General features: G+C 49.1%; 1 protein-coding gene across 1 annotated transcript; it reads left to right on the top strand.

Moving 5' to 3' along the window:
- Positions 1 to 96398: 96398 nt before the first annotated feature.
- On the top strand, positions 96399 to 222920 carry HS6ST2 (heparan sulfate 6-O-sulfotransferase 2; the record flags this gene model as incomplete). The annotated part of the gene is made up of 2 exons (XM_084269225.1): positions 96399 to 96910; positions 221801 to 222920. 2 exons carry the CDS (start codon positions 96399 to 96401, stop codon positions 222501 to 222503), a joined length of 1215 nt encoding a protein of 404 aa, XP_084125351.1. The 3' UTR covers positions 222504 to 222920.
- Positions 222921 to 273509: the final 50589 nt, after the last annotated feature.

Raw genomic sequence — 273509 nt, 5'->3', positions numbered from 1 at the left:
TGGCCTTTGGGTCTGGCTGGATGCTGGGATCTGGCCAGAAGAGCAATCCAGAGAGAGAGGGTTTGCTGTATTCCACCCTTGTGTTGTGAGGATAATTTTCTATTTTTATATGGAAGCGTTAATTACTTGTTAGCTCAGGGTCAGCATTATACTCAACTTTATTTTCACACCAAATTTCTGCAAAGCTATAAAGATGGAGTATTCTTGGCTGGTATAAACAATCCTGGAGGCTTAATTTTACTAGAAGTAGCCAGTTATTTATTAAAACATGATGTTAGTAGAGTAGGGATATTCTGGCTAGATTATTTTTCTTTAGAAAATAAATCATGGAAGCATAAAATTGAAAAAGTTATAAATTTATGTGTGGGAAAAAATGGATTGTAAATAGCTAAGTTGCCTTGCAAGGAATTGGAAAATGTGCTGATACTTAGAAACTACCTCAGTTCTGAGGAATTTCCTTTCTAGCTTTGAGTGCTATTACATTTACTTGGTAGAAGTGAATCTGGTCTCCAATATGTAGCTGAAAGAGTTATCCCTATAGACCTTGTTAGATTGTTTTTAATTTAGAGGGTTGAACTACATCCAGCTGTTTTCTTTCAGCTAAGTTCCCTAACAAAGAGAATTTCTGAATTAAATATTGCTGATGGTTTCCATGACTTTTCCTGATTTGTTTGGTTTCATGGCATTTTCTGATTGCCCTTTAATTATTTAAATGATTCTAGCCATTTGAATTTTAATCCTGAAATAAACAAACCTTAGATGCACTACCATTGTAAATACACCGCAGTAAGGTCTGACTGGATAACCCTTCTGGCTTACACCCAGCTGGCAGGCCAGCAAAGTTAACTGCAGAGAAAAAAAAGCATAAAAATAAAAAATTAATTCTTCAGAGCTCAAAGAATGGTGAAACAAAAGCCCTTGTGTTCGGAGGGGCTGACTGCTCCAACATCTCCCTTCTTGGCTGAAGTGTTCATATGTAAGAAAGTTGCTTGTAAATTCTCCTGGTTTGGAGCCTTTCTGCTCAGAAAAAAAAAAGACCACAAAAAACCTTCCTGAATTTGTATTTATCGTTTTTACAACTAATTGCTTACTAATTATTATTCCTTAGTTTGGCACCAGCCACCGATGCAATGACCTGCTGTGAGTTTTAAGCGTGTCCAGTTGACTGTTGTGGGTAGCACGATGATCCTCCGCTGTTCCAAGGACAGATTTGTCACCTGGGGCTACAGGAAACGAGAGTAAACATCAATGTAGGATGATCAAAAGTTGTGTTTCTGCTCTTATTTGGTGTTTGTGTGTGAAATCGGCTCTCTGACATGAGCTTGTAAACTGCAGGGTGATGGGTGGGACGAGGCACGCTGAGGACTCTGAAGAGAGCAGGTGGGCGCTTCCTGGAAGTTTCTGGCTGTCTGGGGTTTGGGTTTTCCTGTAGTTGCTGCCATTCAGAGCACCATTTACAGAAAAATTCCCATGCAGAGAATTAATAATGAAAATTAATGAAATTTGGTAACGAGCTTCAAGTGAACCAGAGTGGTGGTTCTCTTGGCAGCGTGTGAGGGTCTGTCTCCCAAAGAGCTGGAACAAAAACCCTTGCAAGGACCTGCTGTGAGTGCTGTGCTTCTCCTGGAGCACGTCCAGCCCTGTGCTGCGACAGCCTGGCAGGTGGCACAGGCGGTCAGGCTGCCCTGGGCTCCTCCAGCCTCCGTATTTACACTCCTGGTAGTGATGAAGGGGGAAAGGAGTCATCAGTCTCTCACCTCGTGCTGTGGCCCTTGGTCAGGACAAATGACCAGGGCAGCACGTGGAGCCCTCCGCACCCGCGGGGCAGGGTCCTGCTCCTGCCCCGGTGCAGCCAATGGGCGGTTGTCCTTGCTGGCACGGGGGTGTGTAAATTCTGGGAAGTGCAGCCTATGGGTTGTTCCTTAGAGCTGATGGTGCTGGAGTTTCCATCACCTTCCTCTCGCTGCTTTAGCTGGGTGTAAGACTTCCTGGCCCAGGGAAAACCTCTGGCGTGGTCCTGGCTCCTTTCTCATGGTGGCATCTGGTGTTGGACATTTCAGAGCAAGGCACATAAAATCCCCTTCCATCTGTTTGGATGCTTTTCATGATTGTGTCCCCCACAGTAATGGCTGTCTCTTGTTTGTCACCCTCCCCTCCACCAAAGCCACCCTCTTCCCACCTACCTGCAGCCCCCGTGTGAATTTGGCAGTGTCCTCCCATGGTGACAGCGGTGACCAGATCAGTGATGGGTGATGCTGGGGGCTGTTTCCCTGCTCATGTCCTTCACTTGCCAGCACAGCCTCATGGCATTTCTTCCTGTCCCCAGGAAACTCCATGCCACTGGCACATGGCCACAGCGGACACCGAGGTCATGCCAGCTCAGGAGGTCCTGGAGCATCTCTGGCATCCTGAGGACCATGGATAGTGTGTGTGAAAGCTGGTGGATGCAGCTGCTGTAGAAAACCCAAACCTGGATAAATCCACCTCCTGCAGCTGGAAGAAAACCCCTCACACCTTTTCTGTTCAGTGCCAATGGTTTTGTTTTCCCTGTGAGCCAGACTGTGTCCCTGAGACAACTGCTGGGTGTCCCTGCCTCCGGTCCTTGCCTGATGTGATGGTCAGCAGCCCCACACCTGCAGCAGTCTGTAAGCCAAGTCTGAAGTGCCTGCAGAGTTGGTAGGAGGGTGGCCAGTCCTCTGCTGCTGCTCTTCCTTGGGAGGCCACCTGTGGCAGCCAGTCACTTAAATTAAAAAATGCTTAGAAGAGGGTGAAAGTTGATGGAGGAATGATGTGATGCTCCTCCTGGATGGTGGCATCTGAGGTGACCTTAGCTGCTATGGGGGGGGGAGGTTCTCACAGCCAGGAGCCACCCGGGGAGGGTGAGCAGCCACTGGGTCAGCACTGTCCCTCCCGCCTGTGTCCTCGGGGCTGGGGGTGGCAGTCCCCATCCCCAGTGGTGATGTAGTGCTGTACTCCAGGGCATCTTCTTTGAAGTGGCTGAGATTGACTGTTTAAAGGTGCCTGAGAGACCTGCTGGTTAGAGATTGTGCAGTAGTGGGAGGTTTAGGTCCTCCTGAATGTGCACTACCCCTAGTGATGGTTTCCATTTCCTGATGATGCTGTTCCAAAGCATCCTGTTCTCTGGGTTCAGTTTTGCATTGTTGTTGTTGTTTGTTTTTGTTGTTGTTGTTTTTAATCCTCTCTGTGGTTTGTTTGAGGGCTTGTAACAGTGTCAATTGCCTGGGAAGGCACAGCTCTTTATGGGCTTGCTGTAATTCTGGGTCAAGTATGCTTAAATTGCTGTAATTTGTATCTAATGGATTACATGGATTGAGAGCCCTTTTATAACTGCTGGAGCAAGGAGGGGCTGCCTGCCTGGGGAGGAGGGGAAGGCATCCCAGGCATGGCCCAGTCCCTTTGTCCCTCTGCTCGGGAAGGGAGGACCATCCTTTTCAGTGGTCCTTTGGCTAGGCAGCCTGGTGAGAGCGGGGGGACCCTGCCAGGCACACAAGGAGCAGGCGGCCATGGGGGAGAGGCTTTTGCTGAGCCTGGAAGGTTTTGGAGGATGCTGACAGCGTGTCCTAGCATTGTGTGCCTGCCTTTGCCTGCTCGCCACGTGCTACGAGCTGGGTGCTGGGGAGGAGCTGGTGGAGATGCTCTTCCCCCCTGAACCAGCTTTGCTTTGTTGGCCTCTGCAATTTTGGGCTCCTTTCAACCCTTTCCCAATGGCTCTGCCCTCTGTCTCCTTGCTGTCCTCGCTGCTTCTTTCCCCAAATCCTTGATTTTTGTGGTGGATCCCCGTGTGTGTCGCAGTGACAGACCTTGGTGGTCTCCCCTGGAAGCCGTCTCCATTTAACCCCAACCAGAGACTGCTGCAGGGGTTAAAGCAGGAGTTTTCACTTTAAAAAGCAGCTCTTAAAATTTGCATTTTCAAACCTGCCTCAGGTTCTTGGCTGTTTCAACAGCCTGGTAATGCCATGTAGGGGCTAAGTGGGAGCAGCTTCATCCCCATCACAAAATCTGGGGTACCCACGCTCCTCTTCTGTGTATGGTGGTAACACAACCCCCCTACATAGCTGTTCATCTCCCCAGCATGTGCTATCACATTGTCTCACACTACGTGTGTCGTTAATTCGTGTAATCTGATGCAAATCTATATGCTAAATCCCTCATTAATTGGGTTACTGATTTATACTAATGAGACTTAAAATCTTGGAGAAGGTTGAGGGTATTTGTTTCTCCTCCAAAGGGCCTGACAAGCCATTGTCAGCCCCACAATGGCTGGCCCTTGGCTGGGCTAGTAATTGCCTCGTGACTGAATTTGCATCCACATAATGGTGAGGATGTTAGCAGGAGTTAAGACATCTCATCTTTTCCTCTGAACGGGGAAATTCAGGATTAGCAAGGTGGAATGCATTTGCTGGGCGGTTGCTGGCAGCCCCATTGTGTAGGGTGGCTGCTCTTCAACTACAACTCAGCTCGGTCTCCATTATAAAACCTGCTTTTCTTCAGAGCTCTGGAAGCTCAGCTGTAAAAATCAGGCCTGCCCGAAACTTGGCACGTTAGGCACTGGCTGGGCTTTTATTTTTTCTGGTGGGAAGAACTGATGATTATTTTTAGAAGAAATTGTTTCGTCTGTGCTGTGTGGTGGGTTGAAACGCTGTTTGGCATTCACCAGCCTTTCAGCCCTGCGCTGCTGAAAACCCCATTTAGCATCATCAATAATACAGCGATGCTGAGGATCCCCAGGGACAGGCAACTAAAACAATAGCCCCAATCTTCCATGTATAAAGCTAATTGCTGGGCATGCTCAGCCATCTCCCCCGCGCCGGTGCCACACACACGCTTGCTGCCTTGTGCAGGGCGCAGATCTGGGAGGGCTGTGGAGTCTGCAGGAGGCTTTTCACTGATGGGAGGTGCATCTGCGCTTCCAGGGGCTCTCTTATGGGGTGAGGGCACAGATACACACCAACTGTATGGTTGCAGTAGAAAAGCTGATTTAACCAAGAGCCCTTTTCTTTTTCTATATATTTTTTCCTTTGTTTTTTCATGGCTGCCTCCACAGGAATCCTGGTAACAGGGTGTGTTTGTATCAGAGCTGGTATGTGCCATCCTAAATAAAGCCTCTGTTGCAGGGCTCTGGAGGCAGCTTTCGATGCATGTGCCTTGGTACCACCCTCTGATTTTGGGGGGTGAGCAGTTCTCTTGCGTTCTTTGCAGGTGAGGAGCTGGGCAACCTGATACCATGTGAAGTAAGGAAGAAGTGGCACTCGCTCTGGCAGTCCTAGAGGACTTTGCTCACTCTGAATTTCCCAAGCACTAGTCATAGGCCGTGCTGCTTTCGTGGGGATGCTTCAGGTAAAGCGTCTTGGGGTCACTGAGGTGCTGACTTCTGAGAGGCTTCAGCTCCTCTGTGTCTTGGAACTTTGGCTGGTGTGTTGTGACTCTGCTCCTTTTACCTTTCCCATAGGAAAAAATACCCACATTTGGAAAAAACCCAATCAAAATCCCTGTTTTTTCATCATTAAGTTCTTTGGTTGGAAGTATTCTTATTCAGTATTGAGGAAGAGTTTGTTGCTACAAAATAGTGGTGGGATTTTAGGTTTAAGCAGGAGCAGTTGAGGATCAGTGTTCACATGGGAGGACAGGGCTCTCTGCTCGCCAGAGGCCAGGACAGTATTGCAAAGAAGCTGTTGTCTTTGATAGGTCGTCCGGAGCCACATTGTCTGCAAATAGCCAAAGAAATTAGGTGTGTTCTATTCCTAGTGTGTCCCATGCTAAAGGGTTCTGGCATTTGGCTTCCTAGCAGATAACTGGGCTGGTCTTTTCCCAGCTGCCCCCAAGCCCCCTGCTTGCTGCCACCTGTCTGGAAGGAGCACCTAGGAGGAGGTGGGAGGGCTGTGCTTTGCACAGGTAATAGCAGGCAGAAGCTGTCAGGGAGCCTTGTGCTGGGCAAGGGATGAGGATGAGGTCCTGAGGAATCCTGGCCAGTGGGGATCGTTGATGGGCAGAACTACCCTTCAGCAGCTCGGTGCGAGTGTGCCCTGCTGGAGAGGGCACCTTGAACTGCAAACTGATGATTAGCAAAGGGGTAAAAGCTCCTGTCCTCAAGGGTGTGCTCCATCACGCCATGCTGGCACGGCACAGGGGTGTCCGAGGCTCATCCGGGAGCTCCCGGTGGTGTGAGGCTGACAGGGATGAGAGGAGGGTACAAGAAGAGTGCCTTGGGCAGCTCTGGAGCTGCATCTTGGGCAGCTCTGGAGCTGCATCTGTGGGGAGCTGCTGACCTTACGCAGTTGTGAGGTGCAGGGAAAACAAGTAAAACCATGAGCAGACCTGCACTCTTGTCTTGCTGTGATGGATGGAGAAAGCACTGGATTCCATCCTTCTATTTTCAAAAGCATTAAAAGGGGAAAAAGCCACCAACACCCAAATCCCCTCCGGTCCCACCATCCCGTGTGTGCTGGCTGGGTGGAGCGATGCCAGGAGGCTTCCTAGGAGTTTGAGATGAGAAGGTTGTGCCAAAGCTGTGTGTCCTCATGGCACAGAGGTGAGCACAGGGCTGTTCATGAGCCCTAACTCCTTGTGTGAAAGCAAGCAGTGAAATGATGCCTCCAGTGTGGAAGTGAGTGTCTGGGCACTGTGCAAGGGGCCTTTCCTCTGGGGAGACGGGGATTTGGGGGATCCATGTAAGCAGCCCTGGGGATTAACCTCGGGCACGCAGGGATGTGGTGGAGCAGCCGCCTCCGAGCGGCAGCGGCTCAGCCAATTAGTGGGCAGTGGATTCGTGGCTCTCCTGAGCCCGGCACTGAGACAGCAGAGTGGTTTTAATGAGAGCACATAAGTTAAAATTGGTTTTCTCCTTTCAAAATTAGTGGCAGACTATGGCTGTTCAGGTTGCTATTTTAACTGCTCCAGATGTCAGGCACGGCTCAGCCAAGATCAATGCGTAATCCAAAGGAAATACTATTAATTTCAAAGGAATGTGGTCAATATCTAAATGTTTTGGATCTTTTTAATATGTAGACAGGGAGGGGTAGTGGTCTAGCTGGGCTTATTAACTCTGCTTTTGGAGCAGTGATTCTGTTAGCATGAATTAATGTCTATTAACATTATTGATTTTCATTTATTTTAACACACAGGCCTGTAACAATATTGGTTATTTCAGACATTCTCCGAGGCTGCACCAAGTCAGGAGCTGTTGGTTTAAGGCCTGATCCCACAAGCTTTTATCCTTCCAGTTGCTGCTTAAGCCCTGACTTAGCTCCAAGCCTGCGGAGCGGCTCCCACCGGCTCCAGCAGCATTTGGATCGAACCTGCTGCAGGTCCTGCTTCAGCTGCAGAGGGGCTTTGCTGGTCCTTGCGTGGCCAAGGTGGGTTTAACCCTTGGGGCACACCAGAAGCCCCGTGAAATCTCCCCTCTGCTCTACCTCTGTGTCATACTGCTGATTCAGTATGCAGTGGGGAGCCAGCCTGGCTCCTACACCCAGAACCTTCAGGAGCGACAAGTGGGACAGACCTGGTCTATTAAACTCTGATTCTAAATCAAGCCCAGGTAGACCAGATTTCCCCCCTTCCTCTGGCTTGTTGTGCCTATTAAACCTATAAAGTGCTTGTAAGGCAAAGAGTTTGTAATGAGGAACAGAGTCTTGGTGAATGTTCTGTTAAAGGCATGGGAAAAATGGAAAGCTTTTAAAAAAAAGTCTCCTTTAAATCAGAACAACTTAGAAAACAGTTGGAGATGGAGCTGCATCTTACCAAGCTAGAAAGGGACCCGTTTTTCGACAAAACAAGAAAGTTCATAACTCATTATTTTCTTAGCAAAATCTGTTTTCAATAGCTGTTGAAATATTTAGCTTGTAGAGGTCACACATTCTTAGGGAAAGATGTATTTATATTTTTTTTGTTAAAATATTTTTAAAAGCCAAATTATTTCCCTTTTAAAAAGGAAAAAAAAATGGTTTAAATCACTGGTGAAATTACAGAAAAGTTGCACAAGGAGAGAGGGATAATTGGCCTGGATATATTTTTGGAAAAAGTTGGTGCTCCAAAAAAAAAAACCCACCCCAACCCCAAAAGGCTTCAGCCTGCGTCAGAAAGCACTCCCAACAAAAGGAAACCCTCAGCTCCTTTGTCTGAAGAAACCTCACCCTTTGTTCATGCCTAAGGAAAATGTTTCTTGTTACTGGAACTGTTTCTTGCGTGAAGGGGCTGGTTCTGTGGGAGATGGTTCGCGTTGGAGTGACGCCGGAGCGCCGGGATGTGGAGCTGTACTGGCCGTAAGGACCGCGGGCTGATGAAGCTGGAATGATTCAGTGGAAACCCTGTGGGGAAAGGGGAGGATTTCCCCTCCCTCTCCAGGCAAGCAGGGATTTCTGGATGAGGCTGGGATCTTCTGGGGTGGGAAAAGCCCAGGGCAGGCGATGTATCAGCCCAGGTGAAGGTGGAGAGTAAGGGCTGTGGCCAGGGGCGCCGGTCCCCGGGGGCCGCGGCCAGAGCCCAGTGCCATCGCCATCTCCACCGCCCCGGCTGAGGGCACATCTGGCTTGCACATCTGGCAGGGCGCAGGCCTGCCCGCCCGCAGACGCCGTGCTGTTTCTGCCTCTATGCACTAGATGGCATTGCCAACCCAGCGACCGGGAGCGGGTCCCGCGGGGCGCCTGGCACCCCGGGGGCTGCCTGCTCCGCAGCATCCTTCCGGGTACCGCTTGGTGAGCGGCCAGAGGAAAGCAGCGGGTGCACAGATCGAGCTCACCTGTGCTCTGAGCATCAGCAGTGCTTTGAGATTTACTGTTTCATTTCTAAGCTGCTGCGAGTGAGATGTGGCTGTGGTGTCCGATAGGAGCCGGCTCCAGGGTGCTGATGCCCGGGCATCCCAGGGCTGCTGGTGCAGCTGACGTGACCAGGGGTGGGTTGTGCCAAACCATCACAGCTCTGGTCCAGCCTGGGGTCCCACTTTTGGATGCTGGCTGAGCATGCAGCAAGAAGTGGTCCTTGCTGCTGTCAATAACCCTTGCAGGTGAGGTGGATAAATACAAGAGAGGCTGTGTCATCAGCAGCTTAGAGGAACCCAGGTACCAGAGACACCCCGAGTTCAGCAGCACCTCTCAGTTCCCTGTTCAGGCTGTGCACTCTTGCTGTCCCAGAGAGCCTTACGCCCGTCCTGTCTGGCTGAGCATCTGACCAGCTGTGTGTGCTGGGGTGAGGTCAGTAACACAGAAGTATAAGGGAGAGGTGTGGGAAGAGGATGCATCTGAGTGGTTGTTACCTGGTCCCTTGGGTACAGCAGTCAGCACTGAGTGCCTAAAATACATCCTAAAAGTAGAGGAATCATGAACCTGTGAGTCTTCCTGCAGTGTCACTTGCCTCTCGGACTCTGAGATTCTTTTTAAGCACTAAAGGTACCTTGCTGCTCTTTCTGCACTCTTACATCTCTACATCCATTTACAGAGAGCAAACCCAAGTCAATAAAACCCAGGAGGGAAGTCTGGGGGTGGATCTGCAGCACAGCCACACCTGTGAAAGCCTAAAGCCTGTCTCAGGGTGGCTTCTTCAGGGCATCCTCCCTGGCACACCACTGGGATGCTGAACAACATGGAGTTGAGCAGCCAGGGATACTTGGTGTACTCTTGGGTATTTGTGCTCCAAGATTGAGAGCACCTCCTGTCCTGCTAGTGCCAGCCCCCAGGCTTCACTGGGACAAATGCATCGTTGTATCCTGCCTTGGAGTTTCTCTTGAAAACAAAATCCTGAGAAGCATTCAAGTGAAACTTGAGTTCATGCCTTCCCAGTTGGTGGTTAGTGAGGTGTATGGTCCCTTAGAAACGCCTGCCATCTCCAGCTTGCATCCTCCCAGAGCACTCTGCCAGGTTGGCCACAGCTTGTTTTTCACCTGGAGTTCCCTTTGGTCTCCTGGGGTGTCTGTGCAGGGCACTGGTGTGTGCCTGCCAGTCGATCTGATCATCAACACAAGTCTTATTTGTGTTGTGTTAGCATCTCACAGTATCCCCCTAGAAACTGGTGATGCAGGAGACGACGTGGTCAGATGCCGCTCTGGAGACTGCACAACCCCCTTTTCTCTGCACGTAAGTTGTTTGTGGGGAGAGTTGCTGTGCTGCTTTGGGTATTCAAGTCCCCATGGAGAGGGAGCTGGCTGCCCATCCTGCCCGGGAGAGACAGGCTTGGAGCGGAGCTGCTGCTGGAAAGGGCAGCGCTTGTGCTCAGTGGAGGACTTGGCCCCCGCCTTGTTTGGGCCACTGCAGCGCTGTCAGTCAGTGACTCCTGGTTTCATACCTCGTTTTCATGAGATGTATTTTGTGTGATCTTTGGCAAGTCCCTCCTCTCTCTGTTTTACCCCCTCAGGACCTTATCTGCAGGGAAGAACAGAGACAGCTGCGGGCTAAAAGCGCTGCTGTGGGACTCGGCTCCTGTTAACCCCCTACTTCACTGCCCAGCACCAACGGCCCTGCCAGTGCCACGTGCTGCTCTTTCTGATGCATGAGGGCAATTCTCCTGTTAACCTGAGCCAGCCACGAGTGCTGGGTCTCAAACTTGGTGGTTTGTGTTTTAATGCTGAGCTGTATTGTAATATTTTTTTCCTCCTTTAATTTAAACAAGCAATACTAATTGGCAGATTTTTTTTTGGTTCCTAAGGCATCATAAAGCCTATAAATTTGCTGCCCCTGCCTCATTTGACTAACCTAAAATGCAATTCACTCCTTGGTATTCCTGCAGAACTGGGTATTGTGGTGTGTTGAGAGAACTAGAACATCTGTATCAGGGACTGAGGTGGGCAGGAAATGTGCATTGTTACTGAGCGTTCAGGAGAGAAATCTCATTAGTTTCATGTGATCTCAGACCAATTATATCCCCTGTGCAAAAAACCAGGCTTTAGGCAGTGCAGCCTGTATTTTTAAGGCAACGAAAATAGAGCTGCACCATCTGCAGCATCCTCCCTAATGGGATGAACTAGGAAGCACGTGGATGGACAGAATGCTAGGAATTACTGTAAGCATAAGTGATTGTAGAAAGGGGTAAAATACAATACCCCACCTGGAGTCCTGTATCCAGCTCTGGGCTCCCTGGTATAAAAGAGACAGGGATCTCCTGGAGAGAGTCCAGTGGAGGGCCACAAACTTGGTGAAGGGCCTGGAGCATCTTGCCTACAAGGAGAGGCTGAGTGAGCTGGGGCTGTTCAGCCATGAGAAAAGAAGATTGAGAGGGGATCTGATCAATGGTTTTAAATATCTGAGGTGTGGGAGACAGAGGGAAATGGGCAGCCTCTTCTCAGTGTCTGTGGGGACAGGACAAGGGGCGATGGGCTCAAGTTGGAGCACAGGGAGTTCCCCACCAATCTGGGGAAGAACTTCTTCCTGGTGAGGGTGAGGGAGCCCTGGGACAGGCTGCCCAGGGGGTGTGGAGTCTCCTTCTCTGGAGAGGTTCCAGCCCCGTCTGGATGCCGCCCTGTGTGCCCTGTCCTAGGGACCCTGCTTTGGCAGGGGGGTTGGACTCTGTGATCTCTGGAGGTCCCTTCCAACCCCTACCATTCTGTAAGGCTGTGAAAAGAGTGTGTCAAAGTCTTCAGCTCACTAGAGGAGCCAGTTATGCATATGCCTTGGAGTGCTGGTGTCCAAGTACGATTGCAGCAGCTGCTCTGAGTGGGGCTCATCTGCTAAATAACTGAGATGTTTGTATTTGCAACTTAAATTTCAGGAGTGTTGAGCCAGCCCTCGCTCCCCCAGGCCTGACTGCCTTCATTGCACATCCCTCATCGAGGCAGTTGGTGCCTGCAGAGAGTCTCTCGAGGAGACTGGCCTCGGAGGCTGCAGGACCACATGGTGATTTCATGTGGAAAGCAGCTTAGACTAGATGGTCTTGAAGATCTCCTAAATTATCCCAGTGACCAGCAAACCTGTGAGTCCAGCTTGCCAACTCAGCCCGCCTGGCTGCAGCCGTGTCGGTAGCCGGAGGTTGCCCACGCTGTGTGCCTGGAGATGCTGCACCAGAGGTTTCACAGGTATCAGCACTGTTCACTCTGTTGTGAGCGCAGAGCCAGCTCTGTCTAAACTCAGGGGGTGATGTTAGTGCTTTCATAACAGAATTAATGCCTAAAAGTATGTTTCAGAATATGCTTGAGACATGATCTGTCTTCCAATGTGTGAGCTCTATCTTAAAATTACGGCTAAACCTCTGCAGTTTAGTGTCTGGGTGAAGGTTTGATTATCTAGGAAGAAAGAAAGGAGGAAAAACCCCACCTTAAGCGTGTGGTACTGAACAGCGGGTTTTATCTCGATGGATTTCGTTCATAACCTCCTTGTGGAACTTAACAGAAAATTAGATCTCTGCCACTGAATTCTTAAAGGCATTACAAAACACTATGGAAGATCTTACCTTCCATCAAATTCCACTCCAGTGACTTTTAAGAATGCAGCTGGTTCGCTCTTTTTTCGAATGCTTTCAGACTTTTCCATAGGGGATATTTCTAGTTTTGCAAACAGTTTCCCATCAGCTTGGTGAGGAGGGAGGGGAAAAAAATAAAGAAGAAAAAGAAAAAAAGGCAGGCATTTGGTCTTGGGGAAAATCTCCTGTGCTCAGCTGGAGCCCTTTCCTGCAGAGCCGCTCTCCCAAGGCCTGGGGAGCTGCTGGAAGTTCCCATGGCCGCTGCTTTGCTCTGTGTGCTGGGGGCTCAGGGCCGCTCTCCCCAGGCACAGATAACGTGGTTATGTCATGCCATGTGTGCAGGAGTAATGCGGGTGGATTCCCAGGGCTGAAGTCCCCGAGGGTGTCAGCCAGCAATCCTCCCCATGATGTTTAAAGAATAAGAAGTAAGAAATATGGTAAGGAATACGGTCGGTATTTGTTTTGGCTGGTGGTGTCTTTCTGGGGCTCGTGGAAGCCCCCTCTGGTAAATTTTGATGGCCCTGCTATGGGCAATGATCAAATATCTTTCCTCCCTCCACGACTGCCCTCACTTATCCTGGCAAGCAGGCTTTCCTTTGAAAAAACAGCCTCTTTTTCTTCTGATATTTTGCCATATTTGTTCCTAGCACAAAGAAAGGTACTTCAGGATCTAATCTGAATCCAGCCAAGTGACTCGGACAAGGGAGAAACACTAATACCTGGAAAAGCTCGTAACTGGGGCCATCGAGGAGCCCGGCGAGCTCTCGCACCTATTCTCAGCCTGAAAGCCCAAACTGGGAGTGTCACTGGGATGCTTTGCCTTTTCTCTACCCTGTGACTTGGTTTCTGGATCCAGCAAAGGATCATGGCACATTGTGTGACCCCAGCAGCTCATGGTGTTCAGCCAGGGAGGGATGGAAATGGGATCCAGTGGCAAAGCTTTTAGGAGCAGGGTATTTCCTTGTACTCTTCTGAAATAGCTGTGTGTGATGCTATGTGGGTCTGGTTTTTTTATGTTTTTAAGTACATCTATACATATGGAAGGAGAAAGAAGGAGAGAAAAGGGAGGAGCTTTTGGCTGATGGCTTTGGGCAAACAGCAGACTGACCCGGCAGTGTTGCTCTGCAGGTCGAGGAAGTTAAATGAAAGTAAAACAAAATGATTAAAACAAAACCCGATGGATGAGAATCATGTTTCCTGGAGGGTTTTGCTTCTCTTGGGTGTGGTGGTCTCTCTTGGCCGGCTGTTGGGCTGAGCTCACCGCCGCGCAGCCGCCGCGCAGCCTGCCCTGACCACGCACCCCGCTTTGTTCTCAGCACATGGGGTGGGGTGCTTTGTTTAACTGGATAACTTAGAGCCCCGGAGGACTCCAGGCTGCCATTTATCTTTCTGCAGCATCAGCGTTAGTATGGTATTCCTTTCTTTTATCTGGGACCTTTTTATTTAATAAGTGCAAACCAGAAGTGCATGCTTGCTGCCTTCCCTCTCGCAAACACCGCAGAGACTCGGGCTTGCAGGCCGGATAGTGGGCAAAGGAGAGCTCGGGGGAACCATCAGCTCTTGCCTGCAAGGCAGGCACGGTCAGGCTTTAACCCTCTGGGCTGGGGACCAGACTCTTGCACTGCTTGAGGAGGTGCTATGGTCACATATTTTCCTTCTTGCTCTTTCTCAGGCCACCACAGCTCTGCTCTGGTTTCATTTCTATCCCAGAGGTGTGAGCACTCAAAGCTTGGGCGTGAAAAGAGGGGTGTTAAATGTGATGCTGAGCCAGCACTCAGTGTGAGCTGTGACTCGCTGGGTGGAGCCGTGGGGGTGTCTCCTGCCTCCCAGACCTCCCAAGGGAGAGCCAAGCCCCGATGTGATGCTCAGATGCGGGCGCTCTTCACTGCAGTGAGGACTGACACCTGCAGCCTGGCTGGTGGGCAGTGTGGGCTCAGCTCAGCCACACTTTACCTAGTGTACATACAGCAGCTCTGCGTGTGCATGGGATGCAGACACCAACCATAACTCTGTGAGGATACAGCATGCCACCTCCCCCAAGGAACGGCATCAGGTTTTAGCTTGATTTCATAAGAAAGTGATGCTTAGGTAAGAAAGGGAAAAGCTTTTGACCCGATTGCCTGACCCTGATTCACGTGTGTGTCGGCATCCCAGAGATGAAGCTTTTCTTAGCTTCATAAAGAAGAGCAGCATGGTGGAGGGGCACTCAAGTTGGTTCCTTTGGGCAGAAGGTCGTGGTGTGAGTCTCAACCTTGGTTAGTTACCTTCAGAAAACACACAGGTGCAAACCCCAGAGAACTAGATTTCCTGAGTTTAACTGTCCATGAGCCTGCTTTTTTCTCTTGTACGTGTGCCTGCAAACAAGACCTACATCTATTTTTCTTTCCTTTTCACGCTTTTTTCCCACCCTATCTTGAAAAAATTAAATGTGTTGGGGGCAAGACCCTTGCCTCACAAAGGGACTGACCTGACAGCGAGAAAATAACAGTGAGAGAATCTGGGAATAGCTAAAGTAAAACTTTAAGTCAAGCCTAAATATCAACATAGATGTGCTGTACATCCCCAGATGGGGAGCAGGAATGACGTTGAAGGATATTTGGGGCTCAGTTGTCTCCGAGCTATTTAGTACCTAGTGAGATGACACAGAAATATTGTTAACAATGAATCTGCTGCCATTCGGGGCAGTCTTGAGTCATTTTTTGTGGTTTAAAAAATAAATTATCATATAAATAGCTCCTTAGGAATCTCAGCCCGAAGACCACAAAAACTCAGCAGCACATAGCTTTTCTGGCTTACGTAGCCCCGTGTCTACTTGTGGAACGTTTTGGCTGCGCGTTGCAAAACCGCTTCCTATTTAAAAAAGAGAAATCATAGGAAAAGAATAAAGTCTATTGTCAGTGACAGCTGCTCGTGGTTTCCTAGTGCCTCTCATTCCAAGAAGCTGAGCGTATCCTAAATGGATTTTGCATCCTGTCTTTGCTGAACCCACCCTGAGATGCTGCTACCTTGGAGGACCGGTGCCCGCTGCCCAGAGGCAACCAGCAGAGTGATGAGGAGGAGTACCCACAGGTTTGGTTTAGCACACGAGGGACTTTCTGGGTAGTTGTGGTGCAGGTTTGGTGGGGTTTGAAAAGGCAGAGGAGGCTGTGGTGGTGAGCAAGCAAACGGTGGTGCTCCTGCCGTTGAAAAGCACCACTGGGGTGTCCTTCTGCAAAGCCTCAGCATCTTCTGCTGTCCTGAAGCAAGGATGAGCCTGGGGACTTTGTAACATGGAAAAGCACTGAGGCCTTTGTTTATAGGCATCTCCCCCAGTGCTGTGGAGGGTTAAAGCCAACATTTGCACTGACTGTAATGAGGGCAGGATCAGATACCAAGAGTGAAAATCCTCCCAGGAAAGGTTTTCTGAACGAGCTCCAGCCAGTCAGCTTCAACATAATCCATCCCTGGGTTTTCCCACTACCCTGGCTCTGGCCAAGAAACTGCTTATTTATTTAATTTCTACTCAGTTTTCTTTGCTTTATTTGCTTATTTGCAACTTCCCTTTAGGAAAAAAAGGAAAAGGCTGGGAGGTAGAGCAATGCCACCAGAGGCTGGGGGACGATGCACAGGGTAATGACCCTTTCAACAGGTTTTTTCTCTCAGATGTTCAGCGAAGGTTCACAGTTCCAGCACAAAATGTGAGAATGATGTCTGTATCACAAAGGCATTTTCCCAGCGTGGCTGAGCTGTGATATGAACCAAGCTGATTTTCTCATGAGAGGGGAGTAAATCCTTGCAAGTGTTATTTTTCTAATGTTTTATTTGAAAAGTCCTAGCATGACCTTTTCTTGATGTTGCTTTTTCTTTCTCTCTCTCTTTTTTTTCCCTTTCCTTTGTAAAAACCCTGCAGGATTGTGATTAGCAAGATAATGAATACCATCTGCTTTTAATCAATTCCTTCCTTTTCTCCCAAACCCTCCTAATTTCTAATATTAATGGAAACAGATTTGAATGCTGGAAGGGGCCACTCTGGAGAGCACTTGGGTATTTACTAGGTGAAAAGTGAAATTGCACAGGTTTATTTCACAGGGTAGGGCATTTGACAGGTGCAGTTTTTCTTCTAGATGTGTTGCATGCCTGTTTTATAAACCAAAATGCATACTGACATGTGAGATTATAATTCTGCATTCGAGGACAATTTTAGGAAGGGGGAGGTGACCTCTCTCACAAGCAGGCACTGCTGCATGAGCCCTTCCAAAGGACCGGCTCTCATTTACTGCTGTGGTGACACAACTGGGGATAAATGTGATTTGCAGGTAAAGCTGGGAAGCAAAGGATGCTTCCAGGGAGGAAAGTGATGCCCACAAGCCCTGAGTGTAACCCTTCAGTTGGTTTCACAGAACATGGGACTTAGTAATGCAGCTTTCCAGCTTTCCTCGGTGCCTGTGCATCCAGATTTCCCTTGTATTCATTTATCTTGGAAGCTGAAAAAGCTAAATCCATGTGCTGTCAAGTCCTGCTTCAGATCAAACCATTATTTTTCTTTCCTTACTTTTTTTTCCCTGGATAGGAATCAGTTTGATTTGCGCTTTTCTCTTAGGTTGGAATCAATCATCCTCCTCTGATTTGAATGACCATTTTACCCTTCTAAAGGTTTGCATTAACAGGCATTCCTGGGATGTTTTCTTGATTGGGTTCAAGGCATTGTGTGTTCCCATATGTCCTGGCTGATTACAAACCGGGTCTGCCAGCTAAAGTTGGCTGAGAAACCTTTTGTCTCGTGCAAACTGGGCCCCGAGAAGAGAAATTGCTGTTTCTGCCCCAAACATTTCCAAACTTCTTGTGACTGTGACGAGGTCCCAGCTGGGAGTGCTGGTCTTCTGTGCCTGCTCTTGGGATGGATGCTTAGTGCTGGGGCTGGAGGCTGGGGTGCTAAGGGGGCCCTGTCCCAGAGAGAGCAAGCTCTGAAAAGACAAAACGAGAGAGCTGAGATAGAGCTGGATGGGATCTGTGGTGTAACCAGAGGTGATGCTGAGCGAAGAGTCTGTGTTATCTCCAAAGACCTTCATGAGCCAGCGTAGGTACTGAGCTGCTTGGGTTATCTGTTCAGACAGGTGCTTCTTGCCCATACAGTTCCTGCAGGGAAGTTGTGTTGTGTCACCATGACGTGAACAGCCTCTGCTGATATTTTCTTCTGCTTTTTGAAAACCTTGTTCATCTTTTCACTCAGGTCCTGGATATTCCTTCTGCTTCATGCAGAACATTTTTGTGCTGTGGCTGGATGATGCCTTCAAGCCTAGTCAGGGATTTCCCCTCCAATATCCCTAATAAGTGACTGACCCTGTTTCAAAGGGTTTGTTTCCATTACACAAAGCTTTCTAGGGGGTGTTGCTGCCACCGAGGGATCCTGCGTGCCTGTGTGACTGAATTACCCCAGGACTTCCACCATGAAAGGGCAAGATGCATAGAGGTGCTTTGTCCTTGACCTGGCCCAGGTTCAACCTGGGGTACCACCTTCCTGCTGGTATCTTCACAGGGCTGTTTGGTGAGAGCAGGGCAGCTGTCTCTGCTGTTCGGCAGCAAGGCCCAAGCACACACAAGCCTTGGGCTTGCAAGGTAAAGCACAGATGAAGTAACCTCTTTTCTAAGTGGGACCTGGCTGTAAATGTCTTGAAACAAGTTTCCAGTGGAGAGTTTTTAACTCGTTCAGCCTCTTCCTTAATCCCTTGTTACAGGAGCTTTTGGAGTGAGACTGCTGAGGTTGCACAAGAGACGTGCATGTAATGCCCCTGCTCAGCCTATACAATTGGGGGGGCTGAAGCCTGATGCTACCAAACAACCTGCTCTTGTTCCCTCTCCTTACAGAGTGGTGCTGGCATAAATCTTCCCCAGGACGTGGAGCCTGAAGTCAGCCCAGGTGGGCTGGGGCAGAGCCAGGGTGCTGTCTGGGGCAGGGATGTTGCTGGAGCATTACTACAGGTGCCTAGCTGTGCTCCTCCCAGGGGGGCATGCTGTGCCGTGGAGAGCTTCCAGCTGAGAGCCCTCAACAGGATGACTGGAGGAGCCAAACCTTCCTTCTGGAGCCGTCACCAAAACTCAAAGGTAGATGGAATAGTGGGGTTAAAAATAACAATTGATCCTGTTTGCCTCCACGAGCATGCATGTGTTTTCCTGCTCCTAGGGACCCCTGAGAGGTGCTGGGCACAGTACGGAAAGGGCACTTTTGGGATGCCTCAGGAAAATGTCACCTCCTTGGCTTGGTGCTGAAGACACGTCTATGAAAGCACCACCTGGAAAGGCCACAAGCAGCAAGCACATGGCAGGAGCTCCTCATCTGATCTCTGTGCAGAGGATGCTCCTTGTGCTTCCTGTTGGCACCCCCCCACCACTGCCAGCCAAGCCCACGGAGTCATGTGAAGGTCAGGCAAAAATCACAGCTCTTTTTGTAGGGTGATTAAATGAGATCCAGGGGGGTAGGGAGGAGAGGGGAAGAAAAGTGGTGGTGGCTTGCCAAAAAGCCCGGGTCTGACTCCTGCTGGTTCCTAGCAGGGCAGGCAGGGGCAGCAGTGGCTAATGAGAGGACCCCTTACTCCCAGCAGCCATTTCACGTGTGCAGACTTTAAAAAGCATCCCTTGCCACCTCACCGCTCTGCAGCTCCAGTCAGGGTGGGTGTAGAGCTTGGACATTTCCCAGAGGCTGCGTTTCTGGCCCTGCTGACGCTGTCCGGGCTCACCGATGTCACCGGGCGGGAATGCGCTTCCTCTGCACTGGGACATCTCTGGCCAACACCAGATACCCTTCCTTCCTGCCTGCTCCCATGGTGGGGATTATTGCTTTTGGCTGCTCCTGGCTTTGAAAGGCATCCAAAGAGCTCAGCTCTGCAAGCTGAGAGCAGAGACAGAAAGCTTCTCCCCGCCTCACCTGTTTGTGGTTATTCAGCTCCCTCCCTTCACGCTTTGGCACAATAATGGCCTGAAAGTAAAACAAGAGGCAAGTTCTCCCCCTGCCCCCCCCTCAAAGCACTGAATGAAACCCAGCCAGCGGGGCCTATTGAGACAGCATGGAGACAAATGTCAACTTTAACACAAAGAGGCTTAAATGACTGACACAGAAAGGAATAATCTCGGATCTGTTTTCCAGGCTGCTCCCCAGCATAGTTGTGCTGCAGACGGAGACAATTTTCGGTTCCCCAGGGAGATTGTATAGCCAAAAAAAGATACTTGGTGGTGATATGCTATAAGGCTAGGTCATGAGAATGGATGTTTGGAATAATGACAGAATTCATTATAGGCAAACTAAATTAAGAGAGTGTCTTGAGAAACATATGGGGAGGAAATTGCCACCGAAGCCCTGCGAAAGTGTAGCTTTATTTCTCTGTGCTGGGCTCTCCCAAAGGCCTCCATGAAACAGGTCAGGGGGTTCTAGGAGTCATTTTGTGGCAACTCGGTGAACCGGTTGCCTTTTCATTTGTAGAGAGGAGAGGCTCTTATGGTCATCTGCTTCTGAATCTTCTGGAAAAGGAAGAGTAATTAAGTCTGATACGTAATGGATTGAAATGAAGATATAGCTGCCACCTCCCTAGAAGTGAGAAGTGAATAATGTCCTTCTTGGTGTCTTCAACCCCATCATGCTCAGACCTTAGCAGCTGAAACATGGGTGCTGCACTCATCCTTGCCAGGCACTAAGAGCATCCCTAACTGCCCCTGCACTGCGTTTGTCCATGCCAGGCGCCATGAGCATCCTTGCCACCCCTGTGGCACCTCTCAGAGCAGCAGATGGTCAAACTGTGCTTGGCTGCAAAGTGTGTTGGTGCCTTCTGGGGACATGCCTGTGCCCTGGGCCCTTGCTGGAGGCTCCACACAGGGTAGGTTGTCCCATGGTGTCCGAAGAAGCTGAGGAGCTCCCCCAGAGGGTCTGAGGAATATGAGTTGTGCAGAATTAATGAAACCTTGGTCCTTTTGTTAGAATTAATGAACCCACGGTCCAAGGAGTGTCCTCCTCAGAACTAATCAAAAAGTGGTTTTGCCATTATCTGTTAATTATCTTTTGCAGTTATCTATTAATTCAGAGCTGTCTGGTAACAGCCTGAAGCCCTAGGAAAGGTCCCTGTACCCATGTGGCCGGTGGCCCCATGGTGCTTTTGGGTGACAAATTGCCAAGCGGGGACTCGGGGTCACGGCTGTGGGCTTCCGACAGGGAGCAGGGTCGGACACCCTCATCCCATTGAAAGCAGGGGCACTGCTTGTGCGTTTCTTACCCGTATTCCTCTGGAGAAGAGACTGCAGGACTGTAGCAAGGAGCCTTTAAACTCCTGGATCAGCAAACAGCTGGAGTATAACAGGGTAGCATTTAGTAGGAAACAGTCAGCCTGGAGAAACTCAAGAGGAACAGCTAAGAGGGGAAATTGGGAGGGTTGCACACTGTAGTGATATTCTTACGTATTCATACACGTCTATAGGTAGTGCCTCTGTGAACATGGCTGAGAAGAAATGAAGGTGTGCCACGAAGCCAGAGCGTGGTGTGGGAAAGCAAGAGGATGCTCTGCAAAGCCAGCGCCCGTTAGCCTGGCATCTGTCTTGTGCTAATAACCTCAAACTTGGTCTCAGATTCAATTACTAAAGAATTAAAGGATTAAGATTCAATTAATGTGGAGCATTATGGAAATAGTTTTTGGGGTTTTTTTTTCCAAAGAAACCTGCTTTCATTCTTTTCTTCCCCAGGATCTGTAAATCAAGGTGACAGGGAAGCACGGCGCATTTTGGAGGATGCTTAGCTTAATATCCCAGGACATCCCAGCTGTGGGACACGGCCAAGTGTTTAAAAATGAGCAACCTCAAAGAGAAGCTTTTTGGGGGTCTACTGCAGTGGCATCCCTGGGTCTGGGAGAGAGAGCCACAGTTCAAAAAGGTAACATTGTTTTTTGGGTTTATTTGGGGGGGTGGGTGAGGGGGTGTTGTGGGGTGTTTTGTTTGGGTTGGTTTTTGGTTTTAATTTCTCCTCAAAAGCCCTTTCAGAGTTGGAAAGGTTTGGGACTCGGTCCACTGAGAATTAAAATGTATACCAAGTATATAAATAAGTATCTATGTATGTGTGTGTATATATATGTGTGTCCTTTTTGTAAAGTGTTGGCACTTTAACTGAGCCAGAGACCTTTGGGGAAGGCTTTGCCTTCTTCTGGGTGGTTTGGGAAGCAGGGCCTGGGGTGGGGGGGCTGGAGGGGGGTGAGACAATGCACTAACCCCAGGTTTTCTGCCTGTGCTTAAAAGGATTTGGCCTGGCGGCTGGCTCTGATGCGGTGTGGCAAAGGGAAGGGACGGGGAAGCTCAGAGGAGCTGACAGAGGCAGAAAAAGGGTGTGAAATTCATACTATCTGGTGCGTCTCCTTTGATGTGTCATGCAGAGATTGTGCAGGCGCTCAGACGGGAAGGGGTTAACGCGTCTCTCGGTAACCATTGAAATGGGGGCTGTTATGGTCTATTTAGGCAATGATCTGCTACAATATCAATGGCATTTTCGATGGCAGTGTCTCCTATTCTTCTATTGAAACCACAATAGCTTTGGAAGTTCACGGCCATGGCAGTCTCAGGGACAGATTTCTGTTCATTTTTCTTTGTTGTGAAGATTCTTTTTTTTTTTTTTAAAGTAAATTAACTCACACAAATGCGAAAGAAGCATCAAGTGTGTGACCTTTAGACAAAGGCTTCAGATTTGTCATTCTCTCTCCTTAACTTATGCCGCTGCTCTCAGCAATGCCCTGATACAATATACAGCCCAGCTTGGGCTACCTGGCCACAAAAAGCTGGGCAAGGCTGGAGTGACAACGTGAAATCTCCATTTCTATGCTGTTGTCAGCTTCTAACGCTTAGGGGGGGAAAAAGTCAGAGTTAGGGAGAGGCTTTAGCTGCCTGCCTCCCATGCATTTAGATAGAAAGAGACCCTCCTGGCTTGGCCCCTCTCTGCTTCTTTAGAAACCAGGGGCTAATGCTGTCCCCAGGACTGTCTGGAGAGGTTACTCGCCCAGTCTTCACTTTGGTGATCGATGACAGGGAAGAAACTAATGATATTTTATTCACCTGTCAAAAAAATTACTTGCCCCAGGCGAGGCAGGGCTAGCACAGCAGAGTTTTAACACTGACCTTTTTTTTACAAAAATGCACTTATCCCTTTTACCCTAAAATATCATCTCAAAGGGAGAAGTGCCGTCCTGCCGAGCCCACTGCTCTGGGACACTGGTGAGGGGAATCTCTCCCACCTACAAAGTGCTTTGAGATTTGCGTTGGGAGCGTGAAACAGGCATTGGGAGGGTGTTCCCAGGGGGGGCTGTTGCTTCTCCCCCTCACTGTGTACGGGCCACAAAAAAAAGTCACCAGGGCTGGGGCATGTTTTAAAATATCTTCCCAAGGACAGCAACATACCTTCACACCGAGAGCCCCCAGTAACTAGTTGTGCCTTAAAGCGGTGCCATGGGCTTGCATCTCTCCTGCAGATCACTTTGTGTGGCTTGCTTGCACCGTGTGCTTTTGTAGTTATAGTCTGGATTCCATGTTATTCCTCTCCTTATCGAGGAGCAAGCTAAATGTTACTTGTGCAGCTGCCTGTCATAGGTGGCTCTTCCCAGACCAAATAAATGACACGTAATCATTAGCAAAACCATTAAAGTTTGCTCCTCTTTCTCTTAGGAATAGCTGGCTGTGAAGCTGTGTTCATCTGCACCAGCCGAGACACCCCATCCGAGTCTTTGTCCTGGTTCAACAGGAGTAAAGAGATGAGACCAGCAAAGTCAGAGTCATGGGAGCTGTGGAGGCTTCTGTGTGCATCGCTCTGCTAGACGCTACCCTGTGCTGCATCACAAGCCAGAGAGGAAATGTCCACCAGAACCCAGCTCTTCCTCTAGCTTCACTGCGCTGCCAGGGGGCTGGGAGGGTTATGGATGGATCTCCAGCCAGTGCCAGGGGAACCAGAGTTTTCCAAGGCACACTGAGCAAAACATTTCTTCCCGGGCAAGGTCATCAGGAGCTGACTGTGCAGAGCAGACCCTGCCAGCCCTGCTGTTGCACACTGACCGTGAGGATCTCCCTGTACCTATCTGTGGTGGTTTCCCCATTAGAAATGGCAGCAGCACAGAGTCATCCCGCCTCAGGTCCCGTTGTGTTTGCTGGGGCTGTTCCCATGGCAGAGTGCTTACAGCTGTCTCTTGGCACGTGCTCCTGAGCCTTTAATCATCTGCAGCGTTGGCAAAATGTTTCCTTGAGGAGACAATTGATAAGGCGGATGAAAAGGGATCTGAATTCCTAGGCAGGCTCAAGCTTTGAAAGGCTGGGTTCCTGCAGCACAGCTTCAAGTGCAGACATATGAAAAGTAAACATTTCATCCTGATGCTGGCGCAGGTAGAGCTGTCCAAATGGGATGCAAACTGCTCTCAGCAGCTGAACTAATCTGAAGTACCATTAAAATTCATAACAAAGAAATCCACAGTGAAAAAAAATGGCTTCTTTCCACCTATTTCTGAGCTTGATGTCTTGAAGTGCTGCTGTGCTCTTGCCCCATGGGCAAGAAGAGGGGCCCCCACCCAGGCTGAAGGAGGACCTAGAAGTCCAGTGCGCCTCTGTGTGTGGGCTGGAGGGGCTTCTCCTACGCTCCCAGAATAACATTTTAAGCTATACAGGGCAAAGCAGAGCTGCAACCTGGTCCCAGTGTGATGAGGTCTCCAAATGAGTTTGGGTATGGCAAGGAAATGGAGTTCATGTACCTGTTACCCTCTCTGTGTGAGAGCGAAAGGGGATGGATCTTGGCACCCCTTCCAGTAAGAGCTGCTGCTGGTGCTTTGGTGTGTTCTGGGTCAGTGTGTGAGGGATGTCATGCTCACTGCAGGCAGTGAGGCCCTTCAGGTGACTTTGCAAGGCTGTACTGCTGCGGGAGCTGTGATTAGAGTGAGAGAAAATGAGGGCTTGGGCGAGGCTTGAATATTACCCTTCTTTTCTTTTCAGCTTGGCTGACTACTTTTTTTAAATGAGATAACGTGACTGTCACTTTGAGTTCAGGGTCTGGTTACAAGGACTTACCTCTATTGCACACCAAGAAATTTACCTCGACATTAATCAATACGTGTTAGAAAAGAAAAGAAAGAAGAGAAAGTTAAAGCATTTGCAATGTGAAGGCTCCAGTACGCTGTAATTTCAGCCCCTTATCTTCTACCTCCATGGAGAATACCGAAAAAAAAAAAGATAAACATTCTTTTTTAATGTCACCAATGCAGCTGTGGAGATAGAAATGAAAGTTGGAGATGCAGGAACCTACATTTCCTCAGGATGCCAGTCTGGAGCACTGAGCCTGCAAGCTCCCTCTCTTGAGAACCTTGCTTGACGTTTCAAAATTCTGCCCTGTTGTGATAATGACTGTGTTGCTGTTATTGCCCCCTTGTAAAATCACAATGCCATGATTTATTTTCACTGTTTCCATAGAAAATGTTGACTTTTCAGCAGAAACTTGAGAAACCCAACTGTTTCACCTCGGAAGAGCAGCCGCATCACGGTGGCCAAGCAGGAGCTTGGGCGGGTCCTCCCCTCGCACTGGGAATTCCCATGAGATACGGGACTGGGGTGTCTGAAGCAGCTCATTTCACTTCCCATAAGGTTGGTTTTTCATCAAGGAACGTGTATATGTGTTCTCTCCACAGAAGACAGACCCTTCCTACGGGGTGCAGCAGCAGCAGACCCACGTGTGATACTGTATCTGCCCTACCTAGGGAGGAGCTGATGGACACTGTAGAACTACCAGCCCTCTGCAAGTCCTTTCTAGGTGTGTGCTGGACACCACCCACCTTCTTATGATTAAAAAGCACCGTGAGATGGACGTTACCTTCACAATGCCCTTGATATTTTTAATGCTTTTTTGCACCGGAGATGGGACTTTGTAACCTTCTGCAAAGCCTATGGAAAAATGCGTTGGGTGACAACCGGATTCTGGAGGCCACCTGCCCCACACCTCTGGGAAGGGTCGCCGAACCACCAAGATTGATTCGCGGGGCTGTGGGGTTGCCTGTTCGCCTCCCCGAGCTATGGCTTTGCATTGCCACTGAGTGGCAGTCAAGTAAAAAATATAGCCAGATGAAACTTGCCTGGGTAAACGTTTCATCGGATGGCACTGCAAGGCGCTGAAACAGAAAAGGATTGCTGAGCCCTCGTTCCTGAGCTTGGCGATGCCCTGACGTTTATCCCGGGAAATTAAACCTCGGGAGGAGACTTTGGGAATGCACAAAGGTTTCTCTTGGGAGAAGCTGAGAGTGAGACAGGATGCGCTGGGGACCGGACAGACAGCTCCACCGGCTTCTGCCTCCTGATTTTCCAGCATGTGCTGTTCAACACTTATCATGAACCAGCCAAAATAGTCTTGTGGCAGCAATAAGCGGCATGAAGGTGTGCATGGGTAGAGTAACGGCAGGGAAACCAGGCTGGCAGTGTTCCCCACTCACCGCTACTGCGAGGGAACCACGATCCCCCACGCAGCGAGCCCCTGGGTAACGTTTGCCTCTGATGCATTATTAAGCATTTTAATTTTTAAGTGGCTTGAAGATACTCAGGTAAAAACCTCCTGAAAGCAAGGCAGAACTAGGTCAGACACAGAGTGCGTTGGCTTTAATTAGCAACTGTACAGATGTGGGGTTTTTTTAACCTTTTGTGAAATCCAGGGACCTTCGGTGCCTCTCCTGCTGCGCTCCGGAGCCCAGGCAGAGATGACCTCTTCAGGGAGAAATGGTAATTGGAAGTGTCAGTTATCTGAAACTTTCATCCAAAAAGACAGGATCCTGGGCACTGTGCCAAGGTCGTTTCGAATACTGTGCAATGTTTGAAGGGAGTAGCCTGCATGGCATAAATGGTAACGTTCAAAGCTCTCCGGAGAGAACTTTTTTTTTCTTCCAAGAGTAAAGCAAATAGTAGAAGGGGAAGATACCTATCCCAAAGTCATCTGAAATGTTGGGGGAGGGTCTCTCTCTGCCACCAGCAAGAACTGATGGTGTGGTCCTGTTGAATTTCACCCGAGGCCAGCCCAAATACAGCCTTGGAATCGCTGTTCCTGCACGTGGTTTTCTCTGACCCACATTTCAGTTATGCTTACAGATGCATGTCAGTCCTGAAGCCAAGGCAGCAGTTCCCAGTTGTCCCCAGTGCATGGATCGTGGAGACTTCCAGGAGATGCTGCAGTGGAGCCGATGGCAGTGTGTGGATAGAAGGTGTTTGGGATACAGCGGTACTGCCAGTGCTGAGCCTGTGGTGAGCTCAAACAGGAGGGGTGGGCTCCCCTCAGGCAGGTCCTCAGCATTCCTCCATCCAGTGTGATTTTTTTTTTTCTTCCCCCTTCCCAGAGCATTTTTCTGTGGAAAGTCCCAATGGGAGGTGGCAGTGCCAGCAACCCTCTGCTTTGCCCTGGGATCTGTGCCAATCCAGACCTTTTCTGAGGCTTGTTTTCCCTCTTCTTTCCCCCACCCAGGGCTGAGCCCTCTCTCTCGGTGTCTCACCACCTCTGGATGCCACCACAGACACAGACACAATGCACTTGCAGTTGGAGGTAAGTCCCTGCTCTGCAGCCACTGGTGGAGCTTAAATGCACTTTGTGGGACTGATACTCATTCAGTGGGCTCCCTTCCTCTCACCTCCCTCCCCTTCTCAATGCCACACCGTGTTTTGCTGGTGTAAGTTACACACAGGGCTGGGGCTCCTCAAGAGCACTGTCCTGGTCTGAGCTAATTGCTACAAGAAGGGGCCAGGCATTCCAAACTCTGCTCTTTGCTACTATTTTTTCCAAAGGTCACACCCAGTGTTTCCAGTTTTGAGCCCACCTGTTTCCAGTCCCACAATTATTTAATCTTTGGAGAGGCGGTTGGGGGGGTACAGGGGGGAATTAATCTTGCTTCAAAATGCTGGTTTTGGAAAGATTAAATGATGCCACACAAAAGCTTGGCTGAACATGCAAGATGTGCCCAGGCACATGAGCCAGGCTCCCCGTAGGGGGTCAGAAAGCTGTGAGATTTCAAGTGTTGTTTTCTGCAGGAGATGAATGCTTCCAGCACAAACTTGTGCCACTTCCAGCTTGCCCGGGTGCAGCGGCAGCGCCTGCGGGACAGCCTTGGCACAGGTCGAACTCAGGTCTGGGACAGGTTGCAGCTCATCCAGGCGCAGCTGGTGGTACCTGCTCCTCAGGGTGATGATGCTGGTACCCTGGGGGCTGGCTCGGTGGAGGGTCCCTGCACATGGGGTGGTTTTGCACTATCATGAGCCTCGAGTTCAAAGTGCCGGGTGGGCAAGTGGCCATGGGAGCATTATCTGTGCTTTGCAGATGGGATGCTGCAGCGTGGCCGGAGCCAAGCGCTGGATGTGGGCGGCGCGGTGCTGGCAGGGGACTCCTTGCAGCATGCTGCTGGGCACCCGTCCTGCTGAGACACCTTCTGCTGGAGCTGTTTTCATCAAAACCTGGCATGTGTTTTATCTATGGAGCAGTAGGGCCTGTTCTAGGTGCTGCCTCTGAGCCCCTCTGCTTCCTTACAGGCTTTTTGCCTCACCTTGGGTCTAAGTTTGTAGCAGCCTTTCCTATTTTTGAGCAAAAAAATACTGTAGTCTAGACTAATCTGTTTATTTCTGCTGGCTTCTTTTCATGTGCTGATTTAGACATTGAGTTTCCTTTGTAGTTTATCTCAGACTCCCATCTGGATTCAGTCAGAGGCTGGGTACCGCTCCCCATCAGTGTCACACCGTGAAAGGGCGGTGAGCTGCAGACAGCGTTAGCTCTCTGCAGAGGACCTGCAGGCACCCAGGGAAGCACAGAACAAGACTTGCCTGGAACGTGCTTTTGGAGCCCATGGCATCCCATCGCTGCTCCTTCACACACCCAGGATTTGCAGAGGAGAGCAGAGCGATCTCTGGGCAGTTTGTCTCTAGGCTGTGACATTGCCTCAGTCCCCGTTTCTCTGTTGAATGCACCCCAGGAGTGATGTGCTGTACCCTGGCTATGGCCCTGCACTCTCAGGTTGGCTTTGATCTGTTGAATGTGCTCGTTTTGCTGGAAATCAGATGTTTGGCAAGTAGGAAATTAGCCCCTGTTTGAATTTCTTCCGCTTCCCACCTGGTGACTCTGCCACAGGTTAGAAACTCAGCTTATCAAGTGCTTTTTCCTTAACCATCATCTCAGTAGAAATTCAATACATATGAACAAAAAACCCCCTCTGTTCCAAGGGTGGCACAATATATTTCTGACTGTTTTAACCTTGTCAGTGAAGTACCAAAATGGATTGGCTGTTGGAAAGCCTACGGCACTGTTCTTTGTTGCTGAGCACAGAAAGGGAAATTACCTTCCACTCTTAAATCTGCAACTTCTGCCCTTTGCATGATGATGAATAGAAATATTGCAAGTCTTCCTTTAAACTAGGGGGTATTAAGGACCCCGTTCAGCAACAGAGGGAGAGACATCTAACTTTAAATGTATGATTAACCCATTATCTTCAAAGGGAGAGTGCTGTAGCTGAAAGTTGGGCATGTCCTGAGGTTCCTTCTAAAACAGTCTGATGAGGAGAATATAAGGAGCTTGAATTTGCTCTTACCAGTGCTGAAGCTTCGCTTTAAGCAGCTGGAGAGGTGAGTACACATGGGGCATGGTGCTGAGGTTCCTTTCCAGGCACCAGTACAGGGATGCTTGCCATTAACTGAAAAAAAGGGTATGCAGAGTTGGATCCCAGAAAAAATCGAGGTATTCTGCTGTCCTGGTTGGGTCTACATGAATGTATATCCAAGAAAGTCTGTCCTTGATGGCTTCAAGGGGTCTCTCATGAATGTACCACCTACTGATCTATTTTTTCTTTTGGACCTGTGAAGCATCAACTTGTCTCTTCACATTCAGATTTATTTTCAGCGCACGTCCTGCAGCTAAATGGCACTAAATGTTGTGCTGTTACTGCATGCAATTGAATTGATTTCTATGAGGTTGCAGTGGTCTCATTAGGAGCAAGATTTCCCACTTCTGCTGATACTCAGGGTTAACTTTAGTGTGCATGTGTGTAGAAGATAATAATGGGAAAACATTGATAGGGAAGAATGACTTCTATAAACACAAATGTATGGGAGAACTCTGGGAAATCGCATCTGTCGGTGCAATAGCAGATCAGGCGTGTTGGGCAGAGCGTTGCCTTGCTGTGGATGCTCCATGTTGTCCCTAGAGATGCAACTCCTTACACCACACATGCATTTGGAGAAGTTTTACTGGTGCAGTAAGACATGACAGGGTTGAGGAATGGTGAGTATTCATCTGCATCTCACTGTGCTGACAGCACAAGGCCATGCAGCTCATGCCCAGCAAATGAGATCTAAGCAGATGTACCATAATGCATGCCTGGTCTTCAGCTCATCTCTTACTCACTCCAGAGTGTATAGCCCTGAGTGGTTTGGGTACCACTGGAGTCCCAAGGCCAGCTCTAATCCATCTTACCACTCGCTTTGCTCGCACATCCTCACGTTGGAGGACAGGCAGTAGGGAGGGGAATGCATGGCAGCGTGGTGGCACCTACTCTGGGGAAACTGTGGCTATGAAATAGGGCAGAGTTACTTTGTAATTCACAGCTTTACAACCAGTTCAATTAATAGAAGTTTACTTCCAGGTGCTTTTAGTGTGAGGGATGCTGTCGACCTGCTTGTGCTCCTCCCATACAGCCTTTGGTTTTGCTTTTGCAAGTTTGATTTACAGATTTCCTTTATCATTTAAAAGCGGTGGTGGTATTAAGCCCAGGAATCCTTGATGGATTTCAGATTTAATACTGTGAGTCTCGAATTAATGCAGGCTAGCTGCAAATAAAGGAGGAAATCCATTAAGCATGTGGTGTGCATCATAAATATTCCATAACACAGAAGTGTTAATGTAATGATAAGAAAGGAAAAAGCAAGGTGCAAGAGGCAGGAAATGCTGAGTGCTGAAAGCCTCCTCTGAACATCTCTCACTTGTGCATTAACAGCCCTTCGGATGACAAAGACCACCCTGGGCTCCCCACCGAGCACTCCCCAGCGAGCAGTGCATGCTTATTATTATTTATTCTTTTTTTCTGATGTGACTTGGAAAATCTCATCCAAGTTTTGCATAAAAGTTTGAGTGAAATAATTAATCAAATTTAACACCGAAAACCAGGTGATTGGGATGTAAGAACTAATGACTTCGACGATGCTGTGCCCACTTACTGACCGTGTGTTTGCCCTTTGATGTATAGTTACATAGATGAATCTCCTCTTTTATCAAATATTAACCCAGAATGAAGCACCATCCTGCAGAGCCACATCAAATACGTGGGAAGCCGTGGTGTAATGCAGTAAAATCCGCGCCTTCGAGTCTGCTTCATGTGTTTGCATCGAGGCCATGACCAGCCATAGGTAATTATGAGAGTTACATTAGAAATCAATTCAGTGCGTCTGTCTCGGAGTCTAAAAACACTGAACTGAGCGTGTGGAGCATTCAGAGCAAAAACAAAGACATGCAGCGTATCGCCAGGGTGTGGAAACCTCTCTGCCAGCCAGAGACAAATGTTCTGGCTGGATCTTAATAGGCGCATTCATTGCTTGTGCAGCTCTGCACGCAGAGGCAAGGACGGAGCAAGCCCAGCCCGGCACACGCACACCCACAGAGATCCCTGTGGTACCCGGGCACGTCCATCAGGCTCAGCCTGCAAACCTCCCCCACCAGCAGTGCTTACCCCACCCCTGTGTCGCCCCACAGAAGTGACACTGTGTTTTCCACCATGTGCACTGGCTTTTCTGGCACTTTGCTTCTTTATTTTGTGTAGTGCACTGTTTTCCAGACGTTTTCCTGCTGTGGATTACCCTTGGCAAAGAGGCTGCCTCCTGTTGCCCACCCCCTCCCTCCTGCACAGGCTCGCAACCTACACCGTCGCCTTGCTGCTCCTGGCAGCCTGCTGTTACAGCCCTCGCTCGCTGTCTGCAAAGCAAGGAGGCATTTGTGGTTATTTCTGAAGCATGTAAGGATGGAGGGAGGGTGAGGATGTATGTCCAATCTCTGTCAGGCAGCTCCTGCCTGTTGAGGTGTTTCTCAAGCTGACGAACACCATTCTCGGGGGGGGTTGGCCAGCTAGGAGGGCTGGTGGCACAGATTGAGTGGCTGTCAGTGAGACTCACAGCTTTTAGTCTTTTGCTTCCAAGTCCCAGGTCTGAGCAGCATGAGAGGTGGGCTCTGGGCTGGACCGTGTGGGTGTCATTCAAAAGTTCCCCGCTTCCCAGCAAGTGATGCTGCTCAGTGCCAGGTAGAGATGGTGCAGTTTAACATCTGGCAGCTACTGCACGGACGGTGTGAGTGGCAGTACCCTGATGGAGATCACGCTGGCAGGGAGGCTCAGCCCTGTCCACTGTCTCAGCGGAGCCTGTGCAGCCTGCAGAGCCTCTCACTGGGGCAGGATGGCACCACAACTCGGCTGTTTGCCCTGCTAGAAGGGCAGCACTGCCCCTGAATCCCACACAGAGAGGCACAACGGGTTTGGTCTCGCGGGGTGGGCGTGCGGCTACACAGACAGAACCTTTCCTGGTGTCACTGAAGTGCTGGGGTAGCAGAAATGGTGAAGCCTCAATGGTGTGGGCCAGACAGGGCCAAGCTGGGCACTAGCTGCTATCCAAAGTTAAGCGTTTGCTGCTGTTAACTGTGCTGTGTGGACATCTCAAAGACACGGTTATTCTGCTGGGGAAGCAGGACTCAGCCAGCAGCACCAGAGAGCTTGGGCTGGAGCACACCCCTTGTAGCACAGGGAATACTATTGCTGTGGCTTGCACTTGGTTTGTTTGTGGAGAGCCCCTGGAGCACCCAGGGGCTGCCATGCTCTGTAGGGTGGGAATGCCAGTGAGGCAGATCTGCTGCCTCTGGCAGCGGCATCAGGCGTGCTGTGAGGAGGGACCTGGGGTCTTGCCTTGTCTCTGGGCTCTGAACCATTAACACGGTATGTCCAGGTTATGCTGGTTGTCTTTGTGGCCTGTGTCAGATCACATTTCAAGATTCCCTACCCAAAATTACCTAATGCAGGTTTTCTCCCCATCCAAAGACCAGTGCTGCACCATTGCTGACTTTTTACATCCCGAAGCAGCGCCCAGCCTGGCTGAAGCCTTTTGAAGCTCAAGTCTCTTTGTGACCAAAGTTGTGTTGGTTATTATCAAACCAGATGGCAGGGACTGGAGCCAGGCTGGGGGGAGTGGGGAGCATCCTTCCATCCTTCCACATGCCGGTGTTTGTCCTGGGCTGCTCTGCTCACCCAGGCAGGGTGCTGTGTGTCTTTGCGTGGCAATGACTGGCTGTCAGACAGGAGCAGGGGCTCCACTGCACGTGCCTGTGGATATTTGCAGTTTGGTTTCAAATTCAAGGTGGTGGTTGGGTGGCTCTTTAGAGCCAGATGTTTGAACTCTTGTTTCACTTGAATGAATGAACTGCTGACACCAGGGTGGTTTGGAGGAGATGGGGAAGGATCATAGTAGGCTGAGAGCCCAAAATCATCTAGGAGGTCTGACAGAAAGCCAGCAATAACTTAATGCATTGGATCAGCTTGATTTTGGTCTAATGCTGGGGTCTTCTGCTGAAGGGATGTATTTATCAAATTCTGGGGGAATAGGGTCCCCTTGTTTTGAGGTTTTTGTCAGGGATGGAGCTGTAAATGGATTAGGCCCTATCATGGGGGCTGGTGGAGGTGGCAGTTCCTTAAAGCACCTCTCTGGAGGCAGGCACAGCAGAGTGGGGAGAGCCCATCCTCAGTGCTCCCTCCCTCTCCTCAGAGCTGTAGCATGATCTTATCCCTGCACCAGGCTTGGAGGGGGGAACTGAAATACTCTGGAGTTTGTAATCCTCGTTGTGTTTTGTAATGCTCATCTGCCAGACAGGAGAATTTCCTCTCTCTGAGTCAATGAGGAAAGTTTGGGGTGTTTTTCTAGATATTCAGCACTGTCCCCAGGAAGGTATTTTACTCCTGCTCTGTATAAACAATGTGACCTATAGCTCTTATAGGCTGCCTGTGGTGTGGTGGGCTGGCTGTCTTAGGCTGTTGCTGAGCATCCCTGGGCAGCCTGACTGAGCTGCAGGGAGCTTTGCTGATGGGGCTTAAGTGCATCAGGGTCTGCTGAAACATAAATCTGATCTGAGGAAAAGTGAGGGGCTGTAAGTATGTGTACGTAGCAGGCATGTGACATTCACCCTGACCTTGCTGGGGAGACACCCTTTGCAGAAGGTGTCATTGCATGAGGCAGAAGCAGGTAGCCTTTCCGTCACTTACACAGCAGAGATGCCACCTTTCTCCTGTAGTTTTTCTTCCAATAAATATTTATTTCAGTACATAAGTCAGGAAAAAAAACCCTTTTTCCCCCTGCTTTTCACTTTCTTGCCATCACTCTCTGGCTTTTGACGGTGCTCACGCTTGCTGGATTTGGGACTTTCTTGTTTCAAACGTCTTGATGCCACCAAGCACCAGGCGATGAAAGATGACCTTTCCCTCGGGGATGCCTGGCCCCGAGCACTGCGTCCTTTGCTGAGGCGTGTGAGGCTCAAAGCGCCGTCTCTCACTTCTGTGCTGGCTTGTGTGAGGGGCAGGAGGGCAGGTGCTGGGGAACAGTGTGTGTCCTGGCTGCGGCAGGGGCAGAGCAGCAGCAGGAGCCAGCTGGTTTATGGGACTCTTTGAGCCCTGTCTCTGAAACCAGCTACTTTCTGCTGGTTTCCACGGTGTCTTCATAGAGTGTAAAGGAATTCTGTACAGCAAGCTAAACCGGTCAGATGTCCTGCACTCAGGAGGGAAATGTGGCTTCGGCACAGAGCTAACAAGATGCTGTGCAATGTGATGGATAGATGTGGTACACGAAATGTGACAAATGTCTTTGAAAATAGCATTAGAAATCCTTGGCTTATTCTTGGGTTATTGGAACGAAACAAAAGAAAAGAAGATAAATCCGTCTATCGCAGAAAGTTTTCCAACAAAAAAAGGGGCTTTTGCTACCTATGTTATTTCTATAACTGACACTTTCTTTCCCAGAAGCTTTTGGGTCTCTCGATCTTCATTTTATACCCAAATTATTTCTAAGAGATCTCATCAGATGTTGCCTTAAAGTAATTGAGTAGTAGAGGAAGAGCGAGCTTAAAGCAGGGACAAAGCAGAAGTACGAATGGAGCGTTAACTTTGTGGAGTGGAAGCTGCTAATTTGTAGATCACTGTGTGAATCCATGGAGCAGCAGGAATGGGAACGCTCCAGCCCAGCTTGCTGAAAGCAAGACAGCGTCCAGGTTCATCATATTTGTCTCTTTCTCTGACCCATTTAGATTCCTTCCTCTTAAAGGACATTTCTCCAAATGACACTGTTTAACTAATGCAGAATTCCCATGTCTGAAGGACAGTCTGTGATCCAGTCCATTGACTGCTGATTTCATTTAAACTGCAATTCATTATTTTCTTCCTGTGCTCATTCAAGAACCCATTGTTCATTACTCTTTCATCACTCTATGATTGGAACAATTTGTATCTGTCATTCATACATTGGCCAGATAATGAAATAATCATTTGTGCATCTACACAGTATTTTACATTTATTTTTCACAGTGTAATTCACTTCGTGGGGTCATTTTATCATTCTGGAACAAATTGTGATCTTGTTTAAGCATTTGCTAGTCGGTAACAGTCTGCAGCTGCCAATGTCAGGACACATGTCTGGATATTGCTGACGGCAGACAGATAGAGAGGGGTAAAATTATTGCCAATCTTCCAGCTAACGAGACCGGCCCATCTTCAAAGAGGAAGGGTTCTGCTGGTGTGGGCTTCATCCAGAGTTACTGGCCACAGTCCTTGCAGCCTTTCCTGGGGCTTGGGTCAGCTGTTCGGAGAGAGGCACAGTGAGAAGGGGTAAGATTACCTTAATAAAAATGAAACTAGATGATAATGCACCCAGAGCACAATTATGACACTATTCAAATGAGCTCCTGTTCTTAAGGAGGTCAGCAAGGTTATGATTTCTAGAGGGGTCAAGAGATTAGGAGAATAAACTAATTATTCTGACATCAAATAGATAGAAAGGTGATTGCTGATTGGTTAATTCATTTTTCTTCTGTGAATCTATTTCTGTTCAATTAATTAAAATGACACATATGTTATACTCTCCAAATATCACACATATTATTATGTAAAGGTTGAGTTAGTCATTATGTTAGAAAAGGTCAGGGCTTGAATTTAGTGCTGGAGGGAGATTCTGTCTTCCATTCAGTCGTCACAAGCACCATCCAGTTCTTGTCCTACCCACTGACAGGATCTCGACCATGGTTTTCAATAGACTTGCCACACCAAATGTTTAGGGCAACAAAACCCAAACTCCAAGAGCTTCTCCAGCAAAAGCAGAATTAAATTAAATAAAAATTAAATTAACTCCAAGCAAGATTAAATCAAAACCATTGCTTTGGCAAGGGAGATGAGCTGTATCAGTGGCAGGATGTACAACTCTTCTGTCTTCTACCTATTTTAAGGTATCACCAGGGGCCTCTCAGAGAGATGAAGATTCTTTTGTGTTGGACACTTTGCATGAACAGCTCTGGGAGATGTTTGGTTGGCTGAGGTGTTGGATGCACAGAACAGACCAGTGGGGGAAGAAGAGCAGATAGATGGAGGAGTAGATGGCTTTGCTTCAGCCTCAGATCCATTAATAAATGACCCTTTGTACATCCCTTCAGCTCCACAGGCCAATATGAGAGCAGAGATTTATGCTACTGGTCAGCAGGTGAGTGTCAGTGATGAACAAACCATAAAAGCAAGCCATTCACACAGAACTGTAGGGGTTGGAAGGGACCTCCAGAGATCATCGAGTCCAACCCCTCATTCTTCTTGTTATACCCAGAGCATTTCTGCATGCTGAAGCTGAGCTCAGAAATAACCTTAAAATAGCTGGAAATGTTTGCATGTGGCCACCTCTAGTGATGCAGCCAGAAGAGAAGAAATGAATGTCAGCAATGTGGCTTTAGTGTGAGTATGGACAAGGCATGGAGGCTGGTCTTCCCACCTTGTCCTGAGAATTGACTTCCCATTTCAAATTCCTTGTGAAGGTGATGTTCTTGGTGTATTTCCTATATGGAAAAGTGGGGTTTGGTCTTCAGGGCCATCACTCCAGGACACTCCTTGATTCATCATGACCTCTTCCACGCAGAAAACACCAAATCTTCTAGAGATGGAGAAGGTCAGATGGATATTTACTGGCCTCATAGAACAGCCACAGAATATTCCAGGTTACTGTCAAGTGAAGAGTTTAAACGTTTGGAACAGGAGTGACTGAGGGAACACATGTGGCCATGGGGTTTGCCAGAGCCTGTAAACATAAATCTGTGGTCATGTTTGTAATTTTAATGCCTTATGTGAGACACTTTACACTTGTTTCTATAGCCTAGAAATGCTTTTTTTGGTAAATATATTAATTCTTCTTAGTTGTGCTCCATTAACTGGTGTTTAGTTAACGTGTGTGCAGACTGTAACAGGCATTTTAATAGAACAAGAAGGGGAAGAAATACTACAAGACATGAGCCGACATCAGATTTATCTGGATAGAGAAAATACAGTCAGAAACAAACTGTCACAGGGTGTTAAAAATTCACCTGCTTCCTAGAGGAGATACAATTGGGTAACAATCCATGGAAACATGAGCATTTCAGATTGTGTATCTCCTATTCAAATTTATGACCAGCTGTCAGAGCACCGGTGCCCCTCACTCTCCAAGAGGGATTGCTCTTTGCCAAACCTTAATGAGGAGATTATGGGTGGTGCTAGGAAAAGCATGGGGCTCCCTGAGAAATTGCAGTGCATCGTATTAACTTCTCTCTGATGTTAGCAATTTCCCATCATATTGTATTACCAATCACTGTCACTAATATACCATGAAATTCAGATGTATAATGTAGTGTACAACTCAACCTCTCATTTCAAAGGTTTGTTACCCATAATCCTGCATGAGTCATTACTAATGTCAGTGAACAGAGTAAAACTCATTCGCTTCTTACGGTGTTTCCCCTGCTGGCAAATAACTGACGTATTACACGTGGGCACAATGCTTAATTCTCCAGAGAGCTTTGATTGCAGTGTTGTGAGATGCGTGCCTCTCTAATGGGCAATCAGGTCTGCCTACAGCCCTCGACTAGCTCGCCCCACCAGATGACTGCCGGCGCTCTTGAGGCATCTGTTTTCTCTTCATTAAATTATTTATCTATTGCAATGCTGTTTGGGGTGTTTTGAAGGCAGCACCATGCAAAAAGGTAAAAGTACACCCAATAAAAGTGGGAAAACGTACAGATAGGGTCAAAATTTGGAAAATAACTTCGGGTTTTGTTTGAATTGGGTTTTAGTGCTCTGTCTTGCTTGTGAAAGTCACTTAGGCTTGTGGCCCAGGCTTGGGGATGAAGGTAAGCACCCAGGTCCCTCAGGAACCAGCAGCACGGGGCAGGAGCGAGGCACGCTGCTATCCATCTGGAAGTTGAGGCCTGGATGAAACCCAGCTGGTGCTGGAAACACTCGTAGTTTTGAATGCAAGGAGAAGCACTCATGGCAATGCTCAGCAGAAGGTTTCACAGTGAAAGGGATGGTATCTTCCTCCAAGGTGAAAAGGAATGGCTTTAGAGAGTCTCAACCTGCTTGTTGGGTTGTGGCATTCCACAAATGGCTTTACTGAACTTCACCATGGGGACGTTGATCAAGTTCTCCCATCTAAGGAGGTCATCTCAAACCCTGATCCTGCTGTACCCATGGCGATGCTCTCTTGCAGCCAGTTTCGTAGGTGAACTGCCCATCCTGATGGAAGAAAGACAGGCTACAGGACAGAGCTGAGTTTGATGAAGCTGAAGATAATAATTTTGAATTTAGATTTGTGGTAAATTTTCATTTAGCTTCCCTCAATTTGCTTATGTGAAAGTTAAATGGGTTGGTGTCAAGAGCCTTCCTGAGCCAAGATGTATCATGTCTACCACTCCCCTTTGCCTTCATGCTAATTATCCTGACAAATTGCTTTGCTGTGATTTGCTTAGGAAATCTGTTAGTTGTTTCCCACCTTCTTCTCGTCAGACAGCACACGCAGTGTTCAGTTGTTTTGCTGGGTCTTTTTTGCAGGCAATAGTTTGGCTGGTCTGTGCCTCCCAAGGTGCCTCCTGCATGGCCACAGGACATTGTCATCTGCGGAAACTCAGAGAATTGGTGCTTCTGGGTGAACTTCAGAGCCTGTAACTCTAGCAGCAGAAAAGGTGGGTATGGTAACAGCACACTGTGATGGTGGGTTAGACCTGGTGATGGTCACTCGTGGAGGAGACTGCTCTGGATCTGGATCTGCAGCCTGTGTCTGCTGAATGTCAAGGTTGTGTTTCCATCTGGTTCATCCTGTTGAATGGCTTGTGTGTTGTGTCTATCAATGCTGCTTTTTTCCTGACTTCTGGATTAGAAATCTATTAATAGATAGCCTATTTGTTCAGTTTCTTGTTTAAATTAAGTAATTTTTTAATGTATTTTATTTTTAGTCCTTAATATAAGCTTTTTCTTTTTTCCCCCCATTGTATTTCTATGAAGTCCAAGACCAGGTCAAAAGCTTCCTTAGGTCATCCCATTCCTGAAGGCACTTTGACAGGGTGACGCTGCTGCGTGTTTGATGTATTTAGAAAGAAAAAATCCCCCACGCTTGCAGTAGCAGCTGAAGTATGTGGCAGGCTGGGTGGCAGCAGGTCTGTAAGATCACCCACCAAGGCATGGCTGGAGCTCCTTAGTTGTGTGGAGGTGAAGTTGCAGCTGTGCTCTCAGCTTGTGTGCCCGGCGAAGCTGCGGCCCTGCATGCTGAAGACAGCGAGGTTGGTCGATTCTCCCAGCAATGGTGTGACAGGCCCAGAGGTTCCTGCATCATCAATTCAAGTAGTTAGCCTGCCATTCCCAATTTAGTTCATGAAGTCCCTGCAGTCCCTCCATGTTTGCTAATGTCGTGATGGTGATGTATCTATTCTTGTCCTGGAAAGGTTGAGAAGAGGAACATTAGAGCTCTGTTAAATACCTTGCTGGCATGGCATATCAGAAACGCAATCTGTGTTTTAAACACAACTTGCTGAAAATTATATTTCACGGAGTGCACGACTCTTAGGTGTGATGCTTGTGGTGGTAACGTACGTGGCATTTTATCTGTTCCTCTACGTGCTCCATCTGAGCGATGTTTTATGGCCTAATTGCCACGCCAATATTTTTGCCTATGAAAATAATCAGATAACTACACTCAATCTGCAATTAAAAATGAGATCCAGGCTGTGACCAGTTTAAATCAGGCTAAAGACATGCCAGTCTGCGAATGATAAACTGTCAGTGACACCATCAGTAACGTTTGCGGCCTGGCCTGGGCCGCGTGTCACGGTGCATCTGGACCCTGCAGGACACAGACATCTAGTCAGAAACTTGGACCAAAATGATTTCTCACCAGAAATTATTAGTTTATCAGGCCCAAAACTTTTGGCAGACAGCACTACCTTCACAAAGCACGAGGGCTATGGCATTCACCAGAGATGACTTCATTATCTAGACCTTATTTTCTGAACCCCCCGGGTGAGTGCTCAGGCTTCTGAGACCCAGGCTGAGCTGGCTGACTCTCTCTCCAGCCCCAGTTCATCAGGATTCAATTCTGACACTTTTGAAGTTTCAGATCTATTTCTGGCTGCCGTTCCAGTGTACCCCTGCTTGGTGTTTAAATGGCAGGAGGAATAGCAAGGAAGCCTTTGCTTCAAATCCCAGTTCAGCTCAGCACTTCTGTAAATTTGAGCATTTGCATAAAAACACCGAGTCTCTACTGCGGTTGCTAAATTGAGCTTTAGGAGAGAATGATTTTTAAAAACCTCATGAGTGGAACAGGGAGATGTCTACATGCCTGCATACATCTCGTATCTACACGCCTGCTTTTTTGATAAAATATTCTGATCTGAAGCCCAGAGTAGCTCAAAGGTGTTCAGATAAGCCAGATGTTTAAAGACTTGTCCAAATGCAGCTGCTGAGCTAGGACAAAGTAAATCTTCAACCATATGCCTAATTTTTAGTTGTTTATATGTATTACGAGTCACACTGGGGTCCATGCCTCATCCTGCCCTCTAACAACTTTCCTGCCCATTAGGAAGTGGCGCTGGGGCTGGTAGATATGGGTGAGACCCCGAGGCCGGGCTGTCCTTGGAGCTTGGTGAGTAGCGAGGCGAGTGGTGCCTTGGCTGCCTGCGCAGGGCTTTTGCAGAGGGGAGGGGGCCTGAGCTGCACCTTGAGACCTTGTCAGCGTAAATGAGGGAGCTATTTCCTCTCCCAGCACGCTCAGCTGTGGCACTTCTTGCCACAGGAGGCTGTGGTGGCCCAAAGCATAAATGGTGCATAAAACCAATTAGATGAGTTCATGACGGAGTGATGCAGCGAGGGGCTGTTACACACCAGGAGACTGCCTCTGGCTCAGAAAGTCTCCAAGTCCAGATCACCAGGGACCATCAAAGCACACCAGGCAATTATCGTTGTGTGTTTGCCATGTTTTTAATCTTTTCTGTAGACATCTACAACTACTTCATGTTAGTAGAGGCAAGGTACCAGGCTAGAAGGACCTCTCCTTTGAGCAAGCCTGGCCATTCTCACACAGCACAAGGAGGTGATTTGTTTTCACCTCTGTTTTATACAGCACTTGAAGATGTTAAGCCTGTGCTGTTTCTTTGGTAAGTGATGTGAGCTCTCCGTGTCTCTGAGAGCTGTGTCTGTGGCAAAGAACCTCAGTCTCTGTTAGGCCACAGTCCTCAGGGGGCTGGTAGACCCTCGGGGACCTCTTAGGGAACACCATGTCCGTGCCTGGCTCTGCACTGGTTTAACCTAGAAAGGAGGGGAAAGAAGTAGTTAGAAAAAATAAAAAAAGCAAAGGATGCTTTGGCAATTCCAGTGTCAGCAGGAGCTGATCCCAGCAGTTCAACACAATCACTGGAAGTGGAGGAAATCCAGGAGGTTTCACTGGAACTGAGCAAGAGCTTGACAGTTGGCAAATGCTGATGAGAGTAGGCAACTGGGAGGGAAGGGTGGAGGAAGGGTGGTGTCATTTAGCATCGCTTATTGAAATGCCATTTACATTTGAAGAGAGCCTGGAGAGAATGTGCCCCCTCTTGCTCAGCCTCCCTCCTCTGTCACACATCTGCCTGCCTGGTCCTGCTGGTGGGTGGTTCTGTGCTTCCCAACACAAAGCATCTCCAGAGCAGCTTCGGTTCACCCAGCCCGAGGAAACCTGCCTCCTCCGTTGCTGTCTCGAGTGTCAGCACAGAGATGCTCAGGGTGTGGTGGGAGCAGCCTCCTGTTTTCCCTGAACGTCTGGCTCCTGCCCCAGCGATGGTGGGGGCAGCCAGCAGCTGATGCAGGGCTGGCACAGAGCAGTGATGGGTGTCTGGCCTCAAGACACCACCATTGATTTTTTTCTCATGTTTTCTCTGCTTAAATAGCCTGTATCTTTTGGTGGACTAAAGGCTGGTAACATTGGTGTGTAGCCACTGTTCTTTTCCTGCTGGAAACTGTCCCTGTTTCACACCACTTGCTGGGTTCTCTGGACGCTTCTTTTCTGTCTCTCTGCCTCTCCAGACTTCTGGCAGGACTTTGTCACCAAATGAGGCTAATTCTTTTTTGGATAGTGGCAAATGTGGCCGTTTTTGTTGTATTAGAAGTAAATTTCTCTGACAAACATCAAACCCAAAGCAATACTCTTGCAGTGGCGAGTTGGTGCCAAGCACCCGCACTGTGTTGCAGGCAAGATCTACCCCAGCTTGGTCCAAGGCTGCATCGGGGTAGTGTGTACAGTATTTGGGCTGCCAGGACACCAGCAATAATATCCTCTGCACCTAGCAATATTTCTCTGGCTATTCTCCCTCTCTGTACAATTGACTATTTAACGTGTGACAGCTCAGAAGGGCTTGGTTGTGCTCCAGCAATGGTCTATGAGCTCGTTTCACAACCTAATGCTCCAAAATCGCCCCCTGACCTGTTTCCAGCAGCCTTGTCCAGTGCATGAAATAAAGAGCTGAAGCAATTGGACAATGTTCACATTCTAACATCAAAATTTATATTTTCTCTGCATCTAAATAATATTTCTGTTGTCTCAGGTTGAGCTTTTTTGGCAGTAGAGCTCTTGCTTTGATAGGTTTTTTTCTCCAAACACCTGATGACATTAAATATCCACATGGACCCTGTGCTTTCCTAAAAGGGGGGGAAAAATCAGCAAGTGACACGTGAAGGTTGTGACGACAAACCACGATCCTTTCTCATTTCCTGAATGGCATTCAGAGCTTCAGAGGTATCGTTTCCTATCGTAGACCATATGTAGCATGGGATGTGCTCCAGTAATTCTCCACGGAGGCTTAATATTGTACACTTAAATGTAATGTTAAAAAATCAGATTTACATGCGAGTGTTTTGCTTTGTTGACCGTGTTGTTATTAAAGTTCTGCAGGAAGATAACATCTGGGTTTCTGCAATCCAGCCTGCTTTTGTGCAGGTTATTTCTGGGTTCCTGTGAAATGTTTAGTCTTGAGGTTCTTAATAACAACTTGTACCCGAATGTTTCTGCAGGCATCCCTGGAATGACACCTTCCTGATGATAGACTTCAGGAGCTTGTGGGTGTGTTAATTTGAATTAATTATAGCATATTTGACTTGCCCTTGCTGTAAAATTGACTTGCCTAATTTGCCTGGTAGAAGTTGTCACTATTAAATCCAGAAGGTTTATGAGGATAAATATCTTGGGATTGTGGTGACCCTCCTAAACAATCATATCAGAGCTGAAATCAGTCAAACATGAGGTTCTGTGCCTGTATTTAGGGTTGATGGGGATCCCTAAACCCAGGTGCATGCAGAACCCATACAGATTTTAATTCTAACTCAGAAAGTGTGGGGGAGTCCCCAGTCTCCTGGGGAACCACATTAACTGTATTTTCACCCTGTGTTTCCAAATCCAGCAATAGGTGATCCTGGCAGAAGAGAAGGGAGATGTATGCAATTCTTGTCACATCACTAAGTGACAGCTATGATGGGGACAACTTCATTAACTGCTGTGACTGCTCCTGAGGGGTTGGGGCTGCAGCTGGAGACCCCAGGCCTGGCAGACCCTCAGGGAAGCCAGTTATCACAAGGAGAAGGACCGGCACCAGCTGCTCTGGTAAATTAAGAGGTAACAGTGGTTCCTGCAGGACTTACCACCTCCTGAGGTATCGGTTTCTTTGGGATGGGGGAAACGGGCTTGTGCTGAGCCCACCAGCTCAGAGACACTGGACCATGCACATACCCTGGACTGGGAATGCTGGCAGGGCTCTGTCAAGGAAAAGTTTAATCAGAGATCATATCTAAGGAATATTTCTTACCTGATGTGTTGCTGTTTCCTTAAGGAAAACATTGCTGCATCAAATTTCCAGTGCAGTCCCTCTGTTTGTGCCTTTTCAATCTGAAAACCGGAGGGGATGGCATTCAGCGTTCGCATGAGGAAGACAGTCAAATGGACAACAGAAAAAAGAACCCCCAAACCACCCCAAAACATAAGGAAATATATATTTAAAAGGAGACAAAGAACACTATGGACCCCAGGGATTAGGGATCACCAGGGTGGTGAAGCGAGGTGAGACCTGGTGTCCCAGGCTGTGCTGGCAGGACTGTTCCTCTGCAGAAGCAGGAAAGGGAGATGCAGCTCTGTCAGCAGCGTCTGGAGGAGCTCTGATGTGAGGCTTTTTGCCTTCCAGTGAGAATGGGAGAATTATATACTGCCCTACCCAGCCAGGCTCCAATGTCCTGTCCCGCACAGATGTGTGGCTAATTTGTCTTCTTATATTGCAAGCGTTAAGACACTTTACACCAAGATTAACTCTGCTGGTAATCTGACTTCTTTGGTGCCTGGAACACTGCACTGTGTAAGAGGCACTTTTACAGTTAATATGTGGAGGAATATTTTTGTCCTTTTGCATGTGCCTCTTGGGCTTTATCTTCATTAGCCTCTGAGCGTGTCCAAGATGATGAAAAGACCTGCTCCTGTTTGCAAGCAAAGGCAGAGGAGTTTCATATAGGCCACACTACAGTTTTGAGAGGAGGCTGATTTCTTGTTCAGGCTGAAGTGCTGTTTGACTATCAGAGTGTTTTAATTGACATTCAATTGGAAAATTAAATAACAGCCCTGATGGGAGGCACAAAGTAGAGCAATTCTTTTCAGGAGGCGTAAGAGCAGGTTTGGGGATGCTCTGCCGTGTGGGAGATGCAGGGGTTAGCAGATGTGACGTTGCTTGCCAAGCCCTCACGGGTCACCAATGCAACCCTCGAAATGATTAAGCGATATACAGCAGGGACTGTGCATGGAGGAGGCAGCACAAGCTGGACTGCAATGCTAAACTGGAAACAGGTCATTAAATTTTCAGGCTCTTTTGCATGTAATAAGAAAAGTAAGGTAAGAACAAGATAACCTGTAAATGGGTTAATTAGAACGATTTAAGGATTGTTTAAGGTGTGTTTTCCATAATAATCTGCTTGGTTCAGCCAATGTTGAAAAGAGAAATGTGGCTGCATTGGTTTTTAGGTGATTATTATGGGTCAACGTGGAATTTCAGGATAAATAATCTACAGGGAAATGGAATCAAGATAAAATTTTGAGAGTAATTTGTGAAATTGAAATAACTGAACATAGCACGGGATGATAAAACTCAGCACAGATGAGATGTAAGGAATGGGAAGAGCAGTCCAAGTGACCTCATCGAGCAGATTGCGTACCGGAGGAAGCGAGCTTGCCAAGGCAGCGCTGGGCTCCCGTTCCTCCGTGGCAGGGAGGGCTCAGACCTGAAAGACTGTCCAGGGGTAATTTGGCAGGCAGCTCTTCAAAGTGGTATTTCTTCCCTGAATCTTGCTATGCTGGGGATTACCAATTAGTAATGATTTTGTGGTTAGAGCAATTCCATATTTCATTTGTTGTGTTTATTGCGTAGGGCATTAGCACACCAAGTAATGAACCTGGAGCAGCTGACGGGTTCGGCTGAGTGTTTGCTCGGATGATGAAGCTGGCTGGTGATCAATTATGGTTTTGTTGTTCAGGAAAATGCTAGTTTCTAGAAGCATTCATTTCTCCCTGTGTAGTTACAGTGGAAAGCAATATGGTCTGAAATTATTTTCTTCTAACCAGTTCTAGAAGTCCCAGAGTTGGAAAAATGGAAGTGACAAGTTGTGCTTCCTGCAGTATTTTACATTAATTTTAATCATATTATTCTTCCCTTTATGAAGCGCCTCTCTGGTGCTCATAAACCTCAGGAATTGATGACCTCTACTCTGGCTTCAAGTTTACACGGGAAGTTGTTAGATGCAAAATTTGCCTGTTTCTTTCTGAGATTTAACATCCGGCTTGTATTGGCACCAAGAACACTTGCCACAACTTTGTGCACAGGTACATCCATTCCCTGCTCTGGGCGTCCTTCACACCTGCCAGAAATGCACATAAAAATCAGACATCAGTTATCTCAAGATCAAATCAAATAACCCCACAACCACATGAATGCAATTAAGATAAATGTACTCACAAAACCCCCAGTGAATTCCACACAGCCCTGCCAACCTCCCAGCTTACAGCTGGAGTGGGAGAGGTGGATTTGGGGCTATAGGATGTGCCTTTCCTATAAAATTACTGGGGTTTCTTCTGTTACTTTTTTTTCTTCCAAAATTCTTTAAGGTGTTTGATGTGCACCAGTTGTTGTGGGTTGGTTTTTATTATTGCCTTGGAAGTTTTCTCAGTTTACCTGTGCTTTTAGCTGTCTCCGAAGGGCTGCCAGTTCCCAGACCAGCCGTGCATCCATTCCTGGTGAAGACCCTGGTTTTCTTTAGGCTTCCCCATCAGCTCCATCTTTTTGACTCATGGGCTACCTGTTAATTAACCACCCTGTTGAGTGGTGGGTCAGTAAGAGAAATATGTCAGCAGATCCAGACTGGCAATCCACGTAAGGAAAATAGTGCAAAGGAAGCACTAAATACTGTTTGAATAATAAAACTGCAGCTCCAGTTTTGTTCACAGGAACGAAACGGCTGTTCCATGGATAGTTGCCAAACGAGCTACACGCACAAGAAGAATCAATATTGTTGATGAATCCCCTTCTATTTTGCAGTTAAGGATAATTCATTTCTAATGACCCTCAGTACTTGTGTATAGGAGGAAGCACAGTATCTCTCCCTAAAATTTGGCTTATGCAGAAGACCAAGACACCAGTTTTTTATTGTTGGGGCTTTCTGTTCGAAGTCTGGCAAATTTAACAGAAAAATGGAGTTGAGTACACTGTTAAATAGCAAAAAAAGAGAGTATTTCATATATTAAAAAGTGCTTTTAATGACATCTATTTTCATAATAGTGTTTTGTTGAATGGATGGCTTGGACAAAAGTGCTGGTAAATCGCCCGAAACGAGACTGCCTGACACTCAAATAGCTGCTAATAGTAGGTAGCTCCTTGACTTCTTGTTATATTTCTTTCTTGCACTTAATCCTATCTTCCTCAGTCCATTATGCAGAAGGACACTGCTTTGCTTAAAGGGTTATCAATGTCGCCAGGCAATGGAAAAGATCTGGGTACATTTTAAACACCTTTTTGCAGATGGGACTCGCACGTCCAATTGAGATTCATCAGAGCATCACTGAGGCTGGAAACTTTCAGAGAAGACCTTTGGAAAAGCTTTTCTGCTGCTTGGTGGCAGTGAATCTCCCCGGGGGAGCAGAGCTATCAGCAGCTGCTCCATCACTAACCGCACGGGACATTTTCCATTTTAACTCCTATTTTTGCTGCTTTTCTAGGGGAATGATACTTACAGAGTGGGAGCTAAATCTCTCTTAATCTTAACGGTATCTTTGGGCTCGGCTGCCCTAATCTTGCCTTGTCTCCATTGGGTGTTTCTATGGCAACTCCCTGGGGAGTTTTCCTGTTATCTGGGTGAAGTTAACTGGAAACAAGTAAATATGCTTGAGATGAAGTGATGTTGGAGAAGACTGATGTGGCCTTCAGAGCGTGATCTGAAAAAAAGCTGAATTATTTGTAGGAACCTCCCCTCAGAAGTGTCTTGGAGCTCCTGCAGGCAAAGATTTTGCCTGAAGTGCATTTGCCCATAGCAGTGCAGCATCATCCCAGATAGAGGCAAGTTTTGCTGCATTAATAATAACACATATGGATCCCAAACCAGCCAAGCCCAGAGGTGCCTCATTGGGGAATGGGATTTTCACAGGTGGTTTGAGGAGATTGATAGTCCCCATTCCAACTAAATGATAATAAACCTGGTGTCATGTCTCATTAGCAGGCATCTTTGTGTGCTTTCATACCCTGTGGGTGAGATCCATCTCCTCCTGGGGCTGCTGGAGAAAGTAACAGCTTTACCATCCAACGATGGCAGGACAGGGCCAGACTTGGCACTGCTGCTCAGAGCAGGCTGTGCTCCTGAAAGTGGGGTGAGAGATGGGCCTGGGTAAAGGGGTGCTCTAAGGGGAAAGAGGTCTTTTCTGCAGCTTCCTGCAAGGAGTCCAGAGGATGCTGTGGCAGCTGTTCCCCAAATGCATCCCCCAGATTATCCCAAATCAGAAGATTTGTGTCCCAGTCCAAATCCCATTTGCTTCACTCTCCCTCCTGTTTCAAGGTTGTGGATTGGATCTTTCCAGGTTGGTGTTGTAACTGACCCTAATACACTTTTCCTTTGTTTCTTAGACCATTGTAGAACAAGCTGGTGGTGGACCAGCAGCTATTTGAGCACTGCCAGACCTTTGCTAGCAGGTGAGCATTTTCCTTTGAGCCTGAGAAACGTCTGCACTGAGGAGCTGTGACCTCCCGCTGCTGTCACTGTGGGGAGTGGAAAACCTGCCTCCTGTGCAGCAGTGCAAGCTGCAGATACCAGCCGGCTCCTTCCCCTGCCTGGATTTTTTTGGATACCAGCCGCGGGTTGCTTATCGTTGGTTCTGATCCCTGAAGCCGAGGTGCTGATTCTAATCTGAGGCTGCAGCCGGGTTTAAATCTTTATCTGCAATTGGTGAGTCTGAGCGCTGAGTGTGCAGAGACGTTATTAGATTATTAAATCAATGACACTCAGGTTATTAGTCACACTCATCCGCATTACCTGACACTGTAATGATGTTCTATTTTTACTTCCAGCCTGCTAATGTCCCAGAGGTACAGAAATTATGACCAGAAAATTAATTTCTATACATTTGAACAAGAAATAGAAGTATAGAGAATAATCCCACATTGACAGTATAAATCCTAATGGAGTTGTTTAGGACAGCAATGGGGAAAGGGAGAGGGCTGAGAACCGCATCTCGCACGCAGCCATCCCTCCCTGCTGCCATGCCGAGCCCTGATGGATATGGTGGTTGCTAGTAACTGGGCCAGGCTATTTTAGCTTGTAACTCATTTGGGGCAATTAGGACTCCTGAGCATGATTTCACTCGCTCAGCCAATACTTCCTTGCAGAATCCCTCCACCAGGATGTCACAACGGGCCTTTTTTTCAGGCGTGAAATCAAAGCCAGTAAACAGAAAAAAGGCCAGCATGGAGAAGCTGTGTTTATATTTTCAAAGAATTACTCCTTAAGTGCAGGCAAATTACCATCCCAGCCCCCAGGCTGAATTAAGAAGGGAGGCCTGATCTGACGCCGCCTGAAAACTGCATTCGGTGTTATTTCTGCTCCGCATGAGTAACCATCTGCAAATGGAGAGGGATCTGTTACTGTGGAAAAGTACCATGGGAGATGCTGAGAGTCCGTCCCCACCCTTGTCTAGTGGAGAGGCACTTCCATCTCACCCCTGCAAGCCAGAGAGCAGCAGAAATGTAGCCCTAAGGGCTCTGCTCCCCACCTCGAAGCCCTTGGGTGGGAGCTGCAGGGGGGTACAGGCGTGGGCTGATGCCAGAGTGGGATGGGGAAAAGCGCAGGCGTGAAGGCAAACCTGACCGCAGGGAGGGTGGCTGGAAGAGGCGAGCTCTGCGGGGGTACCCACAGCACCCAGCCAGCTTTTAGCTCTCTGGTGCACGTACAGCTCTTACGGGGGAAAATGGGGAGAAGCATATGGTGAAACCCCCGGTGAGGGAGAGCCGTTCGCACCCTGTCCCCACGCCACCCACAGCCCCAGCTACTTGCAAGTTCCCCGAGCTTATTGATTACTGGCTGCAAATCTCCATATTGCTTAATTATAACTTGGTTTTAATGCGTCTCTTCACAGCGTATTTACTTCATCTTTGCAATTAATTCCAAAGTGCTCACTGTGCCAGAAATGGAGCAGGGTGACTTTCCGAGGTCTTCAGCTGGGGAATTTCCACTTAAAAATGGAGAGAGATGTGTGAGTACGAGCGTGGGGGTGGGTATTGTTGGTACCTGCTAAATGCATGTTGCGGGATGCTCTTGTGAGCAAAGTTTATAGTAGAATTATAATGAGCTGAGTTGTTTAGGTGTAATTAAAAGACGGGGCGAGAACTTGCGCAGAAACCCTTTTCTCCAAGCTTTGGGAAGGCTGCTAATAAGACGTAAACATTTAGCAGCTCAGCTGGAGTACAGCGTGCTCTTTGGTTAAACATTAAAGGGGCATTGTCAAGTGGTTTTAATTAATTAGCTAGGTCTTAAATGAAATCAAATCAATTTGGAGCAGTTAGGCTCAAAATTAAAATTGTCTTCACCTGGTGGGAAATGTCCTTCAAATTCTGAACATCTTAAAGACAATGAAAATTAAAAACATCTTTACAAAATCACATCCACATGGTTCCCTTTCCTTTCCCCATCTACCCAGAGAATGGCCAGCGTTCGGATGATCCAGCATTTCTGTAATTGCTATAACAACTGTATGTCTAAATTAGAGCCTTTTAGTCTATGCTAGAGCCATAGTCTCCTAGACATGCACTACCCAGGACCTGCATCACACCTGGCATACAGGGGCCTGAAGATACCGTTTTCTCTTTATATTACAACTTCTCATGGTGCAACGTAGCCCTCCTGCTAACAAGTAAAGCAGGAAGGTGGGTGAGCAGGTCAGTTTGCATGTCAGTTCTGCGACTGCTGAGCACGAGTGGGGTACGGATGTTTTAATGTTCAGCCTCCAGTATCTCTGAACTTTCTGCCTGTGTTTTGCCACACCGGGGAGTGGGACAGAAGATTTGAGAATTAAAAAATTCTTAGAGGTATTGTGCAAACCTGCAGCTGGGCAGGGATAGAGCCCAAGCAAGGGCCTGAGCTGAAGGGAGATGGAGAACAGTTTGCTCAGAGAGGGAGGTGGTGGATGCAATCCCATGCTCTGCTGGATGCAGTCCCGTTCTCCGGTCAGTGTGGATTTTAAAAAACCCAAAGCTATTCCCAATATTGACATTTTAAAAGAAAAAAACCCCAAAACCAACAAAACAAAAAAACAAAGTGAGAGTTTGGGCATTTCTTATTAGGCCAGCACAATACTGTACATTATCTCAGATGCTCTGTGTTAGATTTAGGGGAGAAAAATCAACACAAACTCCCTGTGACACAATAGGCCGTAACTGCTGGAAGCTGTTATGGGCTATTATGCGAAGCCGTTACAGTCTATTGAGTAAATAATCTACAGATTAAAGCTTTCTAAGTACACAGTAACTTGATAGGTAACCAAAGAAGCCATTAGGATGTGTCATGTCAATACGCGGAGGATTAAGGTCCCTTACACGTGGTGCAGTGACAGGGTCTGTCTGCTGCAAACCCGGGTTAAACAAAGCCAGCGCCTTCCAGAAACACCTGGGGCTGGGGACGGGGGTTTGGATAGAGGCAGCTGCTTCTGCGTTAATTTATTGCAACCCAAGGATAGTTGTGTGAATCCGTGGCTGTGCTCGGTCTCCAGCCCCCCCCACCCAGGGCTCACCTGCTCCTGGGCCACGGGCAGCCAGAGCCAGGGCCATCTGCCACAGAGACAGGAGACATCGGGGGCTTGCAGGGGGCTTCCAGTCCTTTTCATTGGAAATAAGGCAGAGTGCTTTCCCTCTGAAATCTGGGAGAAGTGCAATTCCTGCCTTTCCCCTCAGCCATCCAGCCAGGCACCACCCTGATAAGCAGGGACCAGAAGCCTGGCATGCTGTTCTTCCCCCCTTTGTGGGATCCCACTCCCCATGGCATCCCAGTCCCTCCCGGGTATCCCTCCTGTATCTCCTTTTTCTGCAGGGGTCTCCTGGCTAAGGCACATGACACCTCCCCCCAGCATTTAATTACTCTAGGTTTCCAGTCACTCTGGTGAGTTTAATATGAGCTATGTAAATTCCTCCCAAGAATGATAGGATTTTGACAGCCTGATTTGCCTCGCAGGCATCCTCAAACCAGCTCATTTTCTCTTCCCTGGAATTTTTGAGTGGTCGGGTGGCATTTGATTATCATTGGCTGGCATATCTGAGCTCTGGGTTTGAGCATAAAGATATTTTAAATTTAATAGGTTTAAGATGTCATTATTTCCATGCTGATGAATTTATACTTGTAACCAGAGAAACTTAGAGCATTTAATGAACTTATTTAGATATCGTGGTGCAAGCTTTAAACCCAATCCCCAGTATAAAATTAAATCATGTTGGATAAAAACTAACACCCAGAAGCAAAAACTGAACTGGGTAAATGAATGAATTTCAAAAGACAGAATAAATACAGACATAAGGCACCTAGGGGACAGATTTACTAAGAGTTTTCGCAGTGTTTTCAATGGAGCTTGTAATAGCATAAAAGTATTAAATCTGATTTACTAGAAAGGATTTGTACAGTATTTCATCGCCTGCTTCCCGGCCCCAGCAGCCCCTTCCCCATCCCTTTGAGCCTGCTAGCAGGAGCTCCGGACGCAGCTGAACACTCGGTGGAGAAAGCTCAGCTTTGCTGAAGAGCACACAAACAGCCAGAGAAGGAAGCATCACAACTGTTCAGTGCTCCAAACAGGAATAACAACGTGACTCTATGGAAATCAATTCTAATTCCAAATGGGTCGATACAGAGTGGCCCCGCTGCACTGGTCAGGAGATGGATGCTGCACACTCACCCTGCCCTCCCACGCGTGGTGGGGGTCTGGGTTTTCCAAGGCTGAGACTCCTCTATGAGAGCTTTGAAATCTCCTTCCCAGTTTCCACATGCTGAAGCTTTTCTGTCTCTTAAAACTCACAAACTTTTAGAGTTTGTGTAAGGAAAGCGTCCCCTTGGTAATTAGGGAGACCAGTTTTCCCCATGAGGTTTGTTGTGTCATGTGGGGTGATGACACACAGGCCAGCTCTTCAGTTACTCCTGAGGAACTCACTCAAGCTGTAAGTACTCATGAACTGCTCTAGTAGTGACTATTGTTACCAAATTCAGTGTCCCTATGGAAAAAACCACCCTACTCCAGCTATATTTCATTTTAAACAACTAAGCTGAAGGAGAACAAGGGAACAGAATCACAGTATTGCAGGGGTCAGAAGGGACCTCCAGAGCTCACAGAGTCCAACCCCCTGCCAGGTCGCACAGGGAGGCATCCAGACGGGGCTGGAATCTCTCCGGAGAAGGAGACTCCACACCCCCTGGGCAGCCTGTCCCAGGGCTCCCTCACCGGGAAGAAATTCTTCCACATATTGGTGCAGAACTTCCTGAGCTCCACCTTGAGGCCATCGCCCCTTGTCCTGTCCCCACAGACCATTGAAAACAGATTAAGAACTGATGAGAGAATTAAATGAAAAAGTTTTAAAAGCAAAACTTGCCTCCATGCTGCCTACAAGCAAAGATGCTCATTTAATGCTTACCAAGAGCGTGCAAACGCACTGCAAAGCAGAGGAGACTCACCAAGACGACTTAATGGGACTAGACTTCCACAAGATTCATCTTCTATGGATGGTGACAGGTAGGAAAGCAGGCCTAGGAATAAAGTCCTATGTCAGTTTCTATGGTGTGTGGAAATAAGAGTAGAAGTCCTGCAGGTAACTGTGTTGGGCACTGTCAGCACATTCAGAAGTGATCTGGAAAAAGAGCCGAGCAGTGAGGTGATGGAGTTTGCAGCTAAAGCAGATTTATCCAGGCTAGCCAGGCCTAAAGCAGAGGTTTGCAGGAGGATATTAGAGAAATAAGTGGCTGGGTGATAGAAACTGGCAGGTGAAATTCAGCACCGTTAAGTGCAAATTAATGCCCTTGTTAAAACAGGTCCACCTAAATATACAGAATGATGGGCTTTGAATTAGCACTTACCCTTAAGCAGGAAAATGTGCTGGAGCCTTTGCAGCTTCTGTCTCCAAACTGGCACCATCCTCGCAGCCATGGGGAGGATGGCAGAAAGCTCTGGGAACAGGGAGCATTGCTATGCCAAGGTAAATCCCTGCACAGCCACACCTCCCATCCTGTGGGCAGGCCTGGCTGCCCGCTGCAGAGAGGAGGACAGGAGAAGGTATGGGGAAAGCAACACGTCTCCTTAGACATAGGCATTGGCCTCTGTTCTCTGGGGTAGAACAGGCTCAACATGTTGAGAGCTCTTGGTTTTGGAAAGGATGTGATTGAAGAGGAAGGGGTAGAGGTTTGTGCCATTGTGAGTGATGCAAAGGTGGATAGGAGTGAGCGTTGCTTGCAGTGCGAGAGGGAGAGTGCCAAACTCCCTGTCTGGGCAGAGAAGGGCTCATTTCTTTATTTATTAATTAGTTTTGAAGTGTGACATTCGGCTGTATCACTGAATGATCAGCTGCCAGTAGAGCGGGTCAACAATTTTCCAGCAGAACAGTTTTCCGAGCCACTTTCTGTTGGAAAATGCTGATTCGATGGTATCAAGATGCTCTGTGGGAACATGTCAATGCCATCAAAGCTGTCAGCAGAAGCCAGACATCTGCCCGGCCTCCCTGCCTGCTGCCCAGCTGGCTGGCTCCCTGGGACAGCTGGGCCCCTGTGCTGCAGCCAGCAGCCCGTTTGATTTTTCTTTACTTTGCTGTTATTCTATTTATATTGCATTTTTCTCTCCATTTTCATCTCTGTATTTTATATCCAGTGTACTTGCAGCATTAGAAAATCCCATGTTGCCTGTCAGTACATTGGGTGTCAAATCAGTGCGAGTCACTCCATGAGAATAACTTGTACTATAATTTAAATGAGTTTTAAACATGCATTTTAAGATAGAAAAATGCACAAATGTAAGGAACACGTACAGGAAAAAAGTTGGCTTTCTATTTTATTTGTATATCATGTCACATACTAATAGAAAGTCACATTTTTTATGTTGTATAAAGGTTGAGTCCATGAAGCCAAAATGATGCTTTATATTTGAATCTCTTTCTAACTCACTGGGCTAAATGGAAATGGTGTTTTTGTAGGATGCAATTTCAGAATTTCACTCCCTGGGCAATTTCAACATTTTGCTGTGTTCGGTTGCTTCATTTCACAGATGTTTCCATAAAGAGCAGGAAAGATGGACTGGGTGTTCTCTCTGTTTAAATGAAAATACCTGTTTTTAACCTGAATCAAGGCTAATGCATCACACAAAATGGATGAATTAGTTTTTTAAGGTAGGTGGAAAAAACAGGCGTATCCCAGGTAAAATGAGGGAGCACAACCCCTTTTCTAGTCAACACGTCACTGGAAACAGGAGCAGGATAAACTATGTAAAATCCCCAATTTTATAATCCAGGGTGGGAAGAAATGAGAAGAAATAGATAACTAATAGTGACCTGGGATGATTTCCAGCAGTTTTGGTTTTGCTTGCAATAACTAATTCCTACAACAGAGCAGAAACCTGCACCCAGGTGAATAGTGCTGGTGCTACAGATGAGGTTGTCACTGCCTGCAGGTGGTACCCACTCTCCCGAGATAACCGGCCCTGGCTCATCACTAGATAAGCAACAACTCTGCGAGCCTCAGCAGGCTTATTTTGATTTGAAAGTCTGAAGTCCACGCAGTCGTGTGGATGATTTGAAGTATTGATCTGGAGGTTGTTTTTCTGGGGAGCTGGTGGTGCTGGAGTCAGTGCAGCTCCATGGGCACAGAGAGCTGCAGGAGGGTCTCTGCCCAGCATCCTCCCCGCATGGCACCGCTTTGTCGCTGCGACTCGGGCAGAACCAAAGCCACCATTTCCTCCAACTGCATCTGCAAGTGTCCCAGTGTTTGGTATGACACGTCCAGCTCGTCGTGCTTATGAGACTCCTTTGAGGGGGCTGTAGGAGGCTGAGTGATGGAGATGGTGTTTCCAGTCAGACACGGTAAGCCGCACGGTTGTCCCACCCCACCATCACTTTTCTCGTTGTGGGGTGATTATTTCCAATACACTTGAACACTCGTCTGAGAGAACTTCAGTGCAGAGAGTCGCTGCGCCACAGGCCACCATTAGCAATTAAAATTAGATAAACAATTAGCCTGTGAACTTGGCATTTGGACCACTGCTGCCTTGACAGCCGCCGCAGGAGCCTCCTGCAGCTGCTGTATGTGGCCCGGTGTTATCAGGATCGGAGCAGCGCTGGTGGGTTGGGATGTGGTGGGATGCCTAGAGTTGATGCCAGCATTGGTGAGGTGGCTCTGGGATATTTTATTTATATATGTTATTTATTATGCCTTCAGTTTCCTTTTCTTCTCCCCTTCTTCATCAGGGCACTGGAGGGAATAGGAACATGCTATCTAATTTCCTAATTTTCCTGTCAGCTTTCTGGCTTTCAAAATGATTGCAGCAGAAATCTATAAAATGAGGATGAGGGAAGCAACCTTAATACCATTGTAAATCTCCAAAATGGATGCAGAAACACAGTACTCAAATAGGAGTAAATAAAAGCAAGGAGAGATTCATTCCAGTTTTCTCCTCTGTAAACCTACTGGCAGCTTGGAATTATTCAGAAAACAACATTTAACTGAGAAAAAGAGAACCCTGTAAAATAGTAAAGATTATACCGTAAAGCTAAGCACCCTCCATAAATCATAGCTGGGAACATTGCTAAGTTATAGGAACCTGCAGATGGCTGTCATTAAAGGGAAAGAGCCTCTCCCGGCTTGGTGGGCCGCGCTGTGCCGAGCTACACGGCTACAAATCGAGCTGCTTTCATGGGGGAGCCACAAAAGTGGTTTTAAAATAGAAGCTTCAACCAGAAGCTGCTTGAGCTGTTCAGCAGGACTCAAGCTCATTGAGGGACCACAGTGGTAATTTCAGACCTGATTTACACTCCAGTGAGTCCTCCCTGTTTAAAAGAATATGGCAGTAGTTTATTGGCAGTGTGCATCCGAGGTGAGAGGAGCAGGCGTGGGGCTGCTGGACCAGGTAAGGATGTGGGGGTTCTGTCTCCCAGGAGGGAAATGGGTCAGGACAGACCAGCAAGCCCTGTTCCAGACACGTTCCTGAGGCATCGGTGTTTTTCCCTTTGGGATGAACTCACCTGCGGCTTCAACTCACGACACAGTGGGGAAGATGCTCAAAACAAGCCTGCGAAGCTGAAATAACACACAGAGCCTGCTGCTGCTTTCAAGATAGAGATGTCTCCAGGTGATCTCCCCCAGGATTACACACTGAGCGACACCATGACATAGCATCACGACACTGTACAGCCCCCACGGGCGGTGCCGTCTATCGAAGCTGCGCGTCGCAGATGTGCAGGGATGTCCGTGCCAGCACTTGGCTGCAGGGTGCTGAGGGTGCTGCGCTGGCTCCCTGGGAAGGGATGTGCCAGGCTCCACTTGCCAGAGGCAGATCCCACTATCTACGCTCTCACAAGAGCCTCTGTGGAGATTTTATCCGAAATACCACCCCGGAGCACAAGCACTCCCCGCAGTGGTCCCATGCCAGGAAGTTCAGAGGTAGGTCTGGCAATCTGAATACCCAGCATGTAACCAGACCTCTACGAACCTCTCCCAGTCATGCTCACCAGGGCTCGTGGTTTTAAAGGTCACCATTTCTAACAAGATCCGGGAGCCTTTCCTGATGCACAATGGCACAGTAGCTGATGGCATTCATTTTAATCCCCTCTCCTATTGCACCCTTCTCACTTTCCTGTCTCAGCATTTCTGCAAGAGCATCAGCTCCCCACAGGTGCTGGCACAGCCTCGCTGGGCTGCTGCTCCCCCGGCCAGGGGCTTTCCCAGGTGCTAACCAGACTCCCTGTAAGCGCTGTAGCACGATGCTTTCCAAAACCGTGGCCAGAAAAGCTGGATCTGACAGTATTTTTCTTCTCTGTCTCTGGGTGAACAGGAGAATTGGTCACTGCATTTCTAACAACTGTGTTTAGCTCCTTGGCACAACCCCTTTTTGTGCTTCGGTAGAAAAGGCATCACCGGCAGATGCAGTTTCTTTCAGGGCTGGAATTGTGTTTATTTTACTGGAATTGTACTCCATTTATCTGGTTGCAAAGGGACGGGGCAATTTATATTGGCAGGACTAAATGTATTGAGATTGGCAGTGGTCGGGCACTCATGGCTTGTTACCCAAGGAAAGTTCAGAGCATACTAATTCATCCCACCACGGAGCAGCAGTGGAAGAGCCGTATGGTTGGTATCCATCAGTCTTACATTAGTAACACTGTAAACATTTTTTCAGATGGTAAAAGATCCAATAAATCTGCTTTATTCTGTTTCATTGTAAGGTCCAGTTCTTCCCTTCCATCATACAAACAACTTCCAGGTAATGGAAAGGATATTGCATTCGCCATTCACAAATCACAGTTTGACCTATTATTTGTAATTTTCAGTGCCTGCCTTCTTACTCGGTGTTCATAAAATGAGATTAGAGTGATTTACAATAGTGAGAGATGGAACCAGACTAAGAGGAGATGTGACTCATTAGGCATTATCCTGTGGCTGGTGGAAGGAACCTGCATCGCTCAGGAAGATGTGCTGTGATGTTTTTCAAAGCAGCCTAGGGTATCTAGGTAAATCTTGGAGGGCTTTCATTAACAAATGTTTGGGTTCCATCTGAAAACAGGTCCCATCAGCCTTGCTTTTATCTTGCACAAAACCAATCAAGAAATTCAGCTTGAAGTCTCCTGAAATTCCTTTCTGACCCACTAGTCTTCTTCATGATCCTGCTCTAAAAATGATGTGTCACTGAGCTTTTTGAAAGTGAAGAGGACACTTTTATTTGCATTCAACACGGGGAAATTATACTTTGTAATTTATGGTGCTTCAAAATTATCAATATTAGTTATGGTTCAAGTGCTTAGCTGCTCTGTTTGGTCTTAAGAAAGAACTTGCTTCCCTGGAGGACCAACCAAAAAATTTCTTATCTGTCCTGTTAACATACGAATTGGGTTTCACTGAGTGAATGAGTATGAAATAGGAAGGACACCCAAGGGTTTATTTTTAATGAGCAAGAAGGAAATGAACTCCAGCAGAAGCCAGTTCACCTGCTGAAGTCATGGATGGTATTGGGAGCAGGTGAACCGGTTCTGCTCGGCTGTTTGGAGGGTGGTAATAGCCCCCCCATCCCCCCGTTTAGTATCTCCTGCTGCTTGGTTTTCTCTCCCTGAGCACCTGCATATTTCTGCCAAACTGTTTAGTGCATCTCCCTAAAAAAAAAAATTGCTTGTCAAGAAGCAGTGCTCGCTCCTGTTCTCCCCAAGCAGACAGGATCTGTAACAAATGACTCACATGCAGTAATTACACTCTATTTCTTCCTATCTTGCATTGATTATTCAGATGCAGAGAGAACAGTTCTCTATCTCTCAAATAAAAGAAAAGATCTGAGGACCCAAATATTGGATAGTTTGTGTTGGGTTTGTTTTCCCCCTACTTTGTTTCTTCAAGTACTGTTTACAGCCATGGTATACTGAGGAGATGAAACATTTATAAACAAAACCTCCTGTCAAAGTGCTTGTAGTTTATGTTTGTTTAAAGGACAATTTTGTGTCACCTCTTTGTATTTTAATAGTCAAAATAAATTTTGCATAATAATTCAACTCCTCTCTGCTGCCTGTAATAACTATCTGCATTTTTCTGATGGATGTTTGTATTTGTTTCCTATGATTTACATGACCTGACGTCTCCTATAATGAGCTTCCCAGCGCAAATGCCATTTGTGATACTCCGTGCAAGACTAATCTATCATTTGATGACCTTACAAGTGCTGGGGTCATGGATTCAATCAGTAAAATGTTTCAGGGTGTAATTAATTAATTTCCCCTCCCCACTCTACAAACGTTTGCTTAAAATTTGATGAAAGCGATGGGCTTTTTTCGTTAGCACTTCTTCAATACATATGGTTTGTTTGTGTAATCAATCATGCTAAGTTGGGGAGTTCTTTAGTATTCATGGCTTTGTCTTGCTTGAAACTTCCAAATGTTTAATTTTTTCAGCATAATTTAATAGTTTAATTAGCCAAACAACTAGCTACTGTACTTTTGAAGGTATACTCAGGCTGTGATTTAATAACAGGGGTTTGCCTTTGTTGGAGCAGGGATGGATTGCCCCGCATGGGCAGCAGAGCCGGTCCTTGCACGAGGCTGAGCCGTGCCACAGCCCACTGCAAGCCATGATAGATCTGTTGGCTCTCTGCTTTCGGCTTCTCATCAAACAATCAAGGGAGATGGTGGTGTTGGCCTTTAGCATCCTTCGCTTGCGTCCGTATTGCTTAAAAGGTCACACAGCCGTCAGAAGGGAGGGCTGCGGGCAGCTGGGCTCTTACAGAGCCATGGGATTTTCACGCCGTCGTCCAGGCCACCCTCTGGAGGTCTGTGGGGTGTTTCTAGGAGTCCATACAAAGCAGCTAACAAAAGGTAGGCTTAAATTCCCTATGCTGAGATTGATGTCTTCACCAGAAAGACATTGGGACCTGCACACTGGTGACCCCTGAGAGCTACTGCAGCAGCACTGCGCAACCTGGTGCCATCATTGTTGCAGCATCTGTCTGTCCCAAGAGCCTGGAGTTCCAGCAAGGTTCTCCAAAACAAGGGGGTAAGTTTCCTGGCATTCTAACATCACAAACCTCAGCTCTCTGGTCCTCCCACAAAGATCAGTTTAACTCCAGATCTTCCTGAAGCAAAAACGCTTCACTTTTTGACAGCTCTCACCCTGGAGATGGGGAATGCAAAAAGAAATCCAAATTATTGCTGCTTGTCTGGAGCACTAATTAAAGGTATGCCAGGGTGAGGCGGTGTCTAAAAGCCTGCACTGTGCAGGTGAGACACACACATGTCCCCAGCCCCAGTACATTACAAAGGGTCTGGCGTTTTATCTCTGCCTTTGTGCTGTTCTTTGCAGATTTTTTGCTAATAACAGAAGCAGGTGTATTTTTGTGTGTGTGTGCAGCCATTTTTTCACCTAATAACGTGAATCTTGAATTTACAGATGGCTCTGGACCCGTCCTCCAGGACTCTGTTGGGAGAAGGAGATGCGATCTTTGCCAGCAGCACTCAGCACTAAGCCACTGAGGCAGCTTGGAAGGAGCAGAAAGCCCTCAGCAGCTTCACAATGAATTCCCTGAGATGTTGTTATTATGTTAACAAGTTTTCTTTTATTCTATCAAGGTCTGAGGGAATCTTTCTATTGACCATTAAGGCGAAGCAAGACAAAACAGGTGGAAATTGAGGACTGAATGCTTTTGGATGGGAATCCTGTAATGTTATGATTCAATTTCTCTTCAGGTAAAGATGATTGTTTTGCAAACCTGCTGCTTGCCTCACTGAAGCCCAGGAAAAGACTCAGAGGGAGGGAAGACAGAGATGTGGGGCAAAAAAAAAAAAGAAAATGTGGAGAATAGTCCAAATCCATCCAATAATCTGGGTTTGGAAGAGGCACAGGTATGTCTTCATGTCATATGACGTGACACAGCTTCAAGCACTGCTCCACGACTTGCTATAAAGATCTTTCTCACAAATGATGTTTTCTTTCTACTGTTTTTGAACACACTGTAGGTAGTAAATCACGGTGACGCTCAGCTGGAATAATGGACTGATGTGAAGTGGTGTAGCAATGTGTTTTGCTCATAGTCTGAGGCATTGCTGTGCTGGAGAACAGGCAGGGAATGCAGTGGTCTGACGTGCTTAGGGGTGTAGCGTCTCAGACCCATCCGAGCCCACAGTGTGGGTCATGCCTGTAAACAGACATGTAGGCATTTGCAGCATTCAGGTTTAATAAGTTATTTTCCTGGGAATCAGCTGTACCCAGCATGAGGTGTGGTCATTATTGACAATAATATGGACTGTAATATATAGACTACAGCCTCTGCCATAGCAGGAGAACCGCTGCTGCTGCTCAGACTTCATGCAGTAGCGTTTGGGCTACGCAGGATCTGTGTTTTCTTTGAAATGTTAGAGGTCAGGAACGACTGGTCCCCAGCTAAGGACTAATTGCCTGGAGCAGAATTTCTCTATGGTGAGAGAGTGTGGAAGTAGCATCTGAAACTACAAAAAAGTCACTGGGCTTTTTGCTCTATCAGCAGCTTTAATGAAATTTTGAAGGGGGGATATTGCTTCTTGGCTTAAAGCACGAGCTATGTTATTAATCTCTGCAAAGGAGTTTTATAATTGCACTGCTGATGGAACAGCAGCTCCACTGACTCAAATGATGACCTAACAGTATCTAACATAAGCATTCATAAGGCTTTGTAATGCTATGTCATGATTTGTAGGAGTTCCTGTTAATGTGGGCAGGTTGAAAACTGCAGCTCTTTGCTAAATTTGGTTCCTTTAGAACTGGGTTTTTCTGCCACCCTTGTGGCACCTGGTTTCTGTATGGGACCGTAAGGATTCGGAGTGTTCCACAAGGTCAGTGTATTGCAGGGGTTGCCTTTGGCAGGTTACTGGCATGGGTCACGGGGCCTAGTGGTAAAAAACCAGTAGCCTGTGGTGTCACTCCTGTCAGTAGTTTTAAGAAGAAAAGTTATTTTTGTACTTATTCTGACAGCGGCTGGTCTCAGGTCAGTAGCTGGCCATTAGGAAAGACAGGAGCGCTCTCCATGCGACGCTCTGCCCACACCCCTCAGCCAAACGGTGTGTTTGGAAGACAGCTTCTTGGCCAGGTTACCTGGAGGGCCTCTCGGCCAAGCCAGCAGCTCGGCTTTTCACAGCTCATCCTGGTCTGCATATCTTATTTGGGGTTTTTGCTGTAGTTTGCTGGGTTTATGCCAGTTTGTGCAGCCCTGAGGAAACTGTGACCTCACAGAGCTGGTGTGCTTGGGGAGACTTGCTCAGATCCGCTCTCTGAAATGCAGACATCTAATAGTAACTTTTATTCTTATTTCTTTAGATTTTCCTCTCCCTGAGGTTTCAAAAAGTGGTGAAGAAAGAGACATACAAATTACTAGTCTCATCCTGTGCCTTTCTGTGCATGTCTCTGATTAATACACGCCAACATGCCTTCATTATCACCCTGTTTTGTACCTACCCGTCAGATATGTAGAGCAACGCCAGTATCAGGAGATCTCATCATCTTCTTCCCTCTGTCTGGAAGTAGGTGAATATGCAAACAAAGGGGGGGTGTATGTATATCTATGTAATGGGAAAGCCAGTGTTCAGGTGGACAAGAAACGGAGCATTTACTCCCCTTGCCTCATCCTTTTCATGCAGACACTGGTGAAGGTTCAAGAAGAACAGAGGTAAAGAGGAGATGAGAACAGAAACCCATCTTGGAAGGGAGATCTGGGAGGCAGCAGGGAGCTCCTTCCTGGTGGGAAAGGCAGCAGAAGGCACTGCACGGGCAGGCAGGAGCTGCCACGTTCCTGCTTGCAAGCTTTGAAATTACGCCAGTTATTTCTGGCATTGTCAGCTTTCCACCTTGGCTACCTACACCTAGTATTTCTCCTTAAAGCATGTGTTTCACTTGCCAAGCAGATGCTTCTCCATGAGAAGGGCAGGGCAGGAGAATCAGACCTCCGCTGGTGCCACGGACCAGCCCTGCTCCACAGCACCACAGGGATTTCTCATGGAGATGAGCTCCAACTCATACCCCTTCTGGGTCTGCAAGAAGCTTTTCCTTAAGGATACTGAGGAGCCATTGGTGCCACAGAGACCCACATTTTGCTGCTAGCTCCTGATCCTGAAAGCTTATGAAAAATGATGACGGGTTTGTATCGACTGGTTTAATATCTTCACTTTATATTTATGGCAGATGCTGTTCTTTGTGTGCCTTTTAAATGTTACATTAAAACACAGAGTGGCAGCGGCTTGAAGCACAAAAGCTCCTTTCCTGCTCTTGTCTCCTTCCGTGAGGAATTTGCAAAACTCTCAGGGAGGCTCTTGAATTACGGCTCTTCCTCTTCCTCATGATGCATGGAGAAAATAAATGTATTATTAATCTGCCCACTGTCAGGGATCTCTGCTCTCTCCCTCTCCCTGTCTGTACACAGGGAGACAGATTGACAGGAACAGCAGACGTATGCAGAATTGCCTACCCTGCAAGTGAATCACCAAGTTCTGGGGATGAGGAGATGCTCAGTTGGAGCTGGGGATGCAGAGTCCTGAAGGGACTTGGTGAGAAGCACCTTGGTCCTGGACCACAGCATCCTTCAGGTGTTTGCAAGAAGCTGCTTCTTTCTTTTTAAAATGTCTTTTTCTTTTTTTTTTAAAAAAAGCCTGTTGGGCTGGGGACAGCCAGCTCAAAACATGGTGAACTGCATTTTCAGAGGGCTCTGGAGGACAGCCTCTCTGAAGGGTGTGGGTGCAGTGCCTGCAGGGAGGGGAGCGGGAGCCAGGTGGGTGCAAGCCCTAGTGCTTGGTGGGAATGCCAGGAGCAGTGGCCTAAAGAAACTCAGTCGAGGGGACATCCTCTCCCTGCCTGAGCTCCTTGGTGTGTGCAGAGCAGTCGGGTGTCCCTGCGAACCCACCAGCTGCATGGCCATGTGCCCGCCATGGCTCTGCTCCCCTCCTGCTCCAGGCCAAGCAGCTCTGTGCCACGCTCTGCATCTGGGAGGGGGGGATCGAATGGAACCGGGATCTCAGCAGGGGCTTTTTTTAACGTTGGGAAGCAAGACGCAGGCGTTGGCAGGACGTGAAGGTGGCTCTGTCGTGACTCAGCCCCTGCGCTGTGTCTCTCGCCCGGGGGAAGCCCGGCGGCGCAGAGCATGGCAGTGTGTGCCTGCATCTTGCCAAGACTCCTGCTGAGCTCTGCCTTGGCTCCCAAAACCAGAGGGATTTAGTTTGGATGTGTAAGCACGGGCTTTCCCACGGGGGCTGTGAGCTGCCTCACCTGATGAGAGGGATTGAAGCGCCTTGGGGAAGGTGGGGATGGGCTTGCTAAGGCAAAAAGCCTGGACTGGAAGGTGATACTCGAATTGCTGTGTCTGTGAGTTACTCTCAGTACCCGCTGGGTATGGAGATGACAATCCTTGGCCATGGTCTGCTCAGATTGTCCATCCTCTTTCTGGCTCAGAATGGTGGGGTGCCCAGCAGGAGATGGGGTGCTGACATGTCCCAGTGATGTCTGTGGGTGTCATGGCACAGGGATACTGTTTGCTTGCTCTGTTGTGCGTCTGCCTCCCTTATGGTCTGGTTCCTTCATCTACGTGTAGCTCCAGTGGGAATGGGCTCACTCTTAGATGATATTCAGAAGGAACTGGTTTCATGTTGTATCACGCAGCTCCTTGGTGGTTTGCTTTTCTCAGCTCCCTGAGCTTAGCTGCAGAGCTTTACAGCTTCTAGAAAGCCTAGATTTATCCTCAAGAAAAGAACCAGTACATCTCACCCTCCTACTCCCCCAGATCTGAATATTTTCTATCAAGAAGGCTGTTGGAGTATCTGCTCCCCAAGCACTACCATGCTATGGCAGCAGAGATGACCACACGTCACAGGTATGACACACAGCATGATGCCAGGAAGCATCTGGGAACTTTACCAGCTCCCAGTGCCTGCGTAGTGGAGATCCTGCCACCTTCTCAGCCCTCCCCTTGGTTATACCAGAATTTTAGCTTGTGGTTCTGGGCAGACAGGACATTTTGCCTTTCCTGGGTCAGAGCACGAGGCTCAGCACAGGACAGTGGTTACAGGATGTGTGGTTGCAGTGGGCTTAAAGAGCCTGGCAGTGCATTGCATCTGGCAGAGCAGAAGAAGGGTGGGAGAAAAGCTGTTCTTGCCACGTGAATCTGTAATGCATCTTTTATGGCTCGGTTTTGCTCTGTTATTATTCTGCTGGTGCTTTGTTATTTCTGTTTAGTGCTTAGTGAGGCCATCACGCTCTTTATTGCATGCAAAGAAATTGCTGTTTTCTTCCAGAAGTTCCTGCCTACGTTTCCTCCTGCTTTCCAAAGCCCTTTGGAGGATGGTCAGGGTCCGTTCCTGTCCTGAGCACCACAGGGTGTTGAGAGCGAAGGTCGTTTGTGTTTGTATGAGCAAGTTAACAGTCTGGAGATGTGTATTGATGCTAATTGATTTCCTGTCTCTTTTCCATGTCCAAATGATCTTCTATATCACTGCTATAAATATCAATAACTTCCTGGCTGAAAAATGTGGCACAAAGTCGTAGCCTTGTTGCTGCATGTGCAAAGGGCAAGAGACCCACCGGCTGCTGATCATCTTGTAGGTCTTGTACACTGCAAGTGTCATAAAGAGGCAAACAAAACTGCTGACCCTGTGAAAACAGAAGTTTAGAAGGAATGCAGAGTATGAGGAAAGTAAGAACAGCGTGATTTGATGTGAACTGCCTGGAAGTCCTGTTCAATAGGTGGGTAAGGTTGAGAGATGCCTGGGTTTTGCATTTGATAAGACCTCTTTCACTGTTTGCTCTGGTCTAGAAATCCTAGGGAGAGGAAGGTCCCTTCGCTGGTCTTGTGCTAAGCCAAATTTCTTGTGCTCAACCAAGGCCATACCTATTACTTGACATGTCCTGAAGTAGAAGCTCCAAGTGTTAGAGAATTCCCTGCAGCCCTTGAGCTGGTGGGGAATTACCTTCCCTATTAAAAATGAGGTTTACTTCATAAAAATGGAACTCTTGGGAAGGCCTGATGAAAACCTGTGCTCCTTGGTTTGGGCAACTTCTGAGGCATCACATGGTAGAAGGGGAAACACAACTTTGTCATAAATTCACTGTCAATCAGCAGAATCAGTTTGACACTCTTAACAATCCTGTATCTGATATTCCTTCAAATAATGTTGAACTGATTTCCTGGTATGTAACCATCACTGACAAATTATAAATGGAATCCTCTGCTAGGAAGAGAGTAAGAGCTGCTCTGTGAGAAGCAGGCAGGCAGTGAGATGACTGGCTGTGTTTAATTTTGCAGTGAAGGGGGGGGGGGCACCAGAGCTGGTTGTGGTGTTCCCATGCTGATCCAAACTTAGTCAAGATGTTCCCATGATAAAGTCTCCAGCAATGGCACTTTGGGCTGAGGAAGCTGGGGTGTGTAGCAGCTTTATCTGCCTCCAAGAGCACCCAAGGAAGCCACAGAAGGACTTTTGCAACCTGGTCACCTGTGCCCCATTTAACCAATCTGCTCAAAAAGTGTCCTGATTTATCAGGCTGGGCAGAAATGGTTAATCTCAGAAATCAGGGACAATTCAAAGAGCCTGGAGAAAAGCCCTCATCTGCCCAGTGCTCTGGGGAGGTGGGTGAGGTGGACTGGGTCGTGACATTGGGTCAAGTAATGAGAGGGCAGGTTCTGATGAATAAAGTGCTGAGGGGAGGCGAGATAATTCTCATCAGTCAGTGCAGGGCTGTGAGAACATTAAGGTGATGCTGTTTTCTCATTAGATTACACCTGGAGTCAATAAAAGCAATAGTATTGACCTGGCATATGTAGCTGTCTGCAAGCATTTATGATTTTGCAAATTTTTACTATCGATCAAGAATGATATTTAGTCATTAGGGCAGACATGAAACGGGTTAAAGAGTGGCTAGCTGATGCCCAGGATGAAAGCTGTTTGTCTAACCATTTCTTGTTCCTAAGGGTCACCTCTTGCTCCTGTGCTTTTTTAATATTTTATCTACAGTATGGAAAAAAGCATTCTGAAAGTACTGATAAGGTTCCCCAGTGATTTGAAGATTGGAAACATGATAACCAAGGAGAGACTTGCTGATACACAGCACGGGCAGCTAGCTAAGCCAAGGGCAGCAGGCAAATGTGCATTTCAAGACATGCAAATACAAGGTCAAGCATTCAGAAACAAAGAATGTAGGTCAGGCTGGTGGAGGAGGAGACCGTCTCAGGAAGTAGAAACTTAGGAAAGGGGCGTTGGAAACTGAATGCATATGACTTCCCACTTGTGGTTGCAGCTGAAAGACCAGTGAGTTTCCCCGGGTGTATGGCTATGTATAGTAGGCAGTAGGAGTAGGGAGGTTGTATTACCTCCGGGTTTGGCACTGGTGCACAGCTGCTGGATGCTGTGCTCATTTCTGGTGTCCACATTTTGGGAAACATGGAGAAGAAATGCAAAGTGTTGGAGAGACACAAGAATGATCAAAGCATTGACAAACTATGGAGTCTGTGAGAGTTGCCTTGTTTCCTTTATCACACTGAAGGGGAAGGAGTATTTTGAATCCCAGTTGGTGAATGTGTTGGAGGAAGGCAGCTGGGTGGTGCAGGCCATCTCTAAGATAGATAAATTCAGGTGAAAAATAAGTTGCAAATTGTTGACAGCCAAGGCAAAGACCCCTTGCAGTGGCTGCAGGTTCTGCACCACTGGAGTTCTTAATAACCACATTGGGTTTTTTCAAGGACGCGTATGTTGCCTTCCCAGGACCCCTCCTAATGCCTGTGACCAAGGTGGGGTGCAGGATACCTGGTGTCCAGGCTCCCAACCAGCCCAGCTGACATACCTGGTACACAACACCTTCCCCATGTGGGATGGCAGCCGTGCTGCCGAGGCAGACAGAGGCAGGTCCTCTGGGAAGGGGGTGGTCCTTGGTGAGTGCTGCTGCCAGCATTCAGTAGCCTACCTTGCTTCATGTCTCACAGCACGTTGGATACCTCTCAGGTTGCTCCATTGGCCAATTTGACTGCTAGGTGTTTTGTTTTTTAGAACATCTGTTTGCATGCAATTTGTTTTCTCTTATCAATTCATCCCAGACCCCTCTAACACTTCTGCAGGAGTTTTATCTAAAACAATTTCTTTTCCCATAGGTGTCTCTGCCTGAAGTAATATTGTAACCTAATTCCCTCTGGTAAGCAGTCTTATCCAGACTTTCTGCATTCATCTAAAATCCAGCAGTGTATTTTTGAGAGATCTGAGGCCCCAAGATATCATGCTGGAGCAGCTGAAGCCAGTAGAGGAGATCAAATATTAAAGCAGATGGGTCAGGGTGAGGCACGGTGCTCCACGAGGGCTCCTGAAGCTCTCTGTGGTGCTGCCTAGTTCCACTGAGGCCACATTTTGATCTGTTATGGGATCTCATTTTGCTGTGTGTCTGTAATTACTGCTGCATGTTGTCACTCTTGTGTCCTGGGGCTTTGCTGTGCGGTCCCCTCGCAGTGCTGCTGCGCCACCAGCACACAAAGAGCACTGCAATAATAAACAACCACTGATTTTAACACCCTGCTGTTCCAAAGGTTAGGTTATCTCCGTGACAGCTTGACATTCCAGGATCACAAAGCTTCCCCGTAACACCAGCACACGCAATGATTTAATTATGCTTTGACAGGTTACCCCACAAAGCAATAAGGTGGGACTGGAGGTATTTTATCATGGTGCTGCGTGTGCTACACGTGGAAGAGGTGAAGGTAGGGAGATCTCTAAACCCACCCACGCTTTCAGGGCTAACGGCTGCCACCTGGGTAACCCTTTGATTCCCTCCCCACCCTCCTCCCGCTCCCTGGGTGGAGGCTGACTTGTACCAGGTGAGGCTGTGGCTCTTAAAGACTCCATCCCTCTGCTTTTAGCTGCGGCAGATTGTTTAGGGAAATCCTTTTAGTGGCAGGAGAATTTGGATCAAGAGCACCTGGGGCTGCAAAATGCAGCAAATTACTTTCCTGAACTACTTGACTAATTTGCCTTGGTGCCTTCCTTCAGTGTGTTGCTGCACTCAAGCCTTGCTGGGGTGGGACTGGCTCTCTCCTTGCTAACACACCCTGTGCTCATCTGCCCTGCAAGTAAAAGGTATTTCTGCCTTTATAGCAGTATTTTGTTTGCTTAATTTCAAGGGCAAGGCCGGTGGAGTGGGTCAAGTGAGACAGAACTTTGCAAGACATAGTGGCTATGGCATCCAGGACATGTACATCTCTGGAGCAACAGCAGGAGAGACGCTCCCCACCAGCTGGAGCTCGCAGGCCTGGGACAGTTGCTTCTGGACCCCAGTCAGCTCAGGAAATGGCAGGTAAAGGGTGGACTCTCCCCTGCCCCAGCTATCTGTGGTTCAGTCCTGGGTGGCAGCCCAGATGGTGCCACCCCGGGAACAGCATCGCCAGGCTGGCACTGGTGTGCACGCTGAGCCCAGGCAGGCCAGAGCAGCTCTGCCCGAGGCCGCCTCGGGATCGCCCCACGGCTCTTCCCAGCGCATCTTCCTCTGGCAGCGCCATGCGAGTGCGACTGCACCAGGGTTGCATCTCCAGCCTCTAACCACCCAACTGGTGTTGGACAAGTGCCCACAGGTAAGGCAGCCTCGCTCCATGTTGCCTGTATCTGATTTCCTCCTGGCATGAGCTCATTCCCACTGGTAGGAATAAAGGAAGGGTGACATCCCTGGCCACGGTCCTCTCCAAGGTGCAGGACTAGGGAGAACTTCCCTGCATCACCTTAATTGCTACATGCATAGTGTTGATCCCACAGGCTCCCACTTCAGTGCCCTTGCAGGGATGCCTTCTTTTATTTTGGAGCAGGTCACACTTGCAGGCTAAATCCTGGCTAAATGCTTCACCAGGAAAGCACCAGCAAGGCCAAGCTGATGAGTTTTTCTATGAACTGTACCTTCCGGCTCGTTGCTGCCTCCTCTATTGTAATTTAGAATGAGATATCACCATGTTCTTGGCAGTAATTACATGTGTATTATTATAAAGGTTTTGTTGATTAAAAAGCTAGAATGCATTATTTAAAATGGTCCAAATATTGTTTCCATTAAGATAAAGGGATTATTTAGAATAATAGAATGCTGTTGAGCATTTATATGACATTATTCCTCTCCAAAGCACTTTAGCAAAGTTAATCTAGGGAAAAAGTCATCTATAAAAACTGGAAGAGAGTACTGGGGTCAAGGGGACAGCTCTTAAAATTTAACATTCTATCCTCTTCTGCTGAAAGGCTAGAACTCTTCTAAAAGGCTTCCCAACTATTTTTGTTTAGAAGAATTTGACCCATTTCACATACCCACTATGCAGGAAAATGGCCCAACCCTCTGACCAAATCTCAAAGAGAAACAGTTTCTTATTTTAGAGAGCCTGTGCCAATGTTTGGCCCCAAAGGCTGGGCTCCAAGAGGCCCCAAGGATGTGGAAATGTGCTGTGGAAGGAGAAACACTGAGTCATCCTGAGCCAGAGGGGCCACAGGCTCTGCAGCACCTTAAAGAGGCACCAGGAGGCTTAAAAAAAAAGGTACCTTTAACTCCTTTTCAAATAATTATCCCTCTGTCCTTGGTAAATGCCAGGTTAGAAGATGCTTCATACAACAAGTTATCTTCCTTTTAAAAATAAAGGTTAGTTTAAGCTTATCAAGAAAATTAATTGCCATTGCAATGTACCATGGAGAAAATGCTTTCACTCTATCCTGAAGACAGCTGTGAGGCTGTAACTCTCCTTCTGGATACAAGAATAAGTTCTTTGCCAGGGTAGTAATTATCTCAGCATCTGTCTCTTCCTTTCTCTGCTCCAAGAGAATCGAAAGCCTCTGACAAGGTTTGCAGATCAGCAAACACCAGGGAATTCTCAGCCTCTCTCCCCAGGGACTGACATTTATGTCCTTACCTTCCCATACGCTCTCTCCTTTCCTTTTGGTCCAGAAATAGGAGCTATGCTGATGTCCTCTGCTCATGGCTGAGGCATGTTCCCCCTTGCTGCCAGCCCCAGCAATGAGAGGGGGTTTGTGAGACCCCCTTGCTGCCAGCCCCAGCAATGGGAGGGGGTTTGTGAGACCCCCTCTCCCCTCACTGCATGGCTCGGATGGAACATCACGGCTCCAGCCCTGAGCGGTTCAGGCACAAGTGCTGGCAGAGAGGTGTGCACGTGGCTCCTCCAGAGTCAAGGGTTCCCCTGAAGAGGTATGGGGGAGCAAAAAAAGAGAAAGAATTTGTTTTATCAGAGTTTTACCCAAAGTCTGTTGAGAAATTAATCTAACCAGGATCAGCTCTTGTCTGAAGGGCTCTCCTACAGCCTCTGAAGAGCGTGCTGCAGTCAGACAACCCTGCCACTGAGGCTTTCAGCTTACATCTTGTCCCTGCTCACCTGAAGCCTGAAATGCAGGATGTCCTCAGACCCAAAGGAGAAGCATGTTCTCCCTTCTCCTCCTCTGCCAGCGCCCTGTGCTGCCTCTCCCTCCACGTGTCCCCAGTCAGTGGTCTCCCAGCTGCCCTGCTGGATCCTGGAGCCACTGATCCTCACTGCTCAGTCTCTGCTCCATGGAAGCATGTCTAAATTTGTGAGCTCTCCTTACCTTCAGTGTGTCAGTTGTGCTCTTTCCCATACAAAGAAATCAAGGCCCACAGTGCTGCAGGATTTGCCCATTTCCCTACTGACACCAGCATCCCATCCCATTTCTGGCTGGGGTCCCTTTGGCACACTCCTGCTGTGTGCCTCCTGTGCTCCCCACGGTCAAGTGCTGTGCTCCAGGGCTGAGGTTTACTCATTAGACTCTGCTTTGTTGTGGGAGGTCGTTGAGATGGACCCTGTCTCTGGTGGCTGTCCCCACTATCATTTCACATGCTCTTTGCATGCACCTTGCTTCTCCTGGTCCAAGCTGGAGAGCATCATCCTGTTCCTTGGCTGCTCCTCTGTGATTGTTTTGTACCATGAACAAATTGCATTGCCAGTCTGTGCCTTCATCCTTCCAGGTTATTGATCATACAAATTAATTAAACTGATTCCAGTATTGATCTCAATGGCAGTCTATATTTTGCAACCCAAACTGCTTTCATTTAACTACTCATTCTCATCAATATCACAGCCAGTTCTTTCTCCACTCCGGCAGCTCCATCTATACAACAGCCAATATGCACATAATGACCTTCCAGAGCAGCCCTTGCCAATTCTTCCTCTTGTCCAAACCTTTCTCTACAGTTTTCCAGGGTGTGATCACTTCTTCTTATGCTCCTACAATAAAAAAAATTAAAAAAAGAAAAAGGAAAAAAAAAAGGGTGATGCAGGCTGTGCAAGGAGTTTAGATATGGAAATACTCCTGGCTGGAAAGGGGGAAATCATTCTCTGTATGCACAGCAGCTTTCCCTTTGAAAGGCAGCACTTGCCCATGCTGGCTATGGTGCAGCTTCCCATGGCAGAGCTCCCGATTCCAGGCAAGCAACAGGCAGGGTCTCTGGAGATGCCACGCTCGCCTCTCCTCAGAGGATAAGGCAATATCTGTCCTCTCCAATTGCACTGACCTTTTATTGGCAATCACCACGCTTGCGTTCAGCAGAGGTGTCAGTTTGAATCTGTGTAACTCCCAGGGGTCTGATATATCTCTCTTCCCTTACTCTGTAACTTACAGAGAGCCTCTCTGCCTGTTTCCAGTTTATCACGATCCTCTGCCTTGGGACTGACACTGCAAGATCTATTAATTTCTCATTGCTCTGAGTTTAAAGCAAAGACCCTCTTGTAACCCACTCATAACCTTCATGGGAGAGTGGAGTATCCTTGCCAATTATCTCAGAGATAGCTTTATAAACTCATTCCCTCCAAATATATTTTACAGCGGGAATAACTCATAAGAAGCAAAGATTCACCTTCCTTTCAGCAATGTCACTGGAGTCACAGCAGATTCAGAAAAAGTTGAAGCACTAACGGGAGTCGTGTGAAATCACACACGCTTCCTCCTTGCTTCTTGTCTTCCCTCCGCCATCCCTCCTGGCTGTCAGAGCTGCCAGTCACATCTTCAGCAAAAGAATCTACATTTCTAAGTCCTGGTGCCCTTTGACATAGACAATTTGTCCTTCCCTCCCTTTGGACCAAAAAATAAATGGGAGACTTCTTCGTTATCTTCCAAATGAGATGTGAAACTGAGGTCCTGACCACTTGTGATCATTAGAAAAATCCCATGGCACTTCTTGCAAGAGCAGGACCATTAGCCCTGATGTCCTGGCAGAACTCCAGTTCGGATGATTATAATTACATTTCGCCTCCTTTGTAGCTTCAAAGGGATAATACAACTTCCCTCCTCTGCTGACCCAGCCTGTCGTATGGGGCAGCAGCCCTGCTCCCCCATCCCTGTCTTGGGGGTTCCTCCCTGAGGGCAGGTTGAACATGGGCTTGCTTGGCCCAGGCAGGCTCTGGGAGAGACAGGTCATGGGCTGCTTCTCTCCCAACTCCGTTTGCTCTTCTGCATCCCTAGAAAAGAGCCTTGTGTCACCACGCCAGAAGCCCCCAGGCTGTGCACAGGCTGCAACCACAGCAACTGCTGCTTGCAGCAGCCCTCCTGAGTGATTTGCTGGGATCTTGTTGTGCTTCCTTGCTCCTGGACATGGCTCTGCTATAAAAACCTTCAGATGCACAATCTCTGTTTTCCATTCAGCCCGTGATTGTTTGTATTATAGGGGATTGAACAACAGGGACCTTCCTGCACTTCTGTTACGAGTTGTTACAGGCAGGCACCCAACCCAAACTGCATGCCCCTCTGCTCCAGGTGGAGAGCGAACCTTCACCAACCTTTGTCATGTTTCCCTCTTGTGCCTGTACCTAGGAGGTGCCCGCCTGCTCACAGGAGCCTTCTGGAGAGCCAGCTGCATTAGATCCCAGGAGGACACTCAAGTGCAAGTCATGGGTCTGGATCCAGCACCCACCGAAAGACTCCTGGTGAGTGCCACAGCTGCTGTGGGAAACCCTAAGCCTGTCACTAGCTTAGCCTGAGCTTGAACTGTCCTGAGGGAACAAATTAGGGTGGACTATTCTTCAGAGCTGCCTCAATAGGAAGAGGGCATCTCCATCCCTTTGAGGATGTGCTTCAAAAGCATTCACGGGGCACTGCGAGCAAACATCTCAGGGTTGGATAGTGTGGGGGACGCCCTGTTTGTTGGCCATGTTGCAGTCTTGGGGGAAGCTGTAAGAAACCCAGGACAGCTCTGCTAGGTATTTCCAGATGCACATGTGGAAAACAGTCCCAGTGCAAAGAACCACCTCTGCTCATTTGCATTTAATGCAAGCTGAGTTGCTCTGCGCTCTCAAATCAGTGCTGACCACAACTTTCATGGGGGGAGATGGGGTTTTTTCAGAACAGCTACTCCAACTGATGAAAGTCTTTCTGACAGAAAACATCAACAAGTCTGTCAGAAGAACGTTAGATCCTGGAGAGGCAGTGTGAGCTGGGGACCCAGTGCCTCCACAGCTCTGTGCCCCTGGGAGGGGGTGGGATGGGCAGCTGCACTGCCCCTGAGCTGCTGTGCACCCACATGGTGCTGTGACTTTGGGGCAAAGCTTGGACCTGCAGACCTGCTGCTCTCTGGACGTGCCAGGAAGCCACCCAGCTCTTTTAAGACCCTTCAAATTTTAATTTTAAAGCCAGAGTTTTGGTCTGAGTTGGTTTCATCAGAGACTCTGGCTTTTTCGCCTGTGTTTATTTGCCCATCAGCTGCCTCAGTATGTGTTTCATTTCCCTGGCTGCTTTGGTGTTTCTTTGAAGTCTGATTAGGGCAAATATGCAAACAGCCTTTCCCAGTAGGAAATTTCTTCTGCAAACACATGGGTGCCAGCCTGGCTCTGGAGGAGCCAGCCCATCGTGTCCCCCCTGCTCAGGCTTGTGGGGGTGGTTGCTGGCCCCTTGCAGAGCTGTGTGCTGACCAGGATCCACAATGCCCATTCCCATCAGCTTTGTGTGTGGATTGCCACACCGAACCAAGTCACTGCCTGCATCTTCCCAACAATGATGTCATCACTGCCATTGAGGAACGTGGGGACAAGCAGTGGCTGTGCCAGCGCCCAGGAGGATGCAGGATTGGCGCACCAGACCCAGGGCAGAGTGGAGGTCCCCGGCTCAGAGCTGGTGCAGGCTGCACCAATCTGCCTAGGCTGGTAAAGAGCATCTCAGAGTGGCTGCATCCCTGCAGAAGATGCAGGAGATGAGCATTTCAGGTTGGGGCTGCCTCTCCCCTCCTGCTCTCCCCTGTCAGGTAAGGAGGCTCCGTGTACCCAAAGGCAGCATCCTGGGCAGCCACAGAGAGGATGAGTGTGCAAACTCACAAGGAATCCTTCATCAGGCTTGGAGAGCCACTGCTCAGGTTGTGCATAGACACATTTTGGCATTATTTCTCCCTGCTGCATCCTGGAGCAGCCAATGCTGCGACAGAGAACTTGTAGAAACAAAAGATATTTCTCCCTAAGCCAAGTGTCACTGCAAAGGGCTTGGGCTGCAGTAAGCTTTCACTCCCCTATCTCTATTTGTAATTAAGCTTTGCATTAATATCAGATGGAATTAATGCTCAAAGCTCATTCCCTGTTAATGGAGAGGGTGGTTGCTGTTGAGCATATGTGTTTAAAGCAGAGTTGTACCTGCTGATCTTGATGAATGGGTCATTTGTGCTCTGAGTTTTCTCTGCAAATGAGGAGGAGAGTACACAGCCCTGGTGCTGATAAGGGATGCTGTTATTTTGTGTTCTGTAGCCATTTCTCCAGGAAGCCATTGCTTCATTTGCATTGCTTTTTTAACCTTATATGCTCAGTGGGCCCAGGCAAGGCTTCTTTCTTCTTGAATTAAATGTAATCAGGCTGAGCAGCGAGGAAGAAATGATGAATGAGGACATCATTTTGGAAAACACATATCTCCTGACTGCTTATCTCAATGACATAAGAGGACTTGAATACAGTATGGAAAATAAATGCAGATGGGGGCTCAGCATATCATGCTGGAGAATAATAGCTCAGAGGGCTAGACCTGGCCAGAAACTATTTATTATTTAGAGCATTGCTGTTGTAATTTATAAAGGTTAATCATTAAAACTTTAATTCTCCTAGAGGAAAATGGCTGAGGAGCTCTGGCATTTTTCATGCTGGCAGCATGGAGGGACCACAGCAATGAAAGAAGCAACTGCGGGGGGGCCGTGCCTGTGCTGACCCCTCCAAGGGGTCATCATTGTCCTTCCTGCAACCAGACCCTGTTCTGACCGGACCCACCATGGGAGAGCTCTGGGGGCAAGGATGGTGCATGCAAGGAGGTGAGTGTCAGAGATGCACCAGAGGACTTGCAGAACTGTAGCTGCAGGAAGGAGCTGTTGTCCTTCGGGGATGCTACTGAGCAAAATCCCGCTGCCTCGCAAGGACCTCATCTCCTGGCCACCCTCCTGGGCTGGCAGCAGCAACTTCAAAATGTTGCAGTGCATGAAGTCTCTAGAGGGCAAGAGGAAAAAGGGACTCAAAATAAAACTTCATGAAGTGGAAGAGTGGTGAGGTTGTCTCATCATTTCTAAGGCTACACTTTCAGCCCAGGGTGCATCCATTAATGGCACTATAAACCAAGTGAATTAAGGAGAAGAAAGGGGGAATACCTGCCAAATAATTTGCTTTTCAAACACTCCAATGTACAGCTGAAGTTATTTATTTCTGACGTGACTTCCTCCAGATAGAATAAATCTGATAAAGTCCGGCCACGCAGAGCTAAGATAGTGCTTGGGCTGGCTTGCTCAGTACAGGTCAGTGTGTAATTATGGGAACATTCCCATTTCCATCTGGAGAAGAACAGGCTGCTTTGCCACAGAAAAGAAGAGGCTTTTTTACGCTGATAATATGACTTCCATAAGAAACAAAGTGCCTTTGAAAATTCAAGTCACCAAGTCAGGGCTGTGCTCTGGTTGGGGAACGCTACTCAGCACAAGAACAAAGAGTACAGCACATCCTAGAACAAGTCCAGGGAGAGTCTATGTTAAGGGAGTATTAATTATGGTAAATAAAGATGGCAGAAAAGTCAGTGTTTAGAAAATAAATGGAGGGCTAGACCCAGTTCGACCCATGCTCAACCTCGAACAACCCTCAGACTTCGAGTGTTTGAACTTTGAGACTGGAGCCAGTCTCCAGTGCTAATTGAAAAACGCTTATGGATGCGGCAGGGCGCAGTTTACCTGACCTGCATGTCAAGTGTATTTCACTGCAGAAAAGGCCTCGAACACCCTGGGAATCCCGGCCCACCCAGCAGCAGGGCTGTGCAGCAGATCAGCTCACATCACAGCTCCATGCCCAGGGAGCAGCCAGATTCCTTGCGGAGCCGCTGGCAGCATCCAGCCTTGCTTGAAGGTTTGCAACGTCTGGGTGTGGGGGAAGGCGAGCTTTGGTTAGCAGTCTGAGCCCTGAATGAATTGAAATGGGTATTAATTAGCGTCTCTGTTTATTGGCACTGCCATAAGATTTCCCATTAATTCACAGAGCGGCTGCTTTGCCACTGCAGCCCAAACACTGAGGATGCCTGGATGTAAAGCATTGATTTGGCCGGGTCTAGTCTTTGAGTAAATTGCAGCTTTGATTCTTCCAGGGAACAGAGGATGGGATGGAGTTAAGCTGAGGAAGGACTCAGGAGCACTTCTGTCCAAGGCAGCAGCAGTAACCCTCCAGAGCAGGTGCCTGGCATCCCTCCTGTCTGCAGCTCATGATAGAGGGCTGGGGGATTTAATTCAGAGAGCCCGTGGGTCCCTGAGAAATGGATGCTTAAGCTCATTGCAAAAGGATGGATCAAGGTTTAGCAAGGCAAACTGAGAATTGGGACTGAACTGGTTTTAGAAATCCTTCAATGGCCTCCTTACCAAAAATAACAATTATCCTTTTGGTATTCCTCTCTTTTTTTCCTTTCCCCTTTTAAATTTCACATTTAAAACCTGTGATTTCCTGTTTTCATCACTTCCCCCCTTGTTTCTGATTTACTTAGGCAATTATCTCCAAGTAGTCTGTGGTGCCACAGACCTCAGGTGGTGTTCTGCCCACCGAAAAGCCACTAAATCTTGGAAACTAACCATGAAATCTAAAACCAGAACAGACACAATGGCTGGGGAGACACTTCCTCAGAAAAGGGGCGGCAGAAACCTCAAACACAATGAGCTCTTTGCCTCGAAGATGTTGTGTGACAAAGGAGAGGGTATGGCACAGGATGCTCCCCTCCTGCTTCCCTGGGCTCAGCAGAGGCAGGCTGGCTGCTGGCACGGAGATTCAGCCAGTGCATGGAGCTGTCCCAAGAAAGATGCTGCCCTCTCCCTCCCTCTCTTTACGTCAGTAAATTGGGAATAGAGACAGCACCTGCTAATCGAAGATGGGCAGGGGATGCTTTCAGCAACACTTATTTTGTAGACTGCTGTGTGATGATCTCCTGGATCACACAAGCAATGGCAAAGCCTTACGTGTGAGAAAGGGAACCTCTGGCTTGTGAGGCAAACCTTTCCAGAAGTGCCATCGGAACCTGTCAAGTGCTCATCCTTCAGTGGCAGCGCAGGCCGGGGGCTCCTCACGCGTGCGGAACAGAAACGACGTCTGCGAGGTAAGAAAGTGTGAAGGGGAAACAGTCTTCCCCTCCGTATTTGCACACTGGTCTTTAGATTGCTTTGTATAAATCAGCCCCACCAACTAAATGTGGAGTGTTCTGAAATATTGTGTTTGCTTTGGATCAGTTCACAACCAGATTGCTTTTATTTTGTTTCATAAGAAGTTGGGACTGGAGATGTATGGACATGTTACTCTTTATGTTTGCATCTGCCACCCTGGCAGGAGAAAAATGGTTGCTTGGGTTTTGCAAACGTTCTCCAGTTATTTTCCTAAAATGGTTTGGATGAAATACTGTTGGTTCATATAATTAGCTGAAATAATGAACTGGTAAGAGTTCGGTTTTGTTTCCTTTTGGAAGGAAAAATACTGCAGTGAGCTCAACAGCCTGTCACGCCGCTGGCATGAACTGTAATGACGTGATGTGGAGAACTCGGGGCGGATCGCAGTCTGCACCCAGCCCCACTGGTGGTCCTGGGCGGAGGGACCTGAATTCCCAGTGAGTGCCCTGTCTCCCCTATGGCCACAGGTTTTCCACTCAGTGCCTGAGAAGGCTGTACTGCTGGGATGGGATACGATATCCCTGCAGGAAGGGATGTTTCCAGGGAGGTGGAAGGGAGCTGCAGGAGAGCACAATGTTTCAGGCCTGCTTGTTCCTAACACGCCAGAGAAGCCAGCTTAGGCTCACCTTCTCCTTTTCCTACCAGCATCATTATCCAGGCAGACCGACAACTTACTCCAGCAAGTGCCAAAGGCCAAACCCCTGGTGCAGCCAGCAGGAAGGAGAGCTGCTCCCAGTGGGAAAGAGCCCTGCAGCAGCCTCAGGATGCTGGGCTAGGGATTCCTGGCATTATGGTGGGCAACTTGGTTCTCTCCATCCTTCTTTTAGCCCTTGAAGTAATTTGGTGGTTTGATCACTCCCCTCAGGAGGAGGCACAGGTGCACTGGGCACATTTGGGCGTCCCTCAGGGTGTCTGCAGTCTCTACATTGCAGCATCCCCTGGTCCTGGGGACTGGACACAGAAGTTGCCCTGTGACACACACAAACCCCTTCTGCTTCCATTGCCCGTGTTTAATAATAATAAAAAAAGAGCAACACTCTAAGTAGCAAATGCTGCAGACTACTAAAATAATCTAATTTTGAGCCAGCTTTGAAAAAGATATGTGGCTTTTTCAAATGCTTTTGGACCTGACAGTACCGATTTTTATCCCTGACCTCTACAACAACCCTGCCTTCCTTCCCTCCTCTCAGCACACCCTCCCTTGCAATAACCTCTGCTCCTCCATCCTGCATGAGTTGTGTACACTGGGATAGTGGATCAATCACCGTAATAGCTGTTGTCCTTGAGGTTTATTAATGCTTTCCAACTGAATTCCCATTTTCCTGCTAACAGCCCTACCAGTGGAACACTTTTGTGGACTTGCCATTATTTATGTGGCGGAATCGCCACCCGAAAGCTGGTGGTTAATTAGTAAGCCTCTCATCCAACCAGAAACAAGTGATTTTTTAATTTCTGCAACAGGCTTGAATTTGGTATTGTTCCACTGCAGGACTGTCTTCACTCTGAGCAGTGCTTAGGAAGGAAGAGCAGCTGATGTGTATGGTGGGAATGAGAGGGGTACAGGTGACATCCACAGGGACTTGCCCCACAGTTCATATTAGCAGGCTTGTCCCTGCACTTGGACTTGCAGAGCTGCAACTTAAAGGAGGGGGGGTCTGAAATGAAGGGGGTAAGCAGAAACTAGGGGTTTGACCCAGCTGCTGCTGGTAGGGGTGAGGAAAAGCTAGGTAGCAAGAGATGTGTCATGGTGATGGGGAAACAAAGTTCCTATGAGGCTTGTGTGGGTCGGGCTTGTGCCCGCTCGGAGCAGCAGTGGGTTGGGCAAAGCCACGACAGAATGGTTTCTGCAGCAGCCATGGGGAGTTTGGCTGCAGAGAAAGCCAGGCTGGGTTTATTTATTCTCCCCTTGTTTGAGCAGGACTGCAGGTATCACTTCACCAGCTCAGCTAATAGCCACTATCTGTCCCCAGCAGTTTTCTCCAGTTTTTGGTAGACAGGCAACGCTCAGGTCGAGATACCACTGCTGGGCAGAGCCCCAGTTCCCTGTGGTAGAGACAGATATAGGGCTGTATATGGACTGAAGACAGTACATGGTCTTTTCTGTTGTTATCCTTTGTCATTTTAGTGTATATTACGTTTGGCAGGCAGGATAGTTGGCCAAGCTGGGAGTCATCTCTCTGCTTCAAAATAGTGCAACTTGGCAACTCTCTTTATCCTTTACTGGTTCATTTTGGTGTAAGCTGGGATTTGAGAAGTTTAACAATTAAAAGGAAGAGTCTGGTTGCTGTAAACCGTGAGTTCAACTTGTGGCTTTCTTCTTTTTTTCCCCTTACACTTTCTTTATTGGCCCCACTCATGATAGCAGAGCTATTCATACACACCGTGTCAGGATTTTTATGCCAGCTGTAAAAATACCCTGAACTGTTCCCCCTGCAGAAGCCAGCACCTCTCTCACAGGCAGCACTGCTGGGGCCAATGTATTCCTCTTCCAGACAACTGAATATGGAATAGAATGCAAAACACGCTGAAAAAAGCAGAGCCTGTCAGTCATCCCTCAGCGGCTGTCAGCATCGGGGAGGATGGATGCAGAAGCCAAACACGGCCATCTTCACCCAGTCACCTGCATGTCCAGCTTACAGGTGGGATGAAAACTCTTCCCCAGGGTGAGCTGTACACATCTGGCACTACAGTTGAGTGGAAGTGCTGCTGTCCTTCAGGGTAAGGTGGGGCCATTGCCAGCATGTGCTTGACAAGAGGCTGGGGCAGGGTGTGGAGGGGACAGGAGTCCTGTGAGCGCTCCCAGGCCCCCTCACCACGAATGGGACCCCTTCAGCTGATGCAGGACCTGGGGTTAAGGTTAACTGGGGAACCAGGCATTCCTGGTGCTACAGTACATCCCTGAGTGCAGTGTCTGCAGGAGCTGTGTGTGCTGGAGCCTTGGGAAAAGGCGACTAAGAGGGGATCTTGTTAATGTTTATAAATATCTGAAGTGTGGGAGACAGGGAAACGGGCAGCCTCTTCTCAGTGTCTGTGGGGACAGGACAAGGGGTGATGGCTGCAAGTTGGAGCACAGGAAGTTCTGCACCAATATGTGGAAGAACTTCCCAGTGAGGGTGAGGGAGCCCTGGGACAGGCTCCTTCTTTGGAGAGATTCCAGCCCTGTCTGGATGCCACCCTGTGTGCCCTGTCCTAGGGACCCTGCTTTGGCAGGGGGTTGGACTTGATGAGCTCTGGAGGTCCCTTCCAACCCCTACAGCTCTGTGATTCTGTGACCCCACCTTGCATGAGGATTTGGTGGCTGTGGCTCTCCTTGAGTGGGGCTGACACTGAGCTGAGTTTGCTGTGGCAGCAAGGGGCTGCTGGCAGCGGTTCCCACGCTTCTGCCCCGAGCACACATTGTGCCAGCAACCTCTTGCAGGGCTGTACTGACCCTGCCAGCACCTTTTTCCCCATCCGTCTACTCCAGTGTGAGCAACGTGTGATAAAGGTATCGCCCTGCAGCCACGGGTACAATCCTGACCAGACCACAGGCAGCAGCAAGTGCCCCCAATGCACTGGAATCACTTTACACTGCTTTTATCCTGTTTGTTTCATTACTCCGTTACAGCTCTCCTCAGACACACTGCTAATTAACTCAATCCCATCCTAGCAAGTCCTGGCTCCCACATCATCTCCAGGGTTTCTAGTCCAGGGAATTGTAACAGATCATTTATCCCAGAGGGTTTAAATGGATGCTTTTCCATGATGGAGCTGTAGGCAGCGAGAGCCACGGCTGCAGAGGTACATTCAAGTCTAATTCAGTGTGTAGCATCAGAATTTGTATGGATCTTAAATAATTCATCACTGGGCTCAGTGTATTTAGCCATTCAAATTAAGAATCTAGAATTTTGTTCTGCAGAGAGCTCGTGTGTGTCATTGTCAGAGGTTAACTCTGCCGCCCGTGTCCGCGCAGAGGAGTTCAGACAAATTAAGTCGGAGGAAGTGACTGGCAGCAAAAGATACAGGAAAATCTGTGACACATAATAATGCTGTGAGAGCCTCTAGGCAGCTGTGGGCTGGGTGATGCTGGTACGTGGTCCAGGAGGATGCGTGCTGCCGAGGTGCTGGGAGACTTAATTAGCAAAGAGCATCACCGGCGATTGCAGGGTTAGAGACATTTGCAAGGTCTAGATAAGGTCTTCGGGCTTCAACCCAAGAGCTTCCAGCATCTGGGGACTGTCTATGCGTTGCCACAGTGCTGTGTGTGGATTGCAAAGCAATGGAGGCAGCGAGACGGTCCCGCTCCTTGCTGTGCCCTGCCTGTGACTGTGACACAGGCAGTGTGGACACTGGTGCCCATTAGCAGACACAGCAGCAGTGGTTGGACTCTCAGCCACAGTTGGTAGAGACCTGAGGTTTGGCAGATTCCCCAACCCACTGCAGCAGTCCCGAGTCCTGCTGCAAAGGGGTGGTTCCGAAATGCAGACCTGGAGCTTCATTTTGTAGCTGCAGGGTTTTCCATCTGGATCTGCCTCTCCCCCCTTTATTGACCCAAAGAAAACCCTTGAGAAGGTGCTCCAGCGGTGATGAGATGGGAGGGGATGGGAGGGGTCTGCCTGCAGCATCTCCCGGCTGATGAGATCTGCTGGGTGTGTCAAAAGTTGCCCCAGCCACAAAGCCAGCCGGAGCCTTTTGTCCCGGAGATGTCTGTTTATGGGAAAGGCTGTCCTTCATGAGGGGGTGATTCTGCAAGGTCTCAACACCTATTCACCTTGACAAGAGCAGGAAGCACTCAGCACCTCTCCTAGGATCTCAGCACACTGTGCAGGGTGGGAACCTTTTGTCTCCCTCTTGTTTTTATGCATTACAGTCACATTACAAAGAAGTCCTGCAGAACATTCAATTACTTACTGCACAATTATAATCATATTTGTATACCTATAAGTAGGTCACCAGTCTCTTAGGTTAATCAATTATAATGGTATTCACACCAGTTTCTTTCATAAATCACTGGCTTTTAGTGTATCTACTGAGATAATGCAGGAAACCATCTAATTTTGATCTAACTAGAATGAAATGTGAACGTGCATAATTTGCTCTTACAAAGTGTATCTAATGCTCTCTACATCTGTATTTATTTGTGCTGTTTCATGCTGCATATCACTTAAGTGGCAAAAAACACAGAGGCAGCCGCACTTAAAGCTAAATGACCCAGAGTAATACAATTTATCTGCGTTTATTTTACATTGTTCATCATGACAGATATTTTAATAACCCACTTCTGATGGCTGATGCACTGATTGCCGATCACACTGAAATCTGAGGCCCGACAGCAAGGCTGTTTGGCATGCTGCAAGGATGTTTGGGAGAGCTGCTTCACCATGTGAGCTAAGCAGGTAAGTGGAGAGGGAGAACTTGACTCAGGCTGGAGGCTGTGAAGGCTTTAGGGCATAGCTGGATGCCACCAAATCGTGAACATCTGCTGAGCCACCGACACCGTAGCTGCTTGAATGCCTACCCAAGCTGCAGCTTTCAGACAATGCAGTGAACTGGAGGAATTGTAACCGAATGTTTTCGCTTCTCTGCCTGTGTAACTTGGGTGCCTCAGCACGTCTGCCAGAGAAGATGTGTGGGAGGTCCCTGTGCCACCCTCAGTGGTGGCCTGGAGCGGTCCTTGCTTGGCTGGCTCCGAGGGAGTGGGATGCATGTTGTGAAGTACCTAGGCCTGTACTACCAGATCTGGCTGATCCCAGTCTAACAGGAGAAACTGGAGAGGAAGGCTGTGGAGATGTTCAGGGGTTGGGATGCCTACCCTGCAGGGCTCTGGCTGGTGGGGCTGGGCTGGTTGGGACTGGTGAAGGTGAATTGAAGAGCAGCCTACAGCTGTCCGCAGGGAAGCTGCAGAAATGATGGAGCTGAAGTCTTCTTGGTAAAGGCAAATGATGTTAAAAGGGGCAACAGCAGCTTGGGAGGCTCAAACTGGACATCAGGACACGCTACTTCCCTGTGAGAGAGTTGCATCCCTGGTCACCTGCTGGGGTTGTGGCATCCCCATCCTGGAAGGTTTTCGTGCCCTAGCTAGACAAAGCTCGTTAAGGGTGGGTTATGACCCAACTTCCTCTCTGCTTTGAGGTGGAGGTTGAATGAGAGGCTCTGGAGATTCCTTCCCACCAACACTGCTGTCATCCCATGCTGCAGTACTCCTGAAAGGGTATTCATGAAGGATGGTGTGATGGAGCATGGACCCTTCCATTTGTACCAACTATACCTTGGTTTTTGTCTGCCAAGAAAGTGCAGGTGATGCCTCACCACCTTACTGGAGAGGCACACCTATGCTGGCAGGGAGGTGGAGGGTCTGCTATAGGTAGAGACCATTCCCTGCCACCCTGGGCAGGGTGGTACACCCATTGCAAACAAACTCCATGTCCAAGCAATGCGCTGGCACAGACCCCTTGCCTAGGAGCAAACTGCTGCCCTCTGTCCACCCCCTCTTGGAGCTAATGTAATGCAAACCATTTTAGCTTTCTGTCTGCATAAATGTCTGCTTAAGCATCCCTTTGGCTGCCAGCCTGGAAAATGCCAGTGCTGGAGAGGGAGCAACGCAGGGACCGCGTCCTGAGCAAAACCAGTGTGCAAATTAAACTGAGAGAAGGCTGCTGGGACTCACCTTGCACGGAGTTACTGACTACCCTGGAAAGGAATCCTTGTTTAGGAAATGGTTTCTGGGTTGGAGAAGTGAAGCAATTCTGCACCCCTCTCCACACAAGACCTGAAGGAGCAGGTGAGTGCCCAAGCTCAGGTGGGTCAGGTGGCAGCTCCTTGGGTCTCCCCCAGCTCACAGCAATGCCCCCTGCCCACATCAGCGCTGCCCTGGGCATGCTGCACCTTAGGGCTGGCTCCCACAGCGTTAGCTCCACAGCTCGGCTCCCTGGCTGCTGTCACCCTGCTAATCCCAGACTGGCTTGTGAAGGGCAGCTGACAATTCTTGGTGGAAGCTGCTCCATTTTTTAACCCTGGTTGCAGCCTTCTACTCAAAAAAGAAGCAGCTGCTACCTGAGAAATGAGCAAACAGTGTTTTCAGACCCTCTCACACAGGGTTTTGTGTGTGTTTTGCAGAAAAACAAGAATTTTTACACCTGAATTGGTTTCTGCTTTTCTTATGGAAATAGAGAGCAATTTCTATCCAGGGATGCTTCCTGCACAGAGCTGTTTGCTTTGGACAGAAAATTGCTTTTTCTTTTTTTTTAGATTGTTTACTGACACAGAATACTCCAGCTACTGTGGCTCGGCCAACTGGAAGGTCTGGCTCATTATTAATGTAATTATTGACTGTTTGGTGTGCAGGAGCAGCAAGAGCCCTTGACTCACCCACGGGCTGGTCGGCCTTTGGCGTTGTGCTGGTTCCCAGCCAGACTCGGTGACGCTGGCTGGGGGTGGGATGTGCTGGGGTGGCTGGGATGGGGACAGCAGCCTGCTTGCAGCAAGCACAGCACGGCCAATGGGGACGGGATGCCCACCCAGCCCTCCATGCCCGTGGTGCTGCTGCTCAGCCCCGCTCCAGGGAAGCGTTTCTGAGGATTTACGTGTGTTGGGCTCCTATTTTAGGAGGGAAATGTGTCAGTAGATCATAAATGTTCTGGGTGATTTACGGTCGCTGGTGCGGGTCCCTCAGCCCCAGGAGTAGATAAATTGTGCTTTAACGTTTTATTTACGCTCTCAGGGAATTTAGTGTCTCTGGAAAGCACCAGGTCAATAGTCCTGGAGGGAAGCTGAGTCCTGGTGGGATGGATAACCTGCAGGAAGAGGTCTGCCTGGCTCCTGCTCCGCACAGGGCACCGAGGAAGGTGTTGAAAAGCAACTTATTTCCTTAATTGTTTTATATCTGAGTAGGTGGTTTTAATCCATTTCAATTCCTATGGGAGTTTAGAAGTCCTGCACGTCTGAAATGACAGCAGATGGCACAATAGAGGGTTTAGCTGAGTTTTAGGTATGCAGACGAATTAAATTAATTAACAGTAATCTCTTTAAGATGTATGGCAGAGCAGTGCCAGTCTAGTCTATAGAAAGATTCTTTGGGACTTTAATAAAGACCTAGGAGAAATTAATTATGCAATAACCCGTGGTGAAGCAGATGATATCAGCCAGTCAGAGGGTAGAGTTCGGATTTGCCATTTCCAAAGAGCATCCCCTGTGTTCCCTGCATGGAGCCAGTCCGACCACTCCCTGCGAGGGGTGCCCCAGTCCCCAGAACTGCCACGTGGATCACAGAGGTCATTGTCCATGTTTTGCTGAAGGAAAACTGCTACAGCACAAAGTGATCAGGCTGGGAGCAGGTACAGCTGGGAGGGAAAATGGAGAACGTGGTTCAGGACAGGCAGCTCATTGCCTGGGAAGCACCTACCTGGGCTCCGGGCGGTTACTGGAACGCGATTGAAGGAGAAAAGGATTGGTACCCACCAAGCCACTGCACGGGAAGCTCTTTTCATTATGCAATGAGATAATATCAACCAGATTAAAACTTTAATTAGCTTAATTTAGAAATAGAAAAAGCATTAGATTTCTGGTTCTGGAACACCTAAAATGACCTCGGGGGGGAGAGGGGGGGAACTGAAAATCTTCTGAGCATTGGGCATGTTCTCAAGGCTGCTGCTTTCTGCAAGGCATCAGCAAATCCCAGTGGGTTCGAGCTCCTGGGTTGGTTTGTCAGAGGTTGTTTGAGGGTTTGGGGGGGGCTCTGGGTGCAGGGGGCAGCACACAGGGGTGCCCTTGGATTTCTCTAGGACTTCTTTCCAGCTCCAGCTGCATGTGGTCCCTCTGGCTCAGCTTTCAGCAGGGGAAACACTCTGGCTGTAATAGGGACTTCTGTTCTTTATTGTTTTTTCTCTTTCATTTTCCCTATTCATAGATTTAAAGGCCAAAACAGACCATTAAGTCCAACTAATCCTACATCCTTACATCCTGTATGACAAAGGGCTTCCCGCCCATCCCCTCATTCCTCAATACTGGGGCTGACCATGACCATGTGATTATATACCCTCCTGTAAATGCACTGAGAGCCTCTGTGTGCTCCAGACAGGGAGCAGGACCCCATTGAAAACACTCAGCCTTGATTTAAAGACTTTAGGCGGCAGATGATTTATCACATCCCTCAGGAAACCACTCCAATGCATAATTACACTTACAGTAAAATAAGTCATTGGGGCTGAAAGCACAGGGAGCTGTAACATGCAAAGTGCACAGTATACAGTTGTGTTTGGTTATGAGGTAAGGAATCCAACAAATCTCTTTTATGTCTTTTCAGGGAAGAAACAAAGGTGTTTGGACCATTTGCACAACATAGAAGCTCTCCAGGCCATGTCTGGAAAGGGCTAGAGGTTTGCTGGGGAAGCTTTGAGGAGAGGGAGTAATAAAGAAAAGAGGGTTTTACGATGCAAGGTCGAATGGGAAACTTTTATTGGAGGGGGCCTGGCCAGCTCCCAGCCCCATGGGGGAAAGGAGGAGGAATTTGAATGTGGTGTTTTTCCCTTTTGGAAGGTCAAAGCCATTCCATGCAATTGCAGAGCAGCATAAGAGAAATACACTTATTCCTCTGTCACAGCTGTCAAAAATGGAGGAGGGGAGGAAGTCCCAAACACTCCATTTCATCAAAGCCCTGAAGGTAGAAATGATCTGCTGGCTTGAAATTTATCTTAATGAGCAAAATCCAGCCAGTGGAACAGGGTGCAGATGAAAGTGACAGATGGGATCATTTAAAGTTTGATTCTTTGCATGAAAGAAAATAGTATTTTTGATAAGTTATTTTTCTTCTGGTTGTTACAGTGTTCTGCATAGTGTCACAGCCTCCCATTGCCAGTCCCAGGTCTCTGGCAGATTAATTTATCCAGAGTCTCTCGAAGATTCAGAGTTAGAGGGAGCTCCTGGAACTCCTCAGTTCACATAAACCCATGGAGCTGGTCCAACAGCCGGTGGCAAGCAGAGGTAGTCTCCTTGGCCAAGAGTTTTTTGCTAGGTGGGAACTGCAAGCAGAGACACGGCAGAGGTTACACATCCCAATGTGTGCTTTAGGGTTTTGGTTAATCAGAGCAACGCTCGATTGCTCCCAAAAATGTGTAAAGGCACACATCTGTTTGAGAAATCCATCTCAGTGAAATTCCTGTGGGGCAGGGTGAGTAATCCTGGGCTGGGCCATCTCAAGGAGAACCTCTCCTGCATCAGGGTTCCCTCGCAGGGATGGCTGCAGCAGACCCAGCTCTGGGGCCTCCCCCTCTGTGGCTGAACCCTGAGTCTGAAGCTGTCCAGCATCAGCCCTCAAAAAAATACGAGCCTGCATCAATCAGGCAGGCTGGAAGACTGTACAGAAATGTATCAACTTGCTCCTGAGTTTTTTCAGACACAAACAACTGGAAGAATTGACCACTGCTGTATAACAGCACGGCTTGGAACCTCGGCGGGTCTGTGACTGCTCTGTGCAGCTGGGGATGCGCTTCCTCGGAGGAGAGCTGCTGAATTCTGATGCTGAGAGGTGCTGTCAGACACCCCTTCGTGTACAGGACCCTATTGTGATGTGTTGCTTATCTTTAATAGGGAAAGGTGGATGGGAAAAGGAAGGGAACCAGCCCTGTGTGGTAAAGTAATAGAGGCTTTTACCATCTCTCTGCACAGGTTATTTTTGCTGGAACAGAGTGCATGCACAAGAGCATCGGGCCCTGCCACGTGTGACGGGGCAGGAACTAAAGCATTAACCCTCTCTCCTCTGCCCACTTATTCTCTGATGAGATCAATTAGCAGCGAGCCAAGGTTCAAGGTTCTCTGTGTCTAGTTAGTGTCCCTCATGTATGCAGCGTTTTAAAATCTCCAAGGCATTTTTGACCACGCAGCCCTCAGCTGGAGGATGAAGAGCTCCCGTTGGCATCAGATGGGCAAGGGGAAGCTGAGGCTGCGGTGGTGCTGCTGGTCCTCCACTATCCCTTCCAGGGAGCTCCAGCATCCCAAACCTTCTCCAAAGTGCAGAGCAGGAGGATAGGACAATGATGGGGCCAGTCGGTGCTGCTCAGCCCCCACCAGCCAAAGGGATGTTTGCAGCCAGGAGCATATCCACCTCTCCTGTCCAAGGCAAGGATGGATCCAGCCAGGGGACACGAACTGCACGTGGCTCTGCGTCAGCTGGGGAAGGAAGAAAGGGATTGCAAGGCATTCCTTCAGATGTATTCCAGCAGCAGATTAAAATAGCTGCTACTATTTTAATCTGGCGAAGTGGCAGCTAAGGCACATGCAGGACTGGCAGCATCTCCTGCAAAGTGGGGATTCAAAGAGCAGCCTGTGCCTTTGGCAATGGGGCTGGCCCTGAGCCCTGGGAGAGCCTGGCCCCAGGCCAAGTGGCCCAATGGCTAGAGTTGAGGAGATGTGTATATATATATTTTATATATGTATATATATATTTATATATAAAAATATGCTGGAAAGTGTTGCAACGCCAGGAACCCAAAGTGTTTTTGGGAAACAGCAAGCAATTTCATGCTCAGTATTCTTTCTGTACACCTAGCACAGCTGGGGCTTGTCTGCTGAATCCTGCTGTGGTGACGCCTGGATTTTCAATGCTGATGTATTTTTATATTTTCTTATTCCAGACGTTTCAGTTTAACATAACACAAATACTCTGTTTCCCTGTGTTCCTCCTTGTGCTGGCAGAGGAGGGGTGAGCTTTGCCCTTTTTAGGAGTCCTGACACATAACTGGCAAGTTAAACTCCTGCTCTGCCCCTGGTGTCTGTTGTGGTGGGGGGTGTTTGCCCTCGGCCGCCCGCAGCTGGCAGAGCTCGATTTGAAACAGAGGGAAGAAAATTTATCCTCACATCTTCAGAAGCTGTGAATTATTTATTTGCCATCCCTGGTAAATCTGCTTTTGCAAAACTCTCCCTGTGAAAGGAGCGTTCCTTTGTTTCGCTGGATTGCAAGATCACTCCCTGAAGATTCACCAGCCCTGCCCGGAGGCTCCAGCAAGAAGCTGCCCTGAAACCTCCCGTTTTGTTACTATTTGGTGATGCTTGGGGTTCCTTCTGCTTCTCCTTCATTTATTCTACCATTCATTTTACAAATTAGGTAATTGCATGAACTCATCTGTGGAAATTTAAGACCTCTTCCTGTGATTTGGGGTTTCTTTTAAGCTCCTGTACCTGGTCCCCTCTCACACAGGTAAATCCTCCAAGATTGTATTGCCTGGATTCAGCATCAATTTCAATAAGCAAATATTTATATAGGATCTGGGATGCAGTCTGTGCACAGAATGACACCAAATTAAGTTAAATCGATATTAACTGCTTCAGGATTGAAGAGTGTCCAGGCAAAAGGGTGGTACCAGTTTAACTAAATCTCTTTCAAAACCAGTGTAATTAAACTGGAGTAATTTCACTGTGAAGGGCAGATTTTACCTTTCCAATTTCCTGAATACCTTTGGACCAAATCCTACTATTTATTCCACATGGGACTATGTATTGAGATAGCATTAGGTAATATTCTGCCTTTCCCCACTGCTCCTTTCAGGGCTGTAGGAAGATGCAACCAACAGCCTTTCTCTGCAGCATGAAGCCACTGCTGAAAACCACTCCACATTGTCTGAGTTAGTCTCTTACCTACCTTAATCAGGTAAATGCTGCAGGTTTTGTTCTAAAGTAGGTCAGATACACCAGGTTTGCATTATATATCTTGGAAGTGGGCACAGAATGTCCCTTGGACCATATGGGCTGCAGCCCCCAGGCTTTGCTGGCTCACACCCCTTCTAATTCCTCCTAATCTGCTCCTAAGCACCTCCAAAGGGTGATTCGCACACCTCGCCAGTAATCTCTTTCAATGCCTGGTTGCTCTTTGGCTCCAACACCAGATGGTATTAATATACCCATCACTGTAATTATTCAGACAAGCAAACAGTGGCAGGAGCCGTCCAACGTCTCACTTTTCCCACTGACTCAGAGGCATACTTGAAAGCGCCCTTTCATCCCCATGGATTCTGTTCCCTGGAGTTGTCCCAGGCCGTCCTCATCAAAAGGGAATTTGATGTTTCAGCACTTTCTCAGCCAATTTCACACTGGGTTAAGAATCAGTGGTGATGGGGCAGTATCCTTTATTCACTCTCTGACCGTTGCCCAGGAGCTTGGTGCATGTCCAGATGCCAGCCCCACATCAGGTCCTCCTACAAACCCTTTCACAGGGCTGAGATCTATGTGTGAAATGGAAATACTTCCAATACCTTGTAACTTGAAAGCCAGCCTGCCTTTTGTCTGGCTCCAACCGATGTGGAAAATGCAAGATCTGCTGCAAGGGACAGCCAGGATGGGTCCTGACACCACTGTTGGGAAGGAGGTACTTCTGAAAGTTCCTGCACCCAGTAAAAACTGTGTGAATCCCTCCCACCAAGTCCACCTTCCCATATGTGACCTCTACAAAGTGTATTCAGCCATCAGCCAGCAGAAAAATGGAACTGTAAGGGATTATCTGACAATTGTAATTATCTTCCAAGGTGAGTCTCTTGCATTTCCAGGTCTTCACCTCAAGCTTTTAAAGGCTGCCCAGTTTCCCACACACCTGAGGAGTTTGGGGCAATGTTTGTATTCAGGAAGGAAAGATTTATCAGTAGAGATAACTGCTAGATCAGTTCAATAGCTGGAACAATCAGCAGTGGCTTTGGATAACTCAGGTGCTCCAAGGCCCATCACAGGATCCAGAGTGAAACGTTACACTGGCATCAGTGTGTGTGGATTTAGGGTGGTGATGTCATCGTGACAAGCAGCAAGGCTTTGATGCTCACATTACAAAGAATATGCAATCTTGTATTATTCCTTTGATTAGCTGCTCTCTGATATGTCAAGTCCATGAATAATCAAGCCTCATTTTCTAATTAGTTTTACTCATCACCCTGCTGCTCCGTGCCTTCGCTCATTTGCATACCCTTGTTCTAGATAAGGGCCTCATTCTGCAGGGTGCTAGCAGAGCTTCTGCCCCTCTCCCATCATGGTATTTCTTTGGTCCTTTGCTGGCCGTTTCCTTTCTCTGGGCCCTGCTTCTCCTCCCGTGGGATGACCACCTCATTGGTCTGTGCTTTTCCACTCTTTCTAAGCCCTGTTTCCTCAGGGAACAGGGTGGTGTCTTCATGCTGTCTCTCCCCCAGGTATCTTTTGACTCCATAATCCAGCTTTACCCAGTCTCAACAAAGAAGCAAAGCTATCAAAGTACTGGGTTTGCACAAGTCTTACAGAAGTGGCTGGGGGGAGAGGGCCTTCTGGGGCAGTGGAGGACGAGGCTGGAGCATCTGCTCCATCCCTTTGAAGACCCATCATGGGAAGAGTGGTTTTGGATGCCCCGGCCACAAACCTGTTTGGCCATCAGACACTCCAGCTGAGAGAGACAATTCCATAGAAGAAGGCTGCAGCAGTTGGGCTGGTGATGCTTGTGTGTGTTATTTTAGTAAATACGCTGTTTTCATGACACAGGAGGCTTTTCTGTAGTTATTTCATTTGTCTTCTCCCCCTCCCTGCACAGGTTCTGTCAGAAGAATCACATTACAAGGATATTTAGCAAAGCAAAGTTAATAGCTCGTTTGCATTTCTTTTAATCAAGTTACTGTAATTGTGCAAATATAGTTTCCCCTCTGATTTGAAAAAGATCACAACTCCCAGCAGCTGTGGGTGCCCCAGCAGTGGGGGTTACCCCAGCCCAGTCCTGCCTCTCAGCCCAGGGGGGTTCACAGCTGCCTACGCCCCTGCCTCTGCTGGGAGCTACTCTGGTTGAACTGATGTGAAACCTCAATCCTTTCCATAAGCTGGGCACATTAACTCCTAATAAAGCCGTTTTACACACTGATAGCCTGCTTACCTCAAAGCTGATGGTTCTTTTTCTTAGGGCCACTGTTTGCCAGCCAACTCTGGAGGTGAAGTTCAGATGCTGCGGAAACAAAGGTCTTCAGAGGATAGACAGGGGTGTGATGCTCAGTCCTGCACGAAGAGCTACCAGGAGTTCCCTGAAGCTGCACAGATCGATGCAGGGCCTGAGGCGCGAGGTGGTGTATCGATCTGTCTCTGGGCAAATACCTGGTGCCTTTGCACACAGATTTCCACCCTCTTCCCCTCCTTTCTGAACGTTTCTGTGGGTAAATAAAGGGGATTCAGCCCAAGATGAGATCCTGCACCAGCTCAGCTTGACCCTGCTGTCTCATCTGCAGCAGCAGGAAGAGGACAGGAGTGGAGGGGCTGCAGGAAGCAGCGCTGGGCGGGCAGCTGCAGATGGGGTGGGGGCAAAGGGGACCAGCCAGTGGGAGAGGATGCTCATAGGTGGGAGAGGAGCATGCTCATCCAGGCATGGCCATGCACACACACACACAAGGGGGTAGGGGTGATTCCCTGTCTTAGCAGAGCAGAATGGTGATTGTGTGGGAACAGGATCCGTGTGTTTGGGGGTTGTGGGGATACCACGTGCCAGGAAGAAGGCAGAGGTTTATTTTCACTGGCCTTACTAGGAGCTCAGCATTTTTGCTTGACCTCTTAACTTAAACCAGCTGCCGCGCCAGCCGTCAGAACTTGCCTGTGCTGTAAAACCTTAACAGCTCTTGTTCTGTCCTACTTTTATCTGTTTGGGGCAATTTTCATTTCTTTAGTGCCTAAGCAAATGTTTTGTGTCCCTGGATCAAAGCTAGGGAGCATCATTTACATACTGTGGGTGAGAAGGCAGCAGACTGGAGACCATCACTCATCAGTGAAAGGATGATCATTGTTTGTTTAGCCCATTCCAAAATAATGGCTCTGCTGGGAATACCAACCCAGTATGCATCATATCTTTTATAGTATATATTAATTTAGCGTAGACATTAGGCCATCATTAGTCCCTCTTTTTAATTCTCATGTATTAGCATTCCGGATGGGTTTTAACCCAGAACACATCTTTGTTATTTCATAATGTAAAATAAATAAAGCTGGAGGCAAATGTATTTTTTTTCCTACATAAACGTCTGTGTGAGAGTGATGGATATAAAGCACAGAAACATCTTTATAATTTTAAGGCTTGAATTTCAGAACACAGCGTTTTCATTAAATGGTGCAATCCATTCATTTTGGAGAGACAGATATAAACAGAAGCAAATTAACTCAGTAGTTCTCATGCCTAGAATCTTTGTGATAAAATTGCCTATTATTGTGAGTGTAAATGTTTTCAAAATATTAGAGACAACTGAAAATAAAAGAGAAGGGAAAGACAGGACAGGTTGCTCAAGGATGAAAACCATAAAGACATCCCCTCCAAACACTCCCTGTGCCTGGTGAAATTATTTAAAGGGAATTGCAGGAGCACCGTGAGAGGAGGAGAAAGGAGGCAGGCCATTTTTTTCCCTTTTCTTTTTATGATGGATAAAGGTCCGAGAGAGCGGTTTCAAATGATTTTCCCTGCTGTCTGCTGTGCATATTAGAAAATTCAGCTCCTGGCAGAGACACGGAGGCATCACAAGCAACAGGCGGGCAAAAGCTGCGGAGCTGTGCAGGGCAGGAGAGCTCCTGCTCCCTGCCCCGGGGCGGGGATGAGAAGCTCAGCCATTTCCAGCCCTCCCTGAATTCATGGATCAATGAGAGGGAAGGAGCAATGTGGAACGCGGCCCCTCTGCAGCTGAGCCTCCCCGGCAGAGGCACACTGGTTAAACTGGGGTGGCCAGACCCCAGGTCCTGCCCCAGCTGCTTCTCCTCGGAAGGACAGAACTAAGGAGGAACTTTCTCCCTGTGAGGGAGACGGAGCCCTGGGCCAGGCTGCTCAGAGAGGCTGGGGAGTCTCCTTCTCTGGAGACATTCAGACCCTCCTGGATGTGTTCCTGGGTGATCTAGTCTGGGTGATGCTGCTCTGGCAGGGGCTGGTCTGGATGAGCTGCTGGGGTCCCTTACGAGTCTGTGACTGTGTGAGATGGGCCTGGGGAGGGGGTGACACCTGCAGCGGGAGCCCTCAGTGCGCGCGGGGGTTGCCCAGACGCCGGCAGACGGGTGTTCAGTGTGCGGGTGTCAACGGTGACAGCCAGAGGTGTCAGGATCCCCTCAACCTGCCCGCCCGGTGGGTGGGGAGCACGTGCAGCTGGGCGCACCGCGGGGCGCGCGACGGAGGCGGCGGCGGCACCGTCCCCGCTCCAGGGCCGCCCCCGCCCCGCGCCGCTGCGGCCGCGGGGAGCTCGGGGGGACGGGAACCCACGTCGGAGGTCCGGCAGCGGGGCAGGAGCGCTGAGCGCGGCGCCGCTCCCCCGGTGCCGCTCCCCCGGTGCCGGTGCTGGTGCCGGTCCCGGCCGCCGAGCCGCTGCAGGGCGGCAGCGCCACGCGCGCAGCACCGGCCAGGCCGCGGCGGGGGCGGGGCCCGGCGGCGGGGGCGGGGCCGGCCCGGGGCGGGGCGGAGGCGGGGCAGAACCGAGGGGAGGTGGCGCGGGGGCTGCCGGGAAGGGCCGGCGGCGGCGGGGCGATGGCGGCGGAGCGCGGCCGGGGCGGCCCCCCGCGGTGGCGGCGGCTGCTGCGGCGGCGGCTGTGAGGGGCGAGCGGCGATGCGCGGCGCTCCCGGCGACGATGGAGGACCGGTCCCACAAGGTGCTGCTGGCGCTGGTGATGCTCTTTCTCTTCGCCGTGATCGTGCTGCAGTACGTCTGCCCGGGCACCGAGTGCCAGCTCCTGCGGCTACGCGCCCTCAGCCCCGCCGCCGCCGCCGACCCGTACCGAGCGGAGGACGAGACGCCGGCGCGTTTCGTTCCCCGTTTCAATTTCTCTGCCGGCGATTTGCTGCGCCGTGTGGACTTCAACATCAAGGGGGACGACCTGATCGTCTTCCTGCACATCCAGAAGACGGGCGGCACCACCTTCGGCCGGCACCTGGTCCGCAACATCCAGCTGGAGCAGCCCTGCGAGTGCCGCGCCGGGCAGAAGAAGTGCACCTGCCACCGGCCCGGCAAGCGGGAGACCTGGCTCTTCTCCCGCTTCTCCACCGGCTGGAGCTGCGGGCTGCACGCCGACTGGACCGAGCTCACCAACTGCGTGCCCTCCGTGGTGGACAGCAAGAAGGAGGTTCGGCTCCGGCCCTCCAGGTGAGCCCGTGCGGGGACACCGGGCCTTCACCGGGGGGCTGCCCGTGCGTCCCGAGCCTCCCCAGCCCGCCTGCGGGCGGTGGCAGAGCGCCGGTGCGGCGGCGGCGGGATGGGCGATGGACCCCGGCTGGGCGCAGTCGTGGCGGGGATGCTGGGGCGGGGGCGGGATGGGGGGAGCTGGGTTGTGAGCTCTCTCGGTACTAAGCCCCCCAGCACGGAGCAGGCTGCACGCCGGCATGCAGCGAGGGCTCCGGGAGCCGTACCGGCCCGCGGTGGGAGCGGCGTGCTGAGCGCTGCGGAGCAAACGAAACCTGAGCCCCGCTCCGCTGCGAGCTGGGGGCTGCAAACGGTGTCCCGCAGGCTATGGCGGTTGTATCTGCTGGCGGGGAGAGCCCGGGAGCGCAGAGCCCGGTGCTCAGCAGCGGCCAGCGTCGCGCGCGGGGGTCACAGGCACAGGCCTGGCAGCCCCGCGGCTCGGGGACCCCCGGGGCGGCCCTCCCGGGGCTTACACCGCAGCAAGGCTCCTCCAGCTCTCTGCCGGAGCCTTCTCCGTCGCTGGAAGATCACCCCCTGGTCCCGAGTTGCCCGGGTGGGCCGGGGGCCGGTGCCGGTGTCAGGGGAGCCGGCGCGCCGCTGCGCCTGGTTTCCGCGGGAGCTGAGCGAGTGCGCGCAGCAGCCTCGGGAAGGGAGGGTTGCTCGTGGCCGAATGTCGCCTCGCGAGTAGCTGCTTCGCCCTTCAGCCCCAACCTTGTTTGTTTTGTGTTTGTGCTTTGAGTTCTGGTGCCAGCGCTCGTCATCCCGGCACCGTCCCTTCAAGTTGCCAGCCTGCCCAGCCCATGGCTCGGGGGCTGCCTCGGTGCTGCCCCTGCCCTTGAAAGGCCCCACGGGCTGATCCTGAGCAGCAGGCACCTGCCTCCTCGGATACCTTCAGCTGGAACAGGCGGAGCGGCTTGCCCGCGGCTGTGGGCGCAGCTGTGCGGTGCCGCAGAGCAGCTCAGGGGTTGGGGTCTTTCTGTGTTGCTTCTCTGGGACATGAGAAGCCAGAGTATCGCTCCTATTGCGCTGCTGGACTCACGGCAGGTCCCCTGACAATGAGGGTACTGTTATATATCACGCTATCTGAAGTCAAGTCTAAGCACAGATTCACTTGAAATAGAAAGCAATTTCTTCCTAGATTTCCTTTTATGTAGTGTGACACGACACTGCCATCTAGTAGAAGAATGGTTAGCGTCATTATCTCCCTGTACCCGAGGAGCATCTCTTTATGAGACTTGGCTTTTGTGATTCCTGCTCTTTTGTTTTCCCTACTGCTTTAAAATTTAATTGTCTCGTTTTTGTGACATCCCATTTGCAAACGGTCGGGAACCAATTCCTTGTCCTCTGGGCCTATTAGCTTCCCAGTTTCAGGCTGCTGAGCCTTGCAGGCTGCGTGGTTTATTTTACCTGTCCTATAAATATGTTGTTTGTCAGCAGAAATGGAAATTGCATAACGTGTGCTCTCTTTTGCTGAACAGCTTCCAGTGATCTTTCTCTTCCCCCAGAGATGTCCCTGGCCTGCAGACTTGTAGCTGTGGGCACGGGTTCCCTTCCTTGCCCAGAGCCGGGTCTGTCTGTGCTTGGGGTTAGTGGTGCTCTCCAGAAAACGGGGATAGTTCTCCTGAACCCACCACCTCAGGCCGAAGGGAAGGCTGGACTCTGAGAGATGAGTTTTTTGTTTGCTGCTTTTGCCTTTGGTTTGACTTCTTTATTTCTTCTTTTTTCCCTTGTTGGATTACCAGATCTGAGTGTCTGAGTCAATGCAGAAGCATTTTGTCTACCTGCCCAGGAGATCAGAGCGATGGTTCCTCGTCTAGAAAACCATGTGTTACTGTCGTAGCTGACTTCTGAGAGGTTGCTAGGACTTGTGAATTGGGGTTGGAACTGGGAGCGAGGGATGAAAATGAAGCTGTGATGCTTTTGCATTAGGTAGAGGTCTACTCTCTCAAAGGCTTCAAAATTATCTTACATTTTTAATAACCTCATTACACAGCTTGCATAATAGATATAGTTAGTCTCACAAATAATGCCTTGACAAGCAATTATTTGGACTGCAACTCCTAAGTGTTTAAAAGTACAGGAAAGGAAGTAGTTTAAAATGAACAATAGTCCCTTCAAGTCTTCCTGCCACCGTAATACTTTGTCTTTTATTTTGTGTTCTCAGCATAACAACGTTCAGCTGGCAACTAGTTAACGAGCACCTATTGCTAGTGCCAGTAACCCATGCTAAGCTAGGCACTAGCTCCTTTCAGAGCAGCCAGAGGGATGAGGGTGCCTGAGCAGAGGAGCCTTGCTGGCTCTGAGCTGGGCCAGCCTGCCTGTCCCTGTACTGGGGTTTTGGGGAAAAGCCTGACTGTCCTGGGGGTGTGTGCTGGGTTAGTGCTGGTGGGGAGAGAAGGAACAGCCCAGCCCCGGTGTGCCCCTTGATAAGGGTGGGAATTCCCACACCTATCATCAAGGTGATTAAAGAGTAAGACCCTCTGCCTGGCAGCTGCACTGTGCAGCCCCTAGTTAAACATCTTTGGGCTGTGTGGCCTTGTCTGGGAATAGCCAAAGGAGCCATCTTCCTTCCACCAGCCTTTTTAGTTGGCACCTTCATGTGATTACTTTGTGCAGGGGTTTGCCTCGAGGGGCATGGGGAGTCTCCCTGTCAGCCTGCTGGTGAGCCAGGCTGTGCTTTTTCTTTCCTTTAAAAGTTGAGCCTTTGTTAGTCTGGAGGATACCACGTCCTGGACATCTTCGTGCTCAGTGCTGGCTGAGGATATCAGCCTGATAGGATCTGATGGGATCACCCTGCAGCATTCAGCCTCTGCGCATAATCCCATCCCAGTTTGCCTCTTTCTTTGGGAATTGCAGGCTTGGAGGGCAGATTCCTGCATTGGAGCAATGCAAATACTCAGGATGGCTGTTGTGATACCATTTCTGGTTTTGTCTTTAATGCAGTGGTGCTCTTTCTGCCTGAGCATATAGATTTCCAGATCTTGCTACCACTGTGTAGTGGTGGCCTGTGCTCCTTAAGTAGCCAAAATCTCCTTCTCCTTTGGTCCTTCCTTCCCCTAGAGAAATGTGGATCTCTGGGTGTGGGATTTTACTTTAAATGTTTTTTTCAGGGTGTGTGTTCTGTATACCCTCATTCCTGCTTGTCTCCTGTTCCACCAGTGCCACTCACCACTGCGGCATCCAGAAATCTTGGGAGAGGGAACGGGAAGGTGCAGGCAGAGTTGATGCTTTGAGAGTGCTCTGGATTTGCTGCTTGGGAGGTTGGTGGAATGGGCTGATGGCAGTGGCAGAAAGGGGGGGGTTGTCTCAGCCCCTTGGCATCAGCGGTGAGAAAGGAAAAATGTGCCTTTTCCTAGTCATGAGTGACTGACTTGGGTCACTTGATTGATTGTGGAAGCCTCAAAGCTCTTGGCACGCTGAACAGAGGCAGCATCCAAAGTAACTGTGTGTGAGAGCATCACAGAACTGAGATTTCACTTGGCTTGGGCTAATTATTATGGGAAGTATCTACCTAACTTGTCTATAGCAATAAATCCAATGGCACTGTTGCAAGAAACAAAAAGTGTTGGAGTTAGGCTGGAAATGTAGTGAGACATGGGAGCAAATAGAGGTACCCACGTTCTTAAGTGATGTCATGGCTTTGTACCCTTGTTGGGTGAGAGATGTGAAGGTCAGGCTGTGTTTGGTGTCCCTCCTGGCCAGTGTTGAGGAGATGCTCTCCATTGAGAGATTGGAAGAAATGTCACACTGCTGGTATGAGCTTGGACCAGGACCAGGGATGGTGCCTGCTGGCATTTGGGAGGCTTGATGCTGGCACTGTGCTGCTGTGATGTGGGACAGAAGCCTCTGGCAGTACAAGGATGTTCTTGTCTTGTCCTTGCATGTTAATTAAACTCCTCCAAGTTGTGTTTTAGGACAATTTAGAGAAAAGATACATTAGAACATTTCCAAGCAAACTGGAAGTGTTGACAGTGCCATGCCTCGGGCTGAACAGGTTCATCCTCACACACTTGGAAATGTGGTGGGATTTGAATCTGCTCGTCTCATCTGCTCAGTGGTCCTTGGTGGTGTGCCCAACTCCTCACAAGCCGGGCTGCTGGCAGAGCCTTGGGAGGAGGGTGGCTTTGCTGTGGCAAGCGTTGCCATCAGCCCTGGCATAAGCTCAGATCCCGCCTGAGCAGGCTGTGCCCCACGCCAGGGTTTTCCCAGTAAGCTGCTTCTGTGGGGAGGGGGGCAAAAAAACCCCCCATGTAATGCTGCCAGGGAGAGAAAAATCACCTGGGGAGTTTTGCTGCTTGGGGAGAGACCTGCTTAGTGGCAGCTGCTGAAACAGTACGGGTGGTACGGAGCTGTGCAGATGGATGAGCTCTGCTGTCCCACCTCTCACAGTGGAATTTGGGCAATAGGTAAGGCCCTAAAGTCATCCCTAAACCCCTGGTATGCAGGAGAGATACTGTAGGGTCCTGTGGCACCCTGAGGCTCAGGGTTGATAATGAAAGCTTCAGCAGGAGGTAGAGAATTAAAAACATCTGGATGCTGATGGATCAGCCACCACTTCCAAGGATGGTGTCCCTGAGCGCTGCTGTGTTGGGGAGGGGGGAAGAAGGGGGCAATGTGGCTGAGCTGGAGGCTGTGAGAGAGCAGATGGGTGACCTGCTGTGACTTGGGTCCTGGCCAGAGCTCTGGGAGGGTGCCTGCCTGCCCTTGAAATACGTCGCTGAAACTCCCCGGCAAAAACTCTGCAACGATTATAAAGCGGAAAAACCCCAAACTAAAAAATGGAGCGTTTGCAGAGGTGCTGCCAGGCCCCAGCGGCTCCGTGCTGCTGCTCTGCCAGCAGAGCTCTTACTGACCCCACTTGCTGCCGTGAGGTGCTGCTGCGGCCGCAGGACACGGCGTGCGGTGGGTGTCACCTCACACAGGCCAGCGTGTCTGCGGCAGCACCTGGTGGCACCCAACGTGGGTCTGGTTTTGGGGCATCGGAAGCAGTGGGGTGGCCTGCAGAGGGAAAAGGGTCATTGCTGTGTGTACGAGTGGATCCTTCACCCGCTTCTGTTCCAGGGACTGACCTCGAAGGTCTTGGTTTTAAGCTTAAGATCGTGGGGGTTTTGAGCCGGGACTATAGGATGTCCAAAGCTCTCTAAATTGATATCACTGGTTTTGCAGATAAAGCTTTGGACCCTTTTAAAGGATTTTTAATCTTAAAGGGATTAAAAAATAATTTTCCATATTAGTCCTCTTCTGTTCTTCTCTAAATCTTTAATAAAGTGCGAATTGACTTTGAGGAATTTAAATGTATGTGTTTCTTACTGCCTTTTATTTTAAATTCTGGAAACTTGTTTGTGGGCAGAGAGAAGATACTCGTTGTCGCAAACATAAATTGCAGTGATTGCAGTAGAGCAAGACCTCCTGGCACTGTGTATTGCATTTGTTGCCAGAGTTAGTCCTCCTCAAAGAAGAGGGAAGGAAAATGAACATCATGGCATGGTGCTGTTGTACTGAGACGTGATTATTTTTTCTTGAAAAGGTGCCTTTCTGCTAATTTTTCCTGGGAATTTATAAATATTAAAATGAAACTATAAATACATACATCGACGGTATTAAAATAGAGGCAGATTGTGCCTTGTGATTCCTCTTCATAACTTTATAACCTTTATTAGAAGTTATCAGAGGTGCTTGCAAGTCAAGCATCACCAGCAGGTTATTTGTTTTTATTAAAAGGCAGATTTTTAAGTTTAACAACTTGAGCATCAGTTCTGAGGCATATTAACCGAGATTAATTTGTCCCTCGTTTATTTAATCGGAATTGTCAGGAATCATGTTCTCTACTGATGTAAATGTCTGCAAAAAGGACTTATTAGTAGATTTGATTGCTTTTTAAATGTAACTAGCAGAGATGCACTGGCATGCCTAAGAGAATTGGTCTGTTTCTTGCGAACAGTTCAGTGCCTAATGAATCACTTCAATGTACTTTTCTGAAGGAAAGCAGAGCAATTTAAATGTGCAGTGCATTGATTTACCTCAAATGGATTAGGCCTCTGTGTGCAATCCTTTGCATTAATTTACTTTCTCCACAACTGTAGCAGTGAAGGCAGCGTTTCTGTACGGCATCGGCCCAAATTAGCTGGCCTACCTTGCTGGAAAGCAGAATAATTAAGATGTGGCTGAAAACGGGATGCGGGAATGGATTTTTATGGGAGGACGTGGGTCTTGCAGTGCGGCCGGGTTTGGGGTCTGTGCAGCTGGGATGTGGCAGGGGGGCTGCGTGCCCGGTGTGTGCCCTGTGAGCAACCACCGAGTGCCGGGAGGAGAGAAGTGTCGGAGTACCAGTGGTGTCCTGACTTGGTTTATGGGGACCAACCCCCCTGTGCCTGCAATTTGGTGCCACTTTGGGAGGGTTTTGTGCAGCTAGGTACGTTGTTTTAAAATGGCTGAGGGAACAGCACAAAAATCTGTAACTCCGGCAGATTCAGGTGTGTTTTACTGATGTAGAGACTTCCCGGTCCCCAGTTCCCCTCGGCAGGGTGTCCGGCGGGTGCAGCTGGCGGCCGGGGCGCGGAGCTGGGTGATTCCTCCGTTAACCGCTGATCGGCGGCAGGGGCGCCTGGGCTGTGCTTCGCTCTGCGGGGATTACTGTGGCTGAGCAGCACTCGTGACTCTCGGCCTTTTTTGGAATTACCCTTGTAGGCTTCTTACATACTTGGGAGGATTAATTTGTGTCCGTCCCCCCCCTCCGCCCTCTCTCAATCGGCTAATTCCATTGCTGGGCAGCTGCCTGCCCAGATGCAAATCTGCCGGGAGGCAAAGCAGTGGAGCATCCCCAGCCTTCCTCCCTGGGGAGCCTGGTTCCCGCTCCCAGTTTAGGGCTGGGATGCTCACCTGAGCAGTGGTAGCATCTCGGATGAAAGCAGAGCCAAGCCGGGACAGGAGATGGGGGGACAGCGCTTTTATCTGGGAGAACGAAGCCAGCGTGGATGCTGGAGTGGGGAGGCAGTGCCACTCCTGCATTCCTCCTCCTCCTCTTCCCGCGGCAGCTGGCACTGGAGAGCGAGCGTGGATTATTGTTTGTGATTGATTTGCTGATGCTGGCAATAGTACAGCGTGTTCTGGGACTAATAGGGTAGCACCGAATTATTCAGGCGTTATTGAAATGAATCACATTTGTGATGAGTAATAAGTAGCAGACTTTGGTATTTATGAATAATTAACACAGTAAAGTTTTTCTTAAACAGACATGAAGAAATGATTTAATTTCTACTGTGAACACTGTAAAATTAATGAAAGATAATTGCATTTGCTAATGTGAGACTAAGAAGTCAAAGCAATCTATTTTTTTGGTGTTTAAATTCCTATTGCTGATGTAAACAGTGAATTTATAATTCCTTCAATACATTTTTCACGGGGTGGGACCTGTGTTTAACATCCATGGGGTGTTTTTGTTGACGTAAAAGTCTGTTGGTAAACTCTTGGCTCGCAGTTGCTGTTCCCATCCACTCGGTATCTCTGGGTGGGGAGCGTATATATACGTGTGTAACAAGATAATGTTTTTGAATGAGTGTCAATTAGGATTAGCTTTTTTCTTTTCCCTGACTCCAGCATTCTTCCTCAGCTGTTCATGCTTTTAAAGACAAAATCCATTTAAGATATCGCTTATACAGCTTTGAGTGAAATCTCCATTTATTTAGTCCTGAAAAACCATTAGTCTTTAGAGACATATAAAGCATAAGACCCATTATGGGTGAGACTCAAGTCGTGTTACTTCTTTGGTTCTCAGCCACTTATCCATCTCTGAAGGAGCCAAACTTTTGATGTCATACAACTGGATATATGCAGCTCTAAGGGAGATAATCTTGCAGCATTAAATGATTTTGCACATCTCCATAAAAGCACGAAGATGACAATGCCTCTCATGAGATCCTTGTAGCAAATGCTCCTAATTTCTTGTAATCAAAAGGACTGTGAAGTTTTGATGCTCGTAGAGGTCCGAGTAGCTGGAAGATCAGTTCTTCCTTTAGTCTGCTTTGTGTTGGGTAATTAAAACATTGCAAGGCTCCCAGCAGTGGGAATCTTCTCATTCAAGCTGCTATTTGAACTGTGGGATCCTTCAGCAAACACCCAAATCAAGTGAGTGAAACACTCTCTGCAACTGATTATTTTCTCCCAAGCATCCTTGTGTTGGGAGTAAAGAACTGCTCTAACCCCTGTGTTTGGCAAAGCAATGCTTAGCCTGGTCCAAGCCAGAGAAGCTGCTTTTGGGAGCTGCTTTTTCAGAGTAACTGAGGGGAGAGTGTTTCCGTTTGACTGTGGGAAAGCAACTCCCTGGAGCCATCTGAAGCCATTCTGAGGTGGCTTTTGGGGTGGGTTTTTTGACTTGCAGGTTCAGAGAAAGATATTGGGAATGTGTTAGTGTCCTGCTCCAACAAAACCTACCAGGTACTAACTTTTTCCCTTTGGTTTTGTTTTGCTTGGCAGCAGCTACCCCTTCTTGATAGGGAAGATGCTGCGGGAGTTGTTCTCCCACAGTACTTGTTGCCCATGGAGGACTTCAGTGGGGCTGGATGTGGGTGGAGGCATCTGTGTGATGCTCCCAAAAGAGCGGAAGGCTTTGTTCTTCCTGGGACTGATGTCCCAGCCATGGATGGGGAGGAAGATAGCTGCATGACTTCTGCCTTTCACAGAGCTGTTTGTTTTTCTGTGGGGGTGTTGGACCTAATCAGTACTGTGGTAGCATGGAGAAGACAAAAGTGCTCAAGGAAATGTCAGACACAACAGGATACCTCTGCCTGATGATAGCTGAGTGACTTACAAAACCATAAATGCCATAAGTTAGGGTTTAACCCCTTCAGTTCTCGTGTGCTCCAAGCCAATCACGGGTAGGAGGAAATGCTTTTGTGTTGGCACGGTCTCCCTGTTACATCTTCTCTTTTCCTAACTGTGCATCTTTAGCTGAAACTTCAATAAGTTTGTGGGGCTTTTTACTATTTTGGTGATTTCCAATAACTTCAGGTCAATAAAATGCGGAGTAGAGTTCCGCCTTTCAAATAAAGCTGACTTAAAGGTCGATTGGTTGGCTTTTTGGCAGTGGGATGCTGCTGGGGTCTGTCATCTTGGCTCTGGTCCGCATAAGATAACAGCAGTGACTAAAATGTGAGTGGGATTTGAGAAGCCAGGACATTATGCCTGGGATGTGCCTTGTGTCCAGCACTGTGCCTGTGCTCTTCCTCTCTGCCCCTGCCGTGTCTGTAATTCAGCTCGTTGCATCAGGATGTGTTTCTTTGTGTACGAAACACAAAGGATGTTGGATTTGGTGCCCAGACTGCGTGTAGTAGCTCTGCTGCCTGTATGTGACTAATCTTAGGTAGAGACATGGGAAATATTAAGTGCTTATTTTGAACTTGGGGAAGCTGTAGTTTTAAAATATAAACTGTACTGGCAGGTGACTCCATCCTGCCCTGTACCCCCTGTGCTGGTGTCCTCAGGGGGGCTGTGGTTGTTCGTTCCCTTCCCAGGAAGGGAAGAGGAAAGCTCTTTGACCACGTAGCTGGTGGTCAGAGATGTCACACCGCGTGGTGCTTTCACACCAGAGCTCTTGCTTGGTCTAGTTTTCACCCCTTTTCATGGATGAACCATTCTCTGACTTTACTCTTTGAAAGGGATCAACAGGAGACATTGGGTATCTATCAAGGAGACGCTGGGTGTCTGACACCAGATGTCCTGACCAAAGTCAGTAGGAATGAGGCGTTGCAGCTCTGCTTTAAGCTTTTGCTCTGTCTAGTTGCAGTGGGTGCTGCCAAGGCAGCATCTGCTCAGAGTGGAGAGGACTGGACCATCAGAAGAAGGTGAAGAGACCCTGCAGTTAGCTCCTCCTATCTCTTGAATGGTTAGTTTCTAAATCTGCCCTGTATAGCCAGTTAAACCAGTCCTGCTTCTGAAGCAGCTCAGACAGACCCCAAGTGAGCCCTTATTCTTGAATGTAACTGATGCATTTTGCAGAGTAGAATCACAAATGCCATTTTTCATCATGTTTCCAGAGGAGAGGTAGAGAAAACAAATGAAAAGAGTAGTTGCACCTACAGCTGCTTCTCCTGGGGAGCTACTGGCTCGCTTTCCATGCTGGGTGTCAGCAGCATTCTGGGTTAGAGTACGAGCGCTCCCAGAATTCTTCTGGATAGAGGTGACTTCCTCACAGAGGGAGATTTATGGGGTAGTACTGAGGTTCAGCTGGTGAAACCTGCTGGAGTTTGGAGATGGCTAGCAGTGATGTGGAACAGCTGAAGAGGGTGATGGCCAGAGATGAGTTCTGATGGAGGAATACTTCTGTGAGCTCTTAGCACCCAGTGTGTGGTGGTGTATTCAACATTCTACCACATGCAAGAAGAAGCTGCAGTTTTGCTAGAGAGACAGTCAGCAGAAGATGCTGCTTGGGAAATGCGTGAGCACTGCCCTGTATTGGGATTGCTGAGCTCTTTTGTTGCTTGCAAGGTCAAACTGTGTGAGTGATTATGCTCATCTGCGAGCGTGGCTTGGTGTGTTGGGCTTGAGGTTTGGTACCATACAGCTTTTGGAAAAATATGCTTGAAATATTTTTTTTAAAATGTATTTATTGGGACATTTGCCTGAAGGCAGGTGACTGAGAACAGTGCTGATGCCAGAGGAGGGATCGGGAGGAGGTTGTGCATCACTAGCTTTAAGGTGCACACAAGATAAATCGTCAAGCCTGAACTCTTAACAAGCAAAAGTACTTAAATATATTGCTTAAGCATATACTGAAAGGGTTTAAATGCATTGCTAGGCACTTTGCACAATAGGGGTTGTCTAACAGTGCAAGCATCTTTCCTTGTCCTGGGGTGGTGAAGTTTCCAGCTCTGGGGAGTTGGGATTTCATGCATCTTGGCTCTCGCTGGGAACACCAGGTTTCCCTGCTGAAATTCTTTCCTACACCTTGGAGCTGGCCAGTGCTGCAGCTGTGTCTGCACCATGATGAGCAGGGGTGGAGGGGCTAGAGACCTGCTGAGACAAGTGAAAGTTGAGGTTCTTTGTCACTGGGCCCAAAGAGCTAGAGAGCAGTGTGGGTGAGTTGATGCATCCATGTGACAGTGGCCGTCCTGGCTTGTGTGTTGGATTTGGGTTAGGGACCTGGAGAGCCAAAAGCAGGAGCTATTTTGGACTCTGTATAGCAGCCAGGCCTCTGCAGGGGAAGGCTGGAAGGATAGGGGCCTTTCCTGGGCAGGTTTGGTGGGAGGGTGTTGAGGGGGGAGGGAGTTTTAGACCTCTTTTCCACCAGCACCCAAAAGGCCAGCTCCATCTGCCCTGAATCCAGACCTCCCGTCAGCCAATCCCTTTAATAAAATTGGTCAGTGTATCAGGCAGCACAAGGGGAAAAAAACCCCAGCCCACAGAAAGGACTTAAGAACAGCTGAGCTCATGGCAAGATAAAAATTTCTCAGAGCCTGGATTATGGAAGGATCCAGTTATTTGTGAAATATATAAGCAGATTCCGTGCCTGGGCTGCACTTGGCTCAGCAGCCGTGCTGGGGATTTGATCGTGTGCTCAGCCTGTCCTGCCACTCCCCCAGGTACAGCTGAGGTCTGGAAATTGAGGTTTAAGGCTGACAACAACTCATGTATTAAATTAACTGTGCTTTGGAAAGGGCAAATATAGGCTTTTTAAAGGAATCTAAGGCTCTTTTGTTTCTTGTCTGAAGGGTTGCTTTTGCTCTTCCCATCCTGTTATGTTATTTTCCTGGAATTAGCAGGACAGTTTTGCTTCTGCTTCTCAGGTGTCATCTGAAGTCGTGAAGGTGAAATGCTTCCTGCAGTAAACACTTGTACTGACAGAAGGGTAGTGGGTAGGAAGTGCCCTATCATACTCTAGTGTTACTGGAATGAAAAATAATTTGATGTCTTATAATAACGTTCTGTCCAGGGAAGTGAAATTTGGTTGCTTTACTCCTGTAATTAGAAGCTCTTTTCGAGGATATTTAAATATCTCACAGTACATATTGGAACCTCCCAGTACTTGTAGCTGGTAACAGAGGGTAGGCTGGTTAAACCTGAGAGCTGGTGTGTCTTGGCGATGGATGCTCAAGATGAAATCTGAGTGTTGAAAGTTGCTCCTTTTTGGCAGCAGGCGTGTCACTGACCTGCTTTCCTGCGACTTTCACCTTTGCATGCTCAGCTTACCTAGAGCCTGTTTCCTCAGTGAGGACAGCTTTGGGGTGGAAACCTCACCTCCTCCCTCCAAACCCAGAGCAGGTAGAAGTTATCAGACACACGAGCGTTTGCAGATGGCTTACGTGTCTCGAGCCACATATTTACAGTGTGGCTAAGTGGCTAATCAGAGAACTAACTTAATTTCCTATGGAAAGGGAAAGGGCATCTAGGACATGGTGTGAAGGCTGTGATTGCTGTTCTGGGTGGCCAGAAGTCATTGCCTTTTTTTCTGTATGGGCATTTGCATCGGGCTCTGTTACAGGACTTGGGAGAGACACTTTCTTTTGGGAGTGGGTTGTGGGAATTACAGATGCTGAAAAGTGTGTTGTGTCCTGTGGGCATGACCTGTGCTTGTGTAAGTCTCCCTAAAATCTGCAGCGTGCTAGCTGGTGGTAGTCAATTTGGGATGATTGGAGAAGGGTGGGGGGAAGTGGAATACAGGCTTTTTAGCTCATGTGGAACAACATCCTTTTATTTTATAAGTTGTCATTCATCTTTGCTTGAGCAGCTAAGATGAAACATTCCTTTCTGTTAAGAACAAAGGCAAAAGCCTTTCCTTTAATGCAGGTACCAGGGCTGGGATGTGCTGCAGTCACTTATTGCATCTCTTGGCTTTGATCCTTGGCTGTGGTGTAGGAGTGCACAGTACAACTCAGGAAGGTGTGGTGGTGAAGTGGTTTTAAGTCCCTGGTCTAGACTGAAGCCTGTGTCCCTGGCCCGGGTAAGTTAAGATCTCTCCAGGCTGCAAGTGCCATCGAGCTCTTCAGGGTCACCCGCAGCAGCCGCATCGCCTGCAGCACACAGCCCAGCAGCTCTTCCCTTGCAGCCTGCTTGTCCTCCTTGCGTGTCCCCCCCGCCCAACCCAGGCAGGGAACCAGAGGAAGAATTGCTGGGAGGGTTGTCCAAAGGCTGGCTGTTCCCTTCCCTGTGTGAAGGTTTGGATTCTCTCACTGGTTTTTATTCTCTACCCAGTTTATGTGTTAAACAAGAGTAGCCTTTTTGCAAGCTCCACTGCTCCTTGTGCTGGGAGCAAGGTGAGTATCTGCCTAGCAGAGATTTTGTGGTAAAATTTATTGTTGCTCTACTTGAACATTAACCCGAGGGATTTTTCCCCCCCCTTCTCTCTTTAAACAAGCTTTTCTTTTTTTTTTTTTTTTCCACTAATGGAAAATTTCTACTCATCTTCCACTTAACCACAGCTCAGGCTTTTCCAGGAAAACGGAATGAATCAGTGACACTTCCCTCTTTTGCTTCGTGTATGCTTAAGCTAATTGTAGTGTGTTTATTGTGGGCTTTGATTGCATAAAGGCCTCTGGTCCCCACCAAACTGGTGGTGGTTTCTAGACCAGAGGTAACAGTCCAGATCTTTAAGGTGTTTCTTCTCTCTCAAGGGCTGTTATCCACAGACATTCAGAGTTTGGAAATCATGGATTTAGGAAGAGGATGAAGCTCTCAAGACAAAACAGACACTCTTACAGCACAGGTTTTTGTTTCTATAGGCTGAGGGGTTTTGATTCAAGTGATGTGCAGGGATGAGCATCTAGGAGCACAAGGGTAACACTGAACACATTGTTTGGTGGCATTGAGAGGAACCTTCCAGCTCCTAGCAGCCTCCTGGTGCTGCTCAGCTCCCTGGCTACGACTCACTTCTCCTTGCAGCTCCCAACACTGTCCTAGAGGTTTGTTCTTGATTGTTTCACCTTTCACGTAGACCTGATGCTCTCTAGATTGATGTCTGAAGCATGGGTCTAAAAATCAAACAGTGAATGACTGTGCTGTAATGGGTGTTGCTGCACTAGACATTATATTACAGAAGTCGCTGTGGTTAAGTGGAGTATCTCTGGAATCTTGTTTTTATCAAGATGTTTATGTTCCCCTCTAATTTTTGTGGAGAGTCGTTTAGATGTTTTCCAGATTAGAGCATAATGGAACTGCTGGCTATAAATGTTTGGAGGAATCCATTACACATGGTGATTTAGTGGTTAGTCACAATTACTTTGGAGCTACAGTGTCAAATTTAACACCAACCTCCAAAGCCACGTACTGTGGAATCCGGTCATCCTTCCTGTGAGATGCTCCTCCAGCCTCCCAGAGGAGGCAGCACGATAGGAAAGCAGTTTGGAGTGGACAGACTGATGCTGGAGGAACGACATGGTGTAAGCAGCACACCAGCAGGCAGTTTTTCCCCATAGAGTTTTCAGGTGTTTCATTTCCACTTAATTAAAACCCAGAAGGTTGGTGGTGGCAGCGGATTGGGGTGCTTGTTTCCCTTCCTGCTGGAGGCAGCTGCTGGTAGAGCTGGAGTGGGACAGTCACAAGCGCTGCAAGCCTGTCTCTCCTTCCTGCAGCTGCACGAGGTCCGGGGCAGCAAAGAGCTGGTCTCCTCAAGACTCATCGCCTTGCTGTTGGTGTTCCTGCAGGTTGGATGAAGAAGGCACAGGAGGCTTTAATGCTGTAATTACTCATCAGAGCAGCTTTTGCGTAGCAGGAGCATCAACAGACACTCTAGTGTAGCTGTACAGACACCTGCTTTCACCACAGCCTGCGAGCAGCAGCTTTCGGAATTCCACGTTTCCCCCCCAGTATTTGCCAGCTTGTTGCAGTTGTCCACTCCTTCCCATGTCCCACCCAACAAGAGCCATTTGTCGTGTCTTGCACCTTCTCCAGCCTCCTGGGGTGGAAATTACTCCTCTGAGTGGAGTGACCTGTGTCTTGCTGGGTTTTGTTTGCCGAGCGGAGGTTTTGTGACCCGCGGGGCCGTGTGTTTCCTTGCTGATGGGTTGAAAGGGAGTTCATCTGCAGACTCTTGTAGCACTCTGTATCACAGGTTTTAAACCCAGGGTGGAGGCTGTCAAAATGAAGTGTGTAAACTTGAGATTTAGAGGGTGAGCCAGTAAATCCCATAAAATTTGTGTGTCTGTCTTAGAACAAAATTTGGATTAAAGGACGAGCTCGTGCATTTGGGCATCTCAGGGCTCCTCGGTTCTCCCTGCTGTTGGGGCATGTTTGTTTCTGTGGTGGTTGGTGCTAGAGATGCCTGCAGGATACCTGTATGTGCTTCACTGTCGATATTTTAATAGCACTCTTTTAAAAAGAACATTATTTTGAATTGTTAAGACTTGGCCTTGGTTTGAAGTTCCCCCTTCATACCTGGAGGAGATATTGAAATTCTAGGTCTGTGGAAGCTTGAAAGGGTCAGTGCCCGGATCAATAGCTGAGTTTACTAGTAAAGCTTTGTAAAACATCAAGGACTTCTTAGCTAATTCAGGTCAGACCCCCCCACCAGCTGGCCAGAAATTTGACTGGTTGATAACCTGTGTAACACACAACTTGTGTAACCCTTTCACTCCCTTTGGTTACATCCCCTTGTTACTGTCATTCATCAGCACAAGGTAGGCTTTCAGAAGAGCTAACATTTGTAGTGAAATTAGTTTTCTAGGAGCTGCAGTGTAGCAGCAAGGTTGCCAGGAGTCCGAACTACCCAGGGAAGGAGTTTCTATTTGCTGTTGTGCCTTCAGCAGCTCATCCTTGGCTTCCTCCTTGGAGGCATCTGAAGGGCATTGAAAATGTCAAAGCAGATGCTGTGACTTGGGGTGCGACTGTGCTGTCTTGTCTTCTGCGTCCTGGGGTGCTGCCAGGTTTGATCTTGGCTTGGTCTCTGGTGCTGCCTGGTCTGGCTGCTGGGCAGCCAACGTTTGTACGCTCCCCATTGCGTGTGCTGTGGGCTTTGCAGGGGTGATGCTTTTGTGGCCCAACTCATCCCTGTTAAGTGACAACAGTGCTCATCCTGCTGGCTGAGTGAAGAACCCCATTCCCTGGAGGGGTGGTCTCCCTGGAAAGGAGATCATTTTTGCCCTACACCAGCTCCACCTTAACTTGGTTGAAGAACAGGGTCTGGTTAGCATGAGTGATTGCAGTGGGGCTTTCGCAGTGCTAGATGTTGTCCACATGGTTAATGCTGGGACTACAACGTTCATTAGTGTCGTATGATGGGCTAAGAGGTTAAAAGCCAGTGTGATACCTACAAAGTGCTCCAGCTTTACAAAGAAATGTCCCTGCATCCTCCTTAAACACTTCTAATCAGTAGTTCTGGATGTGCCCTGGCTCTGTGGGCAGTCTGCTGGGAGGACGAGCTTGTGACCAGCACGTGGCTGCCTGGCTGGGGCTGCTAAACAAGCGGGCAGGTTTGGATGCTCTTCATTTTCAGAACTGGGTTTCCACATCTTGCTTTAACTGTTATCATTAGCAATTTGCTGGGCTTCATTCTGGTGATGGGAGAGCGTTTTGTGATCGCTGAAGCATTCTGTGGTGCAGCAGTGTATAGGAGTGGCAGTACATAAACCAGAACTGCATTATGGCTTTCTGAGTGTGTTTTTTAAACTTTTTTTTTCTTTTAAACTAATTCCTCTTGGCAACTCAACTGAGCATATGTACCATTGCTAACGTTTTATTAAAATCAAATCTAGTACCTATGTAGTGTTTTGCTGTTGCTTTTAGAGGACTAATTTTTTCATGATGCTTGTTCCCATGGACTCTCATCATCCTGCTCTCGTGACTTGTTTCCCTGTTTAACTGCTTTACTATTGCATTGCGTTCTGCTTTCACTTTTTAATTGGCGATCATATCATCTACATGGTGGAGGAGAGGGAATTTCACTGTGGAATTGAAGGCAGAGATTTGGACCACTGTGTTTTTGTTTAATGAGGAAAGCACTTCGTAGCTCAATTTAAACTGTGCCGACTACAACAAATGGCATCTGCTTAAGCGAAGCCTGTCAGATATGTAATGCACACTTCAGCTCTCTCTTTAAAGAATGATAAAGTAGAGCATTGATGGCAACTAATCAAGACTTTATGCCATGGCACAGCTGAGGAGGAAGGTCAGTGTTGGCATCACGGCAGGTATGGGCTGCCTTGGCTGGTTGGGATTGTTCCTCTGGCTCCCGAGTGGGTGAGAGGGGTCTCTCCTTGACCGATGAACAGCTCTGTGCCCTCCTCTGTGCCCATGGGCTTTGCAAGGCAAGGTGGTCAGTCTGGCACCAGCACTCCAGCCAAACGGGTGTAATTGAGATGATTTCAGTATTAGAAATCTCTTCCTCCCAGTGGGCTGAGGTCCCCTGCTGTCCTTAAATTCCCCATGTGTGAATGGGTAGGTGCAGCTTTTGTGGGTTTTCGTTGCACTGGTCGCACTGGGAGCTGGCCCAGTGTAGAGCTGCACCTGACACTGGGCAGCAGAGCTCCTCGTATTTTTGCCAACTTCTCACCCAGGGTTCTGTTTAAACCACCCAGCCAATTTTGCTAGCAGATGACCACTTCAGCTCTGCTGAGTTAGTGTATAAATAGCTTTTGATAGAGGAATTCAGCCTGTTATAAATGCTGTAATGTCTTGTCTGTGATGGTTCCTGCACTTAATATTTTAGGGTTCTTAGGGTATGGCACAGACTACTATTGATCGCCTCTGATAGGTGCCTGTAGTTAGCGTAAAACAGGAAAGTACAACTCCTATTGTGGGGACTTATTTATAAATATCTCTGAGCATCCAAGGAGCCTCAGAGGGCACGGTCTGAACCCCTCAGCGTGGGGCTGAGGACTCAAGTCATCCCAGCACTCAGACTGGGGGGTTTGCAGCCGAAACCTTCCTCCCCGCCGTCAGCAGCATCGCCCCTGCGCCGCCGTGCACCTGGGTCTGGCCGTGTGGGTACGGAGGCGTGAAGGAGCAGCGAGGCAGCTCTGCTCAGTAACCAGGAGTCTCATCCTGCCACCTGCCCAGGCATTGTGGCTTTGAGGTCACATTGATGCAAATGCACTTGTGCTGCATGCGGGGAGAAGAGCGGGGATCTCTCCTGCCCCTGTATCCTTTTGAAATGCATGCTGCACAGGCCTGGAATCCAACTTAATCAGAGGCAGGAATGTTTGTACCAAGGTTGGCTGATGTATTTATTTTACCCAGGATTAATTTATAAACTCTATCTCTACCTGGAGAAATTTGATTAGCGTTGTAAGTCTGACGTGCGGTGGATACTGAAGGAACTTGATCTTAAAAAAAACAACCCAAAATTAAACAATTTTTAAAGTACTGGAACATTTGGGGAGAATTTAAGTTTAAATTGCAGGGCTGCCTGTGGTCCTGGAGGAGCTGAAGCTGGTAAGGCTGTGTCCTCTGGAAGAAACACAGCTCTCCTGGGATTTATCTTGCTATTTATTATAGGTATCTAAACCAGGCTTAACACAAGCATCTGGACATGTCTTAAAGGTTTAGAGGCAGTATCAGTACTTTATAAAAAGCAGAAATTAAGTTGCTAAACGACAAGATATTTCATTCCCTAATATGGGAATAAAAATGGAAATCTCGCCAAGCAGCTGTGATTGTGCTTTTTTCATCTCTGTGATGCACAAGAATTTCAGCAGACGTTGGGACCTGGCTGAGGGAGCGGTGCCCATGTGAACCTGGTTCTGCTCCGCAGGCCAGGTACATGCCGAAGCTTTGACCCAGCTCCTCACGGTGACCCTGCGGAGAGCCTGGCAGAGTTCTGTATGTGAAGTCCAGAGCACTGGGTTTTTCCTCCCAAGGGCAGATGCACAGCTTAGGGGACAAAGGGAGGCCTTTTTCCGAAGAGTGTGGCCCAGTATTGATAAACTTTATTACTGAAATTGATTGTAACTGCAGGCCCACTGAGGGCGGGGGATATTTTGATAGAATAAGACATTGTGTGTGTGTTTGGGGGGGTTCTGTTACTCCTGGAGCTGGGAGTATTGCTTGTGGCAGCTGTCTCAAGGATGTTAGAGTCACTGGGGAAGGTCTGATTTTTCTGTTTTGCCTTCCCAACTGTTCCCCAGTATGTGTTAAATGGGTTTTGTAACCTCAGTGGATGCAGCTCATGGATGAGAGCAGGCGGCTAGATGGCGGGAGGAAGAAGTGAAGAGATATTTTGTGATGCAGTTGAAGCAAATGATTTTGCTGATGGGTGAGGTGGCAGGCGGCCATCTGCTCGCTCTCCCTTCCCAGTTGACCTTAGCTTTGTTCTTGGTGGCTTTCTCCTACAGCTCATCACAGAGTTGTCCGGGAAGAGTTTGTGGAGAGAGACCTTCACTGTGAAGCGATTCACAGCAGGTTACTCCTTCATCTCAGGCAGTCGCCCTCATGTGCCAGGTTGCTAAAGCCACTCTTGCGTCATCTGTCCTCATCCTGGAGCAAACGTTAATGGACCCAGCGTCTCTGTGCTGCTGACGCAGGCAGAGGGTCCTTGAAAGCAGGCAGTGACAATGCAGAGTTAGCACTTTCCACTAGGCCTGCTAATTAATTAAGGTCACATGTTCCAGCTATTAGTTTGGCCATTGCATTCTCCATTAGGCAGGCAGTGAGATGCTGGAGGAGGGGAAGGAGAGCTGGCCCCTCCACAGACCGCTGCCCTGAGACCTGAGTGATGGTCGCTGTCGAGGTGTGGGTAGGCTGCTGTGTTGATGGTGTCATTTGCTGCTCCAAACAGGAGAATTTGTTTTATGTGGTAGTAAATGATGGGAAATTCTGCACGCTGGAGGGTTGGCTTGATCTTTGTAAGGGTCTGCTGCAGTGTGGGCTTGCTGGAGAGCGAGGTATTACTAGCTAAAGATGCCAGCAGTGCTGAGCAGTGGACTGGTATTTTTAAAGGGGCAATCATTGCCCTGGTTTTGTTGGGGTTTGAGGTGGGTGGTTTTGAAATATAATTTTAATCAAGACTTATTGTTGAAATCTGGAGGATGTTCCAGTGCAGAGTACATCACCTCTGCAATAGTCTAGACAGGTTACCCGTGTCCCTGTTAAGCAACCTCATTATTTATTTATAGTTATTTATTATAATAAATGTGATTGCCTGCAGTAAGACGCGAACTCCACTGAGTCACATTTCAGATTGCACAGCTGTGCTGGCTGAATTTTCCGAATAAAACATTTGCAGCTGCACACAGAGCCGCCTGTCTGACTCCAGGATGGCTCCAGGAGATGTTGATCCTGGGAGAGGTGTGAGGGGAGGAGATGCTCAGGTTTTGGGAGGAGGAGGAGGCATCCTTCAAGCTCGCACAGTCCCTGACCTTGGGTGGTGTCTTTGTGGGGTGCAGGAGCTGATGGAACTTGCTGTCATTGCCGAATTCAGCAGGGCTAGAATGGTACCCTGGGTGCCACGTTTAAACACTTGAAAAACATCCAGTCTGGACACAAAAATGGAGGTTTTGTGGATGTGGTGTATTGTCACAGGGTTGTTCTGTTTGCTACAGGCCCGTTGCATTTGGTAGAATTACTTAAGACTCACCTCGGCAGTGGGGATGGTGAAGATTTGGTGTGTGGTTGGTTTGGGGTTTTTTCCCCATGGAGTTTTGTCATGTGGAAGCAGCTTGGGGCATCCTCACAGCTCTGCGGGAGAAACCAGAAGCTTGCAGGTGTCCAACTTCTGTCCAAGGGGACTGACTTCCTTACTGACCAGTCATCCGGAATCTGGGGCCTGCTGAGGTGTCTGGCTGGGGAGGGGAGATGGGCAGTAAAGCTAGAGATTCTCTGTGTCCCTTTTGAGCATACACAGGACACCATGCCCTATTTTCCTCGACACAGGATAGAGTTGGCCAGAGGGAACAGTTTCCTTGCTCACCCTTTGTAATTAGCATTCAATCTAGAGATGTGCCTGATTTTTTCTCCGCTCAGAGTCCCAGGTCTGCAGCTTCTGGGACTGATCTTGCTGCTGTTCTGGTTGATCAGCCTCTTTCAGAAGCTTTGCAAAGCTCCTCTGGATTCCAGTATGTTTCAGGCAGTGCTACTTTGTTTGCCTGGCCCGTGGGTGAATTGCAATTGTTTCAGCTCCTTGAATATAGGGACAAATATTACCTTTATTTATCTTAAATGGGATGTAGCCATTGCGCCCATCTGTTCAGTGAGGGGAGACTGAAGCTGTGTGTAGAAGCCAACCTTGTATACTGCTGAAGAACAGTGGAAAGCCTATCCAAGGGTGTATTTCATGTGTATTCTGAGCAAAGGGATTGTGTGTAGTAGGTCTGTTTTGGTTAGGTTGATCTGATGGCAGCATATGGTCAAAATGGTTGAGCTTGGCTAGACGGATGTTTTCTTTCCTATAGAACTTAATTCTATTAAAGTGTGAAAGAACATTAAGTTTGGCATTTTGTGAGATGACTTGAGGGAGTGGAAGTTAGTTGTTCCCCGTAGCATTTGATGAAATACACAAAGGCCAGAAGGAATGAATGAGTCACTTCTCGACTGTCAGCTGCGGTGGAAAAATGAGGTGAAGCTGGATTCGTGATTTGAAAATCTGTTCATCAGCACTGGAGCTTGTCAAAACATAATTTCATCTTGTTAATTTTAGTGAGTTATTGACTCAAAAGTAAATCATAAAGATTTGTAGAAGGAGAGCAAAACGGTGTTTTACAGTGAGTGCTTTTTTTTAAGCTTGATTTTTTGTTCTTTTTCCTTTTCCCCAGGAAGATTTCATAAAACTTCCTGCTGTTACAAAGTTAACATGTTCTCCTTCCAATAACACCCTCCTCATTGCAGAATTTGAGGTTCAATCGTGCACCATCAAATTCTCTTTTCAAATTTAGAGTTAAAACAGCCTTTCAGGCTGAAGTTAACCTGCTCGCTTTCATTCCAGCGTGTGTAAAGTGGCAGATAATTATTGTGCGTGCTGTATTTCTCTCATTAACATTAATAGGTTAGTATTACAGCTTCTGCCAGACCACAAATAATTAAAGGGTACTTCAAGTATGACTTAAAAAAAATAATTTCAAGGGAATTACACGCAGCGAGGTAATGAGTATCTTGCAGCAGAGACCAGGTAAATGACTTAACGAGTCCAGATCAGCTGAAAGTCAAACATAAAACCTGTTCGAGCTTGTTAGCTGATCTCATCCATAAAACTAACTGCCTATTCTTCATGGACGTTAACCCGGTTATACTAATGTTTTAAGGCAAAAAACCTACAAAAGTGGAAAAGTTACATCGGAAAAGGGAATAATAAACGAGCCTTTCTGCTGTAATTTAACAGATTGCTGATTAAGCAGACCCGTGGGCTGATTCAGATGCTGCTGTTCACGGTGCACAACTGGTCATGTTCAGTCATTGCTGGTGAGTGTGGCTGACCAGCTGTGTCCTAAGCAAGGACTTCCAAATTTCTGAGCCAGTGTGCCAGGTGCTTCCTTCTTCCCACCGTCTCCAGGAACACTGTGCAGTGGAAAATGCACAAAGGTCCAGTTCTGTGTGAAGTAGAGTGGGTAGTGTAAAATAAAAAGAAAAAAAGTGCTTATCACAGAATGGTAGGGGTTGGAAGGGACCTTCAGAGCTCATCGAGTCCAACCCCCTGCCAAAGCAGGGTCCCTAGGACAGGGTGCACAGGTCGGTGTCCAGATAGGTCTTGAATCTCTCCAGAGAAGGAGACTCCACACCCCCTGGGCAGCCTGTCCCAGGGTTCTGTCACCCTCACTGTGAGGAAGTTCTTCAACATTTTGGTGCAGAATTCCCTGTGCTCCAACTTCAGACCATCGCCCCTTGGCCTGTCCCCACAGACCACTGAAAAGAGGTTGGCTGTCTCCCTTTGTTTCCCAAAACTGGCTTGTCTGGCAGTGTTCCTCTGCAATGCATAATGTTTTCAAGTGGTCTTTTCTCTTTTTACTGTTAAAAAGCAGTGCAAGCCTTGGGAACAGGCTGTTCTTCCCATTGCTTTTGGAAGTGTACGCAATGGAGGCGCTGCAAGACGCGATGATCCCACCTCCAAAGTGACGTCAGGTAGTGCAGGAGGGCCCAGGACAACCATGTCTGTTGGTTCCATCAGTACAGACCTGAAGGAGGTTGAGGATGAAGGTTCCAGTAGGTACTGCAAAGAACTCTTAAAGGTGCTTTTGCCTAAGGAGGGCAGCTGCTTTCTAGATGCTTTCCTTTAACTTTCTGGAGGAGCTTGCTATGGGAGAAAGCCCAGTTGGTTTACTTGGCTTATACGTGACTTGGGCAGCTTGGATGTGGGAATCAGCTCTGCCTGACAGGGTTGGGTGGTGCCAGTCAGGAATGGGTGGGAAGGGCCCTGAATCTGAAGCCAAAAACTGTTTTGGTAGAGAAGCAGGCATGGAGGAATACATGAATGGGGATGCAGTTGAAGTTGGTGGCTGGGGGAAGGACCTTTTCTCCTCAGCTTTCTGAGTGGGTATCAGCAGGGCAAGATTCCTTTGTCAAGGTTGAGGAATGTGCTGTAATTGAGTTGTGAGATGAGCAGTCCCTGGGTGGGAGCTGCTGCGTGTGACTGTTCTTTAAATCTTATGCAGAAAGAATCAGCAAACCTTACATACAGCCTGGCTGTGAGGATCTCAAGTGGTTTGTTAAAAGCATGTTTGATGAGTGTAGAGATGAAGGGAAGATGGGGAGACAGCTGGAGAGACAAGTGCATCCGAGCCTGGGAGAGAGCAGCCTGTGTGCAGGGCAAGGGGCTGTCGGGGAGCAGGGGGTGGGCAGAGGGGAGATGGGGGTCCCAGTTGTGTGGGCTTATCATGCTGGGTGTGGTTCTGCTCCTCAGTACTTGGGACTGGAGGAAATAATGCCTAAAGAAATAAAACTCTGAATGCGTCTTTGCTGTTGAGGATGCAGGGTGGCTGTACGAAGGGCTGGAAGAAAGGCACGTGTTAAACAATTAAGACTCGCTGTGGGTCTTCTGCTCGTTCCCCCTGCTGGTTTGCTGAGTTTAGTAGGGCTTTGAGATAAAAAGAAGAAGAAACTGTGGTCAATTTGCTTTGCAGTTATTTTGGAGCTAATTTCTGGTGGCTGTGGCTGTGATGGGCAGGCATCAGGAGAAGGAGCCCTTAACACAGAGATGCTTCACGGAAAACCCAGTCAGCCTCCCTGGTTGTAACCAGCTCTTCCTCCCCGTGTCCCACTTTGACCCCCAGTTAAACTGCTCATTTTAAAGAGGAGGCAACTTCTAGAAGAACTAGATGGTGTGTTAATGAAACCCCTTGGTGTTGGGAGTTTCTGCTGTTTCCTTTACCAGTGCTGTTGAGACTGAGCTCTTCTGTGGTTTCCCCTCTCAAAGTCTGCCTAGGAGTTGTGGGAGCAGAGGGAATTGTTCACTGCTTTCCTGGTAGTTTACCCTGTAGCATATCCATTGAATTGGTACTTGGCAGGATCATCAGTATGTGTAACTGATCAAAGAAACATTCTTGAGTTCACAGAGTCACAGAATTGCAGGGGTTGGAAGGGACCTCCAGAGATGGAGTCTTAATCCCCTGCCCAAGCAGGGTCCCTAGGACAGGTCGCACAGGTCAGTGTCCAGATGGGGCTGGAATCTCTCCAGAGAAGGAGACTCCACACCCCCTGGGCAGCCTGTCCCAGGGCTCCCTCACCCTTACTGGGAAGAAGTTCTTCCCCACATTGGGAGGAACTCCCTGTGCTCCAACTTGAGCCCATCGCCCCTTGTCCTGTCCCCACAGACACTGAGCAGAGGCTGCCCATTTCCTACTGTCCCACACTTCAGCTATTGATAACCATTAGTCAGATCCCCTCTCAGTCTTCTTTTCTCCAGGCTGAACAGCCCCAGCTCACTCAGCCTTTCCTCACAGGACAGATGCTCTAGGCCCTTAATCACCTTTGTGGCCCTTTGTAGCTGGAGGTGAGGTGCTGCAGTACTAATTTTAGGGGATGTGTTTCTCCCTTCTGCATTTTTCCCCTTGTTCCTTGGGGTTTTTGTTTCTCTTCCTTGTGTTGCTGGTGTTAGGATCGCTATGGAACAAGTGCTGTTTTGAACAAAATGATGTTCAGGTGGCCAGAAACAGTAAACAACAGACAGCAGTTAAAACAGCCCCTAACATGGCTGGGTGGAGGAAGGTGATCATTCATCACACTCCCAGTTCATTAGCAAGATAATGTTTGAGGAAATTAAAGTGTGGTGCAGAACTGCTCAGGGGTTCTTTCCCTGGACCATGCATATGCTCACACTTTATTTGCAATTATTCTGCTGTTATGTGTGTTTGGCTGCTAGCAAGGACATGAAAATCAGGCTCAAACTGTGCCTCCTTTATTTATAAACAGCTTTTCTTTTGCGTTAGGCTGCTAGAGCATGATACAGAGACATCTTGCGATAGACTATTTCAGTAGAAGGTGCCAAAAACGAAGAGGAAACATTTTATGTGGTTAAACAACTGAGACGTTCTGACAGATGTTTGCCTGACAGAATTTGCAGGAAAAGCAGCGCTGCTCAGCTCTGGTTCGTGCTTGTGCATGTGTCTGTGCCCCAAATTCAGGGGAGGTGTTAATAGCTGGCTGTCTCACGCAGATTTTTAGGACCCCTTCCCATTTTCTGCGGTGTGCTGTGCCTCTGAGTGCCTTTGGCACGGACTGGGTTCTCAGTGCAGGGCTAGCTGCAAACCCCTTCCCATCCCTGTCCCTGCAGCTCCAGTCCTCCTTTGCTAGAGGCTTCCTTTTCCTCAGCATCTTCGCTTCCTGGCTCATGGCTCTCTGTTTTTCACTTGTACTTCAGGAAGTTATTAATGGTTTCATAAAGGCTTTTAACGCAGATCTTCCCAAAGTAAAATTGCAGTGAAGATGCTGGTTCTGACCTCTTGGCCCTGGCTCAATGTCCTTCTGCTTTAATTCCCAACCAGATGTTTTTGGGCTTTGGGGGCAGTTTATATTGGGGCTTTGAAAACTTCTGAGTATTAAAATAGCTGTAAGTGAAGTTTGTATTCAAGCTATGGCTTTCAAAAAGTTGCAGTTGATTGTTTCTTATTCTTATGTAGATGGCAGAAAGGTCCTAAATGTTTTTAAGTTGTATTTGGAGAACATCCTGGCTTCAGCTAGGGTCGGGTTGATTTTTACCAGAGCTTGGGATGGGACACAGCCAGGACAGGTGAGCCAAACGCACCCAAGGGATATTCCATACCGTACAACCTTATGCTTGGTATAAAAGGGGGCTAGTTGGGGAAGGGCGTGCAGCCTGGGGACAGTCCAGCTTTGGGGTGGGTCTGAGCTATACAGCCTGAGTTGTTCGGTGAGAAACTGCATCATGTATCAAGTCCTGTTGTTGTCATTTCCCCCCCCATCCCCCCCCCCTCTGCTGTCCTGGTAAACTGTCCTGTCCCAACCCACAAGGTTTGCCTTCATCTCCCCATTATCCTCCCCATCCTGCCAGGACGGGGGTGGGTGAGTGTCCTCGTGGTGCTGAGCTGTGGCTGGACCTTGATAGAAAAGAAATAAAAAATAATTCAGACCTACCCAAGCTAGTCTGTTGGGTTCCCCCCCTCACATTACAAAAAGGTCCATCCTGCACTAGTAATGTGTAGTCCAGTTGGAAACCTGTTGAGTCAGACTGCAGAGGTGTGCAGTCCCTGCAGGGATTATGGAGCATCTTGCACATGCCTCCGAGTGCCTATCCAAGGCTTCAATGGATGCTCTAACCCTGCTGCTGTCTTGTAGCACTTTGGAAAGTATTCATTCATAAAAATGGATTTTAACAGCAGCTTTGCAAAGAACTGAAGGAAAGCAGAAGTGCCTGGGAGAACAAGGAATGTCACTGATTGCCCAGGAAGGCATCGTGGTTCTGGCAACTGCAGAATCCTCATGTGCCAGGAGTGCTGTAGCTCATTTGGGATTGAGTTCACCCCCAAAAGGAAGATCAGAGTAAATTTGTACAAGAACAGCCGTGGGCTACTGAAGCTGCTCCTAGAGCCAGCCTGGGCTGTTTCACTTGTTTGCCTCCTTACAAGGTGTGGATTTGGGAACAGTGTGAGCTTAGAGCAAAAGTACCCAGGAGTTGCACCCTACGGTTGAGCCAGCTGATGGGTTTTCTCCTCCCCTCTGTGCAGCCCTCTCCTGAGCAGTCGGAGCAGCAGTAGCTCTCCACAGACTCAGTGTGCCTTGTTCTGCTGAGCTGGCTCCCCAGCTTACTGCAGGCCCTGGCATCAGTCAGTGCACCAATAAAAGAAGGGGGGGAAAAAGGGTGTGTGTGTCATCCTTTAGTCTGCCAGCCCCCTGAACCCCCGAACCTGTTTTTTTACTACAGGAGCACTAAAGTGAAGTCTTTTGCCAGCAGCCAGTTCACCCCAGTCTGGGGGGAACCAGCTGTCTTCTCCTGGTCCTGTTAAATTGATAACTGCATTGATACAGCAAAGTCAAATCCACATGGTACTGCCCATGCATCTGCCAGGTCAGACTAAAGACCTGTCCAGCCCTGATGGGTTGGATGCTGGGGACAAGTATAAAAAATAATCCAGATCTTTTCCCTTCTACACCTGACAGAAGTCAGAAACCCAGTGTAAGCTGTAAGGCATTGACAAAGTGCCTTTTAGTATGTGTTTAATGGCAAGAATTGTATTATTTTCGTTAGTGGGACTCAAGATGCTCTAGCGATGAACGGCAAGATCAAGAGTGTGTGTTTGCTTTCCATGGCCAGCTCTCTGCTTGCAAACAGCTGGTTGTGCTGGAGTAAACCAATCATGGTTTGCTATTAAATCTTAATTAGGTAACGTGTTGCATTATATCTATTTAGTTTCCTTTGCATGGGGTGGACGGTAGGGCGAGGACTCTTTATTTGTTGGTGCATGGTTAAGAGGATTAGATGTGGCTCCACAAAGGTGCAGGCAGGGTGGTGGGGAGCTGGGAAGGTGGGACAATGTGTGCTGTACCGTTGCTTATGCCATAAATATTTTATAAAAGACAACTCCCCTTTATCCTGCTGTGCTTATGTTGAAGGAAGCGCTTTTGTTCCTTTTGACTCAGTGGTGGGAGAATACTCAATTATTGCTTCATCCTACAAAGGCACTCAGTGAACAGGGTGCAGAGATAGCATAAAGGCTAAATAAGTGTAAAAGATTTAAGCTCTTGTAACTTATAGCACAGCGCTCACGGGGGAATATGCTCACGAAGACCTGCAGCATCTTTTCCTATTGAACGAACGGATTAATGATGGCAAATTCTGCCGTGTTAGGGACACGTGTGAGGTCATTCCCCGTGGTTGGCTGTAGGAAATACTTCAACTGGAAAAAGCCACCATTTCCTTGAGGCTGCTTTGGATTCTGCTTTTACAGTTGAGAGAGCAGACTCCTTTTCTGGGATAGTTTTGGAAAATATTTAATTAAGCGGCTCTAATGAAGGGCCATTATAACTGCAAACAGAATTATTGTTATCATCATTTCAGCTGTTAACATTTTAAGGGCAGTTGTTCACAGACTGTTCAGTAATTAGGGCCCAATTCACTGTGGAAAAATTGTAGTCAGACTGCTGCTGTAGCACGTGTAACATGGAAAGGAGCGTTTGGAAGGAAATCCTTCCCAGGATGTGTGGTGGACCTGTGGACCCGTCCGTTCTCCATAACGTAGGCTCTCTGCAGTGCAGGGTACACAGACTTTGATCTAGAAGCAGCGTGGGTTGCTCTGGGATATGCACGATGGGTTTATTTGCCATCAGGGGTACCGTGAGGTTATTTCACTGCCCTTTTTCAGGAGTGCAGAGCAGAGGTTTGTGGCAGAAGCGTGGAAAGGTACTTCTGACACAGCAGCTTTGACAGTCACGGTCTCCGGCAGGTCTGTGACCGTAGTGGTATCGTTATACTAATGGCCAGGTGAGCCTTTTAACCTCCTAGGAAATGAAACAATATGAGGAGGGGAGAAGCACAAATTACCTTTCTGTTCTTGGTAAGAAGCAGCACCTTGCACAGCTTGATGCAAATTGTTTCTAGTTAAGGAATGTCTTAAAATGCAACTCTGCAGGGCTGCTCAGCTGTAGCTATAGTTAAGGGCTGCAACTATAGATAGCATTCAATTTAATTAAGCACTAATAAAGCGAAGTTTGCCATTGGATGGGGGCTGGGCAACCTTATGTAGCTCCAGGCCTGGAGGTTGGTGGCCCTGCCAGTGGCAGGGGGGTCTGAACTCTCTGATCCTTGGGGTCCCTTCCAACCCCGACCATTCTGTGATTGCTGGGAGTCTTGTTTTGGAACAAGTCTATCTGAATTGTTTAGCAGCTTTGTGCACATCCTGCCCACGCACCTTCATACTGCTTAGGCTCTGGTGTCTGGCTGAGCAAGTGCCCGGTCTGGGGTGGTCCTGCAGAAGCCGTGCTGGTTGTGCCAGCCTTTCTGCTCCTGGTCCTAGCAGGGTGTGGAAGTGCGGCTGGACATGGGGCTCTGCTCCCTTGGGAAGCCATCTCTGGTTTTAAAGTAACTTTGTGTTAATCTCATCGTGTGAAACCTGTGGGTTTGCTTTCTGGATTGCAGCACAGGCTGCAACTCAATCAGTAAATCCTCTTTCTGAGCTGGGGAGGTGGCAGATGTAGTGTTGGGCATGCAGAGGGCAGGTTAAAGCTTTAGCTGGGACTCGGTGGTAGCAGCACAGAAGGAGCTCTGGACAATGTTTGGTGCCATGTCTAAATCCTGAGACTCTGGACTTCTCTCCTGAGAGCAGATAGGTAACTTCTGTTGGGTCTGGGCAAGGCATTTACCAGTTAACAGGGGTTTCATCTTGGCAGAGGACACGGTAGGAAGTCATTAGTGGTCTCGGAAAGGGTGCTGCCAGATGGCTATGGCAGTGGTGGTGTAGATCATGGTGGCCCTTTGCTACAGGATCATCCTTGGAAAGTGGGCCTAGGGGCTAGGGTCCCTTACCTGGATGCATTACTGGCCTAAGAGCTGGTTTCCCACAAGACCCTGCTGTCCTGCAGAGCTGTTTTACATGCAGGAACAGGTAAGATAGGAATCCAGTTAGCACCACACTGCAGCTGTGGGAGGGACAGGTGCTGTGTGGTTTTGGTTTGTGTTTCCAAGGGGAGGGGAAGATGCCTTGTGCCATCAACAGAACTTGTGATATACTTTGGGCTACTGCTGAGAGAGAATTAATGATGCCTTCAGAGACCTGTGAGCCAGCCAAGGAGAGTAGTAGCCCCAGGAAGTGTGTTGGGGTAAGGAGGAAGCTGGTGCTGCTCTGCTTGTTTGCAAGCTCATTCCCAGAGCTAAGGCAGAAGCTGATCTGTCAGTGAGCTTAAAAACCTGACTCAGTTGGCATTCCCAGCCCAGGGAGTGGCTGTTGATACCCTGGGGCTGAAATCTCGTTGCTTTGCCTGCAGATAGTCAGGACAGGGTGAGCACTGCATCTTCTCACCTCACTGGCACAATGCTGCTCCTTGGAGGTCCCTGAAACAAAGGACAGTCCTGAAGGCACTTTGTGGAGGGTTTGAATCTCAGCTCCTCATCTGTGAGTCACAGTACACAGCGCATATGCTCTCTGCCTCAGTTTCTTCCTGCAACCTGGAGAAGGACCACCTGCTTTTTGTCTTCACTATGTGTGACAGAAGCAGATCTGCAGTTGGAGCAGGAAGGTGTGTGGCACCCTTGTAGGTGTCCTGGGTCCTTCATGGGTTTCTGGCGAGCCAGGCACAAATGTCTTATGTGAGAGCTCCTCCACTGCTGCAGGGAGGGAGTAAGCCAAGATTTCCAGTGTTGGAGAAGCTGGTGCTCATTTCCCTTCCCATCCTCAGCAGTCTGCTAGCAAGGGAATTTATGATAACGAAAATATTTTTTGTGCAAAGTGCAGTAGCATAGAGCAATAAACCCCTGTAATTGCAGCAGGAATATTCCACGTTAAACCAAACTATCAATTATAGTTTGCACAGAGGTTTGCTAGACTAGAAAGGTGATGCTTTCATGTGGAAAAAAAAATATTCATTATCTTCTTTGAAACACACCTTAATTGCCAACATCAAAGTTATTAATTAAGCAATACATCTTGCAAAAGTGGATTGGCTTACCCAGGTGTGTAGAGTGTAGTAGGGAGGGTATGGGAGAGTGTGCAAGCCTCTGGGTTCCTCGCGAGGGAGAAACGTGGACGTGAATCTGTTCCTCTCCATAAAGGCTGTACTCAAAGGAGTTGATTTAATGAGAAATGTCACAGTTTAGGGTGCAGCATACTTCCTTTGGCAGCAAAGCTGTCACAGAAACAGTGACAAATTCTTCAGCTAGTCCTTTCGCTCAGGTTCCCTGTGCGGCACGGGTGCTGCAGCCAGCTCCGGGGGTGGTGGGGCTCTGCAGCAGGCCGCGTTGCTGCCAGGCCTGCCTGTGCCTGCGGCTTCGGCCCAAATGGTCCCAAAACATTACTCAGAAACAGCTGTAACAAACAGCTGTAGCAAGGAAAGGCAAGGAAGGAATTTGAGGGTTTTTTTGTTTCACTGTCCCTAGTTGTACCTGTGCTGCTGGTTTCCAGTTGCTTCCAGTGCTGTTAAGGAAAGCACAGCTGCCTCAACCAGAGGTATTCATGCTGAGCTCCTCATTCCTACATACTGAGGCATGTTGCATTTCCATGCTAACAGGTCTCTTGCCTTGGGTAAGAGTCAATTTTAAGAGTGACGGTTGACACCTGGAAACTTAATTTATTCAGCTTTGGTAACTCAGCCCTTACTCAAAATTGGCTTTTCTGTGTAATGTGGTTGGTCAGCATCGTATCTGATTAGTGCAAGGAGAATCAGCTCTGTAGTCTGTCAGATGCTTGTTGTTTTCTGTTTTCCTTTCTTCTCCCTTATGTCACTCAAGAGCTCCCCACAGTGAGTGGTGAGAAGCTGTATGAGAGAATGGTCCTCATGGTCCCAGTGAGACCTGAGTACGGGATAAGTGGGCATCCAACTCGTGTGCCACCAGGACATCTCCCCTCCTTGGGCAGAAGCTCTCCTCACTCTTTGCTAATGTACTTCAAGCCCCTTTTGTGCTTGACCCTAATTTTGTTACAGGTGTGAATTTGCCATTATAACAATGAATAACTTTTTTTTTTTCCCCCATCTATACAATTCTAGAAAATGACATTATCTTGTTTCCCACTAGCTCTGGAGGAAACTATACCTCTAAAGTATTTGTCTCATCAATTTGCAAAGACATCTTTATTGCCCTTGGTGGATCATAAAGGCTGCTTTCCAAGAGGGTTGTTTACTGTAAAAGCTAATGAAGACATCATTGCTTTCCCTGGCATCTCATACCTTGTTCTCTAGAAAGTGTGATTGACTCTGCATTGAGGCTGTATTTTAACTTCTGCTAGGTGTGTTTTATGAATTTTTTATCAGGTTGTTAATGGTGGAGTTGAGGGATCAGACAAAGAGATTGTTGTCTAAACTGGCAGGGCTTGCGTGCAGCAGGCAGGGAGGGTGTCTGGGCACCCTGTTTGCTCTCCAGGTTTTCTTTGAATAGCAAAGTGCTATGGTGTGTGTCACTTAAAATTAGACATTTAATAATTAAACAAGTTTTTTCTTAAGATTTTCTCTCCCTCATCTCAGTGCGAGTAGGAAGAGTGTTCCCAATTACACTTTTATGACTATAGATTTTCCACTTCACGTTCTCAAGAGCATGGAAACATGATTAATGTAAAAGATTGTCAAACAGCATTAATCACTGTTGATTTCTTATCGATTCCTGCCCTTCCCTTTTCCCTGAGAGCCGGTGTGTTTGCACCGGCCGGTCAACTTCTGTGCAGTGAATAAAATCTTACACCTTTGTCGGTGCTCTCTCACCCTGCGGTTCAAAGGAGTGCGGCAAAGAGCCAGGGAGCTGCTCATCTGGGATTATGGGGAGGCTTTAGTGACAGTGGAGAGAAATAATGGGAGGGAGAGGATAAGCATATTTTACGTGATGCCGTTGCTTTGCTGTTACGTGCACTAAACTGCACACACAAGACAAGTGGTTTTACATCTAATGTACATTTTCAGCCAGGGTGGCCTTTGTGAGACATAAATGACATAAGGTGAACAAACTGCTTATTAAGGTAAGACAATGAAGGCCCAATTTTAAAAGGTTAAGATGTACTAGAAAGTATCAGTGCATCCTCCAAGTCATTAATGCTATACAGGATGCACAGCATGTGGTATTTTGAAAGGCCACTGTAACCTTTTCAAGCATGAAGCATGCTAAAAGGAATCCATTTCCTTACTACCTTGAAAAGGGAAATCAGTTTTAAAAAGCCTCAATTTTTATTTGTTTAAAAAGAAACCTTTCCTTGGAGTGTAAAAAGAGAGGGAGGATGCTTAGAGCAAAGTGAGCAGTTAGCTGTGTGTCGCAAGGGACCCACCCTGGAAGTCCATAAGCAGCATGAGATGTAAAAGTTTGGGGTTTAAAGAGAAAAATACTCTCACTGTTGCACTTTCTTCAGGCAAGAGGACAAGTGTTGTGGTGTGGGATCTCTGTTTGCACAGAGTGGAGGGAGCAGAGGAGAGGAGGCTGTGGAGCAGAGGAGGAAAGAGCAGCTTTGTCCTGCCGGTGTCAGAGTGCTGTCCTGGGCTGCAGGATCTGCAGTACTGATAGAGCGGTTATAGGTGAATGTGTTTGGTATCCTCTGTTTGGTTGGGGGGGAAATAAAGGGAAAAAAGACCCAACCAACACACAAGTTTTCAGGCAAACAAGCTACAGAGACCCAAAAAAGGATTTATATATTCCTGAAAGCTTGTCTGGTATTTTGAGTTTGATTGTTTGGCCTTACTGAAAGGACGAGAGGTCCCTGCAGAGCGAGCCTTGCTGTCCTGTGCTGTCACACAGCAGCCCCCCTACTCCCCTTGACAGGTCTCAGTGCTTCAGAGCCCATCGCTCCTTGTTACCTGCTGCTGCCTGAGAGCGGGAACAACCGTTCCCTCCTGCCCCAGGGATGCTGCAGCCGTGTGCCCATCCGAGGCGTTTTGGGGGCAGCAGTAGTACCTGAACAGCCAGCAAGTGATTGACCTGCTGCCCAGCTGCAGATCTGTTACAGGGGGCTGAGCAAGGCCATGCTCTCCAAGTGCTCCGGTTGTGCCTCCTCTTCCTTGCATGGTGCAACTTGAGGACTGGCTTTTTTGAGGCTCTGTTCCCCTGCCTGCTTTGCTTTCTCAGTTGCACTTTAACAGAGAAGGCTGTGAAGAGCTAAAAAGCCCCCTCAGACTTGAGGAAGCTCCCAAGTTGCCTTTTGCTTAAGTCAACTTGAGTGTTGGATGGCAACGCTGAGTTGAAGCACCTGGGCTTTGCAGCAGGCATCTCGTTTTTGTGGTGAGGTCTTAATGAAACAAATTAACCAGACGCAAGTTTTGACTTAAGCCCACTGGGAGCTGGGAAGACAGCAGACCATTTTGCTGTAAGGTAAATGTGAACACTGTGAAAGAACAATGTAAGTGCTACTTGTAGTCTGTCCTTGGCATCTGCTGGCTAAATGGCCTCTTCAGATGCACGGTACAGCTCCAACTTCACTTTGCTAAAGCCAGGCTCCTGATTGCAAGATGCTTTTTCCTCCTGACTATTCAGCCTTTGACTCTTGCAGTGTCAGTGGAATTAAAGAGTAGAAAGAGCAGGATTTTACAGTCGGTGCTGCTGCTTTTCTTGTGAATCCTGAAAGCTATTCCGGAAAAGCAGAGGTTTTGTGTGTGGAGGGAAGAGATGAATTAAAATATTCTATCCCCTTCTGAACAGAGAGGAAGAGAGTCCTTATGTTTAGATGATCTCATTCAGTGGGTGTCTAAAGACGGAGGGAATGATGTTGTGTTGCAGTTTTCAGTGCATGCGGCATGGGAGTGGGCTTCATTGCTTTTCTGGGGAGATGGGGGAGATTTTGGTCTGTCTGGAGCTTCTCCAAGATGGGAGCCGGATTTGCAAGGTAGATTGTGCAGACTGGCAACCAGGCAGTTGTCCCCCAGGTCTCTCCTTTCAGATGTTACAGCTCTATCACCCACCTGTTGTTCCTATTTTCCTGAAACCTGATGGCAATTTCAGTGACCTGATTGGGACTGCTATGGGACTGCTCCCCGTGTGACACATTCAACAGCCAGATCATAAAAGGGGAGTCTAGAACGTGTGATGAAGGGACAAAGCAAGGATCTTGGCAGCTCACCAGCCTCACTATCTTCCTTGGCTGAGGCTTGCAGGCATCGAGTTGCACTGCTGTGTGGAGGAACAGTGGTTTAATGTTTGATAGTGATCAGATCAGGAGGAGAGCAGAGCACCAGACATCCGACAGATTGTCAAACCTGTCACTTCCCAGCCTTTTCTTCCCCTTGACAAGGTTAGCCGCTGACTGACAAGGGTACACTTCACCAGGATGGCAGCAGAGCCTTTAGAAGGAGGAAAAACGCTTTCAAAAATGAGTTCGGCTGCTTTCCACGTATCGTAACATCTCTGAGCAAAGCTGCATTCTCAGATGTGCCTTTGCAATGACTTTGAGTCTTTTCCTTTCTCCACTTCCCCACTGCTGCAAAACCAAACACGTGCAGCAGCATCTCCACACACTACAGCTGCTTGTTGGGTGAGGTGAGGATGGGCTGGAGCAAGGCTGTGGGGCCAGGAGCATCTTTCCTTTACGATGGCTCCTGGCATGGGATGGACGCCCGCAGCCTGAGGACTTGGTGCTCCCAACCGAGCAGATATGCATTTGGTGACATTGGCATTGCAGATAAAGGAGGCTTGGGGAAGGGCTTAACTTCTTGTCTGAACCAGAGACAAGAGAGAGAGCTTTCTCTCCCGATGCCTACCCTACCCAACCTCCCTTTTTTCAGGATACTGGAGGGGTGAAAGTACCACAGTCCATCCAGTTATTCATCATGCACACTGTTGGCTGCTGTGTGGGTACAAACAGTTCTAGCTAAATATTTTATTTATTTTGGTTTAAAATGCATATTCAGTATCCCCTTGCCCCCAAATGCCTGTGGATTTTCACAAGGTGTCTCGGCTGTAGGACCCTGCAGTGCAGACCAGTGTACGTTTGTGTTGCTTGCTTTCCCCTGCTGTGTGTGTGTAATCATACATGAATGCATGTGCACTCAGCGTTTGCTGCGAGAGGAAATTCTCTTTTCCCAAACTGTGGCCAACCTCAGTCTCATTAATCTTAAGACTGAAGGCTTGCAAAACCTTGGTGGAATCTGTATTCGCTCTACGAGAGGAAGGGCGTTTGCTAGTCCTGTTCCCGTGACACACTGCGTGTTACCCTGGATCTGGCATAGTTTTTGCACTTTCAAATCAAAAACATAAAGATGATTGTCATGAAGCATAAAAAAGTTAGCGTGCTCTTATCTATTTTAATTTTATTTGAATGATGCCATCTGCTTTGCCGAATATGGTGGATATTTGAAGGAGAATGTACCAGTTGGGAACTACAGGAGCAAAATAATATTCTATTTCTTGTGGCTGATGGATTGTTATTTTATCTTTTTAACATGCTCAGTCATGAATGAGAAAGCAAAAATCAATGTTGGGGAGAAAGAGACAAAGAAAAATTGAATGATTGAATTAACTTGGGTAAAGTGAAGAACTTGAAAAGCGAATGTGCTGGTTAAGTGAGAGCAGCACATCCCTGTAGGTCCTTTATACAGACATCACTCTAGAGCTTCTGAGCTCTAGCTGTAATGCTGGTTTCCTCTAAATACCAAATTTCCCAGTGGTTGTAGCCAGGAAGAGGCAGATACCTGGGTGCTCTTGCAAGTTACATTAGCTCAAATTTCCCTTTTGGGAATAACTTATGCTTCCACCCTCTTTGTTGGTTCCTTGGGAGGACAGAGGCTGCTCGCCAGCCCCTCTGCTGTGGGAAATGCCACTGGATGATGTTTATTCCACGAGTGAGGATGTCCTTGCCGTGATCTCAGCCACGAGAACAGATCCCAGCCTTTGCAGATGCGTGCAGTCCCTTGCCGGCATAGGGCAATGGCTGGGGTTTGGGCCTGAACTGCAACATTCAAGGAATGTGATTATTTTTCTGCTGAAGTATTATGACAACAGAGTGGGTGTATTGTGTAGAAAGCTGCAGGTTTGGAGTGCTCACTGTTATTTGCCATTAGATCCAGAAAGGTATAAACTGCTTTTTTGTTGGCTTTTTTTACTGGGAAAGCAGGAAGCAGCTGCCGAGCTGAATGTTGGTGCACAAGTTGGTTGTTTAATATTCATCATGTTGCTCTAAGCATCTGTTGACAGGTGGGAAGAGTTCTTGGTGAGCAGGCTGGTGGCTTTATTGCTTACCTGTGTGTAACTGCTGCTCGGAAGGCGGGCAGGTTAGCAGCAAACCGCTGCGTTGCACTGTGCCGAGATCTGTGGGTGTGGATGGGTATGGACCAAGCCAAGCAGGTAAGAAAGACATTAAATTAAATAAACGCCACAGACTTGAGAATGAAGAGGTAGAACCGAGCTGTGGTCATGCTGCTGATGCATAGGAGCAGGTTGTTAAACACGTAGCTGTGCACCAGCAGCAGCGGCGAGATGCATCCCTGTATTTAGTTTCCATGTCACGTTGGGAATATCATTTAGCTTGGGAAGATGATTCTTGTTTGAAACTGGTATTAGTGCCCAGCCAAGTGAAATAACCAGCTCTGGAGACTGAGAGTTATTGAGCTCTGGAAGGTATTTGCCCTGAAGTTGGGTAACTTCCTTGTGGGTGTAGAAAGCACGGATGGCTGTCAGGTTCATGGTGTCTCAGTACTTCCCAACTAGAAGTTTCCCACGTTCTTGATGACTAAATGATCTAAAAGACTGATGTTAGAAAAAGGAAAAAAAAAGAAGTTCATCTTTTGACACAATGCTGTATATCTACTGTATGTCTTCAGAATGTATGAAGAGAGTCTTTGACCTGCACAAATACCAGAGGTCCAGACAGTTCCTTTAAGGTCACTTGAATAACCCTGTAGAATAATATGCCGGCATTGCCTTTGACAGATAGCCCGGAGATTTGCTTACTGAAGCCAGTCTTGAGAGCCACAGTGCCTGGGTAGTAAAGGCTGTAATAAAATTGTTCAGTTCAAAACAGACTGTTCTTCATTTTGACTCGTAATCAATAACTGTCTGTGGCTGGTGTCGCCTTGGACTCTGTCTCACAGGGACTTATTGTACAGCAAAGTCCTGTATGCTAATCTGTGTCTCTAAATAAAGATCCATCTCTCTGAAGACGTCTACATCCTTCTTGGGCTGGTGGAGAGCTGGGGGCTGAGAGGAGAGCTCTCATTGTTCAGGGGCTTGGTAGACTTTTTAATTCAAATTCTGGATCTGCCTTTTCCTGAAGAGAAACAGAAGTGACTATATTTAGCTGAACAAGTGGTATGTTTGCCACGTCTTTGGCAAATGCCTTTGCGTTCCTCGAGGCTGAATAAAACAACAGCCACAGTGTTGCTGGCAAATGCACATGAAAGACAAGTTGCAGCCAACTCATCTTGCACGTGGTGGAGCAACAGCACACACAGGACTTGTCCCTGCGACCGGGGACCCCAAGTCGGCTGAGCCCAGTGCTCATCTTTGAGTCATCCCTTGGTGGGTGCACAGGGACAGGTTTGGGAACAGGACAAGCCTGCAGCTGTGCTTCCCCAACCCCTCTGCTTGATGGGACTGTGTGTCATGGTGCCACCCTGCTACCTTCCAGGGAGGTGCTGGTCAGTGAGGATTTATTTAGGGACGTCGCTAAGTCACGCAGGAGTCTGGCTGGTTCCCCGTGTCCCAGTTTAGCAGTGGAGGTGCCAGGAGGGAACTGTGGGCAGAGCAACCTGGTTGAAACGTGAGGCTCGTGTGGGATCTGCTGACTTACAACTTGCTTCTGCTCTGCTGGAGTTGGGGGATTTTCAGGTGTCTTAAAGATGCCTGCAAAGACATCTTTATATGGGTGTCTGAGGGAGAGGCTGGTGGTGCGGTGGGAGGGTATTGAGTTACTTGGAGCTGCTGTAGGCTGCAGTGTCTGTGGAGCAGGCGAGTCTCTATTTATACATGCGGCTGATGGTGGGCGTGCGAAAGCTTTGGGGCTTCTGCCTGAGCTATTGTCTGTGCCGATGTGAAACAGCCGGAGGGATGCTGGGGAGGTCACAAGGGCTCTGCGCTCCCAAACTGGGGCTGTACATATTACCCAATGTGCTTGCTGTCCTGTTACTGACCGGTGCCACAGCACATGCAGGATGTGACCTCCATGTAGCAGAGTAGCCACCTTTAAAGCCATGGTACCCACAGGAGAGTCATGGCAGTAGGAAAACAGACATGTGGCTGTGATGTGGGGTTATTCCTGCAGCTGTGCTCCCTGGTGGGCATGGGGTGGAGGGGTTTTAGGCACAGCCCAGCGAGGGGAAACACCGTGTGCCGGGAGGATCAGGACAGCCATGGGTGGCTGAGCCCCAGAAGAGCTGGGGGAGTGCGTTGGTGGCTGCTGCTGGATGATGATGAATATGGAATAGGAGCAGGAGAACATGGATCTAACTCAGTGTCTGCCCACACTGTTTGAGACAGTGGCTTAAAGAGCATTTCTCTCCCTCAGCTGAAGCTGCCTCTGCTCCACTGCTTTAGTTGTGGCTGTGTGATGAACTGTGCTGGGGAGTCAATGTGGGGTAAAAAGAGCTGAGCTGAAAGAGAAGTGTGGCTGTGGCACACCGTACCTGCAAGATAAATGCTTGCCAGAATGTACCTTCAGGGCTGAAGCAAGAATGCTGCATGTACTCAGTCTGAGGTGGTGTGCCAAAACCAACCAAGGACAGGGGTTTTTTTTCTGGGTTTTAGAGTTTTTTGCTGTTGTTGGAATGCCTCTTTTGTTATATGAGGTGTCTTAAGCTGCAGGGCAGGTTAAAAAACTGTTATAATGAGGTGTCCTGGCTGTGCATGGTGCTTTGCATAGTTATCTGAGTGTGGGGTGATGCTCCAAAATAGGCAGCCCTGGGATCCTTCTCCCTTTGGTTATCAGCTTCTGTGCTCAAACTGCATAGCTGGCAGTAAATGCTGCCAAAATGTCATGTAGATGAAGCAGCTTCATATGAGCTTCAGTGCCACAACCTTTCCCAACCCCTGCAATTACATTTTAATTCAACATTTCATTGGAGTTTTCAAATAATTTTAAATTAATAAGGACCAGATTGTAGAGGGAAGAGTTGGCATCACGCTTCTGTTTGCTTTTAGAGTCTTTTGCACTCTGGATACCCAGTTGATACACACAGCTAAGAAGCTGGGTTTTCTCCAAGGACAGTTGAATGATTCCTGTTAGCAGTGAGAAACCAAAGCCCACCTAGAGCTTTTATGCTGAGGTGGGTCCCAGGGAGGGGGCTGTAAGGAGAGGGGTGTTACTACACCTGGGCTTTGGGGGAAGGCAGAGAAAAGCACTATTTTAGTTCCCTTGTTAATTGAGGAGTGTTATTAGCAAGTTGTGTGGAAAGTCCTCTGCTGCGGTACCCAGCTCCGGGCTCCTGAGGTTATGGGCTGTGAGCAGGCACACAGTGGTGTCTGGAGGGGCTGCTTTGGTTTGGGTGCTTATGTTCGCTCATGCCTTGGTAGGAATGTAGGTTTGTTCTGTGCAAACAAGGAGAAATCCTTGCAAGCACATCCACAGGGAGCTGTGGGCACCTCTTCCTTGCCCTTGTCCACTGCAGTTGCGGTGTTGGCCTGGCTGTGACATCTTTAGCTAAGCTGTCTCCTTGCCACGGGGCTGAGTTACCCTCCCTGGTGCCAGGGCTGAGGGACTTGCTGCCAGGGGCTGGCTGGGAGTTGTGCATGGCTTGAGATGGGTCACCGGCTTCCCACGCAATCCTTGAGCAATAGGCAGAAAAAAGGACAGCGGAAATCCCACGGGTTCAGCTGGAGTCAGGATTTTACTCCTTTTGCTTAAAAACAATAAGGTGAGGAAAGCACAGCGATGATGGGCCATAGCGATGGGCAGGCTTGCATCAGACCTCTTAAATGCGTTAGGCTTCATTGATTTAAACTGCTGGGTTTAGTCACGATTTAGACCAGCAAGGAACAGCCTTCATTTAAATAATTGACTTGAATCTTGATTTTTGCATTTATATTTATTAAAGTGATTCTCATGGGCTGTTAGCCATAAAATCTACTGAGGAAGAGTGCCCGTGTTGCGTTGGATTTGGTGTTACTTCTTTCTTGGCCAGGAAAAAAAATCTAGTGTCCATGAATAAATATTTAATGAGTTGTATAGGTTTTTGTGTGTGTCTGTGTTAGGATTCGTAACATTCTCGATATATTAATTACTGTTGGCTTTGCTTGTGATTTTTGTCTCAAACTCTGTTTGGAAAAGAACCTGGAATTCAATTACCACGTGCAAAAATAGCATTTGCAATGCTCTACTGCAGTATAATTATCTGAAGCATATCAGGTGCATGCGAGCAATACTGAGATGCCCTTTGCAGCTGTACTGCTCTTCTAGTGAGAGAGTTCGGAATAGGAGAAAACTTGGATGGATTGCCTGTTGTTAACATGCTCCTAAAGCTCTGAGGATTAGTACATCTCATTGTTTCTTCATAGGCAAGAAAACCCAAGTTCAGTTCCCCACTTTATCTAGTCCCAGTTAGTGTTTCCAGTTGGAGAGAATGGAGCGGTCTGCAGAAGCCGGGACTAGCCCGGTGCCTCCTTGCAGGGTGGACCTGCTGAGCCCCTGTGTGCAGATGACAGCTGCTTAGCCCAGCTGGGTGGCTTGAATGCCATAAAACTTTCTTTAATAAAAGATTAATAAAAGTTTTCTCTCCAAAACAAAGGCTAAAATCCCATTTCTGAGCAACAGATAATGAACAGAAGGATTTGGGATCCTCAGCTGATAGGGAGAGAGCAAGAAACTATGTGGTGGTTTGAAAATAGTATTTGAAAATACCTCTGCAGATTCCTGATGCAAATTATTGTCTCAGGTTCTGTCCTGCTCTTACAGCTGTGTTGCTTTCATGTGGGAGCCCCATTGAAAAATTGGTTGCTGAGATATAAGTGGAGGCTTTGAGGCACTGAAGGTGTTTCTAATAAATTCCCCTTTCAGCCAGCTGAAGAGCAAGCTTCTGTTAATAAGAATCTTTGTTATCTTGGGAAGTTGCTTGTGAATGGGGAAACTGTAGCATCATCAACATGTGTAAGAATAACCTGCATTTGGAGCATTTGCTGAGGCAAAGATGACAAGACAAGGCAGTGCTCTTTAAGACCTAGAGACAGGAACTCTGAAAGCAAAGAATTGGCTGTTTCTGGGCCGCTGTGGTTTCTGATACAGGAGGGAAATGCATTAGCTTCATTCAGAAGGGAGAAAATGACTTTTTTTTTTCATCCTATCTATAAGCAGTTTCATTAACTTTTCATGATCAGTAGATTGTGAAAAAGCAACAGTAACTGTGTGACCGACTTCTTTCAGGTCAGAAATGTTGTAGTTTTAGTGTGGATAACTGGACTCTGGTTCTGTGTTGGTGTGGACACACAGAAATTAAGCCTGACATTACCAACAGTATTTTTAAAATTGGTAATGAGGTTAGAGTGGTTCAACACCGACTTTACATAGAAATGGGCTTAATATTTAATCAAGTTGAAGACTGCTTCAGTCATTTTCTTTTATGACTTAATGTCCCACCCTGCTGTGTGCACTCTGTGGACGGTGGTGGTGTGGGACCTTGCAGAGCTGCCATGGCACCTGCCAGTGCAAAGCGGGCTGGTCAGAGCTGGTCCCCAGCCCTGTGAAAGGGCTCCTCCAGATCCCCAGAGCTGCCAAGTCCTGGCTCTCCTGTCGTCTTGTAGAGCAAATTTGACCTCTGATTGCCACCACCATTAGAGATGCTCTCTGAGGTCACAGTAACATCGAGCCCTTGGTGTCTCTGCTGTGCCCCACCAGTCCTTCCAGCTGCTCCTGCCTGGATGCTTTCTACCTTGATGGGACTTTATTTGCACTGAAGCTCATTCACACCTCCCCCCTCCTTTTTTATTCCCCCTCATTTGCTGTCTTTTGAGGATGGTCCTCACTACTCAAATCAGCAAGAGAGATATTTGGAATCAACCTTTCTCCAACTTCCCAACTTTGATTTTTACAAAGGCTGATTCCCTTCTATCAGTGCATGGGAACATAAAAGTGTGCTGTTTACAGTTGTTAGCCTTCCCGCTCTCAATTTGTTGTTACACTTGCTGAACAGGCAGGCACACTCCGAGCTAATGATGTGGCTTAGCACACGTCCATCTGCACGTATTTTTATGTTGGGAACAGCAAATGCCACAGCTCATGTTTACTACAAACTGCTTATCTTGGCTGGGCACCAAGTTACATTTGCATGGGGGTTGGAATTTAATTGTTACAGAAACATAGGCTCAATTTGTGTTTTTATTTTATTGATGGAAAGTCTTAAGTGTGCTAAATGCCTTAAAAATCTCTGTGTTTAAACATCATTTTTTCCTGATTTACTAGGCTAAGGAAAGACGGGATGAGATGGGTCACCAGAGTCACTTTGCAAGGGCGGCGGGTGCCAAGCCCTGTTCGTTACAGCACTGTGAGGGCTGAAGTACTCGTCTGCACTTGGAGCTGGTGGGAGCTGGGTGGCCAACCGATTTTAGGATGCTTGTAAAAATCCACTGAGCTCCTGTTGACGTTATTTGGATCTAAGAGAGCTTTTACTGTTTCTGTGGTTCATGCTGGGCACCCTGGACGGCAGTACCATGGAGCAAGTGTGTTTGATGGCTTTTTCCATAGCTATGGTCCAGCTCTCTGCTTGCAGGGATGGAGACCGGGTTTGCTCCTGGAGAGAAGTACAGTGGTTTTCTTGGCGTCTGCCACTCGAAATAGCAGATTTTAAAACCCAACCTACCAATAGCAGCTAAAAAGTTCCCCGTTAGGAATCTGATTTGATGGTGGGTTTTCACACTTTGACATGAAACAAAACTTAAAGTTTCTTTTCCTCCCGGAGCTGGGGCTGGCGGTGCCCCTGGGTAGCTGCTGTCTAAACAGATGCTCGCCTACATGGCGCAAGGAAGCTGTGCTTCTTGAGTTGAAGGCTCCCAGACGGTGGGGTCGGTTCCCTGGGATCCCTGTGCTCGGCGTGTTTGCATCCGTACACGATGGCGCAACAGGACGTAGATGAGAAGAAAGCCAGAGCGGAGCATCAGATGCTTTAATATCCTACCTCTGACTGAAACAACCTCCCTGTGTGGGAGATGATAAACATTTCTCGTCTCTTAAGGGAAAATCATGCACAGACAGAGACAAGCACATATAAATAATTTACAAAGCTGTAATACACTGTAAATAACAAGCCTACTGAATAATGAATTAACCCAACTGCTGATTCATAGGTAAATATCTCTTGTAAAGCAGAATTTTTATAGATTTTTACAGCTTGGCTAATATCCCCTCATATTTTATTAGGGCTGTTCAGGTGAAGTACTCTGGTAATAATATGTACATCTTTGGAAGTGAGACGGGGCGGTTGCGGGCTGCCGTGTTGGCAGCCAGCCGGCTGTCCCTCCGCACTGAGGAAGCGGAGCCTTGCTGGGCCTGGGCAAGCTCTAGCTTTTGTTAGTCAGGCTTTTCTTTCCCTCTCAAGCAGGCAGCAGAGATTAAGCAGGAAGAATTTTGATGTGGCTAAAGAATTGGAGAGCTACAGGGAGGAAGGAGTCTCTGAGCATCTTCTTTCTTTCTTTTTTTCCCCTTCTTTTTTTTTTTCCTCTTCCAGCCAGTGGTAATAAATAATGCATTTGCTCTACTTTGGCTGTGCTCTAGACGTGGTGAGGTTTCTCTGTGCCTTCGTGGGTGGGTAGGCAGCGAAACTGCTGGGTCGGGCTTGCCGCCTGCTGATTCCCGAGCCCCTCGGTGAGCACTGCATCCTTCCCAGCTGTCACGACCGGGTGTCCTCAGCCCCTCTCGTCAGCCGCTCGGAAAGAAACCAAACATGACATTTGCTTCCTCCATGCTGCTTTATCCTCCTTGCCCCTCTTTCTCAGACAAGCCTTAAGAAATAAAAACAGTTGCTAAGCTACCGGATAGGGAACATCGCAGCATTATGTTGCAGTCCCGGTATTAACGTGCCTTTCTGAGCGCTGGGGAAGTGGGGAGGGCTCTCCTGAATTGTTTGTCAGTTAAACTGCTGTACTCCTAATGCAGAATGATATTGGATGTGTCAATTTAATTTATGCCCGAATAGATGGGGGCTTTTCTCCCTCCCCTTCTCCTCGCTCCTCTTTAACGTGGGCTGATTGGGGAAAAAAAGGTATTATCTGTTTTCTGTTTCATCAGTTTTGGGGCATGTCACTTGTCAAACATGTTGCAGCTTTGTTTTATTTCTGATAGCTTAAATAATTGCTTTCATAAAAGATAACTAGATTTCTTTCATCTGGAAGCACGTTAGTTGTAAATTGCATTTTCTTTTAAACTTAAAGTGTCAATGTCAACACTGATTTTTCCCTGGCAACGTGCGGTGCTGCCACTCGAAGGTGTCTGTGGCAAGGGTGCAACTTTAACGTTGAAGAAAATACTTTATGAACGAGAATTGTTCTGGGATGATGTGTGTGAGGTACCTGCTGTGCTAATCGGTGATTTTAAGGTGTTTTCTTGTAAGGAAATGGGTGTTTTGTTCAGTATGCAAGGCTTTTCTGTAAAAGAAATTCCACGCCTGTTTGACTTGAAGAGGTGAGATGTGCCAGCGTGAAAGTATTTCCTCTCCTTAAATGCTCTCTGACTTCAGTTCTGTCCTGCCTGAAGCCCCTTACCCTGTGAGAGGACGACAGATCCTGAAATATTCATTGCCGAAGAGGGTGCTGCTGCCTGTTTTAGGTAGTTCAGGGTGGGATTACACCTGAGTTTAAACCTATTTTCCATGAGTGTAGCTCTTCCATGTAGAGTTTCTCTGTATGTGATTTAAAAACCAACCAGTGCCACCAGGGACACGCTCTATATAGGCTGCAGTGAAAGTAAATCTGAAATAGCGCGATATTCCGGGTTCCTACCTCCTTTGCCTGTCAAAATACCCCATGAAGTCCTTGCCACTGCTCAGCAGTGTATTTAATTAAGCGAGCCATCGGCTCAGCATGCCGTGCGGATGGCTTTGCAGCGTGCTGGCTGCGGCCGATACCGACGGGGCAGCGAGGTACCGCGTCCGTGCCCGGGATACGAGGGGAGATGCTAATTGGTCACACAGACGGCTCTCCGCGCGCCGCGTCGCTCCCTGTGCCATCGGACCCCAATTAAGTCGGAAAGTTGGTGTGGGTGCACACATCCTCCCTTCCTTGCCCTTCTGCCAGGAACAGGCTGCTGGATTTCTGTACTGGAAATGTCATTTGAAAAAGTCTCACCAAATTACTGTGAATGTAACTTGGGCTCGAAAGGAGGAGGGGACAGTCAGGCTCAGGGCAAAGTGGAGATTTTCTTTCTTTCTTCAGTTAAAGATGTTTCTGCAGCCCAGCTGGATGGAGAATTTCAGTGCAGCTCATTGAGGCTTCAAGGGGCAGCAGTGGAAGTAATTTACAATGCAAAATGCTATTTTTTTTTTCTATTTTAAAGAATAACAGAACCTAATTTGAAGGAAAGAAAAGTGTGTGAAATTAGTTCTTTAACATTTGTAGCTTGTTAAGGCTTAAACTCTTCTTGATTAAGAGAATAGAAAAATCTTTCTGTAATGCTCCAGCTTCTTTTGCCTGTGAAGCGTTTTCCTTTAGCCTTGCTGTTCTCTGCACAGGGATTTCCTGGGGGCTGAGGAAAACTTTCTGTTGTAAGGAAAAGAGAAGGAATAACCACTATGAACACTTCCAAATTGCTGGGGGAAAAAATAAGACCAAAATACTGTCTGGTGAAAGTTTAAGATTTTTTTAAAAACAAAACTAAAATTGTAAATTAGAGATACTGATATTTCCAAATTAAGTTTGTATTTATGAAGTGATGAATGGGATCTGATGTTTTACCACTCAAGGCACAGTGTGATGCTTTCCAGAGAGGCTGTGTCCTGCCCCTCGCCCCTTCCAGCTGTGGGATGGTGTTTCTGCAGAGGTGGAAAAATGGAAATGAGAAAGACCAAGTCATTGGTGGAAAATCCTATTTAAAACTTTTGTTCCCACTGCTCTGTGTTTACTCACCATCTTCTGTCTGAGCAAAAAATAGTCTTCCATTTTCCGATGGAAGCTCTGGACTGCGAGCCACTTTCCTGGAGTATGGAGTATTTCTTTGGTGCCTGGCATTATCCCTTACGTCTAAAGCCTTTGAGACCTGTTGCCTTCTGTCCCCGGGGATGTTTTCACGATGGCTGCAGGTTGGGCTGAGAGATACCTCAGCAAATGATGCAGGAAAGTGAGACTCTGCCCAGCCTCCAAAGCAAGGGGGTGCCAGTCTGTCCAGTCACCATTTTTATAAAGACTCAGGTTTGATGCTGGAACATGTGTGACACAATCTCTGGATTTCATGTCTGAGGGGAGTGAAACAGGCTGAAGGACAGGTTACAACTCTGCAGCTTCCACCCTCCCACAGAGGTCTCATCGTTGGGCCTCTTATACAGCTGAAATAAGAAAAGATGAATGCAGTTGCTTGTAGGTTAATTGATTTTTTTGCATCTAACCACTGTCAGCTTACGAAGCCTCTTTCAGTTAATGAGACTTCTGCTTTTGCCACCCGAATGTCCCATCCCTCCCAGCACCCCCTCTCTGTGGGGGTGACACCCCTTGGTGAGCAGCTGTGACCGCTGTACTGCCAGCAGCAGGCTGAGCTTGAGATGCACACACACAGGAGCTCACGCTGCCTGGAAAACAAATGATGGGGGGTGAAGGTATGATCAAAACCCGCAAACCCACATGGAGCTTGGCGGGACATGGAGCAGGGGTGACTCTTTGCCATCTCTCACAGTGCAAAGGCCAGCAGGCATCGACTTCAAACAACCTGTGGGAGGTGGTTCCTGATGACTCCTCCTCACTGTGGGTACTCACTCAAAGACTGGACAAATTCACCTTAGGATGCTGGGCTGGAGAGATTTATGGCCTAAGCAAGGATCACAGTTATGTTTTAAAGAGGACTTACACTGGAACCAGCTTTGCTTTTCCCTGCATCCTGCTTTGGGAGAGGCAAGCTGTGCCTTCAGAGATGTGCATCCTCCTGGGCAAACCCAGGGGTAACATGAAGTGCATTTGTGGTGTTTCAGCAAGGCTCTGCAGTTGTGGTGGGATCTCTTCAAAGCCTGGTGTGTCCCTGGGCCATTCATCCCTAACAGAATTCACGGAGGACACTGGTGCCAGGTTCAGGAGCATGGTGCGGAGGCTCTCGCATGGTGTTCTTTGCCTGGAGTTCAAGTAGCTCTTTCCTGGAAAAGCTTGCATCAAAGTCTTGTGGCGGCAGTTAAATAAGTTCAGAGACTTGCTGTGACTTGAACCACGTTGATGACAAAACCAGGCTCATAACCTCCAGCTTTGATCCCCCTTCAAGTGTACTGGAGCTGAATGTCTCAGAAGAAGAATCTGTAATTACTGATATTGCTGCTGGGTGAAAGGTTAAAAACAAGGAGAGGCTGCCAGCTAAAACTGAAAGTGTTAGCAGTGGAGAGGTACACTTGGGTGGGAAAGGCTAAGCGTTGCCCTAGGCTTAAGCATCAACAGGTCAGCAAGTCAAATGGCCTCATGAGATCCTTCGGCCCAGTGTGCTCTGATTTTCTGCTGGAGGTTGCTTCTGCCTTTAACGAGAGGCCTTGCTCCCTGGGTGATCTCAGTTCTAGACTCATTTCTATACTGCATGCTCTTGCCCTCCCTGTGAAGGTGATAAACCAACAGAAGTTATCTCTCAAGACCCTTAGCAGCCAGAAGTAAAGATTAAAGGCATGAAGATGGGGTCTTTCCTGTGAGCCTTCAGTTACTTTTTTTTCCAGCTCCACACGCTCTGAAATGTCTCTCCTGATGCCAGTTCAACCAGTGAAAATGAGGAGCTGTTTCACATGAGGTTTAGTCCATCCTTGGTGTGTGAAGAGCTACAGACTAGAAATGTCACTGGGTGTTACTGGGGCTGGTTATAGATGGGTGTGTGCAGTGTAGCTCTTTGGTGTCACTTAGGGAACGGGGATGGGAGGATGAGCTGTTGTAGGGATGGCCGTGAACACGGGAGGCAACACCTTCCAAATCCTTTGGCTGAGTAACATTTCTGTGGAAGACTGGATTTGCCATCTCCTGCTTCTGAACAGCCCTTGTTGATGAAGTCGTGTGCTTTGTGCTGCTTCCCGTAGAGCTCTCAAGTCTTGAGCCATCACCCCCAATCTGGATCACAGTACGTTTGTTTGGCCGTGCTCATGGCAGTGAGTTTTCATCTCTGAACTTGTAGCTCAGACTCTTCACAAGGGACTGACAGGCAGGTGTTTTGCTGATGTGTCGGAAGTCGGGGTGTAGGGTCCTGCTGCTTCAATACCCGACTGCCTGTCCTACCAAAGGGGTGTCGGGGGTTTATAGCCGGATCGGCAGCTGAAACAACCAGCAGCCATTTGCTCACCACCCTGCCCTCCAGGGAGCGGGGAGAGAACTGAAAGGAGGTGGGGGGGGGAGTTAAACTTGTGGGTTGAGATAAAAAACTGTTTCATAGGGCAAAAAAAGGCCACGGTGAGAAGCTGAAAAGTCCTTGACTGCTTGGCAACAACTAAAAATCAGTGTGTTACTATCAGTGTTCTCATCCTACATCCCAAACACAGCACTGCACCAGCTGCTAGGAAGGAGATGAACTCTGTTCCTGGCAAAACCACTACAAGGGGGTGGGTGGGATGGAAGGGAAGGAGGAGATAGAGCACTTCTCCTATCACCTCTTCCTGCCTATGACTGCAGAGCTCCATGGCTCCGTTCTCTAAATCGTGGGATAATGAAAAACTGTGTTGGGAAGCAGCCTGATGCACACGTGCTGATGGATGTGACAGTCCATAGGAACACACTGCACCAGCTTTCCGCATAGAGTTTGTTAAATTTAAACTTGTTTAATGACCTTAAATTACAACTGACTTTAGAAGGATTAATGTGTTGTCTGGAGCCTCCTCGGCAGTGTTGTTTATCTGTGGGGAAGCAGATGCATCTTCATCTGCTAGCGAGGCTCCAAACCTGCAGCTGAATGCTTATGGGCAGTGAATTGCTGTGGGGATGAGCTGGCCAGAAATACATTTTGGCTAGAAAATGAGGAGGTCGAAATGTTCATTAGAGCAAGTGGTTGTTCACAGCCTCCTGAGAAAGACAAATCCTGATTATTTCCAGGGTAGAGCTTGCTTAGTCTTAGGAGCAGGGATGAAACTCTGCAGCTGCCTGGGGGAGAGCTCAGTAGATGGAGATGTTCCCAGACTTGTGTCCCAGCCTTGCTACAGGCTGGGGCAGAAGGAGGTTCAGGAACAGGCGGTTCTTAAGGGGCAGGGAGGGAATTGCTCTTGTGCCAAACCTCGCAGACTTCCTTGGCATCAGGCTCCATGTCAGGTGAGGTAACTCTGCATGCCAGGTGATTTGTGATCATGGCACAGGACAGGTGACCAGCCACTGATGTGTCTTCTGTTTCCCTGGGGAGGCATTGTGCTTCATGCCCTGCTGCAGCAGCGCGTCTTGGAGGGGCGATCGCATGGCCGTGCACTGGTGAGTGCAGAGCGGGCAAGTGGAATGGGGCTTGTACGCACGGCGTGTACACGTCTGTCTGCGTTCCCCGTCTGCCGGGGTCTGGGGAGGTTGTTTTGATCCTTGTGTTTCTAAAAGATGGTTTCTTTAGGATAGATCATTCCCCATGGGGGAGCCTGGATCCTCTTCTGAACTGGTTGGATACCTCTGGCCTCAGACATGACTTGTTCTTAATGGAAAACATGTAGTTGGTTGGATGTGCAGGCCAAGTACTGCGTCAGCTCTTAGGAGTGGTGCTGCTCCTGGTGACCTCAGCCAGAGCACTGCGGTGGCATCTGCTAGGGTATCTGGGTCTGGATGAAAGAATGCTCTCTAGCCCCAGATTACTTTCTGGACATCTCCCCTGAAGCACTTCTAATATTTTGTAGCATCTTGCTTATTGCTCTGGGATGTGTGCTCACCTTGCAGAGTTCCCTGCCTGCAAAGCTTCAGCTGTGAATCAGCACTTGGTTTGGGGCAGCACTGAGGGCGAGCGCAGGAGGCAGCCCCAGCCAAGGGTGCTGTGGCACCTGGGCACCTCATCCTCGGTGGGAGTGGGGGGCTGCCTGTGGCCCTGCCTGCCACCTCAGGAACCCCACCAAGGCTCCCCTTCCAAAGGTAAATGGGGGGTGCAGGTAAAGCCAAGCAGGAACTCCCATGAATACCGAGATGAATCTGCTTGTGATTTTCATCGTTTTTATGGGGAGCTGTAAGACTTTAAAAAAAATCCTCTTTTTATGTTGTTCATGACTTTTTTTCACTAATTTGACACTCTGGGATGTTGTTTTACATTTCATTTTCGTCTCTAATCACAGAAAATTATAGCTGGCCACACATGCTGGCTTTGCATTCTTGCATCTTGTTTATGTTGGTCTGTACGAAGGGATGGTGCTCCCTGCGTCTGCCCAATTTATTTTTCTCCGCAGCAGCAGGAATTTCCAATACTCTGGAGCTTCATTACCATGTGCAGGAAACTAAATTCAAGGTTATCTTATTTGAACTTTATGACTTCTTGATGTACAATGCTTTATTTATTTATTTAAGGTTTATTAAACCTCTCAGTAGTGAAGCCCTTTAGAAGAAGTGCATGATGTGTAGCTTATTAAGAAAGCTTAATTTAATTTTGAGATTTAAGGAGCTTGAATTATGAATGTCACAAATATTTGATTTCTGCCCTGAGATACGTGGAGGGGAGGGGAGCTGCTGGAGCCCACACCTTGACTCCTGATGTCTGGGAAGCAGCGAGAGGCATGTTTTCAGAGAGGGATGGCTGCACAGGATTCTTCTTGTGGTTCTTCTTGGTGGGTTTTTTGAGATCTCATCTTAACTTACAGGTTATACCCCATGACTTCAAAACCTCCCTTTACTGATGACTAGGAGATAAAGGTTCAGACTCCCCCTACTCCCAGTTTGATTAACAACCATTTTATGAGTTGCTCTTACTTCAGGCTGATTTTGGCTGTTGGTTGGTTTAACTAAAGAACTATTTCTTCATTCCAAAGACAACTATGGTGAATGGAACAGCATCCCCAGATACATTGCAGGGCTTTTAGCTAACAGCAGCACCTATTGGTTTATATTTTCAAACCTTTCCTTGAATAAAAGTCCCTGTGAGGTAGGTTTCTGCTGTAGTTACTGCTTTCCACAGGATATGGTCCTTTCACCATCCACCCAGCCCCTGCTCTTACAGCATGAAAGGTCATGTCCTTGCCCTTGTCTCCCAAAGCAGAAGAGTTCTTTTGTGGATAGGCATAGTAAATAGAACTCACATTTGATTATTTTTTTTACTAGTGGCTGAAGGATTTCTTTATTTATTTATTTGTTTGTTTGTTTTCCCTTTCAGAAAGGTGCTGTTTAGGAAAGCTTGATCCTTGCTTTATTCCAGCAAAAATGCATTGGCTGCTGGGATTTCTGGAGTTGTTCCCATAGTTTATGTTCTCTAGCTGGCCTTGGTCATTTATCAGTGTGAGTGGGTGAGGGAAACGCTCGTGGACTGCGAGGTCTCTGTGAGCCAGCGAGGGAGCCTGCTCCCATGCCTGAGTCCTGCAGCCACAGAAGGTTGGGGTTTCTGCGTGGCCACGGCTTGGGAAGCACCTCCTGGCTTCTCCCTGTATCGTGTGTGTTCAGAATGAACTCGTGCTTTGCCAAGAGGGCTGTGTACAGTGATGTCTCCTTTTTCATAGGCTGACAAATAAATAGCAACTCAAGTGGTGAATAACGCTGCTTTCAGGAGGAGTCTCTGCACGTCTCCCTCCTCTGTGGGGAAAAGGCTGTCAAGTGTTTTAATGAATGAGTTTATTTTGGTGCATTGGAAAAGACGTGGGCAGTGGCTGCTGGGGGTGTTGTGCTGGTGTGAATGGGAGTCTTGTGAAGCCCGTTGAGATGGCAGCGTGGAGACTGATGTCTCTGTGTCTGGACAGCAAGTGCACTATGGGCGGTGGTTGTGCTCCCGCTCCCCTGCCAGCTCACCCCGGGCTGGGTGCGCGGGCAGTTGGGAGGAGCTGGGGACCGATGCCCTCAGGGAAGAGGAGGATGAGTGGCGTGCTGAGACTTTGTCCATGGGGCTTCAGATCCTGATCTGGACATACAGTTCCTGTTGGAGCTACTTGCGTTGGGTCTGTCTTGGGGAGAGACAAGAACAGATTTTATTTATGTCTGCGGTGTGTTGACATTCCCCGTGATCTTATGATGCAGCCACAGATATTTAAGCCACTCATGCCCTGTGTGTACCACACTGACCACACGTCCCCAAATAACCCATAGAAGCCTAAGGGGCGGCATGGTTACCCCTTTCCTTTTTTGTCCTGGCGTGACCAGTTGTGCAGTCTGCAGAGGTGGGGACCTGCAGCCTGTGTCCAGCCCCAGGGTGGCTGTGATGGAGCCCAGGGGGTCCCTGCTGCATTGCAGGCTCTCGTGCGTGGCGTGGAGCAGGTCCCATGCTTGGATTGCCTCCTGCAGCTTCCCGTGAGTCACAGAAACCCCCAGCTTCTCCCCTCTGTTAAATAACCAGGCATTGATGAAGGATTAGTGGGGGATTTTAATTTAGCACAAATAATTGGATTAAGCTGGAATCTGCTTCCCGTTGGTTTTAGATTGGCCAATACAAATAGATGAAGCTTGACTTTGGCTGGTTCCGCGTGTGCGGAGTGCGGCACGGAGCTGTTTCAGGGGCTGCATCCATGGCTGAGCCATCGTTACCGCTTCCCTTAGCTGCATCGTTCCTCTCTCTCCATACCAGCCATTGGTGGTAAGGTATCTTTGTCTCTCTGGGTTCTGTAATGTTTCCATGTCTGCAGATTCAGCTGCAGAGAAGTGCCGTGTACGTTTCTGGCATTAGGGCATTTTCTCAGAGAGGCTGCCAGGAGAGCAGGAGACATGCTGGGGATATCATGGTCCTATCCACCTGCCATGCCCCAGGACGTGGGAAGCAGGAGGGGATTTCTCTGCTGTGTGAGCAGTCATCACCCCAAACTTTGCCAGACAGGAGCAGACAGGCTTGCTTTGTAACCCAGGAGATGTGGTGCGTTCATTAGTGGTCTGTTTGAGCTATCTCATCTCTCTTTGCAGGAACCTTTCCTCTTCTAAAACTTAGCTTAAATCTCCTTAAGGGGAAGTTGGATTTTTTTTTAGTACCACTCAGCTGCTAATTTTTTCCAAGTGGCTTCAAAGTGCTGCCTTGCACAGTCTTATTTGCAGTCAGCATTTGTCCTAGGGATGGATTTTTACAATGGGTGCTTTGTAAAACTATTTAGCGTGTGGAAGATCTGAGAGGGGTTTTATCTCTTTCTGATGCACCACTTCATTTGATTTTTATTTTTTCCCCCTCTTTCTTATCATTTCTGTTTAAGGGTTTGTGAACCAATCCCTTTATTTTCAGAAGAGAATACCAAATAAACAGTGATTAGCATGAAATATGACTCATGGCTTCCTAAAGTATGTGCTTTAGAACTGGTAAACAGTTGTAATTGCTGTTAGATGAAAGAAGCAAATTGAATACATTCTCATAATAATTATAAAGAAATAGATAGACGATTCTTGCTCTCAAATCTAATTTGGATTAGTATAATGTTTAGTTTTCCTCATAGAGGATGATCTGTATAAAAGTTAAATGTAGTTATAAATGTGTTCATAGAAGCTGGTTTAAAGTCGATGAAGGAAACCTGCTTCTGCAGAGAGGCCAGGGAAGCAACTGGGGTGTGTTTTTTCTGAGGGCAGAGAATTGAATGAACTGTTGTAAGGCCTGGAGACCATCGCAGCTGATGTGGTGTTACAGTTTGTCTGGGATGGTGCCAAACTACTAAGGCCTTGGATTGCAGAAGACCCTACCACAAGCCTTTGAACAGTCTTGAAAGCTCTTCTGCTTCTGCCAGTCATGTCTGAGAAAGTGATATTGCAAAAATGTCCCCCTTTCACCCTAATTTAAATCAGAAACCTTAAAAGAAACAATAAGAAAGATAATGTGAGTAATTCATAATACCACATCGATGTTTTTCTTTACGGAGCTGCCTGCTACCTTAGAAACTGTTGGTTCCTTTGAATCCAGTTAGATCTCAGGGAAAAGCTCGGGGTGTCCATGTGATGTGGGCATGTGTCTGTCTGCACCTCTGTGTGGTGTATGGAGACCTACCAAAGAAGCCTACCCAAGAGGAGCATCATGTCTGTTGTCACCCTTTGAGTAAGACTGGCTGATGGCATTTCAGCCCACAAGGGTCTGCGGGAGCTGTCAGGTTGCCCTCCACTCACCAGCACTGTCTTTGCTTGCACTCAGCCCTCTGGAGATGCTCCAGGGATACCCTGAGGGGTATCACCTGAACTGGCAGCCAAGAGGAGAAGGAGGAGGAGGGGGCTCTCAGCCACGTGCCACCCCCTGCTCCTGTGCCATTGTGCCATGCTCCACACATGCTTGTTCCAGCAAGCGTGCAGGTGTGGGGGGGACACAAGGGGAACACTTGCCAGGGAACTTTTCCTCCCCTTTACCATTTCTTACGTGACTAAAATGGCTTTCCAGCCGCAGGGGAAGTGGATTTGGGTTCACTCGGGTTGCCCAGCAGTAAATCGCTGTGTCAGAGCTGTGCAGGCAGCAGTGTGATCCACAGGCTGGCTGCTTCATCAGGCAGCACAGGCGGGCAGCAGGGCTTTCCCCCACAGATGCACTGGGATGCCCTGTGCCACCCATGGGGAGAAATGCCATGGGTGCCCGTGGGTTGCTGCCTTCCCCCAGCGCTGGCAGTACCCAGCTTATTGCTTTGTGGTGCCAGCAGTGGCCGGAGGCTCTGCAGTCAGCTTCTTAACAAGGAAATTATTTTAAAAGAGCCAGTTTTGTAGCTAAACTTAGTACTCTTGGCTGTCATCCAGAGCTCCCCAACAATAATGCAGCAAATACAACTGGTTTAAAATACATTAAATATGCAGGTTGGCTCGAGGTGGCTAAGCCCTTGCAGACAAAGAATAGGTGAAAACAGAAACTTGCCTTGTGTGCATATGCAGCGTGGTTAATCATTTGCAAATAAACATCCAAGTGGGGGAAAAAACAGTAAAAGGAACCATCAAATTGCAATGTTACAGGAATGTTGTCTTGGTGAGAGCTCTTTTCGCTTCTAAACTGAATTTCTTAACTCAAATCTGAGCTGTAAAATCTACCAACGGGAGGGGGGAAAGAAAAAATGATAAGCCTGTTTTAGTTAAACAAAAGCAATGGATTCAGCGTTTGCTAGAGGCGGATTTTGAAGAGAAACTCAGCCTGAAACTAGCACAGGAATCCTAATTAGCGCATTTTCCTAACAATAGCATCGCCTTTCCCAACGAACTGAGGCGTACAATTGAGGAATTTTTAGCAGAGTGATGTTTTGAGGCACAATTTGATGAATCTGCAGTTACAGTGTTCCCAGAAGTCTGTCCTGATGTGGTTCTTCCAGATTTCACCTTCTTAAAGTACTCGTATGAACGCCGATTCACCCAAGGGTTCAAAAATAACAGCAGCCTTAAAACGATAGCAGGGCAGTGATTCACAGTTTAAAGGCTGTTTGTATGGAGGTACATGATTATTTTTTAAAAAACAAACTCCTCAGAGTTGTTGTTAATTTTGTATGTGGCTTTTAATAGTGGGTTTAATGTAAATTTTGTTAAAAACACCCAACAAAACCCCACCACCAACCCCCAAAGAACCAACCCCCAGCTCAGACAGACATTGATGGGCTTGAGCTGGATCCAGTCTCTCAAATCGAGGTAAGCTCACAGTGTGCAGCTTTGCAGTGCTTTCATTTTAATGATACTGAGACAGGGGCTACTGCTTTTTACTTCAACTGGGATTTGGGGGAAAATAGGTGGCTATATTTCTAGGCCAGCTCAGGCTGTGGAAGCAGGAATGTCTCATGCAGATGGAGGTATCTGTTGTTTTCACACTTTACTATGGGTTACACTGTTCATGGTTCTGTGAATGTTTGCTGAGGTGATGGATCAGGATCAGAAGTTGGGCTGACAAGGGAATGGCAGCAGTAGGCAGAGACTGGAGAGGAGGACGTGGATGAAGCTTCCTCTAATGTCAAGGACACTCCTGGTTGTAGTCTCGGCTCTTGGTGGGGATTTGGACCACCGCAGTACCAACTGGACTGTGGTTTTCTGTAGTATCCTTGTAGACAAATCAGGGAGACAGGGACTAGATGGGTAGATTGCAAGCTGGGGGGAAAAACTGTCTGGACCATCGGGTGCAAAGGAGATAGTTTATCAAAGAACATCGTTCCTTGGGGGAGGATACAGGGACCAGCACTGTTTAGCATCTCCACGCTAATGTGATGGAGATGTTTTGCATCTCCATGGTTATAAAGGCGATGGAGGAGGGGTATGCTCTGCTCCTTTTGTGCTGGAGATTCATTTGCTTTAATTCATGTCAGCTTAGCTAAGAGGTGCAGAGAGACTGTCTTTTAGTTTGATTTGTTTGTTTGAAGTCGAGAAAATGTTTGGAAGTTGGGAGCTGTGATACATACTCCTCCTCCAGCCCCTGGGCAACAGAAGGTCCAACCCTGGGCTCTGTGACCCAGGAGGAACAGAGTCCTATCTCCAGTGTGAGAATACATACGTTGACTTCTGGAGCAGTTGCAGTGACCCCCCAACCACGTCTCACCGCAGCCGATTTCAGTAGGAAATGCTCCTCTGTCTGTGTTCAGAAGCACTGAGCTAAATTGTGGGAATGTGTTCTGTAGCAAGTGGAGACAAACCTGTCAGCTTTGCTTTACCTGCAGTTACACACCTGTGGTTAAAGCAGGCAGAAGCGGGGGTGTGTTGTCAAGAGGATGTCATCTGTGCTTTGCCAGGCTTCACATCCAGCTGCCTCAAGCGATCCAGAATCTGCCCTCTGGTTTTAAGAGCTTCCCCAGTTAAGGCCATTGTCTGTCTGGTTTCTGTGGGGACAGAGGCCAGGCTAGGCTGCTGCTTTCTTTTCTTCTTGGCTTGTGGTCACCTTGCAGCAAGAGCCATGGTTATCAGCTCTCTGCAGGTTGCACAGTGTCCTGCTCCGGACCAAGTTTTCCGGGGAAGACGGTTGCTGGTGGTAAAGCCTGGCTTTGTGAAGGATGGGTGTGCTGGGGTGGGTGGGTGCCTCCTTGAGAGCCTGGCCAGCGGTGGTCCGGCTGAGCTGCCCAGTGGGATGAGGATGCGTTGTGTCTTATGCGGGAGCAGGGAGGAACTGGCTCATTCCCAGCAGTGAATTTTGAAGGGAAGCAGAAGTGCTTGGCAGATGCCCATGTGCTTGTTGTGTTTTGTTTCTTTTTCAACAGCCAAACAATAAAATGCAATGTTTGGAGGGTGTGGGAGGGGGCTGATTTTTATTCCTTCAGGATGTTTTCTTGGCTGCTGTTCCCAGGCATGGACTGTCTGGGTTTTTAGGACTGTCTTTGCCTGAACGAATCTGCCCACTGGAGGGATGAGGATTTCAGGACAGGTAGCTTTGACATTCAGGTATCTTACTGAGATCTTGTTGGGGTGCTGCTGCTGCTGTGCTCTTTTATGACCTGCGTTTCTAACGTGTTGAAATCCCCAGGGAAATCTGGATGTAGCAGGACATGGGTGTGAGGGCTTGGACAGGTCCTTTAATGTGTTGTTTGAAGTCTGGCTTTTCTGATGCTGGCTTTAATGGGAGCTGGCAGGCACTGAGGCAGAAGGCAGAGAGAGGAATAGGTTGCCCATCTAACCAGTGTTATTTGCAAAATAGGGACCTCATTTGGTACCTTCAGTTTTGGCCTGGGCGTTTGCTTTTCCGACACAGCCTTTCTGTCCCCAGAAAGAGAACCTGCAGTGGTGCTTTCATGTTAAAACGTCTGTTCAGCCAAACACCAGTTTGCTTGCTTGAAAGGCAAGGTTTTTCCCCCTACGGGGATGCCTGCTATCCAGTTACCAGATAATACACGGTGGAGGCATGCTAAAGAGTGGTAATACACTAAATGCTGCAGCTGTAATGGAACCGCACCAAGCATCACCTGCCTTTAAGTTATTAATGAGTTTGAACTATTTATAAACAAGGAACAGTGTGAAAAGAGAGGGCTTGTTTGTCTCTGGAAGAAGGCCCTTTTAAAGTCTTGGAGCATGCTTTTATGGTGCATAGTCCGATAATGCAAAGTCTAGCTGGGGTGGCACCGTGGGTCTGGCACTCAAGTGTCTGAGTGAAGCGTCTGGCGCCAGCAGAGCGTGGCATCCATCATCATCTGAGCATCTTCCTCTTCCTCCTCGCTCACCCAGGAGGACGTGCAGCCTTTGGCCAGTTCATCCAGTGTTAAAATGGCTCCAAGTCATTGCCACGCTTGGGCCAAACAAGTGGCCAGGGATGGTTGGATTGAGGTGTCGATCGCTTCCAGAAACATTGCGCTCCTCGCCCAGCTTCACTGCTGCTGGGTGGCTCTGGGAGCATCTCTGGAGTGGCACAACATAGGTCACTGTGCTCCATCTCTCACAGTCTGGAGGAACTGAGGGAGGCATTTCTTCCTCTCCATTTCAAGAAATTGCTGCCAAACTGCTTGGTGACATTTGGTCAAGTGAAAAACTCGCAGGTAATAACAGAGCAGAGGTTGGTGTTGGCTTCCGAAGGGGAAAATAAGGGGATGAAAAAACAATGGTATGGATCAGGTTTCAGGGGAATTAAATACACTGCTGTCGGTGTTCTCAGATGTGGCTTGATCGTGAAGAAAAACAGATCTTCACTTCATCATTTCAAACCAATTTCATGCTTCGGCAGTTCTACCCACTTCTGTCATCTCAGCACCACGGGTCGCGAATGGGACCGGTGCAGCTCGCAGGAGCTGAGGCGTTGCTGCACGCACCCTCCCTGCGCCCAGCCCGGGGGCTCTGTACAGACCAGGCGAAGTTTCCTTTGATGTCCACAAAATTGAGACCTTAAATTGGGCTGTTTAAAAGATTGCACTGCCTTATAAATGATGTATTGGAGCAAAAATAGAGACTGCTTGTCTGACTGTGGGGATTTAACTGTGAGGCTGTGACCTCTAGAGGCTAAAAATAAGCAAACATCTTTCCATCACGGCTCCAGCCGAAATGTGTTTCTGTGGTGACACATTCCATGGCATCTCGTGAGCTCTCACTTCAGAGGGTGATTCCTCTAACTTTGGAAATGTAATTGTAGCACACCATAAATTTTCCACTTTTGGCAAGATTATTACCAATGGACAATTTGTTTGCAGAGGGCATTTTTACAGCTGCTCCTAAACTGATATCTTAAATTGGTAATGGACATCTAGACCCCGTAATACTTGTGCCTAAAGTGCCATATTGATTTTTCTTGCACATGCATATTTAAGCACATGTTACATTAGACTTAACTTTAAGTAACCTCTGCTGCTGCAGCGGGGCCATTTCTGGGATGTAATGTGCAGCCACAGTTTGTCATGGTTGGCGTTGTGTGGTGGGGGAAGCGGAGGAGAGCTGCTCCAGCCAAAAGCACCATGCCCAGCATTGCTTAGCTTATAAGCTTGGATGGAGTTGTAGATGGTGCTGCTGATATGGCCGTGGGTCTTACTGCAACCAGTGAGTGCTGGGGATGAAGTCTTGTACACTGGGAATAAACCAGCACAGTCATCTTGGCTCCTGTATGTGGAGTTTCCAGCATAACGTTGTGGGGTTTGTGAAGTGCAGTGTAGTGTGATGTCTGACTCTCTCAGCTGGTTCGTATCCTTTTGTTGAGGTGTGAGTCTGACTCTTTTGAGTTGTTTCATCCTTTTTCAAGGTGTAAGTGGGACGGTGCCCATGCTCACCCAGCAGCAAACAAAAGAATTGTTAAATGGGATCAGATCCACAGTGCTTCCAAGGAAAGGGCAGATAGATTATAACCTAACCTGAGGAGGGTAAGATGTGTGCGAGGTCTGAAGCCACGTTCTCCGTTCCAGAGAATACTGGATGTTGTATCAAGCTCATAGATCCTGGTGATGCCCACGAGTGACAGATCCTCCTCTTGGATCTGCTGGCATCCCTGCCTCTCTGCTGCAGCATTGAGTTACACCATAACCGTATGTGCTGCAAGGAAGAGAAAGGATTTATTTTTTCCTCCTTACTATTTTTTAAAATCAGGTTGCTATTTTAGGGCTGTAGTTGCTCCTAGCTGCCATCGCTGCTGCCATCTGAGCTGCTGAGGACAGAGCAGGATGCCCTGAGGCCGCCCTTTCAGTCTGGGCTCTTTACAAGGCTTGAAGGTTGTAGAAGAAGGGCTGGGGAAGGGAATCTGTGCCCTGGAGAGCAGGAACTTGATTTTTAGTTGCTCTTTTGTTGAATTCAGTGTGTGTATCCCTTTCTGGGTTGTGGTGGGGATGGGTCCCCTCCTTGGGGAGGTCTGGGGTTCATAAGGAGCCCCGTGTTGGAGAGACTGTGCTTCTGGGGGTAATGTGGTGTAAGGGCCGGTAGTTTGGTGACAGTGCACACATTCTTCTCAAAACAAAGACTTTTCTTGCATAAGCAGTGCTGCGTTGGCCCTGTTGCTTCCTGGGACCCATGTTTCGAGCAGAAGGCTGTGCTCTGTCGTCTGGTAATTGTCTAAACGTGGTGGTGTTGATTTGGCGAGCGCTTTTCTTCTGTTCTCTTGATTTATGCTTCTGAAGCTTTTTACTGTCTGGGGTGTTTTTTGTTAATGATCTTAGCCTTTTGTTCTCGGTCTATTTTAAGGCATAAATTGTTCCCTGTGCCATGATAGGCGTTTCACAGAGCGTCGCAAGAATGCCATTATTTTCTCAACTCCCTTATCCAAGATGCTGAACAGAATCTGGTCCTTTCACACACAGATGCCGCAGCCCCTGGCACACCTGAAGTGAAGGTCTCCTCCCTGGTGGGGCCAGGAGGCAGACCTCTTTCAGAGCAAGGATCTGCCACGTGGTTTGCAGAGGGTCCCACAGAGCACGCGGATGATTTTGGAATAAATGGGAATTACAGACTGAGCAAGTTCAGGAGAATTAGAAAACCCTAATGAGCATCCAAAGAGTGTTGTGATAAGGTGTTGCCATAGAAACATAATTTCTTCAGCACCTCATCATCAGAGTTGTGCCAATAGTCTCCCCTACTTCACCCAGTTGCAGAGCTGTTTCCAGCAGCTGGGAGCCTGTGGCTGGAGTATGGGGGTGGGAGGTTCCATGCAAGTTAGCAGAGAACTCCTGGCTGGCCTGAAGTTGGCATCTAGCACGGGGGAACTGCCGGGTGCTTTCCCTTTGGAGGAGTGTGGGTGCAGTGCTGAAGGGGCTGGGACATCTCAGGTGTTGATAGCTCACCCAGAGTGCAGGGTGGGCTGCTCGGCTGTGCCCCCGATGTGGGTTTGGGGGGGGTGGCTCCTTCCATCCATGGAGCTGCTATCTGCAAGGAGCACAGCTCCTCCATCGTCGGCACAGGCTGCTTATGCACTGAGCACAGTGCCCGTGACTCGGACACAGTGTTGCTGGCTCTGGCCATTATCATTATGTGCAAATAAGGCTGGGCATTTTCTCTGTGCAGGTGCACCCAGGGACAGATGCACACTTATATTTTTCAGTGCAAAAATGTGGTGTTTTCCACACCCTTTTCTCCTCTCCCCCCTGCCCCTGTTCGCGCTCCGGGTGAGCGATGGATGAAGGAAGCAGCACACAGATCTGTGACAAAGGGGCGTATAAGCATTTTGTAAAATGCACTCCAAGCGCAATATTCAGCCTCCCAAAATAAACTGTGAAGCTGCCCGTTCAGGGGGCAGGCAGCAAGAGCAAACCATGCTCCAAACATCTGAGGAAAATAAAAAAGCTGCCTGGTGAGACTCGAGGGCTGCGCTCTGTGGAGGGGCTCAGGGCACCCCAGGAACTGTGCCAAGCACCCAGGGGGTCTTTTCCTTAATGAAAGCCAAAAAACAATCCCTCCCCATAGACCCCCATGCTACAGGGACTTAATTAGGCAACAGCATGTGGTTCTTGTGCTTCTTGATGATAACCAAGTGCCAGATGATGGGATGTAGCAGAGCTTTTCTCATGTAAGTACTAGCATTGTGCTGTGAAAATGAGACTGGCTAAAAGCAGTTCCCCCTATTAATATTGGAAGTTGAGAGCTCTGGGTTCTTATGTATGAAATGAAACATTGCGTGTCTGATGTAAAATGCTTGCAAGACAGGTAATTAATAACATTAGAAACTAATTAACTGGAAGTCCCATGTACCTGATGATGACTACGTGAGCGGACTTGATTTGCAAATCACTCTGAGTGTTGTGGAGAGGTCTGGAGGGGGTTTTCTTCTTGCACAGGGTCCTGCTTCTTCAGCTGTGGAGGGGACAGCCCCTAGCAGGGTGCCAGTGCTGTTCCAGTCTTGGGGTAACCCTTGTCGTCCTTGCCTGGAAACATATGGATGAGTGAATTAGTAAACAAGTGTGTGCTTTCCCATCCCAGTGACACAGTTCCAGTGGGAACCGAGAGCTGCCACCTGGGGAGGAGGATGCTGCAGGGCTGGGTCTGCGTTAATGAGGCGGTGCCGGCCTCCACCCGTGCTCCCCTGTGCCCTGACCGTGCTCGGTGACGTCTGCCAGGGCCGCAGCAAGGCAGAGCTGTGTTTCGAGTCTAATTAGCAGGGAGACCTCCTCCAGCACAGGGATTCTTTCACTTCTGTGTTTCTGGCTCCATCCAGCAGTAGCAGCGTGAGGGTGGAGATGAGAGCTCTCGGTTCAGTGACTCCTTGTCCTAGCAGCACCCTCTGGTCCCCATAGCCCGTTCCTGGAAAGCTACTGCTATGTTCCTCTGTTGGGTTCAGTGTTGGTCAAGATGGATTTGGGGGGAATTGAGCAGCTCTGTCACCCAGCTGTCCGGTGTCCCTGGCCCCTTGCTAGCTGGGAGCACGGTTTTCAGTCTCAAATGTGGGTTTTTGCAGGTGCTGTGAAGGGCAGTAGGGAGATGTAGGGAGAGGGCAGCATGCCCAGACTGAAGGACTTGGGTGGCTAGGCTGTGCTCCACCATCTCTGGTTGCAGGTCTTGTGTGCAGAGCAAAGATGCTTCAAATGCAGGTGCTGCTTTTAATGCAAACCACCTGGAAACCGTGATGGGGAGGCACCAGAGGCCCCAGTCAGTGAAGGAATGGGGAAAAGTTAAAGGGGAAGAAGATGTAAGAGTGAGCTGTGTGTCTGCTTGCCTGGTCCAGGATGTTGTCCATGCCCTGTGGGGTACCACAGGGTACCAGCCAGTGTGAAGTGGCTGCTTGGAAGTGCCGAGGGTGAGTAAGACCCTTTGGTGCTTTTTGTTGCCCTTCTGACAGGTAATAAACAGTGCTCTCTTCTCATTATTACTAAATCAAATCCCTATCGATTTCTTGTGTGAAAATCCAGAGCGACATCAGATGTTTTATTTATGCTTTTAACCTGGGCTTGCCACAAAAATGCTGTTTTTGTAAATAAATGAAATGAAATTCATTGCTGAGCCAGAGGCTCTAAAACCGCCCAGCTCTCCCCTGCATCTCCCAGCTGGTGGGAGGCCTGGCCTGGCAGTGCAGGCTGGTCCCAGCAGAGTTAGGGGCTGTCAGTGAGCCGCCTCAGGCAACGAGCGGTGCTGGGAGCAGGGTCTGGCTTTGTGTGCAGTGTCAGGACCACAAGTGCTGTTGTGTCCCTGTCTGCCCCTTGTCATTGTGCTTCCTCCAGGAGCTCAAACTACTGCAGTGCTAAAACACCTTTCCCTTCCCAAGAGCATTCCCTGTCTGCTCTGGAAGAGGGGAGCAAAATGCTGAAGGTTTGGAGAGTGGAATGCTACTCAGCAACATGTCCCTGCCCACCCTGCAGGTGCCTCCTGCAAAGGACATGCCAAAAGAAGGAGAGCGAGTCACCGGTGCTGGGTTCCTCTGCTCTGCTCACGGGCTGTCAGGGGAAATGGCCCCACGATGGGCTTCGTTCGTAGGAGCATCCAGAGCTGCTGTGACCAGGCTCAGACCCTCTGCTGACCTGGTGTAGGGGTGGCTGTGCCGAGCGTGAAGATGGAGGCAGCGTGGCACTTTGCTTGTCAGCGCAGCATTAATTGTAGTTATTTAATGTGGTGATTAGTGTTGTTTGTTCAGATGTCTAATGTAGCAATTAGCCTCGGCAGGGTGTTCAGTGATAGGTTATGAGTGCTTTCTTCCTGCCAAGAAGTACTCTGCATCTCCAGCCTCCCCTCCTAGTGCTCCTGGGTGCTGTAAGTGCTCCTGCACCTCATCTCACAGATACCGCAGGCTTGCGGCTACATCCCTGCTGGCAGAGGGATGCTGCTGGGCTACTGTTTGGTCAGAACCCAAAATTTCACTAGTGCTGTCTTCAGCTCAGCTCCTGGAGTACATGACATTGTCCTTCTGGCATTGTCCTGCATAGATTGACCTGTGTTGGTCCATCTAATGCTTTGATTGAACCTCGGCCCCTTAGCAGGAATGAATTTTCACCCAGAGAAGTGGCCCACAGCTGAAACCCGCTGCGGTGTGCCAAATGTCCTTAACTGCTGCAAAGCCATCACCGATACCTTATCTGGGATCATGTCCCTTGATTAAGGCCCTGGGAGAAGAGACAAAATACATCCCTTGGTGCTGAAAGAGAAAGCTATTGATTTTTCTTCCACTGGGTGAGATCGGTTTCTGGGTTTTGATGGATGACAAGTTGAAGTGTAACATAATCCCCAAGCTGTGGGAGTTTGGTGCTCTTGGGGGCCAGTGCCATCTTATTCCCAAAGCAATTAGCACTGGCAGGCTGCTGGTATTGCTCCATGGTGCAGCCGTGCTATGGCAAGGGGGGGGACATGAGGGATGGGGGAGGCTTTGCAATGGATTAATTAGCAGAACGCTTAAATGAGAGTATGGGATTAAAAAGCTGGGGCCAAGAAGTACTGCACCTCTCGAGGAAGGGAAAACACAGAGCCTTTGCTTGCCTCTCTGTTGGCAGCTTGGCAGGCCCTCTGCAGAAGGCTGGCTCGTGCCTCGTGCATGGGATGCTTGCCTGCCCCACCCAGCCGCTCGGGTCTGCTCCAGGAGCCCTCTCACTGCACCCTCCACTCCTCACCCTCCCAGAAATGCACGAGGGACGTGGTGCAGTCTGCGGGTTGGGGCAGCTACCTGAGCAATTTGGAGAGAAGAGAGTGGTTTGTGGCCCTTTGTGGGGTCTGGGCTGGAGCCCAGGGCTGAGCAGTGATACCTCTTGGCTGTGCTCAGTTCTCCAGGTGGGCTGAGGGCTGGGGGCACTGGGAGCCCAGCAGAAAGGCTGCAGGTAGGTGAGCCCCCCCGCAGAGGTAGCTCTGTGTTTTGGGCTGGGCTTCTGCCACATGGCTGATGAACATACTCAGGGAGGTTTCTGGGGAAAAAGACGACACAGATGCTTCCAAAGCAGGTGAACAGCTCTGGAAACAATTTCCCCCTGTTCATCTTTTGAAAAACAGGTCCTTTAGGCTGCGCTGCTTCTGAGACTCCCCGAATTTTATCAGGAAAGCAAGCTCACTTTTTCCTATTTTTTAAAAGCAAAACTGCAAGAAGAAAAATAGCTGCTGGCAGTAAGTGTGTGTCATGGGAAAGCAGAGCATAAAGGTTCAAGAGAGGAAGCTGCAGCAGATGTGTGCCAGGCATCCTATCACTTCCAGCAGCCCCTGCCTCTGCGGGATGCTGGACCACCGCCTGCGTAGGTATCTGACCCAGGGAACGGGGTTGCTGGCTTCTCACCTCCAAGAAAGCCATTCCTTGAGGAGGGCAAAGCAGTTCCAATGTTTACAAACCCACCAGGGAAGAAGCAAGTGCTGAGAAACGCAGTGTGTTGACTGGGAGTTTCCAGAGATCAGCCCTGTGTTGGTTGCTGCTTCGTGCCCGGAGGCTGGGAGCTTCAAAGTGAATTATACAGGTATTGCACGTCCGTGCCGGGAGGCTGGCTGCTGGGAGGAGCCTTCTTCCTCCCCCTCTCCAGCATCCCTTAAGGCAAGAGAGGAGCTGGCTGTAGAAGAAGCACTAATTCAGCCCTGGGGGTAGCAGCGCTGTGGCCAGTAACAACAGCTTGGCTGGACATGGTTGAGTGGAAATGCTGAAGTGTAAGAGAACAAGGGAAAACATTGCGCTGGAGATGCATTCTCACTGTGGCATCAGGCTGTCTCCCTGGGGGAGGTCCTGGTCTTCCCTCTTGCTTCCGCACATGTTCCCACACGTGTACCCATCCAATGCCATGTGTGCTTTCCAGTCTTCTGAGGCACGTCCTTGCCTGGGCTGGATTGAGGATGGAGCAGGGCTGCTGGCAGAGGCCAGGCCCATGGCACCCCAGCAGGATACAGGGCTGGAGGGGCTGCACCCTGCTCAGCATGGAGGTTCTGTGGCAGAGCTCGCTGCTCAGGTCTGCAGCCCCATCTCCACAGGCTTTGTGCTCCCTTGCAAAGCCCTGCAAGGTCTGACTTAGTGTGCTGAGCTGCTGTCTCTGCTTTGGCTGATGAAGGCCTTGCTGGTTTTTTGAGCACTGCTTGTTTATTCAGCAGCCTGCTGAATAAAGCCCCAGTGACTCCCCAGCCGGTGGGAGAAGCCTGCCGAGGACATCCGGAGCAGGATGCTTGGGTGTCCTCCAGGTACACGAGTGGCCCTTGGCACTTGGCTGTTCCTGGGACGTTTCTGGGACGAGGAGTAGGGGTTGTCCTGCAGAACCAGGAGCAACAGGTGTCGCGGGGAGGAGCGGAGCGGTGGCTGCTGCGGTGCCCGCGCGCTGTGATAAGCGCTCTCGAGTTCTTTGTGAATTATTTACAATGCAGGAATTGCAGACAGAAGCCTGCCTGTTTCTGCTGCGTGCACAGGCTAGATTAGAGCAGGAAGCCTCATTACAATGAGCTTACAAGTCTTCAAAGGCTTTGGATGTGTTTTCCTCTCCATTGATAAGCGATATTGATTTCAGCAGCGGTTGCCTGCTATGCTTGGCCACAGGAGTGTGGTGTTCCTGCAGACCCAGACTTGGGCCTTGACACAAAATTGTGCACTTACTGTTGAGCAGACGAGGTTGTTTCCCACAGGCTGTTAATTCACTTGTGAGAGAGAGGATTTAGAAGATGTTTAAAGGGGAGATTTGTACTTTTTTTCCTGTGCCAGGTAAGACCATCAGAGCTGCTGCATCATATTGCTGTCCCTCACGCTGGCTGCCGGAGCGCTGCTCATCTCCGTGCAGAGTAAAGCAGGTTATCTCCAACCTACTCCTGTAGAAAGCTCTCCCCATGGAAAAAGAGTGTTTACCTGCAGTTTCTGTGCTGAAAGATTCTCTAGGTAGCATGCTGCTTCCAGTGAAGTCTTTCTTCTTTTTAAAGAATAGCATTTTATCACATATTGTGCTGCAGAGGAGAGAAAAAAAAGGAAAAATTTAAAAAAATCTCCTCTTCCCTATAACTGACCAACTAAGTGGAGGATTTTGTTATTTGTAGAAGTGGGTCAGGCATCCTGCTACCAGCATGGGCATCCTGTCCAGGTTGGGCATCCAGGTACTGGTGGTAGGGAAGAATAGGATGGTCCTAAAGGGGTTAGGAGGGATGGGGGAAGGAAGGAAGGAAGTTCTTCCCTGGCCTGCGTGGGCTTTTGACATAATTAAGGCAGGCAGCTGGTGGTGCTGAGCTCATGGAGTAAACCAGACTGATCAGAAGCAGTGGTTCTAACCATTGCCATTATGCTGATTTCCATGGAAAGATTTATCCTAATCAGTTGTTCCTCATATGTCATGTCTGTGATGCTCACCGAGATTTGGTGATACAGCCAGGCAGCATGTGAGGCTGGGGTCAGAGTACCCAGAGATGACAGACATCTCCCATGGCTCTCACACATGCTGCCTTAGTTTTTCTCCCTTGCTTGTGCTTCTGATTTTTATTTTTTATTTTCAGAAGCAAAATAATATTATAAAGGTTTTTTAAAAAGCAATGCTCACGTTTCTTTGCTGTAGAATGTGCTTCTCTGCACTTTGGTTGTGATCCAGATGCTGATCTGGGTGTTACCCAGAAAAACATGGATAAAATAGGGTGCACGTGGTAATATGGGATTGTAAAATACCTGCTTGTATCCATCTGGATGCTGGGGTGTTTACTGCTGTGCAGGAGAGTGTTTGTTCCCACTGGAGTCCCCTGAGTTAAGATTTGCCCAGTGTGGGGGCTGCAGGAGCATGTCAGAGACCCTGCTGATCATCCCTTAATGGGTCTGGCCCGGTTGAAATTCACCTTCACTTAATTGAGCTCTTGGACTGTTCTCAGAGAGATTTGAGTTCTGAGGATGGAAGCTCAAATTGCATCACGATTTGCATGACTAATAACGTGTGTGTGATGCACCACGTAGCAGCAGCCATGACCCGAGCGTCTCCTCACGATGTTGGACTGAAACACTAAAATCACAAGAATGAGGCAGCAGCAACTTCTTTTCTATCTTGAGCTTTTGGGAGGCACTTGGATCACATTGAATTTTGATTGTTTTCTTATTATTCACTTCCAGAATGACAAAGACCCAAATGTTTTGTAACTAGAAACCCAGATGCCAAAAGCTGAAACTATAAGAATGTAAAATATTGTGAATTGTGTCATAAAGCCATGTGAACGTCAGCACTGATTCCCAGGGGGTTGATCTTTGTCTCCTTTACGCTCACTGAAATCCAATTTAACCTTGGCTCAGCTGCGTTGGGCTGGCACCAGACTGGCCCCGAACGGGGCTGTTTCAGTCCTGAGCTGGCTCCGTGTTTGCCGAGGGGTTCTGAAAAGGCAGCAGCACCCTTGGATGCTCTCATCTCCATCCCATTTTTTTCATCATCACTCCCATCCATCTGCCACTTGGAGATCCAGGCTTGGAATTCCATCGTGGTTTGGGCTTAATCACAGACTGACCTCAGCAGTGCATGAACTGGAGTGGAAAGCGTGGGTGCTTCGGGCCATGGGCACTAAATCTTTCATTTTGTCCCAGGATTTTCTCAATATTTTGGTTTACCCTTGCACTCTCGCAATTCAGTTGTGTTTGCTGCAGCTGGAGGGTATTAGGGCCCTTTTCCTTCTCTCCCTTCAGCTGGTTTGCTCTGTGGAGTAGAGTTGGGAATAGTTCTGTTGTGTAAGTCTCAATGAGAAGCGGTGATTAAATAGAATTACGATGATGGAAATGTTGACAGCTGACACTGAACATGATGGCAAAGATCTGTGGCACGTGTTTTGTACCTCCAAAATACTAAATCAAAAGAAATAATCAAAAGCAGTTGTCACTTAAAGGTGAGGTGGCTGAAGCCAAGGAACCCTGGCGTCCTCACAACCCTTTGGTGCCGTTGGACTGGAGAGAGGGAGGCTTGGAGAGCATCATGTGCAGGGGGAAGTCGAGTTGTGGGGAGCTGAGGGACCATCACCGATTATAGCCTCACCTTTAGAGGGCTTTGTCTCCTGTTTCTGGCTGGTGTGTTCTGAGGCTGAGGCTTCAAAATCCACTTTATCTTTTATTCACAAATGCTGATGTGTTTAAATGAATGGTGCAGTGCAGTTGCTATAAATAAGTGAGTGTCAATATGAGGCTTTAGCACATGAAAGGCTCATTGATGGGAGCCGGCACTGATAATGGCTCTGCGGGCTCCTTCAGAAGTCTGCAGGACACGGGAGAGGAATCAGGCTTGTGATCTGTTGCAGGAACTTTTTGATCTTGGTGGTGGTGCTTGCTCTGTGCAGGCTGGGAAATAGGGAAATAATGGAGAAACCATTTATTATTATTGTTATCATAAAAAAGATGAGCGAGGAGCGGTGTAGGTAGCTCTGGCAAACTGGTGTCTTCTAGGAATGTTTTTCTGTCGTGACCTCTTTCCTGTGGCTGCAGGACCCCATAGCTGTCGATCCAGATCAGTCCTTCCAGCGATGTGCTTGGCATTCTGTGCCTGCAATCCCTTCTCTGGCTTTATTTGAAGACATAAAATATCATCAAGCTATGCCAACCCCATGCCCACATCGCTCGCCCGTGGCTCTTGCGGGTGTATGTATGACACACCTCATACTAGAAGATAAATGCTTTAATAACAGATGCTGCATGTCTAGATGCATGCCATGTGTGTCGGGCATGGCAGGGAAGCTCGGGGTTTAATAAAAGCAGAGCAGCCTCCTACCTTACTGTGGCTGTGCTGAAACCTGGGAGGTTCAGTCAGAGCACATGGTGTTGCATTGGCTTTGGAAGACTGTTGCGAAGGGATCCCTCTGGAAGATCTCTTTAGCCTGGCTCCTGGTGCTTCCTCGCACTCTAGGTTGAGTGCTGCTGTAGCTGGACATCATTATAGAATCAGGCCTTGGGTCTGGATGCTGCAGCCTGGCTGTGACTGACTCAAGCTGTGCATTGGCCTGTGGAATCAAGGTGCCCATCATTTGCCCAGTGCTTTGGAGTGGCAGGGTTTGGGAAAGGAAAGGGACCGACATGTAGCACATGCCAGTTGCACAACACACTGTGGATGAAGCCAGGGGTCAGCTTCCAACTAAGCCTCCTTCTGGGGGAATATTTTATTGTTTTAGTGTTTGTTGGGACCAAGTCAATTTGGGAGTAACCCAATTTTTATTTGTTGGAAGCTCAAAGAAATTGCACTAATGTGTTCAGGAAGAGGTTTTCTCCTTTGGACACCATGTCCCGGTGCCTGTAGAGGCACCAAAGGCTGCCTTAGATACAAATAGCTTGTACAGGGCATTGGCTTTAATGTGAGGGCTGTTTCCTGTGGGGACAGAGGATTTCCTCCTACTTGCAGCATCACTTGGCTAGGATGTATTTGGTGTTCACATCAGTCACCGGGCCAGACAGCAGGCGTGGTGGTGGTGCTGGGATACTCCGGTTACCCTGGCATGTCCAAGGGTATCCTCCTCTGTGGAAATGCTGATGGTGTAGAGAGGGATTTTCTTTACGAGGAGATGGATCCCTTCCCCTGGCCATGTTGTGTTCCCAGCTGGAAGCTGTTCGGCCTCAGATTAAGGAGAGACTGGCTCGTTTTGGGGCTCTGTGGCTTGGCTGTCTGGCGCTGTCTGTGGGTGGGTGTAGCGTGCCTTTTGCCACTGCCCGTGCGGGGCCGCGCTGGAGCGATGGCAGGAACAGGCAGGCCTGCCTCCTTCGCTCTCATCCCTGCCCATTTTTCTCTGCAGCAGCTGTTTGTGTTCCCAGTTCTTACTGGGATGCTGCTGCACACTGTGCTCTGCTATTGCTTGTGCTTATTTTTTTCCCCTGGTTATTATTTTTAATGTCACCGGGGCTCTGATGATGACTGTTTTCTTTCCCCCTGCTGTAATAATTGGTACTTCAGGAGAACTGGAATAGGCAGCCCTGCCTTCCTGCTGGATTGCTTAATGCATTTTAATTTAATTAATTAAATTGTCCATTTCAGTTACGTCACAGGCAAGGCACAGGAAGTTGGGACCCGGAGTGGAGTGGGCTGACATGGCTCGCAGAGCACAGCCTCTCAGGGCTGTGTTAAAGCTTTTGCTGGAGGTACGTGTTGCTGTTTGTCCTCTCTGCAGCGGCTCACTGAGGCTGCAGCTCTGAGGTGGGGCCAGGTCCCGTTCTACACGCTTGGATTAGTGACACTTGGGGGCCTTTTTATCCAGACTCTTGAATGGAAAATGATCCTGCAGTGGTGATCTGCTCAGCTCTCAGAAGGAGGTATCTGAGGTATCAGCACATCCCTCTGTGTGCTGCTGGATGCTGGGATCACTGGGATCATGGGGGATGCACCCCTCTCGCACTGTTCCACCCAGCCATGCACATGGTCTCCAGACTTGGAGACCCTGTAAAGCGTGTCCAGCAGGATGTACAAAGGGGCACTGGCTCATGGTGTGCCTTGCCCAGAGCTGCAAGAGCGGAAGCTGTAATGAGGCCTGACTTCATTGAGACTGGCTTTTTGGGGATGAGACTTTTGTCTGCGTATGTGATGTCTCTCAGGCCTCTGTCTCTGCTCTAGTACATGTTTGTATAAAGGCAGAAGGCACACTATTGCTGCATTGGTATTGCTCGCTTTACCTCCTGGTCCAGCCATCCTGCCTGAATCACCAGGTGTTCAGCAGCATCTTGCAGGGCAAGCCCCAGAGGTCTGGAAACCTGACCTGTGGTTAACATTGCAGACATATGTCTGTTCAGGTATTCATGGCTGGAATCTTTAAAATTGCTGCCCAGAGTGGGGAAAACAGATGGACAAACAAACCAACCCTCACTTGTGCTGATCTGGTCTTCCATCATTTGGCACGAGAGGAGCTGGTGCAGTGTGAAATGTTGCAGCAAGCAGTGTTGTGATAGTTCATCCATCAAAATACTGGTCCCATCAATGGCCAGCGATGTTTTTCTTGCTGATGAATTCACTCACACAGGAGGCAACGGGCAGTTGCCCTGGGGTCAGGCAGGCAGCCATCACCCTCTCAGAGAAGAGCAGTGTTGGGGTAGGACCAGGGATGCTTTTTAGGTTAAACTGCTAAGCTGAGATAAAAATCAGCTGCAAGGCTTGCCAACTGACAGACACAGTGAAGGTTTCTTGGAAAAGTCAGAAACTTTTCTGAGCAAAAGCCAAGGAAGAGCAGCAGCTTTCCTCTGACTGGCAGCTTGCAGGGCTGCTGTGCCATAGCGCTGGCGATGGGCACTTCCCCCCCACCCTGCCAGCAAGGGTGGGCTTATCTGCAAGCTGGCTGGTTACCAGGTGGGTGGAAGAAACTTGACTGCTGATGTAGGTGTTTGTGGCAAGGGATGGGCAGGACCTCTGTTTTGCTAGCACCACTGTTGTGCTGGAGGGCAGGGTCATTGCAGCTCCCGGGCTCCCCGGATGCTTGGGGCTGGGGAGGGACAGGGCAACAACCCTGCTTGGTGCAGGGTGATTCGGTGCAGAGTACAGCACGTGGCCTCCTTAGTTTATTAGAGCTTTGAGATAAGGGATCAAACTCCAATTTACCTTTAAAATGGGATTCTCAAGAACTGTTGGGGCTGGACTTATCAAGTGATGCTGCATAATTCATTGCTGATTTTTATCATGTCATTTAAACGTTAAAAAAGCTATTCAAGGGGTTAGCCCAGGAAAGTCAGCTGCAGACAGCAACCTTCTCCTTCCCTCGCCCTCTCTCACACCAGATACAGGCTGCAGCCAGCCAGCATGGCAGCCCCCCTGCTGATGGAGCCCGGCAGAGCTGAGGAGGGGCTGGGTTTTGTGGTGCAGCTCAAGCAGAGAGGTGAAGGGAGACTTGAAGCTGATGGTGTACTCAGTTTCAGCCTGACAGCCCACAGAGCAGAGGGCCAGGGTGCTGTCCAGAGCACTATATGATACAGCCAGTGTTGGCACAGGGTGGCAGAAACACAGCCCTTGGTGCTGGCCACCAGCTGCTTCCTGTGGGGGATGTAGCTGATGGAGGCTTCTTGCAAGGAAGCTTCATAAAGCCTAGATTTCAGGGACTCGATACTTTGGGAGTTAGCACTTTTCCTCAGAGCTAACTCAAATTGTGGTTTTCCCACAGTGAAATGGCTTTCAGAGGGGGTCAATAATTCTTCAGTCCAGATTTCTTGCTTGGCCATAGGTTATCTGAAACATTTCCAACATGCTTCACAGTAATTATAAGTTAAACTCTCCTTATCCTTGGGAAATCCAAAGAAAAAGTTGTTTTATGTATGTTGGAGCATCCCATAAACAAAGCTGGCATGTGTCTGTGTGTTCTGCTGATGCAGATGGTTGTTTTCAGAGGTGAGGAGTGAGAGAGGGCAACAGAGGAAAATACTTGATTGCTGTGTTAAGTGTTTGTTCCCAACTCATTTAATAGAAGTTAATTTAGATTCACACCGATTCAACTTCAAATAATAAATTGGCTCTACTTGAGGTGTTAAAAATAGAATTTCTAATTGCAGCAGCATCAGGCAGAAATCCTGGCTTTGTAAGTAAAGTCAGACTTACTCCTACGCCGTAGGTGAGGTTGAGTCACCGAGGTGACAGGTTTCTATTTGAGATGAAAGTAACACACTTCAGTGTCCCTGTCAAGTCCTCCCAGGCAGCGCCGTGGCCCCAGGTGATGCCCTGGGTGATGCCCTGGGTGATGTGCCCTGGGTGATGCCCTGGGTGATAGCCAGCCTGTACAAAGGCAGCTCTCAGGAGATCAGTCAGCGTTCAAAGCTCTGGGTAAAGCCTGGAGGTGGGTCTGGGGAAAAGGAGTGTCAGTGCAAACAGGCACCTTACCAGTGATCCCTGTGGTTTAACAGTGATGCTGTTTCTCTTTGGATCTTAATGCAGTATCAGGCTCGGTGTGTTTTCTCCTCCTGGATGAGCCCTGGCTGGCAGCAAGCCGCCTGGGTAAACCTGTCTGTGCTTCAGGTGGTGGGGGGTGTTTTCCCTGCAGCCTTTCTGAAAAAGCTCTCCTCCTTTTCACAGTCATCAGGGGCAATCCCAGCAGGTTTTTAACCTCCACCCCTTCCCTAGGAACTGATCAAGAGGGCACCAAAAGCTGCCCCTTTGTTCCTCATTGCTGTTGCATCCGTGTGCCGAGTGCTGTGCTCTGGCCCCTCTCAGCCAAAGGATGCTGCTCTGGGACCAGTACCCAGCCCCATGATTTGTGCTGTTCTCTGGGCCAGACCCAGCTCGTGCTGGCTGCTCCTCTGCCCTTTGCTCGCTCTCCCCACTCTTAGAATCATAGACTGGTCTGGGTTGGAAGGGACGCCCTGCCACAGCCAGGGCCACCAACCTCCAGGGCTGGATCTATACAAGGTTGCCCAGGGCCCCATCCAACCTGGCCTCTTCTTTGAGCCCCTCTAAATCCACAGAGTTTTTCCTGCACAGGAAGGAAATCACCGATATTTATGAAACTTTGTTTTCATAAACTGCTGGTTGTTCAATAGGGCATAAAACAGCCAGTATGAGAAAGTTATTTGCTCTACAAAATCATTTTGCTCCCTAGCTCCAATTTTACACAGCGCTCACTGCATTTCATTTAGTTCTCTAAGAAATGTGACACAGTAGATTAACTACTGATAGCGAAATATAGAGTTTCCTGTGTGACTGTCACTTACCTTCCTCCATCCTCTCTCTTTTAACCCCAGATGATCAAATGGTGCCAAACCCAGTTGCTCCTACAAGGGAAATAGGTTCTGAAATGCCTCAGTGAAGAGAATTTTTAGCAGGATTCTTTAGGCGTTTCTGCCATATCCCACATCTCCTCAAAGTTAGCATCTGAACTCGTGATGTCTTTAATGATGGCAGGGAAGCATTTCCTTCAGCCTAGGTAGTAGCATCTCTCTTGGTGACTTGTCAGCATCCAGCACCTTCAGCACAGAGAAATATTGCCACAGTCAACATAAATTACCATGTATTAAATCAATAATGCATAATTAATGACATGGCAAATAATTTATTGTGCAGCCGATTGGGAAATACTCACTTCAGAAAAACAAAAAGTAGTTAGATTGAGGAAGCCTACCCAGGAGATTTTCTTTCTATTTGTTTATTCTTTATTTTTCATTAATTTCCCCTCTGCTCAGGACACTCAAGTGCAGTGCTGTGGGTGTGCCTGGCTGGTGCTCAGGGCACCCTTGGTGCTGGTGCTCCAGCAGAGGCCTGGCTGGAAGAGAGGAGAAGAGACAGACTGCCTTCGGCAGTTATTTTAGCAGGAAAATGTTTAGTGAGAAGGAAAATCGCCTGACCAAATCCCTGTTCATTTTTGCCCAGTCAGACCCCCCCTGGCTCCCCAGCATCAGTCTTTTCTCCAGGGTCGCTGCCCGGTGCTGAGGGTGGTGCAGAGGAGGCGGCGCGGGAGCTGCTGGAGGCTGGAGCTTGCTGGGCAGTGGGAAGGTGTGTTGTCCCACTGTTCCTGTCACAGAGACCAGCTCCTTAAAACCCTGGACTGCCAGGGTGCTCCTGGAACTGTTGGAGAGGGTTCAGAGGAGACCACAAAGATGATTAAAGGGCTGGAGCATCTGCCCCATGAAGAGAGGCTGAGGGAGCTGGGCTGGGTCAGCCTGGAGGAGAGAAGGCTGTGGGGGGACCTCACTGCAGCCTCCCAGTCCCTGAAGGGAGCAGAGGAACAGGAGGGGAATCAGCTTGTTAAAGGGCAGAGACTGGCAGGACAAGGGGGAATGGATTGAAGCTAAAGGAGGGAAGGGTTAGACTAGATATTGGGGGAAGTTCTTTACAGAGAGAGTGGTGAGGGGCTGGAAGGGGCTGCCCAGAGAGGGGGTGGGTGCCCCATCCCTGGGGGTGTTCAAGGCCAGGTTGGATGGGGCCCTGGACAACCTTGTGTAGCTCCAGGCCTGGAGGTTGGTGTCCCTGCCTGTGGCAGGGGGTTGGAGCTCTATGATCCTTGGGGTCCCTTCCAACCCAGACCAGTCTGGGATTCTGTGACCCTTCTGCAGGTTTTCCCCTGTGCTTTGAACTAGATAAAACCCAAAGGCAGGTCCTGGGGCGGGTGGTGCCTGCAGAGCCTGTGGGGCAGCAGATGCTTGCAGAGGTGGCACAAGGAAAGGTGGGCCACAGGCACAGGGAGGAGGGTATGAATCCTACGTTATGTAAAGGGCAGAAATAGCTCCCTCGCTGCGCTGCCGCTGCCGCTGTGTGTGGGAAGCTGCGGGTCGTGACGGGATCGTCGCAGCCTCGTGGCGCCAGCGGGGTGAAGTTCAGGCGGGGGTTTGCTGTGACTCTCAGATGTTTTCAGACCTGGCTTGTTTGGAGCTGGTGTCAAAGGGCAGGCTGATCTCAGGGGACAGTGGCTGGAAATAGATCCGCCTGGCTCACACAGCCAGTCTGCTCCCCTGGTGAATCAACACCGCTTTTCCTTTCTAAGGGAAAACCCGCAGGTTTTGCTACTTTTGGTCTCAGCCCCTTCAAAGCCTCAGAACTGTGGTGATTGTGAGGGTGCAGCTGAGTACCAGCAAGTTACCTGTGTAAGCCTTCTTGGAGCACTTGTAAAACATTGGGACAAACAGCAATGCAAAATAAATCCAAGAATGGGCTGGATCTTCCCGTGCCAGCTAAATTCTGCAGTGGTACCAGAATAAAAGGAGTAAAGGCTCTGTACTTGCAAGCAGAGCAAAATCACTAGTGATTACTGAGAAGCAGTAATTTGGGTGTCCTTCCAGCACTTGGTGGTTGTTTATTTTTTAGGGGATAGAATGATGTTCTTTAGGAAAGGATGCATCCAGAGCATGGGTGAAACCTGGGGTTAGAAACTCAGTGTTTCTCATGGGGACCAGCATTGTGCCTTGGCAGCCCACTTTCTCCATGCGTGTCCCACTGGTGATGGGTGCTCATGGACAGAAATCATTCCAACTCAGACTGGTCTAAGAGGAACAACCTTAAATAAATAAATAGTGGGCAGGGTCTTTATAGAAAAAGGTTAAAGACATCATTTTTGGAAGACCAAGGTTGGATTTAGCCAGGGTTTTTTTGCAGGAGCATTGCAGTCTGGCTGCTGGTTCAGCGTAGTCTGAGGGTAGGCTGGTGCCTTGTTTGGGGGCTCCTGCCCAGCTGCACGTGTGGGATGTAGGTGTTCATCTGCCATCTGCCCCACACTGGGCTCGACTGGGAGCCCTGAGACAAGGAGAGCCCACACTCCCCACTGGGAATTGTCCCTGTCAGCTCACTCCTCACGAGTCTGCTGTAGCTGAGCAAACAGTGATGGTGCAGGGCGGTTTGGAGGTGTGGATGTGTGTTTTATCTGCATTTTTGCAGCTGGTCCAAAGGTTTCTCCTGGATTCTGGGTTGCCATTGGCATCGATTTCAGTGGCCCCAGGGACTGTAATCCCAAATCCTTGTGCAGTAGCTGTGCATCATTAGCTGCCTGAAGCTTGTGTTGACACAAGCCAGTGTGGGAGCATTCAGGATGACTCTGGCATTAGCTGGTCTGGAAAATTTGGAGCTATTAGGTTTTTTTAGACAGGAATATGAAAAGTTTGATTTCTGGTTTTTAGGGGCCCTGGCTTCCTCCTTGGAGGGCCAAGTGTAATTTCAGGTCTGCTTTGCTTGACCTTTCAGCTTGGAGAAAGGCAACCTTTATGCATGATGCATGAGCACAGTTCTTTGAAACCTGCAAGAAATGGTTTGTTCATTGAACATGCAAACAAATTACTTGCTCTGGCCTGGAATTTAAACTGACATTAAGCTCGGGGAACTTCTATATTTAATTATGTATAAGGGCCAGAAAACAATTTATAACCTTAAAACGGTGTAATTAAAAGTGAAGCCCTTCCTATGGAAGGAATTTGTCCTAATAAAACTGTAGCTCTTTGCTCCTTGGAAAAGCAAAGACGTGGTGAGTGAAGCTGGCTGGTTTTAGCACAGCAGGTTTCTCAGCTGTGTGTTAGGACTGGCTTTGCTCCTGGACATAACCCTCTCCCGAGGTGGTGTAGGAGTGTAGCAGGAATCCTCCATCTCCCTCACATGGGGCTTTTGGCCCTCAGCAGCATCCCTCTGGGAAGCACCAGGGAGCAGTGCTTTCTGGGGGCAGCTCCCTCCTCCAGCTCCTCCTGCAGGGAAGGGGTGCAGGAGGCTGCCCCGAGTGCTGCTTGTCACACCTTTGATATTCTTGCAGGTTGGTGCTGGCAGTCTGGGGCTGGGCTGGGCTGTGACTGGGGGAAGGAGGGATTGATTTTTGGTTTATTTTAATCTCTTTGCCTTGCCTGGTTTGAGGAGTTCAGAGGGGACGGAGACTTCTGAAATAAATACATATTTGGGCAATTCTTCACAGCCCCAGCTAAACTATGTTGCTTTCCTTCTTTCTGCATTTCTTCTTCTTGTATTTCCTCTTTTTGCAGCAGCATTTTGTCCCCATCTGCCCTTTACATGTCTGTAGACATTAATAAAGTCACTCCTCAGTCTCCTCTTCATCGGAAAGAAATGACCTAACCCCTTCTGTTCAGAAAGATCCCTTCCTGGGAGGCGCTTTAGGAAGTCCAGCTGCAGAACGTGAGGCTCTTTAATCGTTGCAAAGCTTCAGGCAGGAGGGGCTGTACAGGGCAGGTGCGCTGCGGTGAGTGCGCAGGTCCCCAGCGCGAGTCGCGACGGCGCTGGAGGGTGGAGCGGGTAGGGAGGTGGGCAGGCTCCGCTCGGCTAAGTCACGCTGTGGAGCCGCAGAGCTGCACCTATAAATACAGGGAGCTGAGTGCTTTAAGGACCTGTATATCAGCTGGCCTGGCACGGCGAGCGTTCGCATCGGCGATAAACACCATTTGCTGAAGATTTGTTCAGCAGTTCTCATCATCAAATCCACTTACTTTAAAAAATGTGATTGGTGCCTGGGTGAATACATTGCTGGGGGAATGTGCCTTCCTTCTCCAAGGGAGTGGAAGAAATATCGGAGCCGCTGGTGTTTATCATTGCGATCCGGCAGTAAAAATAACATTTGGGGGGAAACATGAGAAATAAGCAATAGTAGAATGTGTGTTTATGGTTTAACAGCTACTATAAAGGAATAATTCAAAGTGTAGTTTGTTAATGGCTTTTAAGCATCTTCTCTATCCTGCTTTTGATTGCAAATAGTCAGGTTTGAAAAAAGGGGCTAACAGAGGTTCAGTCAACTTCATTACTGTCTGGAAAGCACTTGAGCTCGCTGCAGCATCGTTCTGTTCGGGTTTCCTTCCTCTCTTCCTTAAATCTGTGTGGCTGCTGCTTTGTTGGGGTGTTTTTCTGGTGCTGTATCAGCTTTCATTTGACGTGCTGCAATGTCTCATTGGGTCTTTGGAAAGAGCCACCGTGATAACGATGGGGGGTTTGGGTGGGAGAAGAGCATCACCTCTGCCTCTGCCTGTGCTCGGCAGCTCTTGGCCATCATCGGGCAGTTCTCCCAGCTTTCTGGTCCAGACACACTGAAAACAAGAAGTAGTAGTAGAGGAAGAAGAAGCAGAAATAGAAGGTGGTGCTGAGTTGTGTGCAGTGATTTTCCCATTGTCAGTACGTGCTTGAAATGCCCCGTGGGAAAACCCTCGGGCAGTGAGTTCCCATCAGAAGCAGGCTGGGGTTTGGGGGTTGTGTGATGTGTTGTGAATAGAGAAGTGGCATCGAGTTAATTTGGGGATGTGGCTAAGTCACTTTTCCTTGTTAGTTGATATGAGCAGACATGTTGGTTGAAGACTCATGGGGCTGGTTTGTGCCTGGTAGACATTGCAGTGATTTATTTGTTTCTTTTTCTCACCCCAAAAATGTCCAAGTGTAGACAGTTCCTGTTGTTTTGCTTTTCATGTTTCTAACTGAGGCTGGAATGGTTTGGGGTGAAGCTCAACAACGATTTTGGAAGGGGTTTATTTTCCATTTTAAGCCTTGCAGACTGTAGCACGGGTGTGGAAGTAATGTTGGTGATGAAGGTACTGGACAAAGTGCTGCAATTAAGACAAGTAGGGATTTTGGGAGGGTGTCTTTTAATTTTTTGGGGCCGCTGCCCTTCCAGACTCTCCTGGGGACATGCATGGTGGCAGCCAATCGCTGCCCCATTAGATCCCCTCACCCACTGAAGATCTGCAAAGACCTTTCACCTTTCTAAAGACTGCTGGGTAAATATTTTTATGCAAACATATTAAGCTCAGTCCTCAGCATTTAAATTAAAAATCACGAGCTGGGCTTTAGGGAAGCTGAAATACCATTAGGTTGAGGCTTAAGACATTAAGGTTTCTTTTTTCCTGATTTGATCCCACAAATCTCTGGTGTGCTTGGAGTTCTCCAGAAGCTCACAAAGTCCCATTCATTTTGCAGAGCCAAACGTGTGCTTAAGTGCTGTGCAGGATCAGAGCCAAACTTGGGTTTTCTTTATTTGCTTATACCAAGCCTGCAGGGATCACGTTTTCAAAGTTTCCCTAGTAATCAAGGAGTAGAAATTAACTATATATATATATATTTATATTTTCAAGGCAGTTCGGGTTCTGTTTTCACATGATCCCAGGAGCTAAGATTGTCTTGTGCATCAGCAGAGGCACAGTTAGCAATACTGCAAGACACTCTTTGCTCTAGATTTCTTATTTTATTTTTGCAATACCAGTTCACATAGTTTCCTTAATTTTTAAAGAAGGAAGAGGGTGGGAAAACCCACCACCAGAAGTTAACAAATTCCAGGTACGATTTCTACCCATCCTTTCCTAAGGATGCATTGCATGTTCCTCTCACTGCTCCGGTGGGGATTGCTCCTCCTCGGTGTGCTGGGTCAGTTGAAGCTCAGAGTGCCCTGTGAGTTTCATCTGTCCATCGGGAAAAAACACACAAGCTGCTCCAGAGCTGAGAAAGCCCATCTGAAACGTGTGGTCCCTAGGAGTTAGATGGAAAGCAGTACACTCCATCAGGCTGGAGGAACTCCTCGGCTGTTTAAATGTGTGCTCAAGTATTGTAAAACTGTGTTTTACAGAGTTCTTTTTATTACGGTTATGTGAGGCTTGATCACATAAAGTTATATGGGCAACAAACAGACTGGTGCTGAAATGAAGTTCTTATGGCTTTGTTTTGATTTCCACAAGGAAAAAGAATGAATTTGAAATGCACCTTCCAGCTGCAGATAGAAATCTTATTAAAAGCAGAGCAGACTCTGAATTGGAAGTTCAGCTTGCCACAGGGTATAAATTACAGCTGTCCCCTGACTGGGTATTTTTTGGGGGGGAAGGGGATATTTTTTTCTTGGCTGGGGGACCCAGACCTTCAGGCCAAGTTTTGCAGAGCTCTCCTTGTCTTGTTTCAGTGGCTGTTGTGGGAGTTTTCCCTGAGTGAGGACTGTAAGATGGAGCCCAGCCTTCTGAAAACCATAAATAAATCCAAATACACACCAGTCCTTTGAAGGAAAACGGGACTGAGAACTCTTGGTTCTTAGCAGAATTAGGAGTGCAATTAGTGTGTTTAAAGATATGTGCTGCAGACACTGTATGTGTTATGTTAATCAGTATCTTCTTGTTTTTTCTCCTCATGCCTTTCACCTACAATGACTGGGAATGCGTGAAATGGATGGATGGATATTTGGCATTTTCCCTTTTTCATCACAACTCATCTTGAAATTCCTACTTGAAGGTAAGCTCATTTTTATTGAAAATACAAAGATGTGTAGCTTTGGTCCAGCTGAGGCTTTGCATTATGTTTTGGGGAGGAAATAGCCAGCAATTGGAGCTGATCAGGCTATGGTATATTCCTTTTCTTTCACCAAGGATTGGGTATCGACACTGCAGTGTAAACCTCACTGTGGTGTGCCATGCTAAAGAGCCAAAACTGTGAATTACATTCAGAAAGCTGCCAGATGCTTACACCTCTGAGGATCACCTCCTGAATCTGGTGTGGGTTTTTTGATGGTTCCTCTCCAGGAATTGAGATTTTGCTCGGATTATTCCTCTGCCAGGAACAAACTAGATTTCTAATCCTCTCGCTCCCAAGGACAGCTTGAAAACAAGAACCTTCATGCTCTGAGAGCAGAAGTCAAATACAAATAGCCAAGCCTGGATGGGTTTTTTTATAGCTCAAGGACTCTCGAGGCTTTTCTCAGGTTTTCAAGGCCTGGATCACCTCTGGTTGCTGCTCTTGAGTTTCTCTTGCACACGTCTGGGAAGCTGCTACGACCAGCGTCCGTGCTTAGGTGCCCCTTTTCCTTGCTGTTGCTGTATGCCCTCTGCAAGGCAGAGAGGTGGTCCCTTGGGCGCCGGGGGTGACCTCGGGTGGGTGCCAGAAGGCAGGGTGCCAGGACCGGCTCTGGTGCCTGCTGACACGGTGTGATGTGCTGGTGGGCACCCACCCAGTGCCAGGCTGGCTGGCATGGTGTGACCAGGAGACCCAGCCCTGCACAAGTCGACTCTCTTACCTGTTTGCCTCCGCCTCCTTGCGAGAGGAGGACCATGCTGAGCAGCTCATCTTGGTGGTAGCACAGGGTGGCTTTCCGGGGACAGGACCCCTCTCTCCTGCTGCCCTGCCCTAGGTGATTGCCCCGCCAAGGTAGCCCAGTCTGAGCAAACCCTTTCTTCTTTCTTTCTCTGAGTTTAGCACCTCACCAACAAGTGAGAAAGACCCTTGGCAGTTTCTCCCAGGTCTGCCTGATCCCTTTTCTGTTTCCATGATGCAGCAGGTTTCTTCCTCAGGATGCAGATCACTGTTCTGATTTTGAGAAGGGAGATTTAATTACAGCACGAGTGAGCCACATCCATCATTTCCAGTTCAGAGCTCATCCAGAGCTCCTCTCCACGCCTTGGATACGGGGAGTCACAGGATTGTTTTCACTGCATTTCCCTTGCATTTGCCACAAGGATAGCTAATTAGGGCACACTTTGCAGGATTTTTTTTGGATGCCACCATGCACTTTCCCCAGCATTGCTGCACTTTGTGCTCTTACCTATTAGTCGTGGAAGCTTCTGAATTTAGACCCTCGAGTGCAAGTGATAACGCAGAGCTGGTTTGAGCTGGAATAACTGGCCTGACAAACTGGACAGAAACAGTGAGGCAGGAGTGTGCTGGCTGAGAGCAAATGAGCAGGGACTGCTCTAGGTGGGGAAGGTTTGTGCTCCAGCCTTCCTTCTCACTCAGGGTTTGTTTGTGACCAGTCCCTCAGGCTGAAGCAAGCAGGACAGCCTTGAAGCTGATAGATTTTATTAAATGAAGTGTCTGCTTCATTAGCATTAAGAGAATCTCATTTTTTGGGAAGCTCTGAATCTTTTTCTTTTCAACCCAAGGAGTTCATCCCATGGACCCTCAGAGAACCCCAACTATCTCATGCGCTTCTATCCCAAACATAACAGGTTGGGAATTGGGGTAAATTTGAGGCAGAAACCTCAATGCCCTGAGGCATGGGGTTTGAAGTCTAGCAGCTCAGAGAAGTGGCTGAGCACCTAAATGATCTTGGGGTGCAACTGGTTCTCAAGGGACAATTTAAAACCAGTGGGGATGCTTTGACACCCACTTACCCGTTTATTTTTTGCTGAACTTCTTATTCCTGGGACTGTGTTATTTTCCAACATACTGAACCACCTGTGTTGTGGCCCTCCTGCATCCTGGGGACACGTGGCAGCTCCTGGGCTGCCGTGCCCACTGTGCCAGGCTGCGATGCCGTGCAGGGAGCCAGCGCATTGGCGTGGCTTTAAAAAATGCAGCGAGGACAATAAGGCAACTATTGCTTTAGCTGTCCCTGTTGTACATGTGGTTGCATAAATGTGCTAGATTATGATTATCTCTGCCTCGTAATTAGCAATTTGCATAACTGCTTGCTGTGAACAAGAAGTCCCATCAGTGTTATGAAGGATTTATTTAGCTGTCTGAATATATTTTTGTTATCCAGTGCAGAAAGAAAACAATCGAAATGGAAGCAGTCCCAAATGCCTGGTGTTATTTCTAACCCACACGCATAATTAACAGGAGTACTAATTGTTCAGCACCAGAAACTCATTTGTTTCTCTATAGACTGGAAGAACATTAATTCTCAGAGTGCCTCTGTCTCTCTTTTTCCTGAAGCCAGCGGTATCATAAGGTCTGCAGTTGGTTGTAACCAGATTATATTTGTTGTGTTTGCAGCATAGCAGTTCCCATAGTCTCCTCTCTTCCCAAGCTCCTGTCTGAGCCATGAAATGTATGTAAATGTATGTAGCTGGGGCTGCATTTCAGTTTCCAAACAATGGATCCTTGTATCTGCTGTTGTCATACCGAGCCAGGGCTCAGATGAGGTGCTGGACATACTTTGGGTACCTGCTTATTGCCAGAACGTTCCTGCATGGTGAGTGCCAGGACAGGCACCCGCCTTTGCTTTCTGACTTTACCTGTTCACCTTACACTCCAGAAGATAAAATACACCCTTGGGAGGGGAACTTTGCATGTGCAGGTTTGACTTTTTGAAACTTGGCTGCGAAGTTGGTCCTGCCTGTGTGAAGGGTGAGACTGACCCCCTTCAAAAACCAGCTGGTGTGTTTGTAGTGTGGAAATCAGGAGAGCTGGGAGATGGGCCTCGGTGAGCAGCGTTTCTCTTGAAAGCCCTTTCAGTGTAGTTGTTAGGTGGGTGCTGTTGTGTGCTGACAGCCCGAGTTTGACATAGTTCAGATGGAGCGAAGGGTAGGCTGGCAGAGACCCTAACTGGGCACTTCCCATCTCTTGCATGTCCACTAACTCTTGAGCTGCAGCACTCTTGGGAATTTTAAAAAGCAGACAGCTCTTCCCCAGAAAGCTCCTGAAACCTGACAAAACCACAAATTCTGGGGGTTTTTCTGACCCTGACATGGTGCAGAGGACAGTGTATGTTTCACCCTGTAGCTCTTCTGTACAGCTTTGGGCTGTGGGGCCACTTCCCCTTTGATGTTTAGGAAAGAGCACATCTCTCCCCTGGAGACAGGCATCCGCCTGTGCCCAGGTGAGACACAAGGTCTGCACAGCCTGTGGTTGAGTCTGCACAGTGATGAGCAAGAAGAAAGGCATGAGCAGGGTAGAGCTACTGAAAAGTGATTTGGTGAGCATTTTAATGACAGTCATGAAACTTAAGATCTTCTAAAGGTTGTTTTCCTGTACCAGGCTGTGCCTTTGTCTGCATAAATGTTACTGGAGAAAAGTAAATTGCTTGTGGAACGTGAGTCATGTCTGGTGGCTGATATTTACAGTGTGTAGCCCAAAAGAAGCACTGGTGCTGAGGGAAGCTCTGAAGCACGTGCACTGAGATCATGGGGCCCTAGGTATGGTGCTCTTAAATGATGGTCCTAAAGCAGCCTAGCTACAAGTGCAGTATCTTCAGAGAACTTGCTTGAAACGAGATGATATTGTGTGATCCAAGAGCCAAGTGATTTAATATGCAATGAACCCAAAAAACTCATTTAAAGAAGTGAATGTGCAGGCTTGCACCAACATAATTTACTTATTTTTATGGGTATCTTCCATGCACTGCTAATAAATATGAGGCATTAACAGGTTTTTAATCTGATTCGCATTTATTGCAGGTTGAGTGTGTGGCTATAAATAACGCTTGCTTAGAGGCATGAAGTAGAAAGCTGGGTGAGCGGGTCCATCACGGGTTCCTGGAGCCTGGGCTGTGCAAGGCAGCTCTCATTTGCAATGCTGATCAGCAACCGACTCAGCAAGGCGTTTAGGTGATTCGTCAGGCGGGTTTTCTGCCTGGCTGTGAGGATGCTCTTCTGGAGCAGTCAGGCCAGCCCTTCCTCTGAAACAAGGGCTTGATCTGCCCACGTGGGTTGAAACAGTGATTTGGGGGCATAATCCGTGTTTCTGTTCAATGGGAACTTGGAAGCCAAACCACTTGTGAAGGGGAAGAGAAGTCTTGGAGATGCTTATGCTAATATTTTCCAGGCTCTCTTGCACTCGTCTGTCTCTTCCACCTTTCTCCAGCCATCAGGTAACACATGCTCATGTGAGGAGGGGAGGAGTTGGGGACAAGCCCTTGGAATGAAAGGGGGTGACATCCTCAGGGCTCCTGTGCAAGGCTGAATGTTTTTAATCCTTTTTAATTTTTCTCTCCTTTCATGGAGCTGTTTTCTCCTACGAGGTTGGGTCCCCAGACAGATGCACTTTCTGGAGGGGGAGGAGGGGTTGCAGATTGAGCAAAGACAAAATTGAAGTTCCTCGTTGGAGTGGTCCCTGTTTTCAACTCACCTAAGGGAAGAAATGATCCTTTTGTCTCAGTTTTTTTGGCTACCCAGTCCCGGAAGGTCCCTGAGGAAAAGGAACCCTTTGTGATGAGTAGTTTTGTCAAAACCCCAATTTCTTAGTAACACGCACCCTTGGTCTTACATCTCCCTTATTTGCACAAGCAGGCTTGATTTATTTTGCCCTTTGATGTATCGTGCAATTGTAGTTGTGAGTAAGTTGTGGGAGCGACTCTTTGATGGTTCCCAAGATTGCGTTAACGAGCAGGGGCAACCCGCGGTCCCAGGGACTGCCCAGTGGAATTACAGCAGGCAGACATTAACTTGTAAGCATCAGTCTAAAGCACACAACAATAAGGATGAGTTACAGATCTCAGGATAGCTGTGTTTATTGGTGCATTATGCTTTCCATCCCTGCTTCCATTCCGTTACGTGGCTGATAATTAATAGCAGAGGGAAGAGGCTAATGTCCTGGTCCGATGGAAGAAAGGAGAAAGGTCCATGTCTCCTTGGCTCCATCTGGTATCAACGGGTGGCTGAAATTTGTGTGGCATTTATGTTATCAGCTGCATGCTTGCATTAGTGGAGTTGTGGAGGGTGGTAAGTATTTTATGGTGCTTTGCGAGCAGGGCAAAAAATAATCTGGGATTGTGTGATCTGTGTACTGTCACCTTCAGTAACAGCCCAGAGAGGATGGGATATTGTTCAAAACTTCCATCTTGGTCCTGCTTAATGCTTTATTCTTGTGACTCTTTCTCTGTGTGTTCCTTGCCTTGCATGAAAATCATTAAATGAAACATCAGACCTGAATCCCACGCTCTTCCCAGGGCATGAGAGAGAGGACGGGTTCCCAGCGCAGCTCGTGTAACTGCAGCTGGTTCCCATTGAGGGCTGCAGAGATGGATGAAGACTCAGCAGCACTGTGGGGGTCTCATACCAGCACTGCCAAACCCAGCTCTGCACAGGGCAGGTTTCCTTTTGATGGCCACGCTACTCAAACTTTGGCAGCTCAGTATGGATCCAAAACGTTTGCTGAGCGCCCGCAGCAGGGGCTCTCTAGCAGGTGGGTTGCTGGCCTTTTGCTCTTGCTGTCAGGTCAAGTCTTACGGGTTTTGCCAATAGGAGCAGCAGTGTGGCCGGTCCGGCGGGCGCTGGGCTGCGGTGGGGAGCGCGGGCGCTCGTCTCTCTCGGGCGGCACTTGCACATCCAGCTCTCAGCATCCGCCCTGCTGCCCGCTGGTAGGTAGGTGCCCTGCATCCCTGGGCTAACTCAGCTGCACAGACAATATTAAATGAAATGGATTCACAGTGCCTGCAGTGTTGTTTGCTACCTTGTTATGTAGGCTGGAGTAAGAGCGGGTCAATACTGCATTAGTTCTGGCGTGATCTGACCTATCTGAAGCCACCAGAGTAAATTCAATTTGTGTTTATTTCTGTGCTGGAGTCTGTTCTTCATGGACTTGACAAGGAATTCATCTTACCTTGTTTTTACTTATTTTGAAAGGAAGAACAGTGAAAGGACTTAATCCTGGAAAGACTTTGTGCTGGCTTTGAAATACTCCTTGTCTAATGTTTCTGTGCAGCTTTGGCCTGTTGATGCTCAGCTAATCCATCTGATCGTAATTCTCACAAAGTCCTTTGCAGTCCCTGCTCCCCCCCCACCAAATCCCAGGGAAGGATTTTATAGCTGAGACAGCACTGGAGCAAGAGTTGTTTGTTTACAGATGTAAATACTGCAGTTCTTAGCCGGGATTTTTTTTTCCCCCCACATAATTCATGGGCTTCAGTAATGTGACTTCCCAGTGAAAGGACATTTATAGATCTCACTCTCTAGTGCCTGATCCGTGACCCGCTGCAGTCAGCAAATGTCTTTCTGCTGACCCTATCTGGCTTTGGATCAGGCGCTGGGGAGCCCTTTGAGTGAAAGCTATCTGCTCCTTTCTAATGGCTGTATCATGTGTCATAGATTTTTCTTGGTTGGAAAAGGATATAAAAGCTGTGATGTTAGAAACCATAATACTTTCTTAATTGGATTGCGTTAAAGCACGTTAATCAAACTGAAAGGGAACATTAACTGGATTTTCGTGTCTGCTGAAGAAGCACTTGCAGCCTTCTGCAAAGATGAGGAGCTGTCTGGTGGTGCAGGGGGGCACGAGGGTCCAGCCAGTGTTCAGAGCTGTGGGGTGCCTGTGCAGCTCTGTGGATGTGGGAATTACTGGTGCAGGATCAGGCCCTATGATCCCACCCCTTCCAGCATGTTGGACCTGCAGTGCACTGGCATTGCAGGCTTATGAAACAGCGCTGGTGGGTTTCAAGTCTGCCTTGATGTAGAGGTAGAGATAGAGATGTTAAAAGCTCTATGGCTCTTTCTCATGGAACTGCTTATGAAGGACCACACTTGCCTCTCAGGCTTCTGTCTTGTGCATCGCTGTCCTGTGGCAGCCTGTTGTCTGCACAGGTGTCACAGCAGGTTTGGGGTGCTGGGGCTTGGGTTGGGGGTTTTTTGCAATAAATGATTAGCCATTTTAGTGGCAAATTCTCATTATGCAAAAGGAGAAGAAGCCAAGGCAAGTGTTTAATACTACTTCAAGACTTGGACTGTCTCATCTGTATAATTAAAAAACCACTGCTTAAGCCATTGTTTGGTTGCAGCTTTGCTGCTGTTGCTTTGACAGGTGCTTAAAGATCCTTCCTGACCACTAAACCTGGCAGAGGGACCTGACCTTGATGTGCTCCAGGGCTTCTGCTCCCCTGGCACGTGGACCACAGCCCCTGGAACCGCAGGAAGGGACCAGGCTGCAGCTTGATTTCTCCCAGTACAGCCACCCTGCGAGTAAACAAGCATTAATCATCCACCCCAATGAACTGGCCTTAAATCGAAATCTGTTGTTAAATTCCTGATTGTAATTGTGATTTGCATCTCCAAGCAGCGCCCAGGGTTTAAATAACGGAGGCTTCATTTGTTTTGTTCCTTTGCATGTGCTGGTTGTCTCCCTGAAGGGAGGTGGGGTCTGATTGCTTGGTGCCTCTTGCTGACCCGGATCCCCTCGCGTCACCTTTGCAGCTAATTGCTAGGGCTTATTTTTGATTCACAATTTGCCTTGAGTTGTAGCTGGGTTGAAAGAAGCATTCCAGAAAGTCACCTTTTTAGAATTTGGTGTTAATTGGATAGAGTTACTCAAAGGTAGAGGACAAGGAGGAAAAACAGCAAGCTTCTCTAAACATTTTTTTTCTTGCGTTCAGCTTTGGGAAAGAAAACGTTACCCCCAGTTACAGTCAAACCTGGGGATACCTGGTCAGCCTAGCCTTCAAGATGAGCAAGCAATTTCCATCTTCTCCCATCTTATTTTTATTCATAAACCGACAGAAGAGCAAAAGCTGTCATCTTCTGTCTCTTCTTGTTCTGCTTCTCAGCTCTGAATGATCCGGTCATTAGCGGACCTACCCGAGTAAGTAACTGAGGAGAATTTCTCAGCAGGCAGCTCCTAGCCTGGCCTCATTCCCCCCATCCAACAGACCTGGTGGCTGGAGGAGCTGAAGGGTGACAGGAGCATCATTCCCATCACCCAGAACTCTGGTCCCAGTCTGCTCAAAGGGTATGGGGCAGACAAAGGTGTACCCTGACAGGGGTGGGGGATGCATAGGAAGAGGCGAGCCCCCATCCTCCTCTAAGCCTTCCTCCTTATTGCTTCTTCCCCACTCAGGTGCAGTTTATCAGTATAAATGTGCATCACTGTCTTTCTCAGACCTGCACAAAAACACTTTGTAAAGAGGTGTCCCCCCAGTGCCATGAGCAGTGCTAAAACAGCCACACAGCAATACGCTCATCAAGTAAGTATCAAAGCCAGGGTAAATCAACAATGCAGTGAGGGCAGTGCATCAAATTAGTGAAACCACTGTGTAAGGATTGATTAATTTGGGTACTAATTTGATGTCTAAGAGGGTGACTCTCTGTGTGGTACGGGTCGTCTTCTGGGATTACCAGTAAGTCAATCAGATTTCTAATTGCAAGCTGGATAAATCATATGGAAAATAAATTATTGTCTGATGAGCCACTGCAGCAGAGCCAGCTGCACGCCTGTGGTGCAGGAGGGCCAGGAAGGCCTTTCAGGTACTGTTTGGCTTGTCTCACAGTGTTTGCTGGCTGGCAGGAGGAGAATTTGTTGGCTCAGGAGCGGAGGGTCGGTGGGCTGCAGAGGAGGTCCAAAGCTGTGCTCTCCCCCTCACTTGTCTGGGAGCGTGGCTGCAGATGGATCATCGGCATGTTCCTGGGGGCTGCGGGAGCGTTTGGTTTAATGAGAGGGAACTAAAAGCCTTGCTGCAGTTCGGAGCTTTGCATGGTGCTCAGTGCTGGGAGCGAGCAATTTTTCCATTGCTGAAGGAAGTGGAGATAAACAGGACTGTGGATTTCCCAGGGGAGGATGAGCTCGAAGCATCTGAAGGGGTTGCAGTGGGCAGACCTGCCCTTCCTGCTGTACAAGAGGCGATGTGTCCGTGTGCTCACCCGAATCCGGGGTGAGCAGTGACGTTGCCATACTGCACGAGATCGTGGGGATGCTATAAATGAGATGTGGGTACTCTGAGGCTGCTATCTGGAGTCACGCAGGTACCCAGCTTACAAACCCAGAAGAGCAGATGTGACAAAAAGAAAGGGTTGTGGGAGGGGGAAAGAAGTTCAGGAGGTATGGAAAGGAGTAACTGGTTCTCTTCTTGCTGACTGGGACTGTGTGCAGGTTTCACGCTGTTGCAGAGGGTGTTACAGCTTGACCGACCTCCAGAAAGAAACCAGTGTGTGAAGGGATTTTCCGGGAGCTGGCGAGGTCAGTGGAGATACCCAAGGGCAGGTGCTCCTCTTTGCAGATGGAGATTGAAGCTGGTTTTGAGAGGCCAGCAGCTCACCTCAGCGCGCTAAAGCCGCAGGCACTGGCTGGGGCTGGATTTCCGATGAGCCTGGCTGGCACATGCTCCCTGCCCCCGGGGAGACCGATCTCATCCGGATGGCTACTGCCAGGAAAACTCCAGATGAAAAGCTGAGAATTGCTTCCTCTAATGGCTTTTTATCCAGCAAAATGTTTTGTTGCCTTATTTATGACTTCTTCCGTAGTGCAGGAGCCTGGGATGAAACGGCTGAAGGCTTCCTTCTATTTTTGCCTGCAAACCCCCTCTCGCTGCCGCGGATTTGCAAGTTCTTTAGCAGGATGAAAGTTGTGGCTGAGGCTGGCCTTCCCCTGAGTTGTTTCACTATGCTGTTGACATGAACACTAAATCCTGCTTTCCTTTGCTGCGTGCTGAAGGTCACTGCTGCAGTATGATCGTAATGAGCCTCATAAGCCAGTGTCTCATCTCAGCAGGGCTCTCCACAGATCGTCTAAAAAAACCCCGACCATTTATTCTTTAACCTTATCAGTCTACAAATGCCGAAGGCATCGTGTGAGCTTAGAGTCTTGTAGCTCATCGATGTCGGATGATGCTTTGATCTTACAGGACTTGGGGGGCTAACGTAAGGAATAAGGCAGTGGAATAGAAGTAACATCCTTTCAAGTAGTAAACTCGAGACGTGACATCTGAGTGACCACACTGAAAGTGATGCACCTTGTGCTGTGCATCCTGTCCTGGTAGGAGCTGGTTGTAGGAGCCCACCCTGACTTCTGCTTACACGCAGTGTGTGAGGTGCGTGTGGAGGTCTCTGGCACGGAGGCTGTGTCCTCCCTCTTCAGCAGGATGAAGTTCCTGAAACCATAGGAGGAGTTGGGAATGAGCCATTTAAATAAATGCACCTGCAGCATCTCCACCCTCTCTCTGCTCATAGTTTTCAAATTAACACCTGTGCATTTAGAACCCATTAAAATAATAATTTCATGCTCCATTGACTACCCGGGCTGTTACAAACGTGGAGGGATAGCCTGGGAATACCCAAACAATATTATTGTAGGGGATTTGTCATTGCATAGATCAACATCAAGAAGCAGCCGTTTGTAAAAATGTTCATTACATTGCCATTTAGATTATGGGAGTTTGATTTAATTAAAAATACAAAGAGGGGGAAGGGAAACAAGCTGAATTTGGAATAAAGCAGCTGACAGAAAATGTTTATCAGAGCCTTTCATATAATCTATACAAGATTAAAATTATCTAGATGTATGTATGTACATCTTTAGGTCAGAATACATGTCTTGGTGATGTGAAAGCATCTTGTTGGCTGTGCCGTACCTGATGGCATGTCCCCATGCACGCTGCTACCTGCACCGCGGCAGGAGGTCCCAAATGGACAGCCGGCTGCCTCTGGGGATGGAGGCACGAGTGCTGCCTTTCCATCCATGTTACAGGTCGTGTCATGGCTGCACCATGCCCTGTGCCTGCCCATAAAGAGCTTTCAAAAGCTGAGGGACTCCCTGGGCTCAGCAGCTCTGTGCATTCACCTTTGCAGACCCGGCTCCCCTTCCCAGTTACTCTGTTACTCTGCTTCCCTTGCGGAACAGGGCGGGAGGAATGCAGTTGTCTAAAGGCTAATTCCATTCTCCTCTCCCACTCAGCTTCCAGCGATGCGCCTAGAAGATGGCTGTATGCTGGAGCTGCTGATGGAGGTGTGCTGGGAGTAGGAGGGATGACTCCCATCTGTCCTGGGGCAGAGCTCATCCTGGAAGCTCCTTCTCTGCGCCGTGGTCTCCAGGGCTGCTCTCATGCTCTGCTTTAAGCTGGCTTTGACCTGCTGTGCTTGCAAAGCCCTGTTCTGTGTTGTAACCCCAGCAGAGTGAACTCACTCCCGCTCAGCAAACTGCAGGAGAGGGAACTGCAGAAGTGTGGGAATTTTCCTTGGGATTTGTGAGCCAAGACAAGGTTCAGGGGCCCTTCACGGGGCAGTATTTAGGGCCGTATTTGCTGCTCAGCACAGTGAGAAAGGGGTTGCTGTGAGAGGCGAGGGAAGGCACTCATCTGTGATACAGACAGCGTATGACAGCTGATTCAGCCTGAGCGGGGCAGCCGAGCATGCGGAGGGCAGCAGGCTCTATCCCGCTCCCACCGCGGCTCCGGCTATCCCTGGGTAAGCGCCACTTGCTGACGGTGCAGACACCCCACAGGGGTGGGCAGCAGCGGCAGGGCCAGTGCTGCACAAGGGTCGGTTACTGGGAGGTGCTTTTCAGCAGGAGGGTCTTTCCAGAGCACACGGGTGAGGAAGCCTGCAAAGTAACCAGGCTGCCTTATGCTGCGCTGTAAAACCGCATCTTCCTCGCTGGGGTCCTGAGATTCTTCCTGTCTTCTGTTGTCCAAAGCCAGCTCTCCTAGGCCTTGATGTCTAAGAAACGTCTTGAACCTGACACTGGGTAAAAGTTGTTCCTCCTCCCTGGGCAACCCTGGCTCGTGTGTGCCTACCTGCAGGCTTCCTTCGGTGTGATGTCGTTGGGGCTGTAGGAGCTCCCTGCGTAGAGCGGTACCCTCTGAGTACCCTGTGCCCCTCTGAGCACCCTCGATGCCTGGGGCTGGCTTTGCTTGAAGCTCAGGTTGTCGGTTAGTGGCCCCTGGTCGGCATGGTCTGACTGCTGGTCAGCATGGTCTGACTGCACCGTGCCTGGTTTTTCTTTCCAATGTTGTTAATTTCTCCCATGGTTTTGTGCTGCAGAGCAGCACACAAGCCTGCACACTGTGATCCATTTCACATTTGAGTGTTTACTCTTTGTTTTCCTTTACATCCACTATTTTTACTTGTCATCTGGGCAAAGAGGAAGTAAATTTGATACTAAGTTACTAAGTGCTGGCACACATTGGGTCTGGAGCAATGCCTTATGGTACCTGTGATGCCCTCTGGATGGAAGGATGCTGCCAGCAGCTTCCTCCTGCCAGCACCACAAGCTCTTTTGGCCCATGTGTCATAAAAGCAAGGTATTTTGCTACCAGGAGAGAAATGTTAAGGCAGGAAGAAGGTGTAACGTCAGCTGAGGTTTGGTGCTGAGTCGTTGCAGGCATCCACTTGGAACAAAGGGACTGCTGCTATCGCTTGGTCTTTGGAAGAAGAATGGGCTGACACAGCCCGGCAGGCAGTTTTCTGGCCGCATGCTGCTTAATAACACATTCGATATTGATTAACTGTAGTTTTAAGCCCATTTGGACAATTCAGCCACTTGACTGAGGGGTTGAAACACAGCGGAAGAAATGTTAAAAAATGTGGTTCCCTCTTTGATCATGAGCTTAAACTTTAAAATCCTTCGTGTATGAATTGAGTTATTGTATTCCAGAGAGATGCCAGTTTGATTTATGACCTTTTGATGTTCTAAATACAATTAGCTCTCCATCAGTATGCAGATACTATCGTGGGGTCCGGTGACTTGAATGACTTCCAGTTCCCCCTGTATCGGGAAGAGGTGTCACAGCTAATGAAATCCTCTCCAAAAAGTATTGATTCACGAGACAACACAATCCTTTGACTGTCCTTTGCCCAGTGAACTGTCAGGAAAAATACGCGTCTGCACGTCAAAATGTTCGTCCTGTTTCTCATCACAGTTCCTTCTCCTCTCTGATGTTCACTGGGGTCACGCATGTCATACACTGCTCCTACTGACAGGCTGGGGGGCTTCTGTGCATCCAAAACCCCCAGTCCAGGTTGCTGTGGTGCCTGGCTGCATGGGTGCAATCTCCACCGGGCTGAAAAGTGAGAGCACCTTGGAGGGTGTGGGGGAGAGGAGGTGGGTTCAGTGGTTTGCTGGCAAACCAGTCGCTCTTGGATTCAGCTTGGCACTGGTGATACTCTGAACAGGTTGGTGGCAGCCAGAGACCTGTGCACGTGCTTTAAAAAACCTCTCACAGTGTCAGCACCCTGACCCTGTGTTAAATAACACCCTTCCCTGTATCTCTGCAGTACCTTATGACACTATTGATGCTCTTTTTTTATCATGGGAGGGAGATGGAGAACAAGGAGCCGCAGGGCTTGTCTAGCGATGCTGGGATCAGAACTTGGGGGTTTCTGGTTTCCTTTCTTCGAGGATGCACTTTGGGCTGTTTTCCTTTCATTTAATTACCTTGACGATAGCTGCAGTGTTTCCAGATGCTTTTTTAATTGATTTCCTCTCCCAAACAAGGGCTGCCATGGCAGGAAATGTTAAAATAGCAGCCGAGGAGCAGGGTGCTGCACATCTGAAGCCAGGCTCACCGGCAGCTTGTGCCTGCTCGCGTGGCTGGGAAGTCTTCACTCGCCTGGTATCCGGAGCCAGTGGAGTTTGATGAGCTTTCTGCCTTTTCAGATGGGGGAGCTGGGTGGTTGGGTGTTTGCCCTCTTCACACTGCCGGCTCTGTGCACCAATTAATCCATGCTAAAAGGACTTACAATGAGCTTTTTATTCTGTGGGCTTGTAAAGTGGCGGCTCGCCAGATTCGAGCTCGTTTCAGTTGTTTAATAGATAGAAAGTTGATCACTTGGCAGCCGAACTGACACCCTGGAGACTCTTCCGAGGCTGTAAGATGCTCTGGGATCCAGCAGCTTGGGAAAGGGCAGGTATTTATGAGGTAGAATAACTTTTATCCTAACTAAAAACAAACACATGGATACCTGCCTTAGCTCCAGATTATTCCAGCACCATCGTGGCTTCCCCTCCGCTCATGTGGTGCTGTCCCATTTCACCTCCCCATCAATATAGCCAACGATAAGCAAATAGAAAGATAATCACTGGCAGATTAGTTGTTGCTGCAGAAGATTATGCTTCAAAGTGATGCAAATTTTGCTCTCTCCATCGAATCCAGTGTGTGCGTAGAACTAAATTTTCTTGTTTTATTGGCCTTGGTTGTAATAAATAAACCCAAGCTGAAAAATATATCTGGAGCCTATAAATATGGATTTGTTTGAGGCAAGATGCTTCCCAGGCAAACTCAGAAGCATCCTTGCCAGCGATTTATGAGGACAGGCTGTGTGTGATCCCAGGAGAGTATTTTTTTCCGTCAACATTTGCTGACACCTTAAAGGACAACATGAGAGCTCAGAGAAGGGCAGCAGTAACCTAGGTCAGGAGGAGGCTTTTTATTTTTTGTGGTTGTTTTGGGGGGCCAGGGGGTGCTTTGTTTGCAGCTTTGGGATGCCTCTCTTATTTTAAATCAAATCAGGAATAAAATAAAAGCAAGAGAAATGCTGCTGTTTGGGGGCAGGGGTTAGGGACCAGTTTGTTTTGTATTCCCAATTGTTAGAGACAGCATCAAAGCAGGCATGTTACAAATTCCTTCTGTATAGGTTACGGAGGGGTTATCCAGGGAAGGAACATGAGCAATAAACTGCATGTGCAAGTTTGCAGACTGCAGAGTCTCCTGATGATGGCAGAAGCTGTGCAAAATAGTCTGTTCCCCTGTCCTGAATGTTGTGCCAGAAAATCAGCAAGACAACAGAAAAGGTAATGAAATTCTGGAGCTGAGAGCAGCAGAGGGAGGGTAGTTTGTGCTGGGTGTCTTTTTTTTCTTCCAGGTTTCTATTTTTTGGGTCTTCTGGACTCCTTGTGCTGCGCTCACCGGGGAACCGGGGTGGTTTGAGGATGGGCTGTCGGGCCTCTGCAAACTTGGCAGGCAGAGGTGCTTGTGATTCGTTTGTCTTTGCAGAGCCTCCTGAGGGCCCAGGAGGATGGGGAGAATTCCTGAAAAATGAGTGGTTTGAACAGATTGCTACCTCTTCCCCTGGCCCTTGGAGGATGTAAGCCCTGCTCCTTTCACTTCAGCTTGCCTGTGTTTCTTGGGGTGCCTTTAGCCAGTGATGCCAGAAACACCCAGGAGAAATGTAAAAGCCTGTTAGCTTGATGGGGAGCCTCTCGTGTGTGTTTTCCCTTTGTGGTCTGTTGCACAGGGGGCAAAAGTTTGGGGAGTTTGAGGTTTCTGTGCTGAGGAAGCATTTGGTCCCACAGTGCTGTCAGGAAAGCTGATCCCACTTGCTGTTCTCCCTGGTTAAATGGGGACAAAGCAGAGTCCTGAGGTTTCACAGCTGCCTTGAGCTCCAAGTCGAGCATTGGACTCCAGGGATGCTCTGCTGGCCCCACCACAGCAGAACCCTCCTCAGCAGCCCTGTATCTGCCACAGCAGCACACGGAGAGCTGCCTGGGTACATCCCTGCTCAGCTCCGACCATCATCCTGCTGCAGCACAGGGTGGTGGCCAGGTGTGTGCTGCCGTGGGCTCTCCTCCAGCAGCAGATGGGCACCTTGGTGCGTAAACGCTCGTCTCACACCTAGATGCTCAAATTAGTGTCACAGCAGGGCTCGAGGAGGTCCAGATGCCCCGCAGAATTAACAGGGGTCAGACCTGTGCGGGGTGTTTTGTGGTTTTATGTGTTCATCCAGCCTGGGCAGGCAGTAGGTTTTGCATTACCCAGTGGAGACGCCTACATGTGCAGCTCGGTTCCCTCTCCTGCCTCAACAGCCTATTTTGGGATGGCCTATTTTGGGATTGCAGCACAGGTGACGTGCCGTGGAAGAGCGGCATCGCATTGCTAACGATTGCTGCGGCGCTGCTGAGATGACACCTTGCTCTTCCCCTGAAGTGAAGGGTTTAAACGAGGCGCTGCCTCGGTGATTTATTGGGAAGTTTGGGTTGTCGGGCTGGTTCTCAGCAGCTGACAGGGAGAAAGCAGGGAAAAAAACCACCCCACAACAAAACCCTGTTAGGAATGAGGTCTGAACAGCGTGTTATATCCATTGCAGCCTCAGGTGCAGGATGGGAGGATTGGTATACTGCTCTAGATAAAAATAAAAGATGTTACTGCTGTGGATACGTTGGCTTTCGGGATCGCTAATGATTAAGTAATTATTCTTCTTCTCCCGCAAGCGTTCTGCCTATCGAGTGCGATGCAGCATTTGATTAGTACCTGCAGTGCTCAGCTCGGTTAAATCTCCTGTTCAAGGGCTGTTCCTCACAACTTTCATAAATGGAAAGTTTCGTGGTGTCATTAACTGACCCGAGGCCTGTTGTTTAGCTGGGGTGGATACGTTTGTGTGCAGAACAGCACCTGCTTGGTGCGAGGCGTTTATTCCCCCATGAACACCCCACACAACTGGACTAACACACCACGTCCCCGACCTGCCCCACTGGACTGCCCTGTGTTTAACCAGACGCTCTGCTCGCTGGAGGTGCCTCGGTGGCAGAGACAAAGATGTTTCCACTTGCATTCCCTGAAGTTGTCTGGGGATAAGTGGAGCTTGCAAAAGACGTGCTGGAATTAAATGCCAATTATGCTAATAAGGAGAAGGCAATTGCGAAGTTGCCCGTGTGCCTGTGCTGAGGCATGGGGTGGGGGGATGTTGTGTGTTAGCAGCGGGCACGGCACGGGGCAGAGGTTTTGGAGAGCCCTTGTGTGTGTGTGGAGCTGCTGCCATTAGCCAGAAAGTTTGTCCCTTTGCTTTATACTGAGACAACAAAAAAAACCCTTGAAATAAAATAGGAAAACAACAGCTGCCCTGTGACTGCCTTAGTGTGGCAGTGAAGGGAGCGTCCCCAAGTCTGGGACGGCAATGAACTGCATCAAAAGAAATTTTAGAAGCAGAAGGGAATATGTGGAAACCGGTGCTGGGTGGAGTTCAGCACAGCCACCCTCTTGTCATGGTGGGTGGTGGCTGCTGGGCACGAGGGGCTGTTTCCCCCCTCCCCTCGTCCCTGAGCCCTGAGTGACTCCTCTTGGATGACTCCATCATTGTGGCTCGAGCTGATTTGGCTGCAAGTCCAAAGCCTGGAGAGTGTATGTTTCCCGAAGTAATTCAGAGAACCCATAATGTGTAGTGCTCACCACAACTGGTCTCCAGTTGTGAATTTTTAATTATGCCAGATCATTTTCAGTAAATGGGACTTCAGGCTCAATTAGGGCTGTCAGATCCCATTTTTCACTCACCTACTATTGAGCTCGTCCTGTGTTGTTTGCAATAATTGCCAAATCCACAGGAAAGATGAGGCTTGCAAAAGATGGATGTCTGCGGCATTTCCTATTCCTGGAGCCTCCTTCGGCAGCGATAGGAACGCTGGATACAGGGGAAACGAGGTGCTTCAGTGAACTTCTTGGCTCTTAAGAGCAATGCTTTGCTGAGGTAGCAAGAATGCAAAGCCTGGCTCTTGTGTAGAAGGCAGCTCAGTGTGCTGAGGCCGGGAACTCGTGTCTTAAAGCAAATTGCTTCCTCCAGAATGAGTGTGGGTTTGTGGGGTCTCGGTATGGGACACCAAGCCTGTCCCTGAGATGTGACAGCCTGCTTTGCAGTCTACCTGACTGCTGAGCTTGCCAGGAACCTGCCTTGGCCCTGAGGGAAGCAGCAGTCCTTCTGCTTCCTCATGGCTCATCCTGCCCTGGGGCTGCCCAGGACCAAGCCAAGCCTCACTGCTCTGGTAACCCGCCTTCCCTGAAAGCCCCTCGCCTTTCTACTTCTTCACCTTACTCTAGCCCTGTGCCTTTCCCTCTCCTTGGCTCACTCCAGCCACTGTTCTTCTGAAGGACTGGTTGGGAGGGTGTCCAGAAAGTAAAAAAAGGTCACTGCTGTTCTGTAGGCTCATGCAGAATTTGGTTTTGAAAATGAACAGGCCTCTCTTTGCATTGTCCTGGAAAAGGCTGGAGGACTGTGTTTGCCAGTCTGGAGCTGCATGGGGGCAGCTTTCCTACAGCCTTTGGCACTGCAGAGCCACAGATGCATAAAGCCCTGAGCCTACAGCATGGGTTATCCCTCACAAGCTGCCTGGTGAGGTACCTGCGAGGAGACCCCCTCTGCTCACCCAGGGGTGGGGGGGGACATATCCAGACCTCCTGGCTGGGTGTGGGGTGCGTGGAGAGGTTTATTTGGGAGAGAAAACAGCACACAACAGCAACAGCTCTGGGGTCAGCCAGCTCTGTTCTGGCGTGCTCAGCTGTTGGTGGCCAAACTGCCCAAGCCATTTAGGTTCCTCTCTCTTGGATAAATGTGAGCTGCTCGGTCAGATCTGCCAAAGAAGTGTTTGAAGCAAAGTCCCTAACAGATGCTAAATAGTGCGGTGACATTCACGCAGCCAAAAGTAGCGGGGAGCCCGGCTGGCTGCGCTGCAGAGCCACTTTGAAGAACAGAAAGGCTGTGGACGTGTGTGTGCCCAGGCATCCATGGTGGCTGGCTGCCTGTGCTGCTTCTGAAGTGTTTGGGAGGTTGTGTTCATCTCTTCTATTTTTTACTTAAATCCCAGAACAGAACAAACCCCAAGGAATGATGGAGAAGGGGATAAAACAGTTCTCTGAGTATGCAAACTGCCTGTCCTTGCCTGCTCTCTAAAGGAATTGGTATGTGGAAGGAGGGATAAGCCGGGCTTGGACAGCAAAGGCTCTTCCCAGGGAGCCTTTCCCTGCCCATCCATGTTGCCCAGGCAGCTGCTGGGGCAGAGAACTGGCACCATGGCTGAGCGGTGAGCTCACTGACTAACTGCACTGAAAGGAGAGCCAGCTGATAAACAACAGCATCTGCCCAGATCGCTCTGCCCTGCGCTCTCCAACCACGGTAGCGCTGGCTAATGGACCCAGCAGCGTCAGGCCGGGGAGCGTGTTACCCAGCCACTTACCTGAGCTCCAGCAATGGGTTTTAATACCACTTAGCCCTGTGGAAACTTAATAGCCTGCAATCTCTCCCTGTCCTCTTAGTAAAACACTGACACAGGTGAAGCCAGTGCTAACTAGGCAAAGAGAAACTGCTTCTCCCAGCCAACTGCTAGCATCCACGGTTTGGTCCCTGCTCCAGCAGGCACGCTCCCAATGGGCAGCTGTGTTTCTGCACCCCCATTGTCCTCAGCTATTCCTGCTGTGCATGTGCTCTTCCAGCCCATGTAGTTTTGTGCTGAGCCTTCCTTCGTGTTCAGTGCCTTTTCCTGCAGACAGAGAACAGCCAGGCCCTTCTGCACACTTGGATCTTGGCCCTTCCTTGGTCCAAGAAAACCATTAAACCGCGATGAAAGTCCCGTGACGGAGGCGTTGGGCAGAGCTGCCTTTTCCCATTCTTCGGGCGTTTTGTGTCCCATTTTTTTGTGCCTGATTTGAGGTGATGTATCAGCTCCTCTTGGCAGGAGGTCTGTGAAACATCGCTGGCTCTCTGGGATGTGTTCAGCAAAGCCACAGAGAGGTACCTCTGTGTTCTGCTCCTCCTGCATCTGCCAGCTTGCTCTGCTCAAAGTCACCGTGCATCTCCATCTCACCCTGAGCTCGGGTGAGGGGAGCCCCTTGTGCCGTCGGGCTGGCTGTAGCTCCAAGCAATGCCCACTCTCCTCGCCAGCTGGGTGTTTTCCCCTACACCCCTTCTCAAAAGCTTATTTATCCTCCACCCAAACTTGACTACAGAGTCTCAGATAAGGGAACTGATTAAAAAATTATGAGGTGGCTGGTGAGAGAGGAGGGAGGTGGACAGTGTGTTCATGAGAGGCTGATTTCTTTGGGAAATAAGGCTAAAAATAAGTTTAATAATGTTTTAGCAAGCTTTTGCTTCAAAGCAATCTGCTGAGTGTGTCTTCTTCCTGCTCTGGGCATCTAACTGCTGTCATCTTCTTAGCTGTAATTTTCCCTGCTCTTTCAGGAAGGCTGCGAGATCTTTACTAATCACAGAGGGCAGACAAGACCTCCGTTTTAAAGGTCTCCTAAGAAGAAAAAAAGAAGGAAAAAAAGGAAAAGGCATGCAATAAATGGCACAGAGCTCCAGTGGATGTGCCGTGGCAAGATGAAAGCTTGTGCCCTGATTGCCAATATTTGAAGTGGCATCTCCAAAGTCCCTGGCAGAGTATTAACCCACCACTGCTGGTCCCAGAGTCAGGTATCTAGTAACAACCTGCTCTCGAGCACCCTGACTGATGTAGGATGCCCCAGCACCTCAGATAGCCACACGTAACCCGGGACCAGCTCTGCGAGTACTGGAGGGGTGAAAAGGACACGGCTTTGATATCCCCCTGTGTGTGGTGACAGATAAACCAGAAAATGAGCTTGAGTCATCTCTCCCCAAGCCTTTTGTGTGATGGAGATAAGGATCCAGAGAAATGCAGTCGATTGCATTTTACTGATTTAAACGCCCAGATGCCTGTGTCCTTTACAAGAGGAGCCACAGCCCCGCGTACACCCGGGGAGGTGGCACCCTCTGTCACCCACAGCCACAGCCGTGCCGGGTGTTGTCCCATGGAGCGTTTCGGGAGAGCCGTACCCGCGGCTGGCGGCCGGGAAGGCGTGCGGGAGAGCGCTCCGTGTTAATTAACTCGTCCTGCCAAGAGCAGGTATTGATTTGCTTTTACAGGACTTTGATGAGTCTTGATTATGATTCTATGGAGGTAGGAAGGTTTCCTGCCCTCAGAAGACTAGAGCAGCCATAATTATAGAATAATTGTGCTTGTTTTCTTCTAAAGTAGTATTTTATTATTTGATGAATCTCTTGTTTGTACTGAGGAGACAGAACGACTTCACAAATTACTTGTTTACTGTCATGCCTTGATTTATAATTCTCCCTTAAAATTTTAGAGGGTGGGGTTTTTTTTCCACAGATATGCATCCAAATTACTTTAAAAGTAGGTCAGCTCATCTTTGTGCAGATGTTCCCCTTCCCCTCTCGCTCCAGCTCTCTGCTGGTACGCGGGCTGACGGTAAGTTTGTGCTGATGACCCAAGGCAGCACTCATGAAAGGTGAACCAATCTCATAAATCTTTCACCATCATCCTGCTGTGTGTTAAAGGCTTGTACATAGTTCGGAATATTAACTAAGGACAGCTAAACGGGGCTTGTTTTTTTCTTTAACAGTGTCCTTAGTGTCCCCTGCCTAGCAGAGATGCTCATTTGGAGCTTGCCTTGCCTGCGTGGTCCTGGGGCGAAGCACTGGCTGGGGTTTGGGGAGTGTTACTGGTATGGGATGGTGCAGGTGGCCCTTGCTGCCAGTGGCAGGCCCAATGGCCCTGCCAAGACAGTCCCCAAGCTCACAGGGGAGAGGTGTGGGGGGGGGTTCTCCTCCTGCCCCACTTCACCAGGGCTGCTGAGCCCTGGGGGTGGGTATCTGGAGCAGCTTGCTGGGAGAAGGGAGGCAAAACCAGGGCAGAGGAGCAGGAAAGTGAGCAGGGAGCTGGTCTGGCAGCTGCTATAGCTGCCTGGCGGGGGAAAGGGGGGGTCAGATGTAGCAGAGAGCAGATTTACACCACTGTTTCCTTGGCTCTGAATACGAGATTTCCCTTAGGAGGTTTTTATGGAGAGGTGCAAAGAGCTGTTAAGTCATTAGTGCAGTTTCCCATCGTGGCAGCATTATTCCTTGTTATCACCACTTTATAGCTGCTTTTTCTCACCAGCAACTACTGACCCAATAAATATTTGTCCTGCCTGTACTATCTGCATCCTAAATGCTTACCTTGCCCTTTTGCACGCATCTTCAAGATGCTACAACTACAACCTCCACTTCTGCTTGCTGGGCTTAACCACCCACCAGTGCTGTGGGCTGCAGCCTGCCAGGGGGAGGAATCCTGTCCTCTGGCAAGGGCTGGGGATGCTTCCCCCTCTTCTTCCTTCAGCTTTTAAACCCTCCACTTCCAAGAGGTGTCCTTGACACAGCAACTTAGATAGCAACCTCCCTATTTCACAGCAGCCTTCTTTTTTTCTGTTCCATTAACTCAGTGTTTTGCAGCCAACACTCCTGTTAATTAGGTGCTAATTTATTATTCCAACCAGCTGTTATTACTCTGTAACTCACACGCACCCCCCACAGCCCCTGGCCATCTTAAGCCTGGGTCCCCAGCGTGCTCCCATCACTACTGGGAGCATCCCCAGATGAACCTTTGAGAGCGGTACCAAGGTTTCCCTGGCCATGACGGGGGGAACCATGTTCCCCAGGTCTTGTGGATGGGGTGAGGACTCTGGAGGATGTTTCCCAAGGTTTCCTTCCTCAGCTCAGCGTCCCACCAGTGAATGGACCCCTACTCCAGCATAGACCTTTGTGAGTAAACCATCCTGACAAGCGCCAACAGGATCTGCTTTCCGGGGATTTATGTCTTGTGGTGAGTAGATTTACAATGGTGTGAGCACTCATTGAAGCACATGCTGTCCCCCTTCCACATGGCCCCCATCGTGTCCAGTAAAGCCTGACAGCATTGCCCTGGGGGGGGGACAGGGGGGACAGGTGATACTGGGGTTACCAAGCAGTGATTTATTTCCCCTCCCCTATTATTATAATAAATTATTCTTTAAATATCCACCAGAGCTTTTTTGATTGAAAGTCAAACTAGTAAAATCTCCCAAAAGAGAACTCATTTCCCAGCTGGCTCTTGTTAGTGCATTTCATAGCTATCGAAAACAATGCTCTCTTAGCTCCCTGCCCTTGCTCAGATTCATTAATTAGTGATATTAATTAGTTGTAATGTATTAATTATGAGCTGATAGCTCTACCGTAAAGGAGGCTGAGTGCAAGAATGAGCTTCGTAACCTTCTGTTTGTGGATGAGTTGAGTTGTCTGAGTTTTTGAGCCACCCTGGAGAGTTGTGATTACGCCTGCCAGGTCATGAGCACAGCTATATGTGTCTTACTGCTATAAGGACGTGTACAAAGGGAAGTGAAATACGGATTTTAATGATGTTGTGTGGGGTACAGGGTCATGGCTGGCATGCTGGTGTCTTCCAGCTGGCTGAGATGCTCCAGGGGCTTTTTCACACGTTGGTGCAAAGCATTGAACCATGGTGAGCCCAGGCTGTGAGCTCTGGGGTGGCTTAAGGGCTCCACCAGTCAACTCTGCAAGCTCTGCTGCAGCAGCCGTGAGTCACCCTGACTCCACCGAACTGCCCCAGGAGACGTTTGTCCTGGCTCTGTCTAAACTGTAGCAGATGAAGAGTCCACATCAGCCCCAGACTCCCATTCTAGTACAAGGAGTAAATCTGTTGTTGCCCCCCCCGGTTTCAGTCCCTGGTTTGTTAGTCAAACCAGCAGCCTCTCTGCTGTGTCGAGCGCATGTTGTCTGGTGGCATCAGTTGTGTCACTCAATATTAGTGTGGTGACATCAAGCCCTGTAAAGACTCAGCCTCAGCAACGTGGCTGAGGTCACTTGTGCAACCAGACGTGCTGAGGCTTTAAGACAGACTGGCGGTTGATGTGAAGATGTAAGGATGTATCGTGTAATTTGGGCTGTCTTTCAGATCTTTTGCATATGCCACAGTCACTTAAGAGGAGCTCTTTGGTCAACGAGAGCAAAGCACTGCCATCGAGGAGGAGAGCTTGTCTCTGTGGAGAGGGGAGCGTGGGGAGGAAGGTCACAGCTTGGTGGCAGAAAAGGCTGAAGCTTCGTATTAACACAGGATGGTGTGATGAAAGAATGTGGGATGCTGCAGCCAACACTCTGGTTTGGTTGTGTTTATGCTGTGGTCAGTTGAGTGCCCTGCGGTACCCGCAGCCTGATAGGAGCAGGTAAAGCAGCTTCCAAGGCGTGAGCTGAGCAGAGAGCCGTGGCAGTGGGCAGGTTGGGTCAGGTCCCACCTCAGCTCCTGACAGGGTGGGTAATCTGCAGGGCAGTGGTCCTGTTGGAGATACTGAAACTGCTGAGCTTTAATCCTGAGGATGGTTAGACACCCACCAAGCAGCAACGGTGTAACTCAGTAACATTTAGATGAAAGATGTACCGGGCATTTCTGTCTCTTGCAAAAGACTGAGCTGGTTGGGATGTTTCCTTCCCCCCCTCTCTCACTAAGTATCCATGCAATACTTTGGATTGAATAAGCCACCAAAGCAGGACCATTAGTGTTGAAGAAGCATCAGAACAATCGCAGTCAGAGCATGGGCTGTCCCAATTGCTCCCCATCATGAGGAGCTGCCCCCTTCCCACCATGCTGGTTGCTTTCCGTGGCATGGCTGTCCCCAGCAGCTGGGTGCAGGAGCAGTTGAGAGGGTGGTGGTGATATGGCATTGCTCCCACTGGTGGGACAGGAGAGCCGCTTGGCTGAAAACTGTGAAAAAAAAACTGTGAAAAAAAGCTGTGCTGGGCAGCCCCGAGGAGCGTTTGTTCTTTGTGCTGTTCCTTTGTCTGTGTGGATTAGCATCCCTTTTGAGTCGCTGGCAATTCCACAGGCTTGTTGATTTTAGGGCCACCACTGGGGGATTGGGGAGTCTCTTCTACAAGGGGCTGCAGAGCCAGGACTGTGCATTCCTGGTGCTGGATGGTGCTGGGCAGCGTGATCCTGCACTGCGACTCAGGGCAAAGCGCCGGCACCCGGGAGCACAAAGTAAATATTTAGCTGGCTCCTCTCAGTGTTGATCTACAGGCAGAGGCTGGGTAGGCAGTTAACACCGGTCCCCCCGCTGTGCACTCCCACAACTTGAGGTAATTTGGTGATTTGACAGCGTTTCTCCCTCGCAGGGAATATAAATAGGCGCTTGGCACACCTACTGCTGGAGGGGGGGCAGAGCCAGCCTCCCAGTGCAGCACTGATGTCATTCCACAAAACTGGCTTTCTGCAGTGTGCTCGCCAGGGACCGTCGTACTGCAGGTCACCCCTCTCCCTGTCACGGACCAGTGGCCACCGCTGAAGCCCTGTGTGCCTTGGGCTGGACCGTGGGTGGGTGCTCAGCTCCCCTGCTCATGGCACGCTGCTGCCTCGGCTGCCCCGACTCCATCCCTGAAGTGCCCTAATGGCCTGGTGTGGATGGGGTGGGGGCTGACTGGTCCCATGGTTAGTTAACTAGGAGGACTGGGAATTCTGTAAGGCATCAGAATTCATTTTTTTCCTTGAGTTTCTTTTTTTTGTTGCTGTTTTTGTTAATGAAAGCATTCCATGTGTGCATGGAGATATCCTGGTGAGGCTTGAAGACCCAAATTAAAGGGGAAAAAAGCATCTCATTCTGCACCAGCGGTTAGCTGATGGAATGTAAAGATGCAATGAGCTGATTAGTGATTCCAGTAATGTAATTAATGCCTCTGTTCTTTCATACGTGCAGAGCTGGAGGTCGAGCTGAATGCTCAGTGAAAATCTGCCCTGAATGTGCAGTTCAGTAAGCTCCAAGTTATTGCTCCCTAGTTATGATTCCTTCAGTAATTCCAAATTAAAGTTGATATACTTGTAAACGAAAAGCAGGGTGTGCTTAGGAATTACGAGGGCTGGAGAATTTGGTTGCAGGATGTGAATGCCAATGGAGCTGGGGGTAGGACCGGCAGCAGCGGGAACACTGCGGTGGGTGCCACTGCTTCCCAGCGCAGAGCTGGTGGAAGGGCCTGGGTGAGCTCCTCCTCTCCACTCCCCTGGCTGCTGCAGGCCACAGTCCTGTTACATCTTCTGATCATCTCAGCCATCCTCAACCGCTAACATAATTCCCCAGCCGCAGCCACACTCGGATGAGCTCACTTTCGCACACAACATGGCCTTGGCGTGCCTTACATGGAGCCTTCCTCCCTGCTTCCTCCCCTGTTTTTAATAAACATCACATTATCAAAATATTAGTGACGCCGGATTTGCCGCCGTCGGTTTGCCGTAGATAGCGGCGTGGAGGGCTCCTTCCGTTGTGATTCAATAGTGCATGACAAGGGAATCCAATTTGTTCAGATTTAGATGACATGCCTCCAATTATGTAATTCCATTAGGAGGTGCCTGCAGCCAAGTCTGTGCTCACAGTCTCGGCAGACAGAACTCTAATGGGACGTGTTGCAATATTGCTGTGTGGTAAGCACAACTTTGATAGAGAGCACGACCTGTCTCTCCCAGTCGTGTTTGTGGGAATGGAGAAGATGAAAAACAGCCTAGCTGTACTTAGGGCTCTAATCTGGCCATAAGTTATGTCACTAGAAGAACAAAGCTTTGCAATGAAAGGTGGATTGGTAATGGCTATATATTTTATGTATTCAAAATCAGACAGTAAATGCGGCACTTTGAATATGATCTTATATTCAATTCCATAAATGGAAGATATATTGGTTGCAGTTTTTCCTCTTGAATGCCATCTCAGATTCCTATATACTTGGGAATGTTGGATATTTATGAGAATATAAAGCAGTGATGAAAACATAAGACTAAATCTTAGCACAGTTACAACTTGTTTTAAATTATTAATCTTTAAGAAGCATGATAAAAAATTCTGCTATGCAAATTCTGCTGTGGGGTTGGTGTAGATACACATTACCATAGCGCTGTCTAAATAATGGCTTTAAAATAATTGTAGAATGTTTATGCAGACTTACAGTTTCTGCAGGCAGGAAAAGGCAATTCTAGCAGCAGATCTGTCTCCCTAAGAAGCGGGATGTAACACCACTCATAAATAAAGCTGTTTAGATGAATTTAGCATTGCTTGCAAGCCAGAAGATTTCCACAACGCCTTTGGATAGCATAGCTCAGGAGGGGCTGGGTTGGGCTCAGCTTGCCAAGGGCTGGCATAGGGCTGGATGGGGGTGTGTGGGATGTACGTTCAGGAGGGGATGCTCAGGCTTGTGGAAGTTGCCAGCTTTTAAAGGCGTTTGATAGCCACGTAGAGGTCAGGGCTCTGACAGTCCTCAGGGATGTCTTGCTCAGTCTTGCCCTGGTTGGGTAGGACCTGCAGGCAGGTCTGTTCCACGGAGTTGGGCTGCGAGCTGTACACTCGCTTCTGTTGGCCAGTGCTAACTAAGGCTTGGCCAAGCAGGTATTATTTAAATATATAGATTTTATTAAGCGTAAAGGCTCCCTAATCCTTGCTCTGGGAAAGTATGAGTGATAGCATCTCTACTTTCACAATCTTTTGCAGTTCTCACATGAGTATATGAAAGAATTTAATAATGTTCTGGGTTAGAAAACGGGCATGCGTATGTATACATCTTTAAAACCTTATCTTCTCTGACTTGCTTTCCCCTTATTTATGTTGAGAGAGGAAGCCAGCAAACGATTTCAATGTATGATGCATCCAGTATCACCTTTCACATAAACAGGAGAAATATGCTTCCTCCGTTGATGTGATGAGACTAGGATGCATTTAAGTGTCTAGGGAAAGTGTCATTCTGTTTAAAATAATGTGAAGAGAAGCCCGGTCTCAGTATGTTGAAAAGAGTTACGGGGGTGCTGCTGTTTTAATGACAGGATGGCAGAGATGTAGTTAAAGATGCTGCTGCTGTGGCTGAGCCCTGGTCCAAATCGCTGCTGTCATGAGCCCTTTCTCACTCTCTGCTCTTGTCCTCATCCCTGCTCGGATGCTTTCCCAGAAAGCGCTGCTCAGGTGGCATTTGGCTGTGCATTCATCTAGCCCCTCGGTGGATGGCTCAGCCTGGAGACATAATGGAGTATATCAACCTCAGGTTCAAAACCCAGTGTAATTTTGTGGGAATGAATTGTTCAGATAAATTCAGCAGAGCGGTTTCTTAATCTGCTAAATGGGAAGAGACACATCGCTGCCTGGCGCTTATTGGATTTTGTGCAATTTGGGGAGAAATTAGATTGTTTTAGATTAACCCCTCCAGGGATGGACACCTAGGAGGAAGCTGCTGTCGCTCAGGCAGTTGATTTTCAGGTTTATTTATCGCAGCAATCCAGCTGCCAGCGTGACTGAGAGCAGAACCTGCGCCGCTGCAGTCCACTTCATCGTGCTCTGGAGCACCTGTTTGCTGAGTTCAAATGGGAAAGCATCGGTCTGCTGCAAACCAGGCTGCAAACCCTGGCATCAGTGGGGCTGTCTGGGAACCAAACACCCAGGCGGGTTTCCCTGGATGCTCAGGGCTCCCTGGAAGCTGTTGGTAAAGCCACCTGTGTTCCAAGATAAGCTCTGCCCTTGGGTGCCTTCAGCTCTGCAAGCGTGCTCTTTGCCTCCCTTCAGGAAGAGGTTCCAGGTGGGCTTGGATGACCACCATGGACCTCACCATCCTTGCCTCTGGATGCCAGCATGATGCTTGCACATCGCAGGGCTGTCTGCACATGGGTGGACTGTGGGAGCAGAGCTGGTCTTACCGACACTGTGCCGTTGCTGGGGGCACAGCAGGATGGGTGCCCATCCCGCAGACCTGGCTGGAAGCTGACACCAGGAGAAGGGGTTATTCACTCTGTAAACGAGAGTAAATAAGAGAGTGGCAAGAGGAAATGTTCGGTGTGTTATGTTCTGGGACACCTTCCCAGAAATGGTTTCCTTGTGGTAATTACAGCCCTGGCGCCGTAAGCCCCAGCAGTGGCTCCTGCTGTGGTAGTGGAGATGGATGGAGCAGGGATATCAGGAAAGCTGCCCCAGATTGTTTGGCCATTGCCTGTTACATCAAGCGCCCGTTCAGCGAGGGCTCTTGTGCTCCTCAGCCCATCCAGGGATGCAGCCCAGCTGTACAGAGCAGGGAGTGACAGTGACAGCTCACCCTGGGTGTTGCTTTGACTCCAGGGATGCTGCCACAGCTCTTCCCCAGCTATCACTGGATCCACGCTGTTTCCTACATCTCTAAACTGGATTATAAGATGCTCAAAGCAAGAACCGCATTTGTCATGGTGGAGTAAACCCAGGAGATGAGTGTTCACCCACTTCATTGTGTTCAGCGTGGGATTTAGAGAAGAAATAGAGGTGGGTCTCTAGGTTGTGGCTACATCCATTACTGGACAGTGCTCAGACACGTCTGAACCTGCATTTGTGGTGAGAGGAAGGCAGCCCCAGGTTGTCCTTGTCCTCTGCATTGTGTGACATGCCTGATGATGTTCCCCTGTGTGGCTCCTGTTTCTTGAATTATAGTTTATTTTTTGCAAGGAGGGGGGGGGGGGGGGAAACATGTGAAAGCCCAACTCTGGTGATAGGTGCTATTTTTTGGCAGGATGGTAGACCAGCAAGGATGAAGAGAAAAGCTTCTGCCTTTGCTGCTCTCTTGCCCCCTGTTAATGCGTTGCTTGACTCTGATGGGTCCTGAGGGGCTGTGGTGGTTCACATGGGTTGGGGAGATGCAGTAGAGGCAGGACTTGAGGCTTACTGATTGGTGAACTGTAAATTGGAGCCGGAAAATGTGGCTGTACTGTAAAATTCAGGACACCATCTGTTTCATTGCTTGCTTGCAGTAACATTTGTACTTGATAATTAAAATGTCATGCACATTTTTAGCCAGAATAATCCATGGAGGAGTAGAACTGTGTCTTCTGAAAATCATTCAGGAGATGCTTGTGGATAGGAACGAGGCTTTTTCTGAACTGTTTCCTGATGAGGAGTTTCACCTTGTTTTGTTTTGGGTTGTTGGGTAGTTGGGTTTGTTTTGCCTGGCCAAGGGTTCAAAGCGCTGTCTGCTTGGTACCCTGTGGAAGGGGAGCACAGGAGCTCAGCCCCACTGAGCAGCAGGCTCAGGGATCACGGACCACAGCGAGAAGCGCTTGCATGTCCCTCGCTGGGATAGGGCCAGAGCAGAAGGTGAGGCACACAGCTCTCTCTGGCACCGGTGGAATTGAGTGGGGATTTTTTTTGCATGACGATGCCAGCCCTCCCCCCTTCAGCCGGTTGCAAGGGGAAGTGGGGCTGCTCTCCTTGCCTAGCCCAGGTTGATGCTTCTCCCCTTCGGTGGCCTTCATCCAGCTGCTGGTTTGGCTGGAGTTCACGTCGTGGTGCTGCAAAGATGCAAAAATGGAATTTGCTTTTGGCTGTCACAAAACAGGATTTTGAACCTCTTCATGCTGCAGATTAATTAACAATATAGGAGGCATTTGAAATCCATAAAGGCGCAATGTGTCCTCACTGATACCCGTGCTGAATGCGCAGCTCCTGACCCCCAGGAAAGCATCTGAGGAGGCTGTGCCAGCGCAGCCTCTGGTTCCCAGGTATGTTACGCACTTGGGATGCCTTAGACAGTCCTCCTCTGAGAATGACGCAGTGGGCATGACCCTGCCAGGGTGGTATAAGGTATTTGCCACAAATGTGGCTTTCTAAAGGCATCATCCAAAGTCATTTAGGCCAAATAAAATACATTCTGAATTCACAAGGTGGGGCTGCTGGGAGACAGGATGTTCTGCACATCTCTAAGGCTGGCGAAGTTGTGTTCGCTTAGCTGATAGAAACCCCCTCTCAGCCGAGCTCTGACACAACAAATAACATCTGCAGAGTTTTACTAGAAATGCACTCTGCTGCTCCATGAAATTTCAAATCCAGGTATGTCAGCTATGTAGGAATAAGATTTTAAAATCCTGTTCTGCTGGGAGACATTTGAAGCTCCCAGCTTTACAGCGCATCGGTGTGTGCTATCGGTAACTAGTCAAGATTAACGATGGAGCCTGCAGAGGGGCTGCAGCGAGCGCTTCAGAGATGCTTGCCAGCCAGCGAGGTGAGTGCTGGGCTGTCTCCTGGCTTAAATCAGACGTTTCGATGACATCCCGGCATCCGTGCAGACCTTCTTATACATCAAAAGCTCAGGGTGTATCCTTGCAGGATCTGGTCCTGTGCTCCTGCCAGGAGACTGCATTGTACCGTGTGAGAGAGGGTTTAAAATATTCTAATTGTCTGCTATGAAATTACAGTTTTGTTCCCTGGAGTAGAAAAGTGAGCTTAAATCATTAACACCACAAGTCTCTGTGATGATTACGGAAATGTTTGCAAGTGACTTAATCAGTATAGTTTGTCTGAGTGGCCCATTTTAATATTACTGCACTGATTAAGTTTTCTTAGCTAATATGTGTTTCATTTCCAATTCAATTAAATGAGAATCCCCCTCCATTACACGATATTACCCAAGTGCCCTGGTGGGGCAGGAGCACACTTGGTATTTCCAATTGATACAGATTTCTTCATTATCCAGTCTCAGGGTGCTAAATGAAATCAATGAAAGCTGAAATTAAAATCGTGGCGAGTTGCAGCCGTAAATGCATTGTCCGTTCCTCGGTCCCTCTTTTAGCAGCAGGCTGAGATATATTAGTACCGGTTCATTAGTTACATTTCAAAGGCATTTTTGATAGATGGCTGCCATTGACAACATTGTAGAAAGCCTGGGAAGGATTTGCCTTGGATTTCTCTACATTCAGTGGTTGTGATAAGTAAAATGTAAGTTGCATTAATGTGCCTTCTTTTTACATGCTATATATCCTTGCTTTAGCTTTTAAAAGCACTCTCATGTAACCTATCGTGGGATGTATTAACTGGCACACAGCAGATTATCTGCAGATGGCTTGGGAAGGAATTAACATCAGCCTTACATTTTTTCACGTGAGCCAAACCTCCTTTAATGTGTTGTTGGAGAGAACTGATTGAGCTCCGATACAGTGACAAATGGGTTTATAAATACCTCTTGGGCATTAATTCCCCACTGTGGGATGAGCTGAGCGTACGATCCTGTTCTTGAGAGCTCTAAGATTTCTCCAGGGTCGAGGTGGGCATGTTCATCCTACGTGGAGGAGTTGGGAGGCGTGTTACTGCGATTCAGGCAGTGATTGGGACATCGTGCTGGGTGCTCAGGAAACACGAGAGATCACAGCTTCTAAACAAATAAGCCAAGCAGATGTGCTGAGGTGAGACAGGACCCTCTGCGCCTTCTCACTTCCAGATCCCGTTAACAACAAAACTTGCAGGTGAAGAGCACGGGTGCCTGGCAGCAGCCTGGCTCTCCTCACAGCAGACACAGGCCCTGACAGTATCCTCGTGTTCCCATGTGACAGGAAAGTTCCTCATGCTGAGAGGATTTTGTTAATCATTCTCAAAAACACAGCAGCCTTGAAGACAGGGGTACAGACCTAAACCAAGAAGGAGTTATGGGATATTTGGGAGTAAGTGAACATGTCAAGAGGCAGCCACAGTAGATGGTCAGAACAGCCGGTGTGCAGATGCTTTGAGACATCAAAGGTAAACTAGCCATGTTTAGCTTGAAGATGTGCGTATCAGCACAGGTGGCAGGACGAGTGTCCACAGTCCCAGGGGATGTCGGGTAGGTTCAGTGTGACACCCCCATGTCTCTGCCCTGGTGCTGCTCCGCACAGCTCTGCCCTCCATGTGCAGGCTCAGGGCTCTGCATCTCAAGTATTCGGTTTATTAAATTATTGAAAGTGTTTTCTTCTGGTCAGGAGAGTTTGTGGCTTAGTGCATTTAAGTCATAGCTAAAATATATATGGATATAAGGACAAGGTGTTTTTTCTTTAATACTAAATATATTCTTTTTATAAACAAGAGCCTGGATTATTTTCTTTTTTAGAATATAATAAATATTTTAGCATAGTTATTCTGGCTCCGTAAGTGCAATGAAAATGTTAGCCTTGGCATATCAATCGTGCTTTACAGATGACTGTAATTTCCTGAATGTCAAAACTCCAAATTTTTCTACTAAGCAAACTTTTCAGTGGCAAAATAGATTGCCTCCATAATATATCACTGTGTGCGAGAAAAAATGAAATCTTTATGTACTGTATTATGAATCAATGAGGCATTAAGATTCTTGGAAGGGTGAGTGGACTCTGGAAAATGAAAAACTGCCACTATTCCCTCTCTGTAAACCGCTGCTTATGGAGTGTAGGCTTTGCAAACCTCTGTCTGTGCCGCCGCAGAAATATCAGTTACAAGTTGAAACCAATTCCTGCGACGGCATTTAGATAGGGTAAAGACTGTTGTAAAGATCTGATTTATAGCAGCATCCTGTGGTTACTCACCAGCTCTCTTGCAGTGACCTCCTTTTCGCGCTGGGAGGTCTGCCATGATTTTTACTGAGTCCATAGGAGCTCTGGGAACGGGGAGGTGCTGCACCGTGCCGTGGAGATGCTGCGTGCCGTGGCTGCGGGGGGACATGAGCTCCAGGAGGCAGGGATGGTTCCTCGAGCCAGTAGAAAGGTATTCCTGGTGCTCTGCCTTCAGAGCTTGATTTTTCAAAAGACATCGCTCACACCTTGACTTTTCCCCGTGTGTATTAAGGGCAAAATCCAGCTCTGTGTCCTGTTCTGTAAGGGGTGACCTCCCTCAGCAAGAAGCCAAGACCTTGCGTGCTGCCCAGGCCAGTGTCACAGATCCAGCATCACCCATACTGCAGCCCAGTATCTGGCAAGAAGGAAGCATGCCACACTCTTATGCTGGTGCTCCTCTGCCACCGTCTCCCTCCTGTCCTTGGGTTTTACCTCCCAGGTGCAGCTCTTGGCACCACTAGTGCCCTCCATCCAGATGCTGTCATCATATGATGAAGCTAATGCTGCTCTGGGCTTGTGGTGGTGGGAGATGGGCATTTCCAAAGGGCAGTTCAGTCCTTTTCCCAGTAGGTCAGGTGGGTGTGATGGGTCTGGGACACTCTGCCCAGCATTGCCACCCTTTCCCATGCCAGGCTCCAGGGTGGAGGTGGTGGATTCAGGACTGGCTCCAGCAACGTGAGTCTCTCTCCTGTTTGCTGAGTCTAAAAACAGAAACTTGCTTCTCTTTTTATTCACCACTAAAAAAAAAAGTCAAAAGGCCACTGTTCTTGCTAAATTGGTTGTGAGCAAGGGAATCCTGCAGAGATCTTAATAATACAGGCAATTATGAAATTAATACCACTCTGGCAAGTCTGCAGGGCAGCTCTCCCCTCCGTGGGCAGCGCTGTGGACAATTACTTTGTGCGTGAGGGTGGCTGGGGGCATGTCCATGTGTGAGGCTGCATATTTTTTACTTATTTAAAGCCTTATTTTCATTATCTTTGTGTGTGTGTGTGTGTGTGTGTGCCATGCCAGCACATGCATAAACACGTTGTCCTGAGCTGCCAAACGTTATATCCCTGCCTTCCTCTGGGCCTGAAATGCTTCTCTCTCTCTCTTTCTTTTTTTTGCAGATCTTTCCTATTTGATACTTTCATGGGCAGTGATGGGCTGGTGTAATAACCGTCCTTGCAAAATCCAGCTCCACTTTATGGGTTCCTCTGGCACTTTCCTCCTGCTGCTGTTACTGTGGGAAGGCTGCTTGGCTTCCTACCCCCACGATTAGCGTTTCTAGACAAAACATCTCTCTGATTCATTGGGTGCTGATAGAAGTGAAAACATAATGATTACTTAGAGGAAATGTAAATTTACATTTGCTAACAGCTTTAATTCACAGTTCTGAAACACTTATCTCCTTTCCTCCCAGGCCTGTGTTCCAGAGCTAATGCACGATTCTCCCTGCCACCCCGAGACCTGGAGTAAAGCAATAGGCTGCCTGCTTGTGTTTTGCAGGCTGCTGCAAAGTGGTATTTGTTCCTCCCCCTCCTTTTCTCCCTCCCCATAATTTTTACACTTCATTTCTTCAGAAGAAGTCACCTGTTCATCTAGATTTTGCTGTACTTTTCATTTTGGATGAGGTGGAGCTGGAAGTTTCATTTAAATGACTGAATGAAAAGTGGTCTCATAGGAACAAGTAGGACCCAGCCCTGGGTGTGTTTGCTTGGCAGGAGCTACACTGAGGTGGTTGAGGAGAGGGGAGGAGAGAGGGGAGCAGAGCTGCTCCCAGAACCCTGCTCCATGCTTGCCTCCTTGCCAGTGCTGTGACTGCAGCAGGGGAAGACCTGGAATGGGCAGCCAGGCTGCTGATCCAGGGCATGGAGGCAGCCATGCAGCCTCCAAGGGACACTGGGCCTGAGATCCTCTCTCTGAAGAAGCCCCACTTGCTCCTGTGCCACTCAGAGATGCTCTTGCCTGCTGGGCCAGGCTGGGAGCAGAGAGGAGTGCTGTGGGAAGCCCACGGGTGATGCTTCTCAGCTGCTGCTGTTGCCATCCACATCGCTGATGCGAAGCATCTGGGACCGATCTGGAGTAGATGCAAAGATGCGACTCCCAGCACTGCATCAGCGAGCTTGCCAAGCGTTTTGGGCTCATCTCTGCGAGCTGTGCTGCGGGACCACCTCTCGCCAGAGAAAGAGACTTTCCCATTTCAGGGGGGGCTGTTCCAAGCGTGCGTGGTTGAGGCAGGAGAGGCTGTCACTGGGATGCTCACCCCTGTCCTTTTAATTGTGTCCCTAGGTGACAAAGTTTGTTAACGATCAGGATGAGTCGCGGTGTTAAATGAAGGTTTTGCCTCTCTCTGAGCGATCTCCAAACAGATGCCTGCCTCCAACAAATAAGGCAGCAGGGGTATTTCTCTTGGAGAAACAATTTGCAGTATTAGCAAATCAAACTCGCAGTGGGGCACTCTTGATGGGAATTAACCTCACCTACTGGGAGCGGAGCACACAGTGCCCAGCGTGGCCTAATTGAGTTTGACTTCTCGTGGAGACGTGGTGGGCAGCATTGATCGGCGGGGAGACCCTCAGCCCGAGGTTGAAATCCATCGGCAGCTTTGGAGCCGCGCGGGGAGGGTTTCTGAGAGCGGAGCAAGAAATGTGAGACTGGCCTTCCTGACCTTCCACCAGTGGCTGCAGCTCTGCTGTCACGTTATCCCGAGTGGAGAGGCTCCAGGAGACATGCCGGGTGAGGGGGGGGCGGGGGGGCTGCCTGCAGCAGTTCCGCTCTGCTGCTGGGAGCAGTGGAGAAGGGGATGGGGTCTCAGACCCATGTAGGGACCTGTTCCTCTGCTCAGATGAGCCATGGGACAGATACTGCTGTCTCAAAAACAACCCAACCCAACCAAAAACCCAACCCCAAACTGCTCAGCTTTTAGAAGGATGAGTGTGGGGCTGCTCTGTTCCAAACGATCCCTGTGGGCTTTCATCAGCGGTATGAGTGGTTTAAGGGGAGGGTAGGAAGGACACTGATGGCCCTTGTGCTGCTCGCCAGTTCTGGTGACTGTGCTTTGTTTCTGGTGCCGAAGCATCAACCCTGTGATTATTTTTCTTTTTTCAGTAACTCCATCCTTCAGCCTTTGCACCATGTGCAGGGTATCTGCTGCAGGGTTTTCATTCGTTTCATTTCCTTTTCTGCTGGATGTGGTGCATACCTGCTCTGTCCTTTGCCCCTGTCCCTTCAGAAGGAGTTTTCCTTTTAAAACACCCATCCTCCCCTGGAGCATAACTTGGTTTCACACTGCCCTGCTGATGGACCATTAAGTTCAGTTTCCCCAGAACAGGAAACATTCCCAGATTTCCCTTCCTCCCCTATTTCCACCCAAAGAGATGGAGATGCTTGTGTACAATCGTGTCCCATTCATTGCACGAACCCGTCTGCAGCTCCAAACCCTCCTAGCCAGGCTTGCCATCTGGATGAGCTTGACCTAGATACAAACTGGTGTGCTTGAGACAGCTTTAAGTGTAGCCTCAGTATTGCTGGGTGAATGGGACAGCCCTGGTACATTCCCTGGAAATCATGGCTGTGCTTCCTCAGCCATGTGCCCAAGCTGTGCTTTCCTGGGTTAGTTTGTCCCTGTGTGTGGTCAGAGGAGGAGGTTGGGATGCTGCTCCCTGTGCAAAGGCTGGATGTAGCCTATGAAGCCCTTCTTGCTGTGGCTTCATTTCTTAGCAGAAATGGGGAAAGGTCACTCAGTCCCTCACCTCCTGATCCATACGCTAATGGATGTAATGGGGAGTGGACATTTAGCTTTCAGCTCCTTACCTCATAGCTCCATAAAAGCCAGGCTCGGGTTTCCAGGCTGAAGGCATGGCAGCTGCCAGAGTCTGACCTCCAGCCTTCCTCTACCTCAGTGAGCAATTAAACAGCGTGGCAGCCTCTGGCAGGGATCGATACTCCTCTGCTCCTGCACCAGTGGGAGTTCTGACCTGAAGGGGCTCGGCCGTGCAGACCTGAAGCCATCCTAGTTGTGGTCCTCATGGAAATGGTACCCCTGGGACCCCACAGCAGCTGCTTAGAGCTTCTCCAGGGACTAAGGTGCCCTGGGAGCAAGTGCAAGAGGTAAAACTGCTACACTCAAGTTGCCTGGTGAGCCCTTTGCCCCCAGCACGCCGCCTGCTGCTCTCAGGTTCTTGAGATGGATACTCAGCTGCTGATGGTCTGTTTTACCAGGTCTCTCATGACAGGGGAATTGTGGCACAGCAGAGGAGGAGCAAAGGGACCTGCAAGCCTTTCCCACACTCTCCATCCAGGTTTGGCCATAACCCCAGTCTCTCTGCATTGCCTGGGTTGCTGCTGCTGTGCAGCCCCTCCGTGCAGAGCCAGGGTGGTTGGTTGGGAGGAGACACACTTCTGCTTCGGGAGTTTCTGACCTGTTTTCATGCTTAAACAAAGTCACCCCTTCTTTACCCCATTTTGGCAGAGCAGCTCTGCACATGATGAGCCTCCTGAGCACCGCAGCGTGGGTAGCTGTGTATCCCTTCCCCGGCAGCTTCTCCGGGCTCTGAAGTCTCTGGCTTTACTCAGTGCTGTCATCCCCTGGGGTTTCACACCTCCTTACTTTGACTTCAATTTTGTCTTGTTGTGTGGGGGGTTTTTTCTTTAATGTTGCTTTTAGAGGCTTGCTAAAAGGATGGGGTTTTTTAAAAATCATTAGATTGGAAAAAAAGGCTCCTCATTGAGCCCCTGTGCTGGGCAGTGGTGGGGAAGCACTGGCACAGATGCACTATGTGACCACAGAATTATCCTTCAAAGCGAGCAGATGGCTCAGTCTCAATAACCCCCTCAGAGAAATTCACAAAGGTCTTTGAGGCTTCAGTTTGCTTTGTATTTTTTCCAGGGGCTGTGCAGGAGGGAGAGAGGGGGCTGCTCGGGGCTGAGGAACTGGGCAGCTGAAAGCAGGTCCATCCACTGGCAGCACATGTTTCTTGGGCCCTGTCAACAAAAAGCATCTCACCTCACCTAAAGTCATCCCATCAGGTGCTGTCCCCCCAACCCAGTGTGTGTTGTTGCCCTGTGGGGTCTCTGGGATGCTGATATGGGGCAGGAGGAGGAGGAGAGAGCATCTTCGTGGCTGCGCAGGTTATTGAGGTGCCGTGAGGCGTTCGCAGGCAGCGCCGCTGCCTGGGAGCTGGGGCAGCTGCAGGGAGCTGCGGTTCAGGCCCTGGGTGACGTGTGGCTTTCCTGGCACCGCGGTGATGCCCAGACTGCGTGGCAGCAGGTGTGCTGGGAGGAGGCAGCATGAGGAGTGGTGTCGCTGTGCCTGTGGGGAGCCTGATCCTCTCTCTCCTCTCTCCATCCCTGGCTTCCAGCACATCATCTATCCTGTCTCTGCTGCTTTCCCGTTTTTCTTGTCCTGCCCATGAGCACCAAGACAGCCCAGCTTTCACACCCAGCAGACGCTGGGCGTTTTGCTGAGGAGAGTTTCTGACCTTCCCTGAGCTCCTCTGTAGTAATGGATCTCGTGTAAAGAGTTCCCAGCTCCCAAAAAGGCTCTGGCTTCAATCTTGCAGGGATGTGATCAGCAGAGCGGGTGATGCAGCACGGGGAGCAGACTCAATGCCGTGGAGCTGTTGGGTCCCCATGTTCCTTGGGGAATAGCTGTGCACAGGGAGATACCAGGAGCAGGTGACTGTCACACCATCTCGCATTCCTGATGGCTCCAAGGCCAACCTACTTTATGAGCTGCCTGAGAGCTCCTTTTCTTCTGTGCTTTGTAGGCATCCAGGTCAGCTTTAATGGAAAACCAACGTTTCTGAGGAGTGCAGCTCTCAGTTGGAGGGATGATTCACAGTGAAGTTTGAGCTCTACCTGCAAACATGTTGTCTCGGGCTCTGAAGCACAAGCTTCAGTGAATGGGCAAGAGCTCAACACCCCCATGTTAAGATAGCAGAAAGAACAAGCTGTTACGTACAGAGCTAAAAATAATTGCAAAGCTTTTGAGTTTTCCTCCCAGTTGCTACAGAAGGATGCTCTGAGCGCTGATGGACGAATCCATCTCAGGCACAGCACTGGCTTGATGGTGCATTAAAGGTTTAGTGACTTTTTGAAGCTCCGTTCAGAAGGAGGCAGAGCAGTGTGGCTGCTCCTCTGGAGCTGTCGTGATTTCCAACTTGGATGAGAGTGGCTTGGGGCAAACCCAAAAGCTGCCGTTCCCAAAAGGGACGTTGCCTTTTTCCAGTAGAATTTTAACAAGGAAACTTCAGAAGGGGAGAAAAACACAAAATAGCTGAGATTGGCCCAGCTGCTGACAAAGCATCTCTCTGTGAGTTGTGTCTGCAAAGCAGGATTCACCTGGGAAATCAGGACGTGGTATAAATAAGGAGCACAGCCAGGAGCCTGTCTGCAGGGAGCTGTGCTCGCGCCAGGTAGGATATGGGCTCTGTCTGGGGCTCCTGTAAGCATCCCAGCCAACGGCCTCCTGAGCGTGGGGCTGGAGGGACCCGGGACACCTCCTGCAGAGTCCAGTGAGCGTTTTTAGTCGGCCTCTTCCCCCGGCCTCTCTCGGCTGCGGCGCTTCCCCCTGACAGGCGCGATGGAGAGATCTGCCCAGCTGAGCCCGCGGGCCACCTGGGATGATGGTGATCCCTTACCACACATTTTCTTCCGCCAGCACACGAGTTTTTATTCATCCCTTTGTTTTTACAGCAGCAGCCAAGGGAGGTGCTTTGTCACTGCCTGTGACCAGGGAGCACAAAGGGAGAGCGGCTGAAGAGTTTGAGCTATGACAAAACGCTCGCTACGTATCGATCTTGGCTCAGGATTTGTTTCCCTTCTTGCATTAACTCCCCATCGATTGCTGTGATGACCTTAAGGCGTACGGTTTGGTTGGCCTTCTCCCTCAGCCAGCAGTACCCCCGTGCCCAGACCCTGCTCCCCTCCCAGCCTCACCACACTGATGGGCCAGGTCGTGCAGGGTGCTCTGGGGAAAGCAGAGCTTTGCTTTTGCCTCCTCAGTCGCCAGATGTTTGCAGCTGTGTGTTGGTCACTACAGCTGGCATGGAGGTTAGTGCTGTGTGGCACTAGTTCCTGCTTCAGGGCTGGGTTACTGCTTTACAGCTTTATCCCAGTAAATTAGACCTGAGAGTGAGGGGTCCTGGCAGGAGTTAAAGAAGGGGCTTGGGTTTGCTGTGGAGATGCTCCATTTCCCTGTGTCAGGGACCCCAACAAGGCTGTGTCAGTGCAGCATTGAGGGAGCCTGATGTACAAGAGCAGCCAGGGTCAGCTCCTGCTTGTTGGAGTGGCTCACGGGGGTGATGGTACTAGTGCAGAGCCCTTTGCCCTGTTGGGCTCTGCAGGTTGGCTGCCACTCCAGGTGTGCAACGTCATTGTGCCCTCTTAACTCCAGCCTTCACGGTGAAACCATTCGGTGACACTTTTGGGGAAACACCTCCCCATCCCTGGGGGTGTTCAAGGCCAGGATGGGGCCCTGGGCAAACTTGTGTAGCTCCAGGCCTGGAGGTTGGTGGCCCTGCCAGTGGCAGGGGGGTTGGAACTCTGTGATCCTTGTGGTCCCTCCCAACCCAGACCAGGCTATGGTTCTATGAAAAGTACCTCCCTCAGAGATTTGGAGGGTTTGAGCTCCCTTCACCTGTGTGAATCCGTGGCCAAAGCCCTGGGAGCTGGGGGGGCAGCAGGTGAGCGTGGGGGCCGTGGTAGTGCTGGCTGGGGTGTCCCAACTCTCTGAGCAGGATATGCCCATGTGTGTGGCTGCTGGTGCTGTACTGGGCTTCTTGGCTTTATTTGGTTTTGTGGGTTTACTGTACTTTCTACTTATTTAATAATTTATTAGTTTGGATGCTCTAAGTGGGAAGAGGAATGGCGACTCTCCCTGTTTCCTTTCCCCTGCACTGTTGGATGCTTTCTGCGGCTGTGATTCACTTTTAGTCCGCCCAGAGACAATTTTCTGTAAAACATTGACATCTAGTGGCTTTTCTGCTGAAGGGAGCGATAGGGAACAAAAGATTTGCCTGCGAGTGGCCAGTCGTGATGCCACTCGGGAAGGCAAATGAACGTCCCCTCTCTGCGCAGCACTGAGGATGTGGCGATCACACCCCGGGGGGCTTGGGGTTCGCTCCTGCGTGTCCTCATCCAGGAGGAGTGGCTTTCCCTGCCACAACAGTTTGTTTATTGAGCTTCTCTCATTACATTTGTTTGAGCAGATCGCTGGTATCCTGACTGTACCTCTGACATCATTGCTGAGGTCATGGTCGTATTAAAGGAGATGTGAGGAGCTCGGTGCGTATGGCTTCAGGCTGCCAGCAGGGACAGGGTGGTGTTTGGTGCTGGATATTAATGTGTGACCTGGAGTGATCTCTCAGTGCTTTTCGTGAGGTCGAGCCTGTAGCTTCTTCAGCCTGGTGGGGTTCCCTGTGGCAGCGTGTCCCCCACATCCCACCTTCCTGTTGCTCCACACCAATGGCAGCACCTCCTCTGGAAACATTTTTCTCTTAGAAAGCACTGTAACACATCCTTTCATTTCCTGCTATTACTTGTGTCTCCTCTCTCCTCACAGCAGCCCTGTCAGGTGAAGTCAGGGATTTGTGTGGGCTTTTCCTAGTGCAGGTGGCTTGGGGCTTCTGGGCACATCCCCTGTACCTGGCCTGCGAAAGGAAAAGTCTCACAGGAGACATATGTCTTCCTCAGAGGGGTAACGCTGCTGTGCCGGGGCTCATGCTGCTCACCAGGACAGGAAGGTTCCCTTCCACCTCTGTAGAGGCCAAACTCATTATGCACGGCCAGCCGTGTGCAGGTAGATATAACCCTCCCTGCTCGCCCCAAGGGGGTTCAGCCATCCTTCACCCCACAGAGGAACGCTCTGCAGCCAGGCTCCTGAGAGCCTCTTAAGTGCATCTCCCAAGTTTCTATTGATTGTGAACGTTAACGTGCTGTGTGCTAGAGACACACGAGACTAAACGCTCTGCCCTCCTCTCCCCTTGGCAGGAATTTCTACTACATCACCATTCTGCGTGACCCCGTCTCCCGGTACCTGAGCGAATGGCGCCACGTCCAGCGAGGAGCGACGTGGAAGGCATCCCTGCACGTCTGCGACGGCCGGTCCCCGACCACCGAGGAGCTGCCCAGCTGCTACACGGGGGACGACTGGTCAGGCTGTTCGCTGCAGGAGTTCATGGATTGTCCCTACAACCTTGCCAACAACCGCCAGGTCCGCATGCTGTCTGACCTCAGCCTGGTGGGATGCTACAACCTGTCGGTCATGCCTGAGGAGCAGAGAAATAAGGTCCTGCTAGACAGCGCCAAGGAGAACCTGAAGCGGATGGCCTTCTTCGGCCTGACCGAATTTCAGAGGAAGACTCAGTACCTCTTTGAGAAGACTTTCAACATGAACTTCATCTCGCCGTTCACGCAGTACAATAGCACACGGGCCTCCAGCGTGGAGATAGATGAGCAGACTCAGCAGCGCATCGAGGCCCTCAATTTTTTAGACATGGAGTTGTACGATTATGCAAAAGACCTGTTTTTGCAGCGCTACCAGTACATGCGGCAGAAGGAGCACCAGGAAGCGCGGCGGAAACGCCAGGAGCAGCGCAAGATCCTGAGGGCCAAGCAAGCCCACCTGCGAGAGCAGAGCGAGAACGGCTCCAGCACTGACTACATAGGGAACGTGGAGCGGTGGCGGCGGTAGTTGGGGGCGGGAAAGGGAGCGCTCGCCGGACACCGAAAGCGGAGCAGAACCCAACCCAACCCAACCCAGAGACGACGGAGCAGTCCAAACCAATCAGCTTCTCAAGGGTCTGGAGCAAAAAGAGGTTAAAACGTTGCCTTTGCAGTTGCCTTTCCAGTAAATGTTGTACTGTACGTGGAACACTTAATCTTAGCGTGTAATTAAATTGTCCTTTTTAGGTTCGTTGGATTATTTATGAAACACAGGAGCTAAGTAAGCTCATCGGAAATGGTTGCTTGGACATTTATTTAAAAGAAAAGGAAAAAAAACCATCTCCGTAAATTAGTTATGAGTAGAAAATGGGGTGCTGGAAAATGTTTATGATGCTCGGCTGAAATCTATCTGGGAAGCAAACTCATTTCCTAATAATGAGCATTTAGCATACTCTCACAATACCGTATATGAGCAAACCCTTTTCCCTTTGATTTTATCTTAATTTTATTTTAATAATGTGTTTTCAAGGGCGCCAACTGCTTATTGATATTTACCAAGTTAATGAACGAACGATGAAGGGAACACTAAAGGTCTAGAAAAAAATATCGACTAGTTTTATGTATAATATTGGCTTTTAAAAGGAATAGAAGTAATTTCTCTAGTTCTATAAATATTTAAAATTTTAAACTTTTTCTACCTACTGCTGTTTAGAGTTTTAAGCTTGGTCTATCTCATATTAAAAAAAAAAAAAAGGAAAAAAAATAGCCAGCCATGCATACTTTTCTGAACTCAATGCCAATGTTTAAAGACACTGTTTCCAGAATTTTTCAGGGCAGTATGATTTTAAACATTCTGGAAAAGTTACAGCACCTCTTCACGTTTCATGAAGCCTTTTCCCAATTATAATCCCATGACAGTGTCTAATTTTAAGTCTTTCTTACCCATTAGAAGGCACAATGCTGAATTTGTCATTCCTTAACAATTGGTGGTATAAACTAGATGAAATTATGTTGCAGATATTTGTGTAGCGTCTTTAAAAAGTCATAAAACTCTCTAATCCCAGCAATACGATGAAGAGGATTGCTCAATGGAAGAAGCAGATTTACGCTCGAATTAGGATTTACTCCCAGTAAGTCTTTGCTACACCAGATAAAAACAGGGCTTATTTTTTTTTCCTTGAGCCCTTCTCAGTGACAACAGGTGAGTGATGACTAAAGATGACAGGAACCAATTTCACCATAGCCATAGTTGTGCAGGACAAGAAGGTTGCATGGGGATGTGGCAGCCTGCTCCTGAGCAGGCTTTGTTGGGGCAGAGGGTGCGGAGCTTGGGGCTGGACCAGGCTCCCCCGTAGCCCTTCGACCTCATCGTGACTGGGAAGGAGATGGGGCAGGAGGTTTGAGGGGCTCCTATAAATCTCTATGCAAAAGAAAAAAAAAGAAGAAAAAAAACTAAAAACAAAAAACCCCAACCTCTGCAAGGCTTGGGCTTTACATTCAGCAAGGTCAGAGGTCTTTGTACGTGGCCTGCAGCGCTCCCCAGCTTGGCACGGCGACCTCGGGGTGCGGTGATGGAGGCGCCCCACAAGGTGCTTTAGTCCTGCCCTCCGCGATCCTTACAAGCCTCACTTGCACTATTGCCTTTCACCTGTAATATTCTGTAGGCCAGCAGGGCAGGGGGGTTGTACAATGAGGCAGAAGGCTTTAAAAACATCTCACGGCTCCACGCCGGCATTATCCAAAAGGTGTCTCACAACCCGGGATGGGGGGGCTGCAGTCGTGCCGGGGGGCAGGTGGAGAGCAAAGCAGCAACAAACCAATACCCTGCGTTCGCAGCTTAGAAAAGAGAATAACTTCATGTACAGGAATTTATTCTTTTATTTTCATTTTTTTTAAATACAATCTGCAGTTGCCAATATGATGTCTCAAGTGTATCTTGTTTGTTTGGGGTTTTTTTTTACAGGGGTGGGGTGGGGGAATAATTCGCTCTTAGAACGGAAAGGCGCTGCTGTCCACAGGACCTCCCCGAGGCTGAGCTGCAGGGCCTGTGGCAGGAGGTGCGTTTTGTCTGCTGTGCATGGTTTACAGAGCCGAGTCGCATTCTCCTTTGTGTATACTGGTTCTTGTATATAGGGGCTGTACGAGTATACGGATACCGTTTTGTCATAACCATATCAACTTCTACTGATTTCCACTGTAGACGCCGTCTTATTGTGTAGATTTACAGGCCAATCCACTGACTTTGATTGTGTAATTTAACTATAGAACTAATAAATAAAATTTAACTACAGCCCTCTGGTTTCGTGGGGTTGTTTCTTTGTCTGATGCTGCAGTGCAGAACAAGGGGGAATTTTGACAGGAATGAAGTAGCAGTTGCCAGGCAGGTCTGTGGGTTTAAAATCACAGCTTTTCTGAAATGTATTTCTCAACTACAGCTTTCAAGGCTGAGACTGCTTTGGACTTTCTTTGGTTCGGGAGTTGTCACAGAGTTGAATGCTTTTCTGAGCAGTTCTTCTCAGGAAAAGTTGTTGAGGTTTCTGCTGGGTTCGACTGTGATTCTCAGTGGTCTGCAGCTTTGTTAAGGGATTGATTCTATCTCTGTGTCTCTATAATTTTTTTTCCCTTTACATAACAGCCACCATTTTTCTTCCAGCTGGCTCATGAGGATGCTGTGATGCGCTGACGTGGGGTGCATCCTGCTCTATCCCTTCCTGGGGTGTTTTAAAACACAAAAAATCTGAATTGGATGCAGCTGGAACAGATGCTTTTTCCCAATTTGGCTGAGGGTGTCTTGGTGACTATAAAAGACCCACAGGCTTGCAGGGCTCACAGTGGGGCAATAGACCTGAAGGTGTCTGTAGGAGACCTTGCCTTGACCTAGTTGAGTTCCCCTGTGAGGAAGGAGGTTTCCTTCCTCTCTGTGGTGGAGGCCAGCTGCCCCCCTAAAGCTGCCCCATCACCCCAGGTGCCCCCCAAAGCCACTCTGTCACTCCCCTCAGCTGGACAGGGGAGAGGAAATATAACTAAAGGCTCCTGGGTGGAGGTAAGGACAGCGAGATCACTCACTAGTTATGGGCACGGGCAACACAGACTCGAGAAAATTCATTTAATTTATTACAAATCAAATAGTAGGGTAATGAGAAACAACAACTGAACCTTCCCCTCACTCCTCCCTTAGAACCCCAGACTGGTTTTTGTTGGAAGGGATCTCAAAGCCCCGTCCAACCTGGCCTTGGCTTTCCCAGGCTCAGCTTTATTCCCGAATTCTCTCTGTCCTCCTCACGGAGAGGACACCTCACACTCTGCCCCTGCTCCGGCTTGGGCTCCCACTCATGGGAGATTGTCCTCCATGAACTATTCCAGCTTGAATCCTTCCCATGGGCTGCAGTTCTTCATAACCAGCATGGTTCCCCTGATAGGAGGTCACAAGTCCTGCCGGGATCTTGGTCCAGCACAGGCTTCCCATGGGGTCACAGCCTCCTTCAGGGCATCCACCTGTTCTGTTGCAAGATCCTCCATGGGCACCAGGTGGGTATCTACTCCAACATCATCCTCCACGGGCTGCAGTGGGACAGCCTGCTTCAACATGGTCATGCAAGGTGCTTCCCTGCAAATAAAAAAGCACCCAGCAGTGAAGTCTGGCATAAAAACAATTGGGGTTGCATTTTGCAGGGAGTACTTTGACAGCTGAGAGAACCCTTGTGCTCCAGGAGAGGAAGGATGGAGAGTGGGAACATGTATCTTTGGACAGACAAGCTTCAGAAAGCTGAGAAGCTGCTGCAGTGAATTGGAAGTAGCACTCAAACCTTCTGGTAAGTTCTGAGAAGCCTGAACACAAGAAAACTGAGCACTGAGATGCTTCTTAAGTTTCCACCAGCCGGGTGTCGGCAGCACCGGTGCTGCCAGCATCAGGCTGGGGCAGTTGGTGTGAGCTGGGGGCTGCTGCGCAGCAGGAATGTGTAATGTTGTGGGGAATGGGCTGGTTCATCTCCCCCTCCAGAAGACTGGAAAGCTGACAGCAGTGAAACCCGTGCTGCCTTGCAGAGTGATGTATCTGGGGCTTATAGTTTGTGGCTAAATCTTACCTGAAGGCTCTGGGGTACATAAGGGTTATCGGAAGTGAACTGCTCAGCTTTTTGTCAGTGAGCTTTGCAACCTCTGCATACCACAGCTGGTCTGGTTGAGTAAGCTGCAACACGTTTGCTCCCAAGTATGTCATTTCTGAGTAAGAATGAACTAATGGGCTTGCTTTTTCATGGACCTTTTAAAACCTGCACATTATCTAAAATGACCGAGAGCTGATGGATACCAGTGATACTGTGGCTTTGGCTCACAAAATCATTGAGGAATGGAAAAGAAAACCTGATGCATCTCCTCCCTTTCAGCCAGGAATGTCAGATAATTGAGGGAACCTGTCAAGCTAACGCAAGCCTTCGGCCTCAGACCAAGGCTGCTAGGCTGGCCCACGTGCTCCTGGAGGGCACAGAGAGCAGCTCTGGGTGGAGAAGTCATCTTCAGGGAGACATCTTCTGCAGGAGAAATGTTTTCTGATGAGGTGGAAGATTTTGGTCTTCCACTTACTTAAAAAACCCTCCCTGTCTCTGGGCAGAGCTGGGGTGGGCTGGTTACAGCTGGGCCCTGCTGGGGTGGCAAGGTGTGGGAGGAGGAAAGTCGAGGGTCCTTCCCACTGCGTGTGGGAATGGGGATGGTGCGAAGGGGAACTTGGGATCTCCTGGCTGAAGCAGTGGCAAACCACGTCACGATGGGAATAAGGCTGGGATCCAGTCTGTGGTGGCAGCTGGCACTGTCTGTCCTTCCCTCCCTGCTGCCAGCCGTGGCTCCTGCGTGGCGGGGAGGAACAGCCTGCACAAAACCTTCCTGAGCAAATAGCACAACAGCTGAACTCTTACCTATGAAATTCAATTCTGGGTTTCCTAAAGCAATCTCCCTGTTCCACCAGTCTCATCAGGGAAGAGTGTAATTTCATTTAATCCATTTCTTGAGTTCAGAGTCAACTGCATTGCCATCATGCTAATATCGCTGCGCTGCTATCTCTAGAGACGGAGTGACGAGTTTAGACCTGAAATCGAATTTGGCTCTAAGCTTTGAGGGGATCTATCAGCCAAATTACCCGTGGTCTCTACCCAGAAGCTCTGTCATGCCGTTTAGCTCCACGAGGCTGCGTTAGGCCAGGCAGGTGAGCTTATATTGCTTTTTGTCTTTGGAGCAAGGAAATGCTGGAACAATATATATGCAAAGCAGTCAGAATATTTATAGGGAGGGCTGAGGGTTCGTTTTCAGGACGATGCGACTGCTGCCTCTTGGTATTTGGAGCTTTTTGAATTTGTGTTGTCCCTCAGATGACTGCAAATAAGGCTTATGCTTGCCAGGATGTTTGCCAGCAGTTGTTGACATAAACCTCTACATAAACTATACATATAAACTAGAGAGGGTTATGTTAAATATATGTATTTCTTGACAGGCATTCGTGGACAGAGGGCTGCAAACAACTCCTGGCACAACAGTCACTTGAGCCCTCATTCTCCTAATGAGGTCTCAGCTCCACAGTATGAATTTGGTGGCTGGTGGCACAACGCTTGTTTTGCCTGTAAATTAGTAGATTCTCTGGCAAATAAAGGTTGGAAATGGTGAGAAGTGGAGCGAAAAGGGATGAGTTCAAGGGATGTTTCAGGTGTGGTTTCTGAACAGGTCTCTGGTTTGAGTTTCTTGGCTCACATTTGTTCCTCTCTGAAATGACTTCTTTTAAGTACTGATACTGCCTTTAAATTGTAAAGGCAACCTGTAACGGGCTCAAGCTATCCATGAGCTTTGATTTCAGGTCAAGTGCTTTAGCCCAACTTGGGATTGAAATGTTGTGACTTTTTCCTTTCAAAAAGTCCTACAAATAGAAGCTGCTTTTGGGGTTTTTGGATGGGCTGCAGCTTGTTGTGAGCTCTGGAGTAGTTTCCCTGGGAAGGAAGGATGTTCCAAATTTTGAACTGGGACCTCGTCCCCATCCCTGCAGCAGGAGCTGCTGCTCTGTGGCAGGGGTCTCCTCTCCCCCTTTGCAGTCAGTGCTTGGTACAGCAACAGCTCTGTGACGTTATTAATGTCAGGTGAATCACATGGGAAGTGTTGTTCCATAGAAGTGCGTGGATAAGGGGGGTTATGCCGCACGGGAGATGTGTGCTCCGCAGGGGGAAACTGGGAATTTCCCCTCTGGGCACGGCAAGCTGGGAAGCATATTAATAGACATCATTACATTACAATAATTGCTGTGGAATCAGCAAGTGCATATATAATCTTTAATGCCTGGGAAATCTCACACAGTTTCAAAATAATTAAAAGTGGGATTAATCTAGATGCCAGAAACCGCCTGCCTAATTACTAACGAACAAAGCTGTCTGAATGGCTGCAGCAGCAGCGGTGGCTCCAGCACTTTGAAGTCAATCCCTGGTTAAGGGGACAGGGCAGCACCCCACCTCTGCAGGCTGCAGCTGGCTGGAGGTCGGATCCGGCTCCTGCCCAGGTGGGAGCGCACCCAGCCTGTCACCAGCTGGGGATGCTCTGGGGAGATGCTGCTGTGGGGCTGGGGGGTGTGTGGGGTGTGTGTGGCTGGGGAGCTGAGTCCCAGGCAGCCCCACGGCAGGGCTTTTGGGGTAAGGGGGTGCGGGACATGGTTACGTCCTGGGTGAGAAGCCTCAGCTGGGAGTCCAGCACCTCGGAGCAGCAGTGCCGAAGCGAAGCGCGCCTGCTGGGGTGACGATCTGTCCCCACGCTTTGCAGACCTGACTTTCGCATGTCGCCTTCTGATTCCTTGCAAAAACGAATCAGCAGCACCAGGAAGAGCCTGGAGCCCCGTGGAGCCCCCGCATCCTAAACAGACATCCCCTTCACCGAGCGCTGCCTGAACCCGGCATCAGCGCGGCGCTCCGCCGCGGTGCCGCCGCTCGCCGGGGCTGCAGGGCTCGCTGCAGCTTCCCCGCTCCGGCTGACTGCAGCAGCCCGTGCCAGGGCCGCGTGGCACAGCCGCACGCCAGCCCACGGCACCGGCTCGCACCGGGCAGCGGCAGGACGAAGCGCCGTGACCAGACTGGCTGTAGCTGGCGGCCGCCTATGTCTCACAGCCCGGGCCAGGGACCCCTGCTCCCCTGGAGCAGCTTTGTGGGTTGATGAGGTGGTAAATACACGAAGAGCCAAAGTCCTCCGCACAGGGAAGGTGCTGCCATGTGCGTCCTGCCCAGTGACAGTGGCTGTGCTGGCTGCGTGTCCGTCTGGCTCTGTGCCAGGGTCGGGATGCCCATGGTGCCAGGGGGTAGAAGCCACTACATGCTGATCATCCTGACACTCCACTGCGTGTGCCCCACAGTTGTGCTCCTGGAGCTGTTCGCAGAGACCAGCCACAGATTTACTGTCATTACCGGGGGTTTGTGTGTTCTTGTGAACTGTGGCATGTGGAGCAACTCCTGCTGTTTGGATGGACCACCAGTGTTAAACACCCTGGTGCTGTGGGTGTAGAGATGCTGGGGGTGGGGGGGGGCACCTGTGCTGCTCCTGCTTCTGGGATGTGCAGTTGGTGCTGCTGTTGCCCCTTAGAGGTTTTTATGGGCAGCAAGGGAGCCTGTTGGGCTTCCACAAATCAGCAGCTCCCAAGGCACTGGGGCTAGTGAAGCTTGAGGTTTTTAGAAGGAGATGTATTTGTTACCATCAGCTTGGGAGCTGCAGCTGGAGAGGTGCAGCTCAGGGTGATGGCACCGAGCAACAGGGCTCGTTGGGGTGTACCTGTGCAGCCAGGAGCAGTGATCCCCAGCTCTGGGGGCTTGGGCAGCTGAGAACTGGGAGGTCTTTGGCTCTAGGGGATTCGGAGTGGGCTGGCAGAAGGGATGGGGGTGCAGGGTATGTGGAGCTGCCCATCCCCAGAGATAATGTAGAGATGGGGGTGCAGGGAGGCTGTGCAAGCCAGCATTTCGCCCATGATTAATGAACATAAAGCTGAATTTGATGTTGCACAAAATTAACAGGGCTGCATTCTTTATTCATGTATATAAAAGTTGGGGTGCTTCCTGGGAGTGGGGAGTTGTGAATAAAGAGTGGCAACATGTTGGGTTTTTAAAATATAGAAAAACGTATTCTTACAATACAAATGTACAGGAATAATAGTGAGGGAATCATGGAAACATTTCCCTGAGGTCCTGCACTCCAGTGCCCGAGTTTGCACATGAAAGACTCGCACCCAGCAGTGGTCCAGGCAGTGCCAGGTGCTATCGGGCATCCTTCGGTACCAGGTCCTGTTGGTACCCGCTCTGTCCTTGGCAGGCATCGAAGCCAAGAGGCAACACGTGGGCAGCACATTACTGGAATGGTGGAAGAGATCTTCCCCTCTCTGAGGAGCTGGAGACGTGACCATCACCTTGGAAGATGTTGTGGGTTGATGAGTCACGAGTGTCAGAGCACACATGGGAGCAAGGGACCCTGTCAGCTGGTGTGGAGTGGTGGCACCGGGTCTGCTTGGGACTGGAGGTGAGTGGGGGTGCAGAGAATGGGAGTGCCCTTGGTGGGTCCTTGTCACCGCTCTGTGCCCCTCTGCCCCGCCAAGCTTTGGGCAGCGCCGCTGTGGTTTGGTTGTATCGGTGCTGGGGTTGCTCACAGGGCCCCTCCATGGCTCAGCCCAGCATCATGCCCAGTCCTGCCCAGGGAGGCCACACACACGGGGCTCTGCCAAGCGCACGCTGATGCGGTGAGCTGGGGAGGCTGTGCCAGTGCCAAAACAGGCCGAGGGGACGAGGCTGCCGACAGCTTTCCTGAGCAGCCACAGATTTCACGGCAGCAAGAACAAGGCTGCTGCCTTCCGCCGTGTCCTCAGGCTCTGTCGTGGAGAGAGCGCACATTCAAACTGATGAGGGCCTGCCTTGCCCGGGTGCCCTTCAGAGCCGGTTTCGCACTGCAGCTGCCTGGCCGTGGCGTGCGGGGCTGGCGCTGCGGGGATGCCGCGGCGCTGCTGACTCACGCGCCGTGGTGCAGCTTTCCCTTGCTGCCAGGTCACACTATTGCAATGCATAATTTCTTTTCTTTCTTCCTTATTTTTTTCTCTTTTTCCTCCGTTCTATGGCCCTGCTGAGAAAAATGCTGTGTCAGCATCAGCACATGCAAAGCTCTGCCTGCAGAATTTTAACTCCCTCCCAGGGCCTTGGGGATGCGCTGCTGCCCGTCTGGAGGGAGTCATGCTGGCTTTTTGTCAAACATCACATTGATTTTAAAATTACTTTGATGGCTCTTTAAGGCAGCACACTTTTTGTGGCCCTCTGCATTTGTCAAAGCTGATCTCTCTCCTTTCCCCGTGACAGGGCAGAGGGACAGCATTATCTGCTTTGGTTGCATTGATTTTCTGTGAGTGCAAGGTCAGATTTTGGGATGGGGAGAGGGAAATCTGAAGTGAAATGTCTGACTCCTCAGTTTTTGCCCAGCAGTGCTCTGCTCTTGAGCAGAATGGGGCTTGCTGATCACACCATGCCAGCAGAATTGTTTTTCCTCCCAAGCCGCCTGGGTGGCAGACAGGACATCGCTGCTTGGGCTCGAGATTCGTAAGGCACATACCATGAGCTGAGATAAAGGACTAGGGTTTGCCTGCTGGGTCTTTGCTAAATCTGGCAGCCCATGCCCAAAACCCCAACCCAACAGGCCCACTCGACCCAGTTGCTTTTCCATCACTTCTGTACAGAAATGAAACACAAACCAGGGACTGAAGAGGCACCACTAGAAATTAGTATCTAAAGGTGACTCATTCTGTCACCTTCTGTGGGCTGCAGAACAGCCTTTTCCTGGGGATAAATACAATCTCTGTATCCGTACATTCAGCTGTTAATACTGTAAACGAAGTACAGTGTTTTTCAGCCTACTGAATCACTGCTGTCAGTAGAACAAGCAGCCCAAACCGGCTGCCAAGGCAGGAGAGGAAAGAAATCATTAATTTTATGTTACTGGTTCATGCATGCATATCTGGGCAGGGGTGACTAACTGCTGGAACAAGCCACCAAGGGGAGTGGGGCTTCTGCAGGTCAGGCTGTCTCCAGCTGAAGGCTGGCTCCCCTTCTGCGAGGGATGCTTTTGCCAGACAAAGTTGTTGGCTCCGTGCAAGTGCAATTGGCTGAACCGTGGCAGGAGCCCACCAAGTGCAGGGGACCAGCAGAGATCAGATCATCTCAGCCACCCTTAACGGCTGTGACATGCTCCTGAAAAAGGTCTTGCTATTAGTGTAAGTTCTGAATATTCATGGGTCAGTTCATTCTGATCCTTTAAAGAAATATCTTCCCGCTGGCAGCGGCCACCGTGCTGGCAGTGCTGTCCCCTGCCCCCTGTGCCTCCAGCAATGCTGTGATATGCTGACTGCCTCCATCCCTGCAGTGCTCAGCAGGATGCCGTGTGGGGCCCATTCTGTGCACGCCGTACAGCCTGCCCCATAAGGGAAACGCTGGCTAGAGAGGTGCAGCACCTTTCTTTGGGGATCAGAAAGCCCCCGGGGTGGGAGGGAGGCTGCTCTGAGGGTGACAGAGTGGCAAAACCACCCTTTGCCGGAGTCAGCTGCAAAAATGAGCTCTCCTGCTCTGCAGTTGTCTGTAGTGCCTGGTGCAGCAGGCTGTAGCAGAGACGTTGGTCCTGACTGCCTTTCATCCCATCTCCGACCCTGGCAGTGCTCACCTTCCTCACAGACCTTGTGCGGGGATTCGGACACACCCTCTGTACGTGCCCATGACTCCATAGCTCCAATCCTGGAAAAGGCTGGGATTAATTCTCAGGAATGCTAATTAAACAGGCTGCACCTTGGATTTGCTTGACCAAAAGATTGGGAAATTGCTCATTTGGTCTGATTTATTAACGTTCAACCTGGCTCCTCAGGGGAGGGCTCAGCATCTGCGGGAGCAGAGAAGACACAGCTGGGAAGAGAGGGGACACAGGCAGTACATCTCAGGGCGACTTGCTTGGTGAGACTTCAGAGAAGAGCCTGTTTCTCAGACCCCCAGCACTAAGGATGTTGGGTGAGGAGGAGTTTGCTGCTAATCATGGGGCTGAACAGTCTACGCTCCTGTCGCCTGCCAAAGAACAGAGGTACTTGAGCATCTCTCTGCCACTTCAGAGACCTCTGCCCTTGGGGGCAAAGTCTCTCCTGTCTCAGCCTCACCAGATGGGCATCAAATGTGGACCCTTCAGCCCCTTGCAGCTGGCAGGCACCAGAGAGGGTGAGCTCTCACTGCCCCGTTAATTATTTGAAGCCATAATGGGCCCCCTCTTTCCAGTATGGCCATGCCTTTGGCCTTAGAATGCTTACAAAGACATAAAAAATTACAGGGAGGGGGGAATATTGAGAGGATATATATGTGCTGACCAAGCCCCACTTGGTATTCAGAATGGAAAGAAAGTAGGACCCTTAATGTTTACATCCCTACCAATTTAGGCTTTAATTTAGGCAATATAATGCAATCTATCTTTCTCTGGATTTTAATAGCTTTTCTATTATTTTGCTCCGTGGATACTTGGAAATGTGAGCTCCTTTACTACGTGACTACTTAGACCAATAAAAGAGCTATTTACTTAACACATGAGTTTGCAGGCAGCCTCCTATTAGTCTGCTTGTGGAGGCTGCCTGCCGACCATGGCTGTGGGTATGAATATGCATAATTAATAAATGTTATTTGCTGGACATCTATTCCTGAGTGTCTCAGGTCTCCTTGACCGAGAAATCTGCCTCTCTCAGATCTAATGAAAGGTTTAGATCTTTTTTCTAATTTATTTTCTTAGATTAGACTCAGAAAATAACCTTATTATTCTAATAGGTGGATTAGTCCCCGAGGAAGATATGAATAAATGAAAAAGCGATAGGTGAAAAATGGGCCAGAGCTGCTATTACAGGAGAGTCTTTCTGACCTTTTAATTTTTGGTTCTAAACCATGGGAAATCAGGCTCTGTGAGCATCCAAAGCGCAGCCAGGCGGCTGTGCCCCCCCTCCCCTCCCAAAGGCTGCTTTTCTCTGTGAAATGATGGAACCTCTACTAGAGCAAACAGCTTCTCTGGAAATGCATCTCAGGCACCCGCTGTCTGAAATCCACTTGAGATTGCGCCGGGTCCTCGCACTCCCACTTTGCACTGTCCGCACTAGAGGGAGCCACGGAAAAACTAATCCCCGAGCTGCTGCCAGGCTCTGCCCGTCTCCCCCGGGAGAGGGGAGAAAGCTCCTTTTCAGGAGCCAATCCTGAGAATAAAAGCTGTTTGGGGGCGTTGGAGGAGCAGTTTGGTTGAACGTAAGGTATGTTGCTTGAGTACGCCGATGCTTGGCAAAGTTTTGGATGGGGAAAAGGCTTTTGTTTCCATCGTGTCGAGATGTTGCCCTTCGAGAGTGGAGTTGGGGATGTTGGTCTGTACAGCCGGGAAATGCTTTCACATGGAGAAATTGTCCCCGTTGAAGGTATTCAGGACCCCATTAATACAGTTCAGGGGATTGGAAATGAATTTTGCAGCCTTGTTTCACCTGAAATTCCACCTTTTCCTCCAATTTCCAGCAGCTTTGCTTTCCAGGCCAGGAGGAGGAGTGGACCACCACAGTCCTCATGTGCCCATCACCCAGAAATTTGCCTGTTCTCTTCTCAAACCCCCCTGTGCTCCCAATACCTGCAGCTTTCCACAGAAGGGAGTCCTTGGGGCTGGGGGAAGAGAGCAAACTCCTTTGCTTTTCTTCGAAATGAACCCTTCTTTGCATTGGGAAAAGGAAAAGCTGAGCAGTGGCCTTGTCAAGTGCTGTTCTGCTGATAGAAAATAGGACAAAAGTTTTCTCCCATCAAGCAGGGCTGTTCTCAGCTTAGTGCAGACATCTCTTTGTTCATTTCCTCCTGCTTCTGTGTATTTTTTGTGCCCCCAGCTGTGTAAAGTTTCAGAAGCCCTGGATGTGATGCTGCAGTTCCCCAAAAGACCTGTCACTGGGGACAGAGAAGTCTGGCAATGGGCTGGAAGAGCAGCAGACACTGGGTCACTCCTCCAAAGGCTTGCTGGGGTTTCAGCACACCGTGGCATGGCAGTGGATGCACGGCTCAGCAGGTAGGATACCCAGGTGCTCGCATTTTGAGGGCCACAGGTTTGACATGCCACTGTGACATGAGGGGTAGCAATCCTCCCTGGCCTCTCTCGCAGTGATTTACCTTCCATAAATCATGGGGAAAAAAATACTAGCTGAGTAATGCTTAAAACAAAGCATCTGTGTGTTTGGGTATGGTGGGGAGTGTGCAGGCTGTGCTGCCCAGCCTGGCCCACGACCAAATTTAGAGCAGCCCTTGGCTTCTGATGAAGCCTGACATGGGCTTCTGCCTGGAGTGGTGACACCAGAGGAGGCAATAGAAGAAAGGGAAGTACCCCCTTGGCATCAGTCACAGCTTGAGTCCATGAATGACCCAGGGAGGTTTATTTAAATTGGAGGAGGAGATGTTACTCTAATGTGGTCTGAAATGCACACCAGTCACAGTGTCTGTCTGTGCTGTGGTCTGCAGGCAAAGGTCTCCATGGGGGATGGAGCTGGTTGTGTTCAGAGGTGATGCCACGATTCAGAAGAACATAGAAACACAGATTGGTTTGGGTTGGAAAGGATCTCAAAGCCCATATAGTCCCAAACCCCTGCCATGGGCAGGGACACCCTCCACTAGCCCAGGCTGCCCAAAGCCCCATCCAACCTGGCCTCAAACCCTGCCAGGGATCCAGGGGCAGCCACAGCTTCTCTGGGCACCCTGTGCCAGGGCCTCAGCACCCTCACAAGGGAGAATTTTACACGCCAAAGACAGTATGCATTAGGGTTACCCTGTGTGCTGGCCACTGTTGAGAATCAATTTCTCTCCTCAGATGCATCTCAGACTCTCTACAGGCACAGCTGAGCACCAAGTTGTGTCCTGACCATGTTCCCTACTACTGTACCTAATTTAGTTAGGAATAAAAAAGCAGCAAGGCTGGCAGAAGCCACTCTGTGCAATATGATGCAGCAACTGAAAGGAGAAACTCCACTCTTTATGGCTCTTGTAGCAAGGCTTCCTGTTTAGCCCAGAAGTAGCAGCTGTTCTCCCAGTTTACAGCACACAAACAGACTGGATTGTTTTCTGCTTTGCCTTTTTTATTACAGCAGATATTGGATGGGTAACTGGCGAGAAAGCAGGGAAAGCCCAGCCCAGCTGGTTGGCTTTGGGCTGTTTGGGAGCCACAGGAGCTCTGCGCACACTCTTACAGGCAAACACTGCCCAGGTGCCCCCATGGATGATGCTGCTGTCTCTGGGTGTGTGGAAAGGGGTCTTCTTTGGAGTAGACAAGGGGGGAGTGGTTAGCAAGCCGGTGGCCGCAGGGGAGCCTTGTATGTATGGGGTGTGTGCGAGCACTGGGAGATGCCCCATGAGCTGGGCAAGAACCAGCCTGTGAGGCTGGCTCTGCACGGCTGGCAGGAGCGCTGCAATCAAAAGGGACTTTTTTCCCTCAAGTCATCAAGCACAGCGGCAGTAACGCGAGGGAGCAGACGGCTGAGTCGGCAGAGGCCATTTTACCCGAGTGGAAACGCCCTTTTTTCTTTCCCGTTCCTTTTTAACCAAGATCACACCTGCAAATGGCTGAACCCATTGCTGTGAGTCGGGGTCTCCTGTGTCAGGTGTTTGGGGGGGCGATTGGTTCCTCAGCTGGTCCTTCCATAATAAGCAGATTTATTCTTTTTTGAGAGCTCCCTCAAGCTCTTCTACCCTCCCGGCTGCTCTCGTGGTGTGGCAAAGCCAAGGGGCTTCTGTCAAGACTTGCCAGGCAGGCCGCTCTGCGGGGCTCTCCTCTGCCTTCGGGTGACTCGAACGCTTGTGAATTGGCAGCGGTTCCTGGCCCTGGCTGGAGGCAGGGGCTGTGCCAAGGCGCTGGTTCCTTCAGCGCATCGCTCCCGTGATTACAGCTTGACTCAGCCTCGCCGCGCTGCTGCTCTGCCCACCCTGGCCTCTCCCGGGAGCAGGAGGTTTTCAGCAGGCACTTTCTCTGGTGTAAGGTACCGTCCCTGGGGACTGGGGTTCACTTACCGCGACAGTCTCACGTGTGCCCAAATTGGCTGCGGGCTCTGGCCATCGAGGGAGAGGAGCTGAGTGCCAGCTGCCAGTGAGTCAGCGCGCTGCTCTGCTGCGTGGGGCTTGGGTGGGGTTCCTCAGAAATGCCAGTTCACTTCCAGGGAAGCGTAAATCACGGCATTTATACAGGCTCCAGTTCTGCAGCTCCCTGCTCAACAGCCAGGATGGGCTCTACAGTTCATTGTAAAAAAATTCAAAAAGAAGGCAAGTGAAAGCAAAACCCAAATGTCTTTAATAATTATCCCAAGAACAAAAACTTTCACTCTGCCTTCAGATGATGACAAACACTGGGGAAGCAGCCACCCCCGGAAACTCAGGCCCCTCCCGCCTCCCCTCCCTTTGAAGCTGGGTTTCCTTCCCCTGGGTGGTGCAGCAATGGGGCTGGGGGCAGTGCAGCGATGGGGCTGGGGGCAGTGTTCATCACATGCTGGCACTCTTGGTCTCTGTGGGACTCGCCCCAGCGCTTCTACAGCCACCCGTGTCCTCCCTGCAGAGCAGTGTCTCGGTGGCTGCTTGGGAATGGGGCTAACGAGGTGGCCACGTCCATCTGCAGGCTGCAGAGAAGGAGCAAGCCCTCCTTCCTTGTCTTGTCTGGCTCTGCACATCTCTGCCTGGGTGACTTGTGTGGGCCAGGGAGGCAGGAACATTCTTTTGCTGGAAGAAGGGACCAAGTGTAGTCCTGTGGGTACCCTACCCCATCAGTCAGCAAAAAAACCCTCCCAAACTCTTTTGTTTAAAACATCTGGACCCCTCTTATATCTTCCTGCTTATCGAGAGCAGCTTTTCCTTCTCTCTTGTTGCTGATCCAAGTCAGCTCATTTAATGGCCTGAATATCCAATGGTTGGGGTCTTGCTCGCTGCACGTACCTGATGCTCACAACCACCCACAGCCCATCGCCTCCCGTGTGCGTCCTTGTACCTCTCCGGTGTTTCTACCTTCAACGTTACATTCCTTCCCTTGCAAGTCCAAAGAACAAAGCTGTGCTCCCCACACACTCAGGCGCTCCTTCTTTTCCTAACTGAGCTCTGCAGTGCAGAGTTATTAATAAAAAATCACAACGCCATGTACAGCCCGCGCCGTCGCATCCGTCAATGTCACCACCACGCGAGAGTGTGTGTTTTTTCCACCTTTTCGTGTCTCTTTGCTGCAGCAGTTGTTTAAAATGAAGAGGAAAGCTGAGGGATCCCTCCCTACCTGCTAGGAGAAGTGAGCAATGATTTCAGTTTGGAGCACAGTAGTTTGATATCGTCATTCACAGTTATTAAAAACTGATATTTGCCAATATCTGGCTGATAAAAATAAAAGATCTCTAATATTCTGCCAGGATTTATCTTATTGAAGGTGTCAAACCGATCATGGCACATCCACCTCTTAAAATGTAAGTCTACTAAGCCATGCTCGTGGCTTGTGCCTGCTTCTTACCCCTCGGTAACATGCAGAAGGTTAATATTCACCTGTGGCTGTTAAAAACAACTTCTGCTTGAGCAGGGTCAGGTGCTGCAGACTTATTTTCAGCATTTCCCATGGTTAGCACAGTCAATAGGGCAGCAAAGCAATGCAATGCAGGACCTGCTCACAGCAAACACTGGCCTTCACTGCTGCGAGGGCGAGTGATGTGCAGAGTGATGGTGGAGCACAAGAATGCCTTGTGCTGGTTTGTCTGAGGGGCCACTTACTTCCCGGCTGGAGAGCTGCATGGTGAGCATGGTGGAAGGATTTCCTGGTCCGTGCTGGAATTGCTTTGGGTCACAGCGTTTGCACATGGTAATTCCTCCAGTGCCAGGGCAGCCACGCCTGCCCAGTGCCACCAGTCCTGCCCTCCCACATCAGTGCACTTGGCAGCCCAGTGCAGTGCAGCGTATGGGGGATATTTCCTCCTCTGTTACCTTACACCAAATGCTACTTTCTGCTGGTTTATTTAGCAGTAAAGCATTAAGAGGGGACTTGCTCGCTGCAGCCTGATGGGGTGAGCATGCCATGAAGGACATCAAATCTACCTGCTCCTCTCGCTACCTGTGGGCTGTTCACAAAAGCACCCCAATATCCCTTCCCTCCAGATGCCTGCCAAATACACAAGGCTCCTGCTGAGTCACTCCTTCCCAGGATGTTTGGGACACAGGTGAGAAGCTGTAGACTGAGGGCCCCCAGTCTGGTCCTTTCTGTCTTCCTCCCCATCCCTGGGGCAGCCACAAGCACCGGAGTCCAGGACATTCCAGTTTCTCCTCTCTGTGGCAGAATTTAAGGCTCACCCAGCTGGTCCTCTGCCTGTTCACAGAGTTGAGTGCACAACCCAGCTGAGCAACCAGCCTCAAATATCGGCCCTCTAAAACCACCAGCTAAGCAAGCTGCTGAAGCGCTGCAGCCTTGGGCAAATCCCAGCCCAAGTTCCCGCAGCCCGGGCACAGCCAGGCTGCCCTGAATGGATGGATGGAGCAGACCATACGCCTCTACAGCACGCAGCTAGCTAGAGGTGTAAAGCACCTATACGGCTGCCCAGAGAGAGGAGCCAAATATAGGACGTGGCATGAGTCAAACTGAGGGACACCAGAAAATAATAGACTTCACATGAAGGAGAGCAATAATTTGCCGCTGTAAATCACCTTTCATCTACAGATCACAGAGGCATCTTAAGCACTAATTAACGCAGCCTTGAAGCATCCCTGCCCCATAACTAGCATGGGGCCACAGTTATTCCATCTGCTGGCACGTGGCCACGTGTCCTTGCAGGCACCTGCAAGAAGGAACTGGCTGGCAAGGTCGGTCCTGTTCCACTTCTCACAGCCACACTGGAGGTGCCTCCTGTGTGTCCCGAGTGTGTGCAGGGGGTTTGGTGGCTGCTTCCGCAGCAGGCAGGGGAAGATGGACCAGGGCTTTGCACCCGTGAATGGACAGCAGGAGCAAAACCCACTCTGGAGCAAATCCACACATGGCTTGGTTTTTATTTGCTGTTTTCTATGTGGAAATCACTATTTAGCTTAAAGAAAACCTGAGCGAGAAAGGTAAGCCACTCCAGCAGCACAGACCCCACGCAGGGTTGTAAATACGGTTGTAAATACAACGGCAAATACAGTTGTAAATATAAATACAATAAATACAATTGTAAATACACCATGGCAGGGAAGTTTCCAGTCTCCTAAAGATGTCATTAATTTATGTGTGCATGTATATATGGCTGTGTACGTATATACATTTAAATATCTTTACAGAATATTTCCCAGAAATCTGAGAGTTCTCTAACCCTAGTAGTTACCTATGTAAAACTGGAGACATGGCCCAGCACTTGTTAACTTGGGCATGGAGCACAAAAGACAGGTTTGCGAGGATCTGTACCTGGGCTGGTTCTTGTTCCTCAGGCAGCACGTGGAAGCCTCATGCTTCCCTGAGTTGAGGCATCTTTCCTAGGGAAAATGAAATATGCTTTTCTGGGAAGAATTTAACTGTGAGAGAGAGTGTGATAAGGAGTGGCATAATCAAGAAATTTCCCAGTTAGCTGTGGGCGTACCAGACTCGTCCTCTCTCCCCCTGGGTTGGGTATCTCCAACACACCCTGCAGCACACCGGTGCCTGGAGGATGTAAAGAGGAGACTGGGCTACAAAACTTGTATATTTTGAGTTGTCAGTGAGCAGAATGAAGCAGAAGTTGCTGGGCTGCATGTGGGAATTGAAATACAAGGCTGTGAAATATGGGAGAGGGGAATCAAACTGGGTAGTCTCTCTCTGCATTCAAAATGTCTACAAACATTGGTGAAATAGGGTGTGTGAGCATTTTGCATGGCTGAAAATAGCTCTGCGAGGTGCTGGGTGGCAGTGAAAGCCAGCCCCCGGCGTTGCGCAGCCCCCAGCGCCACTTTACTGTCACACCAGGAGCTTTGCTGTACAAAGAAAGCACCACTGGAGTCTGCCGCTGTGTCCGTGTTGCAAGCAGGTAAATTAAAGGCTGAAGAGATTGTGATTTGCTTCAGGAGGTGGAGAGTATTCGGAGCAGGAGCGAGACCTGTGAGCCCTTGCTCGGACTCCTGCATGGTGTGGGATTCATTTCCTTCGTTAAAAATAACCTTGTTTATAACCTCTGTTTCATGATTCAGCTTTTCTGCAGTCAACAACTGATCCCCATCAAAGCAGGGCAGCATCGGATTTCAGGGGGAAGATGCGATGGGCTGTTGCAGCTCAGGGATGCTCCTTGCAAAGGGCAGTTCGATTGAGGAGAGGAGGGCTACCTTTGTCTGAAGGGCTGCTCTTTTTGGAAAGGAGCTCTCCTGTCTGAGATCACTGTGCCTGGAGCTTGTTGTGCAAATCCCCACCCACAGCCTCTGCCCTGCCAGAAACACCGGTGCCTCATCACCATGAATGTTTTCCCGTGCAGGCCCAAAGGTACAGACAAATGTGGTTTTCCTGGTTCCTTTCCTCCTCCTTGCCTGTAGGTCAGAGCATCAGACATGCATTGGTCTATGTACGGCGAACTGGAGCCCCACCAGTGGCACAGCTACTGGTTTTATGTCTAAAGCGAGACTCGTTGCCAAGAAAAATCTCCTGGCAAGTCCCACATGCCCACTTTTATTCCTTGCACTGCTCTGTGACGTGTCTTGTGAGCAGTGCAGCTCTCCTGGCTTTTAAGGCAACACTGCCAGGGTTTGCTTGCTGCTGTATTGTCCTACCTGTCCAGGTATTACCCTACCTGCTCAGGTATTATCCTATCGTCCTCAGGCTGTGCAGCCACAATCCTCACCCTGTTTAGCAGGTGGGGAAGCAGAGGCACCAAAAGACCAAGACCAGCATTTTCCAAAAGTGGTGATTTTTGGTTAGCTCTGGCATAACTTGCCACTTTTTTTTTGGGGGGGGGGTGTCAGCCTATTGGCTGCTTCAGCAGCTGCTGGCCCAAGCGATGTGCCCACGCTCACGCAGATAATCGGCAGTGGACACCTGAACAGAAGCCAGACCCCTGAGATGCAGTCCCGTGATGCCAATTCGAGTTTGTTCTTCCTATTTTAGGAGCTAATCCTTTGTCCTTGCAGCAAGAGGAATTTTCCATAAATGAGATTTTTTTTTCCCCTTTACACATCATTGTGTGTTTAATGTTTAACAGTGAGATCATTATGGTTTTATTAGCAGTATGTAATGCTTTTTCATCTTCAACTGACTTTGCAAACATTAACTAATTGATCTCCACCGTGAATCAGCGGTGGTAACTAGGAAGAGGGGGGGGAAGCGATCCGCTCCTGGTCACTGAGAAAGTGGTTGTCAGAGCAGGGTGCAGAAATCAGGGCTCCGGCGTTGCTACTCAGACCACAAACACCAGCAGTTTTATTACTGCCGCTTCCATTAGTGCTGCTGTCAGGGAGGGCCACTTCTCTCTGCAATAAACAACCCTCGGCTGCTGCTTTCTGCTGCTGGTTGAGCTCATGCCTGATAAAATGTAGCAAGCGTGGCCAAGCCCCATAAAAAGCTGATTTTTAAAAGAAATATGCGATTGACTCTGTTTTCTTCCCGCGAGCCGGCAGATGCCGGTTGTTTTCAGCTCGCCCTAACCAAATGCATAATTAAAATATCTCTGTTTGCGGGGATTAGATGCTAAAGTCAGAGATGAGTAGGGGTGCTTGCAGCGGAATGCTGCGAGGTTTTTAAGGACCACATTTGGGGAAGACTGACTTGAAGCATCCTGAAGACGGCTGCCAGGAAATTAGCTCCTCGTTTGCAGTATGCAGAACATGTACGGCGGCTTTATGATTTACTCTCTCATCTGCTTCACATTGCGCCTATTTTCCCTCATGACTGTCCTGGCGTACGCAATTTTCTGTTGCAAAACAGGAGTGAAAATGAGCACTGCAGTGTGGAAGAGCTGTGCCACTGCCCAGGTAAGGGTGGCCAAGCCTGGCAGGGACACGGCCCCTCGGCAAGGGAGGGGGGTGTGAGTGTGTGACAGTAGCTTTGGGGACAGAGGGGACCCAGCTGCGGGGCGTGAGTGAGGCTCTGAAGACAGGTGAGATGCGGTTGGGAGGATGGGATCATTGTTGGGGGACATCCCCGCAGCGAGAGGCTGCAATGATGACTTCGGAGACAAGGGCGGGTGCAGTGAGGGTGGATGTGAGGGTGGCTTTGGGGACAGTAGGGACGGAGTGGGAAGGTGTGAGGGTGGCTTTGGGGACAGAGGGGACGCAGTGGGAGGTGCGATGCTGGCTTTGGGGATAGAGGGGACGCAGCTCATACGTGTGAGGGCGGCTTTGGGGCCACAGGGGATGTGCCCCCTCGGCGGGTGGCTGCGGCGGTGGCTTTGGGGACAGGGTGGACTCGACGGGGGTGTGCGCCGGCGGCTTTGGGGGGTGCGGCTGCCGGGCACGGCTCCTCCTCGGGTGCCCACGCCGGTGCAGGCGGCGGGCGGCAGCGGCAACCTCGCAGCTGCGGGACAAGCGGTGCGGGCGCCCGGAAGGGGCGATACGCATGAGGTGACCCTCCCGCGGGGGCCCCGGGAGCGCCGCTGCTCGGCCGGGCCGCCGCTCGGCCCGCACCGCCGGCGGGTGCGCGAAGCCCGGCGGGGCGGGCGGGCGCCGGGTCGGGCCGGGCCCGCTCGGCGCGGCGCGGCACGGCCGTCCGGTTGCCATGGCAGCAGTCAGGCGGCGCGGCGGTGCGCGCGGCCGGCGGGGCGCGGCGCGGCGCGGCCCCGGAGCGTACCATGTGCGCCCGGCGGCGGGAGGCGGCGGAGGGGCCACGACGGCGGCGGCTGCTGCTGCCCTGCTAGCTCCGCCGCGGCGGGCCCGGCGACCAGGAGCCGCTGCGTCAATGTAACGGCGGCGGCGGCGGGGCGGAGGGGAGGGAAGCGGGGGGGAGGGAAACGGCCGCCGAGCGGCATTTCCACGCCGCGCGTGGCCGCCCGCCGCGGGGAAGGCGGGAGGGGGGCGGAGGGCGGGCGGGAGGCGTTAAAATGGCGGCGCGCAGCCGGCCCCCGCGCTAAACCGGCCCCCGTGGCTCGCCCCGCGCCGCCGCGCGTGGCACGGTGCGGCCGCCCGCTGCCTGCTAGCGCCGCCGCCGAGGTAAGGCCGGGCCTGGCCGCGGGGGGGGGGCCGGCTGCCCCCAGCCGAGCCGCGGGGCGCCCGGGGACGGGTCTGTTGCGCTCCGGGGAAGGGGAAGGGGCGGGGGGAGCGGGCGCGCGCGTCTGCGGCGGGGGCTTGTCCCGGGGCTCGGCGGCGGTCCCGGGAGCGGCGGCGGGCCGGCCGGGAGGTGCCGGCGCGGCTCCTTGGCGGCGCCTCGTGCCTTTGTCTGCTGGCGGCGGGCTGGCCGGCCGGCCGCGGCCCCGCTCCGCCGGCTGCGGGAGCTCTGCGCGGGGGGGCTGGCGCGGCGCGGTGCCCTGCCGGGGGGTCGCCCCGTCCTTGCTGTTTCTGTGGGGTTTGGGGTCTTTTTTTAATTTATTTGGGGTTTTTTTAAGGGAAAAAGAGGCTAAAAACCCCCGCACCAAAACTCCTCTGGGCAGGCGAAAGTGTTCCCGGGCTGCCTTACCCGAGAGCGCCTCGTAGCTTCGCGAAATGCCCGCCCGGAGCGGGCTGGGCGCGGACTCTCTACTTGAGCAGCAGCAGCCCCAACTCTCCGAGGACCGGCCTGCCGCTGCGGCGAGAGGGGCCCGCGGCCGGGCAGGGGGGGCTTTTTGCTTTTTTTCTTTTTTTTTTCCCCTTTCCTTTTTTTTCGACTCGGGGAGACATGCGCATTTGTTCGCTCTCGCCACCGCACTGGAGTCTGCCTAGAAACAAAGAACACAGCCTGGCGAAGTTGATGCTGGCTCGGAAAGTGTCTGGCCTTTCCCTTTGCCTGGTTTACTTGCCCCCTAGTTAAAAAGCCTCGGGATAGTTATCCCTGAGTTGTTTCCAGGTGCCGGCTGATGGACACCCCCCCACACCCCCCACCCTCTTTCACCCCCCTTGACCCTGCCCGGCCAGGGCTACGCATTTGGAAAAGTGCAGCCATGATAGATAGAGGAACTTCTCCCGTCTTCACCCGGCCCCGCGGTATGACAGCTCGCGGTAGGTGTTGCCTTCCGACGGGGAGCCACCCCCTTGCTGAATCATCGCGGAGCGATGGCCGGACGGCTCGTCCGCTCGGGGAGCGAGATACTCCCCTGTAGAGCATGAGGCGGTGGCGAGACGCAAGTAAGAGACCTGTTAGCATTCGGCTCAGGCGAGCGGTGGCGCGGAGAGACCCCTTTTCCCTTTCAAGGCAGCGGGAGCTCTGCGGATGCGGTTTCTGAGCTCGGAGGCGAGACGTGCGCTGCTGTAAGGAACGTCCCCTCGCCTCTGAGGTAGCGAAACTCCGAGGGGCCCGATCCTGCAGCTCCTGCCTCTCCGCAGACTCCGTCCTTGCGCACGGAGAGGCTCTGCGAGGCCGGCACCCGGCTCGGGGAGCGACGGGCGGCCCTGTGGTGCTGAGCAGCCGCGGTTCTTGGCAGCAGGTCCCGTAGCGCACAGGCGGGCGTGTGAGCCGTGGTGTGTAGTGTCGTGTCCGTGCTGTTCGCCTAAAACTAGTTTGTTCTGCTCTGGTGAGAGTCGCTGCCTTCGTTACCGCAAGGAAGTAGCGACTTGACCTCTTTGGGGGGACTTGGGGCGTGTGTGTGCTGATGCTGAAGCGTTGCCGGGTGTGCCTTTGAATAACAAAGGATGCCAAAGAGTATGGGAGCGATAGGTGGGATGAGCAGTTTTGAGCTGGGGTGTATCAGGCAGGAGACTAAATTGCAGCAGTTGTTGGACATGTAATGCGATCCTGTAATTAGAGCGAGGTAATAGTCTGTACCGTGTTGAAACTATCGGGTGTCTGAGTTGGAGCAGTCTGAATTAAGCTAGTTCTTCTGGGATTATGCAGAGGCAGAGTAATGCTATTAAAGTTTCCATACAGCAGCTTCCATGGGGGTTGCAGAGATGTTTTTCCCCCTATGGGTCCTCTTTGCGGGTATTTTGCTTTTAAGGTAGTAAGTACATGGAGGCTGCAATGGCAAAGGCTTTCCAGGTTGGAGAAACGCCTTACGTGGCACGGTCCTGCTCCTTGGAGCTTTGTAATTGAAGGTCTAAATCACGCATCTCAGCCCTGGGGTGGGGTGGTGAGGGGAACTCCCGAAGGAAGGACTTTAAAGGATTTAAAGGACTTTTTTTATTTGGTCTTAAAAACTTCCCTGCCCCCATGGCTCTCTATACCCCAAAAAAGATGTGTGTTAGCAAGCGGTCTGGTGTGGCAAACCCACAGGCTGTTGCCTGTGCGGGTCCCTGCCGGTGGGGCAGGATGCTGGGGGGCTCTGGAGTGGCTCTGGTTTGCTGTAGGGCTGGAGCAGTGCAGGGCCGTGGCAAACCCGTGAGGCTGTTACGGTGTGTGGGCTCCAGCCCTCCTCGCGGGTGCTGATTTCCCTTGGTGTGTGCGTGTGTCTATATATATATAGACATGGTACATATTTAAATGAAGTCATTTTAAAGTAGTGATGGCCCAGAAAAGTTTGAGAGCTATTTCAGTGTTTGAGTATATCTCTCTGGAAGACAATGGACTGTGCAGAAGCTTCTAGGTATTATGGGATGCACTTACAGCAGGGGAAGGTGCAGTCTGCTCGCGGGCGCAGTCAGCCCTCCCAGAGGTGGCTGAGTGTGATGTGTGCACCTGGTTCAGCCTGTGCACGGCTTTGTGCCCAGTGGGTCTGGCGATACCTTCCAGGTGGTTTGGGATATATTGGCAAGGGTCCACATGGTGGTCAGCAAGGAAATTAGTCCCTTGGTGCTGCTGCTCAGCCTCCTGGCCAGATCAGAAGGCAGGGTGCTTCATCCTTCCAATTTCTGTGGAGGGGTGAGGGTTCCCCACCAAGAATGAAGCAGTGGAGCTGGGTTGCCATTCCTCCCTTCTGGTGCCAGCCTATGGGCTGCAGGAAGGTTACTGATGAGGAGGGGTGCTGGACAGTCATCTAGTTGGGCTGTTGCATCCATGTGGAGGATTTTCAAATGGTTTTCGTGTCCATTTCCAGTTCATGGGTAGTGGTGGCCTCCTCTGGGGAATGGCTGCTGTGAGGCTTAAATGTCCTCCTTAGGTTTTTACAGACCTAGAAATTTTCTCCCAGGCTTGCCCCATCTTAGCAAGATGAAGACGTGGACCTGGAGAGTTTTGCACTTGTGCTGCCACTACAAGTGAGGTTTTTGAGAGGCTGTTCTGCACGTTTAAAGGAGTCTCGAAGTGGGACTTCAAAACTTGTGACTGCTGAGGGGGAGAGGTTGCCTTTCTTACCTTTTGCAGTATTGTTTGCAAATCAGTTCTGATGCTGGTACTGTGGTGGAAAAAGCAGTCCTGCTTCCAGGCCCTTTCTCCAGCCTTTTCACCATCCTTGTGGAGTAGGAATAACCTTGCAGAATAACAGGAAAGCAAGTGATGTTCATTTTAGTCATCGCTGCTTCCTTGGCTCACTTCTCCATGTGGCCACAGGAACAGTTGTGTTGGCACGAGGACCTGGGGTGCACAGGCAGGACAGGGTGAGACTCGGCTGTTGCTTTTATTAGCATCCCTGGCTTTGCACCGAGTTAACCTGACAGCAAAACTGCACTGCTGGTGTCTAGCAAATGGATCTGTCTTCACACACAAGCCAAACCGTGGCTCTCCTAGTCACCAGTGCCTGCAGCTTAGTCAGGGGCCTGAAAGGTTTTCTTTGTGGCTAATTCAGGCGCGGGTGATGCTGATGAATCTTCAGTCAGGATTTGATGACTGATGCCTGCAGCAGGACACCCCTGCCGTGCTGGTGGTGAGAGCTTGGCTTTGGCAGTGGAGCAAACCATTGTGACTCAGATGTGTTGGGAAAGAGTATGCAGCCTTCATAGGAGCAGGCTTTTCTGACCACGGACATACTAGAAGTCACCTGTGGATGCTAAAATGGGTACTAGAAACACGAGTCTGCCCATTGAGAGGGAGGCTTTGCACTGAAAAGCAGAGTTTGTGTAGATGTTGGTTTCCAAAGGTAGTCATAGGACCTGTGAGACTTGCTGTGCTCTGAAAACAGTGCAAACATCCAGCTGAAGAACTGCCACTGCAGGCAGATGTGGCACCCCACGTTTGGGTTAGCCAGGTCCAGCCTTCGAGCACCCAGCAGGAAAAATGTGAGAAAGACCTTCAGAAACAGGATAGAAACACTTAGCTGGGGAGTGATCGCAGCCTGGATGGGGGAGGAGGCGAGGATGACTTTATTGAACAGTGTGTATTTGCTCTTAAAATCCCTTAAAAGCTCTGAAGCTCAAGCTTGCTTGATTTGCTGTGCTTGCCATATATGATATTTCAGTGAGAAGTTTCAGTTCGGGGTGTGTGGGTTGATGTGGGAGTCCATCCCTTGTAGGTGATAGGGAACCAGTTTACTCATGGGTAATGCCCTGGTTTGCTTATGTTAGACAGTTTTATGAGTTTCTTCTTAATCAGTGTATTCCAGACCTCTGGGCAGGGCATGCATCCTTCTCTAGGGCAATGCTCAGGTCCTAATTTGTCATATGATTTAAGGACTTAAGCTGGAGCATTTATAGTAAGAAAATATCTTGTAATTCTCTGTTCACGTTTAACAGAGCATCACGGGTACCCCAGACTTTGTATGTGTCTGCTTCTGGGATAGAGTTCCTCCTTGTGCTCCCTCAGTACAGAAACAGTATGTAGATTGATCCTTTTGTCTTGTTTTCTCTGGGTTCCTGTGTGTCTGCAAATTGCTGCTCCTGGATAGATGAGGTACCCAAATTTGCTCTCGCAGCTGGGCACCTCTTTGCCTTCTAAGCTGTGGCAGTGCGTATTGCTCTTTTAAGAGGTGTGTATCCTCCCCTTTTTCCTTGCCATATTCCAGGAAGGATTGTCTACCCAGAGCGATGTTATCTTCCCCGATTTTCAGTGGTGTCAGCAGATACTTATATTTTTCCTTCTCCCGTCCTGATGCTAAGTACCCACTATGGGAATGAGTTGTCTCCTATTACTCACATGGAGCAAATCTGTGGCTTGGGCTCCAAATTACATATGTGTGTGTGTGTATATATAAGCATATGGCCCTGCTCCGCCAGGGTGAGGTCTGCAGCCCAAGTGAAGGTGCCAGGGTCTCTTTGCCTGCCTTTATTTTTTGTGAGAGCACGTAGGCTGATAGCAGGCTGAAGAACCGGTGGCCTTCAGAGCTGGGTGTTTCATGTCTGAGGGCTTCTGAATGCATAAAATCAGAGAGAATGTGTCTGTGTAATCCGATCTGCTCTTGAAAGCCTTGCGGAGGGCTGCATGCTGCAGACATAAGCTGTGTCAATAAGAACTCTATTCACCCTCAGCAAACAGCCTCGTGATCCGGGCTGACTGGCAGGCGTCCGAAGGGAGGGCTGCGATTTGGGGGTGTTTTTGGCAGCACTTCTGACTGCCTTTTCAGACTTCTACTTATTCTTCTTTTCTTGGCCTGATAAACTTGGATTTATTTTTTTAATTTTCAGTTATTTTTTTTCTGGGGCAGAGGGGGGATTTCATGCAGCCTGATAACGGGGTGGGGGAGTTTCCTCTCCGCCAAAGCCGCGTCTGGAAGCACGAGGGTGACGGATTTACAAGAATATGAGGTAGGACTGGAGATTGGTGCGTGTTGGAGAGCCCGCTCCTGCTTGTGCTTTGGGGAACTTTCTTGTGAAATGGTGGCATGAAATACCTGTCCTTGTTGTAGTCTTGGGGGGCTGTGCACATCTGTGTGCCTTCATTTCCTCTGGCTCGGCAGATGTCCGTGCTACCCAGAAGTGGTGTTGGGTGAAATTCTGCTTTTGGTAATGCTGGTGTAGCCCTGCTGTGAGGGCAGCGTTCTGCCGATGGCTGGAATTCACTGGTTGATAATTTTTTAAAGCAAAAATTCAAGCAAGAAAAAAAATCTTGTTCTGCTTTATCAAATATTCTGTAACTGGCATGTAATCTTTTAAAATCTTGTAGGAAATATCTGCTTGAGCCAGTAAAAATGGTGCTTATGAGGTTTTCTGAAGGCAGAGTTTTAAAATACCTGGTTCTGAGCTGCTGTTTAGTGTAAATGGTGTTTTCTGTTGTATTACACATGCAGTATTCAGTGCTTGCACTGCTAAGGTCTTAAAGCCATTCTCTCTGGCATGGAGTTGCCAGGTTGAACAGAAGAGGTGCCGGACTGTCAGTTTCACATGTTATTTAATTTTCTTGCAGGTCTCTTGCTCTATCTGTCTTTTAGTTTTTCAAAGCTCCAGCTTCTTACTCAAGTAATGATTTGAAAATTAGCTCATCTGTATGTCTTTCTGGGTTATTCCTGTAGCTGCAAATGAAAGCTTGAAAATGTAATTGGGATGTAATATGCACAAGCTAAAATAAATAAAACCCCAACCCAACAAAAAGCTAAGTAACACAAAGCTGTTATTTAAAATAAAAGCAATTAGGTTTTGAGCCAATTGAGGCTTGACTTAATTTCTCCGGGTTTGCTGGTGATGGTGGAGTAAAACCAAAGTTAACTCCCCAAATCTGCCTGTCCTGTGTCAGGAAGTGGGCTGGTGAAGATCACGAAAGCCACCGACAGAAGGGGTACCCCTCACAGGGGAGCCTGGCCCCGTGTGCTTTGCAAATGGGTGCAGCACTTGGGGCGAGGCCTGCAGTCCCTGTTTCCCTGGCTCTTCCCAGCTGATTCTGCTCTGATAAAGGCCTAACCTTGCCAGCAAGAACTGTAATACCTCTGGTTTGGGTGGGCTTGCCCCTGGGCAGACGGCCTGCAGAGCCAGGCAGCCCTGGCCGGGGCGAGCAGCGAGCGTGGGCAGGAAGCGCCACTGCTGCTGGTAACGTGGGGAGGCCGCAGCTGGGTAATTTGTTTTTACTTCCTGTTCCTGATCTGTTTGGGTCAAAAGTAGCGGTGTTTTTCCATATTAAGATATTTGGCTTCGTTCTGCAAGGCAGCAATAACTTTCACACCATGCACAACGTGTTTGTTATATTTCAGAGACTCTATTGCTGCCTTTGACTTCTGATTTGTACGGTGAAACCTTTATTGGTACCTTTTTGTTGCACAGACCTGCTTTTCAAGGAAAACAGAAAGCTTTCTTTTTTTATTTTTATCTTCCCCTTTCTGTTTTGGAAGGAACCTTTGAAATATCCTGCAGGTCTGTAGCAGAGCAGGGGGAGGGAGCTGGCAGGTCTGGCTGCCACGGCTGGCTCCTCAGCAGGCTCTTGGGGAGATGGGGACACCTTGGCCTGCTTTTGCACTCCTTGGTCATGAGGGAATAATGCTGCTGGAGTTAATTGGGATGCTGAGGCTTCATTAAGAATCTGTGAAGCATTTGGTGTTCTGGTGGAAGGTCCTGGGTCTGAGGGCGGGGGTGTAATGGTGGTTGTGCTGTGCAGGGCTGTGATGCTGGGAAGGACGTGTGTGGGTTGGTGGACCTGTTGTTAAAGTGGTCATAAAAGCTGGAACGGTGTGCCAAATGTCCCCACTCACTAATGAGGAAACCTGCCCTGTAAAGGAAAACCGGCTCCTGCAAAAGAGCGTCGCCTGCTCTGTGCTGTGGCTGGCTGCTGGGAGCTCTCCAGAGCACTGGGCTATTCCACAGCATGCAAAGTGTTACTGCAGGCTGCGGGACACAAAACTGGTGGAGAAGTGAAAGTTGCCCCAGCTGGGCTGGGCAGCAGAAGATCATCAGGGTTCTTCCCAAAATGTAGTGAAAACTCTTCATCAGTCCTGTTTACTCTCCCATCAAGCCTCTTGACTGTAGGGTCTCCTACAATGCCTACAGCCAGTGAGTCAGGATGGGTAGATCTTTTTATAGCCATATGAGATATCAGTGGCATCTGTAGCAATGCATTTTGAGAGGAATGGGTTTCATGGCCCATCCAGATTTATTTCTGACCCCCATATAATTAGGCCTGGGAAAGGCAGCAGAGACATGTCAGTATGCAGTAACGGGAGAGCAGATTCCTGTGAGAACAGGAGCTTGTAAGAAACAATTCATGAGATAAGAAACTGCAAGAATGTCAACAACTGCCTTAAAAAGGAACAATGTGACTGTGTAGCCTTAACCAATTATTAGCAATAGTGAGACACATGTAAGGGGGGTGAACAGAGCATCTAACCAATAGCAATGTAATGTGACTCCTGTGCTGGTATAGAAACCTCTATAAGCTGTGTGTGTTTCAATAAAGGAGCTCAGCATTTGATCACATTGATCCGAGTTGAGTCTGCAAAACCTGGGCTCTGGCTGGCATCCTTTTAAATACAGCCAGGATGTTTTTTAAAAAATGGTAATAAGCAGCGCTGGCTCTGGGGGATTGTGCTGCCTCTTCAGATACATTTTGGTAAAGGTGGTTTTGAGGTACAGGAAAGGAACAGTAGCATGGAGCTGTCAGTAGGATTATGGGTGGTTTATCCTCCTTTCTCTGAAACCTCTGGATGCTGCCATTGTACCTGACTGAGGAAGCCACAGGCGTGTCTTGTGAAGGGCCTCCCTGTCCTCTGACAGACTTCCCCGGTTTTGGCATTGGCATCTCCACTTTGCCTCTGCAGTTGACTCTTGGATCCACAACCCAGCAGCTCCATCCTAGGTCCTTGGCATGTTCCTCAGACCAAGTCTACCGTCTCTGAATTCAGCTTGACTAATTACTTGGTGAAATGTTCAGTGTGACAACTGCAGTGCCCTTCAGCGAGCATGACCTCGGTATGTGCTGCGCCCTGAGCACACAGGCGTGGCCTGGCTGATGCAGCAGCACCTTTCATGTGGTGCTTGGGAAGCTACGCTTCAGGTCATGTAAATGGGGCTGACCAGAGTGGGCTGCTCTCCTGGAGGAGGAAGGAACAATGAGTGCCTTCCTATCTGCAGTGAGGTGACACCTCCCCTGCTGACTCTGGGTGCAGCCAGCCTCTAACACCTTGCTCAGAAGTGCAGGCCTGTTGTCCCCACTCCTCCCCTGCGTGCTCTGCACACCCCTCTGGAACCAGTCTGCCAAGGGCTGCTGGCCTCTCACCAGGCTCTCAGCTGGAACTGGCCACCTTCACTCTGATTTTCAGGGTCTCCAGAGCAGTCAGTTGAGTGGCTGTCATCCATGTTTCTTCTGAGACCGAGATGATGAGTAGGGCATATGGGGTGAACTCTGCACGAGGCTGTATCAGATTAGCTGAAGGGAGAGACCTGCTGGGTTGGGGACTTTCCAGCTCTGGTGACTGTTGTAATATGACGCATTCAGTAGCTGATGCTCAGATACCAAGGATGAGGTGGCTGCTGCTGAAAGGCACGTTCATTCTGTGTCCTATGTGAGGTGGAAGGTTATCATTCTGACAGGATCCTGAGATCCATTCATAAGGTACAGGGAAGTTTCTGATGTGTCTAGCAGATGTATTTATTTTCTGTACATTGCTACCATCTTGTTTCTCTAGAGATACCTGGATTTGTAAATTCAGCCTGGCTGTAGATTGTGTCCTAGATGCTCTTAGTTGGGCAGTTACAGTATTTTGCATGCCAACTTATGTGAGAAACGGTTTCCCTCCCCAGCGCTTGGAGAATCTCCACCTGCCCAGCCAACCCAGTGATGACTTCATGCCGTTTTGGTGGTACTTCAAGCCTGGCATAGGGTCTGCACCCGGTTTCTCCCACGAGTTTCTAATGTCTGTGACTTTCAGTACACACAAGGAGAGAAGCAGACTTGTGGAGAACATATATATGGAGGAATTATGGAAGCCTCTTGAGAGGGGTGTTGCCAAGGCAGATCCATTGGCTGCTTGAGCTCCTGGGCTATGCCACATGCCCTTGGCCTCTATGGGTGCCACGAGGAGCTGAGCCTGCCTTTTCATGCCCTTCAAATGGGTTTTCCACTGAAAGGTGACCTCTCTTTCCTCCCTGTTGCTGTTCTCATTCTCTTGCTTTGTGCTTATTCTTGTGAATGCTTGCTCTGTCCAAGAGAGGGTAGGAATGAGGCCTCAGCCCCAAGGAAGGGCAGAGCTGCCCTGGCAAATCCTTGGGTCAGCTGGAAATGGTGGTGAAATCGGAGCTGGAGGATGCTCAGACTTGCAGGAGAGTGCTTGCACCAGAGGGGCTGAGCTAGTCACTGATGGCCTTTTACAAGGTGTTAGTGTAATTCAATAAAATGCTAACTCTTACAGTTATGTGCTGATTAATAAGAGTAGTGCTTAATACAACCATTGCATGAGGCCATGAGCTAAGGCAGGCGCCTGTCATGAGCAGTAACTCCCTTTTTGAAACAAAAGGGCCAGACAGTTGAGTTGGACTGATCCCATGCAGTGCTCATTCACCACAAACTACATCTCAGAGTTTCTTCAAGGGTGGTGGATCCCTGGCACAGGCTGTCCAGAGAGGTGGTGGAGGTCCCATCCCTGGAGACATTCAAGGTCAGGCTTGATGGTCTCTGAGCAACCTGCTGTAGTGAAGATGTCCCTGCTCACTGCAGGGGGGTTGGACTAGATGACCTCTCAAGGTCCCTTCCAACCTGACACATTCTATGATTCTAACTGCCCACGATTCCTGCTCTGTTCCCTTGGGGGTGTGTTGGCCTGCCTTCCCGATGTGTGCACCAGAAGAGCAAAGGGGGAAGGCTGCAGCACAGGGCCACAGCCCAGCCAAGCACTCCAGACTTGGAGCTGACAGGCAGGTGTTGCAGCTTGTTTGCCACGGAGTTCCCTTTATTTCAGTCAGATGCAGATGCAAACACATGAGAGGCTTTTAGCCCGAACACTGGTGATGTTCAGCAGCACACACGTGGCTGGTGGTTTGCTTGACACCTTCCTTTTAAGCATTCGTAGGTACTTCTCTGTCAACGGGGTGTCTTGGGGAGAGGGATCCTACAGCTGAACTGGGACTTCTAAGTTCCAGGAGTTCCTCCTCCGAGTGTAAATACGTGGCTGATTTTGCTGCTGTTGCTGTGCTCCATCTTCAGTTTGCTGGTGCTGGCTTTACAACCCTTCATTCCCCAGTGGGGTAGCGCAGAGCCTTCACTTTGTGTACCAGCACTAGCCAGGAGCCACCTGAATTCAAAATTGAGCTTGGGTCACCAGCGACAGGCGCTTGTTGTTGGTCCCCTGTGCCTGCGACAGGCACTGATGCTGCGGCGGGGCTGGCGTGCCTGCTCCCTCCCCCTGACAGAGCCCTGGGCTGAGCAGCACCGGCTCCTTCTGCAGGAGTGGTTCTGGTGCTGGGTGAGACTCTCCCCTCGCTTGTTGGTAGGCAGAAAGGAGCCATTAGGACTGCAGAACTTGTTTGCAGAGTTATGCAGTAGTTACCTTTAAAAAGAAAAATAAAACGGAGGGGGGAAGATGGGCTGCTTGTTAAATTAACACTACAAATGCTTTTAACATACTTGTTGCAACAAAACTGCCAAGGGGGAGAAGTCCATTCCAGTGGTTATAGTCCAGCTATTACGTGTTTGTGATAGGCAGAAAGCGAAGCTGGCTGCAAATGGGAGTGATACTGGGAGGAAGGTAAAACCCTTAATATTCTGAGTGATAGAAGAATGAATTTACATTCATTTAATGTCAGTAATCTTTGTATTATTAGCCATAATCTGCTTCTGAGAAGCATGCAGGCTTGACTGTTGGGGTTTTTTTTCCCCTCTCTGTAGAACTGCATTAACAGGGTGTTTCTCCTGACCTCTGCCTTCAGCCTGTCAGCTCCCAAGAGCTCAGAATTTGTCTTCTGTATTTTTGGACAGCATCCGCAGGTAGTGAAAGCTGCCACAGTTAAATAGCAATGCTAGGTGCACGTTACTGCAGTCCCAGATCACTCAGCAAGGGTCTGGTCCTGTGTGATCCTTACGGGAGGATGGAGCTAGCACTGCAGTCTGGTATCGGGTGTGTGGCAGTTTCCAGGGTGGTCTTAGACTTGTAGGTTGCCAAAGTGGTTCTCAGCAGGGGGATCTTGGGAAGCAGCTCGCCGAGCTGGGAGAGCAAGAGGGCGTGCAGGCTGCTGTGGTTTTGGATGTGCATCTTTCTGGGGGGTGTACTGGAGTGAAGATACAAACACAGCAGTACTCATGGACTTGTTAGCTGGACTGTGGAGATGGAGAGGTGAGACTGGTCTTAGGACTGTTGTTCTGAGCCTTTAATGTGAGGAGAGTGCTGTGTCACAGCAGCAGCATCTGACACCTTTGGGTGGGAGGTTATCACGATCGACTTCATGCCATGCATCACCCTGTTCGGAGGAGAGAGCTGGTGCACGCAAGCTTGCCTGTGTTCCTGCAAGAATGTGATGTTGCTCATCCTGGAGATTCAGGCAACCGAAACGAGAGAGAATTAAAGCGTGAGATCTGCTTGCTCATGACCTGAATCCCCTAATCACAGCCTCGTGCAAGGGAAGGTCTTATGCTGGGTTGAGTAGAGGGCATCTCCACGCAAGAAAATGTACATCCGCTCTCTGCCTCCCAGAACTAGAGCTCCCTGGTGATGAAATACACTTGTAAGGGCCTTAAACCTTGCCTTGAACCGTCCTGCTGCCCGTGAGGCTGCTGCCCCTGTGGCAGGCGTGTAGTTGAGGACAGGTGTGTGCTGCCTGAGCTCCCCGTCCCAGGAACCCTCCCCTGGGTGCCGGGAGTGCATCCCGCGGAGTCTGTGCCTTCTGGAGCTGGCCATTAATTTGATGGGCTTGGATTAGAGCCTGAGTTGTATTGAACTTCAGCTTTGTGCTGCTACTTTCTGTTCTTTCATCTAGGAAGTAACGTTGAGGCAGCTCATGCAACGGTGCGGCCACTTTCACCCACCCTGCAATTTGCTTTTGAAGGTGGATGTTTCTCATAGGGTGCTGCACTGATGCCAAGCCAGGGGTAATCCCACGCTTTCAGCTCCATGGTTGGCTTATTCCAGGTTCTGACTGCAGCCAGTGAGGTAAGGCTCGCTGTTTTTTCAAGTAGGTGGCAAAACTGAAAGAAATTAATTTTTTAAAAAAAAGGTTCCACTTTGTGTGGCTTCAGGAAAACAATGTGGAAAAAACTGTCAGCACATTGTTGGCATGGAGGTGAAGGGAAGAACATTTCTGTGGTGGAAAGATACGTAGTTTGTTTATTTATTAGATGATGGGTAGAGATGTTTCAGCTGAGGGGTGGAAGCAAAAAGAAAAACAAGGGAGGAAGAAGCCTAATGCTCCTTGCCTTTTGTAAAGAAATGCATCAGTTTTTCTTTTGAAGCGTTCTGGAAATTCAGGTTAGTCACTGTAAAGCTGAATAAATAATTTCTCTGAAAAGCACTGCCTATCTTGCACACATAGCAGATAGAGAGGCAGATTAAAATATTCCATAAAAGGACTTTAAAAGCACCTTTGGCTCAAATCCATGGTAGTGTAAACTGAGGGAGCATCTCCGATTCTTTCTGTTACCTGAGGATCTGGCTTTTTTCTTGTATTTAATCTTTCTTCCTCTCCCTCCCCACCCTCACCCATGAAAGCTGGGTCTGGATGGAGGATTTCTTGCAGCACACGCTCGAGGGCTGTTTCAGAGCTCAGAGTCCTGCTAGCCTCTGTGGGGTTTTGTTGTCACAGCTCTTGTGACCCAGGATGGTGTTGCTTCAGATGGCATTGTGTCAGATACAAGTAGCTGGAGTTCTGAATGTCCTCCACAAACATTTTGAGATAGCACCATGCAGATGTCTTTGGGAGCCAGTCAACACCTGTGTTGCCTGAAGGCTGCATCCACAGCTATCTGCCTGCTTGGAATAAGCTGATAACAGCTTCTAATATCTCATCTACGTATTGATCTTTCCATTGCTGCTATTGGTATGTGTGACTGGGCTTGAGGGTTTTTTTTAGTGATGAGGTAGATTTTTATGGCTCTTCCAACCCAAACCTTTCTGTTACATTCTAACTTTTAATTGAAGCTGGATCTATGAGATGTGGCTGTGGTTTGGGTGCAAGGCCAGGGCTGCATCTGAGGACACTTCAGGGACTGTTGATGGAAGGTTTGTGTCCTGTTGGGTGGCTCTAGGGTAGGGGTCTACTTTGCAGCACATGAAGTGCATGTTTCACATTTGCTTTTTGGCTCTTGAACCTCTGTGTGGTTTTGAAGGACATGCAGTCCTGAGGGAGCCTCCCATCAATAACCATCAGTGTTCGTGCAGCATGATCACAAGAGTCTCCTGGCTGTGCAGGCTGACGGGGGGCTGAGCGTGGACAGGCCTGCATCAGCGTCCCTGTGTTTGCTGTGCCCTTAAGGTAAAGGATTAAGCTTGCAGAAGAGGAACGAGGTCGGGTCTAGACCAAGAAGGAGACTCTGGAACCCAGCCAAGGGTGTAAGTTTTTTCCTGTAACAGCATCCTCGATGGTGGTTGTGTTGACTTAGCTGAAATGAGGCTGACATCTGTAGGTCAGGCCTGATTAAAAGGGAAGGAGGGTGGAGAATAGCTCTGTGGAGTAAAGAGGATTTAAAGATAATGGTGAGGGGAGAGACGCGTGGCCCTTGCAGAATTTGGTTTGGCCTTGGGAGTCTTGCTGTGCCTGGGAGCAGGGACCTCTTGGTCCCTGGCTGCTTCTGCAGCCCCCAGAGAGCAGCGGGTGCTGCTCCCTTCTGCAGTTCATCCACACCTTCTGACCCGTTGCTTCTCCCAGCTCTGACTTTTCAGATACATGTCTGGCTTAAACTTTCCTCTTCCCCTGTTCAAGGGAAGCCTTTGGCACGCTGTAAAACCCCACTGTGAGGACAACACCTACCCCTCCCTTTGTTGTGCTAGGGGGTTACGTGTCCGGGTCTCCTGCTTGGTAGGGATGAAAGGTGCTGCATTGCTGAGCTGTGCTGTGTTGCAGACTGTTATGTGCCAGAGGCTGCCTCAGAAAACACTTCTCTGTTCTTTTGACCTCTGTTACGTCTTCCTGCCCACCTTCAGTTGTACTGGCAGCTGAGGATGCTGGAGACTCTCTCTTTTCTGAGAGGGGAGGAAAGAGGAGGGTGGTGGCACTTCAGAAGCAATAACCTCTGTTCTTTAGTAGAGTATTGTGTCCAGAACTGGTTCATGATCACTATAGCTGCTTCTTAACTTACACATTGAACATGTTGCTGCTGGAAGTGCTTTGACAGAGTGGATCCCCATCATTTGGGATGGGTGACCTGAGGCACAGAAGGGTGAGGTGATGCTGCAAACAGCAGTGTGAAGGAGCATGCTGTGGCCACAGTCAGGGGTGCAGTTCACCTGTACGTCTTGCTTTGAGTCCTTCAGGGGCTGGACTGCTATTCTGTTTTTTCCATGATGATTCATTTTGGTGGAAAAATGGTTTATTTGATTAGGTGAAAACTTCTCTGGCAAAAAATCAGAAAGGAAAAGGGTGTTTGGCTTCTCCCTGAAGCTGGAGTTTTAGTTTCTAAATGAAAAAATTTCTTAAGACAAAAATAGAGAATTACTTTATGAGGAAAGTACTTACTTCCCTGCTGGCTATGCTGGGTGACCTTTAGCCATAAGGAAGTGGGGAAATTACCCCCAGATCCTTTGGACTACAATCAGCCCTGGTCATTTTCCAGTGAAGTAACTAGAGTAGCACCAGGGCTGTGCTTTGGCCCTCTAAATTCAGGGGATATATGAATCCATATGAAAACTTAATTTTAAATCCTGCCAGGCACCACAACCCTCCCTGTAGGAGCTGCAAGCTGCACTGCACTGTGTGGTGAAGGACACACCATGGTGCATGGTGATGTTCTTCATATTCAGGTGCTCAGTCCAGCTAAGCAGCTCTGATGCCTGTGATGACCACTCACATCAGCCCATTAATAACTTCTGTACTCGGGGAAGTAACCACGTAAACACTAGTGCCCTCGCATAGAGTCGTGGGCCTCTGTCAGGAGGCTGGCAATTATTTGATGATTTTGTAGAAAATAAATTCTCAGCTGTCACTGTAGTCCCTAAATTCATTTTCAGCTGTGACAAGAGCCAGGATTTAAGCCTGGGTCCCCAAAAGTAAAACGCAGTTAATTAGCCCTCTCCATCATGTGGCCGTTCTCAGTTAACAAAGGCAGCATGTGCAGCCAGACAGTTCCTGCTCAGAAGCGATGCTAACCTTGTAATCCACATGTGCAGTGAGTGTGCTCGCTCGGAGCACAGGGCTTTGCCTGCATCCCTTTTCAGCAGTGCTTCTCACCCCTCTATGCAGCCCTGTTGTAGTGCTGCTGGTGTCTGGTTGTGGGACTGCTGGCACCAGTGTGTTTTAAGATTGAATGATGGTTTGTCTTATGGCAATGGCTGTGGGGTCCCACCAAGGTCACAGTGCTGCGGAGTAAAGGATCAGAGGGTTTCTACCCTGAGGAGCTCGTAGCTCTCAGGGCAAATGCTTGGGGTGATGTAACCTTAGTGTTACTAACTGTAACTTGTGAAACAGGCGCAATCAGAGGGGCAGAGTGAGATGGCTGAAGGTGCTTGGTCTCTGGGCTGGGTGAAGGATGCCTGAACCCTTGTCTGGAGCCCTGGCTTGCTGTTCCCACCAGACCAGATCTCCTCCCTGGCTGGAAGCTTGTTTGCATCAGGCACTGATAAGCAAGATCTTGTCATTGAATGCTGCTGCGATTGATCTGGTGTGGTGAGGTGTAGCTTGAAATAAGCCAGTAAGAAAGAAGAATGGCTGTCACTGGGGGACTTGGCTGCACTGCTCCTGGCACGTCAGGGGTGGTGGTGGATGTTGTTGCTTGCTGTCTCCCCATTGGTTTGAGTTTAGAGGCTGGGACAGGGCAGCTTGCTTCCTGAGTGGGACAGGCTGTTGTAACATTTCCCTACCTGGCCACTGACCTCAGGTAGGACAATTAACTCTGTTCTTCTGCAAAGGGACTGCTTGGGTTGACATTATGTGACATTTGAGTCCTTTGCAGTGCCATGATGCACAGTTTCAAAGTACTATTGTTCTTCCCCATGCAAATATCTAAATTTGACTGTTGTCCCTGTTGTGTCAGCTGGGGAGAGGCACAGTCCTTAGTCTAGGTGCAACTGTTGGCCTGGTCTGTGAGAATATTTCTGCAGTTAAAATGCAGAGGGCTGTATTTTCAGCCCCTGGCACCTATTTAGAGCCGGGCTGTTCAGTAGTTGGCTGCTTCACGAATCTCCACTCGCTGGTATTGTGTCCAGAGCTCGTGTGTGCAGGCAGTGCCATTTGGTTGAATGCACTCCTTGCACAAAAAATCATCTGTATGTAGATACTAGAACATGAACAGTGATGGCTGTGTGAGTGGATAGCAGGTCAAGACCCCCTGAAAATAGAAACATATTGATGTTGTTAGCAAAAGCTGTGGAGCATGTTTTCCTTGAAAATTGTTATTCAATATTGTCCTTGGTGTCTTTTGAATTAAACATACCGTAAGAATTGGTTTGCTGGAATTTTGACTGTTCTGGGGGATTGGATATCGGGTAGTCATTATCAACAGCTGGAGAAGGTAGCATGACCTGCCCAACAGACAGCAAGATGCATAGGCACTAGCAGCAGGGAAATCTAAGACAGGAGAACACATGGAAAAATATGTACAAGGTAAAACTTGCGCAGCCAGCCCTTATGCAGCAAATAAAGCAAGGTCTTACTGACCTTGGCAGCTGTACAGGGCAGCCTTTGCATAAGAATGACTTGTGCTTAATATGCTAGAGAAATTATTCAGGACAAATATTGCTGTTTTCTGTGGTGCTGGGGACCTTTTCTTCTTCTGCCATTTCCATTTGCAACACACACACACACACACACACATGCAGATGCACTGCAGGCAGGGTAAGAGGAGCACCTGCCCCTCCCTCAAGCCCTTTCAGTTCTACTTCCCATGGCCTGGAGAAGGAAATGTGGTACTGTCCTCCTGGCAGTGCTGGACCTTTCCAGTGCCTTACAGCAGCTGCCTTTGAGAGCTGGCTATAAAGGCAGCATGATGCGTGTCTTCCTTAATTAGTCCATGCAGTCTGTATCTGCTAACGAGATCTGCTCCGCTCAGGGACTGGAGAAGAGCTGTGAGAAGTGCTTTGCTCTCCATGTTGTGCTGTGGTGAGGGACCTGGACCTGCCGGCTGGCACAAGCACAGGGTGTGCTAAATGCCGGGACACAGTGAGCTTTGCTTTCCCTGATGGACCCGTCGGCATTTCCCGCGCCCCAGGGCTTGTGTGCAGCTCTGGAACAGCCCGAGCCCAGCTCACCCGCTGCTCGGCGTGGGCAGGAGTTACGATGGAGCCTGCACACGGTGGCTCCCTGCATCAGAGCCTGGTGCCCCTCCAGCCAAGACGGGGGTGGGACAGATGGATGGTGAGCTGGCTGGAGGCTCCGCTCCGCACGTCCTGGGGCCAGGCCAGTCCCGGTGCTACCGCCGGGGTCAGGTCTGTGCCCGTGCATCTCTGCCGGTGGTGAGATGCTTGCTAAACCACATTACTTGGCTTGCTAAACCATATTACTTACTCAGTATCGCTGTTTTTCATGAGTTTTTCTCTCTCTTCCTTTCCCACTGGAGAGATCATCTCTGTTAATGCCCATGTCCAAGAGCAAAGCTGGCCTGAGAGTTTTGGCAGAGCAAGGTCTCTGAGGTCTCTATCAGGAGAGGGCCAGAGACAGTGTGTGTTGATATTGATCATGGGAAATGTAATTAATGTGGGTATAAAGTGTTAAATGTTAAATTAAAATGGGAGATTTAAAAGCAGTCAATAGATCAATTCGGAGGCTGGGATGAAGTGCTCAGACTTTCAAACAATAATCAGATTTCCGATAAAATCTCCACTGTGTGTAATTAAAGGGGTTGAAATATTAAATCAGGTGTTAAGGGAGTGATATTTAGATGATGTTGAAGGAACAAAGATCCAGACAAAAAAAGAGCCCTCCTGTCTGCTGGCAGAGTCCCAGCGGGGCAGGAGCTTGGGGTACGTACTGAACTAGTGCCTGAACGAACAGGGGGGAATGATGGGAAGGCTGCAAATCCACACTGCAGTGCTGAGCGTCTGCCGGGCTGGAGATGAGACCATTTTGTCCTGCTAGGACCCGTGTGGTGTGATAGCACTGCTGAGACCTTGGTGTGTCCATGCACCATACATCTGCACCTGAGGTCCCCTTGTTGGCGAGGTGCCCTTCCAGAGGAGCAAGGGTGGCATGTTAAAACCCACTCCAGCAGGAAGTACTTCCTATAAAAAAAGGACTTTCCAAGAGTTAGAAATGTTAGTTACCAACTGCCACCATGTTGCTGAGATATCCCAGCTTGTCAATAAGAGCAAAGGCATGCAATCGATGCTTCACTAAGAGGTAGCAAAGCAATTAAGGAGAGGGGTACAGTCAGGCTTAGCACTGTTGCCAGTGGAGTATATGGGGTGTCCTGAGGTACATGGCATTTCCAGGTCATTTCTTTGAAGCTCATGGTTTTCCATTGCCCTACAATTTATAGAGAAATAAGTAGAAAAGGCTCTAGAGTAGCAACTCCCTAGTTTAGTTGGCCTATGAGCAGTAATACCCAGTAAGTTCTGGTTTAGGGGCTGCATCAGGCTTTCTTCTTCCAGGCAGTTTAATTTTCTGATGCTGCAAAGTGCAGGAGGCTGTAGGAAGCACCCATTCCCTGAGTATGTCTCTTTGCTCTCATCCCTAATGGGGTAATTCAGAATATGGGACAGATCTAGTATTTACTGCAGGTGTTGCACCTGTCAAGGTAACACTACCATGGAATAGAGGGTAAAAAGCATTTCTCTGCTAAATAAGATGAATAAACTGGCTCATTAGCTCTGGGCACTTATTTGCTAACCTTGTCCTGTACCTGTGATGTGATTACCTGTGAAGATGTAGCTCTGAGGCTCTCCAGAGCCCGGAAAGACACGTGTTTTAAGAGTATGTTCTCATTTTGTTCTATAATCCCGGTGGCAGCCTCTGCTGTGTAGTTACTGAGGTTTAAAATGCTGATTAGGTTAATGGATTGTAATGTAACCCCACCCAGTTGGTCATCAGTCCATCGAAATGCCTTGTGATTGTGATCATTATTGCTTAATTGCAAGCCCTGCCTTACCCAGGGACTGAGCCAGGCTGGAGCTTCCCCTGCTCGGAGCATAGCGGAGGGTGAGGAGTGGGCAGGGAGGTGTCCTCAGAGGAGCCTCTCTTGGAGCTTCTGTGTGAAGGTTTCTAGAGTTTCCACTGTGGCATAGCTGGGCAGGGTAACCTGAGCTTTGGAGAAGTGCCTTTGTGCTGGAGCCTGTGGAGGAGTTTCTTTATTGAGCCCGAGGGCAGGTTAGTTAAATTGCAGCCCTTGTGTTCAAGGTCACTGTTAATTTTTTTAATCGCAAGTTTGCTCCAAAGTTTGGGGTTGCACATGAGACTTGCTGCGTTGAGGACCCAGAAAGGGCTGGAGATTGTGGTATTTCATCCCATGATTACTGTGTCGCTCAGACTCTCCCCTTTATCTAAGAGGAAAATAAGGTTTGTAAGCTGCTGTACATAGATTTTAACTTCATTGCTGGTACTAGAGGTCCTTAAAAGGATGTGTCTTTGGGAAGAGGCTGATGCTCAGTCTGAAGCATATAAAACCAACGAGGAGGAATGCAGGGAGATAAGGGTGTAAATGTGGCCAAGGACTCCAAAGGAGATCTTCCTCCTTCACGTGAGGCATGATGGAGCTGTGAAGGTCCCTGCCAAAGGGTGTTGTGGGCACACGAAGCTTGCACAAGTGCTGGGGGGACTTGGCAAGTACTAGGGGGGTGTTGGTTGGGGAGCAGCGAGCAGGCAAACCACAGTAGGCTCAAGAAGTCCTCAGAGGTAGAATTAGTTAGAAGCTTGAGACCAACAGGGTGAGAGATTGTGCAGGTCTGCCTTGCTGTTATTCTTGGGCATTTGTTGGGTGTTGCTGGCTCTTTGTCTTCAGCTGGGCTTCAGGTGGGAGGGGGTCATTCCTCCAGTCCCCTGCTGCTTGGGGGGGCTTGCGCTCTGCCTGCCCCTGCCTGTGGGTGGGTGCAGGGGAAGGACTCCATGTGAAGTGCAGCACAAATAGGAGACCTGCAGCTCTGGGCAGCACAGGAGGAGGAAAAGGGTGCTCTGCATGCTTCCCCCCACCTTTGCCTTCCCTTATTCCCTTCCTAGAGAGAGCAGAGATGCTAGTCTCTGGCCTTTCTGGCTGCCGTGATGCTCCCTACGCCATACCCCTGCCAGATGCTCCCCTGGGTTAGCTCTGTCCCTGGGGATGGTTAGGGGAAGCTCCTTGCAGTCTCATTCCTAGCAGGCAGACTTGGCTGCTCCTCTGCTTGAGCTCTGGTGATCCTGGCAGAGCAATGTGTGCGTGGTGCCTGTGTCAAGTCCCAGTTCTGTTTTTCCTGACCTGAATGCATGGCACGGCTTCTCTGCTGTCTTTTAACCCTTAGGAAGATGCTCGGTCCTGTTCTCCTCTGCTCTGCACTGGCTGTGCTCGGCAGGGCCAGCTCTGAGCTTGGGGTTTAGGGGCAGAGCCTGTGCGGGAGTTAATTGCTGAGTGATGATGGCTCTCCCGCAGCTGAAGATCTGCTCCCATGAGCTATTTAAGCCTCTGTTTCTTGTATCTCTGTGCCAATCAGATTAGCTGGTGCCAGGAAACAGACCACAGCCTGCTTGCTCTTGAATGCACCCTTTTTCCTCCTTACCTGTTTATCCCAGTCAAGCCACTTCCCGCTCCGCCTCGGTTCTTTTATTTAGCTGTGTTCCTTCCTTTTCATTTTCACAGCCATACTCTGGCCCTCCTCCTCTCCCCCTGAGCCTGTCTCACCGGGTTTTGACTTCCAGCCTTAACAGAGTAAATCCCTGGCTGTTCCCTTTGCAGTGTCCCCTGCACTGCTGCATGGGGCAGCTCTTGTTCTCGGCCCCCCCTGCAGTGCTTCCCTTGTCACAGCTTGGATTGCCTTTGACATGCAGCAGTAGAGAGAGACCCAGTGCAGCAGAGATGCTGAAGACACTCGTCTTCCCAGCAGAGAAAGGGAAACGAAGGAGGGGAGCGTGGCAAGGAGCTGCCCAGCTGCAAGGTGGGCTGTCAGTGTTCCCCCAGCCATCCCTCTGTGCTTCTCTCAGCCACCCTTCCAGCCCTTTTGTTGCTGTTTTAAGCAAGGGATTCACTGTTGCAAAAGTAAGCTCAAAACCCTCTTGAGCTCATGGGACCCAGTGTTCCAGCTCGGCCATGTGTGCCAAACCAGGCCCATCCCCTCCTCTTGCAAGGCCCCACCTTTATCCTCCTTCTAAAAATAAAATGCAGAGACATTCCTTCCTAGTTACTCTGTTTTGTTATTCTGACCTCATTAGACTTTCCCAATTGAAAATTTCATTGAAATCCTCCGTTAGTGGTGAAAACAAACAAGACCATTAGACTTCCTCTGGAAAAAATGCATCTATATCACAGGGAATTGCAGGGTGCCAAATTTCCACTGCTGAGTTTGTGCTGTATGCATATGTTCCTTTGTAGGCATTTAGTAAACAAAGTTGCCTTCACACTTAGAAGAATTTAAAATAGTTTACCCTTTGTGTCTGAACAGACTCCCCTCCCCAAACTGAAATAAATCCCTTCTATAATGTTACCAGGACCAAAGTGCTGTTAGCTGGGGCTGTGAGATTAGCCACTCTTCCCAGACTCCTCCCAAGCTGAACATATTTTGAGCACGTGCATGTAAGTAGGAATGATAGCCAGGTGATGGATTGTTAAGCCACATCATAAATTCAGTTTGTCGGACACCTTTGATTACCTCCTCTGCACTCTGCCCGTAATCATTCTCCTTCAAACATCCTTCTAATGTTCTTAACAGCAGCCAATTAAAACAAAGATTCCACTTGCCATCTATCCCCTGTTCCCTCTGCCATCACCAAATTCCTTCCCTTGACTGGGGGAAGTGTCCTATGGATAGTGGTTCAGAGTGCACACTCAAGATCTGAGGCAATATGTCCCTGCTTGGTGTTTGTGGGGTTTTTTTAATCTGCTTTAAGTCAGCTTGGACAGACACCCAGCTGGGTAGGTGTGGGTACATGTGCATTTGTGTGTTGCTGGCCATGAGTGGCTGGGGTCTGTGGGGTGGTGGCAGGAAGGATGGCACATGTGGAAGGCACCATACATCTGCCCAGGCTATCTAGAGCCCACCATCTCAGGCTCCTGGCTTTGATTCAGTAGTTTCATGCTGAGTCAGATGATTTCTGGAAGAAAAGCATGCCACGGGCCTGAAGTGGGAAACTGGAAGTAATTCAAGTCACCAAGACTTCCATGGGGGGTGGGGGAGGGAACGGGTGAGAAGCTGGAGGCTGTTGTGTTACTGATGCAGGAAGGTGAGGAGAGAATTGAAGATCTGAGGACTTGACTTGGTGCCCATGACTCAGGCATCTCGAGGAGAGCAGAGGATGTTCAGTCCCTGAAAAGTTGATTCATGAACCTGGCAGTGAGATGAAGAGCAAGGAACAACAGATTTTGGGGTGTGTGGAAGGCAGGAGAGGCCAACTCACTAACTCTGAATGGCATGTGCCTCGAGGGTGGCTCTGCCTTCCCCTTGTCTTTGTCAGAGCTCAGCCATGTTGGCTCCTCTCTTCCTGCATCCTTAGCCCCTCATGTCCACGGGAGCACCAGGCAGCCAGCCAGCCGCTGGCCACTGGCTGAGCAGGTGGCACTTGGTGCCAAAGTACTCTGCCAAAACTGGCACTTGGATCTTCCAGGTGGCTCTTGGCGTGGCTGCTGCCCCGCGTGCCCTGCAGCAGTGCCACCCTGCCACGCAGGAGGGGAGCTTATTGCCACGCAGCGGGATTGGAGTTGTTGGAGATGCCTGGCAGCCTGCTGGATTGATGGGGCAGAGGGGGGGTGTGCATGCTTTCTGCTCCCCCTCGCTGTATCCTACTTCACACTGTAAGTGCTGTGGGGTCTGAAACTGATCTGTTCACCTAGTGCTTCTGTAGCCTTTGCCAGAGTGGTTTTAGTGCCCAATGGTGGTTCCTGGGTTTTACCTGCGTTGGCAGAGGGATGAGGTGACGTACCACTGGAGGCACATGTGCTGCAGCGGGGTTTGAGCCCCCGTCTGCAGGGTTCTGCTCTGGCACACAGGGATGAGCATCACTCCTGTCTGAGTGCTGATGTGTGGCCACTACCTGTGTGAAGATAATGCCTTTGGGACCAGAGCACTTTGGATTTCCACTGGCGTATGGAAGGGGGAAAAATGCTCTTGGTTGTTGCTGTGTTTGTTCTTCCTGATTTCCTGCAGCTCCTATTCTTCTTTTTTTTTATCCTGAAAGAAATTATCCTAAACACATGGGATGCTTTTGTTACTGGGTTTTGTCTCCTCCTGTCATCACATATTTGACTTGTAACCTGAGGATGCTGTTAGAGGTCCGAGTTGAGGAATAAGTTAAGTCTTCCCTTTTCCTGAGTCCTCAATTGTTTCACAAATATCCTTTCAGTACCTTTGAACATGGGATCCCTTTCTGGGTAGTACAGAAATGTTTTTATTGTGCATGAGTCCTCATTTTTAACACATCATGTGATTCAGATGGGCTTAAATGTAGTAACGTAGAGACTTTGGAGGCCTGCCCTGTGCGAAGGGGAAAATTACTGTCTGGCCCAGAGCAGTGGCTTTGTGATGACTGCATTGTGTTCTGGTGTTCTGTGTTTCTACCAAACTGGTTTGCTGCCAAGCTGCTTATGGCTTATCCAAGCGCTCAGTACAAAGAATGTTAAAAGAAAAACTATTTTTGTTTTCTGTGAGTTCTTCCAGCCGAGAGAATTCAAACCACTGTCCAAATGCTGCCTCTTCTTCCTGCATGCCTGTGGTCACCAGGTGGGACAGCTAACACCTCAGTGTGTCAGACCACAGTGTGTTTGTGAAGGAGTACATACATGCTTTGAGGAGATACAGTATGGGACCTGAATGGAAAAATCCCTTCCCATTGGAGGATACCTAACCCCTTGAGCAGCAAACTCTGTGACTGGGAAGTCTGGAGGGGGAATTTTCCAGGCGTGTGGGCAGAGGCAGATACAAAGCATCAGACCTGGGCAGGTCTGCTATATGTGCAGCGAGAGTCCCAGGCCTCCTCTGCAGCACAGCGAATGGCTGAGCTGGGGTCCTACTTCAGTATTTCTCCTGCTTAACTGAGTATACTGCCTGGCTTGAGGGCCAGGCCATGCTTGGAGCTTGGGAGATGCCATAGGTCGTTTCTGACAGCAGAATCCCATGAAGGGCAGTTGGGGAAAAGGCATTCCCTCCCCTCAGCTGTCCCCATCGGCCTGCCCAAACACGCGCAGACACTTAGCTTATTGGCAAGGACCTTGGGGGTTTCTTGAACACTGAGTAGGATAATCAGATAGATTGTGGGATACATCTGCTTGATCCTATTTCTTACGATTACGTGGTGGGGAACAAGCCTTAATGAGCCTTGGCCTTTCCTGTCTCCTCTGTAAATTTGTTTGACTCAATTGAGCTCTCTTTGTGCGAGACAGCTCTCTTTGTGCTTGGAAATGGAAGCATCCACCTCTGAAGCTGGCTGTGCTTTGAGCTGGGGTTTGGATTAGCTGACCTCCAGAGATCCCTGCCAACTTTTTTTTTTTCCCTTTTCTTTTGTGTTTGCAGCTGGTGTAATTGTGGTCCTAACCCCTCCCAAGTGGTGCTGGCACTGGAGGGGATTTTAGCATCGCTTCACAGCAGCGCAGTAGCTGCTTCTGCACCGCAGAGGAAATGCTTATTTTGGGTTTAGCCACCCTGCTCTAATGCAGCTCCCTGGCCCTTGGCACTGGGAAGCTGCCTCCCATATGAGGCTAGAAGGGATTTGCCAGGCATGTCGCAGTAGAAGGACACATCCTTCTCCATGTATCTCTCTGTGGGCAGCGATGGATGCTGTGCTGGAGTCTGGCTTAAGCAAAACTCCCACTTGCCTGCCTAATCAGCAGAGCATCCCCAGGATGCAGAGCATCCCCAGGTGTGGGATCACAGTTGGGTCGTTGTCACTCCTAACAGAGAGCCTGAGTAGGAAGGGGGTCTGACTGGTCCCAAATAAGCTGATGGCAGGGAATCAAAAGCCCAGAAGAACAAAAAGGTGCGTGTGTTGTTATTCTAACAACAGATCTATTCAGTGAAACGGGAAGTTCCCTTTGAAACACTGCACTGCACGCTGCCCTGGAACACCCTATGGGAAGGTATTTGTTCTGCTGAGGCACGTGTGTGGGTCCAGCACAGCAGCTTCTGTGACTTTGTTCGAAGACAAACAAATAAAGAAAAAAGCTCCTTAAATTGCAGTGTTTTTATAATGTGTTTTTGGCTTAGAAATCCCCAGTAGATAGTGGCAAACAGCTCCCAGCCATTGGGCTATGAAGGCATTTTTGACAAGAACTGATCCTGAAGGAGCAAAGGGGAGAGAAGCTCTTGTACCTTAGGTGGACAGGAGGTGGTGGAGGTTTATGAAGAAGAGAAACAGGTTGTGAAGATTTTGGGGCAGCTGAGGGAATGGGAGCGCCCTAATCCATAGTGAAGAAACCAAGATTTCAGAAACAAAAGTGGCTTTTTTCAAGTATTTCCTTAAACTTGGTGCTTATTTTTCCCATGAGTGTTTGCTGCATGGTGTAAATGTGGAGAATTGCATGTATGTGAGGGGGGGGATAAAGTTCCCTGAGTTTGTTTATATGCTTGTTTTTATTCTGCAGTGAAGGGCTTCCTTCCCTCACAGTGCTTTGCTTTATCTCTTTTCTTTTCCCCCATCCTCAGCTGTCGCCTCTCTGGGTCAGAGCAGTGCCTAGCTCATGCCAGAGCACCAAAGAGCAGTGGGCAGCACCCAGAGCCAAGTGACAGATGATGGTTTTCCCGAGGACAGCAGCGCTGCCGTCCCTGCAGAGCACCACAGCCACCTTCTGGGGTGCCATAAATCCGGGAGCTTTGTTAGCAGGGTTGGCGAGCTTCCAGAGAGGTGGGACACAGGATGTGCAGCCCTCCCAAGCGAGGAGCAGGAGAATTTTTCTTGTGCTGCTCTTTCCATTGAGGTCATGACCAGTAGCCCACACTCTGCAAAGCTGCTCTAAGCCAGCAGCATGAACGAGTGGGGGGGAAGGATGACCGTTATTGGCTTCTCCAGCACAGACATGTGGCATTTGCCTGCCCAAACATCCAGCTCGCGCACACAGCCCCTTCTTCAGTGGGTTTGTGTCCTCTCACTGAGGTTCTTCCATTGCAGCAGCAGCAGGGGTTGTTCTATCTGTGCACGTGGCTTCTGGGTTCTGATGCCCTCTTCTGAACAGAGGGCACTCAGGGCTGAGTTGGCTCTTCGGCACGCGGTGTGATCCCTGGAGATCCACAGCTCCCAACATCTGCCATTAGACCTTGAACAGAAACTTTTCATGCATGGCCATGGAGAGGAAACCTGCTCCTTTTCTGGGTAACTGGTAGAAGAACAAAAGGAGGTGTATTTTCTTCTAGCTAAAGGTCTACCTTAAATTAAGTAAACTGTTCCCTGAGGGAGAAAGTGTCCAGGTACAGAATGTTCATAAAGGAAATACTCAAAGTGTCTACCACGTCCCTAAAGTGTTTGCTTTAAAGTGTGAAGGCCAGCCTGGAAAAAATAGAATATTATTTTCTAATTTGAAGGCAAAAATACTTCTTGCAGGCAGCAGAAAATAAATTGACCTTCTTTGGGCTTGATACTGCAGCCCACTAAGTGCACAGGCGAGGAGAAGCTACGGAGAAGCTGCCGTTTGCAGAGATGGCTCCTGTTCCAAGTGCACAGCCCGTGTGAGCACGGGGGGCGGGAGCCAGCCCACGTCGGAGGCAGCCCTGCTGCGTGCAAACTGTCAGCCCTGCAACAGAGGAGGAATTGCAGTCTGTAGGAATCTGAGTGCTGCTGGATTCCGTGATACAGCGTAAAAAGAGACTTGCTAATCGGGACTTCGGCGGTGGAGGAGCCACACCTTGACCTTCTGGGTGCTATTTCTGTCTCTGCAGTTGTACAGTCTGGCTGGTTCCACTTTTGAAACAATCCCAAGTGAAGCAGAGTTGCCCAGTGAGCTGATCATGGCAGCACCCAACTTGCCATGGGCTTTTCTGAGGCCCATCGTTAGTTTCTGTATTGTCAGCCAACTGAACTAATGTCACTGTGTTCCTGGCTTAGTGGGTCCTAGAGTTCTAGTGTTATTTTTCCCCTCCTCACTGACTGAAAGGTCCCCACAGATGTAGGTTATCTTTTCTCATGCATCAGTGCCAGTAAATGTACCAATATAACATTACCCAGCAAAAACTTGCCCTTGACTATATACCTCTTTGGTTCCTTTGAAGAGCTAAGATACAGCTTCAGGTGTTCTTTATTATTACTGTGAAAGTGGAGGACAAAGAAAGGACTGGGGAAGATGCTCAGACTTGGTTTTCTATGGGAATGTGAAAGTGCCGTTGGATGGGTGGTGGTTTGTCTCTTCCAGTCTTCTGTTTCTCTTTCAGAACAAGACTGTTCAATGTGCTATTTCCATGGTTTCCTTTTCTCTTTGTCACATGCTGTTTCCAGAAACACAACACTTATTTGGAAGATTTTTTGCTAGTGGAAATACCTCGCTGAGTGTGGAGTTGCCTCATTCCAGCTTACTGAGGAGGGGCTGGTGGGTGCACAGAGTTCTTCCATACCCATCACGATGGAATGAAAAGCTGAGATTATGGAATTGCCTTAAAGGTGTGAGGACTGCTGAGTGAGAGTGTCGTTTGTGCTGCCAGCTGAACTTTGTGTTTTGAGGGAAAGCCACTAAAAAGTCTCTTTTGGCTTCGACAACATCTAAACACTCAGAGCATGAGTACTTCAGAGCTGAGATGTAAGTTGTAGTGGAATTGGTGAAAGACTTGAGGTCTGAATTTTGCAAGTTTGGGAGTGTGGTTTCTCTCCTGCTGTGCCTCCAGGGTGTCCATCCATCCAAGCTGTCTGGGTCTGAGCTTTCACTGACCATAACTTCAAAAACCGGGTAAAGTGTGCTGTAGCCTGGCAGCACAGGGCTGAGCTCAGGAGAGCAGGTCCATGGTTTCTCTGTTATGTGCTGGTGGTTTGTGTCAAGGAGAGGAGCATGGACAGCATCACATAGGCTAAACAAAGGGCATGGCTGGAACTCA

Source organism: Gallinula chloropus (assembly GCF_964237585.1).
Source record: "Gallinula chloropus genome assembly, chromosome: 11".
NCBI lineage: Eukaryota > Metazoa > Chordata > Aves > Gruiformes > Rallidae > Gallinula > Gallinula chloropus.
This window is presented reverse-complemented; position numbering and strand designations above follow the sequence as displayed.